This window comes from Lepus europaeus, chromosome 4 (genome assembly GCF_033115175.1).
Source record: "Lepus europaeus isolate LE1 chromosome 4, mLepTim1.pri, whole genome shotgun sequence".
Lineage (NCBI taxonomy): Eukaryota > Metazoa > Chordata > Mammalia > Lagomorpha > Leporidae > Lepus > Lepus europaeus.
In genome coordinates, this window is record NC_084830.1 from 131,530,361 (window position 1) to 131,774,153 (window position 243,793).

A 243,793-nucleotide genomic window follows, 5' to 3' on the forward strand; every position below is an offset into this window, starting at 1 on the left:
TTCACTCCCCAGATGGCAAGAACTGCTGGAGCTAAGTTGATCCAAAGTCAGGAGCCAGGAGCTTCTTCTGGGTCTTCCATGGGGTGAAGGAGCCCAAGGACTAGGGCCATCTTCTACTGCTTTCCCAGGCTATAGCTGAGAGCTTGATGGGAACAAGAGCAGCTGGGACTCGAACTGGTACCCATGTGGGATGCCAGCGCTTCAGGCCAGGGCTTTAACCTGCTGCACCACAGTGCCAGCCCAGATGCTCCACTTCTGATCCAGCTCCCTGCTAATGCACTTGGGAAAGCAGTAGAGGATGGTCCTAATGCTTGGGCCCTTGCACCCACATAGGAGACCCCGATGAAGCTCCTGGTTCCTAGCTTTGGCCTGGCCCAGCCCTGGCCATTGCAGCCATTTGGAAAGTAAACCAGCAGATGGAATATTTCTCTGTGTGTGTCTCTGTGTCTCTCTTTCTCTCTGTAACCCTGCCTTGCAAATAAATAGATATTTTTAAAAAAATTTTTTAAATGACAGTTTTACTGTATGTAGGAAGATGTTATGATCTGGTTTTACTATTATCATCACATAGAGTTCAGGTGTTGATGTAAGATCCAGGTACAATTTTGGAAGTATTGAGTTAGGAAAAGAGAGAAATCAGAAGGTTTTTAAAACCTCCAAACTCAACATTCTGAGACATTATATTAGCAAGACAGCAGGGGTCGCCCAACCACTGATAGTTGCCATTAGGTTCAAGAACAATTTAATAGCAAGAGGCACTGCAATGTTCTGGCCACTAGAGGGCAGATCTTGTTCACAATTGGAAGTTAATCGGTATAATCGTATTATACTATAGCTCACATAAATTCTAGCAGAAAGTTTGAAAATAAAACACTATAAAGGGAATTTAACTGGGATTAGATGATTTCCAGGGCCTACTCTTTGTGCGAGGGGTTCCTGTTCCTTTCTCTTGACATCTGTATCCATCCCAGAATAGGAGCTCACTGTTGTTGGTCCCCTGCAAATCATTCATGCTTGAAAATTAATACACGTCCTAACCATCAGTCGGCCGGGCTGTGCCTTCCGGCAGGTGCACAGAAAGGTGACTAGCCCAGAGTTACCAGTACCCAGTTCATAAATGAAGACGTAAAAATGGGACACCCTTCCCCGCCTCTCCCCACCCCGCCCCCCAACACACACACACATACACACCTGGAGGACCCCGTGCTCTCATGCGACATCTCCAGGACACCCAGCTCTTGCCACTGATACTTTGTTTGCAAGACTGAAGCCACCGGAGGACCAGAAGAAATAAATCCAAGACCTCCCTTCAGCCTTAGGTGCCGGCAGTTCCCAGGTGTTCCGAACCGTTCCTCTGGACAAGCCTCTCTGTAAGAAACCCAGTGCAGGACTCCCTCTGCTGGCAACAGGGCGCTGCTTCTCTCTAGATCCGGTCCAGCTGCTGAGTGTGCCGTTGGCCAGCATGAACCTTTAGCCTGTCGCTCACCGCATTCCTCCTCACCTTGTTGATCATACTTCACCAGGGGAGAATGCAAGGTTGTGGTTTACCTCTCGGACTGCAGTTAGCCTCGCCTCCTTGGCGACGTGTAGCCACAGGCATGTAGGACACTGGCCTGCTCAGCACTGTGCTCAGAAGAGCTCAGAACCCACGAAGTCAGCTAAGCTAAACCCCGTGACCATCTCAGATGCCATGTAAAGTGCACGCTGCCAGCCACACAAATTGGGAGCACCACTAATAGGGCTGTATCCCCACAGAGATGAGATTGTTCTCTTTTCCATGTAGATTTAGTTCAGGCTAGCCGAGAAAATTCCTGTTTCTTTTTGTAAGGTGTTTGGCTGAGGCATTGTTGGATCGTCACCAGACCTAATCCCTCCCAACAGGCAGCACGAAGGCCTGATTTCCTTCATGTTGAGGTGTGGTTTGGTGATTATGATTCAGGTCGAATCTCTCCTACGTATTTTAGGGCTAGAAAAACAATGCAGAGAATTGCAGTTTCTGCGGCTGCACTTGCTTTGCCCGGACTCCAGCATGGTAGAACAGTATGCTCATCTGTGGTCCATCCTATTGAAGAAATGAATTGGGCCTGCACTGGGGGAGGGGTGGGCCTTTGCTGTGTTCGTTTCTCTGCAGCTAAAGGGAGTGAGCGTTTGGACCAAAGGGACAAAAGAAGAAACTAAGCAAAGCTTTTTGGGGGAAGTGAGCCAGTTTTTGAACTAGGGCTCTGTACAGGGAGGAGAGAAAACACTCCTAGACACATGGGTCCTGGGAGTTGTGCTATTTTAATAACCACTTTTAAATTGTCTTTGTGTTTGCATTATTCTCAAGATGCCAATAGAGTTTTATCCGACACCACAGCCTGACAGATGCTGGCTGTGGGGAATTAGAACAGGAACTGTGTCTTTCTGGCGAGGGAGCAAACCCCTACATATGTATTCCTGGAGAAAAACTAGCAGAGAGCCCGGGAAACAATGATGAGATGAGGAGAGGAGAGGTGAGCTGCAGTGGGTCCCAGAGCAAGACGTGGCACGTGATGATCAAGGTGAGCTTGCCACAGTGGGGAGCCATCCCTGCAGGAGTCTCAGGAATAATGAGGAAGTGTCCTCTAATAAAGTGTGTATATACCATAATAAACAGATGGAATGCAGAATAGCGTTTGATGGTTAGTAAGCCGAAGGGCATCTCTCGAATGCTAAAAAGCCCTCAGAAATTAGAATTACATATTGCTTTGGCCTTCCTGTTTGGCTGCCTATGGGTTTATATCTCCTCAAATAAACTCAAGTGAAGATTGAGATCACCTTTACTGAAAGCTCAAAGAAGAAAACATTTTATCTCATGATTAATTTCTGGCTGAATCATACCTCAAGGAAAAATAGAATGAGATCTAGTGCTTAGCAAACATACTTTTAGTCCTAGAGGGAAATGCGTGATTATACTTCAAAGAATAAGATCATTAAAACTAGAAGCATATTTGTAGAGAATAGAGCCATGGAAATATAACAGCAAACAGCATACAGAGGGCAAGAGTGATTCCATCCTCTGGTTTACTCCCCAAATGCCTGCAATAGCTAGGGCTAAGGCCAGCGCCGTGGCTCACTAGGCTAATCCTCTACCTGTGGCACCGGTACCCCAGGTTCTAGTCCTGGTTGGGGCACCGGATTCTGTCCTAGTTGCTCCTCTTCCAGTCCAGCTCTCTTCTGTGGCCCAGGAGTGCAGTGGAGGATGGCCCAAGTGCTTGGGCCCTGCACCCGCATGGGAGACCCGGAGAAGCACCTGGCTCCTGGCTTCAGATCGGAGCAGCACACCGGCCGTAGCGGGCATTCGGGGGTGAATCAATGGAAAAGGAAGACCTTTCTCTCTGTCTCTCTCACTGTCCACTCTGCCTGTCAAAAAAAATAAAAAATAATAAATAAATAAATAAATAGCTAGGGCTGGGCCAGGCTGAAGATGGGGGCTGGAAACTCAGTCTGGCTCTTCCCCATGGGTTCTAAGAACCCAACTCCTCAAGCCATTGCCGGCTGCTTCCCAGCGTGTGCATTAGTAGGAAGCTGGAATCAGGACTGGAGCCGGGACTTCTGCTTAGGTGGTCCCACATGGGATGTGGGCATTGTAACTGCTACACCAAATGCTCCCCGCCCCTGCCTTATACAGTCTGTAACAGGTGGTGGGAAAACCCCATGCCTCAAATAGGCGTGTTTAGTGTTATAAACATGGAGCTCCAGGTCTATGCAATAAAATGCAAAGTCATCTATATTGTAAAGTACTCAACAAGGGCGATTGGAAAGACTGATGATGTTGGGAATACTTGGAGCACCAGTTGGGAAAAATAATTATCTTGGAGCCATATCTCATACTGTGAAATATTAGATGGTTGCTTTAAACCACCAAGAATTGAGAGCTCCTTCTTGTGGTAGCAAATTTAACTTCTTTGTGGGAAGTCACCTCTTCTTCCGGGTGTGCTTGTGGGATGGGGGCTATAATCAAGTCCCCCATCCTGGCCTCATTAAGAAGGAGCTGTTACCAAGTCAGAACCCTGGAGTCTGCCTCAGTGACTCTGACAGGAGCAACAACAAGAAGGAAAATTCCTTCATCGCCTACTATGTGCAGGCAGAGACCCCACGGAGCACACCTCCTGAGCATGCCGGGAGAAGCAGAGGACAGTTCGTGATCCCTTCATGTTGCTGCTGGATGCTTTTTCTTCCTGCTGGATGGTTTCTCTTATCAAAGCCCCAGAGGTGCCTGGTTGTTCCCTTTCTAGGCCAAGCTCATTCAGGTTTCAACTCTGTCCAGTCTTTCCAATAATTGTCCGTTCTGCTTAAATTATCCGTAGTCAATCTGTTGCCTGAAAACAGAGATGTCTGAAACATGTCATAGCTTACATAAGTGACTTTCAAGCTTCAAGAAGAATCACCTAGGGGAGTAGCTAGAAATACATGGGTTTCCGTGGCCCTTTGAGAGCGATTTTGGTAAATTAGAGTCATCGTGGGTATTGGGGGAGGGAACTGAAACAAATAAAGTAGATCATCATGTGCAGATGGTTCACAGAAAACTCTTTGAGAGTCTCTCAGCTAAAGACTTAACTCTAGGGGCCAGTGCCCTGGCGTAGTGGGTAGAGCTACTGTCTACAGTACCGGCATCCCATATGGGCGTCAATTCAAGTCCTGGCTGCTCCACTCTCTGCTGTGGCCTGGGAAAGCAGAAGATGGCCCAACTCCTTGGGCCCCTCACCTGCATGGGAGACCCAGAAGAAGCTCCTGGCTTCTGGCTTTGGATCAGCACAGCTCTGGCCATTGTGGCTATCTGGGGAGTAAACCTGCAGATGGAAGACCTCTCTCTCTGTCTCTGCCTCTGCCTCTCTGTAACTCTGCCTTTCAAATAAATAAATAAGTTTTTTTAAAAGAGTTTATTTATTTGAGAGGTTGAGTTACAGAGGGGGGAGGGGAGTCTTCCTTCCACTGGTTTACTCCCCAGATGGCTGCAACGGCCGGAGCTGTGCCGATCTGAAGCCGGGACCAAGGACTTCTTCCTGGTCTCCCATGAAAATAACAGGTTCTCAAGGACTTGGGCCATCTTCTACTGCTTTCCCAGGCCATAGCAGAGAGCTGGATTGGAAGAGGGGCAGCCGGGACTAGAACTGGTGCCCATATGGAATGCTGGTGCCACAGGTGAAGGATTAACCTACTGCACACGGCACCTGTCCCAATAAGTCTTTTTTTTTTTTTTTAAAGTGCATGGAAAATGGAAGAGCAAAGATTTAAAAAAAAGACTTAACTGGCATCTTTAAACAGGAAGACAAGCAGAAAAGAAAATATTTGTGAGAGCTATCGGGAGATGCCAGTGCTCTTGCTGTTGCTTTGAAGTGACAGAAGCAATTACAAAGGGGAAAATTTTGATAGAATCATGTGAATGAATGTTAAAATAATGATAAATTTAAAGTTAAAGGCTAAAGAGTAAAGCAGAAAATGTTTTTATCAAATAGGACAGACAACAATCTACTATCTAAAATAACCTGTGATGAGCCCATTCAAATTTTTAACCTAAGTGAGAAAAAGTGTTATTTTAAAGAAAGGAAAACAAATAATAAAGAAATACTAAAAGAGTGTTAACTTATAAAATAATCAAGAAAATGAATGCTTAAGTACCATGAAGGTATCAGTTTACACCTGCTCACCTAGAGCCCACGAAAGCCCCAGAGCAATGCCAGCTGTGAGGTTAGGCTGCAGCCCATGCCCATCGGGGGCAGGGAGGGGAGACATTTTCCTTGGGATTGGAGAAGCTCAAAACAACGTATCCTCAAGGTGGTCTTGTCTATCCTTAAGGTCTATAAGACCGAGAACTCATGAATTCCATTTTGAACGTTTGTTAATATCAAGGGATAGTCCTAGCTCATCCCCAAATCCAGGATCCCTTTCAGCCCCTCAGATGTAAGGCCACCTATCTTTTGTAGAACTAAGAATTCAAGTTCTTCAACTCTTTGGTGCTGGTTCCAGACCTGGCAGCTCCACTTGCCATCCAGCTCCCTGCTAATGCACCTGGGAAAGCAGCGTAGATGATCCAAACACTTGGGCCCCTGCACCCACATGGGAGAACCAGGTGAAGCTCCTGGCTCCTGGCTTCAACCTGGCTCAGTCCTGGCCACTGTGCCATTTGGGTAGTGAACCAGCCGATGGAAGATATTCATCTTCCATCTCTCTCTGCCTCTGCTTCTCCCTCTCTGTAACTCTGCCTTAAATAAATAAATCTTTAAAAAATAAAATAAAAAATAATTATAATGCAGGACATACTTACACTAAAAAAGTTTTCATTTATCTGAAATTCACATTTATCTAACCGTCCTGTACTTCATCTGTGCTTGATCTTAGCCAAAAGACCAAGAAGCGATCCTGAATTTTACCTGACAATGTTGCTTCACACACACATACCTTGTTTTCCTGAGGAAGCTTGCAGAAGGACAGCCAGTGAATGGTCCAGAAAAACCTTCGGCTTCAGGTATTAAAGGTACAAAGGCTGAGATCCTTGCCTTCTTAGGGCCGTGGGACAGAGAATGGCATTATTTATTTTATTTTTTTATTTTATTTTTTTGGACAGGCAGAGTGGACAGTGAGAGAGAGAGACAGAGAGAAAGGTCTTCCTTTTTGCCGTTGGTTCACCCTCCAATGGCCGCTGTGGCCGGCATATCTCGCTGATCCGAAGGCAGGAGCCAGGCGCTTCTCCTGGTCTCCCATGGGGTGCAGGGCCCAAGCACTTGGGCCATCCTCCACTGCCTTCCTAGGCCACAGCAGAGAGCTGGCCTGGAAGAGGGGCAACCGGGACAGAATCCGGCGCCCCAACTGGGACTAGAACCCAGTGTGCCGGTGCCACAAGGCGGAGGATTAGCCTGTTAAGCCACGGCGCCGGCCAAGAATGGCATTATTTAAATGTCCAAATGTGTTGACTCAAGCAAGGAATTCAAGATCTGTGTAGGCTCTCAGCTGTGTCCCTTGTCTCTGGACCCTGTAGCCAGTGATGGCTCTAGGGGTGGTTGGGTTTTTCCTCAGCCAAAGACCTGATCAGAGAAAGAATCAGTCAGTTTGGTTTCCTCATGTGTAAGGAGCATAGATAACACTACTTCCCTTGGGTGGGGATAAGAATACATAATTTCATTTGTTTGTGTCTGGCAGAACAAAATAAAATCTAAGCAAACACACACACACAATATCCGAAAACAACATCAGCCAAACACTGGAAAGATAAAAAAGGGAAAACTCAATGTGGGTGCATAAAGGGGTAAAAGTGGAAATGACGTTAGACAGAGACCGAGACTGGAAAGCCGCATCTCAGCGTGCAGCTTGTGTGTCATTGTCGTGCGGTGACCGTCCGTGCAGTGCTCCTGTGAGGATCGAATGAGTTCGTGTATGAACACAAACCAGCGCTCTTCGTGGTACTTGTAAAACAGTCCAGTACTGTTTCCACTCCAGCACCTTGAACTTCCCACAGAGGGCTTGTCCTTGCCTGGCACCTGATGGTGCATGCCCTGAGAAGTGACAAAAGTCGTCAGCTGGACCCACAGGCAGCTGTCTGGTATTCATTCACTCTGAACCTCTAATAACTCTTGCTTCCAGGGCCTTCCTGTTTCCTTCCTGCTTTCTTCCTACCATGTCAAGTCCAATTTGGGGCCTCATGTTTAGCACTGGTCCATTACTGTCCAGCCCTCTGTCCTCCTCCTAGTTAAATGTTACCTCTTCTTGTAGAGCAGATCAGTCACTTATTATGTCTTAGATCAAAAACCTCTAAAAATAGCAGGTGTCAAGAATTGTGCCCAGGAAGGAAGTGAGCTCTAAATTGATGTGGTCATAGGAAAACGCACTGAAGCGAGGAGACTTAAGACGCAGCTGATTAATACTAGCAGTTTAGGGATTCATTTGCCATTGCTGGCCTCCAGAAACCTCCTGGGCTGGTTTCATTGAGTTTCTAGGAGTATGTCTCTGGGTCAGGACTTATTTATAATGAGATTTACTGTCCGGTAAGGAAGAGAGAGAAGAAAGGAAGATACTAGGAAAAGTTGTGTTCCAGATTTTGTGAGATGTGGTCAGGACAGGAAAGAGACAACTGGAAAGATGGACAGGGGCAGTGGAGGGGGAAGCGTTTGGTGTTAGTATCCCATCCTCAGCATTCAGGATGGGACCCATGTCTTCACTGTGACTTAAGCCCTCATGACTTACTGACTGAGCCAAGGCAAGGCCTGTAAAATGAGGATGCCAGAAGGTTCTGCATGCCCTGGGCATATAACAGAGCCCCACTGAGTCTACGTCCCCAACTCTAAATTGCATATAGCAAGAGCTACTTGTCCAAGAGCACAGGACAGTGATTTGGACTTTAGACTTGGAGTGCTTGCATTGAAATTCCAGCTCTGCCACCTACCAGCTGTGTGACTTAGGAGAAAGTTATTGAATCGAGGACAAGTTAGTAAGTTGTTTATCCTGATTGCTTTATAGAAGAATAGGGATGCAAAGTATTTAGCACATATTATTGTTGTAAGGACTAAGTAAGATAATCCAGTGAAAATGCATATAGAACAAACACTTGTGGCATGTAAGTCCTCAGTAAATATTTTATGCAGTGCTGGTGGTAATGTTAGCAGTAAAAGGCAATGAATATAAAAGCGCATTGCAAAGTCTGGCACATAGTTTCTCAGTATATTGGAGCTGTTGACTCTTGCTTTCCCTATTTGGGGACCTGCCCAAACTCCATCAACCACCAAATCTAGTCTTTTACTGCCCCAGTTCTAGTCTTTCACTGCAACAAAAACTTTAGTCAAACTGATATTGCCCCCCCCCTCCCCGTGGAAAGGAAGTGATGTGAAAGGAAATTTCTTGTTCCTACTGGCCATGCTTTTCAAGTTCTCTGAATTATGTTTATGTCTTGATTTCTTGAGTTTATTACCATGTCATAACCTGAACCTGGCAGTGAGCTCCAATTTGTCCAGGATGTCAACTCCTTTCACATTTGGCCCATTTTATGCTACTGGAATTCTATTCCGAACTCAGTAGACTACTTGGGGCTGTTCTATTACCTAGCATTCTTGTGACACAGAATAATCCCTGTACACAGACTCCTGCTATCAAGCCTGTGCTGTGCACCAGTCACCTCACATAGCTGAGCCTGCCGAGGCTGGGCTGAGTTGGTTTTACGCCTGCTGCCCACTTCTGGAGGGCCAGCTCCTCACCGAGCCTGTGAGGGCCCCTTTGTTGACCATTCTTACCAGGCATTTTCCTGTATATTCTTGGACCCAGCTCAAATCGCTTATCTATTTCTAACTATGAGACTCTATTATCCCTTGTTGAATTCTGGGAGTGTGCCACGATTTTAAAAATAAATTTCTGTATTATCAAGGAGGAATATATGTCAAAGATACACCATGAATGATCCTGAGCCAGGATTTTTCCTTTTTGGATCAGTGATGTAAAGGTAGCTGGAGGTATAGACTTACTTTTTTATTCACTCCATTTTTCTTTTGAAAAGATGGCCTTGAATAAGTAGGTCCTGGCCTAGTCTTGGTGTTTCCTTCCATCACTTTTATTTTATTTTATTTTTTGGGGGGGAAGGTAGCAAGTTCAGCTATCATAATGCAAAGCCCTAGGATGTGGCATTTATGAAACAAATGTTGAAAACTAGTACAAGTTCTACTTCTGATGCTGATGCACTGTGTTTCAGCAAGACTCCTTTTTGCAAGTGCGTTTTGGGAGGTATCATTGAACTGATCCATTGAATTAGTGCCTGAACTGGAAACTAGTGGAAGTTTTGGCTTTTAAAGTAAGGAATATACACTCAGGATACAGATTTGATTTTGTATGTTGAGATCGCTTTATCCTTGGCTCACACACGATTGCATTATTGAATTACTCAGGATTCTAAGAGCTGGGTATAGAAAAGTGAGTAAAAATTAAAAGTAGATCATTATAGATATTATATACTAGCTCTACTTCTGTCTATGTTTGAAAACTATAAAGTTGAGCATGTATGTTGTGCAATATGATGAGATGTAGATGAATATCATTCTCTGTACTCTATGAATGTTCAGTGTCGGTGGAGCAGAAGCTAGGAATAAGATAATTGCACAAATTGCTGCAATTTGCATGCCCTCCTAACAAAAGACACTTTCCATCTTTAAAGTAGATATAGAAATGAGTAAAATAATGTATCTACCTTTGTAGAACTTAAATTCGTACATAATACAATACAGAATTCCAGCGTTAAGGCATACAGGGAAAGAGGATTCCTTTTTGTATGGGAGTTGGTGGTTAAGAATGACTTTGACATGTGGTTCAGGAAGGGTTCAAGACATATGGAAGAGTCTGAACAAAAACACAATCATGTAGTTCTGTGCCACGTGTGCCCATGAACCATTGTGATAGTGATGGAGATTCCTCACTGCATAGTAGGTGGAAATATGGTTAGGAAAATGGCGCAGTTTTATCTATGGTGCGACCTACACCCTGACACCATCCTAGGCTGTAGCCCCCGCTGCCATTGCTGGAAGCCAGGTGGCCACATGGCCCAACCACCGGTATCAAGCTCCACCCTCATCCTAATGGGATTCGCTGTTCCTGCTTCCCTGCCTTCCCTTCGGCCAAGTTTTAAAAGGACCTGTTCCTGAACATGTGGCTCTCTTGCTCTCTTGGCTCCTCTCTTCTCTCCTGCTTGCTCTCTCTTCCCTCCTCTCTCTCTTTCTTTCTGTTACACTTCTCTCTCTTTTTCCTTCTTCGCCCCTTCCCTCCAGCCTGCTGGTTTTCCCCAATAAACCCCTTCCCTTACTCTGGTGTTTGGTGTGTTTTGTGACGGCCTAACAAATATGGTCAGATTATGTAGGAGGCACACTTCTAATTTTTCCTTTCTCTAGTGCTAAATCAAATATTTTTAATAAATTACTGAGCATAGGCTACACATACTTTTAGAAACTGGAAGATGTAATTTTGGAAACATTGGCGAACACATCTGGCTGCAGTGGGAAATTTTCAGGTAGAGAAGGAAGTAGAAATGTTAACCAAGAGAAAGCAGCCAGTTGGCTGCTCTCTTGATGGAATTAACTTGTGCTTGGTGAAATGAATTTGGCAAACACAGTGGCACTGATTAAATTTCCCCAAATTGGTTTATAGACCAGAATGCTCTTAACTAGCCATCCAAGTTCAATGGGAATTCTAGGAGTCGAGAAATGGAACATGTGTCATTGATATGGGACATTGCTTCTTGATGAAAGAGGAAATTCAGACAGAAGGTAGCTGGGTCAGTGTGGGATGAAAGTGGAAGGAGCCTGGTATTTTTAAGCACCAAACTGGAACATTTGGATGAGTGACTTCTCCTGCCTGGGTAAAATCCTGCTGCATTATCTGGTGAGGGTGACTAAAATCCCAGCCCTTTCCACTGGGCAGTTCCGGAGTCACTCTGAGCATTCTCAGTTAGAAATTCTCAGTTTTCTAGACGAATTTTTGTTGGGTCACTACAAGACTATATATTGCTTGGGTTGTGCTTTACCCTGTCACGTGTGAGAGGCACCCTAGTTCAATGAGCAACACGTGCTTAGTGCTTTTTACTTCTGCAGATGGTAATTTTCATCTACTTCATGTGGCTTCTCTTATTTTGGCTTTAGTTTGGGAGGGTGACTCATTAGAGAGGAAAATTTCACTGTTTATTTTCTAAGTATAAAATCATACACATTTGATATAGAAAATTTAAATATAAATGCAAACAAAAGGAAAAAACCCAAAAGTCCTGTAAGTTCTATATATATATATACACAAAAGGAAACACAAGAACAGCCTGTTTAGTAACTCACTTTTTCTACAAAAATTTTTTAAAAGTCTATGTAATTAAATATCCAAGTGTAAAATTCTTTTATAATAGCTATATATCCTTTGTTGAATGCATAGTCCCTTGTTTAATTAACAGATGCTATGTTTTGTTGATATTTGGGTAGTTTAAAATGTTTCTTTAGTGAATATAGTTTATTTTCATTATCTTTTCTTTTATCCACAGCTATTTTCATAAGGTATGTTCTGGGATGTGGAATTGTTGGGTCAATCTTTGGACAATCTTTTACCAGATACTATCAAGCTGATCTTTAGGAAATTTGTACAATGTATCTTTTGAACTGCATTGTACAAGTATGAGACTATCTGTTTTCTTAGATAAAATATACCCTTTAATGATTGTGTCTCCAAATTATGTGGCTTTCCAAATTTGAAAACCATGGATTATTTTATAAACGGCAACTGTCTAAGAATAGTGAAGTTCCGGCGTAATTTCTACCCATGTTACTTAAGTTTGTTGGTCAAATGAGTTAGGGAAGGAGATGAGTTTTAGATAAAATAGTAGATAAAAAAGTTTGGGATCATTTGTTACCGTAATACAACTTAGCCCAGGCGGACTCATACACCATTCCTGGAGCCAGAGTAAATATTTTTAAGCTTCCATGCCTAACCTAATTGCTCTGTTTGTTAGTGGTGAAGCTCAAGGCGTTTAGTTGACATCTGAGCTAAGTGTCGCTCTCTTTCCTTTGATGCTATGAAGTAGAACCATATTGCCAGGCTCTCCACCTAATGTAGCATTTTGTTACTTTGTTGGAAATCAATTTGCTCTTTACCACATGAGAATAACACTAAGAGACCAGCAGAGAAACGGAGGGAGTGCCCTCATCTTAACTCACTATCTGAAGTTGACACACCTTTGCACTCTTTAGTTAAGTGAACCAGAAACAAGTCTCCCTTAGAGTTTAAGGCACTTTCAGTTGAATTTTCTTTTATTTGCAGCCAAAGCATTGAGGCTGATTCAAGTGTCTCCCTCAACATGAATCAGTAGAACACAGCTCAGGAAGCGTGAAAATAAGACAAAAGCATACGATGCTAATGTATGTATGGTAACAGATCATTGAGAGAGCACAGAGGTATAGCTGCAGAAGGTTCCTGAAGGTTGAGGCTCTGAGGCTAGGGTGCAACGTGGCCGTTGCAATGTGAAGTCAGAGTTGACAGTCACATGGGGTAGAGTGAGGAGGCTGTCTCAGTCTGGCTTTGTTGTTGCTGTGACAGAACACATGAGGCTGAGTCATTTATAAAGGAAAGAAGTTAAATAGCTAGTGGTTCTGGAAGCTACGAAATCCAAGATGGAGTGGCCACATCTGTGAGGGTCTTGTGCAGCCTCATAACCTGGTAGAAAAACAGAAGGAATCAAGGAGGGAAAACATGCGGGGGCAGCCCTTGGTTTCGGGGTCCTTCTCTCCAGAGAGCAGTGTCTACTCCAGAGAGAAAGGCATTAATGCATTAATGACCCAATGGCTTCTTAAGGATTCCACCTCCCAGCAGCCATAACCAAAAGATTACCTCCGTTCTTCGTCTCATTTGGAAGAATTTCCAAGCAGACAAAGAGGAAAGAAAGCAAGACTTATTTAAAAGCAATATTTGTTTGTTTATTTATTTTTAAGATTTATGTATTTTATTTGAAAGTCAGAGTTACAGAGAGGGAGAGGCAGATAGAGAAAGAGTCTCTTCCATGCACTGGTTCACCCTTCAGACGGCCACAACAGCTGGAGCTGTGCCGATCCGAAGCTGCTGATCCAAAGCAAGGAGCCAGGAGCGTCTTCTGGGTCTCCCACATGGATGCAGGGGCCCAAGGACTTGGGCCCTCATCCACTGTTTTCCCAGGCCACAGCAGAGAGCTGGATCGGAAGTGGAGCAGCTAAGACTCAAACTGGCGACCCATATGGGATGCTGACACTGTAGGTGGCAGCTTTACCCACCCGCTAACCCACACAAGAGCAAGATTTGTTTAAGCCAGAAACCTCCTGGTGGAGTGGGCAAGAGGGGCCTCCAGGAGAGGGAAAACCCAAAGGAGCTGGTGGTAGTGGGGTTTTTAAGCACAATTTTAGGCAGAAAAACTGTCAAGTCAGTACAAGGCGGGGACAAACCCATCAAAAGGCCTGGTTTGTAATCTTACTCAGCTGGCTCCTGATAAAACAAAAAGCCATCCAAGGGTGGGAGACTAACTTGTGTTACGGTAAACTGGGAGCTCAGAAGGGTGGAGTCGCCACTCCCCTGCTAGTCTCATGGTCAAGCTGGAAATCCCCAAGGAGTGGGGCAGGCACTTTGGACCTTCCTTAAAGGTAACTTTTGGGGAAGCAAGCATTTTGTACCCTCAGCTTCCCCTGGGACCATCCTGGCCACTTCATCCTCCACTACCCGTGCAGCGGCCATCACATTGCATCGCGGTTTTTGGAGGGGACAACCCACACTGAAACCACAGCAGAGGTCACTGTTGGTGTCACGCATCCTGGTCTCTCAACTCTGTGCTAACTTGTCCTTTAGAGTTCCGGTTAGTGCTTCTCGCTGCCTTAGCTGACCTTCAAGACTTCAGCCACAGACCCACTGTGCAGTCTCTCCGTCCATACTTTCAGTGGAGAGGCCTTGACTGGTAGGGGGCTCAATTAATTAGCATTTGTATGATGTTTTCAGCTCTTCAGAGGATTAGGGTAATTAGGAAGGCAGAGCTCCGAGCTTTTTATTTCTTTCCTCTCTGCTGGGCTCCTTTCCTGCTTCTGGAGAAACTTAGCATTGATGTTGACTTGAATGAACTTAAACTTATTATCCTGTCTCATTTCAGTTTTCATTAAATAGACTCAGAAACCTCCCGGAAGCACTTTACAGGGATCGGTCATTTCTCCTACAGACTAAGCAAATTCAATGTTGATAAATAATGCAGTTTCATAATTTCTGCAAATTGGAGAGCAGACTGAAATCTCCAGGCGTCCAACTGCTTTCTAGTGCAGGAAATCTCCTTTCCCAGCGTGACCTGGCTGTCCTCCCCACCCCCACCCCCCAGCTAATCCCCTCCCCACATTAATGCAGCTGGCTTGGGGGACTACATGTTAGGTCTTTTTTCATTCTTTTATAGAATACTTTTGAAAAGATTTCTTTCTTTATTTGAGAGGTAAAGTTACAGACAGAGAGGGAGAGACAGCGAGAGAGGTCTTCCATCCACTGGGTCATTCCCCAGATGGCTGAAATGGCTGGAGGTAAGCCCAACCAAAGCCAGGAGCCAGGAGCTTCTTCTGGGTCTCCCATATGGGTGCAGGGGGCCCAAATACTTGGGCCAACTTCTACTACTTTCCCAGGCAAGAAGCAGAGAGCGCGAATGGAAGAGGAGCAGCCGGGACTCAAACCGACACCCATATGGGATGCCCATGCTGCAGGTGGAGGCTTAGGTTACTATGCCACAGTGGTAGCCCTGATTATTTTTGTCCTTTTTTTATTTTACTATGTAGAGGATGAATCAATTAGGAGCTGCATTTTGGGGCTAATAACAGAAACCTGAAAGATGACAGCCTAACAAGGTAGAGGTTTATTTTTTTTTTTCTTTTTTATATTAATGAAAGTTTTATTTGTTTAGAAGGTGGAGGAACAGAGAAAGAAACAGTGACAGAAAGAGATTTCCATCTGTTAGTTCTCTCCCCACGTGCCCCAACAACTGGGGCTAGATCAGGCCAAAGCCAGGAGCCCAGAACTCTTTCCGTATCTCCCATGTGGGTGGCAGGAACCCAAGTCCTTGGGCCAGCACCTGCTATCTCCCAAGGTGCACGTTAGCAGGAAACTGGAATCAGAGTTGAGCCAGGACTCCAACTCCCAGGCTCTCTTATCTGGGATTGTGATTATCTCACATGGTATCTTTTTTTTTTTTAATTTTTAATTATTTATTTATTATTTTTTTTAAATTAAACTTTTATTTAATGAATATAAATTTCCAAAGTACTGCTTATGGGTTACAATGGCTTCCCCCTCCCAAAACTTCCCTCCCACCCGCAACCCTCCCCTTTCCCGTTCCCTCTCCCCTTCCAATCACATCATGATTCATTTTCAATTCTCTTTATATACAGAAGATCAGTTTAGTATATATTAGGTAACGATTTCAACAGTTTCCCACCATATAGCATCACATAGTGAAAAAAAAAAATACTGTTGGAGTACTAGTTATGGCATTAAATAAGAGTGTACAGCACATTAAAGACAGAGATCCTACATAATATTTTTAAAAAAAAAATTAATTAATTTTCTATGCCATTTCCAATTTAACACCAGGTTTTTTTTTTTTTCATTTCCAATTATCTTTATATACAGAAGATCGATTCAGTATATAATTAGTAAAGATCACATCAGTTTGTACCCACGCAGAAACACAAAGTGTAAAAATACTGTTTCAGTACTAGTTATAGCATCACTGCACATTAGATAACACATTAAGGACAGATCCCACATGGGATGTAAGTACACAGTGACTCCTGTTGCTGACTTAACAATTTGACACTCCTGTTCATGGCGTCAGTAATCTCCCTAGGCTCTAGTCATGAGTTGCCAGGGCTATGGAAGCCTTTAGAGTTCTCTGACTTTGATCTTATTCCGATAGGGTCATAGTCAAAGTGGAAGTTCTCTCCTCCCTTCAGAGAAAGGTACTTCCTTCTTTGATGGCCCTGTTCTTTCCACTGGGATCTCTCTCACAGAGATCTTTCATTTAGGTCTTCTTCTTTTTTTTTTTTCTTTTCCATGGTGTCTTGGCTTTCCATGCCTACAATACTCTCATGGGCTCTTTAGCCAGATCCGAATGCCTTAAGGGCTGATTCTGAGGCCAGAGTGTTGTTTAGGACATCTGCCATTCTATGAGTCTGCTTTATTTTCTCCAATAAGGCAGTCTGGAGATTTGCTTTCTGGAGTTGTTACAGTGGTTCTGTGAGACCACCAATGTCCTAATCTCTATCTTTTTGTTCTATCATCATTTTTTTTTCACTTTTACTTAATAAATATAAATTCCAAAGTACAGCTTTTGGATTACAATAGCTTCCCCCCCTCCCATAACTTCCCTCCCACCCGCAACCCTCCCATCTCCCGCTCCCTCTCCCATTTCATTCACATAAAGATTCATTTTCAATTATCTTTATATACAGAAGATCAATTTAGTATATATTAAGTAGAGATTTCAACAGTTTGCACCCACACAGAAACATAAAGTGTAAAATACTGTTTGAGTACTAGTTATAGCATTAATTCACATTAAACAACACATTAAGGACAGAGATCCTACATGAGAAGTAAGTGCACAGTGACTCCTGTTGTTGACTTAACAAATTTACACTCTTGTTTATGGCATCAGTAATCTCCCTAGGCTCTAGTCATGAGTTGCTAAGGCTATGGAAACCTTTTGAGTTTGCCGACTTCGATCTTATTTAGACGAGGTCATAGTCAAAGTGGAAGTTCTCTCCTCCCTTCAGAGAAAGGTACCTCCTTCTTTGATGGCCCGTTCTTTCCTCTGGGATCTCACTCGCAGAGATCTTTCATTTAGGTGTTTTTTTTTTTTTTTTTTTTTTTTTTTTGCCAGAGTGTCTTGGCTTTCCATGCCTGAAATACTCTCATGGGCTCTTCAGCCTTATCCGAATGCCTTAAGGGCTGATTCTGAGGCTAGAGTGCTGTTTAGGACATCTGCCATTCTATGAGTCTGCTGTGTATCCCGCTTCCCATGTTGGATCGCTCTCTCCCTTTTTAATTCTATCAGTTAGTATTAGCAGACACTAGTTTTGTTTGTGTGATCCCTTTGACTCTTATACCTATCACTACGATCAATTGTGAACAGAAATTGATCACTTGGACTAGTGAGATGGCATTGGTGCATGCCACCTTGATGGGATTGAATTGGAATCCCCTGGCATGTTTCTAACTCTACCATTTGGGGCAAGTCATCTTGAGCTTGTCCCAAATTGTACATCTCCTCCCTCTCTTATTCCCACTCTTATATGTAACAGAGATCACTTTTCAGTTAAATTTAAACACCTAAGAGTAATTGTGTGTTAATTATAGAGTTCAACCAATAGTATTAAGTAGAACAAAAAAAATACTAAAAGGGATAAAGTATTAAGTTGTACATCAACAGTCAGGCCAAGGGCTGATCAAGTCATTGTTTCTCATAGTGTCCATTTCACTTCAACAGGTTTCCTTTTTGGTGCTCAGTTAGTTGTCACCAATCAGGGAGAACATATGATATTTGTCCCATTGAGACTGGCTTATTTCACTCAGCATGATGTTTTCCAGATTCCTCCATTTTGTTGCAAATGACTGGATTTCACTGTTTTTTTACTTCTGTATAGTATTCTATAGAGTACATGTGTCATAACTTCTTTATCCAGTCTACTGTTGATGTGCATTTAGGTTGATTCCAGGTCTTAGCTATTGTGAATTGAGCTGCAATAAACATTAAGGTGCAGACAGCTTTTTTGTTTGCCAATTTAATTTCCTTTGGGTAAATTCCAGGGAGTGGTATGGCTGGGTTGTATGGTAGGGTTAAATTCAGGTTTCTGAGGAATCTCCAGACTGACTTCCATAGTGGCTTTACCAGTTTGCATTCCCACCAACAGTGGATTAGTGTCCCTTTCCCCCACATCCTCCCCAGCATCTATTGTTGGTAGGTTTCTGTATGTGAGCCATTCCAACTGGGGTGAGGTGAAACCTCTCTGTGGTTTTGATTTGCATTTCCCTGATTGCTAGTGACCCTGAACACTTTCTTCATGTGTCTGTTGACTATTTGGATTTCCTCTTTTGAAAAATGTCTATTGAGGTCCTTGGCCCATCTCTTAAGTGGGTTGTTTGTTTTGTTGTTGTGAAGTTTCTTGGTTTCTTTGTAGATTCTGGTTATTAATCCTTTATCAGTTGTATAGTTTGCAAATATTTTTTTCCCATTCTGTCGGTTGCCTCTTCACTCTCCTGACTGTTTCTTTTGAAGAACAGAAACTTCTCAATTTGATGCAATCCAAATGTTAATTTTGACTTTGACCACCTGTGCTTCCAGAGTCTTTTCCAATAACTCTTTGCCGGTGCCTATATTTTGCAGGGCTTCTCCAATGTTCTCTAATAATTTGATGGTGTTGGGTCGTAAATTTAGGTCTTTAATCCATGTTGAGTGGATTTTTGTGTAAGGTGAAAGGTAGGGGTCTTGCTTCATGCTTCTGCACATGGAAATCCAGTTTTCCCAGCACCATTTGTTGAATAGACTGTCCTTGCTCCAGGAATTGGTTTTAGATCCTTGATCAAATATAAGTTGGCTGTAGATGTTTGGATTAGTTTCTGATGTTTCTATTCTGTTCCATTGGTCTATCCATCTGTTTCTGTACCAGTACCATGATGTTTTGATTACAACTGCTCTGTCGTATGTCCTGAAATCTGGTATTGTGATGCCTCCAGCTTTGTTCTTGTAGTACAAGATTGCTTTAGCTATTCGAGGTCTCCTGTGCCTCCATATGAATTTCAGCATCATTTTTTCCAGATCTGAGAAGAATGTCTTTGGTATTTTGATTGGTATTGCATTGAATCTATAAATTGCTTTTGGGAGAATGGACATTTTGATGATGTTGATTCTTCCAATCCATGAGCATGGAAGATTTTTCCATTTTTTGGCATCCTCTTCTATTTCTTTCTTTAAGATTTTGTAATTCTCATTGTAGAGATCTTTAATGTCCTTGGTTAAGTTTATTCCAAGGTATTTGATTGCTTTTGTGGCTATTGTGAATGGGATTGATCTTAGAAGTTCATTGCCTTATACAAAGGCTGTTGATTTTTGTGCATTGATTTTATATCCTGCTACTTTGCCAAACTCTTTTATGAGTTCCAATAGTCTCTTAGTAGAGTTCTTTGCATCCCCTAAATAAAGAATCATATCATCTGCAAAGAGGGATAGTTTGACTTCTTCCCTCCCAATTTGTATCCCTTTAATTTCTTTTTCTTGCCTAATGGCTCTGGCTAAAACTTCCAGAACTATATTGAATAGCAGTGGTGAGAGAGGGCATCCCTGTCTGGTACCAGATCTCAGTGGAAATGCTTCCAACTTTTCCCCATTCAATAGGATGCTGGCTGTGGGTTTCTCATAAATTGCTTTGATTGTATTGAGGAATGTTCCTTCTATACCCAATTTGCTTAGAGTTTTCATCATGAAATGGTGTTGTATTTTATCAAATGCTTTCTCTGCATCTATTGAGACAATCATATGGTTTTTCCTCTGTAGTTTGTTAATGTGGCGTATCACATTGATTTGCACACATTGAACCATCCCTGCATACCACGGATAAATCCCACTTGGGCTGGGTGGATGATCTTTCTGATGTGTTGTTGCATTCTATTGGCCAGAATTTTATTGAGGATTTTTGTGTCTATGTTCATCAGGGATATTGGTCTGTGATTTTCTTTCAATGCTGCATCTTTCTCTGGCTTTCAGTTTGCATGCATCTTTGTTGGAAAGATGTGTTTCTTGTAAGCAGAAAATAGATGGGTTTTGTTCCTTAATGCATTCAGCCAGTCTGTGTCTTTTAACTGGAGAGTTGAGGCCATTAACGTTCAGTGTGACTATTGGTAAGTAGTAACTTTGCCCTGCCATTTTCCCAGAGATATTTTCTAATATATGCTTTTAACTTCCTGTGATCTTTTGCTGTGAGGTTTTCTTCCTTTTACCATTTTTCATATTGATGACCATGTTTCTGTGTGTAACACATCTTTGAGCATCTTTTGCAGGGCTGGACGAGTGGCAACAAATTCTTTCAATTTCTGTTTGCTATTAAAGTTCTTTATTTCACCTTCATTCACAAATGAGAGCTTTGCAGGATATAATATTCTGGGCTGGCAGTTTTTCTCTCTTAGTACCTGGGCTATGTTTTGCCATTCCCTCCTAGCCTGTGGGGTTTCTGATGAGAAGTCTGCTGTGAGTCTAATTGGAGATCCTCTGAGAGTAATTGACGTTTCTCTTGCACATTTTAGAACCTTGTCTTTATGTTTCACTGTGGTGAGTCTGATTACAACGTGTCGTGGTGAAGATCTCTTTTGGTCATGTGTACTAGGGGTTCTATGAGCTTCCTGTACTAGGATGTTTCTATCCTTCTCCAAACCCAGAAAGTTCTCTGTTAGTATCTCACTAAAAAGTCCTTCTAATACTTTCTCTCTCTCCATGCCTTCAGGAACTCCTAGAATCCGAATGTTGGTTTTTTTAATAGTATCCTGTAGATTCCCGACAATATTTTTTAGATTTCTAATTTCCTCTTCTTTTCTTTGGTTTGACTGTATACTTTCCTGTGCTCTGTCTTCTAAGTCCAATATTCTCTCCTCTGTTTCACTGACTCTGTTTTTAAGGCTCTCTCATGAGTTTGTCATTTGATTTATTGAATTCTTCAATTCATTTTGATATCACTATCACACTTTCATGTTTTACTAGTTTCTTCATTTCATTTTGATTCCTGCTTATGATTTCATTTTCATGAAAGAGATTTTCTATCCTGTCCAGTAAGGATTTCTGTAGTTCAATAATTTGTTTTTGAGAACTTCTTAATGTTCTTATAAATATTTTGAGATCCGTTTCTTGCATTTCTTCTATCTCATCATCTTCGTAATCTTGAATTGGTGTGTCTTTTTCATTTGGGGGTGTCATAATGTCTTCCTTGTTCTTGTTTCCTTGGTTTCTGCATTTGTTGCTTGGCATTGTGGAGATATTCTTTGGTTTCTTCGCTGTAGTGGTTTTTCTCGTTATACTATGACTCTAGATTAAGTGGACTGTCTGCTTTTGATGGATCCTTAGCAGCTTGTGATGTGTGTGACCAGAGAGCTCTGCTTGGTTCTTCAGGGTTAAGGGTGTGCCAAAAGTGACACACCCAGGTTAGGAGAGGTAAATCTTCTCTCTCTCTCTCTCTCTCTCTCTCTCTCTCTCTCTCTCTTTAATTCAGGAGGGAAGTAATTCACAGCTGAGTGGAATTGAAGGTAGTCAGTGTTTGAAATCTGGTCCCTGTGAGTATCTCTGCAGTCTCCCACCAGGTTGCCAAGGTTACCGAGTTTGTGTACTCTCCCAAGAGTACTCACGTCTCCGGTACTCCATGAGTTCTCTCCTGCACCTTCAGTTTTTCAGTCTCAGTTCATTAGCTCCACACATTCACTAGATCCTAACCTCCTGTTATTTCTCCCCACCAGAGTCAGGTTTTTCTGCTTGGATGATGGCAGGCACCGCTATTATGTATGTCCAAAATGGCGCCTGCTCTTTTTCTTACTCGCCTTTGTAAGGTGAGTATAGATAGAGACTCGTGTCCATGCCAGTCCCTTTTATTTATTTATTTATTTATTTATTTATTTATTTATTTTTCTCTCCTCTAGTTAGCCTGGTGAACTTCCCCCAGCGGGGCTTCAAGCCTCTTTCCCTCTAGGCTCTTCCTGCCATTTCCCCGCCAATGTCTCGGGCTACTGAGGTTTCACCTCACCTCCCTTTCCAGCTCTGGTACACATTCTCAGCAGCTGGGCTCCCGCCCTCCACATAGGTCCACCATGCTCCCCTAGTTCCAGAAGAGTTTCCTCTGCAGTTTTTTTCCCGAACTTTTCCATGAAACTACAGTATCTCCACTTTTATTAAACTATCTTTTCTTTTTTTTTATTTCATAAATGTGAATTTACAAAGTACAACTTTTGTATTGTTGTGGCTTCCCCCCCCAACCTCCCTCCCTCCCGTGGCCCTCCCCTCTCCCCCTCCCTCTCCCATCCCGCCCTTTATCGAGTTTCATTTTCAATTACCTTCATATACTGAAGATCAACTTAGTATATACTAAGCAAGGGTTTCAACAGGCTGCACTCACACAACTGCACAAGGTATAGGGTACTGTTCGACTAGTAGTGTTTTCACATTTCATAGTAAAACACATTAAGGACAGAGATCCTACGTGGGGAGCATGTACCCAGTGACTCCTGTTGTTGATTTAACAATTGGCACTCTTATTTATGATGTCAGCAATCACCTGAGACTCTGGCTATGAGCTGTCTAGGCTATGGGAGCCCCTTGAGTTCACCGACTCTGAACTTGTTTAGTCAAGGCCGTGTCACAGTAGAGGTTCCTTCCTCCCTTCAGAGAAAGGTGCCTCTCTCCTTGATGGCCTGTTCCTTCTGCTGGGGTCTTGTTCACCAGGATCTTTCATTTAGATTGTTTTTTGCCACCGTGTCATGGCTTTCCATGCCTGTGAGACTCTCATGGACCTTTTAGCCAGATCCGAATGCCCCAAGGGTTGATTCTGAGGCAGGAGTGTATTAAACTATCTTTTCCTGGACTATCAGTGCACGCCCTCACTATTCCACCATCTTGGCTCCTCCCCTCTCTATCATCATTAATATGTGATTTCCTTTCTCACAGATCAATGTGGTACCTGCAGCTCCAGACATCAACTCCACATTCCAGGAAGAAATAAGGAGGAAATGGAAAAAGGTAAAAGAGTACCCAAACTGTTTAACACCTTCTTAGTGTCTTTCACAGCTCATTCCTATCTTAAGATGAAGTTGGAGAAGCTGGATTGATTCAGTGCATATTGATGACCTCATGACAGTTATGTTTCTGTTATTAGGAAAGGAGGCACAGTGGATAAGAAGCAGTCATTATTAGCTTCTGTCACACAGCGTTCCTGTCAGTGTGTCTTAGGTAATGATCCTTGAGCCAATAGTAATGGCTATGCTATAGGACACTAGAACAGCCTTTCTCTCTCCCCTCCCCACCCTGCCTTTCCTAGCCTCTGAAAACCACTATCCTAACCTCTTTTCTTTGAGATTCACTTTTTAAAATGTTTATGGTGATGACCCTGCTATGTACCATGATTTGAGCTTCGTACATTGTATATTTGAGTCAAAATACCACACTGTACTTAATGAATATATTATTATCTGTCAGTTAAATTGTTTTATTTTGATTTTTTTAAAGATATATTTAATTTATTTGAAATAAAAAGTTATAGACAGAGGCAGAGGCAGAGAAAGAGGTCTTCCATCCACTGGTTCACTCCCCAAATGCCCAGAGCTGAGCTGATCCAAAGCCAGGAGCCAGGAGCTTCTTCTGGGTCTCCCACAGGGGGTGCAGGGACCCAAGGGCTGGGCCATCTTCTACTGCTTTCCCAGGCACATTAGCAGGGAGCTGGATCAGAAGTGGAGCAGTTGGGACTCGAACTGGTGCCCATATAGGATGCTGGTGCTGTAGGCCAGGACTTTAACCCACTGTGCCATAGCGTTGGCTCCTAATGAAATGTTTTTTATGTCAACATCCTTTTTTGTTTGTTTTTAAATTTATTTGAGAGGTAGAGAGTAGAGTTATAGTCAGAGAGTGGGAGAAACAGAGAGAAAGGTCCTCTATCCACTGGTTCACTCCCCAATTGGTGCAGTAGTCCAGAGCTGGGTCATCCAAAGCCAGGAGCCAGGAGCTTCTTCCAGGTCTCCCATGTGGGTGCAGGGGCCCAAGCACTTGGGCCATCTTCTATTGCTTTCCCAGGCCATAGCAGAGAGCTGAATTGGAAGAGGAGCAGCCAGGACTCCAACCGGCACCCATATGGGATGCCAGTGCTGCAGACGGAGTCTTAGCCTACTGTGCCCCAATGCTGGCCTGCTGTTAATGTGTGTTATTATTAACTCTTCGTATACAATTACCTGTCTTCTGGTCTGTTGAAGTGGTAGGTCAGACTGCATTTGCTGCTGTAATGTCTGTCGAAGTGGCTGGCCACACACACTCCAGCACCACACCCATCCGAAGGGCACTGGCCGCACAGGTAACTGGTTGTGCCATTCCTGTCCACCAAATAGTGCTTCAGGACAGCGCATTCACCCTCTTCTGTGCTTACTCCTCTTGGGAGTGGGGTAAGACCTCTTCCTCTTCTTGGCACTGCCACAACATCTCAACACAAGGTCAAGAGCGGACTCCTTCGGAATGTTGTAGTCAGATCAAGTGCATCCATCTTCCAGGTGTGTGCCGCAAAGAGTGGTCTTGGCTGATCAGGAGCAATTCCTTCCTTATCCTGGATCTGGGCCTTCACAGTTTCTGTTGCACACAAAGCTTCAACCTCGTAAAAGCTTTACAAAGAACTACATCCTGGTGGTGGGCCAACTACAGCTGGCAGACTGAAAAGCTACTAATTTAAATATTAAAAAATTCAAGTATATAGGCTGGCGCCGTGGCTCAATAGGCTAATCCTCTGCCTGCAGCACCGGCACCCCGGGTTCTAGTCACAGTTGGGGCGCCGGATTCTGTCCTGGTTGCTCCTCTTCCAGTCCAGCTCTCTGCTGTGACCCAGGAGTGCAGTGGAGGATGGCCCAGGTCCTTGGGCTCTGCACCCCCATGGGAGACCAGGAGAGGTACCTGGCTCCTGGCTTTGGGTCAGCGTGGTGTGCTGGCCGCAGCGGCCCTTGAGGGGTGAACCAACGGAAAAGGAAGACCTTTCTCTCTGTCTCTCTCACTGTCTACTCTGCCTTTCAAAATTTTTTTTTTTTAAATTCAAGTATATAAAAAATAATAATGACTAGTGTCTTGTGGTATGTTGTCAAATACTCTTTCTCTCTAGCGGTCACAACCTGTTGAGCCCTGGGTGACCTACATGAATGCAGAGATCATTTTATCTGGAAGGAAGTTAAGAAATCTGTTTGCTATGTGGCATCCAGCAGTGGCCCATCTGAAACACATGCGGAGGCAGCAGCCTTGTCAGATACTGCGACGTTGGAATGTTACATTCACTTCCTGAGGCTCCAGCTTGTAGGTTCACCTGCAATTACTCTAGAGCAAAAGGGACCAGTGTTTCCTGTCCAGGAAGGCTATCCAATCTCTTACTCTTCCAAGTGGATTTATCCACCTCTATGCACTTTATGAATGAGTTGCCTAATGTGTTAGATATAAAGTCAGATGGCACCCCAACAAGGATGCAGGATGCCACAGTGGGATTCGAAACTTGGGACAGCAACAACAGCATAAAAGAAGCTCATCGTGAAGCCAAATGGCCATTGGACATTTCCAACATCTTTCTGCTTAGGAAGACACATAGATGGCTAGGGAAGAGACGGGTAGAAGACTGGACAATTTTCCGAGTTCAGTGTTAAGGAAATTACCCAGGAGAAAGCTGCTTAGCAGGTATTCAATCAGTGTTAGCTTCCTGTGCTCTTTGTGAGTCCAGGGCTAAGAAGTTTAGGAACTGCCAGGAAGATAAATTCAAAATGGCATTTCATCTCAACTAATTTTTGTGCCATCGTCCAGAAATAATGAGGCAAACTGAGGGAAATTGCTGAGATCCTTTATAAACCAAAGATTAGAAAACCGTTCCTGTGCCATCCTGACCCATCATTGCGTATTTATGGGCAAGACCTTATCCAGAAACTGTTTGTCAGCAAAAAGTAGCTTCCTGCTCTTCCAGCCCTGCTTCTTGCCCTCCCTTGGCTCCATCAGCTGTTGTTTTCAGAGAGCAGGGAAAAGAACTAACACGCCCTTTCCTTCACTTCCTGTCTCTTGAAGAGGTTGTTCGCGTTTGAAGAATGTGATCCCATTTGTCTCTGTCTTGTGCTGATGATGCTGTCTTAGAGTGGCTATCAGTATGCAAAGTTCAGTAGCAGTGTCACTGTTTGAAGAGAACACATGGAACTTAAGTTTCATTGCTCCCCTGGGGCAGAGCGCTGTTAACTGAAGGCAAACACTAACGATTGTACTCAGCGTTTGCACTGTCACACTGGAGAGCTCTGAAAAATCCACCAAATGTATTTCAGCATCATGCCAGTCATTCCGTAGTGAGTGTAAGTAGTAGGCTATTTGTTATACACCGTTATTCAACACAGATGATTAACACTCGGCTTAAAATCCTTGAGTGCCCTCCAGCTCTTTGAAGAAATTCCAATGCCCTAGCAGAGCCTCCAAGACGTTCTGTGATATGGTTTCTCATCACCCATATTTTCAGTCATATTTTACCAGCACCTACTTTTCAAATTAGCTATATAAAGAAAATAATAACAAAAGCACACTTTGAGCTAGCCTCGACAAACACTTTACCATAAACCTCTTTTAGCTCAAGGTATGAATTCCCAGAAATGGGATTGCTTACGCAGTTAAAGTCTATGGGGTGTACTTCCTATACAGGGTTCTTCAAAACATTTGTGGGAAGATGGAATTAAGAGACAAATGTATGGGTCGGCGCCGCGGCTCACTAGGCTAATCCTCTGCCTGCGGCACCAGCACCCTGGGTTCTAGTCCCAGTCGGGGCGCCGGATTCTGGCCTGGTTGCTCCTCTTCCAGGCCAGCTCTCTGCTGTGGCCTGGGAAGGCAGTGGAGCATAGCTCAGTTCCTTGGGCCCTGCACCCGCATGGGAGACCAGGAGGAAGCACCTGGCTCCTGGCTTCGGATTGGTGCAGTGCGCTGGCCTCAACACGCCGGCTGTAGCAGCCACTTGGAGGGTGAACCAACGGAAAAGGAAAACTTTTCTCTCTGTCTCTCTCTCTCACTGTCCACTCTGTCAAAAAAAAAAAAAAAAAAAGACAAGTGTATTTTAATGTAAAGATTTTGAAATTCATAAGTTTTTAAAGTAGTATGCATTGTCTATGAACTTTTTCAAGCCCTTCCATATGCATAAATGCGGGGCATGCATGAATGGATGGGTGAATGAGTGACTTCTTAACTTGAAAGCAGGTGGGCCATTTTCTTCTACTGTTGAAAGGCCGAACACTGGAGTTAAAGGAAAGGTTTATTGTCGGGTACAGGGAAACCCGACAGGCTGGAGGGAGAGGGCAAAAAGAGGGCCTGTGTCGAAAGGCAGACTTTGTTATAGCTTTGCAGGGATGGGAACAGTGAATCCCTTTAGAGTGGGGGTAGAGTTGCCACTTTCGGTTGGGCAATGTGGTCACCTGATTCCTAGTAAGCCAGGCTGGGTCCTGGGGAGGCCGAACTTAGTGTACAGGGTGGCTCCTGGGCCAGAGCCAAAGATGGCGCCTCAGATAAGTTGGCACCGTTTCACTAACAATTTTTTTTACAGAATAAGGGTAAGTGAATATTAAGAGCCATTTGTAGTGGCCTAGCCTTGACTTTTGACCAGAGCATAGTGTATGCCCTAACTGTTGTTGGTCTGCTCAGCAACTGCTCCTAAACCAAAAACATCCAGGAGGAAAGGAGACCTTTTTCTTCCTTCCCAATGGAACTCAAAGTAGTAAATAATATTTATATTTAGACACGGATATAATTAAATGGTCATTTAGCATTTAGGAATTAATAATAGCAAACCTCCAGGGTTTAATCATTAACTATAGCTGGGTGCAGACTTGAGCACTGAACTTTTATTAGTAATTCTATTATATTTCTTAGAAACATGTATTAAAAAAAGACATTACACTAGCTTAGTAAGGTTTTAAAAAATGCCTCTTATCTAGTCACTTTACTTAAGGATTTTAGGTGATTCTCTTGTTTAACTAGGCATTCTGCCTTGTACAAATAATATTTTATATACATTTTTCTAACAGACTTCTTTGTTCCTTTGTAGCAGTGCAATTACACAGTTGTCCAACTCAAAACCAATTATGAAGTTAGATACTATCTGTGTCCTGGTCCCTTCTGAAAATATAATGAAAGTTACCCATTTATATGGCTACAAAATGAAATGGGAGGCTCATGATAAGAATCATTTGTCCCTGTCCCTTTTCCCTAATTCCTTTCTCTGCTGGTAATTGTTCCAAACTATTTTAGCGATCTCTTATTTTAATTAAGTCAATATTTCTAAGTGTTATGATTTTACAGCTTTTGGTTTACTTACTAATTGTATTGAAAAATGCATGGACTTTATTTCCACTTTCCTACAGCCCCTACTATCACATCTAATAAGAATCCTCATCTCTATTAACACAAAAGGAATTCAGGAAAGCATGCCATAAGATAGTACATATAAGCATCAGTTAGTTCTATCTTCAACTGGCCATTCTGGAATTATTTTCAAATGCAAAAATTATAACTATTATATCATCCAACAAACCAAATAAAAGAAAAAAATAACTCTCTCATGATGTCCATAAGGGCCATAGCAAAGTAAACTGTGATTTTTGTTTTGCAAAATAAAGTAATTGGATTAACACAAGAAAATTCTGTGGGGTAGCAGAAAATTTTGACACACTCAATTTTTAAATCAATTTTTAAAACTCATCCAAATTTCATAAAGATAAATGTAATTCCTTTGCAAGAGAAAAACCCACTGAATCATGTATAACAAAGTCTTTGTGACTAATAGGTTTATAAACACCCAAGTTTAGATAAATCAGGATTATAAGGAGAAGTAGGAAAACTATGCACGTAGAATGACAAAGAAAAAAATAACTTAAAATGGTAAATTCTAGAAGCTTCCTGATTTCCAATGAGAAAGAGGCAGATTAGAAAATAGTAACCACTAAGAAGGTAGCAGAAAGGATCAATCGTCCTGCCTCCTCCATAAAAAATGATTGTCTTTTGCTTTCCTTCTTTGCAAAAGTACAAGCTTGAAGGATTTGTAGGCCTTCAAACAGATATTATTTATAAAGGCAATTTTTCATGGTTTAACATAGGAACTACTCTAATGTGAGAACACAACATGGGAAATATTTCAGGCTATGCCTTTCTATGTAAAATTTAGTTTGCATTTGTTTTAGCAGTTAATTTCTTTTCACAGTAAAAGAGACTTTTACTCACCTAATGGTAAAGTGAACCGAAATGATTCAAGTTATAGAAATATATTAGCGCATGTATTGTGTAATTAGGCATGAATCAGCATATGTGTCATAAAATAGAAGTTGTTAGCAACTATATTTGGCTCCACAGAAAATACAACAGTGTTCTTGGCCAATCAAATCTGGATTGCACGTCTCCCATCCAACACACCCCACTAACATACCCCACACATACAAAAAGGTAAGCATATGAGATCAAATCATCCTAAACATTATTCATAACCATTTCACTGTGAGGGATATTTGTTGGCAAAGTTCTGGCAAACAAGGAGATGCCGTGCGTATGACTGTTACATTCAATCAATCAAAGGACAGTTCATCAATCCAACTTGTTCACGGTATTCACAAGGGGTAAATACAGCACTCACATTCTGCAGAGAAAGAAAAGTAAGCAGTGGGCATGCAGCACGCATCCGTCTTACTGAATTCTGTAAGGAATGGCACCCAAGCAAGCACTGGGAGACACAGTGAGGGAGGTGTTATAAGTTGTTCTGAAATGGTTATTGCTGGCCAGGAATAGTAAGGAGAGTGGTACGTCAGTGCCATGGGCAGTTGGGCAGACATCCTCACAGAAGCACTGGCTGTGCCGGGTTGTGGTGGTCTTCCGGCAAGGGTGTGTTTCCAGGGAGTTCCTGTAATGATTTTTGTCACAATCACGTGGGCACGAGAGCCATCCTTTAGGATTTTCTGACTCTATTAGGCTTTGGGGAAGTGATCTATTTTGAATCTGGTAACTGTCACACCCTTTATATAAACACTATTACATTTAGATTTCCTCAATCCTTAATAAATCTATTTAAAAAGAAGAAAACAACACCAAGTACAGCCAAGCAGTGGAACGTTACTGGGGAAAAAAGCACAACTGTTGGGGTTGTGAGGACTCAGTCGTCCTCAACAGGGTTGCAGGATACAAGGTCAATATTCAAAAATCAGTTGTATTTCTATAAACTAGCAGTGGGAAATCCAAGGAGCAGTTTGTACTGGAGACTAAATGTCAGCCATCGCCCGAGGTTTTCTACTGTGAACTAACATCAGAGCAACACAGGAATAAATGTGCTCTTGTTTTTCCCCTGCCCTGTCAAACGTCCTGAAGCCTCCGCGCTCCCTGGAACCAGGCTGGGTTTCCAAAGGCAGCTTCTGGCGTGAACGTGGTCGGAGGTGGACCTAGTAGATTGCGCGGTTCAACCTCAGAGCCAGGTGGGGAGAGTCGAGACCCCCGAGGAAACAACTTCCCGGGTGCAGTGCGGCAGCTCCGTGGAGCCCATCAGCTATAAGCAGCCTTTGGCTTGTTCCAGGATAGGAGATTAAAGCGATTCGGGATGCGATGGGCGTTCACAGACACATCACCAGGGCAGGAAATGCGCACCCACAGGAGAAGCAGCACTGCCTTCAGAGAGGAGCTGGGCAAAGCGCTCCACGGAAGAACGGCTGGGTGCTTCTCCCTCGCTGACCTGGTGGCCGTCCCCTGGCCGCCTGGGGTCTGACAAAAGGAGGGACCACGCACAAAACCCTCGGCACTGTGACGAGGCTCATGGTCAGGACTCAGTAAGTGATAATTCGTACTTTTGAGGAAATAATTTCTTTCACACCGGATCGAAGATGTATAGCTGAGGTCTCCAGACGGCGTGAGGAAGCCTGGCTGGGACTCAGAGGCCATCGCTGTCCGAGGTGAACAAATGCCACGGGTCCCTGTTCCCCAGCTCATTTTCTTCTCCGGAGTTACTGCTGTACAACTTAAGCAAGTCAGTAAACATTCGTGAGCCTTGATTTCTTTAACTATAAAATGGTGATATTGGTAATATCTTCTCCGTGAGATTCTGCTATGGAGATAAAATGGAAGAAAGATGGAAAGATTGTTATAAAGTACGAAGTGCCATGAAAGGAAAAGTTATTATTATTTGAACAGTGCTGTTCTGCAGGACCATCGCTGAAAGCAGGCTCACTCAGAAGCAGGTGTAGCGGGAGGGAGCTGGAAGCCTGCTGGGGCATCCCTACGGACACCGGCAGGGACACACACGCCCGTCCTTCACCGAGCCCATCCTTATCTGCCTACTGCAGAGTAGCCACCAAGAGCACCAGCAGTGTCAGGGGCCAGGCAGAGATAGCCTGGGAATAAAGTATATCAGGTTCCATGCTGGGAGGGAGAGAAAGTGGGAGCAGGCTCCAAAGAAGGAACGTGCTTCTCTGGTTGCCAAGAGGAAAGCACTTCCGGAACATGTCTCATTGACATGTGTAACGCCATCTGCAAGACGGAGGGAGAAAACTGGCTCTTAGGTTTCCTTTCTGAAGGGGAAACCTTTGTCCCTGGCATCATGTGGGTGCATGTAAGGAGGGGAAGCTTAGAAGGATAAGCACTAGGAGTCCCTCTGGGCTCAGAGGATAGATTTCTTTGTCAGCTTGGTTGTTGAGTTTAACAAACAAGTTGGGGTGAAAAAGAGCCTTTTGAACCTGGAAGGTAAAATTGTGGGCAGTCTTCTGGGTTCCTTTATGCCTTGACCACACATGTCATGTAACCAACTCTGCAATTCCTGCTTCTCCAGCAAGTCTTGATTTCTACGGTGGATGACTTTATACTCTCATCTGCCAATTTTAATAAGAACTCTTTATCTCCCATTCTCACCCTCAACAATGTGCTTCTCCTGCATCAGAACTCCACTTTTTGTTCATATAATTTCTATTTGTGCTATCACTAAAAAGCCACAATTTTGGAAGTTGCTTTTGATCGTTTTCATTCTCTTAGCAGGCATAATGCTAACAAATCCTCCTGACTGTGTCTCCCTGAATCTGCTTTGCCCACTTCATCCCCCTGATGTTTCCTCTGTTCAGCTTTCCTCATCCTGCCTGAACTATGGGTCACCTTTAGGTTCCTATAACATCAATACCTCTTCTAGAAGCTGTTAAAACTTGCTTTCCAAAAGGCAGAGCAGCGTAGTACGTTTCCTTCCTTGAAAAGTTTCTGATAACTTCCCCTTACCTAGAGTAGTGCACACTCTTCTCCGTGGTGTTTGAGTAAGTTCCTTTAGAGAAAACACTGAGCATTGTAGGACTACTCTCTACGCTCATAATCACGGCATCAAGTGGGGCTTAATGCAGTGTGGCCTTGGGTTAAGTTCTTGCCATGACCAAGAGTCCTCCCTAGATGAGGGATGGTTGTAGGGAGTGGAGAGAAGACTCGATACAAAATCAAAATTGTCTTGAAGATTTTTTCCCTCAAAATTGCACTGGTCATTGGCAGCTATTTGGGTTTCTGAATTACTTCTTACTTAGCTAACTAGGATTAGCAGAGATGCTACGTGGTAATTGAGGGATATGTATAGCAGGCTAGAAAGTTGGCTGTGTTGCCAATTGTAAGAATGAAAATTGGACTTGGGATCATTATTATTGAGAATAAGTATATGGAGTTTGCTGAAGAAAGCTATCTATGGCCTATTTTTATTTTTAATGCTTATTTTTATTCTCAAGAGAAAGAGAGACCAATCTTCTGTCTGTTGGTTCATTCCCCAGATGTCTGTAATAGCTGGGGCTGGGCCAGGCCACAAGCAGGAGCCAGGAACTCCATCCACATCTCCCACATGGATAACAGGAACCCAAATACTTGAGCCATCACCTGCTGTTGCTTAAATGTGCATTGTCAGGAAGCTGGTCAGAAGTAGAGGCACTCAGATAAGAGGTGAGGGCTTTGCAAGCAGTGGCTTACCCTGCTGTGTCACAGCACGAGCCCCATGGCCTTTCCAAAGAACTGCATTGCACTCAAAGTCATATGCGTTTGTTTAGTAGCTCCTGTATCCTTTTTAACCCTGTGTTTCATTTATGGCTTCAAAAAGTATTTAGAGGGCAGAAGGTCTGATTCTTTAAGAAATAGAAACGTTTTTCTAGAGTCCCTGTTCCTAACACTCTTCTACACAGAAGACAGTTTAGAAATCCGACTAGACAGTCTACAGGTTGATAGTTCTAACAACCACATGGAGGGAGGAAGGAGAAGTTGGGGCCACAGTAACTGATCTTGGTTAAGATGAATTAAAACCAGACCTAAAGTGTGCTCTCATGTGCTTGGACTATCCAAATGCATATCAGTGAAATAATGAACAGTGGTTAGTTACTTCTGTAAGAGATGGAAACATTTCATTTATTTATTTGAAAGGGAGAGAGAAACTGAGAGACAGAGAAAGATCTTCCATCACTCTCCAAATGCCTGCAACAGCCTGGGTACTTAGACAATCTAAAATCACAAGTCTGGAACTCAATCCTGGTGTCCCACATGGATGATAGGGACTCAACTACCTAAGCCATCGCTGGCTGCCTTCCAGGAGGCTGGAATCAGAAGTGGAGCTGGAACTCCAACCCAGGCACTCCCATAGGAAGTGGTGTCTTAACTGCTGGGCCAAATATTCACCCAAAACAATTTTTTAAAGATTTATTTATTTATTTAAAAGAGTTAGAGAAAGAGGGAGGGAGAAAGAGAGAAGAAAGAGAGAGAGAGAGAGATCTTCCATCCATTGGCTCATTCCCCACATGACCACAGCAGACAGGGTTGTACCAGGCCAAAGCCAGGAGTCAGGAGCCTCATCTGGGTCTCCCAAGCATCTGGCCTATCCTCTATTGCTTTTCACAGGCTTTTAGCAGAGAGTTGGATAAGAAGTGGAGCAGCTGGGGCATGACCCAGCTCCCATACAGGATGATAGCATTGCAGGTGGCAGCTCATCGGCTACACCACAATGCTGGCTTCCTGAGTCAGGTGGTGGAACCACCCCTAGGTCCAGAGTGTCTGGGGCTCTTTGTTTGATATTCCTATTGAGACCATAAAAATTAGGAGGGGTAGTAATCCAAAGAAAAATTAAAGAGCTTTCTTTCTATATATATATATTTTTTTTGACAGGCAGAGTTAGACAGTGAGAGAGAGAGAGAGAGAGAGACAGAAAGAAAGGTCTTCCTTCCGTTGGTTCACCCCCTGAATGGTTGCTACTAGGAGCCAGGTGCTTCCTCCTGGTCTCCCATGCGGGTGCAGGCACCCAAGCACTTGGGCCATCCTCCACTGCCTTCCCGGGGCCACAGCGGAGAGAGCTGGACTGGAAGAGGAGCAACCGGGACAGAATCTGGCACCCCAGCCAGGACTAGAACCTGGGGTACTGGCGCCGCAGGTGGAGGATTAGCCTAGTGAGGCCGGCCTAATTAAGGAGCTTTCTAAAAAGTAAAGAGAAGGTGCAGAGAGGAGGGAACCAAAGGTGGCCAGATAAAAAGGTACTTATTCAACTGACAATGTGATTGAAGCCCCTGTAGATAAAATGACAGTGGGTGGTCTGTTTTCTGCGGGGATGGAGGAGGCTGCATTTGACTTAATCCTTTGTCTGTCCCACCTGGAGGGCCCCCTCACTGCCCCCCACCCCCAGTGCAGCCATGAGGCATAAAGCCTAGAAACCATTATCCTGATCTATTCCCCGTTGCTTTGCAAATGGTAACAGTCAGGTCCAGAGCAGAAAGGAGAGTTTCCAAAAGCTGCTAACCAGCCTGGAAGGAGTAAGGATCATGACCTTAACTTCCCAACTCCAATCCAAAAGTAGGGGCAGCACCCCACTTTTGATAGCATGATCACTGTGAATTCCATTCTAAGCAAATTCAAATTAGGAACTACATTAACATAGCTCATGGGGGTATTTTTAGGTACTAAGTACTTTTTCAAAGGTTTTTAAAAACAACAATATCTAGACACTCAAGAAGAGAAATTGCAAACCTTTCGAGCAGTGATTATCATTCATCAACCGAGATCAGACTTCCTGTGAAACTGCCTGATTATAACCGAACGAAACCTGGAAGGCTTTGCCTGGCAGTTCCCACACTTGGCTCCACATCAGGGTCAAATGTGGATTCTGATAAGTGCTGGCTCTGAAGCTGTTTGACTTGGGTTGGATGCCAGCCTTGTCACAATCTAACAGTGTGACAATGTGAAGTGGCCTTAGGTTCAAACTTCAGTTTCTTTATCTGTAAAATGGTGAGAATTTTCCTTTCAACCTTAGGGAGTTGTTGGGAGAATGAAACACAATCCTTTGTGGATATTTTTTAGCAGAGGGAGCTGGTATCTGTTAAGCATTCAGAAATGTTGGTGATGCACAGCTGACTGGATTCTTCTTCCTTTAACTTCCTTTCAAGCCCTTTTTCATTCATGCCTCAGCGATCTACAACAGCTCAACGAGATCATCTGTACAAGTCAGAATCTCCCGCGTCTACAAGATAGGTTGTTTCACAAAAGCAGAATTTCAGAAGTAAATGGAATTGATCTGCTCTTAGAAATGGAAAGTATTTGATTCAGAGACTCACTCACAACAGGACTTAAAATAGCAGAGGAGGATCCTGTCCCAGGCAGAGGAAGTTGCTTTTGCCTTTGAGGGTGACCACTCCCTTCCAGCAGGCAAAGGCAGTGTCTTCTTGCCTCCCTGTGAATGCAGAGTCTGCAAGGCTGGGGGCCCCCAAGCGGAGCAGAGAGTTGGTTGCCTCCTTCTTCCTTTCTGTTAGACTCCTCCTTGTGGGCACAGGGCAGGAAGGATGCACCAGGCAGATGGTGGTCAAAAACAAAACAAAACAAAAAACCACAGGGCAATTCCCTGCTAGCACGTGGGGAACCTTAAAACTGACATCAAACTTCCTGTTATGCCAGGAGGGATCCGTTTCCAAGAGAACTGGTGTTGATGAGTGAGGAAGCAGTGTTCCGATCAAGTTCACATGCACACTGAATCGTGAATGAGGCCGGGGAGTTTGTGAGAAAGGTGACTGTGAACAGGTGCTCATTCTGCCCAGTTTCCTGCAGCTAGGTTTGTACATCACATCCACTTCCTCTGAATCGTCAGTAGCTCCTAACAGTGATTCCTGCTGACCAGGTTTGTCTTCCTCCTTAAACACTCTGTACCTCTGAAGAGAAGCACGATTAAATCTCCCATTCTGTTACAATGTCTTGTTCAGATGCTCCCTCAGGTCAGTCTTTGAGTTTATGGATTTTGTAGAAGAATTGAGCTTGTGAGCTGAGAGACCATTGCAGCGGAACTGGGAGAGTGGGGCTGGGTAACGTCTAGAGAGAGCCCTATACAGAGTGAGGTCAAAAAAGGGAAGTATCACCGGTAGGTGTGCTAAAGAAAGGAAGGGAATTAAAGAAGAGAGAGTTTTAGGAAACCCACTCTTGAGGATTCTTAGCCTCTTTCTCCATTTACCTGTTGCTGTGTACCTGATCCCTGCCCCTTCCCCCCAGGCTAGAGGTATAAAACAGCACCAGCCATTGTATTCTACCTGTGGAGTCTGTGGTCCAGGAAGTCAGGGGAGGCGCGCCTCTACACTACAGTGTCTTGGCCTTCAGCAGGAACACTGCGAGTCCTGAGGTGACTCAATGCACCAGGGCTGGAATCATCTCAAGGCTTGCCCACTCGCGGCTGGAGGCAGCACCAGCTGTCTGCTGTGGCCACAGTGGGGCTGTTGGCAGGCACATCTCACACAGCCTCTCCACGTGGCCCCTCTCCTTGCTCCCGCATGCTAAAGACGTAGGCAGGGAGGTAGCTACCAAGGAGGAGCTGAGGTCGCCAGCCCCTTCCTGCAAATAACCTGCACTTCAGCACCCTCTGCGCCACCCAAAAACCACCCTCTCCTGTGTAATGGAAAACTGCAGTTTTGCTGCTTACAACCAACAGACTAAAAATATCTGTGTGGCTGCTGGATGCTCCCTTGGGATGGCTTTTAACTCATTATAAAGTCATTATAATAAAATTACCATGCTGACATTCCCACACCCATCGTGCACCTGACATGGTGACTTTCCAGATTTCCAAAAAAGGACAAGGAAATGGGTGATACTGTAGCCCCAGTCCAAACCCATCCCTTGTGAATTTTCAATAAATCCTGCCCCCACCACTCCCTACGCCCCAAATCAAATAGGATAGCCTTGAACCTCATGGAATATGTCTCTCTCTTGAGCATGCCAGCACGCCTTCCTGAAAGTTTTAACTTTGCACGTAAAAAATAAATCTTTCTCTCTGCCTGCATCTCATCCTCAAGTTCTTTTCTTGCATTGGAAAAAAGAACCTGGACCCAGTACTCTGCAACACTACGAGGACAAGGTAGAAGCTACACACTTATGACAGAGCCTGGGAAATCACGTGATGTCACTTCCAGTGACATTCCTGCCCACATTTATAGGAAGAAAGCATAAACTCCATCTGTCAAAGCACGAGTAGCTACTTCAGCTTGAAAGAACACACAGTGTGGGATATTTGGTGTGGTCAGCTTTGCAAAATGTAGGGGTCCATGCCTCCCAGCAGCACCAATCAATTCCTGGAGCTTAGAATCCATCCAAGATGTCTAATGGCACCCCTGATAAAGTTCAGTGTCCTAATATGTCCCGGTGTAGTCCGATTCCAGCTTCTCCCTGACCTCATTTCTGCCCCTGACTCAGAGCTTCAGCCATAGCAGTTTCCTTTCTGCTCTTTTCCTTGTCAACCTCTTTGTCAATTTAGAGCCTTCAAGCACTTGCTTCCTGTGCTGCCATTCTCTTCCCTTTCTCACGCCGTTCCTCCGGAAGGGAGGATCAGAGCAGCACTATTTTCTGCTTTGGATGTCTTCTCTGTATTTTTGCAAGCTGTCAGATTTGCACGGAGGAGGCAGGCAACCAAGCATGTATGCTTTCTATTTCTCATACCCTGCACCTCTGAGCCACTGACCCTACGAGAAGGATGGAGGGAATCTTAGCAGAGCAAACGAGACAACCTGCTTTCTCATCTTCCTTCGTCTGGCACCAGGAGATGAGAAGCACGGATCACAGGCCCTGGCAGCCTTGCTGTCTTCAGATGCCCGGTGTCTGCGACTGATGTTTTATTTTGTTTGTTTTACTTTGGGGTCACTGCAACTGGCGCTGAAATGCTTCCACCCTTGCTAATGACAGCCTCATCTTCGCAGACACAGAGAGAGGCCTAATTATATAGACATCAAGCCGCCTGCTGAAGCCACAGTTACTTCCCAGGGACACCTGGGCCGGAGGGCCAGCCAATCACTTTTACAAACACAGAATTCCATGAGGCTAGACATTTAAACCCTTCTCTCAAGCAGCAACCTCAACACCGGCAACTTTATCTTCTCAAAAGAACCACTTTCATATAATCCAGAGGTTAGTAAACGTTTTCGGTAAAGGGCCAGAGAGCAAATATTTTGGGCTCTGTGGGCCTGTGCTGCAGTGACTTGGTCCTGCCGCTGTGGCGTGAAGGGAGCTGTCGATGGGAATGGAATGGGTGCCTCTGCGTGGTGGTGGCCTTTGTCCATGGGCACTGAGTTTTCTCATATTTGTTATAATCTGCCTTTGCAATAAATGTTATCCTCCCCCTCCCATCATCTCAGAAGGAAAAATCAATCTTATGAGCTGCACAAAAATAGACTGCAGGTCCAGATTTGGCTCCCGGCCTCAGTAATTTAACTCATGTCTTTGAAACACATAATTCCCTCTAATTCACAGTTGGCGTCATCAGGCCACATGACTTGCGGGGGACAACCTGGCCTCATGGCAGTGTTTTTCCAGTATCTGCACTGGGGTACACCCTTGTCTTCTTTGTTAATTATTCCACATCCTTTGCATATCTGTGTGAATCCCAGTTTTCAGAAAAGCCTTTTAAGAAATGTAATTAAAATTAAGCTGTGTTCTTCCATAGTTTCCTCTGTGTTTGGGCACTTACTGTTTTTATGTGCACCTCCACGTGTGTGATCATGTAATCGCCACCTGCCTTTCCTATACGACCATGAGCCTCTGGAGATCAGAAAGTGGGTCTCTTTCTCCATGTATTGGATCTCCTGCCCCAGCAGGGACTTGGAAAATCTTTCAGGAATGAAGGAAGTGGGTTTTGTTTTGTGTGTGGCTATTTTTGTTCCTGATCTGAAGAAAGGCCCATCCTCTAAGAGAATGGCACTTAAAATGTCAGATTAACTCTTGGAGGCAGCAAGAATATTTCTTGGTAAGGTCTTGAAATGGGAGCAGCCAGGACTGAACTCAGAACTCAAATGTGAAGAAGCTTATGAGTTATAACAGATCATCACCTCTCATGTGCTGAAAGCTAGACCTCTGTTAATTAGGCCATGCTTGCTCTCAGTTCACCTGTCTCCTGCCACTCATCATAGTTACAATGATACATTTATTTGTGTCATCATTTGATTACTGTCTTATTTCCATGCCTGGAGTAGATATGGACAATTTGTCTAAATATTGTCAAAATAACAGGACTTTAAAGGCAGATGTAGGACAAGGAAATTATGTTAGATAAGGGAATAGGAAAGTGAGTCCATTAGGCACATTTGTTTGGAGTGTGCTTTTTGATCAAGTTGATCTTGGAACTCTTAATTTTGTCTCATTTTACATCAATAAAACTGTATCTGTGCTCCAACAGGGGTTTAGAATCTCTGTATATCTTTAACATAATATTTAAGAGTAATGCCAGAGACAGGCCGGCGCCGTGGCTCAACAGGCTAATCCGCCTTGCGGCGCCGGCACACCGGGTTCTAGTCCCGGTCGGGGCACCGATCCTGTCCCGGTTGCCCCTCTTCCAGGCCAGCTCTCTGCTGTGGCCAGGGAGTGCAGTGGAGGATGGCCCAAGTGCTTGGGCTCTGCACCCCATGGGAGACCAGGAGAAGCACCTGGCTCCTGCCATCGGATCAGCGCGGTGCGCCGGCCGCAGCGTGCTACCGCGGCGGCCATTGGAGGGTGAACCAACGGCAAAAGGAAGACCTTTCTCTCTGTCTCTCTCTCACTGTCCACTCTGCCTGTCAAAAATTTAAAAAAAAAAAAAAAAAGAGTAATGCCAGAGACAGGCTTACAATTTATTCATTGGTTCAGCAAATACTTATTGAGAAATGCAAGATGACAAAAACACAGTGCTCGCCTGGAGGAAGCACTGTCCACTTCCCTTCCCCACCTGTCCCACCCTGGCCTTGCCCTTGATTCTGCAAGAGGCCCTTCCACCAACAAGGACGGTAGTCCCCTTGCTGACCCGGAGAAGTCGGCATGAGTAAGGGACACTGTGTGTGCTGTGAGGTCTCCGCAGCCCCAGGAGCCCCCTTCTCACTCCCAGCATAGAACGAGACCCCAACAATAAGACCAACCATCTCCGTGCAAGGAATCCCTGGCAGCAGTGGGAAGGGCCCTGGATTGGGGGATAAAAACTCTGGTCATCCAGGCTCAGCCAGAAACTCTGCACAACGCTAGACAAATTGCTTTTCTCCCTCTAGACCCTACTTTCCTATAAGAAAAAGAAAAGGAAATGGATGAATGATTTCTAGGATTTTTTTCAGGTCTCGCATTCTCACCGTCCATTTAGCGCTGCTCACTTACAGCTGGAGAACCTCAACAAACACAAAAGTCTCCAGAAGTCTCAATTTAAGTTTATTTTATTTATTGGACAGGCAGAGAGACAGTGCACAGAGCCAGGCAGAGATCTCCCATCCGCTGGTTCACTTTCCAAATGCCCACGAGAACTGGGGCATGGCCAGGCTGAAGCCAGGAGACTGGAACTTGATTCAGGTTTCCCACATGAGTAGCAGGGATTCAAGTATTTAAACTACCACTTGCTACCATGCAGGGTGCACATCAGCAGGAATCTGGAATTAAAGTGGAGCCGGGACTTGAACCCAACACTCCAGCATGGAGTGCGGATACCTAAAGTGTGGATTTCATCACTGTGCCAAATGCCTGGTTCCCTGAGTCTGAGTTTAATAACCGTTCTGTTTTGTGAAACTTTTCAGTATTTGAGAAAACAACAAATTAAACCATTAAAAAGAGTCTCTGACTGACAACAGCTGAAGATGAATAGGCTGTAAGGTGTGAAATAGCAATGGAATTCTTTCAAAGGGGAAAGCGTCACCCTCATTTTGAGGGTGTTTGGGTGGGGGCAGTCTTTGAGTGAACCCCAGTCATATCATGGGCACGGGAAGAGCTCCTTCCAGTTGCCACGTGTTGAGCATCTGTTGGATGCTCGGCACTGTCCTAATTGCTCTGCATGTGCTATCCCCATTTGAGCCTCTCCACAACACTATCTTATTCAAACAGAAAATTAAAAGATTTCTCTCCTAACAGGCCAGCACAGAGCAGGATGTTTAGCATCAGGATGAAAGCGTGAAGAGAGCAATTAAGAATGCATTTTTAATAGCTCCTGGCTCTGTCATGAAATGCTGGTGTTTATTTTATTCAGCCAAGGCTTCCCAGTAGCCATCCCAGTCCAAAGGAAAGCCACTAGTTGTCCTATGCCACTGCAGTTTGGGACTACGTTTATCTCTAATAGGTAATGGAGAAGAATGAGGTGGGCCTGCTAAGGAGGGAGAGGCCTGAACAACTGTGTGGAGATGGGTATGTATTTGGGCTGGACTTGTTAACCCACAGGATAGTTTATGTAGTTGTAAGTGCATGAGTAGTTTGGAAGGCTGGGTTGATGGCAATTAACAGAAGGACCTTGTTCTATGATAGTCATTGGTTTTGTTTGCAAAGGCCTTGGAAGGGAAACCAGATTATAGTGACAGCTCTGTGAGAGTACAGGAATGTTAGCAGGCAACAGGGGTAAGGGAAAGGTGTAGGGTTCAACATGGAACAAGGTAGAGGTTGCTTCAGAGTGATGAAGGCCCAAGGATGTGCAGGGAGAGAGCAAGTGATAAAGGAGGGAGCGAGGAGAAGGGAGAGACAGTAAGCATCCAACTCTGTTTACCTGTTCTACTTGAGTCCCTCACAATTCCCTGAAAATCAACATTTCTCACCTTATTTTTTTTAAAGATGTATTTATTTATTTGAAAGGCAAAGTAACAATGAGAGACGCACACAAGGAGAGATTCTCCCTCTGCTGGTTCATTCCACAAATGGCTGCAACAGCTGGGGCCAGCCCAGGTTAAAGCCAGGTCTCCATCCAGATCTCCCTCATGTGTGCTAGAAAGTCGAGCACTTCAGCTAGCGTCTGCTGCCTCACAGGTGCATTCGCCGGAAGCTGGATTGGAAGCAGAGAAGGCAGAATTCGCACTAACACTCCGATATGGGATGCAGACACCCTAAGTGGCAGCATGACCTTCTGTGCCACAATGTTTGCTCCTGTGCCTCACTTTTGCGAATTAACAATTTCATGCTCATTTTATTCTAAACACTTATTCTATCATAGAATAAAAACTATTTCTCTCCCAGTTTCCCCCATCTCATTAAAAACATAATCCAGTTGTTTACACCTAAAACCTGGGAACCATCCTAGGTTCCTTCCCTGGCCTCTCACATTCATAAGCCTCTGTTAAGGCCTCTACCATGTACAGGCTCAGCCGCATATTCTGGGGGCTCTCATGGGAGCAAGCCCCGTTCTAGTGTACAGAGTCAGACAATGAAGGAAATAAAAAAATGAAACAACTGACACAACCTGTCAGAAGTTGTGCTAAGAACACTAAGTCGGGAAGTGTCGATGAGGACAGCAGGGGCCGGGGACAATGCAGGTTCCTCAGCTACATGGTTGTTGAGGTGCATCTGAGCAAAGGTTTTAAACACTGAGGGACCATGAAGAAGGTGTGTTCAAGGCATAGCAAGTTCCTTGAGCTTTGCTGGGACAAAGCAATTTGACTGGAGGGCAGTGGAAGACCATGGAGGGTTGCGGGGAGAAGGGGTGAGTAGTGAGGGAGGGAGGGATTCTGCAGTGTTTTTGGCCTGTATTCCCAGAGACATGAGAAGGTTTTTGATCAGAGAAATGACTCAAGGCGCAGCATGTCTGCTGTCAAAATATTTCTCAAGCACATTCATGTCTTTCCATCTCTGCTACCACTGTCCTTGTCTAAACCACCCTCATCTCTTGCATAAGTCTTAGAAAATCTCACAGTTGGGTTTTCATTTTAAAATTTAACCCCTTAAAGCCGTTCGCTTGCAGAGCCACAGTCATCTTTGAAATACATATTGGATAATGGCACATCTAGCTTCAAGCGCTTCTGTGCTTCAAATGCTTCCCATTGCTCGGTGAGCAAAACCTGAATCCCCCTCCTCCACAGGCAGTCAGTCTCTTGTTCACTCAGCTGCAGCTCCGGGAGCCTCCTCTCCCTTCCTCAAACACCGATTCTCTGCACCTTAGGCTCTGTGCGCCTGCAGTTTCTTTTGCGTAGAACAGTCCTCCCCCCGGCTCTTCAGAGACCAACCCCTTCTCTTCCTCTAGGTCTCCATCTGAGGCGCCTCCTCCTGAGAGCTGCCCGTTCTAGCTGTCTGTCCCTGAGTCTCCATCACAGCACTGTGCTAGTTTCTGCTTGGACAATGTGCAAGACTGCCTTTGTTTGCTTGCTTTCTAAGTTGCTTGTTTGTCTTTCTAGACTGTGTACTCTGTGAGGACAAGACTCTCCTGGGTTTCTTTGTCGTGGCTGTATCCCTAAAGCCTACCATGATGCCTGGCACATGGTTGTTGGTGTGGAATAAAAATTGGAAGACTAAGCAGAGGAAGAGAGAGGATCATAGATAGATATAGACCCTGAAGTGATACATACAGACGTGTGTGTGTGTGTGTGTGTGTGTGAATTCTGTATTAAGATTGATGAGTGAGCTTTGTAATGAACAAAGAACTGTAATTTTATAAGCTGTTTTAAACATTCTCTTAACAGAAAGGGCAGCAAAGGGCTGACTCTGGCACAGTGGGTTAAAGCCACAGCCTGTAGAACTCACACCCCATATGGGCGCCAGTTCAAGACTTGGCTGCTCCACTTCCGATCCAACTCCCTGTACATGGGAAAGCAGTAGAAGATGACCCAAGTGCTTGGGTCCCTGCACCCACATCGGAGACCCAGAGTAAATCTCCTGCCTCCGGCTTCAGTCAGGCCCAGCCCCAGTCGTTATGGCCATTTGGGGAATGAACCAACGGATGGAGGACCTCTCTCTTATTTTTCTCTCTCACTCTCCCTCTCTCTCTCTCTGTAACTGTTCTTTCAGATCAATCAATAAATCTTAAAAAGAAAGAAAGAAAGGGATTGTATAATGTGAATACTTGAAGTGGTGACATTTTTTGCTTCAAAAAATGATATTTTTAGTATATTCATTTCTAATTGTTGCTACATTTATTTCAGTTCCCATGGGAACCTAAAGAAGGACTTCCCTGTTTCCCCCACCCCGTGGGCTCTAGCAAAGGAAAATGGACCATAGGGAGTCTTCAGGAGCTGCTGCAAAATCTGCTGTAACTCAGCATAGCCAGCACTGACTGGGAGTTCGCTCTGTGTCTGATCTGTGCTCAGCGCGGTGGGAAAGGAGATGAATGAGAGCTAGTGCTTGCCATGGAGAGAGGGGAAGCACACAAATGAGTCTGCAGTGCAGTGTGCTTGGTGAGGTGATGGCTCGCACAAGGTGTTACAGAGGTCAAGGAAATTTTCTGGAGGGATAATCATAAATTGCTTTTTAAAATCATCCTGAGGTTAGCCAGATGAGAGAGGGGAGGGGGAGTAGGAAGAAATCTGTGGCCAATTATCTTCCTGTTTCTATTCAAATGCACGAGGAAGAGTTGAACCACAAGGGAAAAATGAGAGGGAATTAAACCTAAGGGAAGTAAAACCCACTTTCCGCTGCTTGTATCTGTGTACAAAGAATGGATGTGGGTCTAGTTAAAGAGAATTGTTGACTATGGAAGAAAAAGAAACTCCTATGCATTTGTTACTTGAATGTATTGCAAAGTAAATTCCTCCAAGGGAAAGAAGGTCAGATTGCCATCTTTGGAAAACACTCAACGGCCTCAAGTCAGGGGTTTCCTAGCGGGTGTGTGGAATGGATAAGGAAAAGGCTTACCAATCTGACAGGGAGTGAGTTAACCATTCGACGGCATCTCTGCAACCAGCTGGGGCCCTGATGATGTCACAGTCTACCTGGTTGGTTGAGAAATGGTGTTTTCATCAGCAGAACACACGCCAGCAACGCACAGTTGTTTCAGGAGGCCCCCAGTTCTTGGTAAATGTCTCGACATGTGAAGGGAACAGCTTCCAGGGGCTCTCAGACTCTCTGCTCCCTTTCTTGTCTGCCTCTCAATCTTCACATGCTCCCTTCAGCTTTTCTTCTCTCCAACTCTACACCAGTCCCTGGGTGCTTTTTACCCCCTCACCAACAGTATCTCCTCTTAATTCTAAAACCTGCAATTATCCTAAAATAATCCTAAATTATTCTAAAATAATCCTAAAACCAAGAATTATAGGAAAGACTTCCGTCGAGGTTGGGGAAGGACTCTCAAGAACTAGTTAATTTTGTCACATGCTTATTAACAAAATCAGTGGAATCCAATGCTGCTACTGACATAATATCTGAGAATGTGAGAAGTCAGGAAATCAAGTGTCTTAATACAGTGCTCTCGCTTTACAGATGAAAGATCTGAGATCCAAAGACAAGGGGCCAGCTCAGTCTCTCTGTGCCAGGAACTGTCTGACAAATGAGGCAGTATACTCACATTTTTAATAGCTAACTTCCTTTGAATGTAGTTCAGAACTTAATTTCCTTCTAACAAATTCCCATCCTCAAAAGTTTCAATTGTATAACAGTGGAATCCCCTTAAATATTCTTTTAATGAATCCAAAATACAACTTTTTCCTTTTATTTTTCTGTTTGAAAGGTGGTAACACCATTTTTAAAAATCACCTTTCTTGATGGCATTTTTATTGAGTTTTTTTTTCCCCAACTACCCAAACTAATTAAATGCATAAGATGGAGCAAAAATGTATGGAATCATCCAAATGCTTATTCTTGGTTGTGAGCTGCCAAATTAAAAACTTGCTTTTTGCAAAGCTAAATCTGCAAGGAGAGAGTTTGGAACAAATGATTATGGCACTGAGCCTCCTGATTTGCATGCATTATCTCACAGAAGCCTTGCAGTACTCCTGTGAATGCAATTAGGGTTTCCACTTCAAAGGCAAGCAGAGGTTTGGAGAGGTTAGGCTCTGGGTCAGGTGGTAAGTGGTGGAGCAAGTATGCAAGTCCAGGTAGGGCAGAACTAGGGTCTGAGATCTCATTATACCAATGAATTTTAAAATGAATGAATTTAAAATGTAGTCCTTTTACATGCTCATTTGCACAGTCTAGGTGTCAGTGGAGCAGTGAGAAGGAGCAGTCACCACTGTTGTAGTTCTGAGAAGGATTTACTTTCAGTGGATTCTTTCTTATGCATGTGAGGAAGTTTGACAGCATAACCGAGGCAGATCAACCAAGAAGCGCCTGTGACTGTTTTAATACCTTACCAATACCCACCCTCCAACTCTGTTTGCTAGTTCCTCTCTTTCCACGGGTGTGTCTGCTGAGAATCTTTTTGGATTCTTGGAGCAACAGCCAGATCAACCCTTGCTTTGCGGGTCACTTAACTTCAATGGCTTCTTTGTTTCTGTCTCTTTCTGGCTCTCACTCGCTCTGTCTCTCTCTCTCTCTCTCTTACACACACACACACACACACACACCATAATATGCTGCTTTTGCTTCATAGTTCATTTCCAGTGTCTTTCAAGTTCAACTACAAGCATAAACCCTTATTTGCATTCCTTAAGATTGCTACCATTCTGTTTGTTCATTAACTTTAGCTACTATTATAAGACCATAGTCTTATTAATTAAGACTGCACTCTTAATTAACTGGGCTTTGATCAGAACTACAAGCATAACACAGTTTCTCTCACTCTCTTATTGGTCCACAGAGAAACCAAAAAAGTGGCAGAAACCATCCACTCAAGGTAATATAATTCTATATTTTCCTGTCACCCCTTTGTGAACACAAAGCCTTAATCTAATGATGGCTTCCCAAAGAGGATATCAGGCTTGGCGTTGGCCGCCCATTCTCATGGCATTAGGAATACAGGTAGCTTTTCATCTCTATTTCCACCCCAGATGTTTCAGCCAAGTGCTTATTATTATGTGAGAGTCAGAGAGAGAGAGAGAGAGAATTCCCATCTGTTGGTTCACTCTCCCAAATGGCTGGTGCAGGCCTACTTCTGAGTCTAGGAACCAGAAATGCATTCTAGGTCTTCTATGTGGGAGGCAGGGACCCCACTACTGGAATATCCCCTATTGCCTTCCAAGGTCTGTATTATAAGAAAACTGGTGTCAGGAGGTAGAGCCGCACTTGAACCCAGGTGCTATGGTACTGGATAGTGGACATTTTAAGCAGCATCTTAACTGTGAGGACAAATGCCTACCTCCCAAGTACTTTCGCAGCATTACTTTTCAGATGTCTTTCTGATAAACACAACTGAATATTTAAATCTGAACTGGTTATTAAAGAGCTGTGCTGTTCAGTATGATAGCCAATAGCTACTTGCGGTTACTGGATACAAGGAACACATCTAGTCCAAACTGAGATGCAGTGTATGTGTAATGAACAATTGACTTTGAAAGTTTAGTACAAGAAAAAGTACACAAAATATTTCATTGATTTTTTTTTAACTTATTAAAACATAACGTTTTGGGCTGGCACTGTGGCGTAGCAGGTAAAGCCACCACCTGCAGTGCCTGCATCCCATATGGGCACTGGTTCAAGTCCTGGCTACTTGAGTTCCAATCCAGCTCTCTGCTGTGGCATCAGAAAGCAGTGGAAGATGTTTGGGCCCCTGCACCTGCACAGGAGACCCAGAAGAAGCTCCTGACTCCTGGCTTCAGATTGGTACAGTTCCAGCCATTGAGGCCATTTGGGGAATGAACCAGTGGATTGAAGATTTATTTATTTATTTGAAAGGCAAAGTTACAGAGAGGCAGAGGCAGAGGCAGACAGAGAGAGAGAGAGAGAGAGAGAGAGAGAAATCTTTCATCTGCTGGTTCACTCCCCAGATGGCTACCAAGGCCAGAGCTGCACTGATCTGAAGCCAGGAGCCAGGAGCTTCTTCCAGGTCTCCCATGCAGGTGCAAGGGCCCAAGCACTTGGGCCATCTTCCATGGCTTTCCCAGGCTGTAGCAGAGAGCTTGATTGGAAATGGAGCAGTGAGGACTCGAACAGGTGTCCATATGGGATGCCGGCACTGCAATGGTAGCTTTACCTTCTACACCATAGTGCCGGCCCCCAACTAATGTTTATTAAATGAGTTTTGCATGCTTGATAATGTGTCCTAGTATTTTACATATTTCATTTAATCTTACTGTAATCCTATGAACTAGATACCACAGTCATCCCAATCTTAGAGATAAGCTCTAGAGAAAGGAAGTACTTTGTTCAGTATTCCATAGCGAGTAGTTTAGATGCTGTAACCTCAGTGCCATGGACTCCCTCCTTAATTGTCTTTGCCCCCAATTCAGATTTCATTTTCTCTTTGAAACCAACTTATGCATGATGTAAAGGAATAGTCATTCTCGTGGAGGTGGGCCTCTGTAATTATAGCACAATCTATTTTCTTAACTACAAAGGCAGAGGAAAGTAGAAAAATGTGAAGCTTGGTGATGGAAAATGAATCTTTTCTGCTTAAGGCTACCTTCCTGTCATATCAATACACAGACACACAACACACATACACTCAGCACAAATCACTTTCCTAGACTTTGCAATATTGATAGTGGAACTGCATCTTAGACTTGATAACAAAAATTAAAGGAGAGGTAAAAATAACACATGCACAAAAAATAAACCCTCAATTTCCTTATAAAGGACAACATTGGAAGCTATTTTGCATTTCAGAATGGATCCGACTCCGCCTATTTCTTTTCCAGCTTTGAATGGATTATTGCTTCTTTAGTTGAATGTCTGAAGATATTACTTGCTTATGTTTAGGGGTTGTATTATACAAAATGTGCGTTATCTGAGACACTAAAATCACACTTAGCACAGAGAACTGCTCATTTCAACCTGAAAACCGGAGCACATGCAGGAAATGAAATTCCCTCCACGTGTATGCTAACTCTAGGGCATATAGTCACTGAATGGAATGGAAGCTAGAATTGCCTCTATTATTTAAATTGATTTTCTGAATATGGAAAACCTATACAATTGAATTTGTGCAAGTTAAGTGAAAATGCATATGACTCCACTCTACTGTCAGTCTCCCAGTTCCTCTGATAAATAGTGTTAGATGTATATGGGTCTATTGTGTCTGAGGATCCTCAAGGAAGGGATGTTGTGAGTAGGGAGGGAAGACTTTTTCTTTGGTGGGCTTGAAGAATTCGTGAATTGATTCACTGGCTCTTAACAGTAACCAGGTATCTTGTCTGTGCCTGATGCTGTCCCAGCTGCTGAGGATCCAGAGATGACCCAGGACACCATCCCTGAGCAGAAGTTACTCAGAAATTTCAGAGCAATGGATCATGTTGGCAGCAGGGGGTGGGGGGGAGGGGGCACAAAAAGTAGGTAGATGCCCAGGAAGATAATGGGCACTGTCCCTAAGGGCTTGGGTGAATAGTTCATGTTTTATTTTATTATTATTGTCATTATTGTTATTATTGGTAGCCAAAGGAGAAAGAAGGCTAAGTGGGAAAGGAATATTGAAAAACACGCTAGGGCCCCTGGACCTGCTGGGTTCTGCGGCAGCAGGCACTGATACTGTGGCGGAGTGGGAGAACACGAGAGTGAGTAGTTGAGTGGAAAAGAGAGGCTAATACAGCAAATGTTTAAGCATCTCTATTTTAAACTGCATGGAAGAAATGCAGACAACAGACCTACTCCGTTAATGAGCAGAATCTTATAGTAGAATCCTGCTCTTCTGACTGCTTCACTGTGTATCTTTCCAAAGTTTTCGAAACATGATTTTGTCCAATTATCCAATTTTTAAGGCTACTAGTTTGTGTTCTGAGTGGGGTCATCGAATTTGCAGTTTATTTGCCAAGTAAATGTTTGTTAAATTTTTGCCTCATTTATTCTCCTCTGAGATCATGACTCGCTCCTTCTTTGTTTTTAAAAGCTAACGTGCTAGCTCATTTCTGAGGTGTCTTTTTGGCTTTCTATTCCTAATCTGGAATTTATTATATTTACTGATGCCCACATGAGAGACTCTATCTACATCAACTTTGTACCTCCTTCTGTTTTCTCTCCTCAAGGTCGTTTATGGCCCAGGCTGCCTTCTGAATCAGAGAGATACCGAAAGTTGTAAAACTCACACAAAGCCAGGCTTTGTTGTCCCCTGAGTGTGCAGAGGGCACTCACCCTGAGTATGCCACCTTGTGCCTGGATCACATGCTCTCTTGTCTTCCACACGCCACTGTCTAGGGTCCATCCAGGACAGAGGATGGAAGAAGCCGGAACATTTAAACCTGGGATGTCTGGGCTCCAGCTGCTCTACTTGCAGGGGAGTTACTGTGTTCCATGGGCACGTCTGGTCAGAGGGCTGGAACACACTCTGTGCCTCATCCATTCTCGGGTTAGGCCACATGTCCTGCTCCCAGTCCTGAGCAGGCGGCCCGTGGAAGGACTGAGAAGCCAGCCCAGTTTGCTCTTGAGCCAGGCTGTCCTGTTTTCCATTGCTCTGAGTCCAGCTGTGGTTACACCCCCTGTTCTGGTCTCCCTTCCACACTGCTGACGCCAGCTGGTGTTCCCAAATGGCTACGTATGGATGACCAAAGAATATTTTTTTTCAGTTAAAAGATACTTTTAAAACATTTGAAAGAAAATATATTGCTTTTTTCCTGATTATGAAGTCATACATGCTCAATGTAAAGAATTTGACAATGCCAAAAAAGTATAAATTTAAAAAGTCAGATATGAGGAATGGCCATTTAGCATAGTAGCTAATACACCTGTGTCCCACTTTATTGTGTCTGGGTTTGATACCTGTCCCTGCTCCTGACCCCAGCTTCCTACTAATGTTCACCCTGGGGGGCATCAGTAATAGCTCAGATGGTTGGGCCCTGCCAAGCATGTGGCAGACCTGGGTTGAGTTCTTGGTTCCCAGCTTAAATCCTGGCCCAGCTCCAACCATTATGGGTATTCGAGGACTGGATCAGTGGATATGAGTACTCTCTCTCTCTCTCTCTCTCTGTTTATTTCTCTGTGTCTGTATCTCTGCCTCTCAAATGAATTAGAAAAACAAATTTTAAAAGTCAAATGTGAACTGCCTCCCAGGGACAATCATTGCTAATATTTTGAGATATTTCTCAAAAGCAATCTAATGCTGTGCCAGGCCTTGTATAATAAGAATACTATTCAATATGCTGCCTGGAATTCCACTTTTTTCTCTTAATATTTTGTGACCATTTTTCCGTATCACTTACATAGTTTGTGAGGCCACATTTGAATAGGTTTGTGTGTGTATGTGCGCATGTGCACATATACAATGCGCTCCAGTGATTCCTCCCATAATTTAAAATTGTCCTTAGAATGAGAACTGTCTCAGAATCTGGTTCACCCTTCCTCCTTGATCAGCTCCTCCTGGAGCTATCACAAACCATGTATTTTGATGTTTAACTTCTCATTCTCTGACTTCTCTATGCCTAACAGCACCTTATTCATATTTTATTCTTTACATCAAAGCTTTTTAAAATTTTCATAATGCGTGTTTATAGGAAAAGAAAAAATCATCTGTCTAGTGTGCAAAAGTTAGTTATCTCCAGAGGAGAGAATATCTATTTTTTTTAGTTCATCTATTAGGGCTATTTAATTTACAAAAATTACAGAAAAATCAGCTGTACTGGTTAGGAATAGGTTTATTGGAGATATATGAATTAATGGTAGCATAAACATTGTATTGTTTATTTTCTCAAGTAAAGCAAGACTGCAGATTGTATATACAGTCAATCTTTGCTGTAGAACGTCTCTCAGGGACCCATGTTCTTCTATTTTTCTTTGCCCTCATGACTTACATTTTTGAAGGTTTCAAAATGCCTGCTGCTAAGCTCCTCATTCCACACAGCAGGCAGGAGTAAGGGAGCAAAACAAACAAGGCATGCCTTTACCGTATCAGGGACATTGACGGAGTGTCCCCGGAAGTCCCATGCAGCACAGCTGCTGACATTTCCTTGGCCAGAGCTCAGCCAAAGCTGGGCGTGCTGGGAATGGAGTCATTTACCCTGAAATAAAGCTGAGGTTTGAATACCCGCGGAAGAGGATGGAGGACACTGAGCAGCCAACTGGAAAATGCATTGCTCCTGTAACTGAACGGTCCAAGGGTCGTCTACAGCTTCAGGTACAGTTTGACCCAGCTTTTGTCAACACCATCAGAACCTTGCTTCCATTTTTCAGTTTCTAGAGTGCATTTTCCTCATGTGTTGTTTTTATCCCTAGATTGTTTCTTTCTAGGATGGCAGAAGGGGCTGTGTCATTTCATGATACCTCGTTATATAGCTCACTGTCCAGAGAGGGAAGGGGCACTCTGTCTGAGACCTCTCACAGGATAGCAAGGATATTTCTTCCCCCAATCCTGAACAGTTTATTTGTGTAACATTTGCCCAAAATAGTCTGTATCTTATGCTTGAATCTATCTTTATGACCCAGGTGGGTGGAATGTACTTATTGGTGTAGACCAATGACAGGCAGCCCTAGGTCTGGTAATGATTTAGCATCCCTGAAACACAGAATGACTGGGTGAGGGGATGTGATTCCCGCACATAAAAATCAGTGAAGGTACGTAGAGAAACCAGTGTTCACCATAGCACTTTTGGATAGTATCTCCCTCCTCCTACATCATTATGCATACATACCCAATTCTTCACTTTTTCCTTAGCGACCTCCCAGTATCCTGGTGTTGTCTTCTCTGGTCATCTCTTCAACTGCGAATAGTACAATTAAACCTTCATTTTATTGCTCATTCCGTTAATCCCAGGGGTTGATATCTACTGACTTCTATTTTGTGGTCTAAGAACACTAAGTTCCTTCATCCATTCTTTACAGTATCCAAGCTCCAACTCCAATGGCTTTACCAGTTGTAGCAGTATTTTTGTAACATTGAGATTGAGAAATACATGTACTATCCTATCTTTTCCAATATCCCATGGTTGATTCTAAAAGTTCAAAAGCAAAAAACATTTAAATCTTGATATTATACACATTGCCAGAGGAAGGCTTCTAGGCTGCTATTCCTTTCCAGGTGATCAAAGACACAAGCCTGTGCCATTCAAGTTCAAACAGCTTCTCTGTTTTTAATCACGAGCAAAAAAATTTTTTTTTTTTTTTGACAGGCAGAATGGACGGTGAGAGAGAGAGAGACAGAGAGAAAGGTCTTCTTTTCCGTTGGTTCACCCCGCAATGGCCGCTACGGCTGGCGCGCTGCGGCCGGCCCACTGCGCTGATCTGAAGCCAGGAGCCAGGTGCTTCTCCTGGTCTCCCATGCGGTTGCAGGGCCCAAGGACCTGGGCCATCCTCCATTGCCTTCCCGGGCCACAGCAGAGAGCTGGACTGGAAGAGGAGTGACCGGGACAGAATCTGGCTCCCCGACCGGGACTAGAACTGAGGTGCCGGCGCCGCAGGCAGAGGATTAGCCTAGTGAGCCGCTGCGCCGGCCCACCAGCAAATATCTTTACCATTTCTATAAGTGGCCCAGGATTTTAGATAACTGACTTCTTCTCTCTTTTTTTTTTTTTTTCCTTCCCCTGGAGACCTCTCTTCTATGGTCCTCCAAGCAGAATTAGATGAGGTACTCCTGAGGCCGGCAGCAAGGATCTCTTACACCCAGGAGGTAGATCTGGAGCTCAGAAAAGATTTCTGGGCTGGAGTGCAAAATGTGGGACTTGTTAGCAGACAAATGGTAATTAAAGCAAACATTGTGGATGGAATCGTGTGGGGGACTGTAGAGAGTGACAAAGAAGAGGGAGGGCCTTGACATTTAAGTGATAGTTGGAGAGAATTATCTTGCCGAAGAGACTCAAGTTTTCAGATCTTAGTATCAGAGATTCAGTGAGGAGAGGGAGCAGCAGAGGCGATGTTGAAACCTCATACCTGAAACAGGGGCACCTTGCTTCAGCACTCCTGGCTGGTGGCACCCAGCCTGTGCTTTCGTAGCTGCTGTGCTAAGTGGCTCTACATGTGGAGACAGTCTTATACCAAGCAGAATTCTAGTCTCTAAGTATCCTGGCCTCTGTTCCTCCTACCCATGCATCAGCATTCCAGCTCGATTGTGTTGTTTCCTTCTGCGTAATAGCACTCCAAACAGTCTGAAATAGTTGAGTGCCCAATACATTTAATATAATGAACCCTAATGTTGTTTGGGCACTGTTGTTACTGTTACTGCTTTTATTTCATGGTTTCTCTGAGCAAAAGCTATAATGCCAGACAATTCCAATCTTGGCACTTCTCCTTTCTAGCCTGGTCATCTCACTACCAGCTTCTTCCACCTTGCTGTATTGTGCCTCTTTTTCTTTTGTAAAATTGTAGTAGTAATAATATCTCCTTTATAGAGTAGCCAGGAGGTTCAACTGAGTGCTTGTCACAGGGAATAGCAAGTGCAATATGCTCAAGAAATGTTTGTTATATAAAAATAAAATGACAATAATAATGACAAGATAATAATAACAAGCTCCATTTGCCATCTATGGTTATCTTATTAACCTTTCCAGTGTGTTGTAATAGTCTCTCTCCATTTCTGTCTTCAATACTGGGCTCTGAGTGTTTTGAAATAAAAGCCCCATCTTTTTATTTGTCATATCCTCAAGACTGAGTAAAGGACCTGCCACTCATAAAATTAGTAAAATGTGCCAACCCCTTGCTAACCCAGGTCGCCCTTCTCGAAACAGGAAGTAATAGTTCAGATGATCCACTATTGTTTGGGTCCTGAACAGAGTCCTTGCTTGTGCCCAGAGCCCTCTTGAGCACTCCTACAGCTCTTCTCTCCACAGCTCTGCCAGCCCGAGGCGTCTTCTGGGGCAGTAGCCATTCCCTGTCTGCTCACTTTCTCTTCTGGCCACGGGAGTCTCTCCCTTCCCAGAGTTTCACTTCCTAGTTACAACAGGAAAGCGTCCAGGATTTGGAATGGGAGCCAGCTGATGCAGGGCAAAGGTGATGAACAGTGTAGACAAGGGTCTTGTTCATATGAACTGAAGCTAGTGAAAAAAAAAAAAAAAAGAAAGAAAATATAGTATTTTTAAACTTACCCCCAAATTCATGTGTCCTTGTTAAGGTCCAGTTTTACTACATCCAGAATATGGAAGTGGTTATACAACTCTATTTTTTATCAAAACTCATAGAACTGTCTATGGGAAAACAGTGAATTTTACCATATGCGAATGAAAAACCAATGGTCAACCTTCCATGATGTCAGCACTTCCCCCAGCAGGTCATCCTCGGACGTGACTCATTGATGTGACTCACCTTGCCTGGGAGGGCTTGCTTGGAAGTGTTTACTTTCTAGCTCTCTTTCCCTTCCTGATAGACTAAATATTCATTTATTTGATTTTTATTGATAGTAAAATATGAATCAGTTAACTGCCTTTTCAAACATAAATAGATTAAACCAAACAGTATCAGCAAGACCAGAGGACAACTAACAGCCACACAAAAGGGGGCCAGGAGCCTCTTATCTGGGCTCTGATAACTCTGGTTTGCCGCCCTTTATCTGCGTTGATTCTCTGCTGCTTTGGCCAGTTGGCTTTTGATGTTCAAACAACAGGTTAATATAGAGGTTGCTGGATGGTGAGGTTTTAAGAACACCCTATCTTGAATCCATGTGGTCTGTACTGTCTTGCTCAATTCTACTCATTCCTTTTGGAGTAGCCTGGCTTCTGGGCAGCTGTTCCCCAGTCAAAGGCAGCCCAAGCCTCTCCCCTGCTGCTCTGGCTTCTCCTCCACTTCTTAGCTGCAGACAGGAGTCTGAACCCAGTTCTGTTTGGCAACCCCTCCTGCCCAACAGCGTATTTCTTCCCAGGCCACATCCTCTCAGAAGTGCATGATCACCCTTTCATCCACGTGGATGCCCGTGGATGCTGTTTCCTTTGGCTTCCAAGTGTCCTTGAATCTTGAACAGCTCTGATCCTCTGGAGAGATCAGATGTTCTGAAAGCAAATCCAGTTGTTCGTGAGTTCATTTTTTTTTTTTTTTAGCCCATGTGTCTCTTACTGTCTTCTCTAATCCAAGCTCCTCGTGAAGTGCATCATCTCCCACTTCTAGCAGCTTGGGTTTTAGCAAGAGAGGCAGAGAATGAGTGGAAAATACATTAATGAACTTGTAACTGAGGGAGATACGTGCCGTAAGTGACACAGAGTGCTGAGGGGATGTAATAGGACAGGGGCTAGGTGGTCAGGGAGAAACTCCTCTGGACACAAAAGGATAGTTAAGCTGAATCAGAGGAGAAAGCATCTCAGGTTAGAAAACAGGAAGTGAAAAGATGCTGAGGCCAGAATCTGATGTGTGAAACCAGGAACCTGAAGCCGAGCATGTCTTCAGCAGCGCAGGAGATGGGGTAGGCGAGGAAGTAGAACATCAGCTCCATGGATGCTTGAGTTTAGGGTAAGATGTTCCCATTAATCAGATCTGGATTAGGGGAAGTGTGAGTTAACCATACACTCCAGGACATGTAGCAAAATAAGGATAAACATGGCCCTCTGTACTACAATCAAGTCTGACAACAAAATTGCGAATGCATTGCTGAGGTTTCTGCATTTACAAGTCCATTTGGGGGAGGTATTGCTAGAGCTTGTCTCCTGATATGGAATGGTTGTCTCTTCAGTAAACTGAAATGCCTCATGTGCCCATGTACAATGCAGTGTCTGGCTCTAGGATCCTATCTATTCCATGAAGTTGATTAAGATACAGCCAGCCACCTTGGCTTTTATAACTGGAAAGGTACCCATGGTTTGGTTTCCATTCCTGTGCTGTTGCATTAAAATTCTTCACCCAACTATTTAAATTTTTAGCAGCTCTTGAGTGGATGGAAGGTATGCAGGCTTGAAGTTTGTGAGTTCAAGAGAAACACTGATTTATTTCAGTAATTTAGATTTGGAATTAATTTCCATCTTCTTTGTTCCTTCTCTCTTGCTCGCTCTTGCTCTCACTCTCTCTGTCTCCCTCCCTCCCTCTCCCTCTCCTCAACTCTGTAGCTAAGGCACCCAAAATAAAATAAGCTTCAAATAAGCTTTGTGACTTATGAGATAACCCCGTGGCATGGTACTGATAACATGGTTCAGTCTGTTTGCCAGGCTGCTGTACAGTAGGTACATAACAGGATGTTTGTACCAGTCCAGCAAAGTCTGGACAACCAGAGCAGAGATAGTGTTTGTTTTTGCAGACTAGGAGAAACCAGGGATAGGAAACATTAACATGTTCAAAATAGAAAAATGAAATCATAGCATCAAAGAACTCAGTTCTGCTGTGAGCGGTGCTTCTGGTCTGACAGTTCAGCTAGTGGTACTAGAAGGTTCGTGGCTGGGAGGCGGGCCCTGGAGGCATGAGCAGCAGGATGCTTGACGTGCTGCAGCATGTGGAGCAGGCGGTTAGGACTGTCAAGGTGCCACCTTCCACCTTACCTCCCCTAGGGCACCCTGACCATACTGGGGAGAGAAAATATCCCCTAGTGTGTGTTGTCTTGGCGGCAGGACTAAGTCCTTTCCCTCCTCACCCTGCAATGCTGAATGAGGGAAGAATGGCCACATAGCTCACTGAGGCCACACGGTGTGTTCTCCAGGGACTTTGGACTCAGGTGAGTGACCCACCCAGAATGGAGAAGTGGTGGACACCACGCACTGCATCAGGAATGAAGGCGTGGCATCCTGACTGAGCTTGTCTGCGGCCAAGTTGTTGCACTTTCTGCTGTCTGGTTCTTGGAGCTCTCCTGGTGCCTCTCCAAGCCAGACTTTGAGCATCTCTCTGGTTCTGTGAGCCCTAATATCATTGCAATCACTTCCTTTTGCTTAGGCTAGTAGAATGTTTCTGTTTGCTATCAAAGGCCTAATTGAGACGGTACAATAAATGTTTCTAGAATGAATTAATTAATGGGAAGAAGTTAGGCCCATATTATATTATCTGTGACTTTTCTTTTCCTTTTTCATAATCAGAAAACTGAATCTCACGTATATAGATGGTTTTCTTGGAGCCTTCTTTTTGGAGGCAAAGCTGTTCTTTAAAAATCATTGAAGCTAACTTTAAGATACATGCTTATTTTGTGTTACTTAGAAAAGTAAGATAATTATAGAAAAAATATAAATAAATCCATAAACATCATTCTATATAATAAATATTAATTGACAAACTGTGTTTAGTATCTGAGTGGTAACACACAGGAGAGATACTATCATTTATGTAGCTAATCCCCTATTGTTAGAGATTTGGGCTCTCTTCAATTATTCACTCTTATCCTGCAGTGAGCATTCTTTCATGCAAATCCTTGTATACACAGGTTTATTACCCTTAGGATACATTTCAAAAACTAGAATGTCTGGGTCAAAGATTTGCATCTTTGTAATGCTTTTACTCACAAGAATAGCTCTTTTTTTTTTTTAAAGCAAATATAAAAAAAGAAAATAGGTATTTAATTTTGGACATCTTCTTCAGTAAAAACAAAACTAAACAAACAAAAAAAAAATGAAAAGATTTACATCTCAAGGTATTCATGAAAAGCAGCCCCATTTGAAACCACATTGCATTGACCGAGGTGCTTCAGTGATCTGCTGAACGAAATAGAAACAGATGGTACAGAAAAAAATTAATAACAGCTCTGTCTGTTCACTGGAACCATTCATGGCACCTGATCTCTTCATTAATTTATTCCAGAAGCTAGGGGTCTAAAAAGGGACGCAGTACCCCGTCTCTATTGCCAGGGCACCGCCAGTGGACCATGCAGACATGTAAATAACTCAGAAGCAGCACTGTGTGGTTGTCACTGTGACAGTTGAGGTATGAACACAATGTTTTGAGAGCAAAGAGGCAGGTGCAGTTTCAACCTGTGTGTTTAATGTCCTCTTGTTGCCTTCCCTCCCATTAGAAAGCACCGTTTAAAATGGGAATATGAGATGCACCTTGAGAAATACAAAGAATGGAGAGATCAGGAATGACTGCCAGCAGCCGGTGGGCATTAATGATGGTAGAGGGGACGTCAACCGGAGAAGTACTCCGCAGAAGGGGGCACTGTAAGCCCCCAGCACAGAAGAGAGAAGAAAAGGTGTTCTGGGAACACATCGCCTGCCACATAAGATTTGGGTATCGCTAGATGGTTGAAGGTCTGGACGACCTTGATGGCTGTTCATAACAAGCTAAGGCATCGTGTGTAAGTCTCCAAGAGAAGCATTGTATTACCTATGCGTTACTGCTGCAACACATCACTTGGCAGCTTGAAACAAGATAAATTGAGAATCTCACCACTCTCTCCATCAGACATCTGACGTGATCTCCCTACGCTGAAACCAGGGTGCCTGCATTCCTCTCTGCCGTCTCCAGGGGAAGTCCCGCTGCTTTCCCTGGCCGCGCCACCACCTGCGTTCCTTGACCCATGGCCTCTTCTTCTGTCTCAGTGCCAGCACGTCCTTCTCTGTCCCATCACTCTCACCTCTTCTCCTGCCTTTCTCTTCTGCTTTAAGGGTCCACGGATATGCTTCATGATAATCTCCCCATTTCAAAGTCTGTAACTTTGTACATCTGCAGAGTCCTTTAGGCTGTTTAAGACAATCACCAGTGCCTTGGAACTGGGACAGGGACACCTTTGGGGTACTGTTTTCTGCATTCTATGGGCAAGACAGTGACACTTTAGGGAATCTGTCTGAGGAGTGCTATAGTGACACTTTGAAGACTTTTGACAATGGGACTGATGCAAATGACAGAGTTGGGGTAGACTCCCTGGGAACTGGCAGAAGACTGAGTGGAGAGTAAGGGGCAGAGCAGGGGTGCAATTGTCAGGTGATTCAGGCTTGAATATCCATGAATGTGAAATTAATAGTGTCATTTAATAGAAGTATTTAGTGCAGGAAAGTGGAGATGTGACAAATTTCAGTTTGACCCTACAGCTTCTGTACATTTAAATCCTGAGTAGGAATTAGTAGATTAGTAGATTCAAGACATACCAAGAAGGGCAGGTGAGTTAAAGCCCCAGCCTACAGTGCTGGCATCCCATACGGGCACTGGTTCAAGTCCTGGCTGCTCTACATCCAATCCAGCTCTCTGCTATGGCCTGGGGAAGCACTGGAAGATGGACCAAGTGCTTGGGCCCCTGTACCCGCATGGGAGACCCAGAATAAGCTCCTGGCTCCTGGCTTCGGATTGACCCAGCTCTGGCCTTTGCAGCCACTTGGGGAGTGAACCAGTGGATGGAAGATCGATCTCTCTGTCTCTGTCTCTCTGTAACTCTGCCTGTCAAATGAATAAATAAATCTTTGGGGGGAGGGGGGAAGAAGATTTACAAGGGCCGGTGCTGTGGTGCAGTGGGTTAATGCCCTGGCCTGAAGCACTGGCATCCCATATGGGTGCCGGTTCGAGTCCCCACTGCTTCTCTTCCAATTCAGCTCTCTGCTGTGGCCTGTAAAAGCAGTGGAGGATGGCCCAAGTCATTGGGCCCCTGAACCCGCTTGGGAGACCTGGAAGAAGCTCCTGGCTCCTGGCTTCGGATCAGTGCAGCTGCGGCCATTGCGGCCATCTGGGGAGTGAACCAGAGGATGGAAGACCTCTCTCTCTCTCTCTCTCTCTCTCTCTCTCTGCCTTTCAAATAAATAAATAAATCTTAAAAAAAAAGAGAGAGAGAGAGAGAGACTTCCAAGGAGAGAAGTAATAGGCGGGAATGGTTGAGTGAGAGGTGCCGAGAAGGATGACAAGGAAGAGCCACGAAGGACAGGAACAGACTGAGAAGGAAGACAGGGAAAGAAGGTGGAATTAGGAGAGTGAGAGCAGAAATGCAGACATGAGGAAGACAGACAGAGCCTGGACTGAGAGCAACTGGGAGGGGACCAGCTCTGAGGTTTCTGGCAGGAGCGGATGGGTCCATTTGACTTTCTGGGTCACCAGAGTGGAGCTCCCAGTTGTAGGTTGGAACTTGAAGGTGCTGGGAGGTTACTCACTGTCCACAGCGTCTCTGTCTTACCCAGCGTTCTTGCAAGCTTCTGTGGTCCTTGAGCAGTGAATTATTCACCCGGGACGCCCTCCCTGGTCTGAGTGAAGAAGGCAGGCTCTGCCCTTTCCAAACCTCCTCTCACTCTTTGTTTTATCTTTAGAATTTGAGGCCTTTGTCATTGTGTCACAGTTCCTCCCCAGTGCGCAGGGCAGGGCTCTCAGATCTCTATCTAATTTGCTCCTAGCTTAGGAGCACTGAGGCTCAATTCCAGTCTAGCCTGGGAGCCCCAGGTCACAGGTGGACAAAGCTGGGAGAACAGGCAGACTCCTGCCCAGAGAAGCAAAGAGCGGCCTGACAAATGTGGGCAAGATCTCTTAGCAGGACTTGGGGCAACGGTGCGGCACGTAGCCACGGTACTAGGAAACTGACTTTGAACCCCGCTCCCAAACTAGCCCTGCCCTAGCAGAATCAGAGGCACGAGAAGGAAGTAAGGTCTACAAGTAGAGGATTTCCCCTGGCTCAGCCACCACAAGTGCTCACGTTTTCACTATCTGAACAGAAGGAGCGGGCACTCAGAGAGGTTAACCAACTTGCCCAAGGTCAAACAGGTGCCCGCGGTGAGTCCAGGTTTGCTCTGGCCTCCATCGGATGGACAGCGCTCTGGCTGGGGAAGGTGCATGCGGGCCAGCGTGGATGGGCTGAGACTCCGGCCCGCCTCTGCGCCCACTCCCTGCGCTCCGGACTGCCTGGGCTGCGCCTGGGTCCTTCTCGGTGCTCTGCGGGGGCGGCAGCGGACTGGGCAGCGCGGACAGCCCAGGCTGGGGGCTGTTGAGCCCGCGAGGCCGCGCTCCACCAGGGAAGAGGACGATGCGCTGGGCGCCCAGGTGAGCCAGGGCTGGGGTCCCGCACCCGCAGCCCAGTCCCGCGCCTCGCGCCCCGCAACGCGGGGGCTGGAGCCTGCACCCGAGGGGGCGGCGGGGAGGGCGCAGGCAGCGGCTGGGAGCGCAGCGGCAGCGGCGGCGGCAGAAGCTCGGCTCGGCGGCTTGGGGTGGCCTCTCCGATCTGCCAGGTCGCCTCGCTCCCTTCGCTGCCGCAGCCGGTAGGTGCAGCAAGTGCGTCCGGGGGTCAGAACCTCAGCAGCGCCACGTGTGCTGGTGGGGATCCGGGGAGGGGGAGCGGGGGCAGCACGATGAGCTGGGGGCTGGGGGCTCTGGACTCCGGAGACCTGGCTTTGCCGCAGGGCTGGGCGGCGTGGCGGCTGAGGGTGTAGGTAGGTGGGCTGGCTGGCTTGTGTGGGACGCGTCGTCTCCAGCGGGAGACTCCTGTAGATTTGGGGCTGGTGCCTGGCACTCGTGTCTGTAAGTACTTGTGACACTGCATGTGTGTCACTGCTTATACGAGATTGTGTGTGTCAAGGGCGTGTGTCAGAGCCTGCCAGACTGTGCATCGGTGTGTGTGTGTGTATGTGTGGACTCTATGGGTGATCCTGAATGTGTAACCGAGCGAAGACTGTGCTCGCGCGTGTGACAAGATATGTGTGTCTGGAGTGTGCTGCCTGCTGCGTGTGTAAGTGGCTGTGAGCGTGTGGGTACGCTATGCTGCATGAAGCTCTCACAGCCCCTTGCCAGCACTAGCCACGTCCTGCCCTTGCCTGTCACAGAGTCCCTGTCCCAATTTAAGATGTATTTGCTCTCGGCTTGCTACCCTGTGTGTGGCACTATTCTGTTGGCTGCCTTGAGAAGTGGCTGTTAAGAGACTACTGGCTGGCAGAAGTGGAGTCAGGGCCATGAGCTTCTCTTCCTAGAGTTCAATGTTGGAAAAATCTTGATTTCCAGACTGGTTCAGTAAATAGAACAAAAAATATTTCTTAGGGTACACAGGAGGCTGATGTGAGCCGGGTTTCCGGCGCGCCCCCCCACCTCCCCGCTTCTGGCGTGGATCCGCTGGGTGGGAGAGCTGTGGGTGACCCTGAGGGGCACTAGTTGCTGTTGCCTGGTCCCGGGGTGGAACTTCAGCATTGGTGACTGGGCAAGGCAGGCACGGGTAGTGAAGGAGAGGGACACTAGCGATGGGTGGGGTGTCCTGGGAACAGCGGAGAAGTCAGGTGGGGGAAACGATGGACGGAATTCTGAGGAGCTCTTACCTGGGAAAAGATAAATGGGAGAAAAACAGTGAAAGGTAAAAAGGTTTTGTGGCATTCTGAAGTCATTTTTAATCCTGCGTTTATTTTCCTTAGGCATTCCCCCCCCCCCCCAAATCTCTCTTACGTTTACATCATTATCCCTACTGTGGGAAATACCTTTGTTATAATTGTTACACATACAGTATGAGGACCGTGGTCAGCTAAACTCTGGGAGAACTGTAGGGCGTTGCAGCTGGCAAGAGCTTGGGGAGTGTTTAGTCCGGTCTTTGCTGAGCAGAAGGAGGTTCCGAGACCTGGTGGACAAGGGAGCCTCTGGTTTATCTGAGTTACTTGGATTTCACTCCTACTGCTGCTCCTTCTCGGGGCCACAGTGGCCTCGTACTCAACACATCGAGCGTCTTTTCTTCCACCCTCAATCTTTTAAACCTCCCTGATTCTGTTCACGCCCTCATTTTCTTCCTCAACTGGATGGACAGAGAAGCAGCACCTGATATCTGACATAAGCAACCTGCTAGTCCAAACTGCCTCGGAGTTTGCCATCTGCTACCAGATACCGTCATCCTCCCGGTCACCCACACTGAGAACTGAGGCCGATTTTTTAATTCTCCTCTGTCTTCAACACTAGTGGCCACCGCTGAATCCGAAGACAGTTTTGTTTGCTTTTTCCTATTTCTTCACTACCTGTTGAATCTGTTTTTTTTTTTTTTAAGATTTATTTATTTATTTGAAAGGCAGAGTTAGAGATGCAGAGAGAGAGAGAGAGAGAGAGAGAGAGAGAGAGAGGGATATCTTACATCTGTTGGTTCACTCCCCAGATGACCTCAATGGCCAGAGCTGAGCTGATCCGAAGCCAGGAGCCAGGATCTTGTTCCAGGTCTCCCACACGGGTGCAGGGCCCCAAGGACTTGGACTATCTTTTACTGCTTTCCCAGGCACATTAGCAGAGAGCTAGATGGGAAGTGGAGCAGCTGGGACTCCAACAGGTACCCTCATGGGATGCTGGCACTGCAGGCGGCAGCTGTACCTGCTATACCACAGCACTGGCCCCAGAATCTGTTTTTTTTTTTTTTTTTTCCTTTTTCCCACTGCTGTCACTTTATCAAGCAAGACGCAAATTTGGGAATGTCAAGAGATAGGGACACATATAGACTGCACTGACTGAAAGAGAACCAAGCACATTCATGAGGAGCCGTCCCTTGGTGTGATCACTGACTGATTAAGAAGCTAAGTAAGTTCTTTTGGATGGTTGTAACATTGTGTGACCTAGATCAAGCCTCTTTGCCTCTCTTGGGTTCTTCACCTATGAGATGTGAGAAACAGTTTTAACTAGAATCTAGTTACTAGATCATTTTCAAGGATTCTCCCAGTGCTAAATTTCTCTGATTGCAATTGATGTTCTTTGTTTTAGCATGAAATATTTTTCCCCATTACCTATGGTTGCCTTTTGTTATCTAACCATCTTTTAAAGGTTTTTAATTTGTCTTTCACAAAAAGAATTAGGGAAAAGGGAAGAAGGCTGAAACATACTACTGAGGTAAATTTGAGGTTGAGGATCCACTGCAGACATCAAGCCTCAGTGTTGGAGGAGTTTTAGAGGTCACTCCATCTCCCCCCTCCTTTCAAGTGCCGGAATCTTCCATACACTGTTCTTTTGAAAATTGAAAAATGTGTCAAATCTTAATAAGATAATTTCGCACTGTAAATTGGTATTTTTCTAACATTGGCACTATGAACATTTTAAAGTAGATAATCCTTTGTTGTGGGGGCTGCCTTGTGCATCATAGGATGCTTAGAAGCATCATGGGCACCCTTGGATGCCAGCAGCAACTCCTGGTTATAACAACTGCGATGTCTCCAGACATTGCTAAATGTCCCCCTTGACAGTCACTGCTGTACTCCAAACATAAATCTTGCAGTCTTGTACAGAAATGTCTTACAACGAAAATTCTTAATAAACATATGGACTGTTGTATTGCTAGCTGCCTTTCCACTCTCTTCCAGCTGGGCCATTTATCCCCCATGGCTTGTCCCTGCCTGTTGCTATGCCTGGAAAGGCTCAGGATGCTGCTGAAGACTGAGAAGCAGTTCAGAGGCAGTATAATCATAATCTTAATAGTGCGCATTAATCCGGCCCTTGATATGTGCCAGGCGCAGTCCTAAATGCTTTATGGGGATGAGCTCATTTCATCTTCATTAAGAATCCTATCAGAGAACTATTTCTATTACTCTCAATTTAGAAATGAAGTACCTCAAATGTACAGTGGTAAAATAATGTGCCCGTTCTCTCAGCTGGTGAGTGGCAGAGCTCGGGTAGGATCGTGGGTTGTGTGACTCCGCAGTCCATGCCCTGTACCCCCAGACTTCCTGGCCTTTCATGAATGGGATCTTGGTGTTACAGGGTGGAAAAGATCATCAACATCCTCTAGCCAAATTGTAGAGCCAAGTCTTCCTTGAGGAGAGGGGCTGGAGACTATGGCATTGTGAGTTGTGTTCAGTTGAAATAATGAGACTTCTCTGTTTTTTAAAATGTCTTCTCACCCTATTTGTTATTCATAAAAAGCCTGAAGGCATGCGTAGAGTGAGAGAGGTGGTGGTGAGATTGCAAGATGGAAGGGAGGGATGCACAGGGCAAAGAAAAGAGGATGCAAAGAAGCAATGAATGTAACATTTGTTCTTCCATTAATTCCTCTTCCCCATCAATCTAAGTTTTAGATATCTCTACTGTCATAAAAATTAAAGATGTCATTTTTAAAAAAGATTTATTTTATTTATTTGAAAGAGTTACAGAGAGAGAGAGGTAGAGACAGAGAGAGAGGTCATCCATCCACTGGTTCACTTGTCAAATGGCCGCAATGGCCAGAGCTGAGTGGATCCAAAGCCAGAAGCCTGGAACTTCCTCTGGGGCTCCCAATGGTTGCAGGGGCCCAAGGTCCTTCGTCATCCTCTGCTGGTTTCCCAGGTGCATTAGCAGGGAGCTGAATCAAAAGTGGAGCAGCCAGGACTCAAACCAGTTCCCATGTGGGATGCTGGCGCTGCAGGCTGGGGCTTTAACCCACTGTGCCATAGTGTCAGCCCCAGATGACACTATGTTTTTATCAACTCCTTATTCTTCTTGGTCTGCCCTTTGATTATTTCATTCTGTTTAATGTTATCTTTTTTACTCCTGATGCATTAAAGTGATCATATTTGGACAGAGGGAAATATAAGGACAAGGTAAACGGCGACCACACAGGCATACTAATGAGGCTAGCCTTAAACACATGTAAGTCTGACCAAGAAAGTCTACTACAGCAGCTAATAATAAGCTTGAAGATCCAAGGAAAGTCTGAGAAGATTGGCTATTTTATTTAAGACTTTTTGCCAACAAATCCACAGGTTTGCTGGCTGTCAGTGAATAAATGGATAGAGTTGGGCTTTGCAAACCTCGTTTTTTTTGGCTAAGACAATGGTTCCCAAATTTGGCTGAGCCACACTATAATCTATAGGGCATGTTAAGACACAGATTGTTGATCCCTCTTCTCAGAATTCCTGATTCAGTGCCTCTGGGTTGGGGACTGAGAATTGGCATTTCTAAGTCACCATGTGATGCTGATGCTACTGGCCTAGGGGCCACCATTTCAGAACTGCTGGCTTAGGATTTCTACAACTGAAATGCAGCGCAAACTCAGCCACCTGATATTTTTAATGAAAATATTTCTAAGATAACTAAACATTTGGACTAATGAAAGTCAAAACATGAAGCAAGATTGAAAGAATAATGACTACTGGGGTAGATTGACATCTCTTACTAAGCATCTATGCTTTGTCTCTTATGTTTTGAATTTCAGAAGGACCTTTGCTTTTTTTCCCAGCAATCATACTTCTAAGTCAGGTTCTTCTGATCCTAGGTCTTTTCATGTTCTTTCTTTCCACCTATCCCACCACTGTCTTAATTTAGGATATAGGGGCCCGTGTTGTGGTATAGCGGGTTAAAGCCCCAGCCTGCAGCATGGGGATCCCATGTGGGCTCTGGTTTGAGTCTCAGCTGCTTTACTTCTGATCCAGCTCTCTGCTATGGCCCAGGAAAGTAGTAGAAGATGACCCAAATCCTTGGGCCCCTTCATCCACATGGGAGACCCAGAGGGAGCTCCTGGCTCCTGGCTTTGGATAAGCTCAGCTCTGGCCATTGCAGTCATTTGGGGAGTGGACTGGTGGAATGGAAGACCTCTTTCCCTCTCTCTCTCTCTCTCTCTCTCTTTCTCCCGCTCTTCTATAACTCTTTCAAATAAATAAAATATTTCTCTAAAAATAAATTAGGATATAAACCCCTCATTACCTATAGTATAATCCTAATTAAAAAATCCTTTCATATCTTGTCTACTGCCAGATAAATTCTTACAGGTATTTCTGAGATTGGAAGAGATATGTTATCTGTTTAGACAGCTTTTGTTTCCTGTGCTGTTCCTTTGTACTTCTTTCCCTATCAGATTCACATTAGCACAATGGAGATATCCAGCAATAATTTGTCAGCATATGGATGTGTAACTGAATAAATTTTGAAATTTCAATCAGAAACTTTCATTTAAAACAAAATTTCAAACTCAATCAACTCCTTCCATTTTCTTGACTGTCAGCATCCTTCATCCAAGCAAGGTGGCTCCAAGTAGTAGCTCAGAGAGATTTTACTGTTCTGAAACTCAGAATCTGTTTGTTTATTTATTTATTTTTTGAGATTTATTTATTTATTTGAGGGCAGAGTTGCAGAGAGGCAGAGGCAGAGGGAGAGAGAGGTCTTTCATTCACTGGTTCACGCCCCAATTTACCTCAACAGCCGGAGCTGCACCGATCTGAAGCCAGGAGCCAGGAGCCAGGGGCTTCTTCCAGGTCTCCTTCATGGGTGCAGGGGTACAAAGACTTGGGCCATCTTCCACTGCTTTCCCAGGCCATAGCAGAGAGCTGGATTGGACGTGGAGCAGCGCGGACTCGAACAAGTGCCCATATGGGATGCCGGCACTGCAGGCGGTGGCTTTACCTGCTATACCACAGCGTCAGCCTCCAGATTCAGTTTAAATAGCACTCATTCAACATTTTTTGCATAGTGTGGCATTTTATATACCTTGTCTTCTTTAATTTTTTAATCACTTCTCAAGAGAAATATTTTTTATCATATTATAGAAGAAACCAAGGCAAAGAAACCTTAAGAAAACTTTTGTGCTAGTTAGAAGGCCAATTGTATGCATAAACACATTTTTGGTTATATGTAATAACTGTATGTGCTTATTTAAATGAAAGTTGGAATCTACTGTAAGGACAATGGGGCTTTTCTTATGGATGTAAGGAACTAGACCCCAGGACAATTGAGAACAAGGAGATCTCCACGGAAGTCACTTCCAGGAGTTCATTACCAGTTCCCCAGTGTGACTCATTTCTCGGAGGCTGTGTCTCAATTCAAGTTCTCAAGAAAAAGAATTTGGTTGGCCCAATCCTTTGTGGCCAAGAGGTCCTAGTGTAAGCACAGTTGCCATGCTCTTCCCCTTGTGGCTGTGGTAGCTTTTCCCAGTGACAAATGGTCTAGTGGATACATGAATAGATGTTTCCTAGTGTTACCCAACTAGTGCTGCAAAGACAGGATTTGAACTCAGGTCTGAGTCCAAAGCCAGTGTTTTTCTCCTCACAGAGTGATGTTTCTTGGAGAAACACACTAGTGTGGCATGCAGTAAAGGTAATCTGCCTTGTTTTCAATCCCCCATGTACACATCAGGAATCCCCTGCACAGGGTCCTGGTCCTTCCATCCATGCGTATCTCCTGGATTCTGACTCCTCTCGGGGGGACATTCTGGCTGCTTTCTGTCCTCTGGCTTCTGTCTCATGTGGAGTTTCCTTCTGCTCACGCACATCACATCTCTGGCTCACCTGGCACAGCTCTGACTCACAAATTTTAGGGCTGAAAGGACCCATCATCTCGTCCCGTCTTCTACTTGTTGCAGTAAGGGGTTATTGCTAATGAACACCAAACACTTGTTTTTATCCCTTCTGAGAGCTCTCTACCTCATCACTGCCATTGGCTTTTCTGCTTTGTTTCCCAATATTTTGTAAAGGAAATGCATGTTTAAGAGAAAATTTGAGAAATTTATACAGTGAAAAAAATTATACACTCAGCAAATACTTTCTACAATTAACATTTTACTGTAGTTGCTTTATCATATTTCCATCTATCCATTCATCAGTCCATTTTATGGATGGTTGCAAAGTAAGCTGTCTTTCTTATTCTCATTTTTATAATGGGGAAACCGAAGCCAAGATGACATGGCTTGTCCAAGTGGGAAGGGAGTGAGATCGAACCCTGGCAGTCTGACTCCCCAAACCACTTTCTTTTCTTTTTTAAAAAAGATGTTTTTATTTGAAAAGCAGACAGAGAGAGAGCGAGAGCGAGAGAGAGAGAGAGGTCTTCCATATAAATGGCTGCAACAGCCCGGGTGGACCAGGTTGAAGCCAGGAGCCAGGAGCTTTATCTCATTCTCCCACATCAGTACAGGGGCCGTCTTCCACTGCTTTCCCAAATGCTTTAGCAGGGAGCTGGATGGGAAGTGGGGCAGTTGGGACTTGAAGCAGTGCCCATATGGGATGCTGGTACTGCAGGTGGTGGCTTAACCCCCTGGGCCACAGCATCAGCCCCCAAACTTCTTCCTTAATCGCTACATGGTGCAGTGTCCTGTGGAGAGGAAGACACAAGGGTCAGGTGGTGGTGAGGCAGTGGTCAGCGTGCAGGTCATCTGATCCTCAAACTCCTCCACTCTCTATACATCGAGCCACAATACATAGTTCACCTTCCAAGTAGAGGTAATATTTGTAACTCTCCAAAGGTCTGCAGGGTTTGTCCTTTACAACCCATCTTGGATCTCTGGAAGATTTGATCTCAACACAGATACTTCATAAAAGTAAAGCCCTCTCTCTTCTTCCTTCTCAATATTTTAAAATCATTTATGGAAATGACAGCCTGGGAAATTACCATTTCAGATAGCTTTTACAATGTTCAGGGGACTTTCACATATGCTGTCTTATTCCAACTCCTTGAGTAGCAGCAGGTCTGCAAGACAGGTGGGCTGGAGATGTTCAGCACATTGAGCAGCTGGAAACCTGGGGCTTAGAGAAGCGAAGTGAGGGACTCCGGTTACATGATGCCAAGAGCAAAGTTGGGCCTTGGTTAGCAACTTACCCTGTTTCTTTCAAGTGCTGGTAGACATTCCGGAGGTTTTGAGGAGCTAACTGCTAGATCAATCTGGGAAAACGGAGATAGGGAGCCGCTGAGATCTGGACCTTTGTTGGGTAGCTTTGTAGTTGGAAGTCCGGGCCCTGGAGCTATTACAGGTTGTGGCCTTGGAGAACTCTTCCTTTCTGTGCCTCAGTTTCCTTTTCTGTGAGATGGGGATAATGGCAGTACTCTCTTCTAGTGTAGTGTGGAGATGAAATGAGGTGGTGCACGCGAAGGGGATGCTATTCAGTCTCCGGACTGCTCAGGAGTTCTGCATTAAATGGGCCCTTCATCGGTCTCTAGGTTAGTTTCATCCTATCCCTATGGGGTGACTTTAGGAACTATTGATAGGAAATAGAGGAAGTAGCCTTTCAGGAGATGATATTTTATTAGTCTAGGGAAGATGAGGATTCTGCTCAAAAACCTCCAACTAAGAAGCTGTAATTTGCATATGCCCTTGGAGGTCCCATTGGCGGGTTTAATTGGATATGATAATCAGCAATTGCTATCTGAAGTGGAGAATTCTGTAAAAATTCAGGAGATTCAGAAGGAACGGGAAAACATGGGATGGAAGAGGGACACATGCCTGCAGAGACCATTCTCGTATGCACAGGAAATACTGAAATCTAGGCCTCTCAGCCAGTGAGGCATTGAACAAATACGGGGAAACTAATACAACGTGTTCATGTGGGAGGATTGCACTCCGTCCCTGCAGCATTTTCCCTGACCGCTCTCCATGACTTATCTGTAGCAGGATCACTGGACACTTGTTAAAATACGGATTCCTGCACGTCCTGATTTAGAAATGCTTTGGGTGAGGCTGAGTCTGCAGTTTTGCAAATGATTTTTCAGTATGCTAATGTTGGAGAACCACCATTGTCACCAGCATAATTCTAGAAGGTTCAACACACTCATTTTAAAGGCTTAACTTAGATGGAATGAAAATGTTGAGTTGGGCTGTACCCAGTTCCAGGCCTCTGAAATCAGTAATGACAAGATCCTTGGTGTGTTCCCGGGCTTTGCTCTGGGAGTCTATCTTATGGGGAAGAGGAACGATTTGTGTAGCTCACCCCAAAGTAGAGCAGATGGGCCGCCAGGTGCATAGCTGCTTTACAGAAATGTGGAGTAGGAGAATACAGCAGTCAACAATGGGGTCCTGACAAACTAGAGACCACCTTATTGCAACAGCGCATTCACTTCTTAGTAAAGACTCCCTGAGAACTTGCTTCATGTTTATTCATTTTATTTTTGTGGGTTTTTTGGCATTAACCTTGTGAAGTTGGTATTAAGTTCATCTCCACTATACAGATGAGGCTTCTGAGGCTAAGTGAAGTTGATGTTTCCAAGGTCATACTAACAATTGATAGAATGGAACAGAACAGATTTCAAGGGCATGTTTTGAATCAGGGGTTAGCAAACTATCTGGCCTAGTGCTTGTTTCTGCATGGCCTGTGATCTAGAAACAGCTGTCATAGTTTGACATTGTTGGGAGAAAATCAAAGGAGAATAATATTTCCTGGCAGGTAAAAATTGTGTGATATTAACATTTCAATGTCCATAAATAATGTTTGTCAGAACAGCCATACTCATTCATTTATGAATTGTGTATGGATCTTTGTATACCATAATAGCAGAGATGAGTAGCTATGACAGTGAACTTAGGCTTTGAAAAGCCTGAAGCATTTGCCAAATGACTCTTTACGGAAAAAAAGCGCCAACCTCTGCTTTGAACTATTGTACCAGTGTTTTTGCTGTTAAAACTTCAGTCATTTGAGTACCACTCTTTCAGGATTCTTACCACCTTCTCATGCCATCTGCAGCATTGTCTGCATTGGATTTTCCTTTAGAACTATGAATTTTTCTTAGAGATTTTATAAACAAAAAAGTAAGTGAAAACCAGTATTAACTGCAAGATGAGACAGTTACAAAAACAAATGCAGTACACACAAAACAGTGTATTATATGTGACCTGAAGAGCTGAAAAAATGTCGGTGTTATTTCCACTTTCCTGAAGATCCCTTTGCCTTTTCTGTGTGAAGCATCCTAACTTCTGATGCTGCACCTGCATCAGTTTTGGAGGACTTGGCTCTGTCTGATTGGAGTTCCCTTTGTGCACAGCACAATGGACTGGAGGTACCTGAGAATCCATGTCCACGTACAGATGGCCCTAATCCATACACTATGGGTGTGGGGGTGTCAGTACCTCTGTTTCCTCCTCTCTTGTCTGGAACAAATCTGAGGCATATGTTTTGCACCAAATCCCGTAGTTTTCTTGTGTAATTAAGCTTCAGTGGCAGAGTAACACATCCCCATTGCCTGTCTCTGATTCCTTCTCCTGTAAGATTGTTTCCCCGCCAATGCACCTGCACCTGCTGAATTAACGCCTCTCCTCAAGGTCTGCTTCCTGGGGAACCTAAGACAGCAGTGTTCCTTGCAAAAGATCCTGAGCCTGAGACTTGTCCTTCTCTAGTATAGAAGAGAGGTTCGCAAATGGCAGGCAGATTTTCCAAGATAAGCTGGCACCTATGTGAGTCTCTTTCATCAACATAAATAACAGTGATTAAAATAGAAAATGCAAAGAGAACATACTTGCAGGATACCATGTGGTAGTACTTGAAGTTGTAGCCACCTGCTGCTTGATAGCATATTGCTGCTCCTGTGATATGAGAACCACGTTTGGGGAACCAGTGTTTGACTACATTGATTCTTGAGGAGTGGTTCCTGGACCAGCATCAGCAATGTCTGTGAACTTGTCAGAAATGCAGATTCTCCGCTCTAAACCTACTAAATCAGAAACTTGCAGGTGGGACCCAGCATTTTTGTTTTAACAAGCCTCCAGGTGGTTCTTACGCATGCGTAAACTTAGAACCGCTGGGCACTATAAACAGCCCCTTCTATAGTTCTGCTCTCAGTGCGTCCCTGGCTTTCCTCAGAACTCAGAATCACCCGGCATTTGCTTCCTCCCCTCCCGTGTGCCTGACCGATGGTTTCTGGCCTCTGTTGGAGCTTCGCACTGAGGTGCATCCTGAAGCCTGCCCAGGCTCCCGGGTCGATAACTGGGCAGCTCCGGTGACTGGCGTCATCTACCTCGTGGTGAGTCTCAGACTGCTCTCCAAAGCTCATTCTTCTTTCCTCTGGAGCCTCAAAAAATCCAGCTAGTTCCTCCCCTAGTGGTTGAGTAGAATGTTCATATCCTATTGTGCCCTTCGATCCCCAAGCGCCTGCTGATCCAGTGCTGTGTATCTTCCCTCATAGAAGCTGTGGTTAAATAGAGAGCATTAAATGGTGACGTTAATCAAGAGATCACGGGAAGTTTCTTATAAATGAATGCCTCTGAATTGTAGCCGTTTTCTTCATGCAGTTCCCAGATCTGGTTCTGGTTTCTGGTAACTTCACTCTTTTTATCACATTCTTTGGGAGGAAAAAACTCTGCCATGTAAAGAATCTGAATTCTAGAAATACCATCTTCACTCGGTGATACATAAAGTGGAGGTTCATGTTCCTCCTGGATTTTTCCTGTAATCCCTCCTTTTCCCAAAGGGTGGATTGAGTGTGCCTCTAAAATATTCTTTCATTGGTTACAGAGTGTTGTAGAGATCAGTGTTCTCAACAAAGACGCTAAATCTCCCAGCTGAGAATTGTTTGTGTACCCAGGAACAGTATTTTCCTGGTTGTCTGGAAAAAAACCTTCAACTGTTTTGCATCTGAATTGTGCTGTGTAGATCCACACACGGGGACCTTAAGTGTAACTGAGTGAATTTGCAGTTACGGGAAATGACCAGAAGCTCTTTATTTAAGACTAAATCTTTCAAAAAATTTAATTTTTTATTAAAGATGTGTATTTATTTGTGAGATAGTGCTACAGAGAGTAGGAGGGAGAGACAGAGGGAAAGGTCCTCCATCTGTTGGTTCACTCTCCAAATGGCCATAACAGCCAGAGCTGGGCCCATCAGAAGTTAGAGAGCCAGGAACTTCTTCCCAGTCCCCCACATGAGTGTAGGGGCCCAAGTAGTTGGGCCATCCTCCACTGCTTTCCCGGGCTATAAGCAGAGAGCTGGATCTGAAGAGGAGCAGCTGGGACACGAACCGGCGCCCACATGGGATGCGATTGCCACAGGCAGAGGCTTAGCCTATTAAGTCACAGCGCTGGTCCTTCAGTAATGCTTTCTAACAGTGAAGTTCAAGAGAATTTGGGCCGCTAGGAAATCACAGTCATGATGGAATATATGACTGCTTGCTGTTGTTTGTGTTGATCAGGTGGGATTGTGTGTTTTGGTGCATACAGCTGGTAGAAGGTTGGGGCAGTGAGGTAGTGACAACAGCATTTGAATAGTTAATTCTTATCAAATGTCTGGCCCTGCACATTGCATGTATATTTTCTAGTGGATCAATAGATGGAGTTTGTTTGAGACAGCATATGAATTTGTTTGAGCTTTTTAGAAACTCTAATTACTAGGAGTTTTTCCTTTGCTCACCCTGCCCAACACCCTCAGCCCCTTTCATGATACAGCTGGGAAAGATGAGACTGCAATCTGTGAGATGATTTATTGAATAGGAACAGCTGGGCCGGCGCTGTGGCACAGCGAGTAAAGACGCCAAACCCTGTATAGGCACCGGTGTCAGTCCTGGCTGCTCCACTTCTGGTCCAGCTCCCCGCTAATGTGCCTGGAAAGTAGCAGAAGATGGCCTAACAACTTGGACCCTTGCTCCACTTGGGAGACCAGAAGGAAGCTCCTGGCTGCTGGCTTTAGATCAGCCCAGCTCCAGCTATTGTAGCCAATTGGGGAATGAACCAGCAGATAGAAGATTGTTTCTCTCTCTCCTTCTCCCCCTCTCCCCCTCTCCCCCTCTCTCCCCCTCTCCCCCTCCCTCTCTCTCTTTCTGTGTAACTCTACCTTTCAAATAAATAAATAAATCTTGGGAACAAAAAGAGAGGAACCATGAATCAGAAGCAAGGTCAAGCTGAGAACCTGGATCCAGTGACTCGTCAGCTAGTACTCCTTCCATTAGTTCAGATTCCCACCTTCGACTTGGCTATTAAGATAAATAATGTTTTACTTATTCCTGACACTTGTCCAAAATAAAGATTTTGGGATCTGCCCTTTGATGTAGAAATTTAACCAGTGTAGGCATACTCTATAAAGAAATGTGGTCAATCCAAGCATAGTTATGCATAAAGATTGCTGTATGCAACCACAACCCAAGAAAACAAAACAAAGCGTAGCAAAGCAAGCTTAGGTTATGACATTGGTCCAGGTTGACAGATGCTGGCTCTTTACCAAACTATTTCAATATTTCATCCCAATAGGTGGGAACTATTTACAGGTGAGCCCTGTGCACACACTTCTTATAATAGAGATGCAACTTCACACCTTTTGTTAACCATTAATGACTGTAACACAGCAATATTTCCGAGCATTCTGATTAAAAATCAAGGGTAAAGATGGGGTGTGGCTTACTTTTCGGATGTGTTCTTTATTTACTTAGAATTTCTCAGCCAGAGAACTGAGGGTTTGAATCAATATTGTGACATAAACAAAACAATCTCCTTCTCATACTCTTGACTGAAAGATCAGCCTGAACGTATCCAACAAGGAGAAGTTCATAGGAATCTATTGAGTTGGTTGTTGCTGTAGTTTTACTTCCGTGACAGATACATGTTTTGAGTCATTCTTTTTAAGATTAATTTATTTTATTTGAAAGGCAGAGTTGCAGAGAGAGTGGCACAGAGATTTCCATCCAGTGGTTCACTCCCCAAATGGCCTCAATGGCCAGGGCTTGGCCAGGCCAAAGCCAGGACCCAGCAGCTTTTTCTGGGTCTCATGTGAGTGCAGGGGCCCAAGTGCTTGGGCCAGCTTGCACTGCTACCCCAGGTGCATTGGCAGGGAGCTGAATTGGAAGTGGAGCAGCCAGGCATCAAATGCTGGGATGCCAGTGTTGCAGGCGGCGGCTTCACCCATTAAGCCACAGTGCTGGCCCCCTGGAGTAATTCTTGTGGCTTGAGCTTGTCATGGTCCTGAGAGCATGCTGGGACATGCATTTGGACCTCACGTGGCCAAAGGATTTGTTTGATTCCCCTGTCTATCCTTTCTCTAGGGCTCGTTATTTTCTTTTTCTGGCTGTAATTATCTAGGACTATTCTCTGAAGAACATTGTCACTGTCCCTTAAACTGGGTCATAGGACTGTCTTTGAAACATGTATGTACATACACGGTTTTAGTTTGAATTGGAATAACTTTTTGAAACGACACAACTTTGAGCATAGGAGATGCTAGGTTTATTGTGTTTTAGTTAAGTAGGTTTGTTAAGGAGCTGTATATATAAATATTGAAGGTGAGAACCCTGAATCCTTCCATATGCACCTCACTCTATGCAATCTTCCCAACAAAGGATGTCCTTGTAATCATTGCCTGATAAGTTACCCCTGGTGAACACTGACAGCAGAAAATAATGGACTATAATTGATGAACCAAGTAAGGTAGATTCTAATCTCTAACTCCTCTTTCAGTACTATTCTTTGCTCTCCAACAAACTGAATGCTGTCTCTCTGGTTTGTTAAACAACATTGAGTGTATTGGGTTTCAGTGAGTAATATAAAACAATATATGTTGCTGTGAATATATGAGATTGTCCTTGTGTTACAATGTGTTCAAATAAAGTTTTAATATGATGAATTTTATCTAGTTTTTAACAGAGTTTCTTAGTTGCAGCAGTGCTTCCTTCTAATCAGTGTACCAATAGGATACAGATTTTCTTGCGTAGTACTCAGGATTCTTTTGGTTTCAAGTAATGGCTAGAACTTAATTCGGACTAGCTTAAGGAGGACAAAATGGAATTTATTGGCTCATTTAATTGGGATGTTCAGACAGGCTCTTCCCATGAGTTGGCAATGATGGCCACCAATAGCACCAAACTATTTAAGTAGTATCAGAGGAATGAGATTATTTTTACAGCAAAAATTCTTGGACTGGCTTTCACTGGTCTGGCTAGTGAGCCATTGATTTCTTGTGGCAAGGAATGGACTGTTGTGATTGGCCAGCCCTGCTCGTGTGCTCATCACTGGTGCTAGACATCAAGCCAAGGAAGGGGTGGTTCCAAAAAGGAAAATAAAAGCACTGCTCTTAGAGAAAAATGGAATAGATGTTCATGAGAAAAACATAGCAAATGTCCACAGTCATTCGTAGGCTCCCTTGATGTGTGGATGGAAGTGTGATACAATAAGAACTACGAAAGGCAGAGGTGGGACTTTGAATCCAAAGCCCTGGATTCTATATGCAGTTTAGTCCAGTGCCAACAATGTGACTTTAGCCAAACAGTTAACCTCTCAGACACTAAGTCTCTTCATCTATAGAAAGGTATTAAAGACTCAGGTTGGAGGAGAAGGAAAAGCACAAAGTGGGTCACTCGTTTTGCTTAGTAAAGGTCACTAGTGAGAGTGCAATGGTTTGGGCTCCCCTTTGTATTACAGGAATGACCCCTGGGGTGATCCCTACATTACCTCCCCCATAAGAAAGTCACAAACTCCTAAGCCTCATTTTCTTATTTGCAAAATGAATGAACTATTTAGTTGATTCAACAGTTATGTATGAAGAACATAAGGAATACTGGACATTTTTCTAGGCACCGAGAATAGCACAGTGATTAAGACACTGTCCTGCACCCTTCAGAAGCTCGTATTCTACTGAGGGAGACAAATCATAATGAACAATTGACTAGATACAAGGTATGTACTAGGCTCAAACAACAGAGCAGATAACGAGCATAGAGAGTTTTAAAACTGAGCTGGTGAGAGAAGATCCCGGCAGTAGTGCTGTTGGAGCAGCAGCCTTAGAGAGGTCAGGAAGTGGCATGCGTCATAGTATTCCTGGGAGAAGAGATGAAGGGAGAGGCCCCGAAGCCGGAGTCGACTCTGTGGGTCAGGGAAGAAGCAGAACCAGTGAGAGTGGGCAGTGATGGGGTGGGGCACGACTAAAGGTGCATTTGAAGAGGAGCTGGAGCCATATTATGGAGGGGTGGTTCCCAAAAGGAAACCAAGACACTATTCTCAGAGAAAGAATAGATGGCCCAAAGAAAACACCGAAATTGTCCACTTTGATCTGGAGACTGGCACAGTTCTTCCTTGCACAGGAATAAGCAAGATAAATCTTGAGCTTTGAGGCCAGCGCCACTGCTTAGTAGGCTAACCCTCCGCCTGTGGCGCAGGCACCCCAGATTCTAGTCCTGGTTGGGGTGCCGGATTCTGTCCCGGTTGCTCCTCTTCCAGTCCATCTCTCTGCTGTGGCCCGGGAAGGCGCGGATGATGGCCTGAGTGCTTGGGCCCTGCGCTGGCATGGGAGACCGGGAGAAAGCTCCTGGCTTTGGATCGGTACAGCATGCCGATCATAACAGCCATTTGGAGAGTCAAGAAACAGAAGGAAGACCCTTTCTCTGTCTCTCTCACTGTCTAACTGCCTGTCAAAAAATAAATAAATAAATAAATAAATAAATAAAATCTTGAGCTTTGAATTCACAACCCAGGATTCTGTCCCCAGGTTGGTCAAGTGCTAGCTGTGTGACTTTAGAAAGCCAATTAGCCTCTCTGACCCAGTTCATCATGATAGTGTCTGGATTTTATTCTCAGGATAGCAGGAACTACTAGATTTCATGCGTGCAGTGAAATGATTTGATTATGTTTAAAAATATTCTGGCTACTGTGAGGGTAAGAGGTGATAGTGGGGCAAGCAGACCAAGTAGGGGCTCTGGTATATACTTCAGGGAGTTGGTGATGTGGACTGGTTCTGGAGGTAATGAGAGAGGCTAGATTAAGGAATCCTTTTCAAAGTGGTGAGAATGGGTTTTCTGATGGTTTGGTTGTGTGGTGTGAGAAAAAGAAGTTGTATTTTTCTATTTCTGTCTGAGTAACTAAATGGTGAGGCCGTCTATTGAGATGGAGAATCCTAGGGGAGGAGCAGGTGTTACGTTAGGGGCAGGAAATAGAGTTCAGTTTGAAATGCTATTTAGTCATCCAGCTTGAGATGTTAGGTGGGCAATCCGAGACTTGGCAAGGTGCACATTGAAGATCACAGTTTGGGAGTCTTCAGCGAATAGGCTGTATTTTAAACCATAGCAATGAATTTTAGATAGAGGAGAAAAGGAAATTGAGCCTTTTCACATCAATACTTAGGAATTTGTACTTCGGTATTTCAAATAGTATTCTAAATTCAAATTACAAGATAGACAGAAGTGAATTGAAGTCAGGGTAGGGAGCTGCAAGTCCTGCAGGCTAAACCTTAGATACACCTGCCACGTTCCCAGGAATACTTGGGATGATGTAAAATATAACTATTGAAAAACACAGTGTCTCTTGTACTGTTTGCAGCTTCATGGTCTGCCATTCTCTGCTGGCTGCCAGCCTTATGTGCTTGGTCTGTTCTGGCCAAGATGTCTGAGAACTCAGGCTGAATTTCTTGGTTCTGTTATATGGATAAACAGATTCATAGTTTCTTCTTGGTATGAGATTCAATGAGAAAGCCAGCAATGGAGTAATAGACTATCAGAGCTGGATGTGAAGACAGAGCTGACGCCTCCCAATCTGTCCCATTTACTTGGATTTTCTGAGCCCCACCAATCACTCAGATGCCCCGAAGGAAAGGGACTTGCTCAGCGTAGTTCTGGAAGGGACAGCCAGGCTCTGTCCCTACATTTTCTGACTTGCCATATTCTAGAACAAGTGTGATTAAAAAGCATAGAAACTCTTGCAAAAATGGAGAAAGCTGATTTGAGTGCTCATTCACCAAAGGGTCTAGGGCGTTTGGAGGGTCTGTGGTAGAAGAACTTTCGGTGTTTGAAAGTTGGGTTTTATTTCTCGCTCTCTTTCTGGCTCTCTCTCCCTCCCTCTCCGCCTTCCCTTCCCCTGCCCCTGATTCCTTTGATTGGAGTTTCTTATCCTGGGGTTCAGGGAACCCTGGGTTTCTTAGTATATGTGTATAGAAAGTGTATGTATATATGCATGCATATCTATTTTTTGGGGGGAGGACAAAAAGTTCTCAAAGCTTTATAGATTCTCCAAGGGATCCATGATTACTCACCTTCAAAATGGTTTACATAGAACAAACTTAAAATCCCTAAGGAAACAAAATGTATGATCAATTTAGGCAATATGATTTTAATAAGAATGTAGTAATGTATTTTCTTTAGTCAATGTCCTAAAACAGATCATAGAAGTAAGTTATGTTTATGGAAGAACAAAAACAGCAAATAAATGGATTAACATAGTGCAAAAAGAAATGTCCACATATTTTAACAGCCGGGTAATAGTACAATGTAAAGAAATTTTTACATCACTCAGCCATACCATGCTTGAATACACCCCTTGTTATAGTACTGTTTATTAAATATTTCTATGAAACCAAAGTCTTAATAAATAGAAAGCAATGATTATTGGGCATGTTTTCCTTTAATGCAGACTTAATTTCCTGTGTTATTTTCCTGTCTAACTTCTTTTTATTCCTCTACCATAGGATCCTGTGGGCACTGACATCCAATTCACCCATGCCTATTTCCTGTAATGGACAAACTTGATGCTAATGTGAGGTATGTTACATTTCTGAATGTTACACTATAAATTAGGAACATTTATATTATTAAGCCTCTAGAAAGTCTGTTATTGTAGAATCACAAAGCTAATGGGTATGGATTTTCTCTGATGTTTCATATATAATCATGACTCTGGTACTGTTTGATTATTAGTGTTTATCATTTGTGCTAATGTGATAAATGTGATATGGCTGTAAATGTTTCCAGCTGTCTATACTAAAAATCTGCTTTATGGAGATGCCATTTGAAAGTAGATGGAGATATGCTACTAAGAAAGATATATTCAAGGGGAGTAAACTAACCTAAGACTACCTACCTACGCATCTAAATTGTGTGAGCTGGTGGTTGCATGATGTAGGTAGATAGATCTAAATGGTTTTTGTTTAGTTTTCCTGCAAACCTTGGAGGTGAGATAATAGCATGATTCTTGGGAAAGTTTTTTCTTAAAGTCTTGCTTCATTTTAATTGGCACAACCGAATGGTGTAAAGAAAATCGTGTTGTTAGACTTAAATAGTTTGAATTGACATTTGATTCTGAGGATTTTCCACGGATAGCAGGAACTGGAGGACACTGTAAAGAAAGGGGATGTTCCTGCTGGAACCACAGGAGCTGTTTGCTTTCACTCAAGCCCTACAGAGACGTATGTTTCAGGTGTAGAGCGGGGGCTCTGTAGTAGGAATTGATGACAGAAGGGAGCTGTCAAGTAGCTTGACAGAAATTCGAGTGTAACCTGACTTGAGTGAGTTGGAATAATGTACTGTCACTCCACCCAGGGAACCCACTGAGGGTAGAATGTGTCTCATGAGCCTTGCATCATCCATGGAGCGTGGTGGATATTTAATAGAATGACTAGTCATTTTTGTATTTAATATGTCTATATATTCCAAAAAGGGTTATGTTTTGGTATACCTAGGTATATAGACACTGTATATTTAGCAAAAAAAATATTTTTAATAGTACATGTTGTGGATTTTGTTATTTACCAAATGCACTGGCTTGGTGCCTATACCTAGAATTTTAACATAAATTAAACATATGCTTCTAGATTGAAAGTTTTCCTTTAAAAGGTTGTGAAATTATTTGTGCAGAGAAAGCATGGTGGAATCCAGAGAAACTCAAATTTTTGTTAATTAAAAGAGCAGGGTGAGCAATATCAATGGCAATGCACTATGAAATTGTTTTAAATTCCAGACACTGTATCAAACTGGATGAGTTAGTTAAAATGCATTTTTTGTGGGTAATTCAGATATAATGATACATAACATTTCTAGCTTTTAAACATTTATTTATAGTAGCATTAGTTCCTAATGGTAGAATACAATTCAATTAAATGAACATTAGCTATTCTCTTGGGTGCTGTGGAACAATAGTGTGGGAAACAGGATGATATCATGCCCCTGAATCCCGTCTCGGGACCATCCTCTGTCAGTTTTCTAACCGGATCCCATCAACATATGTTCATTCTCACTCACTCCCCCACTCTACCCACAATATTAGTAACAGGCAAATGTCAGACTTTCCACTCATTTTCTCTTCGGTACAGCCTCAGAGTGTCCGTAATCAAGCATGTTCCACTCACATTTCCCAAATTATGCTGTTTGTATCGTGAGCAAAAGCGTCATGAACCTGGGTGGTCACCAATGACTGTATCACAAAATTCAATATTTGCTTTAAGGTTATCTTATCACAATAAGTAACACTACTTTGCTACTTAGAGTAGTAAAATAAAAATTTCTTTCAAAGTAAGTTGATTTACCATGTAAAAGTCTAGTTGTAAAAGGAAAATATTGGTACTGTGACAATTTTCATTAATGAATGAATATGGAAAACAACACAAGTGTACTACACAAAAGGCTAGGGTCTAGAAACCACAGTTCTAGGCTGGATAGATGGACTCAGTGTTAGCTTTTGAAGAGCAGGAAGCTGACATTGTTCTTTGGCAAGAGGATGTTTCATTTAGAGAAGTGCTTATGGAAGTTGAGAGCCAAAGGGCCTGGTTCCCTGACACAGGAGAGGAATCCTTTGCAGCACCTGCTCTGAACACGGGAGCATCAGTGAACGGGAGAGAAGAGGGCAGATGGGTAGAAGGACAGTCTGGGCTCTGCCTGGGAAAGGGCAGAACATCCAGTGGTATTGTCCTTAAAAGGGACGTTAGAGCAGTTAGGTTGAATAGTTTGCTCATGTACATTTTCCATGAACTTTTATGAACTTGAAGATCCTTCATATGCTAGAATATCTACATCCATATATTTGTTTGTATATATATTAATATAATATATTGTATATATATTTTGAAATTTTGTTCAAATTTTTATTTGTGTGAGTGTATGTGTGTGTTTCTGAGAGAGAAAGACAGTGGCGGGGGGACGGCTCTCATCCACTGGTGTACTCCCCAAATGCTTGCAGTGGCTGGGGGCCTGCAGCCAGGAGCCAGGAACTGAATCCAGGTTTTCCAAGTGCATGGCAGAGAGTCAACTGGTTGAGTCGTCACTGCTGCCTGCCAGGGTCTGCAGTCCGCGTGAGCAGGGAGCTGGGATCAGGAATCCAGGCTCCCCAGTGTGGGACGAAGGTGTCTTAATGAGCATCTTAACACCTAGGCTAAACACCCACCCTCGTGTATACACATTTACTATGGTTTGTATACTGACCTCTCCCAGGGCCCAGTCCTTTAGTAAGATCTCTAGATTGCCTGTTATTTGGGTCTTGAATGTTCACTATGTTGAAGGTGTGTGAGCATTAGAGGCTGTAAACCTGACATGTCTTATCTTGTTCAGTTTTGAAAACCATCCAGTTTTGAAAACCTCCTCTTTAGAGGTGTGGCAACGAATACACAAAAAAGGTTAAATGGTCTGTCTCATCTTAGAGTGTAAATACTTTGTGTTGGCATGTGTGCACTTGTGCGTGTATGTGCAAATTGCCTAGGTGGTTGACAGACCTGTCTGGAAACTGTGGCTGGGGAGAGAGAAGGCCTGTGCAAGCATGGACGTCCAAAAAGAACAGGCTGGCAGGAGATGGTAAATGTCTTGGGGAAATTGCAGAAACCAGAGAGAGGGCTTTAAACTCCTGTAGGCTGTAGAACTGATGGGTTGCAGTTAATTTCCCTGCAGACATCAAGGGACAGAGAGTTCCTCATTGACATTCAGGACAAAAGAAAATGTCTTACATCTTCAGAGGTTTGTCAGGCCATACTGACCACTTCATTTTTTTGTTGTTGTTTATTTGGCTTCATTTCATGGAGCTGGCTAATTCAGCTTGATCCTTACTGTGATATATCTGCCAGCATTCTTGGCTAGAAGCTCCAGAAACTAACTCTGGCTAACGTAATCAAAGGTAATTTGGAGGCAGCTGCAGAGTCAAGACTCAAAGAATTAAGGTGTAACATGCTGGAGGACCAGGTTTGGAAATAAATTAGAACTTTGGGAGTCTTGGAGCTCCAGGAAGGTGGGAAAATTGCCAGCCACAGAATGCAGGGGGCAATACCTCTGCTCATCTCTTTCATTCTTTTTTTTTTTTTTTTTTTTTTTTTGACAGGCGGAGTGGACAGAGAGAGAGAGAGACAGAGAAAGGTCTTCCTTTTGCCATTGGTTCACTCTCCAATGGCCACTGCGGGTGGCGCACCGCGCTGATCTGAAGGCAGGAGCCAGGTGCTTCTCCTGGTCTCCCATGGGGTGCAGGGCCCAAGCACTTGGGCCATCCTCCACTGCACTCCCGGGCCAGAGCAGAGAGCTGGCCTGGAAGAGGGGCAACCGGGACAGAATCCGGAGCCCCGACCGGGACTAAAACCCGGTGTGCCGGCGCCGCTAGGTGGAGGATTAGCCTGTTGAGCCACGGTGGCGGCCATTTCTTTCATTCATTTAATCTGTGTTAGTTAAGCACCTAAAGGATGTGTCAGAAGCAGTGAGACAAGTTTCTGTTCTTAAGGATCTCACAATCTAGCTAGAAGACAATCACACCATTAGAGAATTTAACGTAATGGTGACAGAGCCTTGATAGGGAGATAGATACTTCTTGGCCAACGGCGAGGTAGGTTGAAAGGAAAGAAGTCCCGAGTCTGGATTTTACGAAGAAGAGAAGCATAACTTCCTCTTAAGGGCCTCCGTTGCGGAGAGCCATCCGTGTGGGCCGGGTTGCCTCAGGATGAAAAGCTGGCGGTGAACCAGGCTCTCGGTGGAGAGGCACATTCCCGATGAGTCCTGTCCTTGGGTAAACAGTGTCTCACAGTTTAGTAGACAGCAGGCAGTGCTTCCCAATCTGACACGCAACTGATGTGTTTTCTTGGTCTGTTTGTTCCTTGCCTGAGCTTAGAAGAAGATGATGCATTCTTCTCGAATGGTTGAAGAAAGAAAAATGGAAGGAGTGCCATTGATGATTCTACAGCAGCTCCTCTTTGTAGAGGTCATTGGCTTGCACTGAGTCTATGGGTGCCTAACCCCAGGGCTGTCTCTGATTCCATGAAACCGTTTATGGGCCCCAGAACACTTACTGCCTGACCTCATAAGTGGCCCACATTTTACGTCTGGTTTACCAGATTCTTCAGACATGTGTGGTTTTCCTTAGCTCAAGTGTGAACCTTTAAAGCAGCCCAGATCTCAAGGCTTTATAAATTATAATTAAAAAGTTTTCTGTTTTTTTTTTTTTTTTTTTTTTTTTTTTTACCATCGTGTCCCCATCAATTTCCAGTTCTAGAAAGCACAGGGTTTGAGCAGGAGAGAATAGGTGGAGGGAAATATGGGTAAGGTACACTTGGATGTGCCTGAAGATAATGGCCCCAGGCTTTGCGTGGAGAAAAGGTTTGTTTTACCCTTGGCTCTTGTCCAATTGCAGCTCCTTCCCACCATGTCTCACCTCCTTGCCCCGCGGGCTTCGTACACCTCCCTGCATCCCTGCCTCTCGGGAGCTTCTTTCTTCTTGAATAAAACACCCTCATTTAGGACCATGTTTCTCTTCCACAAAATTACTCTTGGCTTTCTTATTAATGTTTCTCATTAGCAAACAAAAAAAGCATCTTACAGGAATTATGAATCATATAAATAGTAGCATTTTCTTGTTTGCTAGGGTTTCTAGGAAACTGAGAGCCACATTTATAATTACCACTAGCAAGTGTAGATCTTTGCTCTAAATGCCTTTATTTTAAAATTTCTAACTTTTTGTCTCTACATCTTCTTTCATTGTTTTTTTTTTTAACTGTATTTTGTTGTTCATTTTTGTGAGCTATTTTTTAGAAAGGGTGGGAAGAAGGGAAAAAGGAATGCAAGAAGGAACCATTGTTTCCAGGTACAGAATCTTTCTTTATTCTTCCTTTGGATGAGCTTGATGTCCTAGACTAGAAAGCCACTACAGATTTCTGAACAGAAGATCAAAATGGCAAGCTTTTGTGTACACACCAAAGATCTGAGCAAATACTAGAAGCTGAAAAAATGCAAAATACACAATTTAAAAAATCTACTTATTTGAAAGGCAGAGAACCCTGGGGTGGGTGGGGGGAGAACCCTGGAGAGAGAGGGGAGGAAGAGAAGCCTGGAGAGAGAGGGGGAAGAGAAGCCTGGAGAGAGGAAGGGAAGAGAACTCTGGAGAGTGGGGGAGAACCCTGTGGTGGGGGGGAGAGAACCCTGGGGTGGGGGAGAACACACACGAGAGAGAGGGAGAGAGAGAGAGAACGAACTTGGGAGAGAGAACACACAACAGAAATTTTCTTACACCAGTTCACTCCTCTAGTGGCCAGGTGGCACCAGGTAGATGCCTACAGCTAGGAATTCTATCCAGGTCTCAGGTGGGTGACAGAGACTCAAGCACTTGAGTTATCATGTGCTGCTTTCCATGTACTTTGTCAGGGAGCGAGGTCAGAAGCAGAGTAGCTGGGACTTGAACCCAGGCACTGAGTATGGGATGTAGGTTTTGCTAACTGTGGCTTAACATGCAGCACCACAACATTCACCCCATGAAATATAGTCTTAAAGTAAAGTTAGTCACCTGCTGTACATAGGGCAACATTAATTAAAAACCATAATGAAGGTGAATGGTTGGCTCTAAGTGATCCAGTTAGCTTAATTTTGTCATGGCATTAAGCTGTACTTCATTATTTTAAATCAAGAAATTAGATTAATGGAATATCGTGGTGACTATAAGAATTTATTGATTTATCCAATCTTGGCAAAGATGCACAGATGGGATTTTTAAAATAAGGGAGTTCTTATTAATACTGTTGCCAAAGTCTAAGGATAAAGTTGAAATTTAAAATGTTAAAGGATTGAAATGATTTAGATTTCTATATCACTGTGTATAAGTTGTCTGCCCCAAAGACCTATAAATATGGAACTGATTTGGAACCAGAGTGAATTTGTGTTTGCAAGCTGGCAATCGGCATTGTGAACAGGTACAACTTTAAGGCAGAGAAATGTTTGCCAGGAAATCTCTACAGGCTGTGAAATTGTGACACGCATTAGCATATAAGGAGAAAGTGAGTGGGTACCATTTCAAACGGTGTTATTTTTATGCTGCTTTAGAAATGTAAATGAGAATACTCAACTTTATTACTTGACTGACAAAATGGTGATTATTCAGTTAGTCCTTGGATTAGATCAGGAACACCCATGCATATGTGCTAGAACTCAGCCTGTGCTGGAGCCCCCTGGGCCTTGGGATCTTAGAGGGGACCTCAAGTGAGAGGCGCTGCAAACCACCGGAAGGGTGATGAGACGAGTCTCCTTCTACAGCAGTAGTGTCTCGGAGGAGGTGAAATGCACAGGTTGTGGAATAAAGCTAGGAATCTTCCACGTGCCTATGGAACTCGACAGCTTCCACAGGGCTGCTGCCACACAATTTCAATTAGCAGAGCCACAGAATGCTGGAGGGGTGCTCTGAAAGCACGACAATGTGAGTTCAAGTCCTGATTTTTTTTTTCCACTTACTGGCTCATTCAGTCTCTTAGACTTCAGTCCTGGCATCTGTCAATGGGATTGTCATGGATTGTAAGTAATGTAGTTAAAAGCCTTAGTATATTATGTCACACATAGAATGCATGGAATAGACTGTTGCTTGAGTCATCAAAAAAAATCAGGAGATGCAGGCACTTGTAACACCTGGAATTGATGATGCAGTTGTTAGACTTGCTCAGTTTCTTAATGATTTAAATTCAGTATCCATTTTTTTTTTTAGATTTATTTTAAAGAATTATTCATAGAGAGAAGGAAAGGCAGTGAGAGAGAGGTCTTTCATCTGCTGGTTCACTCCACAATTGGCCACAACAGCTGGAGCTACACCAATCTGAGGCCAGGAGCTTCTGCTGGGTCAAACCGGTGCCCATATGGGATGTCGGCACCGTAGCTAGCGGCTTTACTTGCTAAGGCCGCAGCACCGGCCCCTCAGTATCCATTTTACTGGCTGATCCTACTAAGCAGTTGTTAAGTTGTGCCCATTCTCTGGTGAGGAAACTGAAGTTCCCAAATGTGGTAGAAGATCCTCAGTTCCTGGGGCTAATGAGTGGCTTCACTGGGATGAGATCACTTGTCTTTTATACCCCATTCACCCCATTTTCCCTTTACTGTTTCTGTGAACTTGGGCATAATCGGGAAGAAGTCCTATTTTGTAATTGGAAGATCCAGGGTTTAAATGCTGTGCATGTATGTTTAAAGGATTTATGTAGTTATTTGAGAGGGAGAGAGAGAATCTTCCATCCACTGCTTCACTCCCGAAATGTCTACAATATCCAGTTCTGGGCAAAGCTGAAGCTAGGAGCCATGCCTCCCACATGGGTGGCAGGGTCCCAAGTACTTGGGCCACCCTCTGCTTCCTTCCCAGGCACATTAGCAGGAAGCTGGAAACTGGATCAGAATCTGAGCAGCCTGGACTCCAGTATGGGATGCCAGCATGGCAAGAGGCAGTTGAACCTGCTGTGCCACAGTGCCAGCCCTTGCTGCGTCTTTTTGACGCATACTGCTGTGCTGTATCCAACACTGTCAACCCTCCTTGATAGGCAATTGATCATCTGGTTGACAATCTGTTTAGAGAAAAATACCACTGACTGATTTGTTGCTGCTCCTCTATCTGTCAATGTCCAGTCAAGCAAATGGAAACTTGTACCCATTTAAAGCAAAGGGCGGTTTAATTCAGGAACTGGCCACAAAGCTCCCTGGAAGAGTAGGAAGAAGAGGATTGTTGGCCAGGGGTCAGGAAGCCTCACGGGTCCTGTGCCGGGATCTGCTGGAGGTGCTGCCGTCACCACAGCTGCTGCTGCTGGAGCTGTTTGCTGCTGGTGTCATTGTTGAAAGCTCCTGCAGTTACAGGAAGAGAATCTTCCTTTTTTCTCCCTTGCCACCAAAAGTTTGCAATTCTGAGCATCCTCTTTGGAAAACCTAGCCAGAAACCACTCAACACAGACATCTGTGAAATGTGATTTTTAGGCTTGGAGCCCTCTATGGTTGAGTGCATGAAAAGAGTGGCAAATGACAGGTCCAGCTTCCTCGCTACATAACTAACTCCTTCTGAAACTGAGCTATGGATCCTGATGCACGGGGACTTCACAAGCCCAACAGCTTACCTGGGACCACGTTAACGTAGACTTCCGAAACGCCATCTGCTTGAATGCAGGAAACTCGGTCTTCTGTCCAGTTCACCTTTCTCAATAATTTTGGGAATTTGACTAGTAAAGGGGGACTTACAAGTGCCCCTAAATTTGTTCTGCTTGCCAGGTTGAACATCCATAGCCTGCAGCTCTGTGAGTTCCATTGGAGCATCCTTTGTCTTAATTCCAGTACAGTAGAAGTAGTACTAGTAGTACTAGTAGTACTACAGTGGTAGTGAAAATCCTCCTGCTTTCACGTGTGAAGGGGAAGAGTAGGTCTTCTGTGCAGCACTAGATCACAGTGAGCTCTGAAGGAACCTTGCTTGAGAGGGAAGCGTTTCAGAAGCCAGCATCACAGTAGTGCCAGTCCTTAGATGTCACCTTCTTCGTGAGGACTCTGATGAATTTTTGTAGAAATGGTTACGGTCCTCCGAGCTACCTGTCGTACACATCATTCTGGGTCTGTCAACCTTTGCATGTCTTCCTCCTTTTCTTAAGACACCTTGTCATCCCTCTTTGCGGTTGATCATTTTGGATCCCAGCCAACCATCATCACCAACTTTTACTTAAATGTCGTATTCCAATCAGATTTTTCTAGATAGGTTTTCAGGACCTGGGTAATCAATGGATGCAAATAGCTTGCTGAGGATAGAGGTATTGGATAATTTTGTAACTTTTTTTTTTTTTTTTGCAAGATCTATATGAGTTCCAGCTGCAGCCCAGTCAGAATTTCTTACATACGTAATAGGGTTACATCGGTCGCCGGGATTCCAGAAAGACTGGATCTTTCTGTCCCTGTTTACAAGAATGGGATGTTATGAGATCAAGAAACAGATGACTGATGCTGAGAATTACCTGAAATTCTGTCCATGCTCCTCTCTGTAATTTGGAGCCTTTCCTAGGGCTTGTAGCTTCTTGCAGTCTCATAAAACACAGTGCAATAAAAAGAGTTTCAGAGAGAGAAAATAATTTTCACTAAACCCACACAGCTAACAAATGATTACTCAAACTAAAAGAAGTCATAGCTTCCAAAATCACTGCTTCTGTCAAATTATCTTCCAGCTATTCAAAGATAAGTTCTATCCTGAAATGTATATAATTTAGATTAAAATGTTACTGAACCATGTCTAAATCTGGGGGAAAAAATGGACTTGGGCAATAATAGTGAATAACAAGTGATTTGATACTTTTCCTACCTTGGATATTCAATGAAAATGCCTTGCTGATAAAAATCATTTCCCTAAAATATTTTGATGGCTTGTCTTGGGACTGAACTATATTTTGTCATGGTACCACTGATGGACACTTCACCAAACAGGAAGTCTACACAAACTCATACAGTTCTGCAGCACTGTGGGTTTCTTAGTGATACTGGTCCCGGTCTTTGAGGTCAAATAACAGAGGCAGAGAGGTTTTTTTGCTATTTTGCCCAAAGTCCTATTTCTAAGCAAGGCGGAGCCAAGTATTTTCACTAAATTTGCCTGGAATGTTGAAGTCCATCCTTCGAGCTACACAGGATCTATGTTGCAAAAGGTCTCTGTCATTTGACCTCTTAAATGTACTCCCAAATTGGTGGCCTGGCGGCTATATTCATTTGGCCTGTCTTAGAAATGTCCTTAGATCATCTGAGGGAAATTGGGTACTCTACAGTTTACTAAGGTAACTCGGATACTCTAGTCTGAAACAAAGGCATCTGAACACCCAGATTACTTTCCATAGCCATAGTGTCCAGTGATCAGGGTATGAAATTTGCCTCTCTGGCCCCTGAGGGCTTTTTACTTTGTCAGTTAAATTTTGGAAACAATGCTAAGAATTATCTCCAGGTTTATGGAACCACGTTATGACATTTAGTGCTTGCTATTTTATTTTATTACCATTTAACAAATAGGTTTATGCTGAATTGAATAAATCTTTTTCCCATTAAGGAATTGGAACAGGTTTCTAAATAAATACCTGTTAAGTGATTACCATTTTATCAGGTAATGATATTCAGGCAATGTTCTTATTTGCATTTCTAAAGAACTGTAAGAATTTTTTTCTCCCTCTTCTGCCCACTCACTTGCTCCTTAACTCATAATGGCTTTATTAATTTCAGTGCTTGATATAAAGTGCTTGTCTTTGAATGTTCAATACTATGATGACTTTGTGAATATCAAATACAGATGCATATTTATTATAAGCTCTCTCTATTAATGCTGTAACTGACATTTCTAGCCACACTTTATCTCAAATGCTATTGTTCATGATATGTAATTATTGCATTTAAGATTCTCAAAAGTTGAATTCCAGAAAAAGTATATGAATAGATACATAAAATTAGAGGCTCATTTTTTAACTGCTTGACTTCATAGCATTCAGAAATGTGGATAATAGTGAATTGAGAGGTGTTGGAGAAAAGTGGGTGTGGAAGGTCCAGAAATGGGATCATTCTGCACCAAAGAGAAACAAGTCATGACAGGCACTTTGGAGGGAGGACCCTGGCTGAGTACAAGTGGAATTGCAGTGGATGACGGGAAGTAGTGGTCAGGAGACTCGAGAGGTCCCAACATTAGCCCAGGAGAGGTGAGTTAGAGAGCCAGAAGGAAGATTGAGGGGAGTTGGTGTAATGAAAGGGCATGGATTTTAAGTAATTGATGAAGTAGAATTCTTGGTAGAAGGTAACCAAATTGCATGAGAATAAAGAGGACATATTGTACTTTTTTTTTTAAGACTTGGTTTATTTATTTGAAAGGCAGAGTTACAGAGGGAGAGAGGGAAAGAGATTTTCTAGCTGCTGGACACCCAATAATGGCTGCAACAGCCAAAGCTGTGCCAGGCTGAAGCCAGGAGTGTGCACCTTCTTGCAGATCTCCCGTGTCTGAGCAGGGGTGCTTCTGCTGCTTTCCCAGGTGCATTAGCAGGGAGCTAGATCATAAGTGGAGCAGTTGAGTCTCAAACTGATGCCCATAACCTACTATGCCATAATGCCGCTCCAAGGACATTTTGAAGGTGACCATGGAGAAGGAGTCCTGTCCATAAGGAAACAGGGCTTAGTGTGGAGTTGATTGAAATGGAGAAACCAATATTCTGGGTTTTTTTTTTTGTTTTGTTTTGTTTGTTTGTTTTTGAAGTCTAATAAGGAGTTGACTCATGGGTGTGAATCTCAGTGGGGAAATGTCTTGAGCGAGATTCTGATCATATCTACAGAATAATGAATAGAATAGTATAGAAATGGATCCCAAAATGTACTAATGATCTTCTAGACCAGTGAAAGAGGAATGAAACTCTCTTAAGAGTGGTATCAAGGAGACTGCCCTATGGGAAGGCTCTTCCTCTTGCGACTTCAAGGATCATTTTATTCCCTAAGTTGCGAGAACAAAGGAAATTTTGTATAATTAAATCATGACCCTCTGATTTCCTAAACTAAGAAAGCCGATGGGAGAAAAAGCACCTCATGTACATCCACAGGTCATCTGTAGAGAATTGAATTACCTCCTTTGTATTTTCATTGCCAGTCAATGTGATTGTAAGAATTGAGTCTAATATTTTTCATAGTCAATTAGTTCTTTATGACTCACGAAGTTTATGATGTAAGAAATGTGCAAATATTTGAGAAACAGTACATTGAGTTTTAGACAAACTATGACATTTAAGGGTTTCTACTTTAGTAGAGAACATGATAAAATCCATTCCCTAAAATATTTTGATGGCTTGTCTTGGGACTAAACTATATTTTATCATGGTACCACTGACGGAGGTTTTGCAGAACAACTTGAGCCACCCCAGGGAATACTGAGAATCAGGAAAATTACAATTGATTACTGTTTGTAACTTCAAGCATATTGTTTCCCCTGACAGTGTGATTGGAGCGATAGATTTGTCCAGTTTGATATCCCCTGACTGAGAAGGTGGGGTATCAGCCAACCTGCCTCCTGTGATGGAAAATCTTTTTATAGGTTTCTCAGAGCTGGTCTGCCAATCAGGCTGAGGTCAGGATTATGACTGCCTGTACTGTGAAAGAGGAATTGACTGTCAGTGGGGATGAGCCTTGGAATCCAAGAGGCACATTTGTGTGAAAAAGTTCAGAAAAGACATTCGGGCCACTTCAGAAAAAACTTTACTTGTAGGTTCCTCATTTTAATTGTTTGCAGGAACATTGATGTTGCTAATTAAGAGCATGGAAGTTGAAAGGTATTTAAAATATTCTAACTAGTTAAAAAAGCCCAAGTACTTAGTCATACCCTTTAAAAAAATCTGTAATTCATATTTGATTGATTTTGACATGCTTCTGTCCAATTATCTTGAACTGATGCGATTTTACTCTGTACAGGAAAAAAATAACTAGTAACCTTTTTACACCAGATTAATTTTAGGAGAGCTTCACTTAGAATTACGTAACCTTAACTCGGCCACCCTCTTGATACCTTTTCTATCATTGCTATCTACAGGTATCACTGCCTCTTTTCTGAATGATTGTTATCATCTCCAAACTCTTCTCTGGGGTACAGCCCTCCCATCTCCAGTTCATTAACAACCAGACCACTGGCCGTAATTATATAGCTAAGTCCATTCATATTCTTCTCTTCTTTATTTCATCAACTTTGTATTCACACTTCAACTCTGAACTCACTTATCACCTCCAGTCTCCTAAGCCTTCTACTAGTGCTCCATGCTCCCAGAGCACTGGGTACAAATTGCGAATGTCACAGCAGTGGTCACTGTTGAGTGTAATTGTGTTTCACATATGTACTCTTCTGCTGGACATCGCATGCCCAGTATGTAGCACACACTCTGGCTTATTATAGTGTTGGGGAAATTGAACCAGAATTGGAGAAGCATTTATTTTACTATTGAACTCTACAGGCTCCATCTCACCATTGGAAATCCATTCTAGAAAGGTTAGTGCCCAGTGGATAGTAATAATCCCCTCCCTTCCTGCAAACATTGAATTTCACTTTCAGCCATGGATTCTGAGGCTATGGAATTTTAGAGAGGAGATGGTGCCGACAAAACAAAGATCTTTCTTTTTTTAATTTATTTTTTATTTGACAGGTAGAGTTATAGACAGTGAGAGAGACAGAGAGAAAGGTCTTCCTTCCCTTGGTTCACTCCTCAAATGGCCGCTATGGCTGGAGCTGTGCCAATCTGAAGCCAGGAGTCAGGTGCTTCTTCCTGGTCTCCCATGCGGGTGCAGGTGCCCAAGCACTTGGGCCATCCTCCACTGCCCTCCCAGGCCACAGCAGAGAGCTGGACTGAAAGAGGAGTAGCCGGGACTAGAACCAGTGCCCACATGGGATGCCAGCACCAGAGGCGAAGGATTAACCAAGTGAGCCAGCCCCCAAAGATCTTTCTTTGCAATAGTTCCTGTAAAATCCTAGAATGAAGTGCACTGGGCCAATTTGCATTGATGTAACCATCTCTAAACCATTTTGATATACATTATATTGCTATTGGAATTTCCAGGACAATCAAATATGGTAAACCTGAATTACGTGGTATCCCTAGAAATGAGATGGGGAGAATGGACTGAATCCCACCCCAGCCACAGGTGCTAAAAGTAGAATAATGTTCCCTGAAGGCAGATGGAGTTGTTTTATTGAATGGAGAGTGGGGAATGATGGATAACTGCCTAAAGTGCAGATGTTCAGTAGAGGGGCCAAGATGTTTACACAGAAGGGACTAAGTTCAAAAGTCATTACTCTGAAACTGGATCATGGGGGAAATCCTTTGCTAGCTTGAGTGGTATCTGCATTTTATCCTGATGACATATTGAGTCACCAGGGACTGATGAGAGTCTAGACCACTGATTTGAACGCATTTGGTGGTCACTGAGAGAGAAGTATGGTAGGTGGAGGGTCCAGTGGAGTTGCTAAGGCTGGTAGGATCAGGTGCCTCTCAGGGTTTTGAAACTACAGAAGTTCAGAGAAGACAGCAAGAGAAGTGGGGTTTGGTTGTGCTGCTTGGTAGATGACACTAGAAGTTTTCATCCCAAGGCAAAAACTTTTATTCTTTGTTCTGCCCAGGCAGCCCTGGAATTTTGAATATAGGTAGAAACCTTGTACTGGAACCACCTCTAGGTTAATGGTTTCTTGCTAGGAAATTGAACACATGAAGTTCAGATACTCTTCAATGTTAAAGAACCTCCTCTTACTAACAAGCACAAATGACTCTCTAGTTGAGGCAAATTACTGGCAATTGACAATGGAAGTGTAGATTTCAGCATAACAGCCAGTCTGCTACTAGCCCTTTTCTATTTATGGGTATTAGTCTGACACAAAGAAATAAGCTTGTGTCCATACATGGGAAGTGGGTGTGCATGTGAGGAGGCAGTGGAGATGGCTGCTCTAAGTGTTTACTCCCAAGTAGGTGTGAGTTGTTGTGTGGTAACAGCAGCTGTTGATTTTCAATGTGGCTTTCTTACAGTTAATCGGAAACCAGGGTTGCTTGGGATGGAAAAGGTAGTAAGGGTGAAGTCAAGCTGCCCCAATATCGAAATATCCTAGAAGCCTGGTGAGAGAGGAAGGGACTTTCCAGAGCAACTATGTTTGATAGAAATGCAACATGAACCACAGATTTGAGCCACATTTGTTGTATTAAAACTTCCAGTAATTATGCTAAAACTAAGTAAAAACAGGTGAAACAACCTATTTAATTCAACATACCCAAAATATCTTGTCTAGTAGTACAACTGCAACAAGATCTGTCACATGTATTAGGCTCTCCAGCGCCCCCTGCTGTCAACAGCCACAAGAAGTGTGGCCACACCAACAAGAAGGTGCTCAGAGAAGGCCCTCCCCCTGCAGGTGGCTCCTGGCCAAGCCCCATGGTCCCACAGCCTCAATAAAGCTTCCTGTCATTGAAGAAATAATATATATGTAAACTACATATAAATTAATGATCTAGTTTACATTTTTGTACTTAATTTTCAAAATCTAACATGTACTTCGCATATATAGTACAGATGAATTCAGACTGGCCACTTACAAGTGTTCAATAACTACATGTGGCCAGTGGCTACCATAATTGAAGAGTGCAGTTCTAGAACCTCTGTCCCAGACAGCTTACATGGGCCATCACTCCCCATTCCTACCCTGACTGCAAACACTACTAGTCTCTTATTCTTTCTTCCAGTGTCCTGGTTCAAATGTGACTTCAGCTTTCCACTCAACACAGTGTTTGTGGAAGCTACTACCAACAGCTCAGCTGCATGACAAACATCTTAAAACCATTTTGCCAATACAAATAATTTGACTTCTGACTTTTCCTTCCAACTTTCCATTGTCTCTGTCTCTATCTCTCTATTTTTAAGATCTCTTTATTTCTTAAAAGTTGGGATTAGAGAGAATGAAGGGGAGACACACACACACACACACACAAGTCCTTCATCCATCTGTTTACTTGCCAGATGGCTGCAACAGTCAGGGCTGGGCCAGGCCAAAGCCAGGACCCAGAACCTACATGCTGGTTTCCCATGTAGGTGGTAGGGGACCAATCACTTGAATCGTCTTCTGCTGTTTTTCCCAGGCCATTAGCAGGGAGCTGGATCACAAGTGGAGCAACCAGGACACGAACCGGTGGCCATATAAGATGCTGAGATTCTGGTGTTGTGTGCCCTTGCTATACCTCGCTCCCTCAGGCACATAACATCTCCCTCACTTTGCCTCTCTTTTCCCCCCCAGTATACCAGCGAGTTCGGTCTCCCAAAAACCATTTGCCTGTTCTCATGACCTGGATGTTTATTTCTAAAGGGTATTGTTAGCATGAAATACAGAGCTTTTCATTGTTTTCTTTTTTGCTATCCTTTTTTAATGTTATCATCTGCCTCGTTTCAGAATTAACAGGCTACATTTTCATGGTCTTGGTTTGCATCTGATATGTTTCATGTGTTTCTGCCGTTTTCGGTGACTCTGACAAGTGACAGCTCATTTCCGGCTTTGGCTTTTTTGGTCTCCCTCCTACTGCTTCCACGATCTTGGCTGGACCAAGGAAACCACACAGAGAAGTGGGGAGATTCCTCTGCGGATTCTCAGTCATATTTCCCATCTTGCATTGCGCCGATGGCCAGCCTGTGTGGGCTCCAGCTGGCTTCATTAGCGCTTTTCTTGGGCACCACTGCAGCTCTCCATTGCTAGCCTCACATTGTCAGTATAAAAAATCTGAACTGAATCAAACTGAATGAAAACAATTTTGTATTGAATTGAGGTCAGTGCCTTAGGTTTCCTTTCCATTATTAACCTAGAGAATTGCCCAGTTTTTAAAATCTTCCCACCTGCTTTCTTGGGGAGTCATTTTTATTTGATAATGATATATAATGAATATCTTCATTTTCTTTGAACTTTGCCAAAAAAATACAATTATAAATACCAAACATCATTAATTTTACTTCATTAGAGCTTAATAGATTAGTAAACTTGTAAGAAAGTTAAAGATGATCTGGACCAACTCCAGTGCTTTATGGATCAGGACAAGGAGGCCCAGTCAAGGAGAGGGACTTCTCTCCCTTACAGCAGGTAATAGGCAAAGCTAGGGTTCCAGGATTCCAGGGCTGCTGATTCCAAGGTCAAAATAATTCATCTTTATATCCTTTCTCTTTTTATCTTCTTTCTTTCCTTTTTTCCTTATTTTTTTAACATGCTACTGGGGAATTTGTGTCAACTCCATTGCAACTTAATCTTATAAGGGATACCCTAGATGCATTCTACTAAATGAATAAAAAATGGAAGCAATTGGGATCACTATATATAATTTCCAGTGTACTTTGGTGGTCCCCAAAAGCCTGGGTAATAGCAGCTAGTTATTGGAATTCAACTGCTCTGAACTTTGAATATTCCTATCCATTGCTTGAATGAGGACTGTAATGGTTGACCTGATTTGTGGTTGAACACTGATAGGTTGAACAGCCAGTTAGGAGTCTGCAGCTGTGAAGGTCCCCCAGGACTAGAAGCAAGTTTAAGTGGGGTAAAGATGAGTGCAAGGTTAAAACCAACAAAGGATGGTGGAGTACCCTAGAGCAATGGGAGGGGAGAGAGCTTTTATCAGAACTCAGAGACAGATCTGTACCTGGTTGAAAAGTTCACCCAATAGGAGCAGTGGGCTTCAGTACTGGAATACAGCTGCTACAAATCAGTAGCCCACCAAAGAGGGAGATGGAGAAATAAACTACTCTGTTGCTGATGCCTCCTGTAGACTAACACCACCGGAAGCCAGAGGGAAGGGGAATTCACTGCCCGGAGTGTGGTGGAGAGTGGATCAGAGGAACAGATGGAGCACCCAGGCTAATGGGGGCAAAAGGAACTTTGAGCAGTGTAGCCATTCATCTGCTTTTGCAGTTTGACTTGGGGTTTGTCACATTTAAAAACCAAGGCTTCTACTAAATTTTTACTGTAAAGAGACCAGGTAAGAGAATTGAACTAGGAGAGTATTCATAGAAATTAAAAAGAAAGCCATCAAAGAAGGAGGTACCTTTCTCTGAAGGGAGGAGAGAACTTCCACTTTGACTATGACCCTATCGGAATAAGATCAAAGTCGGCGAACTCTAAAGGCTTCCATAGCCTTGGCAACTCATGACTAGAGCCTAGGGAGATTACTGACACCATAAACAGGAGTGTCAAATTGTTAAGTCAGCAACAGGAGTCACTGTGTACTTACATCTCATGTGGGATCTGTCCTTAATGTGTTGTCTAATGTGCAGTGATGCTATAACTAGTACTGAAACAGTATTTTTACACTTTGTGTTTCTGCGTGGGTACAAACTGATGAGATCTTTACTAATTATATACTGAATAGATCTTCTGTATATAAAGATAATTGGAAATGAAAAAAAAAAACCTGGTGTTAAATTGGAAATGGCATAGAAAATTAATTAATTTTTTTAAAAAAATGTAGGATCTCTGTCTTTAATGTGCTATACACTATTATTTAATGCTATAACTAGTACTCCAACAGTATTTTTTTCACTTTGTGTTGCTATATGGGGGCAAACTGTTGAAATCTTTACTTTATATACAGAAGATCAGTTTAGTATATATTAAGAGAATTGAAAATGAATCTTGATGTGAATGGAAGGGGAGAGGGAGCAGGAAAGGGGAGGGTTGCTGGTGGGAGGGAAGTTATGGGAGGAGGGAAGCCATTGTAATCCATAAGCTGTACTTTGGAAATTTATATTCATTAAATAAAAGTTTAATAAATGAAAAAAAAATTGAGACCAGATGTACAGGTGGTTTTCAAACATTTCATGAGAAACAAATTTTTTTTAAAAAGTGTGTATCTTAAATATTTTATACCATAATAAACTCATCTTTTAATTCTGGAAAAAAAAAACAATGATTGAAGACTGGGGAGTCACTAAAGTTAATAAAGCTATGGTTAGATCCAGAGGTGAACAGGAAGATGCAGTAAGCTTAGTAAAATTATCATATAATGATCATTTATCCTATTTCCCAAGATTCATGGAATGAAAGTCCTGTTCTGATAGAGTTCGGAAGTCCAAAAATACAAAGCTAGTGCTGAGTTGATCAGGCAAGTTAGAACCTTATGTATGCAGGTAATACGAAAAGAAATCTGTAAGAAAAAAATCCTACATACAGAAAATAATCTAGAATGATGTACACCAACGATTTTACATTGCTTGTCCCTGGAGAACAGGATATTGGATGTTAATGTTCATCCATGTGTCTTTTTTTTTTTTTTTTTTGGTTGTTAATGATCATGTATTGCTTTATAATAAGGATAAAATGAAACAGACTCATTATAGTAAACAATGTTATGTTTTTCACAGCAATTGAATAGGGGAAATGCTGATGACAGGGAATTGGAGTTCTGACTAGGAGCTAGAAATTACCCTGGTAATGAATCAGCTGGGTGGAGAAATGGGTGGGGAGGAGGAGAAGAAACATGTTTGCTGTGATCAGTTTGAAGGGTGTTGAAATAACCTAGGCTAACCAGGGCAACGCAGCCCTGAACTAGGGGAATAGAGATAGAGGCCATTTGTACCTACTCTCCCCTTTTGAGATAGGAATCATTATAATACAATGTCAGTTTTCCATCAAGGAGAATTCTAAACACATCTAGGAAAAATAAACTACTAGACAGGTTTAAAAGAAACATGCCTTTTCCCCTTCTCAGAAAAATCCAGGATTATGTGTCCAAAAGCACCAAGCTCTCTGGTTATCAAGATGGTTCGCTAGCTAGTTCCTTGTATTTCTTCTTCCTACCGATGCCCAAATCCATTCATTGAGCTCTTGTTGCCTAGCAACATTAGTGGAATTGCTACATGTGCCTCTTAACCACTGTAAAGTCTTGTCCTTTATTTTATATCAAAAAATAGAAGAGGCCAGCGTTGTGGTGAAGCAGTTAAAGCCACTGTTTGCACTGTCAGCATCCCATGTGGGCACCAGTTCATGTCCCGGCTGCTCCACTTCCCATCCGCCTCCCTGCTAATGGCCTGTGAAAAGCAGCAGAAGACGGCACAAATGCTTGAGCCCCTTCTACCCACATGGGAGATCTGGAAGAAGCTCCTAGATCCTGGCTTCGGCCTGGCCTAGTCATTGCGGAGTGAACCAGTGGATGGAAGATCTCTGTCTCATTCTGTAGACAAGGAGAGAAAAACTATGGAAAATAAAATGGTGAAAAAAAGTCTCAATTTCATCTCCCACTTAAAATTAAATCACAAATTTGAGTGAATTTGGGCAGGAGAATTTTTTAAAGAAAACATTTTGGATCCTACCTGATGAATCCTGAGTTAGCATTTTACCTGAGCAGTCTCCAAGGACGGTGGTCCCAGAAACCTGTTGCTTTAAGGACGTTCTATCTATAAGGTTGTAAGGACTCAAGAAAGCCCCCACTCCTTTTCTCAGATAGCTATGATGAACAACAGCTTATTAGAAGGAAAACATCATATTAGTGCTGTCTTGAAACTCTGTGCCTTCCCTTATAATCTACCCAGAACTTCTAAAATTATGTATTTTCAGGTTTCACAACATCTGGGATGGTAAACTCCATTACTTTACTTTTTTCTATGGTCAAATGTCAAGCATGGGTTTCTAAGATCACATAGTAAAAACCATACTTAAAAATTCCTTAAACTGGTTACTGGTGTGTGGTTCAGTGAGTTAAGCCACCACTTCAATGCCAGCATCCTATATGGAGTGCTGGGTTCCAGTCCCTCTTCAGATCCCACGGCCTGGTAATACACCTAGGAAAGCAGCAAAAGATGGCCAAGTACTTGGGTCTCTGCCACTCCAAGGGAGACCAGGACGGAGTTCCAGGGTCCTGGTTTCTTCCTGGCTCAGTCATGGCCGTTGAAGCCATTTGGGGAGTGAAAAAGCAGATAGAAGATATCTTTTTCTCACTCTCCGCCTGTCTCTCCCTCTTTTTCTGTCTCCCTGCCTTTCATATAAATACATCCATCTTTAAAAAATTCCTTGAATTGTATGTATATAGCATACATAAAGTAGAGATTAATACATACTCTCAATAAACTCAAAACCCCATCTTTCCAAAATACCTGCATTTGAACAGATCCTCTTTGCTCTGTTGAGAGCCATGTGTAAGAGTTGCCTTGTGTTGGGGGAAGACCTGATGTTTGAAAGTTAAAATTGTGCATCTTTGATCCCCAGAATTCCTAGACAGAGCACCAGTGTTTGTATCCAGTGAGGAACAGTAGGAACGGAGCTGACTGAAAGAACAGTGCATACCAGCTCCCAGCTCATACTTTAAAAGGGGGGTGTTCAGTGGGACTGCGAGCAGAACTGCCAGAGGTGTTTGACTGGTTCCCTTTCACCTCCCAGAGTAGGTGAATGAAGTGTACCATGCAACACTATAATAATAGTTCTTTATTGTTGCTTCCAGTGTCATACCAGCAAGTTTGATTCTTGAGTTTGATTTGTGCTCAGTTGTTTTTTTACTTTGGGATTACCTTGGCTAGGTTTATACTACTTCATAGTATTTCTTGAATGAGTGGTTTGATTTATTTCTGCAGTTTCAAAAATTTCTTCAAATACTGCTTTTGCCCCTGCCTTTTTCCCACTGATGATTGCTTTTTACTCCCAGCATCTTTCCTTAGAGTTCACTGAGTAAGCTCAGATAATCTTTTTCAAGACAAGAAATTGAAATGGTTAGCAAACACGTGAAAAAAATGCAAATAACACTAAACATCAGGGAAATGCAAATAAAACCACGCAGAAGAAATTATCTTATTCCAGTTAGAATGGCTGTTATCAAAGAATCAAATAAGAACAAATGCCGGTGAAGATGTGGATAGAAGAGAACTTGAACACACCACAGGTGGGAATGAAAATTGGTATAGCCATTTTGGATAATAGTATAGAGATCCTTAAAAAAAAACTCAAAATAGATTTACCATATTACTCAGCGTACTTTGGAGAATATATCCAAAGGAAATGCAGCCAGCATATGAAAGAGACATGTGTACTTCCATGTTTATTGCGGTACTGTTCACAATAACAAAGATAGGGAAATCAACCTAGGGCTCCATTAATGGATGAAAATAAAAAATGTGGTGTATATATATATATGTATATATATATACATACATACATACATACATTGTGGAAAGTTACTTAGTCACAAAAGAATGAAATCTCCACATGTGTAACAAGATGGATGGAATCGGAGAGCAACATGCTAAGTGAAATCAGACATAGAAAGACATCACATTCTCTCATGTGGAAGTTTATATATCTTTATATCGATCTATCTTGATACTGTATAGAGTATCTGGGCATGAGTCCAAGTTTCATTGCAGATTCTAGTTTGCTGCTAATGAATACCTTAGGAGGCAGCCGGTGATGGCTGAAGTAGCTGGGACTCTGCCGTCCATGTGGGAACCCTCGATTGAGTTCCCACATCCTTGACTTTAACCTGGCCCAGGCCTGAATGTTGTGGGCATTTGGGAAGTGAGCCAGCAGATGAATTATCTTTCCTTCTTTCTCAGGCTTCCTGCCTATCAAATAATGAATAAAAGAATGAATGATTAAAGACAGCAAAATGTCCTACTCCAAATGTAATAATAGCAAATGAGGAACCCTGGGCTAGAGATGAGAGGGATGAGGGAATGATAAATGGCAAATGGCCCAAGGTTGGTTGATAGTTTTGAATGCCTCAGTAACAAGTGAGGGTTTTCGGCAGGACGTAATGAGAACTGATCAAGAACTGAAGCTGGGGCAATAGAACTTGAGATTTGCTTTAGAAATATGAATCACCTGTCATGCTAGTGAGGAGTTGTACCATTTTAATTAAATAAACGAAATGAAACATATTTCTAAGACATAATTGGAGACACTAGTAAGCCATCATCACATTGTGAGGCTTTTATAAGCTCATTTTCATACGGATTATGATTGTTGCTGAAAATGGATGTTCAGTAATTCCAACGCACACCTTCTTGGAACGTTGGCCTGCTCACTGGCAGCTGCCTCATCACCGTGTCCCCGGCTGTGCTCCGGGTTGCACTAGAAGCACAAATGCCATATGCTGCGATTGGTGGACAGCCACAGATGTGGATGGAGGGCTGTGGGCTGCTGATGGGTGTCTGAAGCAACTGATCTCTGTACTATATTTTTAACCAACTTGGAGAGAGAAAAACATGGTGTTGCAATGATTATTAGTCATGGGCACAGATAAGTGTGTCACTACTCTAACTCCTCGTGCATCCCACAGTTTCAGATTTTCATCCTCACAAATGAGTGTCGTCGTTTTTAGAATTTATGTCATTTAAATTGGGTGTTGGGGTGTGGAGGGGTCACTGAAAACCTAAAACTCATCTTTCAGATCTCACATACAGCAATGGGAAAGGACACATGGATTAGATTTGGGCTGAAGATAAAATTGCTTTCTGCAAGAGGGTTTATATACGATGGTCCTTGTGCTTGTCTTGTCAGACCAAGAATTAAAATAGCAATGTTAGTGTACATGCAAGCACCAGAAATAACTGAGGACTTCTGCTACAACTGTTAGGCCATTTCATTGGGATATCTTTGACAGCTTTCCCAGGTGTGGAGCGTGTTTGCTGTCTGTGGGTAGAACGTGTCCTGTGTTCTGGGTGTTTTCAGTCACCACTGCTTTTGGGAGGCTCGGGTTTGGAAGAAGAGAGTCAGGATACAGCTGTCTTGGGAAGTGCCTTGAGCGTTGGCAGCGGTGTTGGCTGTCATTTGTGTCCAGTGGTGGCCGTGGTGCTGGGATCTCCTCTGAAGTCGTCCCATGTTGCTGGAGTGGTTTTTCTGATTGCGGTGGCTGTAACTCTGGTTCTCTTGTTTCCCTAGAGATTGTAGGACTGCCTGATGTCTTTTAATAAGCATCTTCTCGGCCTCAATTAGTTTAAGAATATTTTGATATTCGCAGCTAGGAATGCTAATAACTTCTGTATGATCATAATTGGTTAAAATAAATTATGTTTGCGTATGAAATAACAATGGTTATTTATGCCGAGGAGAATTTCTAGATTTTTTTTTCCTCTCTCTTTTTTTTTTTTTTGGACAGGCAGAGTGGACAGTGAGAGAGAGAGAGACAGAGAGAAAGGTCTTCCTTTGCTGTTGGTTCACCCTCCAGTGGCCGCCACGGCCAGCGTGCTGCGGCTGGTGCATCGCGCTGATCCGAAGCCAGGAGCCAGGTGCTTCTCCTGGTCTCCCATGCCAGTGCAGGGCCCAAGGCCCAAGGCCACTGCACTCCCAGGCCACAGCAGAGAGCTGGACTGGAAGAGGGGCAACCGGGTTAGAATCCAGTGCCCTGACCGGGACTAGAACCCAGGGTGCCAGCACCGCAGGTGGAGGATTAGCCTAGTGAGCCGCGGCACCGGCTGGAATTTCTAGATTTCTATCTTTTATATGTTCTTCTTTATTTTTGAAATTTTCTACAATGAATGATGACTTAGTAGAAATTTCTGGGGGAGTAAATACATAGCAAAACTGTGTTATTTTATAACATTAATACATTTGTAGAACACGAGAAAGGAGAAATACTGGTTTTCTGTGAAGGGGTTGAATCAAGAATGACAGTCATATTGACAATGCCTTACAGAGACTTAAAAGTCAAGTTTAGAGCTAGTGTCTTCGCCAGCTAGTTCTGTGACCTTAAATACATCACCGCCTCTCTGGGCTTATAGTCTTTCATTTGCATGGTGTCTAAGTTGAGGTACATCCTTGACTTTTAAACTTGGCTACTTGTAGCCAGTGTGTTGCTGGTGGAAGGGAGAAAGATTACTGACGCCAAGGGCTGAAGTGTACTACATCCTAAATTAAGCTGGAGGAAATACACACGTATATATCTCACTTGTTGGATGTCAAAAATTTCTTTGAAAAATGCTGTTGTGTTTAATTACCAATTTGAGATACTGGGCTAAATCATCATCAAGTTTCCTTTTAGCCTTGATATTCTATAATTTTACTATTTTTCCCATTGAATTACACTTACTGCAATATCAACTAGGTAGCTTTACACACCCACCCACACACACATAGATGAAACACAGACCTGTGTTTCACACAGGTGTTTCACACCTTATGGACTTGTACTTTTTATTTATAAGTGTATTATCTGAGAACATAGTTCTCATTTAAGAGCTTAAAGGGGCCAGTGCTGTGGCTTACTTGGTTAATCCTCCACTTGTGGCGCCAGCATCTCACGTGGGCGCTGGTTCTAGTCCCGGCTGCTCCTTTTCCGGTTCAGCTCTCTGCTGTGGCCTGTGATGGCAGTGGAGGATGGCCCCAAGTGCTTGGGTCCCTGCACCCGCATGGGAGACCAGGAGAAGCTCCTGGCTTCGTATCAGCACAGCTCTGGCTGTAGCGGCCATTTGGGGAGTGAACCAAGGGAAGGAAGACCTTTCTCTCTGTCTCTCTCGCTCACTGTCAATAACTAAAAAATGAGCTTATTTAAGTACTTAGGAGGATTCTATTGTATGTCGTGATTACTACAAATGTGTATTACACAGTGACTGAAATGTAAACAAATCAAAGTAATTCACTTAAAACGGAATAAAAACCCATAGAATACTGTTGTTGACTATGATTTAATAGGCTTTCATGATTAAACACAATGAAGAATAACAATTTCACCATTGGGGAAAGATGTGGTAAAAGTTCACGCTGAGAAGTTTATACCTAGATTGTCTGGATCAGGTTATTGATTTTTCCTAACATATTCAACAGTATTCCTGGGAATTCGAACAGACTGAATATTTAGTGTAGTTGGGATATTAGTCATTTGGAGGCAGTGAGAGGAAGTTTGGAAAATAAAAACGCCAAAAGCAGACATCAAATTGTCAGTAACCTTGAATTTTTTTTTCTTTTTTTTTTTCTTTTTTTTTTTTTTTATTTTTGACAGGCAGAGTGGACAGTGAGAGAGAGACAGAGAGAAAGGTCTTCCTTTTGCCGTTGGTTCACCCTCCAGTGGCCGCCACGGTAGGTGCGCTGCGGCCGGCGCACCGCGCTGATCCGATGGTAGGAGCCAGGTGTTTCTCCTGGTCTCCCATGGGGTGCAGGGCCCAAGCACTTGGGCCATCCTCCACTGCACTCCCTGGCCACAGCAGAGAGCTGGCCTGGAAGAGGGGCAACCGGGACAGGATCGGTGCCCCGACCGGGACTAGAACCCGGTGTGCCGGCGCCGCAAGGCGGAGGATTAGCCTAGTGAGCCGCGGCGCCGGCCGAATTTTTTTTTTCTTAGAATTTTGTTCTTGGTTCTGAAGGCAGTGGAGGGGTGGTTTAGTCTTTACGCATTAGAGTGATCTGAGAGACTTGAATTTTAGAAATGACAGCTTTGGCTATGGTGTAGGTAATGAATTGTTGCAGAAGCAGTAACGAGAAGGTTTATTTCAGGTATGAGATTCAACAAGTTGTGGAAAGAAGTAGATGTGTTGCAGAAAAAACCTAGAGGTAGAAGCCATGGGATTCGTCTGTTGGGATGAGAGAGCAAGGAAAGGTGAGGCATTCAGGATGATGCTGTGTTACTTTCAAGGTCAGCTGACACACAATTCGAAAGAGCAGTGGTTTTGAGGAAAATGATGAAAATTTCCATTCTTGTGTTGTAGATGTGGGGTTCCAATTTATACTACTCTTATGGTCTGGGATCTCACAAACCAGGAGAATGCCATAAAATTAAACCTAGCAGGTTATCTACCTGAAGAAGAAGTAAGGCTTTTCTGGAAGGACACATAGTGAAACCTGATGGTCCAGAATTCTCAGGTAAAATTCTCAACCCAAGATGCATTCAAAATACAAGATGGCAAAAGAAATAGGAAAACGTGGTGTAAGTGAGTTAGCAGACCCTAAAGATCAGCAGGCACTGTGGCATAGTGAGCTGGGCCTCCACCTGTGGTGCTGGCATCCCACATGAGCGCCGATTCGCATCCTGGCTGTTCCTCTTCTGATCCAGCTCTCCACTATGGCCTGGGAGGGCAGTGGAGGATGGCCCACGTGCTTGGGCCCCTACACTTGAGAGACCTGGAAGAGGTTCCTGGCTCCTAGCTTCGGATCGACTGAGCCCGGGTCGTTGTAGTATACCAGAGAATGAAACACCTTTCTCTTTGTCTGCCGCTCTCTGAATCTACCTCTCAAATAAATTAAAAAACAAATAGTACAGTTAACAGAAGGAAGTGAAATCGTAAGGCAATCATGAGAAACTATGACAAAGAATAAACCAGTGTAGCAAAATAGAACTTCTAACTAGTTCTATCTTCTATGATATAACCAATAGAACTTCTAACAAGTTCTTTTTGGCTTTACAAAATAAGTGAAATAAAAAATTCTCAGATTAAATGTGACACTACAAGTATACAGAGAAGTAATTGAAAGAAGGAAGTGAGAAAGCATAATTACAGCACAGAAAAAGAAAATATTTGAACATTTAAAAGACATGGAGATCAGAGAGGAAAAAGTAATATACAAGTACACTTCAAAAAAGTTTGTGGTGGGCATTGGATGTAGTGGTTAAGATACTGCTTGAGAGGCCCACATCTCGTATTACAGTGTCTGGGTTCAAGTTCGGGCTCTGTTCCCAGTTTGCTAATGTGCACCCTGGGAGGCAGAGGGGACCTTGCCACTCATGTGGGACACCCACATTGAGTTCCAGGCTCCTGACTTCAACCTGGTCCAGACCTGACTTTTGAAGGCATTCGGGGAATGAACCAGTCCATGCCAGATTTCTGTTTGTCTATCTTTCAGGTGCTGTGAATTTTTTTAAAAAGTAAAGTTCATGGAAAATGACATTAAAAATTTTTATTTGGCAGAACATTTTTTGAAATACATACAAATGAGGGACTAGCATTCTAGGGCTACAAATTAAGCCATAGCTTGCAATGGCTTAAATAGCTCTGTGAATTAAGGAAAAAAAAATCCATTCATATGAGAGGTTTTCAAAAAGTTTATGGAAATGCGTTTTATGAAGAAATTAGGAACGGATTACAAAATTTTTTGCACAAACATAATTCTATTTTTCCACAAACTTTTTGAAGTGACTTAATACATGCAGTATGGAATGGGGAGATATTTATCAAAGGGCACCCAGTTTCACTTAGGATAGATGGGTCGTTCTGGAGATCTTTTCACAACATGGTAACTACAGTTATCAATAATGTATTGTGTACTGGAAAATTGCTAAGACAGTTGATCTTAAATATTTTCACCTCAAGTAATTATGTGAAGTGACAGTGTTAATTAGCTAAATGTCGTCATTTAATAATGTATACATACATGAAAACATCATGTTGTATATTGCAAATATATTCTATTTTATTTGCAAATTACATTGCCAAACTGCTGGGGGAAAGTACAATTAAATTAAAATTTCTATATAACAAAATATAGTAAAAACAAAATGAAAAAAAAAAACTAAACTGGGGAAATTATTTATAAACCATATAATCAATAAGGGTATTAATAAACAAGATATAAAAAGTATCCTTAAAAATCATAAAACAGATAATTTAAAAAACCAACCCATTTAAAAAATTGGAAACAAGTCAATTAGAGGAAAAAAAATTAATGACCAATAAGTAAATGAGAAGCTCCATAATCTCAGAAGAAAGCGGGGGAAATGCTGACTATCACACAGTGAGATACCATTTGATAGCCATCATATTAGCAAAAATTAGTAAGTCATAGACAATAGTTTTTGGCAGGATGTGAAGAAACAAGAACTCTTGTTTATGGGAGAATTAAATGGCATAATTATCTTGAAGAGCAAGTTGGAAGAGTTTTCATACAACTACGTTGCAAAATTTTGGTATCACTCTTTGGGAGAGCAGTAGAATGAAGAAGAGCCAATCCAATCACTTAGCAATTCCCCTCTACATTTCTGCATTAGAGAAATTCTTGAGCTTGTGTAGAGGATGTTTATTGCAGTTTTTTTGTAGTGGCAAAACAGTGGAAACAAATTATCTTTCCCTCACAGGAGAAAGAATAAATAGATGGTGGTTTACTCATATAGTGGCATACTAATTAAGATTAATTAACTCAGTCTGCATGCATAGTACATATAATCTCAGGAGCATGATGCTGATTTATAACAGCTTTCAAAGGATGTCATCCATACCATGTCATTGTTTACATAAGCAAAATATAAAACGTAGAAAAGTGTATAAAACAGTACATGTTACTTATGCTCATATATATGTGTATATAGTGTTTGTGTGTGTGTGTGTGTAACAAAAGGACTAAAACATACCTGAGAATGGTATGCACTGACTTGCAATGCGGTGCTAACTTCTGGGGATGGAGGGTGACACCTGGGCCATACCGGGTTTTGGCCTCACTCCCAGAGTTTCACCTTCAGCCAGCTGAGCTGTTTCCCAGTAAATAGTGCACAGGGCTGGCTGTGTGGTCATTCCATCCTTGTTGGCTCAACATAACGCACTGCTTTTCTGCACTTTTTCATGTTTGAAATATTTCATAATTTAAAACTGTATAAAAAGCAGTTTACAGAGTCAAGGTTAGAATGGTCTGTAGAGTTGTGGAGGCTAAATCAGACGGAAGCTGAAAACATCCATTGGTCCCATAATCACAGAGATGACAGTTGGTTCAACAGGGAGGTGCAGAGCCAGCTGGTGGCACAAGCAAGTATTCCATCTGAATCTTAACAGGCTTGGTGTTTGCATTTCTTCCACTTAGCCATACTGCTTCTGGATGTGGTTAAAGGTAACTGAAAGCACTGAGTTAGAAACAGTGGTAGAGGGTGGAAAACCTGAAGTGGTCGTCCCTTGCTAAAACAGGCATGGCCAGGAGAGGAACGTGGGGATGAGGGCCAGTGCTCAAGACAAAGAGCTGAGCGTCTTCTGCACACAGCTTTGCTACCTGCCGAGAGATGTTGTACCTGAACTGCTGATGTTACCTCTGGATAGGACTTTTTCCTGGAGCCCAGGTAGTAGGATGTGGGACCCTAGCAAAAAAAAAGAAAATTCAGCAGCCTTAAAGGAACATCATTCTGTTCCCCAGTTAGGATCCCCACACAACCTGCTTAGAAGGAATAAACAGTAATTAGTTATGTAAAGCGACAGAAAAGACAGATACAAATTAGTGATGGAGGATGAAGGTGCCAAGGTATCATTATGTGGGAGGTGCAAGTGTCCCACCTTCTAGAGTTGTGCTGGGTGGAAAAGCCTGCAAAAGGTGGGTTTAGCTCAGGCAGAATCTTGATGTTCTGAAATTCCGCCAACCACCATCCCAGCTTCATCCTGCCCCTAGTACCTCAAAGTATCCTTTCTCCATACCACACCATCTCATACAACCAAACCCAAGTTCCAGTCCTGTATGCACCACAATTTTCTCTGTGACCTTAGCTATCTGCCTCTTGTAAGCCTCAAAGAAGTGGGACTAGATTATTCCTAAATTCTCCTTTCCTTTGATATCCTACACAAGTACAAGTATCTTCAAGATATTTTCTCCATGCTACAAAATAAGCTCTGTATTTTACACTCAAGGTCAAGTGTAATCTGCTGGTTACAGCAGGAAAAAATGACATAGGAGCTGTTATACAAAGATGCCATCAGGGACCAGGGAGGTCTTAGAAGTTTCTGAAGCAGCCAGGTGTGACACAGTGGGGTGCAGAGGAACTGGAGAGCACATGCCTTGGCCAAAACATCCACATGAAGATGCGTCAGAAATACTAGGCTGGCGCCGTGGCTCAACAGGCTAATCCTCCCTGTGGCGCCGGCACACCGGGTTCTAGTCCAGGTCAGGGCGCCAGATTCTGTCCCGGTTGCCCCTCTTCCAGGCCAGCTCTCTCCTATGTCCCGGGAAGGCAGTGGAGGATGGCCCAAGTCCTTGGGCCCTGCACCCCATGGGAGACCAGGAGAAGCACCTGGCTCCTGCCTTCGGATCAGCGCGGTGCGCTGGCCGCAGCAGCCATTGGAGGGTGAACCAACGGCAAAGGAAGACCTTTCTCTCTGTCTCTCTCTCACTGTCCACTCTGCCTGTCAAAAAAAAAAAAAAAAAAGAAAGAAATACTGTGTGGCCAAGAGGCACCAGCCCCTGGCTAAAAAGAAAGGGAAACTGATGGAATTTCAGGCATCCACCCTAGGAGGTATAAGAGGATTGGGGGAAGCTGGGATTAAAGGGCTGGAGAGGTCGGGGCATAGCATATCCATTTGCTATGTCGATCTACTATCTCATTCATCTGTGTTTGTAGAGAGGCGATGTGTGACACATTTCACCCATCCTCATCCCTCATATCCATCAGTTGAATTCAATGATCTGAGTCTCAAGACAAGTCCCAGAGCTCATTTTCCTCTTACTTCATAATGAAGGGGTTAGAGTAGCTTTGTTCCAAGGTAAATGTTGCAGCTTATATCCTATGCAGCAACTAGGAAACGGCATCAGCATTCATTCACTCATCCATTCAACATACACTTGGCAGAGCACAGCTCACAAATATTCATCATAAAAGATTGTCTCTGGCGCCTAGAATTCAAGAGCCAACAGCACTATTCATTTGGACAAATGATGCCAGCTCGCTTCCAGGCATTGTTCTGGTTTTGAAATGCAGGTGTAAGGCCAACAAAGTTTCTGCCCTCATGTAGAGCAGCACCTAGCAGGTGAGAACACAGAAACTGGTAAGATGATACCAGCTGATCATATGAGATAAAAAGGAAAAAAAAGGTAATCCTACCTTTTAGACGGTGTCAAAACAGGGAGCATTCAAGCTGAGGCCTAAATGATGGAGCAGTGTCATCCAAAAAGACGAGGAAGGAAGAACAGCCAGAGAGAAGGGATACCTAGTGTAAAATTCCTACTTAGGACAGGCTGGAGAGAAGAACACCCAGACACAGTGGAGTGAAAGAGGGTGGCAGGAAATAAGGGAACAGAATGATCAGGTTTTGTTGCTCAGTCATTGTGATAGGCAGTAAGGAATACCTAGTGATGGTATACAACAACTAACATCAATACTGGGAGGACAGGGACAAGAGACCAACACAATAGAAATCAAGACGCTTGTCTTTTATGCCAACACCTTCCACTATTGCTGTGCAGTCTGCAGCAGGCGTATCTGCAAGTCACTTAACCTTTCTGGGCTTCAGTGTCCTCAGCCACACAACCACATGGCCACGTCAGTTACTTGTGGGACTGTTCCCATAGAGGAGAAGCACTAGGAAAGCAGAGACCGTTTTTCATTGATACATTTCTATATCTATGATGATGAGCACGGTTATGAACATATATTTGGCACTCAATTAATATCTGTAGGATGATTGTTGAGCAATCTTTCTAGCTTTAGCACTCTAGGTTGCTAAGGCAATCTGATGAATATTCATTAGCCTTGTTTGGGAATTTGTGCTTTCCATAGCCAATCTAAATATAAAATTGTGAGTATAAACACATTGTTTGGCTGACCAGCTGGATAGAATCTGCATACATGCCCTGGATACACACTGGATAATAATAAAATAATTTCAGAGATAGATTGCTAAGTTTAATCAGAGTACTATAAACTGGAGGCTGGAAATATGCCTGGAACCATTATATACACTTTATTATTTTACTAAATGTTGAAATGAGTTCTGTGAGTAGGGAAATGACATCCAGAGAAGTTAGGTAGCTCTTTCAATGTCAGGTAGCTATCCAGGGCTCATACGTAGGTCTATCATGAGCAGTGCCTTTAGGCACTATAAGCATGCTGCTTTTTGAATTACTGTTTCTTGTACTAAATAAAATACCCATATGATTCAGGCTGCTGCAGCAAGTCAGTGATAGCAAGGATCCACTGTTTTTCTAGTTTTCCATGTTGTTGCACTTTGTGTATGGCTTCAAGATGGCTGTTGTGACTTTTGACATCAAATTCAAGTGGGAGAAAGAGGTATGATGCCATAAGCATCTTCCCCAAACCTTTAGCCAACTTTTGCTTATAACTCACTGGCCAAAACTTTATCTTGTCATCTCTAGTATCAGGAGAGACTAGAAAAGAGAAGAGCTTATAGAGTGGGTATATTGGTTCCCCAAATAAAATTGGGGTTCTGTCACTTAGGAAGAAAGAGTAGCTATTGGGAAGGTAGCTATTGGTCTGCAGTACATATAGGCATGACCTGGCCCTTGAATTGTCACAGAATCTCTGATTGCCTGGGGGTACATATTTTTTTTTTTTTTTACAGATTTATGTATTTGAAAGGCAGAGCTATAGAGTGTCAGAGAAGAGGGAGATCTTCCATCTGTTGGTTGACTCCTCAGATGGCCACAACGGCCAGAAAGAAAAGTGGAAGAAACTCCTGGCTCCAGATCGGTGGAGCCATGAACCAGCAGATGGAAGACCTCTCTTTGTCTCCCTCTGCTCTTCTCTCTCTCTGCTTCTCTGTAATTTTGCCTTTCAAATAAATAAATCTTAAACTAAAACTCTTTATTTTTTTTAACATGCACAAAATGTTCAATATGTGTTAGGAGATTTCGGAGCACTTTCAAATAGTACTTGTCTTGACTAAAAGCAGAATAAGATAGGGGAAAAAGCTTTAAAACAAGTGAGAAGTAAAATTAGATAACGGAAGCTTAATAAGTGGGAAACAGAAGTTAAAAGGGAATGTAAAAAAGGCTGCGTTTAGCAGTAGTCACGCAAATTCCACCAGCAAGTTGGTGTTACATGACTCTAAGTTTCTGGATTCTGACATTGACTGGAACAGGTACAGCCTTTCTCCCTGGGATGTTAAAGAAGCAGCAGTAACAGGCGCTTCGCAGGGAAGAGCAGCTCCTAGGATGCCTCGCGGTGCCACGGTGTTTGCTTGGCCCAGAGGAGGAGTGCGTGTGCTGAGTGCTACCAGAGAAGCTGGACTTCGCCTTTCCAGTATAAAATGATGATGACTGCTACAATAATGGTGCCATAAACTGGCATTTGGGAGTGTTCATTAGGTGTCAGAGCTTGTCAGAACTGATTCACGCACATTGTTTCTAAAGCTCGGTTTCCTTAACTATGAAATAGAATGGGAGTCATCTTTGCCTCTTTCTTTCTTACAATGAATCATTACTGGAGCTGTAATCAACACCACTCACCAGCAGAGGTTCTGAACCAGGCTCATTTCAAAGGGGCTGCTGGGGATGACATGATGTTATATGTAGAAAATTCTAAATATTCAACCGAAAAAAATCACACAAAAACAAACAAAAAAAACCCCAAATCTTTTAGAACTGATCAAGAAATTCAGAACAGAAAGTGAAGTGGCAACATACAAAAGTCGTGGTGCATTTCTGTACGTCAGCAGTGGACTATCTGAAGAGAAAATCAAGAAAACAGCAACAGAAAGAATGAAATACTTCAGTAATTTAATGAAGGAGGGACGAGTCGTCCGACATGGAAAGGTATAAGGCACTCATGTCAGAGATTTTTTAAAGAAGAAATAAATACCTGCATTGGCATGCTTTGCCTGGAAAGATTTTCCATGCTCATAGATTGAAAGAATTAATACTATTAAAATGTTCACAGCACACGAATCCATCAACAGATTCCATATAATCTCTTTCAGAAACCCCAAGACATTCATTTTACAGATACAGAAAAAAAATGCTAAAAATTTTGTGGAACCACAAAAGACCCCACATATCCAAAACAGTTTTGATTGAGAAAAGAAACCTGGAGGCATCACTTTTTTATATCAAAACATATTACAAAGATGGTGCTGGCATTGTGTCATAGTAGATTAACCACTTGCCTGAGACGAAGGGCATGCCACATGGGTGACAGTTCAAGTCCCAGTTGCTACACTTCTGACCTTTCTCCCTACACTGCACCTGAGAACGCAGTGGAAGATGGTCCATGTACTTAGGCCCCTGCCATCCATTTGGGAGCCCTGGATGAAGCTCCTGGCTTCTGGCTACAGCCTGGCTCAGCCCTGGCCATTGCAGCCGTTTGAGGGGTGAATCAGTAAATGAGAGGTCCCTCTCCCCCCCCCCCCCCATCTCTGTAATTCTGCCTTTCAAATAAATCTTTTGTAAAAACATATTACAAAACTGCAATAATCAAAACATAATTGGTTTGACGTAAAAAAGAGACAAATAGATCAGTGGAACAGAGTACAGAGCCCAGAAATAAACTCAGGCTAGAAACAAATCGGGCATACATGGGAGACTCATCTTGAACAAGGGTACCAAGAATACCAAGAATATCCCATGGGGAAACTCTAGTCTCTTTAAAAAATGTTGCTGGGAAAACTATATATTCACATGCAAAAAAAAATTCTGTCATTTGCCGTACATAAAAATGAACTGAAAATAATTTAAAAATTGGAACATAATGTTCCAAATCCATAAAATTTCTGGGGGAAAAATGGGAGTTTTTTTTTTTTTAAATATTCATTTATTTGAAAGGTAGAGCAGTGAGAGGGAGGGAGGAAGAATGAGAGGAAAGAGGGATCTTCTATCAACTGGTTCGTCCCCCCAAACGGCTGTAACAACTGGGTCTGTGCCAGGCCAAAACCAGGAGCCAAGAATTCCATCCTGGTCTCCCATATGGGAGGTGGAGGTACAAGAACTTGGGCCACCATCTACTGCTTTACAAGCTGCATTTGGACTCAAACCAGCACTCTGATAGGAGTTGCCAGTTTCACGAGTAGCAGCTTACCCTGCTGTGTCACAAGGCTAGCTCTGGGAAAAGCTTTTGACATTGGTCTTGGCATTGATTTCTTGGATATGAAACCAAAAGCATAAGCAACAAAAACAAAAATTTGTAAATTGTTAGAGTTGTATCTAACCAAAAGTTTTGGCACCATTAAGGAAATAGTCAACAGAGTGAAAAGGCAAACTATAGGAGATAATGGGTTAAGTTCTAAAATATTTAAGGAACTCTTATAACTGGATAGCAAAAAACCCACAAGCAAACAAAAACAAAACCAAAATACAAATAACGCTATTAAAAAGGGGGCAAAGGACTTGAATAAAGATCTGAAAAAGATGAAGGTGTTAAATTTCACTAATCAACAGGGACATGTAAATCAAAACCACAATGAAAAAATTCTCTAATGCATAATCTATTATATAATATATACACATAATTACAGAGCTGATATAGCCCATTAGGGTAGCTGTTATAAAAATCACAACAACCAAGTGTATTGGTGTTGTATACAACTTGTGGAAATGTAAGATGGTACAGATACTATAGAAAATGCTACGGAAAAGTATTAAAAATAAAATCACCATGTGATCCAGAAATCCCACTTCTGGATATGTAGCCTAAAAATTTTAAGTAAGGATTTTGAAGATATATCTGAACTCCTATGTTCATTGAGCATTATTCACAATTGATAAAATGAGGAAACAAGTCAAATGTTCATGAACAGATGACTGGGTAAAAAAAAGTGATATATACATGCAATGGATTACTCATTTCATAAAAAGAAAGGAAACCCTACTATTTGTGGCAACATGAATGAACCTGGAAAACAGTACACTAAATGAAATTAGTCAAACACAAAGGGACAAATGTTGCATGATTCTTGTTAGAAGAGGCATCTAAAATGGTCAGTGGCATAGAAGCAGACAATGGTATAGTGGTTACTAAGGGATGCAGGGAAGGGTTATGTGGGAATTGCTCAGTGGCTATGAAGTTAATTATACAAGATGAGTCGGTTCCACAGCTCTGCTGTACAGAATTCAGCTTGCAGTTAACAATAACTTGCAGGGTGCTTACGCATTTGCTGAGTGGATAGATCTCAATAGCAGACAAAAACAAAGAGATGTTTGGAAGTGATGGATATGTTTATTGCCTAAACCATGGTGAAGGGAATGAACACAAATGTCAACATATGTCTAAATTTACTAAACTGAATACTTTAGTTATATGTGGTTTTGTGTGTGTGTGTGTGTGTGTGTCTACTGATAAAGACGAGGGGGAAAGAATTGCTGGGAAGAAGAAATAATGGAAACAGAGTCCAGGCCTGTGCTTAGTTGATATTTGGGGGCTTTTATTATGGCTTTACTCTGTCCAATCAATTTTCCTCTTTAGTGAGCATCATTTTTTTTTTTTTTTGGACAGGCAGAGTGGATAGTGAGAGAGAGAGACAGAGAGAAAGGTCTTCCTTTGCCATTGGTTCACCCTCCAATGGCCGCCGCGGTCAGCGCGCTGCGGCCGGCGCACCGCGCTGATCCGATGGCGGGAGCCAGGGGCTTCTCCTGGTCTCCTATGGAGTGCAGGGCCCAAGCACTTGGACCATCCTCCACTGCACTCCCTGGCCACAGCAGAGAGCTGGCCTGGAAGAGGGGCAACCGGGACAGAATCCGGCGCCCTGACCGGGACTAGAACCTGGTGTGCCGGCGCCGCAAGGCAGAGGATTAGCCTAGTGAGCCGTGGCGCCGGCCTAGTGAGCATCATTTTTATAGCTGAGGCTCACTTGCTGTGAGTGATGAAATTCTCAGATGTCCGTCAAGGTTTCTTGCTCGATGGGGTATACAATTACTGCCCTACTTATCCAATCAGCCATTGAGGTGCTACTGATTTTGCAGATGTAATTGAAGTCCCGAATCACTTGACCTTAAAATGGGGGGATTATTCAGGTAGATATGACCCAATCAAATGGGCCCTTCCAAACTCTGTCTTAGAGCTGAGATACGGAAGTGAGATTCAAACCACGAGAGGGAGAAATCTTCTGCTGGCTTCGAAGATAGAGGGCACCATGTGGCAGGGAATATGGACAGCCCCCAGGAGCCAAGAGTAGCCTAAGCTGATAGCTGGAAGATGATGGGTGTCCCAGTCTTACAGCTGCAAGAAACTTAATTGTGTCAACAACCATGTGAGCTGAAGTGAATTCAGTAGTGCCTATACTGACTGTCTCTAACCTTGGCAGAGAACTTGGTCAGCATGCTCAGACTTCTGACCAAAGGAACAGAACGGTGAGCTAAGGAATGGGTGTTGTGTTAGGATACTAAAATCTGAGGGCAGTTTGTTGTCCATGCATAGAAAGCTGATACACTCACCTTGAAGCACTTGTCTAGCCCATGACAGAGCGAGGATTTGAACCGAGGCCTGGATATCTCCAAAGATTTTGTTCTCAAGCTTTCTTGTATTGCAGAATTATACAATCTCATATATTATATTGGATAAGAAATAGATATTTTAAATTGCTAAGTGCAAATATAAAATGCACATACATTATGTCATGATTTTGGAATAGTGCCTGAGAACAATGGAAAAAATAAATTGCCTGAAAGTTACACATTCTATGTGGAACTCAACGTAAAATATTATTAGAATGAATGTGAAAAATGAAGGTTGGCCATACCCCCAGGCTTAATTTAAAAAAAGAACAGTGACATATAAACACTTAAATATATTTATCTGTTTGCCAGATTGACTTGGCAGGAACTGACAGCCTTTAAGAAATGCCCAGAATTTGGACATATAGAATTTTGTGTGTAGGAACTGGAAGAATGGATATTGCCACAGGTCCTATGGGGTTTTGAAGGATGACTGATTTCTAAAGTTTTTGCACAATTAGCACAATTATCCAGGAATGGGTAAAGGAACATTATGATTGTTCTCTGGAAGAAAACTTATACCTAACCATGAGTTGAACTTAAAGCAAGAATGCCATGTTAGGGGCAGGGGCTGGGGCATAGCTGGTAAAGCTGCCACCTGCAGTGCTGGCATCCCCCATGGGTGCCAGTTTGAGTCCTGGCTGCTCCACTTCCAATGCATCTTTCTATTATGGCCTGGGAAAGCAGTAGAAGATGGCCCAAATTCTTAGGTCCTGAACTTGCATAGGGGACCTGGAAGATCTTGACTCCTGGCTTTGGATCAGCTCAGTTCTGGCTGTAGAAGCCATTTGGGGAGTGAACCAGTGCATGGAAGGCTTTTCTCTCTCTGCCTCTCTCTAACTCTGCCTTTCAAATAAATAAATCTTAAAAATAAAAAAAGAATGCCACATTAAGGGTCCTTCGCCATATGGCATAGATTGTAGCTACAAATAATAACAGTATTTATCAGATTGCTATACGCCAGTGACGTTGAGCATTTTACATGAATTTCCTCATCCTACCTCAAGAAATCCTAATGAGTAGATGTTGCGATGCTCTCTGTTCTGTAAACGAGAAGCCTGAATTCGATGAAGTTTCAGTAACTTGTCCCAGGGAAATGTCAGATGTTAGCTCTGGAATTAGAATCCAGGCAGTTTGTCTCCAAAGTGTCTGCTTTTAGCTGCTAGACCGTTCTTTGTGGAAAACAAATGATTAAGCACTAGGAAAATACATTATTGTTAAGTGGAGTTGTATTTATATGGCCAAGGCCTGAATGTTGAATGAAAGCGTACATATCATGTTATCACAAGTGGGAAAAAAAGGAAAGAGATAAACTTGTTCAAACAATGTTGTGTATATATAGAGGGGAAATAACAGGAGGAGAGACCTCTGAAATGTGCCTGAGATTAGGCGATCAAGGTGAAGTTTTGGTTTTCTTTGAAACTTTGAATTTCCTAGAGTATTTATAATGCATAAGTACGTCATATTAACAAGATGGCCTACGGTGGAACAAATCAACATCTTAATTTCCGAAGTAAGCTGTGACAAATGGTTTACTCTTGCTGTTGGCATCCCCTCATTTCACCTCCTAGAGATAACTGTCCCCCAGATTTTGGCTGTCCTCATTCTTAGGCAGTTCAAAGTATTTTTAGTAATTAAGTACATATTCCAAAATGCTCTTAAATATCTTTCATGCTTTTCATCTTGGAAAGTGGTATACTATATACTATTGCAGAATAGCATTCTGTGTGTATTATACTTTTAAAAACTTATAGTTGTGCAATTTACTAATATTGAATTGTTGGTCTACTTTGAAGTGTTTCACTCCTGTCTAGTTGTCTTTTGTTGATGGACATGCATGTAATTTCTACTGCTTTGTAATTCTTTGGGGTCTAGGTCTAGGTCTAGGTTGTAGGGTATGTACATCTTCAGACGCATTTCCACACCATGACTGTGTTCCTACCAGCTGTGCAAAGGAAGCTCCATTGTTCCAGATCTCTGTCGACACATGGCCATGCCAGACATGATTGTGAATCCAATTTGTTAACAATAAGAATGTGTTGATGTTTTATCCATGTCATTAAACAGAGAGAGCTGGGAGATGGAGGGAAGGAAGGGAAAGGGAGAGGAGGGGAGGAGAAAGAAACCACACACAAGAAAATTAAAGAGTCTATTTGTTGAGCTATGTGTTTTCATTGTTAGGGCAGGGCACAAATAGGTGACACAGGAAGCCTGAGTGGAAGTGGAGGCCTCTTGGTAATTGACTGTAGGCTGCTACCCTTTCCTTTTATTAGGGACAATACTAGCTCTAGAATAACTGGTTTAGAGGAACATGTAGCAGCCCCGAATTGGAGAAGAAGATACAGGAAGAGATGAGGCAAAGAGAAGATGAGCTCAGGAGCTCTTGCAAGCTGGGCCAGAGGGCCATAGGTCAATAAGCCACAGCATCTGCAGGTGGTTGGTGGGCTCACATCCTAGGGTGTCTGATGTTGACTTGCATGTTGATGTAATAGTTATCCTGTAATTCTTGCTTCCATTTGGGGCATTCTAACAAACTCTACCACAAAGACATCATAGGAACAGAGAGCAGAAAAAATTATTATGTTATTTGAGAATAAATAAAATGAATTCTATGGTAGGGGGATGTTTGAATTAATGTGGGATGTCAAAGAAACAGTTTGCCTGAGGACATCAGAAGTGCCATCTATTACAGGAACTATGGCCCTCAAGCCCAGAGGTATATCACCAACCCTGCCAAAGGGGACACTGTGATGGGTAATGATGTCAACTTTGACAATTTAAGCAGTCCTCTTTCTTAGCATGTACCCATCCAACGTGCTTTTCTGTGAACCATAAATACAGACTTCCTTAGATAAGGACTGAACGAGATTAATATTTTTGAAGTTGAGTTTATCTGAAAATATCAATACTAATATTACTCCTAACCTTTCTGAATGATGTGGATTAGACAGGATTAGTCAGGAAAGTTTTTCTAACCAAAAACTGGATTCAGATGTTGAATATCTAAATCTGTCAGCTCTGATGTATACACACATGTGACAGTCTGGACTGCATAATTTTCATTTTCTTAGATGTTTCCCAGTGTTTTATCCATTGCTAATTAGACGAGCTGATAATGATCTTGAGTGCATGGTGATTCATATTATCTCCCAAACTTTGGCTGTCATATCTGTTACTAAACATGGAGGCTGGTAACCTTTTTTTTTTTTTTTTCTCTAGAGAGCTATTTAGCTCCACAAATTCTTCTGTAAGGATTTCTCCCAATGGATATCTCTTACCAGCTTGATGTTTGATTTTTCTGGTCATCACTTCTTGTTGAGGGGGGAGAGTGAATGTGATTGGTTCTCCTGTGAGTAGGAAGAGCAGTAATATAACCGTAATGGTCAGTCCATGTTTTAGATGAGTAAAAGTCACCCAAGTGCTTGGTTGGTCAATTGGTTTGAGAACTGGATATTTCTGTTTAAATATATGGGGCATTTAGTGAAGGATTTCACAATGCCTAAATCTGTATATTTCAGAGTAGTAGGGGACCCAGGTAGAAACAGAGCTATAGGCTCCTTGATGCACCTCTGGTCTATTACATAAAGGAATTTCCCGCCATATAATTAGCCTGTAGACCTCCTCTGACCTTGGGTGGCACTTATCTTGTTCTGGGGAGTCACTACTGGGAGTCCCTGTAGAGCAGTGCAGGTGAAATGGGCACGGTTGAGAAGTACCATCATAAAAAACAGAAGCTTCACCTGGGCCCTGGAGGCCACCACTGCTCGCTCTGCTGCCTTAGGTGCTTACTGTAGTGCTCACTGTCTTTCTCTACTCCTGAACACAGTGAAAGATCACACATGCAGTCTCCCTTATGGTTGGTAAGGTCCTCCAAACAAGGAGCGGTTAGTGGAAGTCTCATCCAGACTGGAGCATTTTGTTACATTTTGTGATGCACACACCCTCCCTCTCCCAAAGTTCTATTTCCCTCTATCCTGACTCCTGGCAGTCTTGATACAGTGACCACAAGTATTTTTTAAAATACAGCATTTCAGCTATACAATTGTATTGAATTTAATGAGAATAAAAGCATTCTTTATTTTTTAACTTTTATTTAGTAAATATAAATTTCCAAAGTACAGTTTATGGATTACAATGGCTTTCCACCCCCATAACTTCCCTCCCACTCACACCCCTCCCATCTCCCGCTCCCTCTCCCATTCCATTCGCATCAAGATTCATTTTCAATTCTCTTTATATACAGATCGCTTCAGTATATACTAAGTAAAGATTTCATCAGTTTGCACCCACACAGAAACATAAAGTGTAAAATACTGTTTCAGTACTAGTTATAGCATTACTTCACATTGGACAACACATTAAGGACAGATCCCACATGAGATGTAAGTACACAGTGACTCCCATTGTTGATTTAACAATTTGACACTCTTGTTTATGGCGTCAGTAATCTCTCTAGGCTCTAGTCATGAGTTGCCAAGGCTATGGAAGCCTTTAGGGTTCGCTGACTTCGATCTGATTCTGACAGGGTCATAGTCAAAGTGGAAGTTCTCTCCTCCCTTCAGAGAAAGGTACCTCCTTTGATGGCCCGTTCTTTCCACTGGGATCTCACTTGCAGAGATTTTTCATTTAGGTCTTTTTTTTTTTTTTTTTCCCCCAGAGTGTCTTGGCTTTCCATACCTAAAATACTCTCATGGGCTCTTCAGCCAGATATGAATGCCTTAAGGGCTGATTCTGAGGCCAGAGTGTTATTTAGGACATCTGCCATTCTATGAGTCTGCTGTGTCTCCTGCTTCCCATGTTGGATCGTTCTCTCCCTTTTTGATTCTATCAGTTAGTATTAGCAGACACTAGTTTTGTTTGTGTGATCTCTTTGACTCTTAGACCTATCAGTGTGATCAATTGTGAACAGAAATTGATCACTTGGACTAGTGAGATGGCATTGGTTCATGCCACCTTGATGAGATTGTATTGGAATCCCCTGGCACATTTCTAACTCCATCATTTGGGGCAAGTCCGATTGAGCATGTCCCCAATTGTACATCTCCTCCCTCTCTTTTTCCCACTCTTATATTTAACAGGGATCACTTTTCAGTTAAATTTAAACACCTAAGAATAATTGTGTGTTAATTACAGAGTTCAACCAATAGTACTAGAACAAAAAAAATATACTAAAAGGGATAAAGTATTAAGTTGTACATCAACAGTCAGGCCAAGGGCTGATCAAGTCAGTGTTTCTCATAGTGTCCATTTCACTTCAACAGGTTTCCCCTTTGGTGCTCAGTTAGTTGTTGCCGATCAGGGAGAACATATGATATTTGTCCTAAAAGCATTCTTCATTTTCTCTTAGTTTGGTCTGAGTTCTGCTTTCCAGTATCTTAGCTCACTGGGCCCAGTGACATTTCTTAGAGCTACCGCAGTGTTGCAGAAATTGAAGTTAGCTGACCCAGCACCTCTGAGTCCTTTAGTCTCTAGGTTTACCTCTGTAGCTCCTCACCTGGCACGTTGGTGATGTAGAGAATACTCAGAATTTTAAGTCCTTGTTTTTCTAGTTAATTCTAGAATCTTTGGATTAGCATAATCAAGAACAATGATCAGGTTTTTCTTAGGCTTCTGGTACCTTTAACATTCACGGTATCTTTAAGATCCCACCACTGCATGGGATGTTCCTGTTAGAAGTTTAGGAGGATAGGGTATATGGAAAAGTGCTAGGATCAATGGTTTTGAATGGGGACAAAAAATTACTAGAGTCAGAGTGCTTAGAGAATGAATTCTAAGAAGAAATGATGATTGGAGAGAAGGCAATTCAGATTATTGAGTTACAACTATTGGTAATGGCAAGTTCAAGGTCTGGATACTGGAATTAATAACTGAGGAAGTATGGAGCACCAGGCTTAGGAAATTATAGTTCTCAAAAGAGTTGTCAGAAAAACAAATTAAGAGATAAGCATTTAAGTTAATCTGCAAAAGAGTACTTTAAAGTGCTCATGGAAAAATTGAATTAAAAGATATATTTATTTTGGTGCAAAAGAGTTTTGACATCAATGCATAGTTTTTTTTTTTTTAAAGCCTGATCCTGAGAAGTATTTTCTTTTTTTAAAAATTTTATTGACTTTTTTTTAACTTTTATTGAATGAATATAAATTTCCAAAGTACAGCTTATGGATTACAATGCCGCCCCCCCCCCCATAACTTCCTTCCCACCTGCAACCTTCCCCTTTCCCACTCCCTCTCCCCTTCCATTCACATCAAGATTCATTTTCAATTCTCTTTATATACAGAAGATCAGTTTAGTATATTTTAAGTAAAGATTTCAACAGTTTGCCCTCACATAGCAACACAAAGTGAAAAATACTGTTGGAGTACTAGTTATAGCATTAAATCACAATGTACAGCACATTAAGGACAGAGATCCTACGTGATATTTTTTTTAAGAATTGATTAATTTTCTATGCAATTTACAATTTAACACCAAGTTTTTTTTCATTTTCAATTCTCTTTATATACAGAAGATATATTCACTATATACTAAGTAAAGATTTCATCAGTTTGCACCCACACAGAAACACAAGCTGTTTAATATACTGTTTCAGTACTAGTTATAGCATTACTTCACATTGGACAACACATTAAGGACAGATCCCACATGAGACGTAAGTACACAGTGACTTCTGTTGTTGATTTAACAATTTGACACTCTTGTTTATGGCGTCAGTAATCATGAGTTGCCAAGGCTATGGAAGCCTTTAGGGTTCACCGACTTTGATCTTATTTAGACAGGGTCATAGTCAAAGTGGAAGTTCTCTCCTCCCTTCAGAGAAAGGTACCTCCTTCTTTGATGGCCCGTTCTTTCCACTGGGATCTCACTTGCAGAGATCTTTCATTTAGGTCTTCTTCTTCTTCTTCTTCTTCTTTTTTTTTTTTTTTCCCCAGAGTGTCTTGGCTTTCCATACCTAAAATACTCTCATGGGCTCTTCAGCCAGATATGAATGCCTTAAGGGCTGATTCTGAGGCCAGAGTGTTATTTAGGACATCTGCCATTCTATGAGTCTGCTGTGTCTCCTGCTTCCCATGTTGGATCGTTCTCTCCCTTTTTGATTCTATCAGTTAGTATTAGCAGACACTAGTTTTGTTTGTGTGATCTCTTTGACTCTTAGACCTATCAGTGTGATCAATTGTGAACAGAAATTGATCACTTGGACTAGTGAGATGGCATTGGTTCATGCCACCTTGATGGGATTGTATTGGAATCCCCTGGCACATTTCTAACTCCATCATTTGGGGCAAGTCCGATTGAGCATGCTCCAAATTGTACATCTCCTCCCTCTCTTTTTCCCACTCTTACATTTAACAGGGATCACTTTTCAGTTGAAAGTTCAACACCTAAGAATAATTGTGTGTTAATTACAGAGTTCAACCAATAGTACTAGAACAAAAAAAAAATACTAAAATGGATAAAGATTTACATTATTGACTTTTTTGAGAGGTAGAATTACAGAGAGTGAAAGGGAGAGACAGAAATGTCTTCCATTCACTGGTTCACTCCCCAAATGCCCACAACTGCCAGAGCTGCACTGATCTGAAGCCAGGAAACAGGACTTTATTCTGGGTTCCCGACGCAGGTGCAGAGGCCCAAGTACCCTAGCCATAGCAAAGAGCTGGATCAGAAGAGGAGCAGCCAGAACTAAAATGGGTGCCCATGTGGGATGCTGGCACTGCAGGCAGAGGCTTAACCTATTGTGCCACAGCGCTGGCCCCTGCATATTTTTTTTCATAATATGCATTTGCCATGAATGTTTGAAAGCTCCTTGTATTCCAGATGATATATTTTAACTGTTACTTATCAATGATGTAACTTATAATGTAAGTTAGTATTAACTTAGTACATCATGGTGGTTAAGATCTCAGTTTCTTCAGTTAGGAAGACCTTTGTTCAAATCCTGAATTTGTTGTCAACCAGCTCTGTGGTTTTGGTTATATCAGTTCAAATTTCTGAGCATCCGTTGCTTTATCTATAAATTGGAAACAGTATTAATATCTATCTCCTTAGGTATTTTATGACAATAAAAATGAGTAAAATGTATGAAAAATTCAGCACTGTTTCTAACATATAGTAGCACTCAGAAGATAAGACTTCTTGCCATTTGCAACAGCATGGTTGGAAATAGAGGCTATTAGGTTAAATGAAATAAGCCAAGCATAGAGACAAGGATCATATTATACCACTGAAATGTGGAATTGGAGACAGTTTATCTCATAGAAGGTAAAAGTCTAATGGTGGTTACCAGAGACTAGGGAGAATGGGGGAAAGGTTAATGAATGGGTACTAAGTTAAAGTTGATGGGAGCAAGAAGTTCTGGTATTCTAATGCAGAAGAGGGTGACTATGGATAGTGATAATATAATGTATATTTATCTAAAAAATTGGGAAGAAAGGATTTGAAATTTTGTCACCATCAATGAATGTTAAATGCTTGAGAAGATAGATATGTTTACCCTGTTTGGACATACAGCATATACATGTATTCAAACATCACGTGATATCCCATACATATATACAATTTCTGTATGTCAGAAAGAAAAAACTAAAAATTAACATGAGGCTATTCTTTATTCCAGTATTATTTCATCAGAGAAGCAAAAAGAAAAAAAAGCCTGATGGGTTGGAAAGCTGCCATGGTCAGCCCTAAGGGGATCCTCTCATTACATTATTGCATTACATGACAGTCTGCAGCCTACCATTTATTCTCAAGCTAACCACAGAATTAATTTTTCTATTTCAGCACCTTCTAGCACATTGAAGTATTTCTACCCCATAAATTATTCTGAGAAAGAACAACACAGACATTCATACACTCATACCAACATACCAGAATGCCACAAATTTGATTTGCAAATATTGTCAGATTCACAAGATAATGAAATACAGCTTTTTGTGGGAGATGTGTATTGCAGCTGTTAAAACCTGTTAGGACTGTGAGAAAAGCTGGGAGCTGGAATAGAGTTTTCTTGATAGGAAAGTACTGCATTGCCTCTGCCACTGTTCTTGTCTTTCCAACCCTTGAGAGTCACTGAGAATCAACAGCACCTGTCCAAAGACCGATAAATCAGGAACATTTTAGCAGACAAATCTGAGACAAGACCCCCAAAGTTCAAGGAATGAAAGCAACCAAGCTTCTGAGTCATTATACTTTTCTACACCGGTGATTCTCAATCAACTTAGATCAACTATTACCCTCCTGTTTTTTAAAACAAATATTTTGCAATATTCACTTGTTTGATGGAAGTGAATCAAAAAGTAATATAACCTACTGATACACAGTTAAAATTTAACATAACACCTTTAAAGAAAGTGAATGATAACAGAATAATGTATGTTTCATTGTATAAATTCTCAGTCTCCTCTGTATTAGAGAGCATAACAGTCAAATATGTGCAGTTAAATGTTGAATTTGCATGGATGTGACAACTACCATCAGAATCTAATGCAGCTGTGACATGCTGGCATTTTAAGTGGTGTGCAGTGAATATAATTAATATAACATACAATATATAATTTATATATAATGAACAAAATGCAAGCATAATTTTTCCTTTATTTAGTCTGTATAAATTACCAAGCAAAAATTAATTGTATTTATTTGTAAAACTAGTAAAGTTCTAAATTAGATATCTATAAACAAAATTTTTACTTACACTAATGGCTAGTAGGATATTCTGAAATTGTGGAGAATATAGGATGGTATTTTTCTTACAAGCAATTTTCCCACATATTGTAATGTGTCACTTGTTTTCTTAAGTGCATTTAATGTTCCCCAATCACAACCATAAAATCCCTCAAATATCTCAAGGAGTCCCACGGACTTCCACCAAGAAGAATGTTCTAAATAGGGTCACTTGTGTATTTACAAGGAAAATATTTTTAAATTACTAATGCTGTCCTAAGCAAACAACAATCTCTCCTCCCCTGTGCTCCACACAGGTCAAAATGTTGCCTCCCTCCAATGCTAACCTTCTTAGAATAACTTTGACGCTCAAGTCAGCAGAGATTATTTTTGCCAAGTCTCTTTTTGAGCCAGTGAACTTGTTTGTTTTTTGTTTAAGCAAGCTCACAGCTGACTGCTTGAAAAAAATGAATGCTACTGTGTATGATCTATTTGGCAAGAACAATATATTTGCTAATGTTCCAGTGTGAAGTGAGAAATCATGTGTTAGAGTAGTGTAAGCGAAGGGATTCACAGTGGAGGGAGTTGTTTCTTCAATTGAACAAGTAATACATAAACAGACGAATTCTTAAAATTTAAAGTTCCAGTACTACCCTAAACAAGAGTCTCACATCACCTTCCACTCCCCTGCTCAAAATATTTCTGATTAACTACTGGCTGTGCAGTCATATATTCATCACCTCTGAATTTACATACATATATGTACACGCATGTATACATACACGTAGCTTCTTCCCCTTCCCCTCAATTTTTATTTCAAACTCCTATGCTATTATGTTATGTGTTTTAAGCTAGGATGTTTTTCATCTACCAATGTATCATGGAGATATTATTTTATTGTGTGTATATATATGCATATATTCACACAGAGATATATCCTTTGATTTTAAAAGCATTTAGTATATAACAAAGATTCTGAGAAAAATGAAAGAATACCTATATGCCCATGATCCAGCTTAGGGTATTAAACATTACAAATACAGTTGAAATCCCACCTTGTTTAGTTTTCTCTTACTCTCTGCCCCGCCCCCCCACAACTACTCCCCTGGTTTCATTTTTTATCAGCCCAGTTTGTGTCTTCATATTTTTGTTACATGTATATGGATTCCTTCTCATTCATTTTAACATTGTCAAAGTATTTAAGGATATCAAAGTGCTACAGTTTCTTTGATCACTCACAGATTTGTGGGTATTTATAGTTTCCAAGTGTTCATTTGTATAAACAATGTAGCAGCACTCATTTTTCCACCTGCATCTTTGGACAACTAAGCAAGCACAGGAGCATTTCCCTGGAATGCATAGGTGGAAAATAAGCCTTCAGGATTTTCAAAGATATTGCCAAATTGGAATTCAAAAAGCTTTGCCAGTGTGTTTCCCCACAGCTAGTCCAGTCAGCACATCCTCATCAACTCAGAAGATTATCAGTGTGGTATCTTTGCAATTCCATTTCATTGCTTTAAAATACATCTTCCCAACTACTCGTAAATGTGTGCATGTTTACGTAAGGCCATACATGATAAAAAAAAAACAGAGCATATTACAATGTGCAACTTAACCATGTCCTCTGTGAGGACAAGGATAATATCTTTCTTATTGTCCACTGTAGCACCAAGACCAAGCATACCAAATGTCAATCAGATGGTTAGTTGATTGGTTTATAGATAAATCGGTTAACAAAGCCTCACTTGGACTATAAAAATAACTCTAAAGGAACGAGAGATTCTGAACTAGAAGTAACTGGTGGGGAAAAAAATGAGCCTTGTAATGTTTATGAATGAACAAAAAATGGGCGTAAGGGTGGTTAAAAAAAAACAACCCTAAACTTTGGAGACAAATTAACATTTAACCTGAGTTTTAAAAAAGACAATGGAATTGGGGAGCACAGACTGTTGGATTTGCTGGATATAACATGTAAAGGCTTTTAGAAAAGGGAGAGGGTTTGATCTGCAAGCAGGTGACTGAAGTAGCTGAAAGCACTACTTTGGTCAAAACAGATAAAGAATCTGTTGTTGCAGCAGGTGATAGAACCACATTTCCAAGATGTCATCATTCGTTGCTTAATCCATTCAAACAGATATTTGCCGAATACCTACTATGTACCAAGAAAATTTACAAAGCCTCTATTTTCATTGCACTTGTAATGTACGGGGGGAGGGGCGACTGAAGTTAATAGGCATCAATTAAGCAAAGAAACATACAATATGTTAGCTAAATATGAAAAAAGTAAGGTGGCATCGAGAATCTTAGCATGACAAGGTGTGTTACATCAGTTAGGATGGTCAGGGAAGCCGTTTGTGATGGGATTCCATTTGAGAAAGAGATGTTATTGAGAGAAAGGAGGGAACTTGGCCAATAGTCTACTCGGGAGAAAAACACAACAAAACACTATGCAGGCCGGCGCTGTGGCTCACTTGGCTAATCCTCCACCTGCGGTGCCGGCACACCGGGTTCTAGTCCTGGTCGGGGTGCCGGATCCTGTCCCGGTTGCTCCTCTTCCAGTCCAGCTCTCTGCTGTGGCCAGGGAGTGCAGTGGAGGATGGCCCAAGTCCCTGAGCCCTACACCTGCATGGGAGACCAGGAGAAGCACTTGGCTCCTGGCTTCAGATCAGCACAGTGCGCCGGCCATGGCGGCCATTTGGGGGGTGAACCAATGGAAGGAAGACCTTTCTCTCTCTCTCTCTCTCTCTCTCTCTCTAACTCTTCCTGTCCAAAAAAAAAAAAAAAAAAAAAAAAAAAAAAACAAAACAAAAACAAAAAAACACTATGCAAAGCTGGAATGCACTTGACATATTGGGGAAATAGTGAGGAGGCTCTGTGCTGGAGCAGAGTAAGGAGAAAAACCAGTGGGAATGGACGGGAAATGGGTGGCTGGTACCAGATTCCATACACCCTTTTGAGGTCATGGTAGGAACTTGAGATACTCTGCATGTGTGAGAAAGCCATGAAAGAATGTTAAGGAGAACACACACATTGTTAGCCTTGAACTTCAGAGATGGACTCTTTTATGTAGAGAATAGGTCTGAGGATTGAAAACAGAAGTTTATTGTAAGAAATAAACTTTTAAGACGTAAGTTTGAGATGATGGTGGCTTGGACTATGATTAGTGGGACCACAGGAGAGAAGTGGTCAGATCTGGAATGAAGCTGTAATTCCAGGACGTCCATAGTAGGTAATAAAAACTTGTAAAAATACTAAAAATTATTCTTTGTTTATAAGCAGCTTCAGGTGGATGGGTAAAAAATGAGTCGGCATAAATGCCACAATTTATAGCTACATTTGCAATGTAAAACTTCTAAAATTAAGTGTATCAGTAAGTTTAATAACTGGTTGGACAAATAAAATTTGTCAATTTAATATACTTACCAAGGCAATTTTATGTGCAATGCCAAATATGGGCAACACCTTCTGAAAAAGCAACTTTGTGGGAGTGTCATTGTGGCAAAGCGGGTTAAACCGCCACGTGCAGCACTGACCTCGATATTGCAGTGCCGGTTCAAGTCCTGATGGCATTTGTCACAAGCTTATTTAGATATGCATTTATGTACTATAAAATAGTTATGCAGGTGGCCAGGATGGGATGCCATACCAGACGTTTTTGATGAAGTTTACTATGTACCATTGTGTCTCTGGCTCCATGGATGCTCACTGGAATTGTGTAGAAGAAGTGAGTGGAGGATCTGACCCAGGTAGAGAATCTGAACTATCTTGGAGTAGCAGCACATTATTCTTTTTTTAAATTTTATTTTATTATTATTATTATGTTTTTATTTTTGACAGGCAGAGTGGACAGTAGAGAGACAGAGAGAAAGGTCTTCCTTTTTGCCGTTGGTTCACCTTCCAATGGCCGCCGCGGTAGGCACGCTGCGGCTGGCGCACCGCGCTGTTCCGATGGCAGGAGCCAGGTGCTAATCCTGGTCTCCCATGGGGTGCAGGGCCCAAGCACTTGGGCCATCCTCCACTGCACTCCACAGCAGAGAGCTGGCCTGGAAGAGGGGCAACCGGGACAGAATCCGGTGCCCCGACCGGGACTAGAATCCAGTGTGCCGGCACCGCAAGGCGGAGGATTAGCCTAGTGAGCCACGGCGCCGGCTCAGCAGCACATTATTCTTATGTCCATACTCACCCCTCCTCAGTCTTCTCTTCTGGAATATGTGCATGGTGGCCCATGTAAATGTGAGTGAGTACACACATGTTCATAGTGAACTGGGATGCAGAGACATTTAATATTCATACCCCATTGAGATATTGGACACTTCCCACATCTCTTTAGCTTGTAGAAGCTCCTTATGACCCCCAAATCTTACTCCTTCCATGTTTACCACCTTCTGATTCCATCTCCACTTCTATGGCATTCGCTGCATATTTTTTCTTCTCTATTCTGTCACATTTGATTTTTCTCCCAGTTACATCTGGAAAAACTCCAAGAACTTGTTACTCACCCTGCCTTTCCTTTGGATGCTATTTATGCTTTTCATTTCGACAGCTGTCAACCAAATTACTGCATGCTCTCACAATGATCAGTCATCGACCGGGCTGAATTTTTTGCTATACTGGGAGCCAGAGGACCAGGACAAATGCAAGGACCATTTGTTTATATTTGAAATGAACGGAAAAGATGATTAATAATGTCTAGCATTTACAGAGTGCATGCTACATGCCAGGCAACATTTTAAGTGCTCCACGTGCATTTCCTTAACCCTCACGGTAGCTCCAGTGCTCTGGAGATGACTACATGGTAGACATAGAAGCATTGTTAGCCCTCAAGGTAGATCAGGGATGGCTCTGATAGTCTCTGGAGAAACTGGTTCATTCAGAGATGACTGATGGCCCTAATGCATTTGACTGACAGTTTACTAGAAGTACGGACAAGAAGAAGGGGGCACAAGACCATAATATTGACTACAGAAGATGAAATTTGCTTCAGGCAAGTTCTAACTTGTATAGATTTCTGTTTGTTTAATAGGTATTTGTTGTGCTAGGCATTGCAAACACCAAAATGAGAAAGAAAGTAAGGCTATGGGGACAGACCTTTAGAGGAATAATGAAATGTTGTGTGATAAAAACCTATGATACGCGATTATAGGGTGCTATAAAGCATATAGGAAAAGGGCCGTATGAAGGTCGGGGGTAGCTTTCCAGAGAGTAAGGTGTTTAAATCGATCCCGAAGCACAAGCATTTTCCAGGTAAAGAGGGGAAAGAAAACAAGCAGTGTAGTAACTGTGGGCCATTGTGTTGAGTGGGAATTGGGGTTCTCTCTGCTCTGTGGCAGAGTTGGTTTTGGAGCAGTGTCTGAAATAGCTGGAGAGGTGAACAGGGATCACGTTAACCCAGGTCAGTATTTGGTATTGGACCCAAATAGCAGTGAAAGAATTTAGAGCAAATGGAAGAAATGACCTAATTATTTTTAGGGGAAAGATACATTTTCACTTCAGTTCTGAGGATTGTTGAAAAAGATTAAGATACAAGGTAAAGTGACCAGTTAAGGGATAGTTCATGTAGTCAGTACACAAATAGGTTTTTGGCACTTTTATGTGCCAGACACTGTTTTAGGTGGTAGCAATATATGGGTAAATGAAACAGGTCAGTTGTCTGTTTTGTTTTCTTTTCCTTTTGAGATTTATTTATTTATTTGAAAGTCAGAGTTACAGAGAAAAAGAGAAGCAGAGAGAGAGAGAGAGAGAGAGAGAGAGAGAGAAAAGATCTTCTGTCTGCTGATTCATTCCCCAATTGTCCACAAGGGCCAGAACTGCTCTGATCTGAAGCCAGGAGCTAGGAGCTTCTTTTGGGTCTCCCATGAGGATTCTGCGGCCCAAGGACTTGGGTCACCTTCTACTCCTTTCCCAGGCCTTAGCAGAGAGCTGGATTGGAAGTGGAGCAGGTGGGATTCGAACCAGCGCCCATATGGGATGCTGGCACTGCAGGTGGCGAATTTACCTGCTATGCCACAGCACCGGCCCCAGTTGTCTGTTATCTTACATTCAAGCCTTTCTAGGGCATGTGTGTATGGCTTTGAAGTGTTAGGGCAACAATGAAGGCAGTCTCGGTTCTTGTCTCACGTAGAAGCATTTCCATGTGGAAAGGACAGTGAGCAAAGCAAGATTTATTTAAGTCAGAAACCTCCCGCCACTGTAGTCGGTGGGAAGGAGGGGGCTGCACAGGAGCAATACCCAGAGAAACTTGACAGTGTGAGGTCTTTTATGCACAATTCAGGGGAGCAGAATAACAGCTAACAATCAGGGCAGGGGCAAAATCCACCAGAGGGCTGGAATTGTAATCCTGTCTAGCCTGCTCATGATAAAACACCCATCAGAAGAGTAGGTTTGGTAATTTTGTCTTTGTGTTGTCATGATAAAACTAGAAACTCATCAGAGGGGTGGGGTCAGTATTTAGCTTTACTGAAGGCAACTTCTGTGGAGGAGCCAGTATTTTGTCCACTCTTAAAGAGGCTTTTCCCCTTTTTCTCATTGCAACAGGGACCTGGCCTACCTACCCATTAGCCCACCTAACTCCTAACAGGGGGAGCATACCAGGTAATGGCTGTGAAAAAATCAATTAAAGATTTATTTATTTATTTGAAAGTCAGAAGTACACAGAGAGAGGGAGGGGTCTTCCATCTGCTGGTTCACTCCCCAATTGGCTGCAACAGCTGGAGCTGCTCTGATCTGATGCCAGGAGCCAGGAGCTTCTGGGACTCCCACATGGGTGCAGGGGCCCAAAGACCTGGGCCATCTTCTGCTTTCCCAGGCCGTAGCAGAGAGCTGGATTGGAAGTGGAGCAGCCGGGACTCAAACCATCGCCCATAAGGGTTGCCAGCACTGCAGGCCACAGCTTTACCTGCTACACCACAGCGCTGGCCCCTGGGAGCTTCTATTTCAAATTGAGATGCCAGGAAAACATTCTCTGTGGAAGTGAATCTGAGAACAGACCTGAATGAAGTGAAAAGGTGAGCTGTTCTGATCCCTGAGATGGAAAGATGGAGAGGAAGCATCAGATGAGAAATCCTGAAGGAGGAGCATGACTGGCTGGTTCTGGATACGGTGAGGGAGCCTGGAGGCCTTTACAGCTGAAACAGTGTGAGACATGAGGAGACTGATGAACAATGGGAGCAATAGAAGGAGCCAGGGTCCAACTTTGTCAGGGCCCTGGGCAGTCGTCTCAGTGGGATAACAAGCATTTGAAGAACAGCATGTATGGGAGTGATAAGTGGCAACCTGTTTTGCAAACTCATTTGTCTAGTGGGTGGTAAGTGGATTGTACGTGGAAAACAATGGAAGCAGAAACCCCAGTTGGAAGGCCTTTCCAGTCATGCAGGTGAGGGAGGCGTGAGGTAGTTGAAACTAGAGAGAGAATGGTGACAGAGCAGGGAAAGGTGAGAGAATCAGGAGTCCTTTGAAGGGAAAAGCTCACAGGTGGTGGTGTATGTGCGGAATGAGAAACAGACTGGTCAAGACAGAGATTTTTAGCTTGAATAAATGGAAAAAATAGATTTTCCACTTATTGAAATAGGAGTCTGGCTTAAGGCAAAGGAACTGAAGAATTCAATTTCTGATGTGTTAAGTTTAAGGTCTTCAGTAGATGAATACCTGAATGTAAAGGAGGCGGTAGATTAGGAGTGATAGTAGTGTGGGCAAAGATGAGAGAGACTTTTATTTGGGAATTGACAACAGATTGAGTATCTCGTAAACTTCTTCACTATTCTCCAAAGTAGATGATAACTTGGGTAAAGTAGATGAAAGAATTGAATGAGGTGTTTGATTTCTGGCTTGGTCAACTAGAATTACAGTTTCCCACTCAGTGGGAAAATCCAGAGAAATGAATGTCTCTCAGTTAAAGTTCCTTTTCATAGGCTTTTATTTATTGTTTTTATTTAAGGTAAACAAATTTCATTTATTTCATATGTGCAGGTTTAAGAACATAGTGATACTTCCTACCCTTCCTCCTCCTTCCTTGCTTATTCTATCTCTTAATTTTTACAATGGTGTACATTCAGTTTACATGTTTTTAAGATTTATTTATTTAAAAGAGTTAAACGAAAGAAGAGGAGAGGCAGAGAGAGAGAGAGAGAGAGAGAGGTCTTGCATCCGCTGGTTCACTCCCCAGTTGGCTGCAAAAGCTGGAGCTGTGCCAATCCAAAGCCAGGAGCCAGGAGCTTCTTCTGGGTCTCCCACATGGATGCAGGGGCTCAAGGACTTGGGCCACCTCCTACTGCTTTCCCAGGCCACAGCAGAGTTGGATCAGAAGTGGAGCAGCTGGGACTCGAACCGGCACCCATATGGGATGCTGGCACTGCAGGTGTCGGCTTCACCTGCTATGCGGGCAGCACCAGCCCCTAGTTTACTTTATACTCACAAGATTAACTCCACATTAAGTGTTTTTCATAAAGGCTCAGAGTGTAAATAGTTTCAGCTTAGCCGGGCAGGTCATACAGGCTCTGTTGTAATTATTCAAGTTTGCCTTTTTAGTGTGAAAGCAGCCATAGAAAAGTACATAAATGATTGAAAGCGATTGTGTTTTAATGAAGCTTTATTTACAAAAACAGGCAGTGGGCTGGATTTGGCCCACTGGTTTTCGTCTGGCTATTCTTGAAGCAGAATAAGCAATTTCTTCTTGGCTGTGGGTATAGGATTTTTTTTTAACATGGTCAGAGGTAGAGTTGAAAAGAAAAATGATCATGCTTTGCAACAGCACGATAGGCAGAGTTGAATCCATCAGTCATTGGGCCCAGTGGTGGGGGCAGGTCCCAGCTAAGGCATAGGGAGAAGGCTGTTGTCCAAGGATGGGAAATTCCACTCTTCCTGGAGTGCTTATCCTTGGGGTAGATGATTGACCACAGTGGAGAGGCTGCATGCAGTCTAGTTTTTCCCTGCACTAGATTTCAGATAACCACGGGGATAATTTTGAGGAAATAATCAGCCAGATACTGAAACATACCAAGTATTTTCTTCCAAAGGAAGACATACCGTGGCTGTTGAGCATGTTTCTGAACACTGAGGGGAAAGAAATGCTGGCAAAATTAGCCAGGAACCCTGTACCATCGCCACATGTAAATGTAAAAGGAAGAACAAAAAATCCTGCCATTTGCTCAGTTTCAACTTTGGAAGGAGGAGTTTCCTTAAAGGGAGATCTACCTTGCAATTCCAAGGTACTGGCACGGATATTCAGCATTTCACTTCCAAGAAGAATGGAATCCCTGGTAGTTCACACACTGTGCAAGGTTGAGAATATTCCCATATGTACATGCTACCATGTCTCCTCCGGTCTGGCTTGGCTTTGTATTCAGGTTGGTCTCAGAACAGTGTCTGATCTTGATACCCTTTGTAGCTTTTAACTCCATTATAATCTATACAGATAGATCCTCTTTGGGCTTTGAAGTTTTTCTCATGTGTGATTTTTGAGATCCTCAAAAACTCTATTGAGAGCTTGTCACAAGAATTTTACTCCACATGTTTGCAGTTAAAAAATCTAGGCTTCAGGCCGGCGCCGCGGCTCAATAGGCTAATCCTCCACCTTGCGGCGCCGGCACACCGGGTTCTAGTCCCGGTCGGGGCACTGATTCTGTCCCGGTTGCCCCTCTTCCAGGCCAGCTCTCTGCTGTGGCCAGGGAGTGCAGTGGAGGATGGCCCAAGACCTTGGGCCCTGCACCCCATGGGAGACCAGGATTAGCACCTGGCTCCTGCCATCGGATCAGCGCGGTGCGCCGGCCGCAGCACGCCAGCCACGGCGGCCATTGGAGGGTGAACCAACGGCAAAAGAAGACCTTTCTCTCTGTCTCTCTCTCACTGTCCACTCTGCCTGTCAAAAGTAAAAAAAAAAAAAAAAAAAAAAAAAAAATCTATAGGGTCTTCAAAAACAACCAGAAAGTATTCTATTAGAAGTACTAGGAACTCCATTGGGAAATGAAGTGTATATTTCATATACATATGTATAATTATACCTTCTAGGACTTATTTTTTCCTCTACCATTTTTATACCAGAGTGTTGTCACAAGGCATATTAGGTTGTCGTCATCAGCATTTTGGATTTTAGGTTTCTAGACAAAAAGCAAAACTTTAAGTGGTCTTTTTTTTAATAAAGATTTCAATTCCAAAGTAGTATGCTTAAAAGTTATACAGAGAAGCACTGGACTAGCTTCACAATGTGTGAGCTTAAATCCCAGCTCCACCACTTGATCACTGTTGGGTATAACCATCTGAGTACCTGCCTCCTGTTTTTCTTTTTTTCAATTTATTTTATTTGAGACAGAGTTACAGAGAGAGGAAGAGACAGAGAAAGGTCTTTGTGCTGGGTCACTCCCCAAATGGCCACAATAGCTGGAGCTGGGCCCATCCAAACAGGAGCCAAGAGCTTCTGGGTCTCCCATGGGGCTGCAGAGGTCCAAACATTCCCCAACCATAGCAGAGAGCTGGATTGGAAGTGGAGCAGCCGGGATACCAACTGGCACCCATATGGGATGCCAGCACCACTGGCAGAGGCTTAGCCCATCAAGCCACAGTGCTGGCCCCATACTTGTCTCTTTTGTGAAAATTGCACAATGAAGTATATCCACATGACACTTGTAAAAATGAAAGGATCTAACATAAAAGTCCTCTTTAGTGCACTGTTGGCTCGATAGTAGGTGCTTAATAAATTAATGTCAACATCTACACAGGATGTTCCAAACTGAGGGGTAAAGGAATGTAATCTGCAGTGGAGTAAAAGAGGTTAAGATTAAGAGCAACCTGTAGAAATTTCTAGGTCAACAGTTGTCAGTGTTAGTCCTCATGCCAACAGCATCAGCATCACTTGAGAGCTTGTTAGAAAAGTTGGACTCTACCTCACATATACTGAATTAGAATCTGAATTGTGGGGGTGCAGAAAGCTGTGTTATTTATTTTTACTTATTTTCTTGAGAGGAAAAAGAATGAGAATTTGAATGAATAGATGGAGAAAAAGACAGCTCTCATCTACCGGTTCATCTCCCAAAATGCTGCATTGACTGCAACTGGACCAGACCAAAGTGAGCAGTCAGAAATTCAGTCCAGGTCTTCCCCATGAGTGTCAGGGCCTCAACTACTGGAGCCATTTCTGCTGCCTTCCAGTGAGCATTAGCAGGAATTGCAGGACCGAGCTGGCACTCCACTGTGGGAATTGGAATCTTAATCTCCACATCAGATGCCTGCTCTGAAACTTGAGTTTTACCCAGCTGATTCTAGTGCTTGTTCATAGATTTCAAGCCCTATTGCTATGATGCTTTTTTTTTTTTTAAATTTTCAGTGATGTTACTTTTTTTTAAACTTTTATTTAATGAATATAAATTTCCAAAGTACAGCTTATGGATTACAATGCCTTCCCCCCCCCCCATAACTTCCCTCCCACCCGCAACCCTCCCCTTCCATTCACATCAAGATTCATTTTCAATTCTTTTTATATACAGAAGATCAATTTAGTATATATTAAGTAAAGATTTCTGAGGCCAGCGTTGTGGCTCACTTGGCTAATCCTCTGCCTTCGGCACCAGAATCCCATATGGCCATCAGTTTCTAGTCCCGGTTGTTCCTCTTCCAGGCCAGCTCTCTGTTGTGGCCCGGGAAGGCAGTGGAGGATGGCCCAAGTGCTTGGGCGCCTGCACCTGCGTGGGAGACCAGAAAGAAGCACCTGCTCCTGGCTTCAGATTGGCACAGTGTGCCGGCCGTGGAGGCCATTTGGGGGGTGAACCAATGGAAGGAAGACCTTTCTCTCTCTCTCTCTGTCTGTAACTCTGCCTCTCAAATAAATAGATAAAAAATCTTTAAGAAGACAATTCTGTATCAATTACCTTATTTAATCCTGTTAAAAGTAATTGAGAAAATTCCATTAAAAAACTAATTGGATCACCTGAAAACTTATGCTACTTTGGGATCTCTCAATAAGCCAAATGTTAAGGAATACTCTCTCAAGAAAAAAATTTCTACCTAGTTTGAAAATACAATTCCAAATAAGTGTAACATCTAGAATATATTTATGGAGATAAATGAAGACCCCACATATAAGAATGAATAGAAGATATTTAGTGCATGTGTTATACCAAGAGGGTGAACCATCATCCCCTACATTTATCAAAGACTTGAAGATAAGCAAAGGACTAGAAAAACTCTATAGTATAGAAACAAGAAGGCTTTAGGAATGCTCTAATTGGAATGGTTGACCTGATTCTTCAGGAGGTACACTAACAAGGAGTGGAGTATCTTAAATAATCTATTTAGCAAATATATTTGGCTTTTTGTGGTTGGTCTTAAGTTGGAAACAGGTAGGAGGGGAAAACCAGGGAAGGTGGTAGCCATTGAACAAATCTTCTTCCTTTTGGGCTGGTTGCTATGGAGATTGTCAGTCAGAATTTTATTGTTACAAAGTACACCATGGCCAGATCATATGTATGTGGGTGCTTTAAAATGTTGATGAAGGAGCAGGTATTATGGCACAGTGGGTTAAGCTGCTGCTTAGGATGCTGGCATCCTGTATCACAGTAAGGACTTGGGCCATCTTCTACTGCTTTCCCAGGCAACAGCAGAGAGCTGGATCGGAAGTGGAGCAGCTGGGACTGGAACCAGCACCCATATTGGATGCTGGCACTGTAAGCAGTGGCTTTAACCTGCTATGCCACAGCGGTGACCCCAACAAGTATTCTAAATGAAAAGGAAGTTCAGACCCTAGAGGCAACAAGCAGTCTGTCTCTACTGTAATTCAACTGAGCTGAAGGTTAAAGCCGTGTTGGTCAATACCCAATGTTTTATCAGTATAGAAAACACTGAGGATCTTACATTTAAGGTTAATATAATTCACACTTGGAAAAAAAAATCAGTTTTAAGCAGGCTCTCTTTTACATCAGAATGCTTTTGCAGTCTTTGTGTTGACTGTTGATTAGTAAGAAAACGAAAGGCTGCTTCCTCTAACTTACATGCAGTCACTTGGTAAAGGACTGTGCAGCGGTAGGCACTTGCAGAGGGAGCATTTGGAACTGTCCATGATCTTCTCTAGTTGTGCAATGTGCATTTTCAAGGAAGTTTCCTTTGGAGAGGGTACTCAGAACTGGTGGGAGAGGAGGCGTTTTCTGCAGGGATCAGTGGCCTATTGAAGGAGCAGTCTTATCTAACATCATTTTATGGCAAAGTTCAGTCTGTGAAAAGATAAAAGAATTGATCTAGTTTCCTGGTTGTCATTCAAAGAAAACCATATATTCCCAGAATTAGTGCCTTCATCATTTCTTTCATTAAAAACAGAAAACGGCAAACACAGCCAGCAAACTTGTGGATTTTCTTTATTGATGGCTCAAAACAGAGTTTCTGATCAGAATAGCTACCAAAGAACTAATGTAGTGGAATGGATGGCTTTTTTGCCTGTTCAGACTCATCTGATACTGGTTGACTGTTCTCCTGGAGTCAACCCAAGGATCTGGCATGGATCTCACAGAAATAGTTCCTAATTTAATTGTTACTGGACTTATACTTAATTCAACAGACAGTAATGAGCAATTTTTTTTTAACTTATTTATTTACTTCAAAGAGTTACACAGAGAGAAAAGGAGAGGCAGAGAGAGAGAGAGAGGTTTTCTACCTGCTGGTTTATTCGCCAATTGGCCACAACAGTTGGAGCTGCACCAATCCGAAGCCAGGAGCTTCCTCCAGGTCTCCCATGTGGGTGCAGGGGCCCAAGGACTTGGGCCATCTTCTACTGCTTTCACAGGCCATAGCAGAGAGCTGGAGTGGAGCAGCTGGGACTCAAACTGGCGCTCATATGGGATGCTGATACTGAAGGCAGCAGCTTTACCCATTAGGTAACAGCACTGGCCCCAGTAATGACCAATTTTAAAAGCTCTGTCTATGGTTAAATTTAAACTGTGAGTAACCAAAGTTTAGGTATTCCTAGCTCCTAATCAACATACCTCAACCAAACCATAACACTGAACCTGGAGTTCTCCTGCCATGAACTTTCTACTTTAAGTATACATCCTCTGGAGGTAGAAGTGTTCTTCATTATTTATTTTTTATTTATTTTTCACAGAGGTAGACAGCAGAGAGAAAGGTCTTCCTTCCGTTGGTTCACCCCCCAAATGGCCGCTATGGCCAGCACTGCGCCTATCCAAAGTCAGGAGCCAGGTGCTTCTTCCTGGTCTCCCGTGCGGGTACAGGGGCCCAATCTCAGGCCACAGCAGAGAGCTGGACTGGAAGAGGAGCAACTGGGACTAGAACCCAGAGCCCATATGGGATGCCGCGCCATAGGTGGAGGATTAACCAAGTGAGCCATGGTGCTGGCCCTGAGGTGTTCTTTATAGATACAGTGAATCTGTTTTGTTCTCCTGTAACATTAAAGGTATCATGAGGGAGATATTTCTAAGGGTGAGGGTGTGGTTGATAGTATTTGTTCTAAGGGTGTGTTCAAATTGTACCTCACAGAAAGAAAGGACGTAGGGGCCATTGCTGTGGCATAAAGGGTTAAGCTGCTGCCTGCAGTACATGCATCCCATATTAGCACCTGTTCCAGTCCTGCTGCAACATTTGTGATCCAGCTCCCTGCTAATGTGCCCGGAAAAGCAGAAGATGGCCCAAGTGCTTGGGCCCTTACACTCACATGGGAAACCTGGATGAAGCTTCTGGCTTCTTGTTTCGGTCTGGCCCAGACCTGGCCATTGCAGCCATTTAGGGAATAAAGCAGCGGATGTAAGACTTTTCTTGGCCTTGGCCCTCATTCTCTGTAGAGAATTCAAATAAGTGAATAATTCTTCCAAGAAAAAGACCTCAGATAGGACATGGCCAGTCTGTATCAGGACAGGAGATCCTAATAAGTGGTCATCCACATCTTTTGATTTATGAATTAAAGGTAAATTCTGTGTTATTTATATTTTATTAAAAACATTTTCTCACTACTATTCAGTGATATTAAGAATATTTACAATGGAGTACAACCATTACCATAGTGCATTTCCAGAGCCTGTTTTTTTTTTCCCTCAGAAACCTTCCCACTGTACCTACCCTCCCTCCCACACTCCCACTCCTCTTCCTCCTATCTCTCCTATTCCAATGCTTATCTTTACTAACATCTATTTTCAATTAACATTATATACATATGACTAACTCTATAATAAAGAATTCAATAAATTGTATGAAAAAAAGAAAACACTGTTCTTCAACAGTCAAGACAAGGGCTATTCAGTAAGTTCACTTTTTTTTTTAAGATTTATTTATTTTTTATTCTATAAGAGTAAAGAGTTACGCAGAGAGAGAAAGGTCTTTGAACCGCTGGTTCACTCCCCAATTGGCCGCAATGGCCGGAGCTCTGCTGATCCAAAGCCAGGAGCTTCTTCTGGGTCTCCCACGTGGGTTCAGGAGCCCAAGGACTTGGGCCATCTTCTGCTTTCCCAGAGAGCTGGATGGGAAGTGGAGCAGCCGGGACTTGAACCGGCACGCATATGGGATGCCAGCCCTGCAGGCAGCAGCATTACCCACTGTGCCACAGTGCCGGCCCCATCTATAGATTACTTTTTAGGTGCTCTATTATCACTGATTAGGGAGAACATATGGTATTTGTCCTTTTTGGAAGGCTTATTTCAATAAGTATGTTTTACAGTTTCATGTATTTTTTTGCAAATGACAGGATTTCACTTTTTTTTTTTTTAACCGTTGTGCAGTATTCCATGGTGTATTTATCCAGGCATTTGGATTGATTCCGTATCTCAGCTATTGTGAATTGAGCTGTAATAAACATGGGGAACAGATAATTCTTTCATATGCTGATTTCATTTCTGTTGGGTAAATTCCAAGATGTGGGAAGGATGGTCATATGGTATGTCTATATTCAGATTTCTGAGGTTTCTCTATACTGTTTAACAGTGGCTAATACCAGTTTACATTCCCACCAACAGTGCATTAGGGTACTTTTTCCCCCACATCCTCACCAGTATTGTTTGTTGATTTCTGTATGAAAGCCATTCTAACTGGAGTGAGGTGAAATTTCACTGTAGCTTTGATTTGCATTTACCTGACAGCCAGTGATCCTGAGCATTTCTTCATTTGTCTGTTGGCCATTTGGATTTCCTCTTTTGAAAAACACCTGTTTCAGTCCTTTGCCCATTTTTTAACTGGAGTGGTTGGTTGTTGTGGAGTTTCTTGAACTCTATAGATTCAGGTTAATCATCCTGTATCAGTTGAATAGTTAGCAGATAATTTCTCCCATTCTGTCAGTCGCTTCTTCAAATTTGCTGAGTATTTCTTTTCCAGTGCAGAAGCTTTCAAGTTGATGTAATCCCACTTGTTAATTTTGGCTTTGACTGTGCCTCTGGTGTTTTTTCCTAGAATTCTTTGCCTATCCCAATGACTTACAGGGTTTACCCAATGTTGTATAATCATTTCATTGTATCAAGTCATAGATTTAGTTCTTTAATTCATTTTGAATGAGTTTTGGTATAAGCTATAAGGCAGGGGTATTGCTCAGTACTTCTGCATGTGGAGATCCAGTTTTCCCAGCACCATTTGTTGAAGAGACTGTCCTTGCTCCAGGGGTTGAGTTTAGTGCCTTTGCCAAAGATAAGTTGGTTGTAGATGCTTGGATTGATTTCAGGTATTTCTATTCTGTTTCATTGGTCTGTCCATCTATTTTTGTATCAGTATTAGGCTGCTTTGATTATAACTCCCATGAAGTAGATGTTGAAATCTGGTATAGTGATGCCTCCAACTTTGTTGTTGATGCATAAGATTGCTTTAGCTATTCACGGTCTCGTTTCCATATAAGTTTCATCATCTTTTCTATACCTGAGAAGGATGTGCTTGGTATTTTGATTGGTATCACATTGAATCTGTAAATTGCTTTAGTAGGGTGGGCATTTTGATAATATTGATTCTTCCAACTCATGAATATGAAAGATTTTTTCATTTTTTTTTTTGGTGTCTTCTATTTCCTTCATGAATGTCTGGTAATTCTCATCATAGAGATCTTTAATATGCTTGGTTAAATTTATTCCAAGTATTTGATTATTTTTGTAGCTATTGTGATTGAGATTGATCTTAGTTTACACACAATGCCATGGCAAGAAAGAACTTCTAAGACTCTGGATTTTTGTGTGTGATTTTGTATCCTGCCACTTATCAAACTCATCTGTCAGTTCCAATAGTCTCCTAGTGGAGTCTTTCGGATCCCCTATGTATAGAATCAGGTCATCTGCATTAGGCATAGTTTGACTTCCTCCTTCCCGATTTGTAACCCTTTGATTTCTGTTTCTTGCCTAATGGCTCTAGCTAAAACTTACAGGACTATACTGAATAGCAGTGCTAAGAGTGGATATCTGTCTGATTCTGGATCTTAGTGCAATGCTTCCAATTTTTCCCCATTCAATAGGACTTGGGCCATATGGGTTTGTCATAAATTGCTTTGTGTTGAGGAACTTTCTTTCTACACCCAATTTGCTTAGGGTTTTCATCATGAAACGGTATTGTATTTTGTCAAATGCTTTCTCTGCATCTACTGAGATAATCATATGGTTTTTTTGTTCTTCATTTTGCTAATGTGATGTATCACATTGATTGGTTTGTTAATGTTGAACCATTCCTGTATACCTAGGATAAATCCCACCACTTCGTCTGGGTGAATTATCTTTCTGTTGTATTGTTGAATTCATTTGGGTAGTATTTTGTTTAGGAATTTTGCATCTGTATTCACCAGGGAAGTTGGTATTTCTCTTTCTGTAGTTCTGTTTCTCTGTAGGTTTTTGTTTTCAGCTTTAGGAATTAAGGTGATGCTGGCTTCATAGAAGGAGTTGGGAAGATTCCCTCCTTTCCAATTGTTTTGATAGCTTAGGAAGAATTGGAGTGAGTTCTTTAAATGTCTGGTAGAATTCAGCAGTGAGGCCATCCTGTCCTGGGGTTTTCTTCATTGGGAGGGTCTTTATTACTGATTCAGTTTCTATCTTGGTTATGTATCTGTTTAGATTTTCTATGTCTTCATGGCTCAATTTAATTAAGTTCTATGTGTTCAGGAATCTGTCCATTTCTTCTGGTTTTCCAGTTTGTTGGCATACAGCTCTTTTTAGGAATTTCTGATGACTTTTTATTTCTGTGGTGTCTGTTGTTACATTCCCTTTTTCATCTCTGATTTTATTGATTTGGGTCTTCTCTCTCCTTTTTTTGGTTAGTTGGGCCAATGGTGTGTCGATTTTGCTTATTTTCAAAAAACCAGCTCTTTGTTTTGCTGATCTTTTGTAATGTATTTTTGGATTCAATTCTGTTTATTTAATTTTTTTCCTTCTACTTTTGTGTTTGGGATGCTGTAGCTTCTTTAAATCCTTGAGATGCACTGATAACTCATTTATTTGGTGCCTTTCCAATTTCTTGATGAAGGCCCTAATTGCTATAAACTTTCCTATTAACACTGCTTTTGCTGTATCCTGTGAGTTTTCATATGGTGTATTGTTGTCTTGCTTCATTTCCAGAAATTTTTGGACCTCTCCCTTGATTTCCTCAGTGATCCACTGTTCATTCAGGAGCGTGTTCTTCAGTATCCCTGTGTTTCTGTATGTTCTAGAGATTCTTGAATTGTTGATTTGCAGCTTTAGTACATTTTTGTCTGAGAAGATGCATGGTATTACTTGGATCTTTTTGAATTTGCAGAGACTTGCTTTATGGCCTAGCATGTGGTCTATCCTAGAGAAAGTTCCATGCATTGGTGAGAAGAATGTGTAATCTGCATCTGTAGGATGAAAAGTTCTGTAGATATCCATTAGGTCCATTTGTTCTATAGTGTTCACTGTGGTTTCCTTGGTGATTTTCTGTCTGGTTGATCTGAACCATGGCTGAAAGTGGGGTGTTGAAGTCCCCCATTACTATTGTGTGGGAGTCTATGTCTCCCTTTAAATACACTAGCATTTCTTTTAAATAGCCATGTGCCCTGTAATTATATCCACACACATTTACAAGAGTCACATCCTCCTATTGAACTGACCCCTTAATCATTACATAGTGCCCTTCTTTGTCTCGTTTAACAGTTTTTGTGTTAAACTCTAATGTTTCTGATATTAGGATGGCTGTACCAGCTTTTTTGTTTGTTTCTGTTAGCATGGAATATCTTTTCACATCCTTTCATTTTCCATCTGTGTGATCTTTGTTGGTAAGATGTGTTTCTTGTAGGCAGCAAATAGGAGGGTCTTGTTTTTTAATCTATTCAGCCAGTCTATCTTTTAACTGGAGAGTACCGGCCACTTACATTCAATGTAACTATTGATAAGTAATGACTTATGCCATTGTTCCACAAATATTCCTATTATTTACTTTGGATTTCATTTGTACTTCTAGGAGATTTTGTGGCTTCACCTTCTTCATAGTGATGACTGTGTTTCTGTGTTGTGCACATCCTAAGAATCTTTAGTAAGGCTGGACGAGTGGTGATAAATTCTTTCAAGTTCTGTTTGTTATGGAAGGTCTTTGCTTAACCCTCATTCATAAATGAGAACTTTGTAGGGTACAGTATTCTGGATTGCCAGGTTTTTTCTCTTGAAACTTGGAATATATCTCTCCATTCTCTCCTAGCCTGTAGGGTTTCTGAAAAGAAGTCTGCTGTGAATCTAACTGGAGATTGTCTGAAAGTACTCTGGTGTTTTTCTTGTGCACATTTTAGAATCTTTTCTTCATGCTTTACTGCGGAGAGTTTGACTACAATGTGTCATTGTGAAGATGTTACCTGGTCAGGTCTATTAGGAGTTCTATGTGCTTCCTGTACTTGGATGTCCCTTTCTCCAAATGAGGGAAGTTTTCTCTAATTATTTTCCTGCAAAGACCTTTTAATCCATCTATCCTTCCATGCCTTTAGGAACTCCTATGACCCCTTTGTTGGGTCATTTGATAGTATCCCGTAAATCTCTGACACTGTTTTTTAGTTTGCTAATTTTTTGTTGTTGTTTGTTTTTTTGGTAAATGCCAGCGATTTGTCTGCTGGTGTTGCAGGCTGCAGCTCTCAGTCTGCTGTGCCACAATACTGACTGCAGTAACTCTGTTGATGCTCTATCAGAGGAGCTCAGTTAACAAGCCCCGGACCCTGTTCACAGTGAGGGCTCATAGCAAAAGTAGCTCTCCGGGCCAGCTACAACTGTGTGGTGACAGCTCAGTTGCCCTGAGTCTCAGTTTTTCCATATTGAAATGTGGGATTTCAATCTAGTGGTTTTAAGATTCTTTAAAACTTCATCAATAAGAATATTTTCCTTAAACTTTCCCAGTAGCTTGTGAATAACCTACAGATATTGTGCTTTCACGGATAGGGGACACTCACTCTGAATTAAATAGAAAGCTAGGATTTCATTGAGAAGGCAATGTCTGTAGAGTCCAATCACATGCTGACAAGAACATAAATTTAATGTGGGAACAAAATGCATATGTTGTGGGCCACTGCAGATGCTTAGCGGGTAAAGCTGCCACTTCTGGCATCACATATGGGCACTGGTTTGAGTCCCAGCTGCTCCACTTCTGATCCAGCTCTCTGCTATGGCCTGGGAAAGCAGTGGAAGATGGCCCAAGTCCTTGGGCCCCTGCACCTGCATGGGAGACCCGGAAGAATCTCTCTCCCTCTCTCTGCCTTTCAAATAAATAAATAAATCTTTAGAGAAAAAAAAAAGGCTTAAATTGAGCACTAAAAGAAGTGTTGTTCAGGACAGTGAAAGGATTCCCTGAGCATATACATGGCTACTGTCAAAAAATCAAAGTAAATGGTCCAGGTGAACTGATTTTTTTTTTTTTTTTAAGATTTACTTATCTGAAAGGCAGAGGCAGAGAGAGAGAAAGGTCTTCCCTCCGCTGGTTTACTCCCCAATTGGTGGCAATGGCCAGAGCTGGACTAATCCGAAGCCAGGAGCTTGCTCTGGGTCTCCCACAGGGGTGCAGGGCCCATCTTCCACTGCTTTCCCAGGCCATATCAGAGAGCTGGATTGGAAGTGGAGCAGCCAGGACTTGAACCAGCACTCATATGGAGGGATGCTGCCACTACAGACCGGAGCTTTAACCTGCTGTGCCACAGCACCAGCCCCAGATAAACTGATTTCCGAACAGCTTTAATACCATGGTCTTCTCTACCTTGAGACAGACTATCTGTAAACAGCTGCTCCTGTCTGAGCTGGAATAGCTTAGGAAAACAGGATCACCCTTTGTTGAGTTCATGAAGACCCTGGTTCGAGTTACTGTCATTCTTTGATTCAACACCTTCTTCACCTCAGAAATGGGAATGACACAATGAATAAACACTGGTGAATAAGACAACAGAGGACTATGCTCATGGACCTTCGAGTCTAGTCAGGTAGGTATACAAAACAGGGATCAACTAAATACATTTCTGAGTACAAGCTGAGGTAAGTACTCTGAGGGAAAGTCACAAGTTTCAGATAAACAATGTTTGTGCAATTTCAGCTAAGTTAATTCGCCTCTCTGAATCTCAGCCTCCTCATTGTATAGCGATTTACCACCATAACATGCCAAGTGATAGGTACAGACCCTGGCATACATCAGGTGTACAATAAATTAATGTATGTTGTACCTGCTGATGGTGGTTACCTTCCTGAAGGTCAGCAAGGAAAGGATGCATTTACTTTGCTATGTCTCTTTGATTTCTCCAAGTCTTTGCCTTTGTGTGTCCATGTCTTCTAGTTCCAAGGAGGGTTTCGGGTCAGTGGAGAAGGTTGTGCTGCTCACGTTTCTCTCAGCTGTTATACTGATGGCCATCCTGGGCAATCTGCTGGTGATGGTGGCTGTGTGCAGAGACAGGCAGCTCAGGTAAGCAGTAGGAGGGGAATCTCTTGAGGAAACATGGGTGGAGTCCTGAACTGTCCCTGGAGAGCTGGTATAAATATTTCTATTGTAATTTGTAATTTAAAAAGAACAAGTGGGAACAGCTTTAAGAGAAGGAAAAAAGAATCCCACCTAATACTACAACTTGGACACAACCAGTGTAAGCACGTCAGTGTATTTCCTGATGGTATTGTTTCCTATGTCATATTTGTTCTTTATGAATCACTCAGGAAAAGGGTGGTTGGCTAATGACTGATCTAGGAGTTAACCTGGGTCTTCTCTTCCTATTATATCAGAGTGCCTCATGCCAATGGACATAGTTGCACCAAAAAAGTATTCATTGTTGAAGTTCAGTGTTAATTGGGTATCTTGTCTGGCAGACTTTGGGTGTGGAAGGAAGGTTAACCATTCAGGGTTCCTGAACTAATTGATCTGGAATGGGACCTGCATATCAATAGTTGTTAAAAATTATTAGATGTTCTATCACACAGCCTGGATTAAGAGCCATTAGGGATAAAAGATACAGCTTCTGTCTAAGCAAGACTTAAAATAAAGCAATGATGAGCCAAGTATAGTATAAGGGTGCAATTCTGACAGCATCACAAATGTGAGGCATGGTAGTGGGTCTAAAAGTGGAAAGTTTGGAACTTGATAGGAGTTTAAGGGAAGCACCCTGGGAGGACTGTCAGAGAAGATTCAACCACGAGGAGGCTAAGTGGGAGCTAAGCAGTCAGTAGTTGGACAAGAGAGCACCTGTGTATAGATCTGCAGGAGGGAGACAAACAGGGACCTCAGCTCAGGCCAAAGTTGCCAATGGAAGAAGGAGGAGGAAAGGTTTTTGGTACAAGGCCTAATAAGTCAGAAGAGGTTGGACATGTTGTGTCCTGTCAGCCATGTTACCGAAGGGGCAACAACCTCACCCAATATACTAAACATGCGACTTTTCTTTCCTTCTCCTTCTTTTTGTCTTTCCTTCTTTCCACACTGCCCTTTTCCTCCGTTGTCTCCTTTTCCCCTGACACCATCCCCTGTCCCTCATCCTGACTCCTCCCTCATACCTTTTTACTCACAGGAAAATAAAAACCAATTATTTCATTGTATCTCTTGCCTTTGCGGATCTGCTGGTTTCGGTGCTGGTGATGCCCTTTGGTGCCATTGAGCTGGTTCAAGACATCTGGATTTATGGGGAGATGTTCTGCCTGGTCCGCACCTCTTTAGATGTCCTGCTCACAACAGCATCAATTTTTCACCTGTGCTGCATTTCTCTGGATAGGTAAGGACAATCAATATGCACAGTGGAGCTCCATGCTGGAATCATTGACCTGATGGATATTGGGATGGCATTTCTTCCCTAATTCATGAGTCTGTGTGAATGTCAAGGAGGTCAATTTGGTTTTTCCATTGCTCACTCACTCCCCAGATCTCAAAAAGGGGCCCCTGATAGTCAAGTACTTTCTAAGACACAGAAGATACAGAGATTGGTAAGATCTAGAACTTGCTGGCCAGGAGCTTACAGTCTAGATAGCAATATTTATCAGTGACTCTATTTATGTAGAACTCCCAATTATACATGGATGGCATGAACAAAAATCTGAGGGAGATGAGTGGCAAGAATTGATACATATGCGCAATGGGCATCAGGGGTGGTTCAGAGTAATAGTGACCTCATGTTTGAGCATGACCTTTTCCTGCAAAATACGCCTGCATGACAGCTTTCAAAATGTGTGTTTAGATACAGGTATGCAATTGTGAAGATGCTGTCCCAGAAAGTGAAGAGGATAATAAAATCCCTACTAATTGCTTATCTTTGGACTCGGGTCTAGCGTTTCCTTCCTGTTGCATGATTTTGTTCTTTCTCTTCAAGTCTGACTTCAGGAGACCTAACAGTTTCCATCTTTGCTCCTTTTGTACGAGATAGATATTTATATCATTTGTATAAGCACTTTTCATTCTCTAATTCCTGATCATTTGTATTCAATTATAAAGGCAGACTGCAATTTAAAAGTCAAATGATTACAAGAACATATGCTTCTGTCAGTGCAGTCATATCTTGAGAGTGATTTCACAAAAGAAAGTGTGGGGTGAACATTACACGTAATCAGAATTGTCAGAGACAGTCTCTTACTGCCTCTTCAATAGCCCAGCAGACCCAGATTTTCTGCCAGCTTTGTGATAACTCAGTTTCTGTCACTGAGGGTTAGGAAAAGTAGATGATGGGATGTAGAGATTATGGTATACCTAAATGTTTACCATTACAAACCAAAATCATAGTCTTCCTAGAGGCTCACACCCACTGAAGGAGGCCCTTAGTGACTGAAACCAGCTGAGAGAACAGCCGGTTCATTTCTTTTCTTGTGAGACACATACCAATCAACTGGAATGGCACACGTATAACCTGCTCTGTTGAAACTGTTCTGGCAAGAACATACAATTGAAGCCGGCGCCATGGCTCAACAGGCTAATCCTCCGCCTTGCGGCGCTGGCACAACGGGTTCTAGTCCCGGTTGGGGTGCTGGATTCTGTCCTGGTTGCCCCTCTTCCAGGCCAGCTCTCTGCTATGGCCCGGGAGTGCAGTGGAGGATGGCCCAAGTGCTTGGGCCCTGCACCCCATGGGAGACCAGGAGAAGCCCCTGGCTCCTGGCTTCGGATCAGCATGCTGGCCATGGCGGCCATTGGAGGGTGAACCAACAGCAAAGGAAGACCTTTCTCTCTCTCACTGTCCACTCTGCCTGTCAAAAAATAATAATAATAAAAAAGAACATACAATTGAATGCGCTTAACCTACATGGATATATAATGAGACAGCACTTTTTCACTAGTGATAATGAAGGTGGTAAAATTGAACTACTGGCCAGCAGCCAGGCCCATCACCTATCACAGTTTGAAATTTGAGGGTTTTTTTTTTTTTTTAGCTTTTTACAGCAACCAATCCAAGTGCAGTTTATTAAAGACTTCTTAAGACAATCAACATATACTGCATGCAAATTCATTCTATAGAAAGTAAAATTAATGAGAGTAGAAAGTAAATGGAAATTCTGCAGTGTAACTTGTGGGTGATCATTAAAATGGGTGACAAGACTGAAAGTGTTATGGAAATGTAGAAAAGGCAGTGTTGAGGAGCTAGAGCAGTTGGAGGCAACCTTGGGGTCTGGACAAAATCAAGAGGAAGAAAATGCCCTAGGTATGGAATAAATAATGAATGAAAGACTACAACCACTTGTGTGGTGTGCAGAATTTATTCTAGAGGTTCCTTAGGAGGGTTTGGCCTCAGACTTGCAGATTTCCAGCTTTGCCCTGCGTAGGCCTGAGTTGGCATGAGGCATATCGGTCATTTATTAAGCACCATCTGTTTATGTTATGTCTAACACATAGAGGAGACAGCACCTATTTTATAGGATTGTCATTTGGAATAAGTTACACAAGCATAGCACTGGCTCAGCAGTAAAGGTTAGTGAAAGCTCTTGTTGACTTCAGTGTCATAACTATCCATATGACTCAAACTTGCACCTCCTCAATGAATGGCTGCTCAGGCAGAACCTAGGTAGTAATTCTTAGAGGGGTCTTTCCTTATCTTCTACTTTTAAATAATGGCAAGCCCTACTGGCTTTCCTTCCTCCAAAGTTGCTGCTGTATTTTCTATCTTCTATCATCTAGTTCAAACCAATATTATGGCTTGCATAAATCACTGCAATAACCTCCTAATTGCTCTCACCAACTCTATTTTATCCTCCTCCAATTCACCTGTCACTCACAAGATCAAGTAGCTGTCTTTAAACATGCAGCTCTGATCCTGTTGCTCTTTGCTTTAAGCCATCCAACGGCTATTCATTGCACTGAGGATCAAGACCAAATTCCTCGGCCTAGAGGGATTTTCACCAGTTGCTTCCTGTCTGTGTCCCCAGCTCTACTCGTTGCCTTTGCCAGACTCACCTCTAGGCTCAGCCGCTGTGGCCTTACCTCTTTCTCCAGTGCATCATATGCAGCCATCTCAGGACCTTGGCTCCTCCTTCTGCCTGGACATTTACTCTGCCCCCTCATCTCCTGCGTGACTTTCAGATTTTTGTTTAGTCCTTTTATACTTGCAGAAGTCCTTTCCAATCCCATCAAATCCATTCTTCTCCTTCTCAGTGAAATTGTGATTAAAATTATTTCTGTAATTAATTTCTCTTTCTCCTTTAGTGGGCGTAACTGCGCATCTCTACCCTCAAGGAGCTTGCATTTTGATGGGGGGATGGATGCTTAACCAGTGACTGCCTACACGAATCCTGATTTAGGTTCTGGGCAAACACTATTGAACAAATGTAGCACTCATCACCTTTTCATGCTGTCAGTAACTCCATTCCTTTCTCTGATAGTGGACTCCGAAAACTCCAATACTATAAGATTAAGTCAGATGCTCTTGTTTGGTTTTGTTTTCTTTCTTTCTTTTTCTTGACAGGCAGAGTGGATAGTGAGAGAGAGAGAGAAAGGTCTTCCTTTTTGCCATTGGTTCACCCTCCAATGGCCGCTGCGGCCGGCACATCGTGCTGATCCGAAGCCAGGAGCCAGGTGCTTCCTCCTGGTCTCCCATGTGGGTGCAGGGCCCAAGGACTTGGGCCATCCTCCACTGCCTTCCCGGGCCATAGCAGAGAACTAGCCTGGAAGAAGGGCAACCGGGACAGAATCCGGCACCCTGACTGGGACTAGAACCTGGTGTGCCGGCGCCACAAGGCGGAGGATTAGCCTGTTGAGCCACGGCGCCAGCCTGGTTTTGTTTTCTTAAATGAACCTGGGAAACTTGCCAGTTATTTTTCCAGTAAAACCCTGTCTACAGAGTGGTACTCTGCTTGAGTTTGAAGCTTCATCCTGCCTGAACATTGTAGGGCAGTTACTTAGACCAGAAGGGACACGAGAAAAACAAAACTAGGTAATAAATAAACCCATACTATTCCAGGCTAACAGTTGGGTGAGGCAAGGGCAAGGCTGGCCCGAAGCACAGAGTGTCTCACTGAAGTGCGATGTCATCACTAACCTTATGATTCCTGGAAAGATGCCATGTCCTACTCCCTGAAGCTGCCATGAATCTCCAGGGATGACTGATCTAGGCCAGTGCCTCTCAAATAACAATCTTCCCTTTGATTCTTAGTATTTCCCAGATGGCAGATTCTTGGATCAAAGCAAAATGCAGGACTCCTTTAATATTATACAGTGTGTTTCACCAACTGCCATTTGCAATCCACTGTGCTTCTTGGTGCTTTGAGAATTCAATCCTGTTAATCAAAGTTTATCACCTCATTGAAAATAATTTGCAAAGCATAGTTTAAAATAAATTCATTATATAGTGTGGGTCATGGGAAATCAAGACCTGTATTAAAAATTTTCTAATAATACAGTTGACTTCTTGAAATCTAAAGTTCCGTGGTGAATGGAAACCAACCAAGTAGCTTTAATAGAGTACTGATCTTTACTGTGGAAAATAATGGAGCCATTAAAAATCGTGATAAATAGTTGAGTATGTTGTCCTAATAAGAAATCACTGGAGCATTAAATGAAAAAAGTGTAAATATCAGACTTTTCTGTTTAGCATAATTCTACTTTTGTGAAATACATATACAGGTCTATGTAATACAAGTATCTGAGTATACATGAGTTGAGGGGTTGAGAGAGATGGAGAGACAGAGAGGACAGAAGTGATTTACTTTTACCAAACCAAATACTTGGGCTGTCATCTGCTGCCTTCCACGGTGCATTAGCAGCAAGATGGATTGGAAGCAGAGCAGCCTGGACTTGAATGAGCACTCCCATAAAGAAGGTGGACACCCTAAATGGTGGCTTAACCCACTGTGCCACAGGACTTGCCTTTTCTTTTAAAAAACGGTTTATCTGAAAGGTAGAGTGACAGGAGATAAAGATCATGTGAGCGAGATCCTCTTTTCACTGGTTCACTCCCCAAATGGCTGTGAAGGCTGGGGGCTGAAACCAGACTTGAATTCCACCCAGTTCTCCCCATGGATAGCAGAACCCCATTACTTGAGTCATTTTCCACTGCTTTCCCAGGCACATTAGCAGGGAGCTGGATTAGGAAGAGCTGCTGGGACTGCAGCCTGCATTGTGATAGGGGATGCTGTCATTGCAAGGGGCTGCTTAACCTGCCATGCCACAAGGCCAGTCCCCTCAAGTTGCATTTTAAATGATCTACATACAAGGTCTCTTTCAACAGCATGTGACAGAAAATGAGTTGATTGGCTCAGTTAACTTAAAAAAAATCTGTCTTTAAAACATGGTTCTCAGCAAAGATTTGAACTGTCTGTAGTCTCTCTCCCTCTTTGAAATATGTCTTCCTCTCCTCTTTGTCTTGAACTGCTCTTCCCCTTTGAATCTGTCTTCCTCTGTGTTTCCATGTGTCTGTTTCTCCGCTTTGTCACTGTGCTGTCGTACTGTTCTGATTTTCTCAAGCTGATTTATTCCATCTTGAAAACAACAGCCAGAGTACTTGAGTATTAAAGCATCCTTAACGCAGGAATCCAGAGAAGAAACCTGAATAGTATTTCTCGTGGAAGAACGTGGGTTGGCTTTGCTTGACTCAAATACTCCCTACCTTTACCGGTCACTGTGGTGGGGGGATGACACATCCTGGATACTGGGCAGAGGTGAGCATCGTGACTGCTGATTTTGCTGCTAGCATATGGTGTGGAAGAATGGCAATTTCCAGTGGACAGAAGTGTGAGAGACAGGAAGAGCAAATACCAACCTCTTTCCAGCTGATGAAGTAGGGAGAGGTATCCTCATAATATGTCCATGGCGAGCCAGAGATGTCATCCCTGTATCTCAGTATTAGGCCACATATTCCAGGATCCTTCCACTGATATCCTCTACCATAGTTTTCAGATTTTAACTATTCTGATATTCTTTCTCTGAGCACACTGACTTTTGTCCTATATTTGGCATGAAATGCTATTTCCATTTTAAAGTCTTCTTCACTTCATTGAAGATGTAAGACTTTGCTCTTTGATACGTCCAGTTGAATTGTCTGTCATCCTTCCTCTGCACAGGCCAGAAACTTGACATGTTTGTTTGCAAAATCCTCCAAGAGTGTCTTAGTTGCCCATTTCCTTTTGAACAGGTTGACTTGTAAAACATAAAATTGACTCCAGGGCTGTATAGTTTATACTGTGCACGACAGAAATGTGCCTACATTTCTTAATGATATCCCAGGAGTATAATTCAACTTCGTAATGTATCAATGCAAAAATATCTGTCACTGTCAACTCATGTCACAGAATTACATTTGTTTTCCCAATAGGCGTGAAATGTATTTCTGCAAGGAAAAGATATTTAAAGTTTTCTCACATTCTCTTTAGTCCAGATTCATGCTTATACACAATGGTAACATTTGTTGAGTTGGATTCCACATCAAAGGACATTCACTGTTATTTTTATATCCCTTTCATGAATTATTTATGGAGTGCTTTCTAATTGCTAGAGGCATTATGACCACTGAAAATAGATTGGTAAACAAACAAAAAACAGCTCTAAATCAGTTTTTAGTCTCATGGATAACACAGAAAGTAAACAGGTAGTTACAGTAAAAGTAATGATCATTGAAATAGAAGGAAGGGGAGTTAAGAAAAGTGCTCTGTTTCCGAAGCAGGGAAGGGTCCTGAAGAAGTGCGGCTGAAGATGGGATCAGCAGAGGCTGTGGATATCTGTAGGGGAGTGAGTGGAGGAAGAGGCATGGAGCAACAGTTCCAACAGATAGCACGTGCAGAGCCGCAGAGGGTTTTTAGTTACCTTATTAACGGCAGGCTCGGTGCTTGCCATGCCTTCTGATGCCTTTCCCTGCATGCCTTCAGTCTGCTTTTCCTACCCATCAGTGACCTGTTTCCTGAGCAGGATGTGCTATTGCCTAACTCAAGGCTCCTTACGCCTTGAGCTCTTCATTTGCCTGAGGAGCCCTCACACTTGCTCAGTACTCACCATAAGCTGTTTCACCTTCTGCAGTGACTGACTGGATTTGTTGTTTCTACCTCTGACCTCTCAAAGCATGGCAGCTATCACCCATCGTATGAGCCAGTATATTAACCTATCTCAGATGGGACTATAAACTTCTAGAGAATCTGCTTTGTCCCATTCACTCTTGTGTTCTTGTCACTGACATGTAATATAGCTGCTTCATGCATGTCTGGTTGAGCATAGGATGCCTTGAGATATGACTTGTGGTTGTTTGAGATAACTTTGGGGTTAGTGATCTACTCTCTTAGAGATCTCAATAGGGAGGCCGGCGCCGTGGCTTAACAGGCTAATCCTCCGCCTTGCGGCGCCGGCACACCGGGTTCTAGTCCCGGTTGGGGCGCCGGATTCTGTCCCGGTTGCCCCTCTTCCAGGCCAGCTCTCTGCTATGGCCCGGGAAGGCAGTGGAGGATGGCCCAAGTCCTTGGGCCCTGCACCCGCATGGGAGACCAGGAGAAGCACCTGGCTCCTGGCTTCGGATCAGCGTGATGCGCCCGCTGCAGCGGCCATTGGAGGGTGAACCAACGGCAAAAAGGAAGACCTTTCTCTCTGTCTCGCTCTCTCACTATCCACTCTGCCTGTCAAAAAAATCAATAAATAAAAATTTAAAAAAAAATCTCAATAGGGAAAGTGGTTAAGAATAAGGCATGATGCGCTAGACTGCCTTGACTCAATCTAAGCTTGACCAGTTATCAGCTGTGTGATCTTTAGAAAGTAACTTCAATTTTAAAGGAGTTAATCTTAGGTCTAAAATTGTGTTAACAATAGAAGCTTCCCTTTGAGATTTGCAATGAATAAATAACCGTGTATATAAAGTACATACAACAGTATGAGAAGCACACCAAGCATTCCATGTAGTCACAAGCATTAGTGTAGTCACAAGTATTAATCCACTTTGTTTTCCTCTCCAAATGCTAATTCCTAGTGACTGATGTGAGAACCCCGCCAGGCACTTCTTCAAGTGTTTATCATTAGCCTTACAGCTCTGGATATCTTCCCTCTTCTTTTTATTTTTTGAGGATTTGTATTTATTTACTTGAAAGAGTTACACAGAGAAGGAGAGGCAGAGAGAGAGAGAGAGACGGACAGACAGAGGTCTTCCATCTGCTGATTCACCCCCCCAGTTGGCCAGAGCTGCGCTGATCCAAAGCCAGGATCGAGGAGCTTCCTCCCAGTCTCCCACGTGGGTGCAGGGGCCCAAGGACTTGGACCATCTTCCACTGCCTTCCCAGGCCACAGCAGAGTACTGGATCAGAAGTGGAGCAGCTGGGACTCGAACCAGTGCCCATATGGGATGCTGGCACTGCAGGTGGTGGCTTTACCACTGCAGCATCCCCAGATATCTTCCCTCTTTCCTTTGGAGATCTCATCCATCATGGCTTTACCTGCATGTCTATATTTGTTTCTCCCTCAGGTCTGTCTCATGCTGGGCTATGGAGTCCTATCCCTCCCTGCCTGTTCTATGTCTTGCCTTAAGCATCTTTCTGTGCTCCAAGTGGAAATTTCCATCATAAAGTAATATCCTCTTCCACTTTGTACATCAAAGGTGCATCTGTTAGTCATCTTTTACTTAGCTACGCTCATCAGCTGGATGCTAAATTGCAGCCATACGTTCATAAATATCTGAAAAATCTATCTACCTTTATTTCTTTTCCCATCCCATTTCTGTATTATTAAATATTATCTTATATATGAGTTTCAACTTTAAATGCATCTTTGTTTTCTGTGTATTCTCGGCTCAAAAAGATTCCAGAGTACTGCATGTTCTCCTTCCTCTTCCTCAACAATGTCGCTGTTGTCAGGCTCTGCCCCTCCTACCCGTATTTCCAGGGCAGGGACTTTCAGCAGTTGTGGGTTTATGACCCAGTTCTACTATATCTTGGTTGTATAATCTGCCTCATGGTGTTGTTATAGGAATTAGAAATACTTAAAACTCACTGCCTCCTACAAAGTGTGTGCCTGCAATACATGGGTAGTGTATTAAGAACAGTGGCAAAAGCAATAAAGAAGTGGACAGTTGCAATACAACTAGAAAAATCCTGTATCACAGAAAGGTACAAGTACTGTAAAAACCAGGGCAGAGATGGGAACTAATCTGCTTGTAGGAGCCAGAGATGACTTTCCAAGAAATGAGACCTTTTAGCTGAATCTGGAATAGTCCGTGAGAAACTCATCAGGTATCTGTTGGCAGACTGATTAATTCATAACTATACCTTGTGAAATATACCTTGGTAACCACTGGTCGGTCTGTCATGACCCTGCTTAGTTGTTTGCAGAAGGCATTTCGGCTGGGTTATCTTTTTCCTTTAGTCTATAATAATTGAGAAGGACCCCTTCCTAGACTGAGGACCCTCACCTCATAGCCTGTAATCTTATCACAAAGACACAAAAGAATATTTCACAGAGAGCAGTATAGTAACCATTAAACTTGCAGATTGCACATGGGATTATGATCCCTGCCAAAGTCTGAGCTAATGCCCTCCAGGTCTCTGACAGAAAGAAGTCTCTCCTTGTCCTCATGCCCTTCCATTTTCTTCTTCCTAGAACCCCAGATTCTGTCTTGCTCCTGGCTGTATTCTCAGTGCCCCTTCCTGTCTCTGGTTCTTGTTGAGTCTCCCCGCATGTTCTCCCCCACTGGTCCTCCAGGTAACTGGCATCTTGATTTGCCTGGGGACCACAGGGAAGAGGCCTTTAGTTCTTTCTTGGAGCTGATGATGCTTTTCTCTCTTATCTACTTCACCAAATCAGAACAATAGGAACTAAAATAGAACAAAATCCATTACGGAAAGAAGATAGACAGATCTTTGCATTCAGAGCTCTGCCACAAAATGTGGCTGGACTGCCTTCTAAAGGGTGAATTGCAATTACCACTGGAAAGAGGTCATCTCTTTCCCCCACCCCAAAACACAATGACTTAAATAACAGTGTATGATCACTAGGTCTTATACACAATCAGCTCCATTGCCCATAGGCACTATGCTCTCAATGCTTTCATTCCCCTTTAAGGAACTATTCATTCATTTTTTTGAATCGGTGACTGGGAGAGACGTTGAACCAAGTGACTTCTATGTTATGTTTTTAAATTATTTGGAGTTCATAGTTCCAAATGAATGAGCACAAAACTCACAAATGCATGTACACACACACACAGTCATGCAATACATGACAATGTTGTGCTCAATGATGGACTGCATAACCAATTATAGTTCTAATGAAGCTGAAAATTCCTATTGCATAGTGATATGGTCGCCATCATAAAGTTTAGACAAAACAGTATTCACATGTTTGTTAATGCTGGTAAAAATCAACCTACTGAGCTGCCCATCCAATGTAAGTATAGCACATACACTTATGTACAATACATAATCCGTGATAATAAATCACTGTTATTGGCTTATGTATTCACTATGTCATACTTGTAATTATTAGTTTGGAGTAGAGTCTTTAAACTTAGAGAGAAACAATTTTACTCTAAAAGAGTATGTTGTATGGCCGGCGCCGCAGCTCACTAGGCTAATCCTCCACCTGCGGTGCCGGCACCCCGGGTTCTAGTCCTGGTTGGGGCACCAGATTCTGTCCCAGTTGCTGCTCTTCCAGTCCACCTCTCTGCTGTGGCCTGGGAAGGCAGTGGAGGATGGCCCAAGTGCTTGGGCCCTGCACCCGCATGGGAGACCAGGAGGAAGCTCCTGGCTTCGGATCGGCACAGCATGCCGGCCATAGCGGTCATTCGGGGGGTGAACCAACGGAAGGAAGACCTTTCTCTCTGTGTGTCTCTCTCTCTCTCACTGTCTAACTCTGCCTGTCCCAAAAAAAAAAAAAAAAAAAAGTATGTTGTGATAACACTCACAACAGCCTCCTGTTTACTCTGTGTCTTAACTGCCTCTAGGGCTATATTGGGTAAGAAACCTAGGTTTGTGTATTATACTCGATGATGTTTGTGAAATGATGAAATCACCTAATGATACAGTGCTTAAAACTTATCCCCATTGTTGTTATTATGTATACATAGTTTTATATTCTAGGAACATGCTATATTTTAAACATATTTTATTCTCACAGTGAAACAAGGAATCATAATAATCTCTACTTTACAGCTGAGGAAACTGGATTAGGGGATATTACATAACTCATTCTAAAGCTAATGTGAGGCTCAGGCAGTGGGGAGGTCGTACTCACTTGTGAAGATAAAGTTGATTGCTAAGATCCCCACTGATGCTGAAAATCTAGGATTCCGAGTTGTTTGTCTTGCTTTTACTTTGCTGTGGTTGGGAAGACAGGAAGTGAGGAGGTAGAATTTTCCTTAATTGCAGGAGGAGCAAGGAAGGGATTAGTATGGAGCTTAAAATATTTGCTATCTTCTAGGAGCTGTCAAATTGTGTCCCCAGAGACATTTAAAAGCAATTTGATCACACATTTGCAGGTGGCTAGTCTACCAAGGGGCATTTTAATGGAGTTTTATGAGCAATACTTTGAAATGTTTCACATAAGAAATTACTTCGAAAATCCTGGCTATCTGGATCCTCAGTTGTCATTTGAACATCATTTAAACACTTTATAAAAGTTTTCTGGTTAAAGATGAGAAATGTTCTGCAGAAGGATATTAATCTGTTTGAGATGAGACAACATTGCTTACCTTTTGAACAGGACCCATCCAGTTTGTGAATCAACAACCTATCTCTTGAGTTTGATGTAGATTAGCTCTTTTTGAAAATCACAAAACAGTTTTGGTTGTGGTAGACATTTTCCAGTTGAAAAGGTTTTGTCAGTCTTCCTAAACTATCATTAAAAACTTCTAAGACAGAGACTGACACTGTGGCACAGTGGGTTAAGTGGCTGCCTGCAGTTCTTGAATCCCACATGGCCACTGGTCCCTGTCCTAGCTGCTTCACTTCTGATTCAGTTCTCCGATAATGTGCCTAGGAAAGCAGTGGGAAATGGCCCATTTACCTGGACTCCTACCACCCACCTGGAAAACCTGGATGAATCTTCTGGCTCCTGAGTGTGGCCTGGCCCAACCTGGCCATTGCAGCCATTTGGGGGAGTGAGACCAGTAGATGGAAGATTTACTCTCTCTCTCTCCCTCTCTCCTCCTCGCTCCGTGTAATTCTGCCTTTCAAAGAAACAAATAAATCTTAAAAAATTCCAAGACAATGATTCTCAAAGTGTGGTCCTCAATCCATGAGCAACAGCATCACTTGGGACTGTATCAGAAATGCAAATTTTAGGAGCAAATGTGTTTTAACAAATTTTCTAGATGATCTGGCGTAAGATAAGGTTTGAAAGCCACTGATTTGAGACTTGCCCTAGGCTGCCTTTGCAGGCTTATTTTCTTCTACTTTCTCACAAAGACGGAACCATACACTAATTTGTGTTTCTGTGACTTTGTGGATGTGTTTCATACATATAATTTCCCTTTCCAGTTCTTTGTGCTATCTATAGCACCTGGGCTGTGCTTTCTTCCTCTCCATCACCCTTACCTAGTCACTCAAATCCAACTTAAGATACTTATTGGAGAAAGCCTATTACCATCCCCTGCATAGGGTCTTAAGACCTTTCACATCTCTAAAACTTGGCAGCATATTTTAAATCTGATTTTATTGTATCTTTTTCAAATTTTACTTGAGAGACAGAAAGAGACGATGAGAGAGCTCCTTATCTACTTGTTTACTCCTGAAGTGCCCATCATGACTATGATGGGCCAGCACTTTAGTCAGTAGCTGGGAACACAATTCAGGTCTTCCAAATGAATGGTAGAGACTAAACTACTCAACCTGTCACTATTGCTTCCAAGGATCTGCATCAGCAGAAACCTGGAGTCAGGAATTGGAACTGGACATTAGACTCAGGCACTCTGATATGGCATGCAAGCATCTTAATGGCTAGGCTATATGCCCACCCTGTTAGCCCACTTTAATGAAATATATTTCAATTGATATGGTTGAATAAATAGAAAACCCTCAGTCACTATTTGTGAGCATCCTCTCTGCATCTGTCATTGTATCTGGTATTGTGGGTACACTGGTGAGCAAGGTAAATGACTTTTGCCCTCATAGAACTTATGATCTGCCGGCGCCGTGGCTCAATAGGTTAATCCTCCACCTGCGGCACCGGCACACCGGGTTCTAGTCCCAATCGGGGCACTGGATTCTGTCCCGGTTGCCCCTCTCCCAGGCCAGCTCTCTGCTGTGGCCCGGGAGTGCAGTGGAGGATGGTCCAAGTCCTTGGGCCCTGCACCTGCATCGGAGACCAGGATAAGCACCTGGCTCCTGGCTCCGGATCAGCACGGTGCGCCGGCCGCAGCGCGCCAGCAGTGATGGCCATTGGAGGGTGAATCAACGGCAAAGGAAGACCTTTCTCTGTCTCTCTCTCACTGTCCACTCTGCCTGTCAAAAAAAAAAAAAAAAAAACTGGAAAGAACTTATGATCAAGGGAGGACTTTCCCCAGCTTTTGTCCTAGATCATAAGCTCTTGAAGGGAGCACCAATATCTTGTGCTACTACTGGGTATTTGCTAGGTTGTGTGAAGTTATCATAGGTGGAGTGTAAAGCAATGTAGTTGTCTTTACTCATCTATAAAGGATGCATTAGGATACTAGGCTCCCATTGTGGGCCCCTGTTCTCAAGAGGTGATGATGCATGATTACACATACGGAGGAAATTGAGCCCATGTTATTGGGAAAAATTACCTCATCTATGTTAACCATATAGATTGGATCATTCTTCATTGTTGGGGGCTGCCTTGTACATTGTAGGATGTTTAGTAGCACCCTTGACATCTAGCCATTGGGTGCCAGTAGCACCTGCTTCCTAGTCATGAGCAAAAAAAAGCAGCAGTCTACAGCTATGGCCAGATGACCCTTGGAGCTTGGAGCCCTGTGAAAGACAGTCTATCTACCAACCTAGAGGGCAAAAAAAGGGGGCACATTTCTCTCTCCCTGATCACCTGGCACTGGTGTCCTGTGACTAGCCAAGAGAGGGTGGGCACCATTTTGGACATAGCCATTAGGTCCACTTGTTCTATCTACAGAACTTTTCATCCTACAGATGCAGAACACACCTTCTTCTCACCAGTGCATGGAGCTTTCTAGGATAGACTACATGCTAGGCCACAAAGCAAGTCTCAGCAAATTAAAAAAAAATAATAATAATACCATGCATCTTCTCTGACCACAATGGAATCAGGCTGGAAAATCAGCAGGTCAAGAATCTCTAGAACATACGCAAACGCATAGAAGATGAGCAACACGCTCCTGAGTGAACAGTGGTTCATTCAAGGAATCAAGGGAGGGATCAAAAAATTTCTGGAAATGAAGGAAGACAAAACACCTTATCAAACCTCATGGGATACAGCAAAAGCATTAAAAGGAAAGTTTATAGCAATTGGTACCTACATGAAGAAAATGTAAGTGCATCTCAAGGACCTTGAAAAAAACAGCAGCAAATGAAACAAAAAATGAGGAGAAAAGGAATTATTTAAACTAGAGAATCAACAAAATAGACACACCATTGGCCCAATGAACAAAAAAAAAAAAAAAAAAAAAAAGGGAGAAGACCCAAATCAATAAAATTAGAGATTAAAAAGGAAATGTAACAGACACCACAGAAGTAAAAATAATCCTAAGAAATTCCTACAAAGAGTTTTATGTCTACAAATTGGGAAACCTAGAAGAAATGGAGAGATTCCCAGACTGGACACATACAATCAATCTAAATAGAGCCATGGGGACAAGGAAAACCTAAACAGAGAAATAACCAAGATGGAAATTCAATCAATAAATAGACTCTCACAGCAAAGAAAAAGCTCAGGACCAGATGGCCTCACTGCTGAATTCTACCAGACATTTAAAGAAGAACTAACTCCAATTCTTCTCAAGCTATTCAAGACAACTGGAAGGGAGGGAATGCTCCCAAACTCCTTCTATGAAGCCAGCATCACCTTAATTCCTAAAGCTGACAACAATACAACACAAACAGAACTATAGAAAGAGAACTACCAATTTCCCTGATGAATACAGATGCGAAATTCCTCACAATATACTATCCAAATGAATTCAACAACACATCAGAAAGATCATTCACCCAGACCAAGTGGGATTTATCCTAGCTATGGAGGAATGGTTCAACATTCACAAACCAATCAATGTTAAACATCACATTAACAAAATGAAGAACAAAAACCACATGATTATCAATGCTTTCTCTGCATCTACTCAGATAAAGTACAACACTGTTTCATGATGAAAACCCTAAGCAAATTGGGTTTAGAAGGAACGTTCTTCAACACAGTCAAGGCAATTAATGACAAACCCACGGCCAGTGTCCTATTGCCTAGGGTAAAGTTGGAAGCATTCCCACTGAGATCTGGAACCAGACAAGGATGCCCGCTCTCACCACTGCTATTCAATATAGTCCTGGAAGTTTTACCCAAAGCCATTAGGCAAAAACAGAAATCAAAGGGATACAAATCAGAAGTGAGGGAGTCAAACTATCCCAATGTAGATGACATGATTCTATATATAGGAGATCTAAAAGATTCCACTAGGAGACTGTGGGAACTCATAGACAAGTTTGGTAAGTGGCAGGATATAAAATCAAGACACAAAAATCAAGGGCCTTTGTATACAGACAATGCCACAGCTGAGAAAGAACTTCTAAGATCAATCCCATTCACAATGGCTACAAAAATAATCCAATACTTTGGATTAATTTAACCAAGGCTGTCAAAGATCTCTATGATGATAATTAGAAAACATGCAAGAAGGAAATAGGCACCAGCAGATGGGAAAATCTTCCATGTTCATGGGTTGGAAGAATCAGTATCATCGAAATGTCCATCCTACTAAAGCAATTCATAGAGTCAATGAGATACCAATCAAAATACTAAGGAAATCTTTCTCAGAGAAAAAATGATGCCCTGAAATTCATAAGGAAACACAGGAGATTCCAAATAGCTAAAGCAATCTTATACAACAAAAACAAAGCCAGAGGCTTCATCATACCTGATTTCAAAGCACACTGCAAGGCAGTTATAATCAAAACAGTCTGATACTGGTGCAAAAAACAGATGCACAGACCAATGGAACAGAATAGAAACACCAGAAATGAACCCACACATCTACAACCAACTTATCTTTGACCAAGGAGCTAAAATCAATCCGTGGAGAAAGGATAGTCTCTTCAACAAGAGGTGCTGGGAAAACTGGATCTCCACATGCAGAAGTATGAAGCAAGACCCCTATCTTACACCTTGCCTAAAAATACATTCAAAATGGAAATAGAGACCTAAATCTATGACCCAATACCATGAACACTGAGAGAACACTGGGGAACATTGGGACATTGGGGAAACCCTGCAAGACGTTGGTATAGGCAAAGAGTTCTTGGAAAAGACCCCAGAGGCACAGGCCATCGAAGACAAAATTGACAAATGGGATTTTTTCAAATTGAGACGCTTCTGCCCTGTAAAAGAAACACTCATCAAAACGAAGAGGCAACCAACAGAATGGGAGTAATTATCTGCAAACGATACAACTGATAAAGGATGAATAACCAGAATATATAAAAAGGTCAAACTCAACAACAACAAAACAAACAACCCAGATAAAATGGACAAAGGACTGAAACAGGCCTTTTTCAAAAGAAGAAATACAAATGGCCAAGAGACACATGAAAAAATGCTCAGGGTCACTAGCCATCAGGGAAATGCAAATCAAACCACAGTGAGGTTTCATTTCACCCCAGTTAGAATGGCTTTCATACAGAAATAAACAACAAATGCTGGTGAGGTTGTGGGAGCAAAAGGTACCCTAATCCACTGTTGGTAGAAATGTAATCTGGCATAACCTCTATAGAAGACTGTATGGTGATATCTTAGAAATCTGAATGTAGACCTACCATTTGACATGCTATCCCATTCCTGGGAATTTATGCATGGGAAATGAAATCAATATATCAAAGAGTTATCTGAACCTCCATGTTTATTCCAGCTGAATTCACAATAGCTGAGACATGGAATCAACCCAAATGCCCGTCAATTGAACACTGGATAAAGAAATTATGGGATATGTACACTATGGAATACTACACAGTGGTTTAAAAATGAGATTCTGTTGTTTGCAACAAAATGGATAAAACTGGAAAAATCATACTTAGTCAAATAAGCCAGAACCAAAAGGACAAATACCGTATGTTCTTCTTTATCTGTGATAACTAACAGAGCACCTAAAAGGTACTCTATGGAAGTGAAACTGACAGAGATGCAATGACTTTGAACAGCATTTGTCTCAAGTATTGAGGAACAGGTTTTGGTTTTTTTATACAATTTGTTGAACACTTTATTTGGTATAGAGTTAAACTATGTGTATATAAAGTTAATTAAAAATAGATCTTAGTAAAAAATAAAAATGGGAATAGGATAGGGAGGAGGAAGAGGGGCGGGAGTTTGGGAAGGAGGGTAGGTATGGTCAAAAGACTCACTGTATTCCTAAAGTTGCATTTATGGAATGCATGAAGTTTGTATTCCCTAAGTAGAAGGTCTGTAGAAGAAAAAAAAGAAAAATCTGCAACATAGATGAAACTTTTTGTGTTCGAATCTGAGCTCCAAATAAGAGCCTTACATTCTCTAAGCTATGCCATTTAAAAAAATTAATATTTTTATGGTAAGACAATGCCAGACTGAAGAAAATAGACAGAATTTAAGTAAAGCATATACCTAAACATAATTGAGTGTTTTAAAATTCATAGCCTTACTTGTCACTTAGATAAATTCAAAATTCTTTGCCTTCCTTTACGTAATGTTAATTTTAAATAGAGAATTTAAATGGATCAGCTCAGCTCCAGCTGTTGTGGCCACTTCCAGTGGATGGAAGACCTCTCTGTCTCTCTTTCAAATAAATTAAAAAATCTTTAATCTTAAATAAGACATTCTACTTCCTCAAACTAAACTTATGGCCTGCAGGATATTTAATTCAAGCTTGTCTTTTTGAACTTTTGGATTTTGTGACACTGGAGGCCCAACCAAAATTCCTGGAATACAGGGTTGTCTTAATAACCTTGGCACCTCATGCTAAACCTCAAAAAAATAAGAAGTGAGTCAGCAAGGATAAGGCAATATCTGTTCTTCCCTCTATTGACTTCTACAGGGTGGCAGATCAATTTGAGTGTTACAACTTGACTATTATCTGTTAGTGTATTGGATAAAACAAAGTATTCTCACAACAAAATGTATCCATGATGGAGAAGCCAGTTGTATTGCTGTGTGAAGCAGGATATTTTGTTTACAAGCAACAGAGACTGCTTTCAGCTAACAGTATGACTTTTCTGAAGCTATCATAACGAAGTACTAAATGGCTTAGAACAACAAATACTTCTCAGAGTTCTAGAGCTTGGAAGGCTGAAACCAAGATATCAGCAGAACCATTCTCCCTCTGGAAACTGTAGGGGAGAGCTTCTTCCTATCCTGTTCCTGACTTGGTGGTTTGATGGCACTGTTTGGTATTTGCATGCAAATGTGTCACTGTAATTCTTTGTCTTTACATGGTAATCTTCCCTCTTTGAAGGAGGGGCATCAGTCATATTGGATTAGGGCTCGCTCTAAAAACTTTATTTTAATTTGATTGCCTCTGTAAACAATTACTCCCAAGGAAGTCACATTCCAAAGTTGTGAGGGTTAGAACTTCAACCTATCTTTGGAAGAGAGAGATGAAAATCCAACCCATAATGCCAATTTAAGCAGAAAAGGAATGTATTCGAACAATATGAAGTGACTAATTTCCTTGGAGATGGATCTGAAGAATCAAGACTTGAAGGATACGAGTGGTCCTCAAGGAGCTGAGCAGCAGGAGTTAAGCTCCGGCACTTCAGAGGGCCAGTGCTAGAGTCAAGGGACTTCCACTGACTCTCTGGTCTCTGTATGACTCTGATGTTCAGAGTCCAAGGAGAGGGTCTGATTGGGTAACTCCTTGGATAGAAAGTCAGAATCCTATTATTTCATTTCCTAGTAATTCTGATGCAACAAAGAGATAATTTCTAAGGATTGGAATGCTATTACTGAGAGCAATGAGGAAGGATTAAAAATGAAGTGATTCTATCCTTTAGCAGAAAAAGTGAAGTAACAATTTTCTTGTTCTTTTTTAAAAAGTACAGATACTCCTCAATTTCACTTAGTACACTTAACCTACTGGGCATCATAGCCACTGTACAGTACCAGTTATTTCACCGTGTGCTAGAGGGGCTGCCTGGGAGCTGTGGTCCAACGTCACAATAGGTTTTCCTATTAGGGCTGGTTTTGTGGCACGGTGGGTAAGGATACCGCCTGGGAGGCTGGCATCCCATATGGTTCAAGTCCTGGCTGTTCCAATTCCAATTCAGCTACCTGCTACTACCTGGGAAGAGCAGTGGAAGGTGGCTCAAGTGTCTGGGCCCCTGCACTTACATGTGAGAACTGGATGAAGCTCCTGGCTCCTGGAATTAGTCTGCTCTAGACTCAGCGATTGCAGCCATCTGGGGAGTGAACCAATTGATAAAAGATCTCTCCCTCTCTCTCTGTGTAACTTGGACTTTCAGAATAAATAAATAAGCCTTTAAAAAAAGATTATCCTATCACATAACCTAGCCTAGGAAAGGATCCAAATTCAAAGTATGGTTTCTGCTACTTAGCACTCATCATCAATTTGAAAAAATCCCAAGGTGAATGGTTGTAAGTCAGGAACACTGGTCTATTTTCATCCACTCCAAATTCATCATTAATTATGTTATTAAACTTCTGATGATGATTGAGATTCTTAAAAGTTTGCCCCTCTAATTTTCTTACAAATCAAAAGTAATGACAAAATAAAAACTTATCATGACTTTGTTACTGTCACCTTCAGTCAGACTTTGCTACCATGTCAGTTTTGTAGATTAAGTGATTTTCTGAGCAAGCCCTTCTTAGGCTTAGCCCCCAGGCTGCCTTTTTGCTTTCAGTTTTTTACTTTTCCAAAGAGGAATAGCTGATAGGCTTATTGTAGTCTTTTGCCTGCTATCAAATTCCATGCTATGCCTGGGCCTGGAAGGTGATCTCCAAAGCTGCCGTAACACACAGGAGCAGTAGGGAATTAGAGACAAGACCATTACTAGGACAAGCTGAACCTCTGGAGGTAAGAAGAAAGCTAGGACCAGAGGCAGAAGGTATACGCAAAAATGGGCGATTAGTGAGTCCCATAAGGGAGATAAGAGCTTGATAAGTAAGAGTGAGGTAGTCTCAATCAGCAGGAATGAAATGATTGAACAAGAAATACTTAAAATTCTATTTTCTCGACATTAGAAGAAAAACTTAACTGGTCTGTCCCAGATGGGTGCATGTCAGTTCTGTTCATGACTCTGGACAGAACAAGTCACTTGGCCCCTTTAACTTAAGGAGGCCAGGAAATGCATGTGCCTGGAAAGAGGGAACTGGGTATGCCTAGCAAACAGCAGTAATGGCTCCTGATGGTCAACATGCAATCTCGGGCGCATTCCCCACAGCCTCCAATTCAGGAGACCCTTGGGATCTGCACTGTAAAATGGCCTCCTCAGGTGTCTGGTGCCGAGTGGAGAAAGAAGAGAAATCCCTGGGCCACAGTTTAAGGAACATGACCCGGGAGCATTACCCCAGTACAGACAAGGATCAAGGGGAAGAGGGCAGATCTGAGATAGTTATTGGATCCCAGCTGCAGGGAAATGCGCAGGTGACCTCCAGCTGAGATGAAGGGGGCTACCGAGCCTAGACCCGGAGGCCCAGGAGGCTGTATAGAAACTCCTGAGCCCAGGCTTCAGGGAAGGGTTAGATTTGTGCCTCTGGTGTGTGTTGAGCTCCCCCACACAGCGGGAGGTGAGGACAGATACTGGATTTGCTATTCTAGGCAATGATTTTCAACTGCGATCTAGAGTATGTATCTTAACAGAAACTAACTGGGCAATATAACGTTGTACAATTGCTTTTTCTTTCCTCTGTTCTCTTCCCCCTTCTCTCCTATTTGATCTCCATTTTTATTCTTCATTTATTCTTTTTTTTCCCTCATTTATTTTCTCTGATTGCCCTTTCCACTGTCTTTTTCTCTATATTTTCTCTTTTCTGTCTCTCTTCTCTTTCCCTCTCTTCTACCTCACCTATTGTTCTCCCTTCCTGTTCCCTCCCCTTCCTCCTTGCCCATGGCCCCACCTGCTTTTTTCTCTCCCCAGGTATTATGCCATCTGCTGCCAGCCTTTGGTCTATAGGAACAAGATGACGCCTCTGCGCATCGCCTTGATGTTGGGAGGCTGCTGGGTCATCCCCATGTTTATCTCTTTTCTCCCTATTATGCAAGGCTGGAATAACATTGGCATACTTGATTTGGTGAGTATTCATGCAGAGCCCCCTGGTTTACTGTGTAATAAACTTTGCTTGGAATTCAAAATGAACCAATAGTATTAGATTGGGTGGGTATTTGAAGAAATATTTTGGTAGTGGTCTGAGTGACAGTTTCTAATGCCTGCTGACAAGGTGCCTCTCCTTGACAAGACTTTAGTCAGGCTCCTCTCAATCCTCTTCCCAACTCAACTCTCAATTCTGAGTATTCATGTCTACCTTTACATTGTTCTGTAATACCAAGGATCCTTCTACATTGATAGTTGATGTCATCATCCTCCACACACCCCTCAGATGATGTCTGATCACCCTGGCCTGTGTACAGTAAGAATCCTTTTAGGTTGGACTAGCCAGAATCCTTCTTTTACACCCAGATTTCCTCTTAGTAATTAATTTCCCATCCCTCCACTTTGCTCCTTGATTATAAATTTCCACATGCCTGTGCTATGTTTAGAACTGAGCCCAGTCTTTCTACACTGGTATAAAACCCCATCACAACGATTTCATTAACCTGTTGTGAGTCTTGAATAAAGTCTGCCTTACTGATTTAACAAATGTCATAAATATTTTTAACATTACTGTATGCTATATAGTATGTTGCATACTTTATATATAATCCTGACAGCATCCTTTTGGAAAAACTACACTTATTTCTCCATTTCACTAATGAGAAGAGCCAGCCTCCTACGATTAAATAACTTACCCAGTGTCACACAGTTAGCAAAGCTGGCATCCCAAGGTTAGCAGTTAAGACCCATGGGCCTGAGGTGTGTCATATAACCCAGGAGACCTTCACTCTGTTTCTGAGAGTCTTTAAGGCCTGCATTGACTCAGAGAAAGCATGTTACATGGATGGACTTTGCCAGAGATGAAGAGAACCCTGGACCAATGTTGTCAATGCCCCATTTCTGAAAGGCTATAATAAGAACACCTTTTGGTCCTCAGTGGTAAAGGGTGTCTGCCATGGGGATGGGAGGGTTTACCTGGTGTATTGCCTTTCTAGAGAGAGAGAACCAGTACAGTGTGTGTGTGTGTATGTGTGTGTGTATACATAAAAGAGAAGGACATTCTTACAAGGAGTTGGTTCACTTGAATGTGGAGGTTGACAGTTGCCCAGTCTGTAGTCTGCAAGCTGGATGCCGTTGCTTTGGATAAGGCAGGAGAGCATTAAAGACTCCGGTGGGGGCAGGAAGGGTAGCAGAAATTTACTTTCTTATTCAGGCCTTTGAGGGCCCGGATGAGACCCACCCATATAGGGCAGGATGATGTGCTTTACTTTGATTAGAAGTTAATCTCATAAAAATATCATCATACTGAGAATAATGTTTGGTCAAATGTCTGGGTACCCTTTGAACTAGTCCAGTTCATACATAAGTAAACTATCTCCTCCTTGCATAGATCATCTTTGAGAATCCTTCAGCTCTGACATACTGAAGTCATGATGAAGCTTAAATCCAGACCTGGATTCATTGCTCCCACAGGAAGTAGTCAGGTAGTGACTTTAATAAAATTGCTCCCAGACTCCTCTACATGTACATGGAGATTGGGGAAGAAAGATTGAGAATAAGCTCTGGACCAATGGGAGCAGCAGGAGAGGTAACTGCCCCCACCTTTCTTCACCACTCCCTCACCCTCAATCCTGCCTCATTTTTTGTGAAGGCCAGGAGACATCCAAACCTGACTGGACCAGGATTTGCATGCAGTGTGTAAGAACAAGCGTTCCATGGGCTTCTATAGGGATGTTACAGGCGGGTAATGCCACCACCTGCAGTGCTGGCATCCCATGTGGGTGCAGGTTCCAGTACGTGGTGCTCCACTTCTGACCAGCTCTCTGCTATGGCCTGGGTGGGAAACCCCAAAGAAGCTTTAGGCTCCTGGCTTCAGACCAGCCTACCTGTGACCATTGCTGCTATGTGGGGAGTGAACCAGTAGAAGGAAACTTCTGTCTGTCTCTCTGCCTCTCTCTAACTCTGCTTTTCAAATCAATCAATCAATCTTAAAAGAAATGCTACAGGCAGAAGAGTGGAGAAGAAAGAAAATTCATTCACGGAGGTCCTGTGGATCTTGATTAACATCCCACTTTCAAACGGTTTTATCATTTTTAGTTGAAGTAAAAATCCAAGTTTCCAACCATTATTATTACTTCAAGAATGATACTGGCCATGATTTTTTTTGTCATTACTGTGATCCATTATTCTGACTGTTGAACACTTACTTAAGATACAGCACACTTACTGTGTATCAAGCCCAATGTTAATCATTATTCCTGTGAACCTCACTCAGGCTTCATCACAACTCTATGGACTAGATTCTATCCTTGTCCCCATTTTATAATGCAGTGGGGTTGTTAGCTAAAGTCATTGGTAGGTGGTGGTGGTGAGTATATCTGAGTCCAGACTTCCTGGACTCTAGAGTCTGTGCTCCTAATTTTTATGCTAAACTTTAATGGAGTGTCTTGGGAGCATCGCTTTTGTGCATCGGGAATTTGTATTAAGGGCTCAGCACTGCTCTCTCCTAATGTAGAATTTCCCAGGTAGATAACCTAGCGGTTTTCGTTCACTTACAATAGTGAAATAGAAGCATCTCCTGTGTGCCTCACCTAACTGGAACGGGGCATCTAGGAACATGCCTAATACTCATCTCTCCACTCAATTGTACACTCAGTCTACCTGGAGAGAAGCTGGCAATAACACAGTTACAGCTGACTCTTGTTATTTGCAATGACTACATTTTATAAAGGCTCGGTAAACACTAAATTAGCAAGTTCTGAATCCTCGCTCCTCGGGGAAATACAGGATCAGGATTCTTCAAGCGCTTGCTCTCAATATTTTCCTCAATCAGTATATAACTTTATTTTCTGTGATTCTGTTTAAAGACACACATTTAATTTATATTGCTGACTCATAGACTTTGCGTTCATGGCCCTGGCACCATAGCACATACTGGGACAAAGCTTATCTAACACATGTATTTTTTCTGTTAGGCACATGGCAGTCTTCTTGGACTTAGGAACACAAAGTAGCCTTCAGCACTATGCTTAGGGATCATTTTAAACAGTGAAAGAACCAAGAAAAAGTGAAAATGCAGTGTTCATACTATTTCTCAACTATATCCCTAAAATTAGACTCTTTAATATTTTTATCACCACTATTATTTTATAAACAATATATTAAGCTGTTCATTTTTAAAAAATACATTTTTCATTTATTTGAAAGGCAGAGTGACAGAGAGAGGGACAGACAGATCTTCCATCCTCTGGTTCACCCCTCAGATGATGGCAATAGCCAGGGTTAGGTCAGGTTGAAGCCAGGAGCCAGGAACTCCATGTGGGTCTCACACATGGATGGCAGGGGCCCAATACCTGGGCCATCTTCCACTGCTTTCTGAGGTGCTTTAGCAGGGAGCTGGATTAGAAATGGAGCTGGGACTCGAACTGGAGCTCCAGTTTGGGATGCCAGCGTTATAAATGGTGGCTTATCCTGCTGAGCTACAATGTTGGCCCCTTTCACATGTTTAAATTCCATCAAATCATCACAATGTTACTATGTTCAATATTCATTTTGTAAAGGAAATCTTATGATTTCAAAGTCTAAGCTCATAGTAACTGCCCTATTCATTCCTTTATTTGTTCTAAAGAAAGATTAATGGAATGCCTGTTACATTCTATAAGCACATGAGAAACCAATGGTATAAGAAATTCCAAGTCTTAAAGCTGGCACTGTGGCGCAGCAGGTAAAGCTGCAACCTGCAGTGCCAGCATCTCACATGGATGCCGCTTCCAGTCCCAGCTGCTTCACTTCTGCTCCAGCTCTCTGCTACAACCTGGGAAAGCAGTGGAAGATGCCCCAAGTCCTTGGGCCCCTGCCCCCACGTGGGAGACCTGGAGGAAGCTCCTGGCTCCTGGCTTTGGCCTGGCCCAGCTCCAGCCATTGTAGCCATCTGGGCAGTGAACTAGCTGATAGAAGACTGACCTGTCTCTCTGCCTCTGCCTCTCTGTAACTCTGCTTTTCAAATAAATAAGTCTTTAAAAAAATTCTAAGTCTTATGGCACTTAAAATTAGGTAAGAACAAACTACAGGCAGAATGTGCTTACAGAACAAGGGGATTAATGTGGCTGTTGCAGAGCCAATGGAAAAGAGAAAAAGAGTAAGTAAAAAAATAAAGGAGAAAGATAAGGTGTGGCTTTGTACATTATTTTACTGGAGGACACTGGTTTTAATTATGAGTAAAATGAGAAGCCATTGAGGGATATTGATCAAATGGGTGACATGACTTGAATCAGATTTTAAAAGACTCTTTGTTGGCCAGCACCGTGGCTCACTAGGCTAATCCTCTGCCTGTGGCGCCAGCACCCCAGGTTCTAGTCCCAGCCAGGGCACAGGATTCTGTCCTGGTTGTTCCTCTTCCAGTCCAGCTCTCTGCTGTGTCCTGGGAAGGCAGTGGAGGATGGCCCAAGTCCTTGGGCCCTGCACCCCATGGGAGACCAGGAGAAGCACCTGGCTCCTGCCTTCGGATCTGCGCAGGCTGTAGCAGCCATTTGGGGGGTGAACCAACGGAAGGAATACCTTTCTCTCTAACTCTGCCTGTCAAAACAAAAAAAAAAAACAAAAAAAACACAACTCTTTGTGCCTCTTCTATTAAAAAGTAATCACAAAGTAATCTGAGGCGAGGGCTAGGAGTCAATGGTGCTCCAACCTCAGTGTTAACAATGAAACCTGAAGTTTAAAATCTGCGTATATTTTGAAGATTCAACCAAAAAGATTTTCTGAAGTATGGGGAGAGGAAAGTGATAGGAAAAATTAAAAGAAAAATAAGAAAAGAAGGAGAGAGCATAAGGAAGGGAGAGAGGGAGGGTAGGGTGTAAAGTATTATGCTCCCAAAACTATATATATCTACACATATATATAATTACATGAATTTTTTTCCTTTTTTATAGATGAGAAAATTTTTAAAAAATCACAATTTTGGCTAGAACATCTTGAAAATTGGAATGGATTACCACCCATCCATATGGAAAAATTCATGGATACAGTAGGATTTATGACATGGGGAGAATCACATACTGGGTTTAGACAACACAAATTTGAGGTACCTACTGGATATGTAGGTGGGGAGGACAAGTAGCTTGTGATCCTATTATGATGGGTGGACCTACTGGAAAAAAGTAGGATATTCTCAGACACTAGTTGCTATCTGAAGTTTTATAACTAGAGAAGATGATCTGGGGCGTGAAGGTAGATAGGAAAGAGAAGAGGTATAAGAAATGATGAGCCCCTGATAGAGGGTTGGAAGGAAGGGCCGGCCAGCAAAAACAATAGAACGTGGTCTTGGAAGCAACATGTTATAACAGAGATTTATGTTTCTGGAGATGACTGGAATTATCATCACTATCAAAACTAACGAAACACGAAACACAAAAATAAAGTAAAATACTATTGTAAGAAATTAGAAAACAACCAAGACACATAAAACTTGATTAGCTAGGATTCCAAGGAGAAAAAAAGACCTCTGCATTTTTCTTTTGGGGTATTCCCTGATTCACGGATAAAGACAAAGGGTGAACCAAAAACAAGAGTCTTGGGCTTGTAGTTGTCTCACTGAACTGGGAGAATTGTGTGGAGTTTGAAAATGCCCAAATACTTGGGTCTTGAGCAACTAAGTCTGACTCTGAAATTTAGCATATAATTTTTATGGAGGCATGGTTTACTAAATTGAGGATCCATGGGGCTAGATATACAAAACAAAAGCGGACCAACAGAAAATAAGCCAGAAGCATCCACTGGGAAGCGAAAGAGCAGGCAGAAACCTTAGCAGTCTTGCAATGCTGGGGAGTTGTACACTGATTGGATCTGAGAACTTCCTAAGGCAGAGGAGCCCAGTAAGCATCCTCGGTGCTTTAGTTGACATAAATAGAAAGCTACCCTATAGAAAAGGGAGAACTGGAAAAAAAATAGCTCTCAAAATGTATTAAACACAACATGAATGTGGTAGAGGTGTTCTTTCCTGATCTTACCTGCCTGCCAGAAAAATAAATTCTCTCTGGAGTAAGACACTACCCTCCAGATCATCTGAAATTTTTCTAACAGGGTCTGTCATTTAGTCAAAAGTTACCAGGCCTCAAAACAAGCAACCAATGGCCAAAACCCAAAATCATAAAAAGGCAATACAAACAGTTCCACAGACCATCTTGAAAACAGAATTACTAGAAAAACACTTGCAAATAACTATGGTTAATGTTGTTAAAAAGAAAATGGACAACATGAAAGAATTTACAAGAGATCTAGATTCTATAAAAAAGATAATAGAAAATTCTGGGGCTAATATGTACAATAAAAGAAAAAAGTATGATGATGAATGGTAGATTAGATACAGCTGATAATACCCATAGTAAACTGAATTTAAGGAGCATATAAAATATCCAGCTTGAACAGTGCTAAATGCATACTAATTATAGGCACCTCTGTCATATATATATATATATATACATATATATATATATGTATATATATGCACAAGAAGAGAGGAAGAATAGAACAAAAGTAACAGAGGAAGAAATAGCAGCTAAATATTTTTCAAAAGAAATTAAAGCCGAAATCTCACATTTAAGAAACTATATAAAGCCTCAGCAGGTTAGAAAATTTCATATGGGAAATTTGTTGCTAAAAACTGTTGAAAAATAAAAGATGAAGAGGTAAACCTCAAGGCAGTTAGAAAAAAACTTCAGTTAAGTTTATAGGAGAAACCGAGACAACTAAGATGGAATGATGTTTGGAATGTTGAAAAATTACAACTTAGAATTCTAAATCCAATGAAGATATTCTTCAAATTTGTAAATAAAGATATTTTCAGGCAAATAAAAACAGGGAAATTTTCAGCAAATTTGTCCTAAATATTACTTTATGGAGACTTTTTCAGGCAAAAGGAAAATGAACCCAGAGGGAAGCATCACACATCAATCAAGAGAGCAAGGCAATGACACTGGTAAAGATGAATATTTAGGTACTGGAAAAGAATTTTGACTACTCCAACCATAATTATGTTACTATCTTGTGGGTTTTAAAATATTTATAGAATTAGAATATATGAACACAGCATCATAAAAAACTCAAGTGGAGTGTATAAGTGGAAAGAAGATCTTTACATTGCCAAGGAAATAAATATATTAAGTAGTGTATAATATATTGCAGTCTCTAAAAATTATGAAACAATGTATAAACAATAAGCTAACAGAGGGACATATAATGTTATAATATAGAAAACTGTTGATTGCAAAAATAAGCTAATAAGGAAGGAAAAAAGGGAACTAAACACAAAGAAGTTAAATAGCAAATAGTACCATAGTAGATGTAAAGTTAAGTCAACCTGTGGGATTCTAATAACTATTAAATGACTTAATGCTTCATAGAAAAGAAACTAATAGACAAAGACTGCCAGACTCAAAATGCAAATAGATGCTACTTGCCAGAGAGGCCCATTAAATATAAAATGTCTTAAAGGTTGAAAATACAATCATGGGGGGAAAAGATATACTATGTAAGTACTCATCAAAGGAAAGCTGGTGAAGCTTTCTTATTATCAATGATAAAATTTAGGATGAAGTAATTTATTTGAAAGGCAGAATGATGGAGAGAGAGAGAGAGAGGCACACAGAGACAAATGGAGACATCTTTCCATTCACTGGCTCATTCCTCAAATGGCTGCAATGGCCAGGGCTGGGTCAAGCCAAAGCTAGAAGCTTCGAACACTATCCGGGTTTCTGCCTTGAGTGGCAGGGGCCTAAGTACTTGACCCATTATCTGATGCTTTCCCAGGCACCTTAGCAGGCAGCTGGATTGGAAGCACAGTAGCCAGGACTCAAACTGGCACTCCAGTGTGGGATGCTGGCATCACGAGTGGCAGCTTCATCCATTGTATCACAACACTGACCCCAAAACAGATATATTTTGAAATGATAAAAATATGAATTCAATAAGAATATAATCTCCAACTATAAGATTCTAAATACATTCACAGTAAAATGGCACATTGAATGAAATATATATACACATATATGTATATGTATACTTATGTATATATAAGGTAATTGCAGGTGAGTAGAAGAATTAAATGAGAAAGATAACACAATACAGGCATGCCATGAGATAATGTAGCAAATTACCTTTCAAAGGTTAGATTTGAGGGGCTGCAGGTAAAGCTACCGCCTGCAATGCTGGCATCCGTTATGGGCACTGGTTCGAGACCCAGCTGTTCCACTTCCTATCCAGCTCTCTGCTATAGGCTGGGAAAATAGAAGATGTCCCAAGTCCTTGGGCCCCTGCACCTGCATGGGAAGACCCAGAAGAAGCTCCTGGCTCCTGGCTTCAAATAGATGCAGTTCCAGCCATTGAGGCCAGTTGGGGATTGAACCAGCTGATCGAAATCTGTTCTCTCTCTCTCTGCTTCTCCTCCTCTCTCTGTGTAACTCTGACTTTTAAATAAATAAATCTTTAAAAAAAGATTAGATTTGAGGGGTGAGAGTTTTGCCTGGTGATTGTGGTCTGTGAAACAAAACATGCTATTATTATTTGTGCATACACTTAGTATATTATGAAGCCCATATCTTTGTTCCCTTGTATATTCACTCTAGAGGCAGGCTGACCTCAGGAAGGAGCAGTGATATTAGGTTAAGCTAATCTCTTCAATACAGGGCTGTTCCTCGACGAGGCAATTCACTAAGAGCTGCCAGCTGTCTGTACTCATGGTTGGGGAAACCATTTTTGGTCTTTAAAATCAATCTAATGTATTCCAGTATCCTGCATCAGTGAGGCTTATTCCAGGAATGAAACACAATCAGAGTGACTCACTGTATTAATAAAATGAAGGGCAAAACTCACACGGCCATCTCATTACGGACAAATATCAACATCCATTCATAATTTAAAAAAAAAAAATCTCTGCAAACTAAGACTACGAGGGAGCTTCCTCCAATAGAGGGCATTGGCAGAAACAAGCAAACCAACCACCGTAACATAAGTATCCTCTTTCATAATAAAATACTGATTCCTTTTCCCTAAAACTCTGAATGAAGCAAAGATGTCCACTGTCATCACTTTTTTTTCCCCACAGTTATACTGGGAGTCCTATCAAGTTCAATAAAACAAGAAAAAAAGGTACTGGGATTGAAACGAAGAAATGAAACTGTCATTATAGATTACATGAACATTCATGGGAAACAGTCAAAAGTCTCTAGAGATAAAATATTATTTAATAGCTGCTTTAGCAAAGTTATGAGATATATAGCCAAAATACAAAGATCCTCAATGAGCTCTACATACCAGCAATAAGCAATTTATTATAACAATTTTTAAAAAATATTTATTTTGAAATCACAATTCAGAGACAGAAAAAGAAGGGAAGGAGGGACAGGGAGATACAGAGAAAGGCATCGAGATATCGAGATACTGAGATATCTCCCATCTGCTGATTCACTCCCCAGATGGCCGCAGCAGCAGGAGCTGGGCCAAGCCAAAGCCAGGAGCTTCTTCCAGGTCTCTCATGTGGGTGGCAGGAGCCCAAGCACTTGGGCCATCTTTCACTGCTTTTCCCAGGCCACTAGCAGGGTGGTGGATCAGAAGTAGAGCATACGGGAATCAAACCAACGCCCGTATGTGATGTGGGTATTATGGGTGGTATTTACCTGCTATGTCACAATCCTGGCCCAGAATAATAATTTTAACATGTTATCATTTACATTGGAATAATGGTATAAATACTTAATAAATTTTACAAAAGATGTGTAGACTGTTTACGCAGAAAATTATAAAATATTATTGAAAGATTTTAGGGGCCGGTGCCTGTGGTATAGTAGACTAAACCTCTGCCCGCAATGCCAGCATCCCATATGGGTGCCAGTTCATGTCCTGGCTGCTCCACTTCCGATCCAGCTCTCTGCTAATGACCTGGGAAAACAGTGGAAAATGACCCAAGTACTTGGGCCCCTGCACCCACATGGGAGACCTGGAAGAAGCTGCTGGCTCCTGTCTTCCAATCAGCCCAGCTCTGTCCATTTGTGGCCATTTGGGGAATGAACCACTGGATAGAAGACCTCTATTTCTGTCTCTCCCTCTGTCTTTAACTCTGCCTCTCAAATAAATGAAATAAATCTTCAAAGAAAAAATAGATATTAAAATACTTAAAGGGGAAGAATTATCTATTTGTAAATTCGAAGAACTGTCTCTGTAAAGATGTTACTTTTCCCTAGTCCTTAAATGCTGATTTCACTCAAAATCCTAAAAGAATTTTACAGAAGCTGATGATGACACTGAATTTTACATGCAAATGCTGACAGAGTCGTGAAGACAGTCTTCAAGATCAACCGCAGTTCAAAGACTTGTTACCAGATATCTAAACCTACTAAAATTACAGAAATAAAGGTTAAAAATTGATAAACCCACAAGAATTCAAACAGTATGATGCTCACAGAGCCCTGCACACACAGTTCTCTGACCCAGGTTACACTGCGGTGAAGCTGGGAAAGGGCGGTCTTTAATAAAGGTGCCAGATCAGCTGGATGTCTAAAAATACATTTTTAATCTTGTCTCCTACACCACCTCACAGAGGAAAACTAATTCCAGGTAAGTAGAAGAATTAAATGTAAACACTAACACTAAAGACAAACGAAGAGATAATGTAGCTGAATGCCTTTGTTTGACCCAGTGGCTGAGACTGGTTGGGATGCTCACATCCCACATTCCAGTGCCGCTGCTTCCTACTCTAGTTTACTGCTCCCATGCACCGTAGGAGGAGAGCATGATGGCTTTTCTTACTGGGTCTCTGACACCCACATGGGAGACCTGAATGAGTTCTTGGATCCCAGCTTTGGCCTCCAAATTGGGGCCACTGCAGGTTTTTGCAGAATGGGCCAGCAGATGCGAATTCTCTCTCTCTCTCTCTCTGCTTCTCAAATAAATAAAAAGTAATTCTTAAACAAAATTTAATTTTAAAATAGATTAGACTTGAGAATGTTTTTATATCTAAGGATAAACAAAGATTTATTAAACGGAAAATAAAAGGTACTAACCCAAATTATATTTCAAATTAAGAACCTCTATCCACAGATACTAATAAGAAAATGAAAGGACGTGCCACAAATTGATAGGAGATATTGGAAACCAAACATGTGACAAGAGACGTATCCAAAATATACAAAAATTGTTAAAAATAAATGAGAGGAAGTACCCAGTTTTTAAAATGGGTACACACCTGAATAATAACTATACAAAACAGGATATTCAAATGGCAAAATGGTGGTTAATATAATTAGTCATCAGGAAATGCACAGTAAAATGAAAGTAAGAATCTGAAATGTCACGAGGAACTTAAATTTGATTCAAGTTTATTTGATTTGATTCAAAATTCCAGTAATTAAAGTGAAGTAAATATGAAGCAGGTGTACAAACCAGGAAACAGTGAGAATCTGAGATATACTTGGACAGAAACTGAGGAGACAGAGGCAAGACGATTGAGACTGACAAGAGCGGGACATTTCACCATTGCTAGAGATAATGCTCCTGCCCCTGTGAAGGTACCAGACTGCTAATCAGAAAACAGAGGCCGGAATTAAGTCTTATAAACGTCACAAAAGGAGTAATGTGCGTTCGTATAGTGTACTTTCATGGACAAAGGTAACCAGAACACTTGTTGATAAAAAAGTTAGGGCACAAAACAAATCCTGGTCTAAACTCATGGGAAGGATAGTTAGTAGCCAATTAGGTGGTCTAGTGATGTCATCTTACAGCAAACCCACAAGAGACATCCACACACTGATGAGACCGAATGTTGATGAAGATGTGGAGTAACTGTAATTCTCCTACCCTGTTGGGGGGAACGTTAGGTTGATGTAGTCCATTTAGGAACTGTTTGGCCTTATCTGCTGAATTGAATGTATATTTACCCTATGACACAGAATTTTAATTTTTATGTATTTGAAGTGAAAATATATGTACACAACACAAACTTATGTATGTATATTCAGAAGTTTTATTTAAAGTTACAAAAACTTTAAGATTACTTACATGCCTGCCAATGGTAGAATTAATGATAATTATGGTATTCCTATAATTTCACTATAATGAAAATGAATAAATTACTGGTACATGCAATAATATAAGTGATACACTGTGTAATTAAAGAATAAACAAATAGTACATGTTTTGTTACTGTTATGATGTCAATTTGGGAAACAAAATTATTCTTGAATTATAATGCTTAGTGGCTGCTTTGGGCATAGTAATGACTAAGAGGGTCATTTGGCAGGCTCTTGCTGCTGGCAATATTCTGTAGTTTGAGTACTGATAACAGGTATATTTATGCTTTAATGATTCATCCATCTGTACATACATTTATGTATTTTTCTTCAATAAAATGTTTATCCAAAAGGAAGAAAGGTAGATGGGTCAGGTGTGTTAACAGAGCAGATAGATGATTTAAAATGAGAACTGGACTTGGCAGCATGAACGCCATCAATGCCTTGGGACCAGAGAAGTTTCAATGGAGTGATTGAGATGAACACCTAACTGGTGTGGGTTCAGGAGAGACTGAGAGAAGAGCAAGTTGAGCAAGTGACTGTTTCCCAGGTCCCAGCTCTCTTTAGGTTCCGAGATCCCTCATGATCTTGCCCTAGTCGATCTATATTCTTTTATCCTTTGGTTCTAAAATACTTACCTTTTGCTTCCAAGCCCTCATGGCCTTTACTCTGTTAACACTTTGAATACTGTGCTATCTATGTGAGCAAAGCCATAAGCAGGTTGCTCAGTATGCAGAGAAGTCTAGGAAGAGACGCCTCTGTATTCCCCAGTCAGTCATGTGTAGATTGATATCAAGTAGTGGTTCTCAAATGTTGATCAGTTTAAATTTATTCCCAGAAAGCTTGGTAAAAATGTGGCTGCCTGAGCCACTTACTCAGAGATTTAGATCCAGTAGATGGGGGGCGGGGGGAGAGTCAGGAACCTGCAAATCTGCATTTAAAATAAGCAGCACAGGAGCTTCTGCTGTTATTGAACCACAGACGTCCTGGTAGAGCCCCGGGTGTATTATGAACATGCAGACAGGAAAAGGAGAAGAGGAGCAGAACATTGTTTGGATGGATGAGTGCAGAATGATTCTGTCCTCATTTTATTGTTGTTCTTTCCTGGGACCTTCAGCACCTCTATTCCAACAAGGTCTCTGAGCCCTGGAATATGATTGAATTACTTTTCTACAGTTGGGATTCCATATGCTTATTCAAAGATACCAAACAACAACAAAAACCAAAGCAAACACAAAGCTTTGCTGATAAACCTTCTTCTTTCTTTCCCTTTCTCTATTCTTTTATTTTTCCTTCCTTTTGCCTTCTCCCCCCCCTTGTATCCTCCAATCCCCCATTTCTGTATTCTTTGTTTTCTTCCATTTTCTTCATCTTTATTCTGCTGCATGTTCACTTTTTCCTTCCATTTCTCTCTCCTTCACTCATTTCCTGTCTCTCTCCTACTCTCAGATAGAAAAAAGGAAGTTCAACCAGAACTCTAACTCCACGTACTGTATCTTCATGGTCAACAAGCCCTACGCTATCACCTGCTCTGTGGTGGCCTTCTACATCCCGTTTCTCCTCATGGTGCTGGCCTATTATCGCATCTATGTCACAGCTAAGGAGCACGCCCACCAGATCCAGATGTTACAACGAGCAGGAGCCCCCTCAGAGGGCAGGCCCCAGCCGGCAGACCAGCATAACACCCATCGCATGAGGACAGAGACCAAAGCGGCCAAGACCCTGTGCATCATCATGGGTTGCTTCTGCCTCTGCTGGGCTCCATTCTTTGTCACCAATATTGTGGATCCTTTCATAGACTACACTGTCCCTGGGAAGGTGTGGACTGCCTTCCTCTGGCTTGGCTATATCAATTCTGGGTTGAACCCCTTTCTCTACGCCTTCTTGAATAAATCTTTTAGACGTGCCTTCCTCATTATCCTTTGCTGTGATGATGAGCGCTACCGAAGACCTTCTATTCTGGGCCAGACAGTCCCCTGTTCAACCACAACCATTAATGGATCCACTCATGTACTAAGGTGAGTATTTAGCAAGTTCATTGGTTTGCTTGATTTGCATTACTCGTAAAGGGTAAAATGCAGGCTTTCTGTGTCCAGCAGTGTTATTTTATTCCCAAGAACCTGTAAAGCATTTGCTAAGATTTTATCTAAGATTCTACCATTTATCATGGAATAAAGTGAGGAAAGGGCTTAGCCTCAGGGTCTGACCAACATTCAAGTTCAGTCTGTGGCCTGGACCAAGTCATTTAGCAATTCTGAACTTTAAATTTCATTTTCAACATTTAAGATCATAATCATGATATCTACATCACAGGGTTTTGTTGAGGATCAAATTAGCTAATGTATGCAGATTGCATAGCATAAAGTCTGACATCTAGTAAGCACTTAGTAAATGCTATCTACTTTTTAAAAGTAGTATTTTAAGGGAGTGGTTAAAATTATGAGCTTTAGAATCAACTAGATTTTACCTTTACTCTGAATTTCTCTACAAAACCATCTTCACACTCTCTTGTGAAGAGAAATTTCATCAACTGTAAAACTTCCTGATAATGATAATACTCATAGGGTTTTTGTGGTAATTAGAGATAATGTGTCTATAGGGCTTGACACATAGTACTCATAAAACTAATAATGTCATAAATGTTAGACTAGTAGTAATAGCATATTGCCTGATATCCTAAAATCACCATAAAATAACATGATAAACTAAAATAAATAGAATGATACATATGTAACAGAATACCCTGTGATAAATGATACAATGGAAATATGGACAGTCCAGAATGGGTATATTAACAGGCATGAAGCTGATATAGTTCAAGACAATCAGGGAATTTGCAACATGGAGAAATCAGAGAAGTCATTCCAAGCAGATGGATGAGCATAAAGAAGTAAACAGTATGAAAAGCACAGAAAATTCAAGTGATTTATTCAAGGTTATTGAGGTTGATGGAGGTGGGAGTGACTTGGGAATCGAATATTCGGCGTCTAGTCAGGATGCCTCTATTCGAACCCTGAAAATTTCCGGGCTACTCTGGGTTAGAATTGTTAGCTGTGAAAACTCTGTGATAAATATGTTCATCCAGTAGTAATGATAAACTGTTAGTGATACTTTTTTCTTTTCCCTGTGATAGAGATTTCTAAAGAGTAATTACTTCTTTGAGACAAGCGTTTAATTTTTCTGATGAAGACATGCATGTGTGAGAAAAGAGAAAATAGGAATTGCAATGAAATATAAACAGTGGGTCTCAGAGGCTGCTCAGACAGCATGAATTCAATTTTCTGCTATCAATGTGGACAGAGTTGTAGCTAAAGCTTAGCATGGTATTGAGTTCTAGCTGGTGAAAGGCCTCAAAAGATTCTCCTAGAGGCTGACATTCTTTTAATTTTTAAGCCTTAGCATCATAGAAGGAATTCAACCATAATGTGTGTGTACAAGAACTTCTGTGTGGGTGCCAGATAGTTTTTAGCTATATAAGCTAGCAGTTGCCTAAGTGCAGGCTGTCAACAGTGTACAACAAGTGTATGTTCTCGCACCACGTTTGCTAAGTCAGTTGTTTAGAAGTTGGTAGCTTTTTCCTATAGAAACTCCCCTAGGAAGAGCTTTGGAGTTTCTAGGGCAGCCTAAGCAAAGTGCTGTACTAGTGCTGCACTATCTTCCCACTGCTGTGGACAATTTGCAGTGAGATCGTAAGGAGGTGTTTAGAGATGGCTATGGATGTTCTCAGCATAGTTTCTTCCTTATGTTTCTTCACGAGTTCATGAAACTTGCAGGAAGTTGCTCTTAGTTATTTTTCTGTGTGAGTAGGCAATCTTCTAAAAATAAGAGTAGCCTGTACAGAAAGGAGATGTTTATTTAGAATCTAGATCCACTAGAGGCTAAGTCTTACAAGGACAGCGATTCTGCCTATTTATTCACTGTTGTTATACCAAATACCCAACATCTTTGCCTGATGTATAATAGGAACTTAAACTCTTGGTGAGTAAAACTAATGAATCATAAATGTAATTGCCCAGATCAATTATTTTAACTTAACCTAAAGGAAGACAATTTTATGTTTTTCTTAAAAATCCCTGAAGTGGAATATCAACAAAGTTTCAGATAAATTCAAGAAATCTAAGACCAAACCAATGAAAAGAAAAATAATCTTGTGTCCTGTTTTCCCTACCCTGATCTTCAGAGAAAAGAATTCACATTAGTCTGGTCATCTCAATGTATTTACAAACATTTATAAAAACCTACAAAATCTGGCCAGCACCACAGCTCACTAGGCTAATCCTCTGCCTGCGGTGCCGGCACCCCGGGTTCTGTCCCGGTTGCTCCTTTTCTGGTCCAGCTCTCTGCTGTGGCCCAGGAGTGCAGTGGAGGATGGCCTAAGTGCTTGGGCCCTGCATCCCATGGGAGACTAGGAGAAAGCACCTGGCTCCTGGCTCCTGATCAGCACAGCACGCTGGCTGTAGCGGCCGTTTGGGGGGTGAACCAACAGAAGGAAGACCTTTCTGTCTCTCTCTCACTGTCTAACGCTGCCTGTCAAAAAAAAAAAAAAAAAACAAACTACAAAATCATGGCTTTTTCTCCCATTATTTTATATAAATGGGACCACCTTATATGTACTTTTGTGATCTTGCTTTTTATCCTTTAACAACACACTTTTGGATACCATTCCACTGCATAACATGTAGATCCCACTCATTTTTTAACTATTTCATAATTCTTTGTACTAAAAATACCCATTAAAATTTATTTAACTATTTCTCAGTAGTGCGCATGCAGGCATTCCTGATGTTTCACTACTACCAAATTGCACTGGTTTTAGTGCCCTCATACCCATTTCACTGTACATGCATCAATATTTCTCTCAGCTATCAGAAGTGAAAATGCACTATTGAAATGCAGGGCCATTAAAAAATGTTACGTTTTCCATCAAGTTGACCTTCTACATGAGTGCTGCAAATCCCATTCTCTTAGGTGGCATGTGAGAATCCCTTCCTCTTTCCTCTCCATCACTGAATATTGTCAATTAAAGGATTTATTTATTTATTTGGATGTCAGAGTTACACAGAGAGAAGAGAGGCAGAGAGAGAGAGAAAGAGTCTTCCACCTGGTGGTTAACTCCCCAACTGGCCACCAACGGCTGGAGCTAGGCTGATCCAAAGCCAGAAGCCAGGAGCTTCTTCTGGGTCTCCGAGGCGGGTGTGCAGGGGCCCAAGGACTTAGGCCATCTTCTACTGCTTTCCCAGGCCATAGCAGAGAGCTGGATTGGAAGTGGAGCAGCCAGGTCTTGAACCAGTGCTCATATGGGATGCCCGCGCTTCAGGCCAGGGCGTTAACCCACTGCGCCACAGCACTGGCCCCAATTAAAAATATTCTCATTTAATTTGCATCCCCAAGACGATTTGTCAGGTTACATTCTTAAATTAGTTACTGGTACTGTTTATCCTTATCTGTACTGCATCTCTACCTGTTCAGCCTTCCTTGTGACAACTTTGTTGCTGTTTTTCTCAATCATTTCTGAGTTCCTTTGTTATAGTCTAGATACTAATCCTTTGTTATATAATTTGCTAATACAGTTCCCCATTTTCTGCACAATTCTCAAATAATATTAACATTTATCCTAAAGATGTTTCAAACTTTGAAAGCAATAGTTTTACTGGACCTCTTACAGTTGCCCCTGAGTACTTCTCAAAATGTGAGTATGTCCCACATTATTTTTTCTCAACACCATTCTTTCCTAGCTTTGCTATTAACTCCCTAGCAAATCTTTGCTGGTCTCTTTTACACACTCTTTCTTCTCTGTGCAGCTTCTAAATATTGGGGTTCTTTAGGGAATGAGTTTTGAAATTTCTCAAACTACACCCTCACCTTATATGATTTCACTATCACTAACTTTAATTACCATGTTCATGCTGGTGACTCTCCTTGATTAGTATCACCAGGTCACAGCCCTCCTCTAAGCTCCAGATCACAGGACCCAATCTGCTTCCTTGACCAGTGCCATAGGTGTCTCATGGCAATCTCAAATTTAATGTGACCAAAACAGAACTCTACTTCTCCCTGCTCTATCCTATATTCCCTGGGTCTTTTCGATCTCTGTAACATGGAATCATCCTTTACTATGCTACCATATCCACACCCTTTCCTGTGGCTCTGGGGGGAAAAGGGACGTATGAGGAAGCAGACTTTAAGATTTAAAAGAGAAGAAACCACTTGTATTAGAATCAGCTGGTAGCTCAGTAAAAGTATGGATTCCTGGACCATTCTCACTAAATCAGGGCAGGACTGGTAAACTGACATTTTTACCAAATTAATCTTCTGCAGATTTCACTCTAAGAATCATAGTCCTAGACATTTATGGATCAGAATAGCCCAACATATACTGGCATTTATTGTGCTTCAAGGCTTCACATAATGCACATTAAAATTTTTAGCATCTTACAATTATTCTTAAAGGGTAGTAATTTTATTTGAGGTTAACTGGTACGGTGTCATAGAAAATACCTTTTGGAAGTATGTGTCCATTCAGGCATACTGTAAACCACATGACCCTCCCCACTAGGGAGGCAGAGGATGACCATGTAACATTGTGACCAAAAGAAGTTGATGGGAGTAGGAACAAATCACACTGACTTGATTCTGAGGTTCTTTGTCCACTGGATAAATACCAAGGATTTTGCCAGTCTTGGTCATTACTTTATCCTCAGAACCTAATAAAGTGCCTGGAACACTATAGATCTTAAAGGAAGGATGGAAGAACACTCCTGTCCCTTCTCCAGTGGCCTACCTTCTCTTCTCTTTAACTGTCTGATTATTGGCTCAGACATTCCAGGGCACAGTAGGGACTAGGGTGCTCAATGTAACCTTGGAACAAAATTCTCTATATGAAATCTGCTAGGGGTTCCAGTTTTGGCCTTTTGGGTAAATAGGGTCTTTCCTCCTCTCTATCTCACTACTTCACTGTGATAATGAAACAAGAGCATGAACGTGAAATTGCTTTTCTAACTGCAAAGCTCTGTTTACATGGGAGAATTATTAGAACAGACTATTTTTAAGCTAGGCAACATAAGCAGAGATTCTGTGCAAAGTTTAGCTTTGGAAATGGGCTCTGTGGCTCTCCCACAGACTCAGGTTTCTTCCTGGGTAAATTTCAGATTTTACTCAAATCTAGAACATGCACCCGGTTCCTAGGAACGCTTTGCAAAGGACATAGCGTGTATCTATCCTGGCTCTGTCATCCTCCATCATTCACTCCCAGCTCCCTTGACAAACAGGTTTTCCACTGACCTGATGTGTTGACCAGTAGGGTAACCACTGGCCACATGTGGCTATTTAAGCTTTAACTAAAATGAAACGAAACTAAAAATTTAGTTCCTCAGTCATACTACCTACATACCAAGCACTCATTAAGCAGTGGCTGCTGGGTCAAACCATGGAAATGCAGAATACATGGAAATACAGAATGGCTTTAGGGCTACACGAGCCTTCTCTCTGCTGGGAACGGGCAATGTACTTTTCTCTCAGACTTTTCAACTCCTGTTATCAATTACAGCTCAAGGAAACATAAACCACTCGTAGTGGGCGCGCTACTTTTCCGACATTTCCACGCACAGGATTAGTATTTTCAGATCTATGTCTGGAATCCATAGTAGAGAAAAATACGAGGACAGAGAAAAAGTGAAAATGAGAAAGAAACCAAGAGGATCAAGCTTTCAAAAAACTTAAGTTCTTCTGAGCAGGCCGATGCTGTGGTGTGCCAGGCTAAGCCTCTGCCTGCAGTGTCAGCATCCCTTGTGGGTGCTGGTTTGTGTCCCAGCTGCTCTTCTTCCAGCCCAGCTCTCTATTAATGGCCTGGGAAAGCAGTAGAAGATGGCCCAAGTGCTTGGGCCCCTACACCCAAGTGGGAGACCTGAAAGAAGCTCCTGGCTCCTGGCTTTGGATTGGCCCAGCTCAGACCGTTGTGGCCATTTGGGGAGTGAACCAGCGGATGGAAGACCTTTCTCTGACTCTCCATCTTTGCCTCTGAAATAAATTTTTAAAAAATCAGAATTTTGCCTGTTATTTAAAAAAAAAAGTTTTTTTTTTTTAATTTATTTGGAAGGCACAGTTACAAAGAGAGAAAGGTAGAGGGAAATGGAGGGATGGAGGTCTTCCATCTGCTGGTTCACTCTCCAAATGGCCACAACAGCCAGGGCTGGGAAATACTGAAGCCAGCAGACAGGGAACTTCTTCTGGGTCTCCCAAGTGGATGCAGTGGCCCAAGGACTTGTGCCACGTTCTGCTGCTTTCCCAGGCCCATTAGCAGGGAGCCGGACTGGGAGTAGAGCCGCTAGGACTCAAACCGGCATCCATGAAGCATGCCAGCGAAACAGGCGGCAGCTTTGCCTGCTGTGCCACAACGCTGGCCCCCTGTTATTTATAAACAACGATTATCAAAATTCATAGTTGTGTTGTTATTTTCTTTGTTTCTCCAAAGTGTCAGTACATGAGAGCAGGTAGCATGCCTCCGTCAGCTCCTGCAAAGTATTCCCATGGTGTAGACATTGTTCAGTTAGTATGTGTGTTGAATGATTTAGTGGCTAATCTTATCATACTCAACTGTTAACCTGGACTTCTTAAAAATATGTATTAAGTCTATAAAATCTTTTTTTCTCATTAAGAAAATACATGTCAACTTTTAATGTCAGTACTCTAGAATTCCTCTTTTAAAAGACTTATTTTATCTGAAAGAGTTACAGAGAGAATAGAGGGAGAGATCTTCCATTCACTGGTTCACTTCCCAAATGGCTTAACAGCCAGGGCTAGGCCGGGAGCTTCATCCAGATCTCCCACATGGGTGCAGGGGCCCTAGTACCTGGGCCATCCACAACCACCTTCCAGGCACATTGGCAAGGACATCAGAAGTGGAGCACCAGGGGCACAAACCAGCACCCATATGCCCACATTACAGGCAGTGGCTTCACTTGCGAGGCCACAATGCTGGTCCCAAGGATTCCTCTTTTAAGTAAAAATTTTCACACATAAATTGGAAGATTTTACCCATAGATACAATAAGTAGTTCAGGTTTGATATACTGTGGATCCTTAGAGGTTTCTACTTATGCTGGAAAGTCGTTTGACATTTAAAGGACATTTTATGGCCTTTACTTCGAACTTTGGAAGTTACAATCGGATTCAACATTTACCTCATTGTTTTGAGCCAAAGCAGACTTAATCTGGGCGAATCCAAGATGGGTGAGTATAACCTTGCATATCTCCCTTAACCCCCTCCAGGGTCTGCTACATAATTTGCTGACGCAGTGTAAAATGAAAACATGGGGCTGCTGCTTCCAAGGATAGGAAAAAAATTGGTTTAAAAGATACTAACATGCAAAGTGTTTCCTTTCATTGCTATTTCTCTCTCAAGTTTCCATGGTGCTTTTTAAATTTGTTATTTACCTTCATATTAATAATTATAATAAAATTTGCCATTTATTTGCAATATAATTTTTAAATGCAGATAAAAGAGCATTTAAATTGTATGTGGAATCTCTGAAATCATATTTTATATTTCATATATGCCCACATATTGTTTTTATCAGAACACAGCACAAAACTAACTCAGCTGCTAAGATTTCACTTTTTAATACATACACATGCTACTCACTTTCATATGTTCCAAGATAAAGTCGAGACTTTGCAGCTGGCGACAGCAGAGGACTAAACCGGCTGTGGGTTCCTGTTTAAGGCGATGCTGGTCCTGCCCTCAGTCCTGCCACGTTCCCAACATGAAATCGCTTCTCAGAAATACCGATTCTTTTGAGTTCACACCAGGGAAACCGTGAGAACTGCAGTTTCCAAAGAGCTCTACTTGCTCATCAAACTAGAAGTTAGTACTGTTTGCAAAGTGGGCCTGCCCTTCATCAATGTGCTCATCTTGTACCCAGGGCTGCTTTCCAGGATGCTCACTCTGGAACTCAAGTTCTAAGGCCAAACCCTTAGTCCCTCCTTTGAGATCGATCGTTGAGGAAAATTTCCTGCATCTGCTTTAGTGGAGAGCACATCCCACCCAAGATAGTGCAATTGCTGCCAGCTCTGGTATACAGTGGATCTAGGTTTCAGTCCTGTCTGAAACCTGCCATCTACTATCAATATGACCTGGGGCATGTAACCAAACATCTCTGGATCTGTTTTCTGATGTAAAATGGGGATAATACTACAGCCCATCTCACGGGACTTTAAAAAAATTTTTTTATTGGCCAGCGCCGCGGCTCAATAGGCTAATCCTCTGCCTTGCGGCGCCGGCACACCGGGTTCTAGTCCCGGTCGGGGCGCCGGATTCTGTCCTGGTTGCCCCTCTTCCAGGACAGCTCTCTGCTGTGGCCAGGGAGTGCAGTGGAGGATGGCCCAAGTCCTTGGGCCCTGCACCCCATGGGAGACCAGGAGAAGCACCTGGCTCTGCCATCGGATCAGCGCGGTGCGCCGGCCACCGCACGCCAGCCGCGGCGGCCGTTGGAGGGTGAACCAACGGCAAAAAGGAAGACCTTTCTGTCTCTCTCTCTCACTGTCCACTCTGCCTGTCAAAAAAAAATTTTTTTTATTTAGTAAATATAAATTTCCAAAGTACAGCTTTTGGATTACAATGCCCCCCCCCATAATTTCCCTCCCACTCGTGCCCCTCCCATCTCCCGCTCCCTCTCCCATTCCATTCGCATCAAGATTCATTTTCAATTCTCTTTATATACAGAAGATCGATTCAGTATATACTAAGTAAAGATTGCATCAGTTTGCACCCACACAGAAACATAAAGTGTAAAATACTGTTTCAGTACTAGTTACAGCATTACTTCACATTGGACAACACATTAAGGACAGATCCCACATGAGACGTAAGTACACAGTGACTTCTGATGTTGACTTAACAATTTGACACTCTTGTTTATGGTGTCAGTAATCTCCCTAGGCTATAGTCATGAGTTGCTAAGGCTATGGAAGCCTTTAGGGTTCGCTGTTCGCTGACTTCGATCTGATTCTGACAGGGTCATAGTCAAAGTGGAAGTTCTCTCCTCCCTTCAGAGAAAGGTACCTCCTTCTTTGATGGCCCCGTTCTTTCTACTGGGATCTCACTGGCAGAGATCTTTCATTTAGGTCCCCCCCCCCCACCAGAGTGTCTTGGCTTTCCATGCCTACAATACTCTCATGGGCTCTTCAGCCAGATCCGAATGCCTTAAGGGCTGATTCTGAGGCCAGAGTGCTATTTAGGACATCTGCCATTCTATGAGTCTGCTGTGTATCCTGCTTCCCATGTTGGATCGTTCTCTCCCTTTTTGATTCCATCAGTTAGTATTAGCAGACACTAGTCTTGTTTGTGTGATCCCTTTTACTCTTAGACCTATCAGTGTGATCAACTGTGAACTGAGATTGATCACTTGGACTAGTGAGATGGCATTGGTACGTGCCACCTTGATAGGTTTGTATTGGAATCCCCTGGCACATTTCTAACTCCACCATTTGGGGCAAGTCCGATTGAGCATGTCCCAAATTGTACACCTCCTACGGGACTTTTCTTAAGGTTATATATGATACCATATTACAAAGCTAAGCTCACCTCCCATTAAATAAAGTGTACTCAATAACTGGAAACTACTAAGACTGTTATTTTAACTCACCCCTAACCTCATTCACATCGTGGTAAAACACCCTCTTCTAGTTCTGCAGTTATTTTCTCACTTCTTCCTAAGCAGCTCTTAGGAAATGAGCCAATCCAGAAATCTTTGTGTTCTAAACATTGCTCCTGAAACAAAATACAAAGCTTTCTATGCTAGAAGAAAAGCCAGAATTAAATCAAATCACACTGTTTATAAATAATTAAGTAACAAGAGACACGTCTTGTTCCCTGGGTACATCATGCCCTGAGCTGAGCAGTTGGGGCTGTTATTTTGAATATGCCTTCTGGCTTGTAAGTCACCCGTAGGCACTGGTTTGACCCAACATAAAATATCCTCCTCATGTCAGACGAGTACATTGTGTGTGTGGACACGCTTCCCCCTCTTTCCTCTGCAGGGGCACATGCTCTCAGACTGTCAGAGTTCTGTGTGCCCTCTGAACTCCTCCCACAAGGAAGAGGCATTGCAGAGGTCACCCTGCAGGGTAAGCCCCCAAACAACTTTGGCTCCGGGAATGCTCAGGGTCGTTTATCTGCGGTCAAGAATAAAGGCAGCATGGTGTGTGCTGGCCCTCCTTCACCCCTGGCTGCCTACGAGAGCCTCCTGGTGGCTCTTAAACAATACCTGAGCCTGGGCTCCCCTATAATTAGTCACATCGGAGGACCAGAAACACATCCATTTTTGGCACTTTAATGAACAGAAGGGTTGAGGACCACTGGAACAGTGCAGAGCACAGGAGATCTGTCTCCTAATTCCTCACTGGTCACCAATCAGCTACTCTCTCAGCACCAATGAAATGAAGGCAACGACTTAACTGATGGTTTAAATGGAGGTCCAGTTCCTCATCTTAGACTACTGAGATCGTCTGGGTTCTAACTAGTTGTCCTCAACTGAGGATGATTTTGTTTACCAGGAGACATTTAACTCTGTCTGGAGGCCTTTTTGGTTCTCACAGCTGGGAAGTGCTACTGGCCTGTATCCAGTGGATGGAGACACGGGATGCTGTGAAACTTAATAATGCACAAGACAGTCCCTTCGGTAAGCAAGGGTCTGGCTCCAAATTTCAAGACACGTTGAGATTGAGAAACCCTGCTTTTAACTAGTTCTCTGGACTTTACAACAGAAAACTTCCTTACCATTTCCAGCCAGCAACGGAAGAGATCTTTCAAGCAGAGCCAGGAGGTGCAGTTTCTGCACCAGTTGATTCCTTTTAAATCATACCCACTCTCAAGACTGGTCAAGGGGGCAGGGGGGAAGCCCCATACAAAGTCATTGGTGGGGTTTCTGTGAGGAAGGGCCTTAAACTTCTGCAGTTGGAGTGCTGGCAGTAACCTTGCAGATAAGCCCTGTCCCACAAGGCAGGATCTATGAGCATGTTCTCTTACAGCGTGTACTTGGCAAGGACATAGCCCTCTCAATTTAGTCAGAGCAGCTGTTCAGGAAGGAATCGCCTCCAAAGCTCACTAAGAGACCCACTGGAAAACCATACCCCCATGTAAATGCCTATTTAGTCCATGGTGTAGTGATGCAGCTCCCTGGCCCATTTACTAGGAATTGACAATCTGCAACGTATTCAGAACAGAGTCAATACCATGATTTTCTCTGCCGAATTCATGATACACAAGTAGTGGAAGGAACGTGGACTGCTGAGCTTAGTGTGAAGATTTAGATCATAAGCCTTATTTTTATACATATAAAGGGCTGTAATAGGAAAGACAAATTCAATTCTTCTGCATACAAAGATTCAAGGTTCTAAGATTGTGTTTGTCAGCACAAAACAGAATAGATTGCCTTACTGGGGAGTTTCTAGTAAAGAAAAGTGGAAAACTGGACGGCCACTGAAAAATCTTGATAGACAGTGTCTGCAATGATCATTTATCATTTATCAGCATTTCTCCCCTTTGTGATGAGTTACAGCATCACAGGCATCTTCCCACAGTGCGGTTAAACACAGGAGAGAGCAAGCCCCGCAGCAGCCAAGGTAACACTTTGGCTGAAGCCAGAGAACTTACGGAAAAATGACCAATGAGAAGAGATGTGTCAGAGGCGAACGGATCAATTACGGGGGCCGTTCTGTTTTCCTTCCATGCTGTTTCTGGCAATCTGTGATTAATCCAAAATGTAGGCATTTCTAAGGAAGATACTAATCCTCAAGCTCTAGAGATACAGAGCTGAGATTGTACTTGAGGGAAATACTGGTTATATTCACAGATTAGGTAAGTTCCTGTTGCCTGATGCTTTCAAGTGACAGGAATTCCTGCCTAAAAAGCTGGCAAGAGAAGGAGCTCTAGTCTGGGATGAAGGAGACCTCCTGTCAATCTAGTTTTTTTTTTTTTTTTTTTTTTTTTTTTTTTTAGTATTTATTAATTTATTTGAAAGGCAGAGTTAGAGGAAGAGAGGGAGTGAAATAGAGGGAGGGAGAGGGAAGGAATGAGAGAGGAAGGGGGAGATAGCGACAGCAAGATAGAGATCTTCCATTTGCTGTTTCACTCTCAAACGGCTACAAGGGCCAACATAGTGCCAGGCCAAAAGCAGGGGCTAGGAACTCCATCTGTGGCTCCCTTATGAGTAGCCAGGGCCCAAGCCCTTCAGCCATCTTCCCTACTTTCCAAGACACATTAGCAGGTAACCGGAATAAAAGTGGAACAGCTGGGACTCGAACTGCGTTCATAGGGGATGCCAGCATCATAGGCAGCAACTTCACCTGCTGTGCCACACAACACTGGCTCCATCAGCCTGTTTTTATGATTCTTCCTTTTTCACAGACAGCTGAGGACAGAACTTATTTCTGTGGAGCAAACAAGGCAGAATCCCAACCTGGAAGGAAGTGGTCACTTACTAAGTAGTATAGCGGTATGGCTAAAAGGCCAAGAGTTGGTAATTGATGGGCTCTGCCTCCACATCTGGATCTGTCACTTTGAAGCTGTGTGATCCCACGCAAGTTACATGACTGATCTCTTTGTGCCTTGGTCTCTTCCTGTGCAAGGTATGAGTAAAGGTGACTATTGCCTCATAAGACCATGGCAAGGGGCCGGCGCTGTGGTGCAGCGGGTTAACACCCTAGCCTAAAATGCTGGCATCCCATATGGGTGGTGGTTCGAGTCCTGGCTGCTCCACTTCCGAACCAGCTCTCTGCTATGGCCTGGGAAAGCAGTAGAAGATGGCCCAAGTCCTTGGACCCCTGTACCCATGTGAGAGACCTGGAAGAAGCACCTGGCTCCTGGCTTTGGATCTGCGCAGCTCCGGCAGTTGCGGCCATCTGGGGAGTGAACCATTAGATGGAAGACCTCTCTCTCTCTGCCTCTCCTCTCTTTGTGTTACTCTATCACATAAATTAAAAAAAAAAAAAAGACCATGGCAAGGCTTATGGGAGAGATATACATTATAGAGGCTGATACACAGTATTTGATCAATTGTATTTTTGTTATCAGAGTCATCATCTTATTGGGCACAAAGTCAGGAACATGAGTTACGTGGACAAGACTCCTATGTCTGAACATGGTCCATGGTCAGCGCAGGGTCTGAGGAGAGAAGAGTTTAGTGACAAAATCCCTAGAAGGCCCTTCTGAGGAGGAGCAGGACAGTTTCCAAGCAGTGGGTTTGGAAGGAGGAGGCAAAGTATTTCAATTGCAAGGAAAGGTGAGCTGTGGGGAAAGGGATGGTGCGGAGTTCCAGCTGCTGTCCTGCTGCCAGTGCTGTGAGGTCACCGACACCCCCGGCAGGGATCCCCTCCGGCTGGCTTTTGCTAAAACAAACAGCCCAGGGTGCTCTGGGTTACATCCAGCCCAAGAGCCAAGAGCCTACTTCTCACAAAATGATTTCTGAATTGCTTTTTTTCATTTTCATGCCTTTTTCAGGCTATTTTTAAACAAGATTCTTAGAAATATTTCACAGTTAGAACTGCTCTTGGAGAGTTTTGTATTCTCTAAGAAATGAGTGGATCCATATTTTGATAAACCTGACAAACAAATATATTTGGTGTCTGCTCATGTTCCTTTTATGAGCAGACTTTTTTATTTTTCTGGCTGGCGTAATTTCCTTTTCTCTTCTGTTTGTACATTTGAGTTGCCCACTTTGAGTTTCTGAAAAGGAGAGGGAGAGGAAGAGGGAGAGAGAGAGAGAGAGAAATTGTGTGTATTTATATGTACACATATAAATGTATATGTCACGAAGGTCATATATAATAACTAGTTGTTTTAGGGATAATTTAGTCTCCTGGTCCAGACGTTATCATCTTCATCTTCATCCTCAACACTTTAGCAGTTACCAATTACTGAGTACTGGTTATATGCCAGGCATTGAACTAAGTTCCTTGCATATATTTCATTCAATGAATCCTGTATCTACTATATGGAGCATGTATTATTATCCTCATTTTACTCATAGAGAAACTGAATACATGTCCACCTAAGATCAAAGCCCCTGATGTCAACCATGATGTATGTGTCTTGCTAGTTGACTCAAAACTCTTTTAAGAATGCAGAACTGTTTGATTCTTAGACATGGGAAGGACTTCAGAAGTGATCTGGTCAAATATCCAACCAATACTGTGATCTCTTACAAATTTTGTCTGGCAGGCAGCTCTGTCTATCCTCTCAGTGGGGGGTAGGTCACCATTATCAAAGGCAAGGTATTCTTCTGTTGGAACAACCCTAGTTGTTACAAAGTTTTATCAACTTTTACTTAGAATTTAATATCATAAAGAAATGATAGCAACAATCCAACTCGACTAATCCAATAGTTTTTCAAGCATTTTTGTTTCTCAGGTGTAGACATCTTTTGTTCAAATGGAATCTTCCTTGAAAATGTGGACAATACAACTGCTTTGTTCAACCAGGTATTTGGTGTCAAGATGTCTATGCACAGAATCATAGCCACAGCCCCATCCCTCTGATATCTCCTATGGCCACGCCAAGAGGTTAGCTGTCAAAATCTTGTTAAAAACTAATCTGAAATACATGGCTGAATCCAATTTTTTACAGGTAAGGAAACTGAGGCTCAGAGAAGTTAGTTTGCACATCGTAGTACTGTATCAGAGATAAAAGACCACAATCGTGGTCTCAGAACTCCTAGACCAACTTCTCACTTAGTCATGATTTCATTCACACATCCATTTCCTTCTTATCGGACTCCTAACAGGGACCCAGGGATTGTTCTAGGCAGTGAGAACACAGTAGAGAAATAGACAGGTCAACTCCCTTCCATTTGGAAGCACAGACCTTCCCAGTTCTTCCTGGTGGTCCATAGTTCCCTGCTCCCACCGCCCCCTGCCAGCTCACATTAATCAGACCATACTGTGCAGCTTCTATAGTCCATTTTCTCCATGACTTTCCAAAGGGTCGGCTCTATAACTAATCTCATGGCTACTTTCGCAATTTTAGGGTGCACTTTGATAGAATCGCAAATTATAATTCATTTTTCTGCCTTTCATTTTCTTTTGGGACTATGTATAATATAACCATAGAGAGAGAAGCTGCTTCAGGGGAGGACAGAAAGGCCATTCAGACTTGCGGGATTTAGAGAGCAAATGCCAGCTGGGTTAGGTTATAACACAATAATCCTGAGCATTAACATGTGACTTGTAGTGGGTAGACAGTGAAGGGAATAAAAAGCCCTTCTTGACATAACCCAGTCTCATTTCTAGTTCAATTTCTTCAGTTCTCTCCCATGAAGCCTTGCTCCCCTCATCTAGATCTTCATACAATAAACTTTTAAGATTGTTCAGCATTCCCCAAATAAAAAGTGAGTTCTCTGGCCTCTGGATGATTTGTTTTATTTCTGTTTTATTTTCTTGCCTGACATAAGCCTACTCCATACTCCATACTCCAAGAACAGTTCCAATATGATCTCTTAGAACTTTCTTGACCCTGGTCCCTTCAATCTTAAGCACTGATTAATTGCTTACTCCTCTGGGCTTTCTAGCCACTTCCTTCTCTTGGAAGCTCAGCTTATCTTGGTATCCTAGGTATTCATGCACCTGTCACATTCTCTGTCATCGGGGCAGCCTCTCCAGAGCAGGGTCTGGGGACTGAGGGTGCCGTCAGGTCAAAGTACACATTTAGTGCTGGTTTCCTGAGGCTCGAATTCAGATCTCGGCTACACCGCTCTGCATGTTCGACCTGGGGAAAATTACGAGATCTGATTCCACTATGCTAGAGCCTGCAAATAATAAAACCAATCAGATAGAATTGTTGTGACATGTGATCATCATTCAAAATAGCCCATGATTTGCTTAGCATGATAAATGGCACATAAATTTTTTTTTAATTATGACTCTAACTTTGGGGCATTTTCTCCTATTATTTTTATGTTGTGGCATAATGAAATGGTTCAGTAGAAAAGGCAGACAAGGCAGTCTGCCCCAAAGACTTCAAGTTTCAATCCTTTAATTTGTCATTGAAGAACTGTGATAGACAATCAAAAAAGGTCTTGCAAGTAGATTGGTATGTATATTGGTGCGATGTTATATGTGTATATTGAGAAACAGGAGAAAAAGTATGTTGGGATAACAATCAACCATGTATATATTGGTGTGGAGTTAATATATGTATATTGAGAAATAGGCGAAAGAGTGCATCGGGTTAACAATCAACCATGGCCAATTTGATCTTGGACTTTGGCATGTTGGAACAAGGACATAATAGGGGCTGGTGATGAAGTTAGTGAACCCCTGGGAATACATTTTGTCCAGAGGCCACAAGGTTATGCATCCCAAATTGTGTAAACTTGGCTGTCTGGGGTCCTTTCTGCAAGCACTACCTGATAGTAGAAAGAACATTGACCGAAGTTCCCAGAGCATCTGTCCTGCAGACATGTTGCTTTATGTCCTTGCTGAGACACCATACTCTCTGCAATTCAGTTTTCCCAAAGGTCTGATAAGTGCCTTTGTTACTTGCATGCAACTTTGCTGATTTTTTAGCATATCAATATTCTACATATACTGTTATTTATTTACTATTTGTTTTTAAATACAATTACAATGTTTATTTATTTTCATTTATTGGAAATAGATTCTGTTCACTGGCTCAGACTTGCAAATGCCTGCAATAGCCAGGGATGGAGCAGGCAGAAGCCAGGATCCAGGAACTCCATCTGAGTCTCTCATGTTGTTAGCAAAAGTACAAGCACTTAAGCCATGATCTGCTGCACAGTACTAGAAAGCTGGATTGGAAGCAGAGGTGGGACTCAGATCCAGGCACTCTAGATATAGGATGTGGGCATCTGAAGTGGAAGCTTAATCTGTCGTGCCACAGTGCCCTCCCAAACGTATTTTTAATCTAGGTAAATGTATTTGTATAGCAAACTCTACATCATGACCTTAAATGAAAAACCAACTACAGAAGATGATTTTAAAAATAAATGCAATGAAATCATAGAAAGTCATTAAGATTTAACTTGATTCTGTTTTTTGCCAAAGGCACTGAGCTTGAAATCTGCTCTCTATTTGTTAGGTATTACAGATTTATTACGGCCAGAATGGGACCAAACCGAGTTCTTCTTTTTAAAATAAGTAGATTGAGTGAAAAAAATAATTTCAATCCCTTTGCTGTGACTCAAATTATTTAGTACTTTGTCTATCATCTGCCATACTGCCTGCAGAATACTTTCCATACTTGGAAACATTCGATCTTCCAACATCAAGATCCCATTCTGATTGATAGTGAATTTAAAGTCAAATAAGGGGTGGGTGTTTGGTGCAGCAGTTAAGACCACTTGGGATGCCCACATTGCCTATCTTCGGGGTGCCTGGGGCAGAGTCCTGAATCCTCTGCTTCCCATCTGGCTCTCTGCCAATGCACACCCTGGGAGGGAGCATATATTGGCACAAGTGCTTGGGCCCTGCCCCTCATGGGAGACCAGGAGAAGCACCTGGCTCCTGGCTTCAGATTGGCGCAGCACGCCGGCCGTAGCAGCCACTTGAGGGGTGAACCAATGGAAAAAGGAAGATCTTTCTGTCTCTCTCTCAATGTCTAACTCTGCCTGTCAAAAAATAAAATAAAACTCTTTTCACCTCAAAAATGAATACATAGATATGAATGGATAGAATTCCAGGTTTGGGAAGCAGAATACAATTTATAGTGCTGGGATCCACCATCTTCCATTCATCAGTCCATGTTCATAGATTGTATTTTCCTCTTCCTCTAAAATGGACATAAAACTGTCCATTCTTTACAGATTTCATTGAAGATTAAATGTGGAAAAAGACATGCAAATGTGTTATAAATTGTAAAGGATTTTACCAAAACTATTAAAACAAGGAACTGCATTTAAAAACACTCAACTGTTAGACTATTGGAGAAAGAATTTTTTTAAGTGATGTTTTGCATCAGGGACTTCGAGTGACTCTGCCAATGTTTCTGATCAAGCATATGTTTGCAGGGAGACAGTTGTGATCTCACTGCATTTTAAGTTGTGGCATCTCAGTTCCACCCTATGCATCCTACCCAGATACATCTAACAGCTTTGCAATGTAATTTCACAGATTCAGAGGTCTTACGGATTCTTTAATATCAATCCAAAAATTACCCTCCCTGTGTTTCCAGTGGAACTACTTCCCTCCACATGGAATAGAAAGTATCAGATACTAACAATAGAATATTAAAAGCCAAATATGAAGCAATTACCAAGAGCTTTAGAGAACAGTCCCACACACAGCTGGTGCCCCAGTCAGAAAGCCTGTATCTGTCACCCACCATCCCTGCTACTCATAGAATCAGAATGTCAGAGCTGCAAAGGATCTTATAGATTATCCTCCCCCTCTTTTAACAGATGGAACGAGTGAGGCACAGGAAAGGGGCTCTGACCCCAGAGTCGTTTGACCAGAGGCTAAAAGGAACAGAGCACAGCTTCCTGTCTTTTGGTTTACTGTTCACATTGTTGCTCTCTGCTGTTTGCCTGGCTGAATTAGTAGGGTGACCTCCTATCTACCAGTGAAAGGCACTTAACTGAAGGTTAAAGCCATGTGTTCTGAGAGTGATCTCTCACACCAGAAGGGGGTCTCTCAAGGTGCAACATAATGAACCATACATTTTAAAAATCTTGAGTAAAGACCTAAGAGGCCAGCAATACTAAACTGCTAATCATTAACAAAAACGTCTGTACAATAACATAAACTAAAACTGTTATAGGCCAATCAAGACATAGAATTACCTTGTCCTGATTCTCAAGTCCTTGTTTGTCCTGCTGAGAGGAGATGGTTGTAAATGCTCCATGGAGTTAGAGACTAGGCCATTGTCCTTTCTCCATGGCTCCTCTCTGACTAGGGATATGTTACCATAGCCTGAAAAGCAAAGAGTGGCATCGGGTGTCAAATGCCAATGGTAGATCTTTTCAACCTTTTTTGAATCTCTACAACAGTTTTACAAGAGAGCCAATATAATCTTCAGGAAACACCTAGCAGAGATCCTCTTCTTTCTCCAACGCACCCACACACACCCCTACCTCTGTGGCTTCCCTCTCCCCCCTTTCCCCAGTTTTCTGCCTTGTCTTTAATCTCCTCTTCTCATTCTTTATGACATTGACTCACCTAGCTCTTTTGCTCTACGTCCCCATACTTCACACTGCTTTTGCAGGTTTATTTTTCCCCTTTCCTGCTAGTTTCCCCAGACATCCCAGAAAATACAGGAGCCCACATGGCAACAACGGCGAGCTGTAGAGGCCAGCAGGAAAAAGTCCCCTGTTAACATCCCAGTCATAAAGATGTTGCAGTGAAAGGAGGAGCCATGTCACACTGAAAGCTTCCCAAAGGTGGAACAGAAGTAATGTGCACCTCTGCACATATTCATTCCACCTTAGAGTCAGCCATGGTTGGGCTAGGAAATGCTAGAGACAGCGGGACCTGGGCACTGGATTTAGCTCGGTCATTCTCAAGGTGTTGAATTTAATCAAGAGCACACAACAATGCAGAGCAAAAAGTTTAGAATAAAAAAGACCTAAATACAAAGTCTGATTATGATTCTTGCTGTGAAAATTATCTAAACTGTGAAACTCGGTTTAATTTTCTGTTAAATGGGTATAAATGCACAAATCCATAAGTAAATATAATGCACTTAGCCTTGTGCCTTGCCTATAGGTGCTGCTCTAATGGGTGGTGTTTTTCTTGTTACTAATAACACCAATTACAAATATGGTACAAAGGGAATTAGGTCAGTGAGAGTGACAAATCCATCCCTCTTCCCTCCCCTCTTTTCTATAACTCTTTTTCTTTTCTCTTTTCCCTCACTGCTAACTCCCTCCCCTTCCTTCCTTCCAGTCATACCGTTTCCCTTTAGTAGCTATATTCAATAAACATCCAAATGAAGACATAGGGGATCATATGAAGACATGAGTGCACATCCCGAGTTCTCCAGAGAGCTGACAGTTTAAAATGGCATATGGAAAATTTGGAAGAAGGGATGTGTAACCAAGGATGAATTGAAAGCTATGTTCAGAGCAACTAGCAAACTCAGAAATAGTTAGAACTCAGCATTTAGGGAAGAAATCTTGCATATTCTGCTGCAATAAGAATAGACTTCCAACTGGAAAGAGGAGGATATTATAGGGAGGAAGTTGCTGTCCAGGATTCATGGAAAGCATTTAACTGTCTGAGCCAAGACATTTGATATTCCAAGGGCTTAAAGGAACTGATTGATAATACCTTTTAATGTTGCTTTTTTTGGATTGAGGAAAGGCTGGAAGCCCAGATACCAGTAAATATTGCCCCAATTCTTAAAAAAAAAAACAAAAAAACACTGAAACTAGGTTCCAGAATCTATATACTCAGAGCTTGAAGTCGACCTTACCAAAATTCTTGCTTATTACACGAAAGATTTCTGAGTCCAAGTCATATTTTAATGAAACAATACTAACTCATGCCAACTAATTTTGTTATCTGTTAGGACAGACTCGCTATTTGGCAAGACATTGGACAACGTCTGGCAAGGCCAGGTTCCTTCGTGGGCATATTAAGAGTTACATTTTAACGTTAAGGAAATCTTGGGTAGTCGATCATAATTCTCTTTTAGCCTTATCCTGCTCGACATTTTCTATCTTGACTAAAAACCCAAAAGGCAGATGACAGTACGCTGAAAGCTCTAGGTAGAACAAAGATGACTTGATCTTTCTATGTGTTTGAAAAATCTTTAAAGGCTAATTTTCATAGGTGCCAAATAATCACACTTTGAATGTTGAAATTACAATGATTTAAGATGATGTCAGCTGACTAAAATGATACCAAACCAAGAAAATACTGATACAAACAGAATGTCCTATATTTTGGCTCAAATAAATAAAACAGACTGCACCAATGTTAGAATAAATCATAGGAACTGATATCTGTTGTGTCAAAAAGATAAAAACTGGCAACAAACTCAGGGTCTGCTAATATAATATTGTCTTGTTAGAAATTAACTGAATTTGACTGCATTGCTTTAAGTAAACTAAATTAATGATGAAAAGTACATGATATAAGCCAGGCTCACTGTGAATATTTGTGTTCTTTCCTGGTACTGTGTTTCAAGAGAGATCACCAGAGAATAACTTGCATTCAGAGGACTGTGCTCATTATGGAAATAATCCAAAAGCCGTAATATATAATGCACTATTAAAAAAATGGGGATGTGTAGCCTGGAGAAGAGAACACTTGGAAGATACAAATAGCAGAAGGCAGAATTTTGAGTGGGCCTGGAGGGCACAGTAGTTCCACTGGAGAGAAGTTGCAGGGAGGCAGATTCTGGCTAAACATTAATAGGCTGTTTCTAATAGCTAAAGTTGCTCCAAAATAATTATGGGCTGGCCTGTTACTAGAAATTCCTAAGTAGAGGCTCATCTAGCACCTGTGTGCATGGTGTCAGAGGGTTCCTGGACGGGGTGGGTTCTTTCATTAGATGGTCCCTGGTGTGCATCCCAGTGCTGAGGTTCTCTGATCTTCTCCCCCTCCAGGGATGCAGTGGAGTGTGGAGGCCAGTGGGAGAGTCAATGCCACCCTCCAGGAACTTCTCCCTTGGTGGCTTCTCAAACCAGTGACACTTAGGCCCCTGAGACAATGACCTAGAAGAAAGCAATGCCTCTGAGAGAGGAGCAGGTCCTACAATGCGGCTTGTGTGTGACTGCACCTGGTATTCTCATCCGAGGTTCTTCTGTCCACCAGAGCAAGCATCCCGCGCACTTGGAGCTCTTCCTCTGAGATTCCGAGAGGTGGAGTTTGAGAAAGTCAGGGGACAGAATGACTTCCTTGGTCACTTCTCATTTCACAGCAGTCCCTCTTCCTGGAGTCTTCACTCTTGCTCGACGGGCTCTGTTATCCCTCACATGTTCCTTTGCCGTGCCTGGTCTGTATTAGTCATGTTCCAAACATGATCACTCACTGTGTCCTCTCTCAATTGTCAATGTCTCCAAACAGATCTTCTTTGCTGTGTCTGCTCACAGACATTGTCAACACACATCTTCCGTGTGCCTGTCTCGGTCAGAACTGTGTTCCAAGAGCTCATGTTTCTTGCTTGGTCGCGTTGATCACAGCCATGTTACGATTGTTGCATGTCTTTTCATCACCCTGTGGTGGGCCTCAGAGACACTCTCCTGCCTGTGTCTGGGTCCAACTGAGGGTCTTCCTGGCTGGCGCCTCAGTCAGTTATGGACTTCCACTTGCTCTTCCTTGTGTTCGGTGTCAGTCAGTCCCTTTCTCCAGGACATGTTCCTTTTATTTACCACGGGATCACAGAGGCAGAGATGTGTCAGAGGAAAATGGTCTCCACGGCAACCCTGGGGCCACCCACAACAGACAGCTCTTCCCAGTGCCACTCTCCTGTCTGCTCCGAGATGCCTGCTGTCCTGTCCTTCTAGAATGGGACACCTTCCCCTTGAGAGCCTTGCACAGGGCTGGCAGCTCTGCAGTTGTGTATCACGAGACTCTGGGATCTTTGCTGCAAGCTCACAGTGAGCTTAATGTAACCATGGCACTGATTTCAGCCTTGTTGCTTCCAAAGAAGATAATTGTTGGAAGCTCACACTGCATGGACACATCACTCTCCGCTGCCTCCCAGGTGCAGGAGAGCGGGGCCCAGCAGTGCTGGGAGAAAACGATGTTTGATCTGAAGTCCAAAGACCTGGATTCTGGCTGTGGCTCTGCCCCTAATATGCTGTGAGATCCTCAGTAATACTCCTCATCTCTGGACCGGACTTTGAACAAACTGTCAACCCACGTTTGGACTAGGCGACTCTAAGATTCTTTATGTTTCCAGGACAACAGGATGCTGCTACAGCCATCTGCTACCTCAAAAGCCTTCTGGCTTTCTTTCAAAGGGACTGCCTTCCTCGTGTGGGCCCTCTAGACCCTGACCGTGTCAACTTTACCTTTCAGGCTAACCTGGATGTCTTTGACTTGAAGCAGAGCTCATAGCTCTTGGCAGCTGCCTCAGAGTAAAGGTGCCAGGGAGGTACATGTACTTCCAGGGCCATGTGAAGTCTTACCTCTGATCTTGGCTGTGGTTTAATAGCGTCTCAGGACCATTCCGCATTTTTTTTCTCTTGCTGCTTCTGAAGCGTCAGTTATCAGTTCCATTATGTTTACTTTAAGAAACTCTGAGAAAGAGAAGATTGCCCAAACCATCCAAATGTAAAATATAATTCTCTGTACTGTGAAGGCTTAATTTTGTCAGGGAGAAAGTCGCCTGAGTAAACTGAAACAGGCTCTCAAAGAAAAATGTTATTTTGAAATCTTGGATGTTGGCGAGAAATAACTTCTCCAGGAAGAAATGTTCCTGGTGCAGGCAGGGACTCTCCCTGATCGTTGGAGTAGATTCAACTGGAGATTTATATTCTTGTGTGATATGGCGAAAGTTTATTGAGGTTCTAACTCACCCTGAAGCTGTGATTGTACCGGTCCCCTTTGATTTTCAAGTCACTGTACCCCTGCCGTCACTAGGCTGAGCAACCACCCCAGGAGGCACGCACCATGACGAGGATGCTAGTTTTCTGATCCAAAGAAGGGAGCAGCAAGCTTCCGAGACTCAAAGTTCTGGACCCAGTGATGAGACCCAACCAGTCTGCCCCAGCTGCCTGTACACCCTCCCCACTGCCTCCACCAGCCCCTTGTGCAGGGAAAGTGCAGCGTGAAAGCAGAGGTGCACTGAGTCCACTCCTGACTTGCTGAGTGAGTTGAACCCACGGCTGAACATCTCTGGCCTCAGAGTATTCCTCCCGACTACGTCACTGAGCTGTTGTAGAGATCACGCATCTTCTGTTAAAGCATTCTGTAAACCATAAAATGCCATTCCCTATGTGTATTATGACTTTGGAGCCTTTGGATTACTGTGAATGAACGTGAGCTCTCAAGGATTAAGAAGTTATTCATTAAGAGATGAGCCAAGTTAGAGAATGAGCTATCTGTGATGAAAAAGTATATTCGTGGAGCACCCTTTGGGTACCAGCTCTTCCAAATCGACCCCTGCTCATTTGGTCACTCTAGATTGCCCAGCACACAGATTAATACATCACAAATACTAGTTCTCAAAGTAAAAGGGTAGCTGGGGAGAGATGTCAGCTACTGGTTGGTTTGGGTAAGAATGAGCCTAGCTTTTCCCTGTAGTTCAAACCACATGGAATAAATACAAATGCTTGTTTGTCATAAAATAATATATTTGAGAAAAAAGTACCTAGTCCACAGAAATAATTCCTACCGTGTATATTCAACATATATTCCTATATTTACATTCTGTGAAAAAATTAAACATAGGGCAGAATATTTGATTGACTAGTTGACAAGAGTTTTATCCAAAGTGACTACAAAGACACAGAAACAGATAACTTTTGAGATTTTTCTTTATCTGACAGTGTATGTAAATTATTGCTAGTTATGATTTAATGTTATTTCTGCTAATATCTTGATTTTGTTTACATTTTTAATAAAGCAGAATTACAAATGGGGCCATTTGTACAGGTCATAATGCACTGAGTCCCCCTGTGTGAGCAACATATAAAGTATATGTGTGCTATTAACATGGAGTTTAATTTTATAATTTTAAAGGATTAAAAATTTTAATGATGGTTATATCTTTGGTTTTTTTGAGATTGTCAGCTATAGCAATGAAGGGCTTTGAAGGAATTTGTACCTGTGATTCTAATTTTGTTTCCATGGAAAGTACCCTTGGCTTTATTATATCTACTTTCTGATGCAGTTCCCAGAAATGTGTTCTGGGGGTAAACAGGAACCTATATAGATTTTTTATTGATAAATTCTATATTGATAAATGTCACATCTGTTTATATGAGTGCATTCTGTACATGTTTATATAACCTATATAGGAAAGTAAATATTAAGTCTAAAACTAATAACTGAATTTTGAATATGCAATAAAATGCCAAAATCCACCTCCATGCCTCAGTTCTGTAACTCCAGGAGCCCAGTGCAATCACCCAGCAGCTATTGGTGTTTGAAGCTGGGGGGATTCTGTGTCTACTATGAGGTTCTCCCCAAGTTAAGCCAGAGCTCCAGTACCCCTAGCTTTCACCTTCATCTGGGCATTAAGAATGATGATGGGTCTCTGACATGGTCACCCCATGAGCAGAGGTTGGGAATCCACCCCAGCCACTCTGAGGGCATAAACAAGGAGCCATTCAAAGCTGTATGGTTGTTCCGTATCCAGGGTTGCTGCATAGATGTTATCAAGCATGTGCCTCCTTACAGATACTGTGTGTGTGTGTGCATGGGGCTGTGTTGGGGGGAATGACACACTTCCCCATGCAAGAGCCTGGAGGCCAGCACCTTTAGGCCCAGATTACATGTCAATGAAATCCAGGTCCTATCTCTTCTGAGTGTGGGCAGTGCAAAGAGCCCTACCACCATCAGTTCCCGGGATACTGACCATAGCTTTTCTGTTTAACACTTAGACTCTCTATCTTCTCAATATAAAATGCAGGGGGTATACACTAAGTATTTTCAAATCAGAATCCTTTCTTCACAACAAACCATTCTGGAATCCCATTGCATAAAAGCCTCAAGCATGATAGGGAAAATAGTTCAACTGATTATAATCCATGCCCTGAATAGAGTATCTTTGGAGTCCATACCCTCATGGGCTGGACCAGGGATTTCCTCTGAAGATTAGCCATAGTGCCTAGTTCCAATGCCCACTCCCCTTTCCTTAGTTTGCTGGAGCACAGTTCAGAATATTGCTGAGAGCTGATTTTCCAGGTGAAAACCCTTTCCTCACAGTCACACCTGCAAACCTCTTCATGCATAAAGCAGCCCATCTCTTGACACTTCTTTCCCAGGAAGGAAACCTGGGCCTTCACTGGCTATGAAGCTCAGACAGAGTAGTAGAGGCCAGAAATGTCCTGCAGAAGCAGTCTCCATGCTAACCTACCTATGGGGGACTAGCTCTTGCTGTCTTTCCAAATTGTCTATTTTTCACTTTGGACCAGCCATCTCCAGACTCATCCAAGGAGAAAAATTAGCACTGCTTTTAGCAATAGCAATTCAGCATGCAGATAGGCAGATTCAAAAAAAAAAAAAAAAAGGAAGAAGAAGAAGAAAAAGATTTATCCATCTATTTGGAATTCAGAACCACGGAAACAGAGAGGGAGAGACATCCGCTGGCTCTCTCCCCCAGTGGCCCCAGTGTTTGGGGGTGGTGCAGGGCCAAAGCCAGGAGCCTAGAGCTTCTTTCAGGTCTCTCACATGGGTGCAGGGGTCCAAGCACTTGGACCACTTTCTGGTTCTTTCTCAGGAGCATTAGCATGGAGTTGGATTGGAAGTGGAACAGGTAAGATAGGAACCAACGCCCATATGGGATGCCGGTAGGTGGCTTTACCCACCACACCAGCCCCACCAGATAGTTTCTGAACACCTGCCATAGCCCAGGGTCTGTTGCCAGAAGTATATTAATGAACAATACTGATGTGGCCTGCACTGTGGCGCAGTAGGTTAATCCTCCGCCTGCAGCTCCAGCATCCCATATGGGCACTGGTTCCAGTCCTGGCTACTCCTCTTCCAATCCAGCTCTCTGCTATGGCCTGGGAAAGCAGTAGAAGATGGCCCAAATCCTTGGGCCCCTGCACCAGCATGGGAGACCCAGCAGAAGCTCCTGGCTCCTGGCTTCGGATTGACCCAACTCCAGCCATCACAGCCATTTGGGGAGTGAACCAGCGGATGGAAGACCTTTCCCTCTAAGTCTCCCTCTTTCTGTCTATAACTCTACCTTTCAAATAAATAAATACAATCTTAAAAAAAATACTGACAAGGTCTCTGCCCTCTCTTCTTTAGGAACCAGAAAATAAACAAGGAGACACAGATACCCAAATTAGACAAGCTTAGATACTGACATGTGCTATAAGGAATGTAAAACGTAGAGAAGAGCAGTGGTGCTGCACTGTTAGCTGGATTGGTTAGGATGGATCTGAAGCAGGTGATTCTTGTGGCCAAGATCAAGAAGGCAGAGGATTTTACTTGCATTTTACTTGGAGGAATATCATCTTAGACGAAGGAAACAGCAAATACAAATGCCCTTCAGCAGGAATGCACCTGACATGGGGGACTGGGGCTCAGTGAGTGTGGGGAAGGTGATAGGAGATGGGATCAGAGATTAGTAAAGGCTGATACTCAATCAGTAGCTTAAGATAACATTCACCACTTACATAACTATGCATCAGGCTTAGTTGGAAACATTTGACATGTTACCTCTTAACCGTATAAAGTATCATTTTCTCATCATATGGATAATGAAACCAAGCAATTTCAGAGAGCTAACCTGGAATTCTTTCAAGGAAGCAGAAATTACCTGGAGCTGGAAATGGAAACATGGCCTTTCCTCCCCGACCTTATTCCCTGAGGGACTGGATACACCTGAGGACTGCTTCCTCTGCACAAGGACCATCTTTGAAAGGATGGATTCTCTTCCCGTACATTTTCCCCTGTTCCTTGCTTCTTTCTCTTTGCAGTGTTGGCCGTCTGTGAATAAATGAAGACACGTTTGTATGGTAGTGCTTCGTTGATTTTACATTAACTCCAAATGACATCTAACTGGAAGGAAAAAACCAACTCTTTGGCAGCCACCAAGTGGTTTCCTATTAAAATTATTGATTTAATAAAAAATAATGGGGAATTGATTTGGTTATCTAATCAGTTGATTTTTCTCATATATTTCTTATTGCTAACTTTGCTGACATTATCCTTCCACAACTGACACTATGTTCCGTCTGGACTAGGGAATTAGGCTCAACCACAACACCGGTCATGCCATTTCCCTAACCAAAATTTCCCAAGACTCCTGATTGCTCACCAAATTCTAGGTTCACTATGGGTTTTCTAACCAGGTTTACAAGTTTTGCCTCCAATTATTCCTCTTCAACACTGCAGAGCCAACCATATGTATTTGACTCAATATCTCTTTGCATTCTGCATTCAGGCTACTGACCATGCTATTCTTTCAATGGGGCACATGTCCCCTGGCATCTCCTATTGATGCATTTCCAGTGCCACCTTCTACTTGAAGTCTTTTTCAGCCTCCAGGAGAGTAGGATGTATTTGACCTATTCTAGTCCCCAGTCCCTTTATTTGTTCTCCGGTGACATTTGGATATGCTTTTTGGTATGGTTCATTAATCATGCCCTTTCTGAGCTCCCCTGCCAGATTTTGAGCTTCTTGAAAACAGTGGCTAATTCGTATTGCACCTCCTTTTCTTTCTACTGCTAAACACGGGTTTCTGTGCACTGAAACCCTCCAATAAATTCACCGAATTTACTTGTTTGGGAGACCTCAGAGCTTTTCATTGTTTATAGCATCTGCACTATACCATCCCACTTCATTCTTTCAACCTGAAATCTCGCTGCTGCTCTGACATTTGATACTCCATCCCTGTGAAAGCTGCAGCTTTCTGATAAGAGGAAAATACTCCTGCGACAGTTTTGAATAAAATCAACATGTTATCATGTTTCTTGTAACGGTAAAAGAATTTGAGGTTTCAAACACCATTATTCCTCCGATTTATGGGTAGCAATTTTTTTTTGGTTCAAGTCTTTCTATTGTAAAGTAAATTAAGCTTAACGTCCTGTAATTAGACTGCACTGATGAATCAGAAGGAAGCTATGTTACCTGACATTGCATAATCGTGATGAAGGACACTGACCACTATTTCATTAATGGCGTTGAGTGAAGGGACATGGAGTGAACGGAGTGTGAAGCAGGCCATGGATTAAGACGTGTAAGCAGCTCGAGAGCTGTCAGCAGATGTCTGCTTTTCCCTTAGCATGCTACAAGCCTGCTGCATGCAATGATCATTCCTGCTCCTTAGCATGCTTACAACCTTGCTGCATGCTTGAATACATTCCTGCTCCTGTATGCTTTAAAATTTTCGTTACCAACTGATAAAAATTCCTTTGGCAAGTGATTGGGCTTTGGTATTAGACAAACATGGGTTGAAATGGTGCTGACTGCTTGACTGCGGCAAAGTTCCTCCACTCTGAACCTCAGTTTCTTCCTTCCAAAGGGATGACGACGGCACATTGCCGAGAGCACTGCATTGAGGCTTCAATGGGTTAAAGCAGAAAAGTCCTGGTGCACGGTTTCTGGCATACTGTAAGCTCTCACTGAAGTGTAGCTGTTACTATTATTACTCTGGATTCTGTGACATTTCAAATTCAGAAGCAGCGTGTAGAGTCATATGGTGAGGGTGGTGAGAAACCGGGAGCAGAGACGTGGTGGAAGCGACAGGCATGCAGTCAGCGTTTCCCTGCCAGATGTCTTATCTGAAAAGGGGCAGCTACGTAGACTATTCAGGAGAAGATAGGGATGCCAAGGAGTTTGACCGTGATGTCAGAGAACAAAGATTTACATAACAAACAGGAAGCAGAGTCTGGCTGTCACTCACTATGTTCTTACGGTACACCTACATTGTCCCTTCGTCTCCAGTTCATGTGCCTCATCTGAAACATTCACATTTCACCTTCTAAAAAAATAAAGGGATGCAACTTTGTGGAGTAGCTAAGATGTGTCAGTGGGACCCAGACACGTTATACAGCATGTCACTTTCAATGATCAAATAAAGAGTTGACTGGATTCTCAGCTCTCCAACTTGCCAGTTGTACATATTTGGGCAAGTTGATTTATCTGAGCTTCAGTCTCTTCACTGGTAACAACAGAGGTGTTCAATTACCTATCACGAGAGGTTGTATACTTAAATAAGATGCTATGTTTCCTAGCAATTAGAATACTGCCAGGCAGGTAACTGGCAGTGTCTATCATTTTCATTATTTTATATAAATCCCGTTTTATGAATATGTAAAATGAGGCTTCAAAGAGACTTAGTTTGTGACTGAAGATCATAGGAGTATGATGAGCAGAGCCATGATACAAACCTAGATTCCCCTGTCCTGAGACTCCACACTCTATTTTCCCATCTGCCAAGAAGGTGAGAGACAGAAACAATATACTATCAAACTCTGGAGAGACACTCTGTCTGAAATTAGAAGACAGTTTACAATATGTGTGAAAATCCTGGTAGCCTGGATGAATAGTCATTTTAATTGGCCTTGAGCCTTGAATAGAGGGCGGACATTATCTGTGTTTTCACAAACTTGGTTGAAGTCGTATGATTTCATTTGAGTCTTTTGTTAACGTCATTTCATTCCAGCATTGGCCCCCTGAATTAGCACGCTAATCATCAGTGTGAGGACTTCTTGTCCACAAGGTCCAAATGGAGGTCCATATGGCACTATTCAGTGATGAAATCCTTGGCCATAATATAGACCACGCTCCTCTCTTTACGCCACATTCTTTCTCCAAAGCCTCACAGCAATCACCCTCTATCATCCTCCTGCACTTGCCATGGGGAGACTGTGAGTCATCAAGTTCTAAGGCTTTGTGAAAGGGAACTCAAGCCAGAATTTCACAATTTCCAGGCAAAAACTCTCTGCTTGGCTGAGCGGAGACACTGCTTCTGATGGGAGCTCTTGTCCCTGTGGGCTAGAGAGTGGGAAGTTGGTCAAAGTGTGTTGAGTCCATGGAAGCAAACAGGAAAGAGTAATCTTATCAGGGACACCCTTACTACTGATCTTCCTTTAACACAGAGCCTTCTGGAAACACTGAAATCGTAAAGCTGAAAGTTCAAAATCATTCTAGAATTCTGTCTCATCTAATAGTAGCCCTTTCCATGGAGAAAAGTCTCTATTTGTTCTCTACCTACCTGGCTTTTTTTTTTTTTTTTTTTTTTTTTTTTTTTGGCTATTCAAACCTATTGAAGCTGATGGCTTTGCTTTGGTAGCTGCATTATGGAAGAACATGCGGATTCTAATTTCACCCTGTATTTTGCCACTCATCAGCTGAGGGAGTCCTGGCAAAGGCATTTTCCTTTCTGGGTCTCAAGTTTCTCATTAGTTAGGCTCTTGGCTATATCACCAAATTTATTAATTCACTTCACAAATGTTTGTGCACTTTTAAAGGAGAAATACGAAATCAATTTTGTTCTCAGGCCTTTGATGGCTTCCCTGTCGACAGGTGAGAAAGGTATCATCACAAAAATTAGAAAGCCAGGTAAAAAGTACATCAAGTGAGGTTTAAGAAATTATATTCTAAAATGCAAAGGATTGAACAAATTATCACTACAGCAAAATTATGAATCTAATATTCCAGATGACAAATCATCCGATTCCTGAATTTCTCAAGCCTCTCATTTAGCCTCCAAGTTCTCTTTTTAATGATGTACCTAGTCTTGTCTCTCTGGTTTCAGTACTACCTCTCAGAGCTTCTTCTCCATCACCTCATACCAAGACCACAACCACCAATTACTTTTGCCTGTAGTCCTTCTACATCTGCACAGACTGTCAGGTTGTTTTCTTAAAATCATATATACACATACCCCCACAACCAACAAAAAGAAAAAAGAAAACCAAATAATTGCTCCAAATTGTCTGTATTCAACAACTCGAAAATTTCCTATGGTTCCTAGTTACTTACTGATACATCATCTCTCACACAACACAGTGGTCCATTCAGAATAGAATGGGTCAAATTGGACCAAGTCCAGCTGTTGGATCTCTTTTTGACTGACTCCTCACTGCTCTTCTGCACTAATCATTCCTTCCTCTATTGGCCAGTTACAGCAAAGGCCTACTTAGACTCCCTTGTCTGTAAAGTTTAGCCCAGTCTACCCTGATGTGCCCAATAAGTTTAACAAGACCTAGTTTCCTGGAGCTGTACTATCATCTCCATGAATGCCCTCAGGTCTATGCGCAAAATAGAAATATCCTAATTACCTATCTCAACATAATACTAATGAACATCATCACTATCAACACCAAACAATAAGGTAAAAACCTCCCTTTAATTGACAAACATGTCAATGGAGTATTTCAAGAGAGAATAGAAAGGAAATGACCTTGTTAACCATTTCAGGAATGCAAGAAATTATTATTAATTTCATTTTATTTCCCTCCAATCAAACAAGCTTTTATTAAACATCTACTATATGGCAGGAATTGTGCAAGGTGCTAATAATGTGTAACAAACTCAGGGATCATTATGAAAAGCTCTAAGGGCCTGATCCTTGGGCATGAAGGCAAAAAAGAAGACTATTTCTGCTTTCTGTGTCTACATTGACCACTGGATTACTCGTTTGCTGATCTCCAACAGCCTAACTGGTGACTAACTGTCCAAATGGAGTGCAGACCCAGACACCCGTATGAGTGGGAAACAGGTGAATTTCTGCGAGACCCTAGGTGGACATCTTGAGGGGGATAGCAAAGCATCATACTAACAAGGACATCTGCAAAAAATACAAGTGACCATTATATACCAGAAACTTTCACCTTTCCGTTTTCCTCAACAGGTGTCAACTACAAATAATCTTACTGTACTGGTAATATTTAATGTGTCATAAAATATCTTGAGCCTAAGATTAAATCTACATCCTTTTCTCTAAAAATAGACATGCATAAGATGTTTAGTTCACTTCCAAGAAGTTCATTTTTCATCTAAAGTGAAAATTCAAATTAAGTAAAATAAAAAAAATCCCTGCTTTGATTTGACAGTGTATTGATAAATACAACATTAACCTATGATGCAGTCACAAAGTCTCCCCTTTGTCCTGCCTTTGGCTGGTGATGTATTTATTTCAAAGTCATAAATACAATCTTCTTATGCCATTTTTGTCAACAGAATGATTCATTGTAAAGACAATATTTCTGTATATAACATTTCTTTTATCCAAATAACTCCATGGAAATTATCTCAAAAGTAGTTACAGATTCCCTGTGAGCTAGATTAGGGAGAATGTCATTGCTTTCTTTTATAGACTAAAACAAAAGGTCCAGAAGAATCTTAATATCTGAGATCATGGAGAATGACTGAATCCAATCACACATCAGAATTATTTCACTCAACCGAGATTTATATATCACATGCCTGCTATAGGTCAGACACTGTACTAGTCTTTGGCTGTACTAACTCTCAGACAAGTCTATTTCAAGAAGAAACACCGTATTTTGTCTGGAAATTGGAGCAAGTACAAAATCCCTAGATCAGTGAGCATATCTTACGTACTATAGGATACTCTCAGACACGGTGGGGAATGAAAGCTTCAGGAAGCAGACAAACCTAGATGAGAACTTGATTTCAGCACTTATTGAAGAACCCTAGACAAGTCACTTCAGCCCGTGATCTTTTGCTTTCCTGTCTGTAAAACCAAAACTACTTCTAGAGCAGTGGTTGGCAAATGATAGGTTTGTGTATCAAGTTCAGCCATCTGCCTGTTTTTGTGTGACCTTTGAGCTAAGAATGCTTTTTAACGTTGGTAAAAAGATATAAATATGAAGAAACACCACCAACACCAAAAAAAGGAGGAAACAATATTATACAGCACTCCATGTGAATCTGAAGCCTAAGCTACTTACATGTAGTCCTTTACAGGAAAAATTGGGCAACTTCTAGAGTCAGAAGCAAGTTTCCGAGTCCTTATCAGTAGCACATACTTGAGCAAATTACCCCACTTCTGGATTTAACTTTTATCAAATGGTCATTCTAATAGTACTTATTTCACATACCGTAGTTATGTATGTTAATATGCATAAGATTCTGAGCCTGAAGCCTGGTAACACTTAAAGAAATGTTAGCTATTATTATAAATTTCATAATTACCATCATCAAATCTTTAGAAGATATTCACAAATATTAAATGAGATAGTACATTTCAAATACCTACTCTAGTGTTCTCATGGTAAGTGCTCAACAAATGTCAACTGTCATTGGTATCTCGTCGTCGTCGCCATCATCGTTTTCAAAGCTCTTTCATATACATCATCCATCAGACACACCTAACAGTCCAGTGGGTGTTGTGACAATTTCCTTCAGAAGTGAAGAGATAGACCAGGAATAGGAGGAATGTGGGTTAGTGCCAGAAATGTTGCATTTTGGACCAATGTGTCCTTTTCTACTCTGTGCTGCCTCTCCATCAAAATATCCGAGGGTCTGTTATTTGTTGGTTTTCTCCAAATGATGTACTTTGAGTCCTAGGAGCCTGATGAGGCAGGCAAACATGACTGCCTTCCTCGCTGGCAGTGCTCTGTAGACAGGAAGCTGGGATAATTGGATTGCAGCCATTTGGTCTCAGGGCTGTATTTGTAACCAGCCAACTGCTGATGACCAAGTCTAATGGAAAAAGCCCTGACCAAACAAACACAACCCCCCCTCGTAGGAGCTCATTGTTTTTGCTGCAGCGGGAAACTCATCAACAGCCTGGTTATGTTCCTATCCGGGGCAGAGTTGGCTTCACAATGTGCCAGCCCCCAGCCTGCCACTAGGCACAAGCAGACACAACCTGGAGCAGGGGATTCGTTTTCTGCTGAGGAGCCAGGATGTTTTTCACAGCAGAGTAGATTTAGTTAGATCAGAACTGGTTTTCATTTGGTTTGAGTCAAAAGCCACGGCAATACTCATTTGAGCAAAGCAAGCACTTGGAGTGATGGTTGAAGAAAGTTGTTAAGATCAGAGTGGTGTGCATTAGAGTGGACGAATATAAAAATCAGTAACTTCTACAAGTTAGCTCGTGAACGCAGTCATTGTATCTACATATTACTCTGTCCCTTCATATAGTATTTAAGCCAGCTGTAGCTGAGATTTTCATTTTAAGGCAGTAGATTCAAATCCAATGATTGTTAAACAGTACGGAAATTAGTGTTTCCTGCTGTGGTTCCTGCAAAAATAATGAAAATGACCCTTAAAAAGCTTCAGCATTGTCCTTGAGGTAGAACACAGTAAGTATGCTTTGCAGAGATTCACGAAGCCACAGAGAACAGGTGACATCTGCCTCTGATGATCAAAATAAATTTTGCCTACAAACAGCTCTGAGATTTGTTCTCTAATTGTTGTCCAGGGGACATAAATCTCTCAGTCCAAGAAAAAGGACAAAAGGCCTCATGCCCAGGAAGATAGCCCAATGTGTCTTGGGGGTATTCAGATATGGTAATCCTTTCATCTGAAGTGGTGGCACACAATTTTAAGGAACCCAACAACACTCCAAGGGTAGGGCCGAGGGGATTAATAAGGAAAGTTAGGGTTCTTAGAACGTCCAAACAAGGTCCAGGAGCTGTCCAGGTGTAAGAAGCACTCGAAATAGATTTTTCGCAATCCTAGCTTGCTGCCTGGCTTCTTCCCTCCGTCTGCTGTATAAGCCTTATAAATCCTTGGCTTTGAGGTTTCCCATCAAGTGCTCTTAGACAGTTGGCTAACCACCAACAATCTGACTTATCAAAACACTATGCAAACCATGGTCAAGCCTGCTGCCCGTTGAGCCACTTTCTGGCTCTATGACCTCCCTCTGCCAAATATTTCTAAAAAACTTAAGGTAAGACTAACCAGTTAGTATGAGCTGGTGTGGTCATTTAACGTTTCGTACAAGATCAGGGCTGAACTAGGGAAGATATGACACTCTTTCAGTTCAACCCAATGAATTGTAAAAGATGTAGATAAAGAATATGGACCAAACTCAATGGTATTTTCAATCCATTAAGATTATCATGGATGTCAAAGAGCTTCGTGAATTGGTGGTTTATGATACATATCTAAGTGATTCGGTCTGTAAAAACATCGGTTCAAGCTGACATGGTCATTCCAGGTTGCAAAAATGCAAACATCCTGGAGCCACAGGAAAACTGTTAGTTTAAGAAAGTTGACATGGACAGGTAAGTGTTTGAGACATGCTGTACAAATTATGCAGTTTCTGCAAACCTAAGTTTCTATTTGATAGTAATGTATTACATGTTAACATTTCTCTAACATGTAACAAAGCACAACTGTTTTTAAGTGTAGTGCAGTGTTCTAAGAATTTCATCTTCTGAGTTTCGCAAGGTTTTATTTGTTCAGCACTTTCAGACACTTCTGTACTTCTCTACATGTTGCACTATCCAAAGTTCAGTCACGACTCTAGAAGTGGCACACATGGCTGGCATACACAAAAACGATGTCACGTAAGTTTAAAAGGAAAGCTTTAAGTACCTAAAGGTTGCAAAGATTTTGACTAAATATTTTTTAAAAATCTTTTTTAGCTTTAAAATTTTACAATTTTTAAAATTTTGCCCCATTCACTTCATAGGTAAATGTTATATACATCCATGTATATACTATTTTTTCTTGATAAAGATTGTAATGTGGGGAAAAGAAGTGTTTATGGCTATCTGCATGGTATGATTCAGAGAAGCAATATTTGTAATGATATAGCAAACAGTAAGATCTCCACACAGATTTTATAGTCTCTCTATATTAACTTCTACCAATAAAGAAAACATGACATTTGTCTTGCTGGTTAAGGCTTATCTCACTTAACATAATGATAGTAAAGGTCTAATAAAGGAACATGCATATGCCAAGTATTCATTAGTTCTAGCTCATAATATTATCCAGTGTGTAATCCAGCCCCACATGAATTGTCAAACACTGAATTGCGGGAGATCTGGAGCAAAGAAGTAGTTTTAGTGACCTTTGTGCACCAAAATTCAACTAGGCTTCTGCCGTTTCTGTGACAGGGACCTTTTTATTTTGACATTTAACTTCCAGAAACGCATGTTGCAAACACATACCCAGATATTTAAAGCTTCAACTGGTTATTTATATCCTCTTGGGAGTGTGAGTTTCTTTCTCAAATTTTCAGGTTAACACATCAATTACTGAAATTCAAAGTTCTCATAAAATAGGCATAGCGTTCAGATGGTAAACTTCAGGGACTTTGTTAGTCAGGATACCAGGGCGTATCATGAGGTTAACTGAAAGCCCAAGGAGAACCAGTTGAAATAAGAAAACCTGGGTACCCAAACTACCATTTAATCATATAATTGAATTTGGACAGAAGTAGTACCAGCTAGCATTTATGACCACTATCACTGGCATGATGTATACGTCACAAACCTACTTGACTTCATTTACTTCTCACCATAACTTACAGATCAGGGTACTTAAGGTACCTATGTTCTAGATACAGAAATTGTGCCAGAGGGAGGTGCAAAGCTGAAAGGCTACTGAGTAAGTAGAGTCAAGATTATAATTCTGATTGACTCTCAACCACGGTGGATCAGCTAATGGTCATTGAAATACTTTACTGTGCTCGGTAAGTCTCATCTCCTTTCCCCAAAAAGCCTGTAATTTATCTGGGAACACGCTATATAAATGTACATACAGTTGCATTAACAAATCACAGCAAAGGCTGTCACACTGCAGCCTATATTGTCATATAAATTATAGAAAAATAAAGTACCATGTGTTTAAAAGAGGGAAGGGGAATACCATATTGAAATGATCAGAGATCGCCATATTTAATTGGCCATATTTAATCATCTATATTAGCTGAAGCGGGGGCGGAGAAGAGCCTGAGTTCCCTTACTTGCTAAGTAAATGTAGGCATAATTTTTCCTGTGAATATCTGAAGTTGTTCCAAGACTCAAACAAGATGCCAGGTGTAAACATGCATTTTTAGCCATGCATTTAGACAGTGCAGTATAACCATGTTGTACAATAATTACGCTTCTCTCCTTGTCTTCTCCTGAAAGCACCTGAAGAACACTGCAATATTTAAGCTAAAATCATGTGTCTACTAAGCTTTGTGTTCTGTTTTTTCTTTTCCAACCTCTGCCTGGCTCACCCTCATCTGTGACTATTTTCTGTCAACCAAAAATGGCTGTTTCTCTGTCTCCAGCTCATCTGCAATGGACTCTGAACATGCTTTGTAATATCCTTAGTTTCTGTTTATTCTTTGGTCCTCACTGGACAAGATGCAGGGTGGACATGGAAACCCTGCAGTTGTTAACAGAGGCCGTTTGCTATTTTTTCCCATTTGTTGCTTTACTCCCCAAATGCACATGACCACCAAGGCCAAAGTCAGGAACACAGAACTCAATCCACATCTCCCACATGGGTGTCAAGAACCCAAATGCTTGAGCCAGCACCTGCTCCCACCCAGGCTGCTCATTAGCAGAAGCTCAATCAGAAGCAGAGGAGCTAGGAACTGAACCAGGCATTCCAATACGGGAGCAGACTTCTCAAGTGGTGACTTAACCACTGCCCCAAACGCCCTTCGCTATTTCTTACTTTTTGAATAATGGTTTTGGCTTCATCACTGTAATGAAGGGGTGGCCTTCATCAGTCTCACAGGAGAAGAGCACTGTGCTGGAGCTCAATCCACTTGGTGTATTGCTTGTGACCTCTCATCTGCATTATTCCTAGTGCCCCAATTCTTTCATTTCCTCAGCTCAAACTGGTGGACTCTCTTCCTTCCTACGTTATTAAAATGTACTTCAACTTAGCGTTAATAACTCCTTTTAACAGCAACTTTAGGTTCACAGCATGGTTGAGCAGAAAGGACAGAATTTCCCCATATAGTCCATTCTCTGACATAAGCAGTCTTCCCCATCATCAATATGCCCCACCACAGCAGTACCTTTCCTACAACTGATGAACCTGCATTGCCACAGTATTATCACTCAAGGCTTACAGTTTACTCCAGTGTTTATTTTAGGTGGAGTGCGTACTATGACACAATGGCTTGACCTACCATTATACAGAGTAATTTCATGGCCCTAGGAACCTCTGTACTCCACCTATTCTTTCTCCTACCTAATTCCTAGCTACTCTGCTGTTTCCACTGTCTCCATAGTTTCGCTTTGACCAGAATGTCATATACCTGGAATTGTACAGTATACAGCCTTTTCATGTCAACTTCTTTTACTTTGTAATATGCAGTTAAGGCACTTCCAGTGATAAATAACATTCCATCATCATGTACTTTACCCTTCACCTACTAAAGGACTTCCTAGTTGCTTTCACGTTTGGGCAATTATGAATAAATACGCTGTAAACATTATGTGCAGATTAAGTTTTCACCTCCTTTGGGTAAATACCAGGTAACTCAATTGATGGATCATATAGTAAGAGTGCATTTTTCATTCCAACCGGCCATGTATCATTGCTGCGTCACATTCTTGCCAGCATTTGAGGTCAGGGTACTAGTTTTTGGTATGTTAGTAGGTATGTAATAGTACCTCACTATCATTTACACTTACCTTTCCTAAGGACATGTGGAGCATCCCTCTGTGTAACTTATTTTCTATCTTTGTATCTTCTTTGGGGCGGTGTCCAAATCTTTGGGCCATTTTTAGTATCAGTGTTTCCATTTTGAGTTTTAAGAGATCTTCGCATATTTAAGTCTTTGTTCATGTATGTTTTTTGCAAATATTCCAAGTGTATGCCTTATATTTTTCATTCTCTTGACATTTTCTTTCACAGAGCAGTAATGTTTAAGTTTAGGCAAGTTCAGCTTATCAATTATTTCTTTCACAGATCATGCCTTTAGTGTTAGATCTAGAAAGTTATCAGGTTTTACAATCTTTTTATTTTTATTTTATTTTTACAGGCAGAGTGGACAGTGAGAGAGAGACAGAGAGAAAAGTCTTCCTTTGGCATTGGCTCACCCTCCAATGGCCACCACGGCCGGCGTGCTGCAGCCAGCCCACCGCACTGATCCGAAGGCAGGAGCCAGGTCCTTCTCCTGGTCTCCCATGGGGTGCAGGGCCCAAGCACTTGGGCCATCCTCCACTGCCTTCCCAGGCCACAGCAGAGAGCTGGCCTGGAAGAGGGGCAACCGGGACAGAATCTGGCACCCCAACAGGGACTAGAACCCGGTGTGCCAGCGCCGCTAGGCGGAGGATTAGCCTGTTGAGCCACGGCGCCGGCCTAGGTTTTACAATCTTATCAGTTACATTTAGATCTATTATTCATCTCATGTTAAATTTTATGAAGGATCTAAGATTTGTTTTTAAAATTCATTTCTTCACATGTGAATTTCAGTTGTTCCAACATCATTTGTTAACTATTTTTGCACTATATTGCCATTGCTCCTGTGTCAAAAAACAATTGACAACATTTATATGTCTTTCTGGGTACTCTATTCTCTCATTGATCTATTTGTTTAATCTTTGGCCAATATCACTGTCTTACTTATGCAGTTTTATATTAAGTCTAGAATTCAACTTTGTTCTAATGCTTCAATATTGAATTGAGTCTTCTGGGCCTGTTTCTTCAGATAAACTTTAGATCAATACCAAGAAATAACTAAGAATTTGATTGGGATTACATCAAATCTACAGATCAATTTGGAAGGGTTGACATCTTGACAATGTTGAGTCAAATATCAAATATCTTCCCATTTATCCAAGTTCTGTGATATATTTCATTAGTTATATATATAGATCTTGAATATTCTACATTAGATTGAAATCAAAATGCTTCATGTTTCAGGTGCTATGTAAATGTAATACAATTTGAATTTCAAATTCCACTTGTACATTGATAGTATATAGGAAAGCAATTTTGTTTATTAACCTTATGCAGAAAACTTGCAGTAGTTGCTTATTCCAATTTCTGGCAGATTCTTCCAGATTTTCTATATAGATGCTAGCATTTATGTAACTTGTGGTAAGATTTTTTTTCCTAATTTGTATGCTTTGCATTTTCTTGTCTTGCTGCATTGACTGGAACTTCCAGCACAATGTTAAAAAGCAGTGGTGGGAGGGAATAACTTTGCCTTGTTCCTGGTCTTGTGGGATAATTTTGAATTTACATCCATTGAATGTGATGTTATTTTGTAGGTATTATTTACTAAGTTGAGAAAGTTCCCCTTTATTCCTAGTTTAGTAAATTTTTATTCAGGAGTTGGTCTTTCATCAAAAACTTATGCTATATGATCATGTGATTTTTTACCTGTTGATGTGATCTTCAAATGCTGAATTTTCTTGAATACATGGGATTAATCTAATTTGATTTGTATCATTGTTTTTGTACACCATAGGATTAGACATGCTAATATTTTGTTGCAGAATTTTGCATTCATGTTCATGAGTAGTAACTGGTATATAGTTTTCTTTGTCTGGTTTAGGTATTAGGGTAAAGCAGGCCTTAGAGTTAGTCAGAATGTATTCCTTCTGCTCCTGAATTCTGAATGAATTTAGAAAATCTACCATTCTGTTTTATTAATGTGAAGTGAATTCAGCAGGCTCTGATGCTTATGTTTTAGAAAGTTATGAGATTTACACGATGGTAGATGAGCAGTAAGCATCCTCCATTAGTCTAGGGTATGATAGTACAGTCTCAGGGAAAAGTGATGGGAAGAACTCCAGAGCAAACTATATGCAAATTAGAGGGACATTGTGGACCTATGTGGGGGATTTAGCCAAGTACAACCGAGGACCCCAGCAGCCGAGAGCCTCAAAACCAGCTCTCGAGAGTGAGGTCCGACCAGACTGCAGCAGCCCAAGCCACTGGCAATAAAGCTATGGGAAGAGCCTGGCATGAGCCTGGCTTGCAGCCCTGTGGGTGTCAGTGTACCTGCTAACTTAGAGGTGAAAAGAGAGTAGCCCATTTCTTTCTCCCGACCACCCAGCACCAGTGTCCTGCAACTAAGAGGGAGGGCGCCTTTTTGGACAAATGTAAAAGCTGTACCAGCTAATGCCTGCATGCCCAGCAAGAGGCCAGCTGGTGACACCTGAGTCTGGCTGGGAGAAATGATGAAGACTGAGAGTTTATGACTTTGGGAGCCTTTTGTACCAGGACTGTGAAAACACTCTCTGCATGGGAGGGCACAGGAACTTTGAGCAGCTTCACTGTGAGCTGCTTCATGCGCCTTGGGCTCCCCGATTCCCGAGATTTTCTCCTATTGAGAACTGCAAGGATGCTTTGTGTGGCTCTTCTGACAGCATGGATGAATATTGTACCCACCTAGGCATTGGTCTCCTCGAAGAGCAGGCAAGCCCGAGAATATCCCATCAGAGTAGTAAACAGAGCTCTCTGACAACACCCAGAACACAACTTTGGGAAGCCACTTTAAGAGCAGACAATCCAATAAGCCACAGAGGCATAGTCCAAAGATAAAAGCCATCACAGAGGGGAAAAAAAAAAAAGTCAACCACGAACTGCTATCTCCACAAATGGCAAATAATCAACAGAGCAATTCAAGAAACAAGAATAAAGACAACATGTCCCTAAGAGAATACAATACTTCAATACTAGAGTGTGAAGATGAAGAAATGCCAAAAATGGAATTCAGACAAATGATCATAGGATTACTTAAAAGTAAACCGAGACAAATCCATAAACTAAAGAAATATGAACATGATGTGAATGAAAATTTCTCCCATGAAATTGATAGTTGAGAAGTCAAAACAAAATATTGGAAATGCAGTATTCAGTTTAACGAATCTAAAATGTGGTACGAAGCCTTAAGAATGGACTCAACAAGGTCCAAGAATATCTGAGTTAGAAGACAAATCTCTGGAAATTTTACAATCAGACCAAAAAGAAAAAAAAATTGGATAACTAAAAAACAGTATCAGCGATTTATGGATACTATGCAACAACAACATATGGGTCTTAGGAGTTCTTGTATGCATGGAAAGAGAATGGATTATAAGGCCTTTAGTCAAAGAATTACAGAAAACTTCCCTAATTTGGAGAAATGAAGTGATGTCCAAGTATAGAAAGCACACATAACTCCTAACAGACATGACTAGAAAAGATCTTCACCACTACACATTGAAAACAAACTCTCCACAGTAAAGTATAAAGACAAGACTATGTGCACAAGACCTTTGCCAGATTACTTCCAGAATATCTACAATTACATTCACAGACTACTTCTTAACAAAAACCCTACAGGCTAGGAGAGGATGGCGAGATATATTCCAAGTCTTGAGAAAAAAAAATTGTCAACCCAGAATACTGTACCCTGTAAAGCTTTCATTTATGATTCAAAGTGAAATAAACACTTTCCTTAACAAACAGAAATTTATTGCGTTTGTCAGCACCCATCCAACCTTCCTAAAGATGCTTAAGGATGTGCTACACACCAAATCACAGAAACATGGTCATCACTATGAAAGAAGGTAAAGGCAGAAAATCTCCTAGTAAAAGTACAAAGGAAATCCAAAGTAAACAATAGGAATATTTGTGGGACAATGGCATGACAAGTCATTACTTATCAATGGTCACCTTGAATGTAAATGGCCTCAACTCTCCAGTTAAAAGGCACAGACTGGCTGAATAGATTGAAAAACAAAACCTATCTATTTGCTGCTTACAAGAAACACATCTTTCCAACAAAGGGGCATGCAGACTGAAAGTGAAAGGTTGGATAAAGATTATCTATGCCAAAAGAAACCAAAAAGAGCTGATGCAGCCATCCCAATATCAGACAAATAGACTTTAACACAAAAACTGTTTAAAGGCCAGCGCCATGGCTCAACAGGCTAATTCTCTGCCTAGCGGTGCTGGCACACCGGGTTCTAGTCCTGGTTGGGGTGCCAGATTCTGTCCCAGTTGCCCCTCTTCCAGGCCAGCTCTCTGCTATGGCCCGGGAGTGCAGTGGAGGATGGCCCAAGTGATTGGGCCCTGCACCCCATGGGAGACCAGGAGAAGCACCTGGCTCCTGCCTTTGGATCAGCACGGTGGGCCAGCCGCAGCGCACCAGCTGCAGTGGCCATTGGAGGGTGAACCAACGGCAAAGGAAGACCTTTCTCTGTCTCTCTCACTGTCCACTCTGCCTGTCAAAAAAAAAAAAAAAAACCTGTTTAAAAAGACAAAGGGTATGATTAAGGGATCAATTGAACAAGATATCACTATTATAAACATTTATGCACCTAATTACAGGGCACCTGCCTATGTAAAAGAAATCTTAAGGGATTTAAAGAGGCATAGACTCAAATACGATAGTAATGGGGGACTTCAATACTCCACTTTCAGCAATGGACAGATCAACCACACAGAAGAATCAGCAAGGGAACAGTTAATCCATACTGTAGACCAAACAGACTTAGCAGATATCTACAGAGCCTTCCATCCTAAGCCACAGAATACACATTCTTCTCCCCAGTGCATGGAACTTTCTCTAGAACAGACTACATACTAGGCCATAAAGCAAATCTCAGCCAAAAAAAAAAAAATTCAAAATCATACCATATATCTTCTCTGACCATAATACAATCAGGCTGGAAATCAACTCAAGAATCTTTAGAACACACACAAACACATGGAGACTAAGCAACATGCTCCTGAACAAACAGTGGGTCATTGAGGAAATCTAAACAGCAATCAGAAAATTTCTGAAAATAAAGATGACAATACAACATATTAAAACTTAAGGGATACAGCAAAAGCAGTATTTAGAGGGAAGTTTATGGGGGCTGGTGCCGTGGCACAGTAGGTTAATCCTCAGCCTGTAGCGCCAGCATTTCATATGGGCACCGGTTCTAGTTCCAGCTGCTCCTTTTCCAATCCAGCTCTCTGCTATGGCCTGGGAAAGCAGTAGAAGATGGCCCAAGTCCTTGGGCCCCTGCACCCACATGGGAGACCGGAAGAAGCACCTGGCTCCTGGCTTTGGATTGGCCCAGCTCTGGCCATTGCGGCCACTTGGGGAGTGAGCCAGTAGATGGAAGACCTTTCTCTGTCTCTCCCTCTCACTGTCTTTAAAAAAAATTTTGAGAGTTACAAAGAGGGAAGTTTATAGCAATTGGAACCTACATCAAGAAATTAGAAACATGCCAAATAAATGAGCTATCAACCTATCTCAAGGACCTAGGACAGCAGGAAACATAATCAAACTAGTAGGAGAAAATAGAAAAAGAAACAAAACTGAAACCAAAAAAAAAGATCAGCAAAAAAGAGCTAGTTTTTTTGGGAAAGAAAAAAAGCACCAAGCCAATAAAATTAGATGAAAACACTACAGAAATAAAAAGAATCATCAGAAATTACTACAGAGAGCTGTATGCCTACAAACCTGGAAACCTAGAAGAAATGGATAGATTCTTCAACATATACAACCTATCAAAATTGAGCCATGAAGACACAGAAAACCCAAACAGCCCAATAACCAAGAAGGAACTAGAACCAGTAATAAAGACCTTCCCAACAACAAAAAAAGCCCAGGATGCTGAATTCTACTAATCATTTAAAGAAGTAACTCCAACTCTTCTCAAGCTATTCAAAATAATTGAAAGGGAGGGATTCCTCCATAACTCCTTCTGTCATACCTATATCACCTTAATTCCTAAACCTGAAAATGACTTACCGAGAAAGTAAGTTACAGACCAATTCCCTGATGAATATAGACACAAAAACCAGCAACCCATCATAAAGATCATTCACTTAAAGTGGGATTTATCCCTGGCATGCATGGATGGCTCAACATTTGAAAACCAATGTGATACATCACATTAACAAATTCAAGAATTAAAATCATAGGATTATCTCAATAGATGCAGATAAAGCATCTGATAACATACAACACTGTTTCATAATAAGAACTTCAAGAAAACTGGTATAGAAGGCACATTCCTCAATACAATAAAGGCCATTTATTACAAAAGCATGGCCAGTATCCTACTGAATGGGGAAAAGTTGGAAGCACTTCCACTAAGATCCAAACCAGACAAGGATGCCCATCCTCACCATTGTTATTCAATATAGAGCTGTAAGTTTTAGAGCCATTAGTCAAGAAAAACAAATCAAAGGGATACAGTTTGGGAAAGAGGAAGTCAAACTATCCCTATTTGCAGATGACAAAGTTATATACAAAGAGGATCCAAAAGACTCCACCCAGAGACTATTGGAACTCATAGAAGAGTTTGATAAAGTAGCAGGATATAAAAATCAATACACAAAAACCAACAACATCCTTTGCACACACCTTGGCATTTACCCAAGGGAAAGGAAATCAGCATATGAAAGAGTTATCTGTGCCCTCCTTGTTATTGCAGGTCAATATACAATAGCTAAAATATGGAATCAACCCAAATGCCTGTCAATTAAGAACTGGATAAAGAAATTATAGATAATGTACTCCATGAATACTATATGGGAATAAAAAATGCAATTCTATCATTTAGAACAAAATGGTTGGAACTAGAAAACATTCAGTGGAGTAAGCCAGCTTCAAAAAGCCAAATACCAGATGTTCTCCCAGATTTGTGATAATTAATAAAACCACTTAAATGGTAATCTATACAAGTGAAAATGACACTTTGAGAAGCAATGACTTTGAACAGCCCTTATCTTGACTGTTGAGGAACAGTGGTTTTTTTTCTTCCCATATATTTTTGAACTCCTTAGTACAGAATTAATTTTATGTATATGAATTTAATTAAAAATAGATCTTAGTAAAAAATAATGAAAATAGGATAAGGAGTAGGAAGAGAGGTGGGAGTATGGGTGGAAGGGCATGTACAGTGGGAACAATCACTGTGTTCCAAAAGTTGTAATTGTGAAATACATGAAGGTTTTTTTGTTTTTTGTGGGTTTTTTTTTTTTTTTAAGATTTCTGTTTTTAGTTTCATCTCAAATTCCATTGTGGTCTGACAACAGACATTGTATGGTTTCTATCCTTTTAAATTTGTCAAGGTATGTTTTATGTAGAATGTGGTCTTGGCCAATGCTCTACATGAGCTTAAGAATGTCTATGCTACTGCTACTGGGTGAAGTAGTCTATAGAAGTCAACGGGATTAGGCTAAGGATCTTGAGAAGGTTATTCTGCATTATCTGAGTGGGCTCTCTGTAATCACAAGTATTATTCTAAGAGTGAGTCTGGGTTGGAGGCAAGAATCAAAAAGGCACAATGTGATGATAGAGACAGAGATTGGAACAATGAGGCCCTAAGACAAGGAGTGTGGACAGCCTTTAGAAGCTGGAAAAGGTGAAAAATGGAGTCTCCTCTAGAGCCTCCAAGAAGAACACATCTCCTCCAACACCTTGATTTTTGCCCATTGAGACGCATTTTTAATTTCTGACCTTCAGAAATGTAAGATAATAAATGTGTGCCCTGTGAGCCACTATATTTGTTGTCATTTGTTACAGCAGCAATGGGAGGCCAAACCCTCCTAATGTGTCACTGAACTCCTTCTCCAACCTCACTCGAGTCTGTTCTATACATCACAACCCTCCCTTTCCAGTCACCCTGTTCTCCTTGAAGTTTTGCCCAGCTTCCTGCCACTCTTAGGGTGAGGACAACAGTCCCCAGCATGGCGGGCCTCTGCTGATCTTGCATCCTCGTGTTAGATGGATGCCCATCCTGTTTTGCAGCCTCCTCCCTCAGGATGTGGGCCTTTGCTCCTGATGGGACTTCTACCAGCATCCTCCTTCCTTTGGCCTAGTTGACCCTTATTTGACTTTCAGTTCTTATCTCCTATCACTTCAGTCACACTATCCTGCCACACTGACCAAATGACATCCCCCTCCGACACCCTCACATAGCACCAAATACCTCTCACTTCAACATTCCTCATGTCTTTTTTCCCCTTTTCATCTGACTGTAAGCCTTTCCCTGTTGATTTCCCATCCTGAAATCTCCAAGGCATGGCACAGTGCTCGACTGTGGTAGGAACTCAAAATTTGTTTTTAATTAAGTGGCTGAATGAATAAATGCCTTGTTTCATTCCTCTCTAAAAATACCCATTGTGAAATTTTTTCTAGATGATAGAGCTCCAGTTTTCTGAAACTCTGCCTTACGGTCGAGTCTCTTTAAACCGCAGCACCTACTACTTTAATAATTAAAACACCTCTTGCAAGTGTTCCCAATGTGAATGAGTCCTTTGCCATGCAAAGGAGGGCCAGGGTTATTATGCCATAAAGTCTAATCATTTCCTGATAATGCCAGGCTGGCCAGCAAAGGGGACTATTATTATGCTACTAATTACTGCATCCAGGCAGCACTAAGTATGGTTCTAATTTGTTCAGTGAATGAATCGTAGACTCAGGTAGTTACCAAACCTAGTATGACTCCTGTCATGTTTGACCAGATTAATGCAAAGGGGGAAGCAACCCAGTTTGATGAAGCTGCCTCCTGCATTGCTGTAGCTTGGGAAAAAACAGTGTTTTCACGAAGACATGAAAACTTCCCAGGTACACGCACTCACCTGGATTTGGCATTCCACCAGATCAACTGAGGGACTGCAACTAAGATCTTGCACAGAGCTCAGATTTGTGACACTCAAAGAGAGATGTGCTTGCTCTGGGGTTTGCGATTCTGATAAGGGAGAATGTAAAGGCAAAAGCACAGAGCCATCTACATCCTGAGGCCTTTCAGATGTTACCTGTAAAGGAAGTAGAGGAGGAAACTGTATTTAGTGGATATTTAATGTATCATCGTCATCATCATCATCATCACATACTCCTAACTAAATGTGGTGATAGAGGAAATGTATTATTTTAGCTTTACATATGTATTTTATATTTTAGCTTTAATATATTCAACTTCCTCTCGTGACAGGCCCTGTGCTGATGTTTCCCTATACTATGTTATTGAAACCATACATTATTAACTTCATCTGTACAGGAGGAGAATGAGGTATAGAAAGAATAAATAGCAGGGCCAGCACTGTGGCACAATAGGTTAATCCTCTGCCTGCGGCACCAGTATTCCATATGAGTGCCGGTTATAGTCCTGGCTGCTCCTCTTACAGTCCAGCTCTCCACTATGGCCTGGGCCTGGGAAAGTGGTCGAAGATGGCCCAAACGCTCAGGCCTTTGTACCCACGCGGGAGACCAGGAAGAAGCAATTGGCTCCTGGCTTTGGATCGGCACAGCTCCAGCCGTTGCAGTCATTTGTGGAGCGAACCATTGCAAAGATGACCTTTCTCTGTCTCTCCTTCTCACTGTCTATAACTACCTCTCAAATAAAGTATACACATAAAATGAAGTTAATGTTAAAGAATAAATTGCTTGCTAGATTTAAATGTGACTGGTAGAGACTGGATTAATAGCTAGGTCTGTTTACTCAAGCCACAGTCTCAGTATGTTGCATAATAGCCTTCTAGCTAGTGAGACAAGGCAAGATAAACACAAACAGCTGCAATAAAGCACAACAGAGTTGTAAAAGCAAAATAATCAGGTAGAACTAAGTACAACAACAAATGAACTACTGAGGGTTATACATTCATACATTGTATAAGGACACTTTTGGTCAATGATTGACATCATATATGACAGTGGTCCCATATAAGTAAATCACCTCATGACTTTGTAGCCTCTTAGCCTGTGTAAGTACACTGAATGATATTTGCACATGATGAAGTCACATAAAAAATTCACTTCTCAAAATATATCCTCATTGTTAAATAAATGTAATGGGCCATTCTTCATCACTATAATGAACTATAAAGGCTGGCTACTTTATAAAGGAATGTTTACTTTGGCTCACGATTAGGTATGTGCAATATCAAGGAGCCCTATCAGGTGATGCCCTTTTGTTACCAGGGCATCAAGGCAGTGCAGAGTATCACATGACAACAGACAGGGAGCACATATGTCTCTATGACTGGTCTCTGGCCCTCTTGTTAGGCAGCCTCAGAATTCAATCATCAGGGTTGAATTCTAATAGCATTATCTGAACCTAATCACTTTCCAAAGTCCCTACCTCTACCACCATGGGCAGATTATGTTTCAACTGTCTAGGGGCTTCCAAGATGGCAGAGTAGGGAGGGAACTTACTGCTCTAGTCTACAAGAAGACAATTGACAAAAAAAGTGGACAGAGTGAAGGCTGGGTGCTCGTGATTGTGGGAGGCTTGTGTACTGGGGTTGAAAAAACTGACTCTGTGGGAAGGCTCATGGTGTGGCTGGGACTTCGCACAGTAACTGTGGTAGACTCCACACCCACAGCGCTCCCTGGTTACCTGGGGAGGGACAATGCTGGGGAACCTGAGCTTCTACTGAGGACTACATGGGTCCTTAGTGTGGTCCCTGTGGCAGGGCACATGAATATTATACCCACTGAGGCTAGTGGTTAGGCACCGGTATCCTTTGAGGGGAGGAGCTCAGTCGAGTACCAAAAACCACCCATCTAATTAAAAAAAAAAAAAAAAAAAGATTTACCCAGCCCTTCACCCTGGACAACTAAACAGAACTCCCTGGCCCCACCCACTACATGCCTCTAGACATTCACTAAAAACGGACACTCCACTAATCTACAGAAGCATAGTACAAAGATAAAAGCCACCACAGAAAAAAAGAAAAAGAAAAAAGAAACCAACGAATATCTCCACAAATGCTGAAGAATGAACACACCAATTCAAGACACACTACAGGGCAGTTATAATCAATACAGCCTGGTACGGGTACAAAAACAGATGGATAGAACAATGGAACAGAACAGAAACATCAGAAATTAATCCGAGCATCTACAATCAACTTATAATTTGACTAAGGAGCTAAAATCAACCTGTGAAGCAAGGACAGTCTCTTCAAATGATGCTGGGAAAACTGGATCTCCACATGCAGAATATGAAGCAAGACCCCTGCCTTACACCCCACACAAAAATCCACTCAACATGGACTAAAGATCTAAATCTATAACCAACACTATCAAATTACTAGAGAACATTTGGGAAACCCTGCAAGACATTGGCAGAAGCAAAGAGTTCTTGAAAAAGACCCCAGAGGCACAGGCAATAAAAACCAAAATAAATAAATGGCGTTACATAAAATTGAGAAGTTTCTGCACTGGAAAATAAATATTCAGGAAAGTGAAGAGGCAACTGACAGAATGAGAAAAATATTTGCAAACTCTTCAACTGATAAAGGATTAATAACCAAAATACATATAAAAGATCAAGAAACTCCACAACAAAACAAGTAATCCAGGTAAGATAAGGGCAAAGGACTTCAATGGATATTTTTCAAAAGAAGAAATCCAAATGGCCAGACACATGAAAAAAAATGCTAAGGATCACTAGTTGTCAGGGAAATGCAAATCAGAACCAAAATAAGGTTTCACCTCACCCCAGTTAGAAAGGCTTTCACACAAAAATGAACAAATGCTGGCAAGGATGTGGGGAAAATGGTGCTCTAATCCACTGTTGGTGGGAATGTGAACTGGTACAAAGTATGGGAGAAAATATGGAGACACCTCAAAAATTCGAATATAGACCTACCATTTGACTAGCCATCCCACTCCTCAGAATTTACCCAAGGGAAATTAAAGCAGCAAATAAAAGACTTATCTGCACCCCCATGTTTATTGCAGCTCAATTCACAATAGCTAAGACATGGAATCAACCTAAATGTCCCTCAACTGAAGACTGGATAAAGAAACTATGGGATATGTACACAATGGAATATTACACAGGGGTAAAAAAATGAAATCCAGTCATTTGCAACAAAATGGATTAACCTCGAAATCATACTTAGTGAAATAAGGCAGTCCCATAGGGACAAATACCATATATTCTCCCTGATCTGTGATAACCAGTAGAACTATTATCTGTGCCCCCATGTTTATTGCAGCTCCATTCACAACCTAAATGCCCATCAACCAAAGACTGGATAAAGAAATTATAGGATATGTACACTATGGAATACTACACAGTGATAAATAAATGAAATCTGGTCATTTACAACAAAATGGAATCAACCTGGAAATCATACTCAGTGAAATAAGCCAGTCCCCAAATAGACAAATACTATATGTTCTCCCTGATGTTTGAGAAATCATACAGCAACTAAAAAGCAATCTGTAGAAGTAAAATTGACACTTAGAGAAGGGATGACTTGAGCGGTCCTTGTCCTGTCGAGAAACAGTTCTTTTTCCTCATACTATTTGTTGAACTCTTTATTTAACAGAGCTAATCATATATGTATAAAGTCAATTGAGGATGCTTCTCATCAAAAAATTAGAATGGGAATAAGAGGGAGGAGGAAATTTTACCTGTAAAGCCACAGAATTACTTCTAATGGTACAGCTTAAAAACTTGCCATGAGAAATTAAGCTGGGTGGTAAAAATGCCATCTTAAGTGTTAAAATGATCATAGTAAGTGTTATAGTGAGCATACAGATAGGATTAAGTATTAAAGTGACCATATAAATACAATCAAATGCCTGGTAATAAAGATAGAATTAAAAGGGAGACAAAATTCCAATATGGGAAGCAGTCTGCACAGCAGACTCATAGAATGAGCATCACTTTAACACTCTGACCTGAGAATCAGCCTTTAAGGCTTCCTGGTATGGCTGAAAAGCCTGTTAAGAGCATTTCAGGCATGGAAAGCCAAGACACTGTGGCATAAAATATTCTACATGAAGGATCTCTGAGACCCCAGAAAAAAAGAAGTGGCCATCCAAGAACAATGTACTTTTCTCTAGGTAGTGCAGATAACCTCCACTTCGCTTATGGCCTTGTCCAAATACTTACGGAGTTAGTGTGCTCAAAAGGCTTCCATATCTTAGGCAGCTGATGTCAAGAGTCACTGTGCACTAACTTTCCATGCAGGACCTCTATGCTTAATAAGTTATAAGAGTTAGCTATAAAACTTGTTCTCATTTGTGTGTGTGTGTTTGTGTTAATTGCTGAAAATTTTTACTTAGTATAGAGTTGGTCTTCTGCATACAAAGTTAATTGAAAATAAATCTTAAGGGAGAGAGGGACTGGGAAGGGGAGAGGGAGGATGAGCAAGGGTGGGAGTGTGGGTGGGAGTGCAGATATGGTGAAAAATAACTGTATTCCTAAATTTGTACTTATGAAATGAAATTTGTATTCACTAAATAAAAGGTTTGAGGGGAAAAAAAGCTTCAACCCCTTTAATTCCACACCCATAGGAGTTTTGTTGACAAACTGTATTTGAACCCTGCAGTGCCACATAGCTATATTATCTTTCCAGAGTTTGACCACTTATCACGTTTATAGCTCACACCTGGGCCAACAGAAGGCCTTCTCTCACCTGCTTCTGTAAACCCCTAACTGGTCTCTGTCCAAACCCCATCTCCCTTCCATCGGCTTTCAATAGAGCTAGAGACAGCCAGCTGGGAGCTTATTTGGACCATCATGGCTCTACTCAAACCCTCCATGGTAACAGAAGCCATAGCCTTATAGGGATCTGCAAAGTCACCTACACGCCAACTCCGGCCCCGGATGCCTACTGACTTCAACTCCTCTCACTCCTCCCCTTCCTCCTGCCCCAGTCCCTTACATTCTTGCTATTTTTCTGATAGGCCAGGCATCATCTCACCTCAGGACTCTTGTATTTGCTGTTCTTTTTACCCAGAATGATTTTTTTTCCCCCAGATATACACATCTCCCTCCTTCAATCAGAAGACAGAAATCTCAGTTACTTAAACAATATTTAAATAAAAAGTTAACTAGCCATATAGTTATTAACTGCTCAAAGAACAAAAAGGAATATTCTGTTGTATTTTGGCTCTCTACTGTCTCTTGGGCTTAGGGGATAAAGAGGATAAAAGGAGCAGAGTGGGGACCCCACCAAGCAGAAACTTAGACCTTTGAGGATGAGGCACTAACCAGACACAGCTGCTGTCACTGAGGGGCTGCCATAAAGCTGGCTACGCAGAGCTTTAGACACTTAAGTGGATTCAGCTGCTGCTCCAGGCAGGCACTGCCTCTTCTGGGAGAAGAGGCTCACAGAACCCATAAGCAGACAGGAAGCTTGCCAGAAGAGTTAGCACCCTCTCCTTCCTCCACCCTGCAGTCCACCAAAGCTCACAACTTGAGCAGCCTCACCAGGAGCTGGTCAACAAAGCAGGCATTCGGTTTGCAGAATGACAAAGCCCTGTCTGGTAGGGAAGCTTCGAGGCTGATCTGGACTCTTCTGCTGCAATACTAACTTCCCTCAAGTCTTAACATACCTTATGGGGACCTCTGCTGGCCATGGTGGTTAATAGCATATGATCTAACCCTTGTTTCCTTGCTCATCTTACTCTTGCCCCAGCACTGACCTAGCTGGCTAGCACTGGAATAGGTTGTTAGTTCTTTATATAAAGGCCCACTTGCTGACCTCTCTCTCAGCAGCAGCTGCAGTGGATGGTGAGAGCTCAGACACATGCCCTTCACTCGATCTATGTTTCTCCATTAAAACTTGCTTCTGTTATGGGCTAACTTAAGCCCGAATTCAGTATTTCAGGTTCTTGCCCTCTACTTAGATAAGAATTCTAAGTACCGGCTCAAACAAGACATGCAACATGGCAAGGTTTAGACTTGACTTAGAGAGTGAGCCAAACACACCGGAATGTAAGGGCACTATTAAGGAAGGGTAGGCCAAGAAGGGTAAATGAGGAGTTCCATACCAATCGTTTCCAGGGAGCAGGCCAAGAGCTGCAAGCAAAAAGGGCATGCGGGCGGGAGAGTGGCGGGAGAGTGGCGAGAGGGCGGCGAGAGAAGCGCCAGAGAGCAAGCACAAGACGCCCAGGCCCAGGCCTCTGCAGGCCTCTTATTCACTTCCAAAAGGGGAGTGGTTACACAGCCAGATTGACAGGAGGGTGGATACAGGTGAGATCACTTAGGGGGCAGAGGGTGTGGCCTCTAGCTCACCAACCTAATCCTGTCTCCCTGACTTGTCCAATATTAATTCTATCCAGCAAAGAGGGCTGTTTATTCTAGATTAGGAATTCTCTCTCCCAGTAGTATTGACATTCTAGGACAGATAATTCTTTGTTGTGAGAGAGTGTGCTGTGTATGGCACAATCTTTAGCTACATCTCTGGTCTCTACCAAGCAGAGGGCAATAGCAACGGTGTTCTCAATGATAATCAAGAATGATAATCAAGAATAATCAAGTGGTTCCTGGGGGCAAAATGCTCCCTGCTGGGAACCCTTCTTCTAGATATGTAAGATGGTGGATGGGTTGTGTGACAATCAGGCAGTTAGGTGCTGGCATCAGAATAAGTGGGTTTGATTGGATATGTCTTCACATATTACCTGTTTTTCCCTGGGCCAGTCACTAAACATATTTGTCATTTTGATTAGCCAACATGAAAATCTTGGGGTAATCATTATGATTAAAAAAAGGAATTCACAGAGGGGGTTTAACACAGAGCAACCCATCCATAGAAGTAGGTGATCACTTATTGTAATTATCAAATTCAAAACAAAGCCTCCGTGTAAGTCATGAGAAGTCAACAACAACATATGATGTGCTGCCAACTTATGCCAGATAACTGGTGATTTTCTCCTTGAATGGGCTTGATGCTGGCCTCAGAGAAGTGATCGTGCTCCTAAAGTCTAGAGATTTCCTACAAATGCCTGCCATGATGAAGCGCACCTGTAATTGGGATGGACTTAAACACAATGAACAATGAACATATTGAGTGCAACTGTGTGACACTACAATAGAATTATAAAAACTTGTCAAGCAGTAAATTTCACTGCAATGCTTACAGTCAACTTACTGTTTGATTCATTTAATTGACTTACTACTCTAAATGAAACCAAAAAGAATCAAAGTAACAAATACAGTCACATTATTTTTCAGGCCCCGAATGCTTTATGCATTTCACTCAGCACTTTGATATTCCTGAATGCAAAATGGTAGAGGGAACTTGGCATACATGTTCAGGTGTAGCATGAGATTCATTCTGATGAGTAATACAGGAGCCCCAGGCTTTCCTGGGAGAGATCTGGCTCCAGCTCTTCCACTCACTCTGTGAAACCCTGGGTCTGTTGTTTCCTCCAAGACTCAGTTTCACCTTTAACATCTGGATGTAGTTTTCTGGTCTGTGAAGTTCTGTGAAGTTCTAATCTGTCCCCAGTGTCACCTCACCATGCCCTTAGAAGCATGCAAAGAAATGGAGGGAGCACTTTCTTGGGTGTCTCTGATGAATGCCTGTTGAATTCTCATGCCCTCTTTCTTTCCTCCCTAGGTACACAGTTCTGCACAGTGGACAGCACCAGGAACTTGAGAAACTGCCCATACACAATGACCCAGAATCCCTGGAATCATGCTTCTGATTGAGGATGTGGCTCACCACTTAGCCATTCATTCCCATTCATGTGCATAACAGGACACCCTGGAATCACTCCTGATCCCCCTCTTCACCACTAATGAGGCATGACACAATGGGGACATGGGTCCAGGGAAAGTTTGTGGAGGACCCACCATCAAGAGCACTGAGGATCTCCGCATTGTGAAGGGACTTCAGGCACCTTCGGGTTCAGCCTCCCCTGCCAAGGCAGGAGTAGCATCTTCCATTGCATCCCTGAAAGCTGTCAGTCTCTGCTTGCATACCTCCACTGGCAGGAGCTCACTACCTCCTAATACAGCCTCCGATATCATGCGGGAAGCTTTATTTATAAGGAAATTCCTTCGTCAGAACACAAGTCTGTCATGCTCCTTATTCCATCTGGGGCCATGTAATTGCTTCCTTCTTCCCCATGAGAATCCACAGATGTTGGAAGACAATAATCTGCCACTCACCCACATCCTTCAGTCTTCTCTCGAAACTAAACATCACCAATCCTCTCCACTCTGGTCATTTTCTTGTGGACGTGCTTTAGTGGGTAAAGAAACCAGAGCTCTTTTAATGAAGTTGATATCGATACCAAGATGTTGGCTAGAAGCACTGAAATCCTGATGAGTGAAGCATCAAGATGTTTACTTTAAAGCTGTGCTCACTCAACTTTTCCTTTCTCTATTCTTGCGGATAGACTTTGGAGACACTGCTTAGGTTGTGGTTTTTGACC

At 42.3% G+C, this 243,793-nt stretch overlaps 1 protein-coding gene across 1 annotated transcript; it reads left to right on the forward strand.

The window, feature by feature from the left end:
• Window positions 1-111,089: 111,089 nt before the first annotated feature.
• HTR4 (5-hydroxytryptamine receptor 4) lies at window positions 111,090-243,061 on the forward strand. Its single transcript, XM_062189922.1, has 7 exons — window positions 111,090-111,213; window positions 150,409-150,484; window positions 150,646-150,771; window positions 151,859-152,059; window positions 172,974-173,127; window positions 186,653-187,221; window positions 242,974-243,061. The coding sequence occupies exons 1-7, from the start codon at window positions 111,090-111,092 to the stop codon at window positions 243,059-243,061; spliced, it is 1,338 nt and encodes a 445-aa protein (XP_062045906.1).
• Window positions 243,062-243,793: the final 732 nt, after the last annotated feature.

Coding starts and splice junctions, on each gene's coding strand:
- HTR4 (XM_062189922.1), top strand. CDS start 111,090: ATGAGGGCCAGTGCTCAAGACAAAGAGCTGAGCGTCTTCTGCACACAG. Junction 111,214..150,408: donor GACTTTTTCCTGGAGCCCAG/GTAGTAGGATGT, acceptor GTGCAATTTCAG/CTAAGTTAATTCGCCTCTCT. Junction 150,485..150,645: donor CATAACATGCCAAGTGATAG/GTACAGACCCTG, acceptor CATGTCTTCTAG/TTCCAAGGAGGGTTTCGGGT.